The 281767-nt window shown below is 42.2% G+C and overlaps 26 protein-coding genes across 34 annotated transcripts; 11 read left to right on the plus strand and 15 right to left on the minus strand.

The window, feature by feature from the left end:
- The first annotated feature begins 1914 nt into the window (after positions 1–1914).
- On the plus strand, positions 1915–24995 carry LOC132262748 (zinc finger protein chinmo). The gene is made up of 8 exons (XM_059762153.1): positions 1915–3044; positions 16607–16733; positions 20914–21324; positions 21387–21561; positions 21618–21698; positions 22173–22320; positions 22482–22728; positions 23138–24995. The coding sequence occupies exons 2-8, from the start codon at positions 16616–16618 to the stop codon at positions 23377–23379; spliced, it is 1422 nt and encodes a 473-aa protein (XP_059618136.1). The 5' UTR covers positions 1915–3044; positions 16607–16615; the 3' UTR covers positions 23380–24995.
- A 15105-nt stretch (positions 24996–40100) lies between these two features.
- LOC132261530 (larval cuticle protein A3A-like) lies at positions 40101–43283 on the minus strand. Its single transcript, XM_059760377.1, has 4 exons — positions 43180–43283; positions 42203–42286; positions 41860–42025; positions 40101–40816 (listed from the first exon to the last, which is right to left on the minus strand). Exons 1-4 carry the CDS (start codon positions 43186–43188, stop codon positions 40488–40490), a joined length of 588 nt encoding a protein of 195 aa, XP_059616360.1. The 5' UTR covers positions 43189–43283; the 3' UTR covers positions 40101–40487.
- Positions 43284–60147: 16864 nt separating this feature from the next.
- On the plus strand, positions 60148–152307 carry LOC132261555 (dual specificity calcium/calmodulin-dependent 3',5'-cyclic nucleotide phosphodiesterase 1-like). 4 transcript variants are annotated; one of them, XM_059760413.1, is made up of 10 exons: positions 60148–60252; positions 133106–133261; positions 135543–135807; positions 136045–136158; positions 138882–139007; positions 145607–145678; positions 145742–145919; positions 146548–147138; positions 147207–147696; positions 147769–152307. In XM_059760413.1, exons 2-10 carry the CDS (start codon positions 133225–133227, stop codon positions 147843–147845), a joined length of 1950 nt encoding a protein of 649 aa, XP_059616396.1. In that variant the 5' UTR covers positions 60148–60252; positions 133106–133224; the 3' UTR covers positions 147846–152307. The 4 variants fall into 4 exon arrangements, with proteins under 4 accessions (XP_059616396.1, XP_059616392.1, XP_059616395.1 ...); XM_059760409.1 differs by lacking the exon at positions 60148–60252 and adding an exon at positions 85856–86031; XM_059760411.1 differs by lacking the exon at positions 60148–60252 and adding an exon at positions 110828–111045.
- On the minus strand, positions 114839–117102 carry LOC132262381 (maltase 2-like). The gene is made up of 2 exons (XM_059761647.1): positions 116254–117102; positions 114839–116195 (listed from the first exon to the last, which is right to left on the minus strand). The coding sequence occupies exons 1-2, from the start codon at positions 116776–116778 to the stop codon at positions 114882–114884; spliced, it is 1839 nt and encodes a 612-aa protein (XP_059617630.1). The 5' UTR covers positions 116779–117102; the 3' UTR covers positions 114839–114881.
- Positions 117164–119342, minus strand: LOC132262380 (maltase 2-like). Its single transcript, XM_059761646.1, has 4 exons — positions 118358–119342; positions 118084–118297; positions 117418–118016; positions 117164–117352 (listed from the first exon to the last, which is right to left on the minus strand). Exons 1-4 carry the CDS (start codon positions 119257–119259, stop codon positions 117223–117225), a joined length of 1845 nt encoding a protein of 614 aa, XP_059617629.1. The 5' UTR covers positions 119260–119342; the 3' UTR covers positions 117164–117222.
- LOC132262671 (alpha-glucosidase-like) lies at positions 119542–122288 on the minus strand. The gene is made up of 3 exons (XM_059762009.1): positions 122173–122288; positions 119979–121480; positions 119542–119908 (listed from the first exon to the last, which is right to left on the minus strand). Exons 1-3 carry the CDS (start codon positions 122284–122286, stop codon positions 119779–119781), a joined length of 1746 nt encoding a protein of 581 aa, XP_059617992.1. The 5' UTR covers positions 122287–122288; the 3' UTR covers positions 119542–119778.
- LOC132262670 (maltase 2-like) lies at positions 122343–125752 on the minus strand. 2 transcript variants are annotated; one of them, XM_059762008.1, is made up of 5 exons: positions 124765–125752; positions 123807–124088; positions 123124–123722; positions 122798–122985; positions 122585–122700 (listed from the first exon to the last, which is right to left on the minus strand). In XM_059762008.1, the coding sequence occupies exons 1-4, from the start codon at positions 125524–125526 to the stop codon at positions 122844–122846; spliced, it is 1785 nt and encodes a 594-aa protein (XP_059617991.1). In that variant the 5' UTR covers positions 125527–125752; the 3' UTR covers positions 122585–122700; positions 122798–122843. The 2 variants fall into 2 exon arrangements, with proteins under 2 accessions (XP_059617990.1, XP_059617991.1); XM_059762007.1 differs by lacking the exon at positions 122798–122985 and having other exon boundaries at positions 122343–122700.
- Positions 152308–152780: 473 nt separating the features above from the next.
- On the plus strand, positions 152781–163648 carry LOC132261417 (protein kinase C and casein kinase substrate in neurons protein 1). Of its 3 annotated transcripts, XM_059760222.1 has the most exons (11): positions 152781–153040; positions 153241–153373; positions 153445–153554; positions 158302–158450; positions 158523–158711; positions 159812–159823; positions 160017–160364; positions 160642–160752; positions 161531–161700; positions 161777–161940; positions 162840–163648. In XM_059760222.1, the coding sequence occupies exons 2-11, from the start codon at positions 153270–153272 to the stop codon at positions 162950–162952; spliced, it is 1470 nt and encodes a 489-aa protein (XP_059616205.1). In that variant the 5' UTR covers positions 152781–153040; positions 153241–153269; the 3' UTR covers positions 162953–163648. The 3 variants fall into 3 exon arrangements, with proteins under 3 accessions (XP_059616205.1, XP_059616208.1, XP_059616207.1); XM_059760225.1 differs by lacking the exon at positions 160642–160752; XM_059760224.1 differs by lacking the exon at positions 159812–159823.
- Positions 163649–164340: 692 nt separating this feature from the next.
- LOC132262541 (kelch-like protein 5) lies at positions 164341–167150 on the minus strand. The gene is made up of 5 exons (XM_059761820.1): positions 167047–167150; positions 166727–166981; positions 166083–166656; positions 165656–166014; positions 164341–165589 (listed from the first exon to the last, which is right to left on the minus strand). The coding sequence occupies exons 2-5, from the start codon at positions 166864–166866 to the stop codon at positions 165037–165039; spliced, it is 1626 nt and encodes a 541-aa protein (XP_059617803.1). The 5' UTR covers positions 166867–166981; positions 167047–167150; the 3' UTR covers positions 164341–165036.
- A 280-nt stretch (positions 167151–167430) lies between these two features.
- Positions 167431–170978, minus strand: LOC132261623 (transmembrane 9 superfamily member 4). The gene is made up of 4 exons (XM_059760513.1): positions 170264–170978; positions 169808–170190; positions 168917–169744; positions 167431–168183 (listed from the first exon to the last, which is right to left on the minus strand). The coding sequence occupies exons 1-4, from the start codon at positions 170273–170275 to the stop codon at positions 167532–167534; spliced, it is 1875 nt and encodes a 624-aa protein (XP_059616496.1). The 5' UTR covers positions 170276–170978; the 3' UTR covers positions 167431–167531.
- Positions 170979–171074: 96 nt separating this feature from the next.
- Positions 171075–171986, minus strand: LOC132261872 (trypsin-1-like). The gene is made up of 2 exons (XM_059760885.1): positions 171829–171986; positions 171075–171768 (listed from the first exon to the last, which is right to left on the minus strand). The coding sequence occupies exons 1-2, from the start codon at positions 171937–171939 to the stop codon at positions 171103–171105; spliced, it is 777 nt and encodes a 258-aa protein (XP_059616868.1). The 5' UTR covers positions 171940–171986; the 3' UTR covers positions 171075–171102.
- Positions 171987–193282: 21296 nt separating this feature from the next.
- On the minus strand, positions 193283–195370 carry LOC132263081 (transcription factor MafB). Its single transcript, XM_059762654.1, has one exon. The coding sequence runs from the start codon at positions 195253–195255 to the stop codon at positions 194173–194175; it is 1083 nt and encodes a 360-aa protein (XP_059618637.1). The 5' UTR covers positions 195256–195370; the 3' UTR covers positions 193283–194172.
- A 1723-nt stretch (positions 195371–197093) lies between these two features.
- Positions 197094–198537, minus strand: LOC132263078 (pyridine nucleotide-disulfide oxidoreductase domain-containing protein 1). Its single transcript, XM_059762650.1, has one exon. The coding sequence runs from the start codon at positions 198535–198537 to the stop codon at positions 197149–197151; it is 1389 nt and encodes a 462-aa protein (XP_059618633.1). The 3' UTR covers positions 197094–197148.
- An 83-nt stretch (positions 198538–198620) lies between these two features.
- LOC132263082 (small ribosomal subunit protein mS40) lies at positions 198621–199339 on the minus strand. Its single transcript, XM_059762655.1, has 2 exons — positions 198838–199339; positions 198621–198776 (listed from the first exon to the last, which is right to left on the minus strand). Exons 1-2 carry the CDS (start codon positions 199300–199302, stop codon positions 198621–198623), a joined length of 621 nt encoding a protein of 206 aa, XP_059618638.1. The 5' UTR covers positions 199303–199339.
- A 62-nt stretch (positions 199340–199401) lies between these two features.
- Positions 199402–200767, plus strand: LOC132263079 (zinc finger protein 771). Its single transcript, XM_059762651.1, has one exon. It carries the CDS (start codon positions 199444–199446, stop codon positions 200713–200715), a length of 1272 nt encoding a protein of 423 aa, XP_059618634.1. The 5' UTR covers positions 199402–199443; the 3' UTR covers positions 200716–200767.
- On the minus strand, positions 200727–201285 carry LOC132263083 (transcription initiation factor TFIID subunit 13). Its single transcript, XM_059762656.1, has 2 exons — positions 201166–201285; positions 200727–201107 (listed from the first exon to the last, which is right to left on the minus strand). The coding sequence occupies exons 1-2, from the start codon at positions 201283–201285 to the stop codon at positions 200742–200744; spliced, it is 486 nt and encodes a 161-aa protein (XP_059618639.1). The 3' UTR covers positions 200727–200741.
- Positions 201286–201319: 34 nt separating this feature from the next.
- LOC132263080 (hsc70-interacting protein 1-like) lies at positions 201320–203041 on the plus strand. The gene is made up of 3 exons (XM_059762653.1): positions 201320–201428; positions 201507–202291; positions 202354–203041. Exons 2-3 carry the CDS (start codon positions 201521–201523, stop codon positions 202765–202767), a joined length of 1185 nt encoding a protein of 394 aa, XP_059618636.1. The 5' UTR covers positions 201320–201428; positions 201507–201520; the 3' UTR covers positions 202768–203041.
- An 8-nt stretch (positions 203042–203049) lies between these two features.
- On the plus strand, positions 203050–208937 carry LOC132263076 (nuclear pore complex protein Nup214). Its single transcript, XM_059762648.1, has 6 exons — positions 203050–203291; positions 203377–203512; positions 203581–207873; positions 208445–208576; positions 208638–208770; positions 208838–208937. The coding sequence occupies exons 1-6, from the start codon at positions 203256–203258 to the stop codon at positions 208863–208865; spliced, it is 4758 nt and encodes a 1585-aa protein (XP_059618631.1). The 5' UTR covers positions 203050–203255; the 3' UTR covers positions 208866–208937.
- On the minus strand, positions 208927–210436 carry LOC132263077 (uncharacterized). The gene is made up of 2 exons (XM_059762649.1): positions 210259–210436; positions 208927–210187 (listed from the first exon to the last, which is right to left on the minus strand). Exons 1-2 carry the CDS (start codon positions 210423–210425, stop codon positions 208927–208929), a joined length of 1428 nt encoding a protein of 475 aa, XP_059618632.1. The 5' UTR covers positions 210426–210436.
- Positions 210437–210589: 153 nt separating this feature from the next.
- Positions 210590–214283, plus strand: LOC132261535 (homocysteine-responsive endoplasmic reticulum-resident ubiquitin-like domain member 2 protein). Its single transcript, XM_059760384.1, has 3 exons — positions 210590–211137; positions 211984–212204; positions 213368–214283. The coding sequence occupies exons 1-3, from the start codon at positions 211003–211005 to the stop codon at positions 214089–214091; spliced, it is 1080 nt and encodes a 359-aa protein (XP_059616367.1). The 5' UTR covers positions 210590–211002; the 3' UTR covers positions 214092–214283.
- Positions 214284–214951: 668 nt separating this feature from the next.
- On the plus strand, positions 214952–219913 carry LOC132262591 (alpha-aminoadipic semialdehyde synthase, mitochondrial). The gene is made up of 7 exons (XM_059761902.1): positions 214952–215243; positions 215311–215457; positions 216033–216209; positions 216955–217333; positions 217399–217973; positions 218208–218644; positions 218712–219913. The coding sequence occupies exons 1-7, from the start codon at positions 215181–215183 to the stop codon at positions 219724–219726; spliced, it is 2793 nt and encodes a 930-aa protein (XP_059617885.1). The 5' UTR covers positions 214952–215180; the 3' UTR covers positions 219727–219913.
- Positions 219914–220889: 976 nt separating this feature from the next.
- On the plus strand, positions 220890–225855 carry LOC132262123 (ethanolaminephosphotransferase 1). 3 transcript variants are annotated; one of them, XM_059761264.1, is made up of 6 exons: positions 220890–221349; positions 221988–222173; positions 222884–223609; positions 224132–224338; positions 224413–224454; positions 225242–225855. In XM_059761264.1, exons 1-6 carry the CDS (start codon positions 221293–221295, stop codon positions 225275–225277), a joined length of 1254 nt encoding a protein of 417 aa, XP_059617247.1. In that variant the 5' UTR covers positions 220890–221292; the 3' UTR covers positions 225278–225855. The 3 variants fall into 3 exon arrangements, with proteins under 3 accessions (XP_059617247.1, XP_059617248.1, XP_059617246.1); XM_059761265.1 differs by lacking the exon at positions 225242–225855 and having other exon boundaries at positions 222884–223210; positions 223271–223609; positions 224413–224577; XM_059761263.1 differs by lacking the exon at positions 225242–225855 and having other exon boundaries at positions 224413–224577.
- On the minus strand, positions 224658–226119 carry LOC132262125 (uncharacterized). The gene is made up of 3 exons (XM_059761268.1): positions 225847–226119; positions 225160–225386; positions 224658–225098 (listed from the first exon to the last, which is right to left on the minus strand). The coding sequence occupies exons 1-3, from the start codon at positions 226051–226053 to the stop codon at positions 224675–224677; spliced, it is 858 nt and encodes a 285-aa protein (XP_059617251.1). The 5' UTR covers positions 226054–226119; the 3' UTR covers positions 224658–224674.
- A 40-nt stretch (positions 226120–226159) lies between these two features.
- LOC132262124 (uncharacterized) lies at positions 226160–227427 on the minus strand. The gene is made up of 2 exons (XM_059761266.1): positions 226912–227427; positions 226160–226855 (listed from the first exon to the last, which is right to left on the minus strand). Exons 1-2 carry the CDS (start codon positions 227119–227121, stop codon positions 226196–226198), a joined length of 870 nt encoding a protein of 289 aa, XP_059617249.1. The 5' UTR covers positions 227122–227427; the 3' UTR covers positions 226160–226195.
- A 19144-nt stretch (positions 227428–246571) lies between these two features.
- LOC132262542 (gamma-aminobutyric acid type B receptor subunit 2) lies at positions 246572–269404 on the plus strand (the record flags this gene model as incomplete). The annotated part of the gene is made up of 12 exons (XM_059761821.1): positions 246572–246853; positions 250872–251015; positions 252013–252288; positions 255346–255411; positions 257962–258150; positions 258648–258884; positions 259828–260129; positions 260709–260847; positions 264222–264500; positions 265947–266642; positions 267616–268309; positions 269174–269404. Coding segments are annotated over 12 exons (3516 nt in total), but the record flags the coding sequence as incomplete, so codon positions are not given.
- Positions 255666–256264, plus strand: LOC132262240 (pulmonary surfactant-associated protein A-like). Its single transcript, XM_059761439.1, has 2 exons — positions 255666–255802; positions 255868–256264. Exons 1-2 carry the CDS (start codon positions 255698–255700, stop codon positions 256228–256230), a joined length of 468 nt encoding a protein of 155 aa, XP_059617422.1. The 5' UTR covers positions 255666–255697; the 3' UTR covers positions 256231–256264.
- Positions 269405–281767: the final 12363 nt, after the last annotated feature.

Below are 281767 nucleotides of genomic sequence, written 5' to 3' on the forward strand. Positions count from 1 at the left end.
TCCTGTGACAACCCCACTTGGGGGTGGCGGCGAAGGGGGTGAGTTTGAGGCAGCGCAAAAAAGCCAGTGAGCTTGTGGCATTTTTCTGCACTTTATCATCCTCTCTTCCGCCTGCAGGAGCGGCTTTTGCTCTCTCCTTCGCACGGACGTGCGCAGCAAAAGCTCCCCGAAGAGCCTTGCTTTCAAGCCTCGCACGATCACAGATATTGCATGCGAAAGAATCTAATCCCAGGCTGGTTTTCCTGTTTTTCTCTCCGATTCCGTGGCACGGAAATGCCTCATAATCCATCAATTTCGCGGCTGTGAGCTTTTGCCGCCGCACACTCACACCCTGGGAAGAGAGTCATACGCCAATGCAAAAGCTCCGAAGGTGGCTGAAGTGAGCCGATCGCAAGTGCTGGCCTTGTTGGTGAAAATGAGCAAAACTGCGCCGCACGGAGCGTCTATCTTGCTCTAACCACCATCTGTGAATGCGTATGACATCATAATTACAATAATAGCGAAGAAGCGAGAGGAAAAAAGTCAAGAGGGGCTTTCACAAAAGCATCAGCAGCAGCAAAACGCAATTCGGCGAGCCATGTTGATTTTTGGGCAGAAGCTACACTGCTAGCAACGGTGCGGCGATGCGTGAAAAGCGCACACAGTGGCGCGGTGGAAACTTGAACTTCAAGGTTTTCTCTCCTCGATAAGCTCCGATGACGCCGCGACACGTGCAACTAATGCCAATTTGAACGTCTTGGCGCACACGGCACCTCTTCGCCCCGCGAGAAGAAGAGGGGAAGACGTTGTGTGAGAAAAATGCTCTTGACAGATTATCAGGTAGGTGATAACGAAGTTACCGAAAAAAATTTCACGTTGTGCATGTGAGGCGGAATTTCCCAAAGCGACACTTGATAGTTCCTGCGAGTTGCGGCGGTTGCGAGGCGAATTTTGCAGTGTTTTATCAAAACACAAGCAAAAGAATAGAACGAAGGGGGGCCGCAGTGGGGAAAAAAAAGTGCCGAATTGAGAGTGGGCAATATTTCTAGTTGGTACAAAAGTTGCAATTGTATGCGTATGACGGGCGAAAAAAACAAGTTCTAATCAAATAAAATCTAACACAGCGACGGAGTTGGAACGATCGCGGCCGAAAATTTCGGCATTTCGGCATACACAAAACGCACACACTTGGAGATTCTATGGATTTTGTGCTCATGGACAGATGGAGAGTGAGAGAGGCGAAGAAAAAAGTGCTTGACTATGTTTTATGGTTATATGCAATTCATGCTGCTATTGCCGAAATGCCGAGCACACTCGCGCCGTCCCGCTCGGCCGTCGGCGGCGCCGCGGGCGCGACGAGGACGGCGCGATGATGCGGGAAGGAGTCCCGCGCGCTGGAAACCATGGAATTATAACCATAGTAACCCTGTGAAGCATTAGAAGCCGTGCATCCCGCTCTGCCCTGCGCCCGGGCGGCCTAGCCGCGCACTCCGTCTCCGTCTAGCAAGTGTGACACCAACACAGCGGCATGGCTGCCAAAAAGGCCCCTCACGACCACGCCGAGGCATCGAATTTCGGCAACTTGCAGCCACATCGGCTGCACACATCCACAGTCGCATCCTATCTCCCTCTTGCTCTCGCGAATTGCCGAATTCGCTGCACGCACACTCGGCCGCATTGGCGCACACACGCGCGCCGCCACGCACACCAGCGCGCCGCCAACTTCATCCAGCCCGAGATGAAAAAATCGTGTTTGGTGTGTTTTCGGCAATCGAAATTTCGGCCGTCTCATTTGTTCCCGTGGACGCATTTCGGTCCCGCACGCAATTTTCAGCAGTGCACACATCGCCATCCCGCTCTACTGTTAGCACTTTTTCGTCAATGATTAACCGGGCCACCGAAACGCAACTCTCCAAATTCATGTTTGTCTATTCGGCCCTAGCTTTTGGAGGTGCTCGGAGCGTGCACTCAAAAACAGTGCATTGCTAACTCAAAAAATTATCTCTTACCTTTTCAACACAACAATTTTTATCGGGGGAAATAATAAATACCATCTTGACGGACAAATATTATCCAAAACAATTTCGCGCACTGCAGCGGAAAAAAGAAGATTTTTTCGGCGAAAGGATTTAAAAGTAGAGAAAAAAGTGAAATGCGAGTTGAATGGCGAGAAACTTGTGCAAAAAGACAGTTCTATGAGTTGAATCTGGTGCAGTTGGCAGTTTGAAGTGTGGGGCTTAGGCGTTGCAGGATCCACCGAGGAGGCCTGACTCGCGGATAGGCTCTCGATCGCGGAAGGAAAAGTGTGCTGACCAAGTGTTTTGAGACTTGTGGGAGTTTGGAAATACCGTCTGAAGCAAAGAAAAAAATTGCGGAACACTGGATTTGTCAAAGAGAGGAGGCGAGAAGAAGTTATCAAGTCGCCAAGGCGTGAAGTTATCTCGTGAGTTGGTGACGATTTTCGCGGTGTAACACTTTGTGTGCAAGGAGAGCCAGGAAGCGAACGTAGTGCATGATCTCTGTTTGACGAGGAATTGCGCGGACCTAGGAGTGCTAGGTGGAGAGAGAGAGAGAGGGACAGGCGAACTCACGGTGGTAGTTAATGACCTCCGGAGTGGAAAAAACTGGAAAATTGATTTTCCTGTCAACTGTTTAAAGCCGGAGGTGTCCCAAGTGTTGTGCTCATGCTGAGCGTGAATCGAGGAAATTTTATCGATTCCCAAATAAAACACACCTCATCTGCACAATTACACCCATAAATAGAGAGAGAGGAGCACCCGTTGCAGTGTATGTGGCAAGAGGTAGTAGCCAGGGCAACCCCTTGACTTCCACTGAAGACAGGGATGTATTGATTCCGCTGCAATCGAGGCATTTTTTGGACGATATGGAACTTTTTGGAAGTCAAATTCTAAATCAATCGTAAAAAAAAATTCACGACGACAAATTATACACACAAAAAGAAAACATTTTGGACTTAAAAAAAGTGGAGTGAAAAAGGAAAGAAAGATCAGTGAACATTTTTCGGAAAAACGACCCATTCTTCGAGTAGTTGAAGCGGAATACAGGTAAGCCTACATCACGCTCTGATCCACTTGAGATTCCCCTGTGCAGCGCGCAATACAGAGTCGAGGGCGTGAGAGCTTTCGCGCGAAAGCTCCGATGTGTGGCCAGCTCGAGGCTCGCAATGTATCTAACGCTGTGGGATCTTCGAAAATGCGAAAGCCTCGCGCGATCTTGCGACACGTTCGCCTTTATTTTTATTAACAATTAAATTAACCAGTGGAGGAAAAATGTCGAATTTTTCACTGGTGGTCGGCGCGAGAGAGGAAATTTTGGCCCGTCGCCGCTGTGTATTCGAGTGGCCTTCCTATCATGTGACACAGACACACACACAAACGCGTATCTCGCGCGAAACTAAGCGCAAAAAGTGCCTTTTTTTCTAAAGTGTAATATTGCTTTTGGAGCGCTGACGAATAAAATTGAGCAGGCGACGTCGACCAATAGAATGTGCGAGCGAGAACGGCGTACTTTTTGGCCATAGTATTTGGAATTAGAGATGGTGTGTGAATATCATTATAGCGCTCGCTTTTTTCCGTGCTGGCATTTTTATAATAATGTGGTTCTTTCGCGGGGAGCGAAAAGCCAATTGCAGTATTGCGTATTTCGCTTCGTGGCCAAAGCGAGAGACTATTGGTACTGGTATTTATCGAACCTGAACTAATATTTTTTTCATATTTGACTCCGCCAGTCGCATTTGCTGCCTCCGCACACCTCAGCCAACTCGCGTATCTCAGCAGATACACACAGAGTGGCAGAGGAATTTTAGGGGTATTCACTGTGGAATTGCATGATTCAATTGAAATTCACGGATTTCGGATAGAAAAATCAAGATTTTAGCCCAGACACATCAGCAGAGACACAATTAAATCAAATCTTGAATGCATAATTTACTGAATATACGATGGAAATTAAGCACGTTGCCTTAGAAACCTCTTGTGTAACTAGAAAAACGAGAGCTGTGTGCGAATCCGCCCCGCCCTCCCCTATAATCATCCGACGGCTATTTTCAGGAACTCAGGAGCTCATCAACTAATCCACACAGTGAATACCCCTTAAACACTCATCGCCACTTCTGCTGTCTTGCAGCTGAATTTCAATTTGGCACTCGCGGGTTTTTTTTTGTGTGTGACGCAAAAGTCTTTTTGCAACACACTGCGCTATATTGTCGCATTGGTTGGAAATGTGTTTTTTGTCACCTTATCAAATGGCGCTCCAAATGTAATTCTCTCCCGAAAATGATAAGCGAGGGGAATTGAAAGTGTTCAGCCCAGTTGACACACATTTCCCGCCGCGGGGCGCCATAAAGGGTGGCGGCGCAGGGCTGCAGTTGACGATGGGGGCGCAAAATTTGCATATAGAGAGAGAGTGGGCTCATCGTGGCGAAAAGGGAGGGCGAGAGAGAAGCACATCGCGCGCTATCTCTGTGCAGTGGAGCAGAAGTGTGGTTGAAAGAGGAAAACAAGATTCCCAACCAACCATATGGGCTGGGGCGCTTTATCAGTGGGTTGATGACAAAATAGAAAAAAAGGGGAAGGAGTCAGAGTGCACTGCAGTACTTTGCGTAATTCATGAGGCGAGAAGGGGTGAGTCTGTGTGTGTGTTGAGACGGAGCATTAGATGATTTTGGCTGAGAAGGAATTGCGACGCATTTGAATCTCCCCTCGAATTCTTCTGTCCGAAATTCACTTTATTCTCTTCCATTGTGTTAATTTCTTTCCATTTTCTAAGCCCGTGTGCACCTCTGTTGGTGTGTTGGTTGGGCTGCTCAATAGAATGAAAAAAAAAACCACGCTGTGACTTGCCTCGAGTGCCGCTAGAAGCCTAGGCGATTGCTCTGTTCTAAGACACTGGCGTCAAATGGCCGGAATTACCTCGCAGTGCCCTTTCGATCGCCCCTAAATGCATTTTTCATGTGTCACTTCGGACAGCGCGGCTCAGAGATCGTGAGAGCAGCAATTCAAATTGAGCTTTTTCCAGGGGAAAAAGTATAATGATGATAAAACCACTCATTTCAAGGTGAATTTTTTGGGCAATTACCGCACACAGGTGTGTGTGAGTGTGTGTGGATGATTCCACGGAAAAAAGGGGGAATTTCTTATCTAGCCATATTAGTTGGCTCCATCGAAAATCACCTTCATTGCTCTATGATTCCACTTGTGAGTGCATCACGATGTGATCGCATAGAGACAAGCTGATGGTGTGTTTTTTTCTCCTCTCCAGAGGAGCTTCTCCGCCACTTTTTACGTGCACTCGCTGGGTAATTACGCAACAAAGTGTATTTTCGGGAAGTCATAACAATAATCACGTTATTAGCCACAATTACACCAGCCAAGACTGCTCGTGGAATATGATTCTCGACGTCTTAGATAGACGCAATTCTGTGGTGGAAAAGGCTTTCGTAGAGTCATGAAAAAACGCATACAGAGGGCAAATCATAAGGGTGGAAATTGGACTTCCTTCGAGAAGATTTCAGTGACTAATTCTCGTTCTGTCAATTGATTATTTGGCTACTCTGAGCTCACTTCCACTTGCTCAAGATTTGTCTCAACTGTCTTGAGTAGACATCGGGAAGTGTTTTTGATCACCCCTCAGGCCAATATATCTTAGAGGTTTATTTTCTCACTCGCAACAGCACAAAAGCCAAGATATTCACACAAACAAACTCTGTTGCAGGTGAGTGCGCATCAAAATTCGTGGATTCCACAATTTTTTCCTCCTCTCGTCAAACCACCAAGAGAATTAACCAACACTGCGAGAGAGAAAGAGCAATTTTTTCCTCCCAAAGCCATCCCAGAACTTTTCTAATGATTGCATTGAGGCGGAATTCTTCTTTTCTTTCTTCCTGCGATTCCGCGTGATTCATCCTAAAATGGCCAAATGGAATCTGTTTCACGCCAAAGTGGAGGAAAAAAGCTTCTTTTTTCACTCATTCGCAACATATTCTCAATGTCAAAGACGAAAATAATTAACACACGCGTGAAAATACAGCCATATATTCACGTTACAAGTGTGTTTGTGGTGTTTTGTGGTGGAAAAAAGTGGTTAAATAAACGATTTTTATAAATAACGCTATTCATCGCGAATTCCCATTGGCGGAAGCGCATCATAACCGATGCAAATTTTTTTCTGTTGGACTGCCAAAAAAAAGTGCCTTTCAGCTTTGTCCCGCGCGCATTGCAGAGAATCTTATGTAAATTTAGTTGTGATATCTTGTTTTTGCAATTTGGCGTGACTTCCACATCGTCAGTTATGTTTTTTTTAAGTGTGATTTTTTATTAACTCTCCGCTGAATTGCGATTCTCGAAAATTGGCAGTTCTCGTCATTGACGATTTAATTGCCGCACCCTGTAATCTCTCAAATGGCTAATTTCGTGTGTTGGAAAAGTCCATGAAAGTCTCTGTGTGTGCTTCTTTGATGCAACGCCACCAACATATATTTTCGCCTTTGATGGCAACACAGAAGGCATAAGGCTCAAGGGACACAAGAGTGGGAAGGCGCTCCTCCTTCCATTTCGGAAGATTTTCTCATTAGAATAATTGTTCTTTGGGGGGGTGAAAGCAGTGCGGCATGAAAAGAGAAAATTGCATGTTTCCCATTTTGTCGTGAGCGAGAGAAAGGAGCTTGGCGAGGAAAGTGGTTGGGAAAAGAAACTTTCCCTTTTCACGACATGGTCCTTCGACCTCATCCCTCCATCGTCTTTCGAAGCATTTTTCGTGTGCGGCATCGATCGATAAATAACATTCCACTGACTGTATTTTATGGCTTTTCTTTCTCTCAGCTCTCGCCTTCCGTCTTTGTTTCGCGGCTCCGTGTTGCTGCACTGGGTAGAGAATTTCTCAGGAAAAACACCCTCCCCCACACAGCAGAAGGTGCAATTACCGGGCGCTGTGTGTCACCCAAAGAAAAGGGAGGGTGGAACGCACAGAGCACGGTCGAAAGCTCGCGGAGCTTTCAAGCTCCACGGAAAAGTGGAGAAAAAACACTTCCGAGAACAGCCCAGGGCCAAGTAATTACTCGCCACCATCGATCTGCGTGTCCTAAAAAGGTCCCCGAGACGCGCGTTTTCGCCGCGATGTCCTCATGTTTTCAGGCAGGGGGTGGGGACGATGATTGAGGAGGAATAATGTGAAAATTGGCCGCTTCAAGGCCGATTGAGTATCGTCATCACTCACACACATCTGGCAGCGCAGAGAGACACTCGCGGAGGCACAGAAGAAAAAAAAGCGCCTCGAACACACCTCAGAGGTGCGGAAGTGTGTGAGTGCAATGAGAGAGGCTCTTATTGCTCTACGCACGCTGGCTTCTTTTATTCCCATCTCTTAATACACACAATGTGCGTTAATGACGCTGAATGGGCTGTACATCGTGAAGCATTTTACGTGATCACTATCTTAAGGTTCAGATCGGAGTTCGCTCTTCACTTGTCGAGGGGACACTCAGTGGGAAATAGAAGTGCAGAGTTTGTGTGTGGATTAGACCCAAAATCGCGTCCGGAAACAAATTTGAATAGCTTCTGAGAAGGAGAATTCAAATTGTAACGTCCACTGAGGAGTTTTGATGTTGAAGCCTGAAATTTCCCCATCAATTTTCCTGTCAATGTACATAACGTACACCACTCCTTTTCTCACCCTCCCTTGGACAAAGGCTGACAGAAGAACACACCTCTGGGTGGCAATATCCATCGAAAATAGAGCTATATTTGTGCAATATTCCATGTGGAATTCAAAAATCGTGCTATGGCCGAATAAAAACAAACAGCATATTGGACACCCTCGGGCAATAGAATGTGCCTCGTCTCCCCTTTCTCAACTCCCCCCGAATTCCTCCCGGGCGGGCCTAAGAATTTATTTTAATTTGAGACGTAAAATGGCTGGTGAGGAATCAATAAATGTACAATTTCTACGGCCATAGTTGGCGAGAAGCTCAGGAGAGGGAGAGAATTTTCTGTGTTGGAGTTGCACGAAATTTTGGGGATGGATTCGCCCCTGCCTGGCAGTGTGTTCGGAAAGTCTTCCTCTCCTGTGCAAATTCCCATTCCCTGCACCGCGTCCTCTGTCCCCTATTTTATTGAGTTTCCCACTGTGTTCGTGTGCGCCATACCTTTTCCCAAATATACTCGCCATCTCTGTCGCTCTCGGGCTGAGTGGAATTCAGTGTAAATCCGCCCGGTCACCCCTTTTGCCGTTCACCCAGCCCTCGGAGCGAGGCCTTTAGACGCACGCATCCTGGATGAGATGCTCTCCAAAAAAAGAAGAGAGAGAGTCCTTTCGCCTCTATACCCGTATCTATGTTGTATCACGAATTGTGCGTGTTTGTGCAGCACGCAAGGGAATATATTGCTTCACCATCCACATAGCCTCGGCGCTCTCCCATGCCCGGCCGCCCCATCGGGTGGGAAGTTTCCTCGGCATCGATCCTACCCTCTCTGTCGCACCGGGGCTTCCTCGCCCTGCAGAATCGCACACACAAACGCACTGCTGCTCTATAGAAAGTCGCCCAGTTTTTTTGCTGTTCCGGGATGGGCGGGGGTGGAGAGCAGCAAGGTGAGTTATTGATTAGTTTTTTCACCCAGCGCTCGCTGTGGGAGTCTCTCGGGCTGCCCAGAAGGGGTGGCGTGTGAGGTGACAAGGCTGCGGAGGGATTTTCCTTGTGCGGCCTGCAAAGTGGGCTGAAGTTGTGCATTCCCGGGAATAGAGGGGCACAGAGTCTTGGTGTTATCTGCATCGGCATAAATTGTCTCTCCAATCGATGGGCTGATAAGAGACGACTGGGTGAGATTGTCTAGCGGGGAGAGTGATGCAATTATTCATGAAAAATATGGCCTCTGGCGTCTCACCCGCGCCGTGGCCATAAAATTTTCCTCGCTGCACTTTCACTTTCACTCGGCTCGGCTCTCGCTTTCACTCGGTGGCAACATCCCCTGTGAAATGCGCTCTTGAACTCACTGGCGACGGTCGTCTCTGTCGCGCCGCTGCACGGAGTGTATGGGCGCTCACTCTGGCTGTAGCCACTATTGCGTGGAATAAATGGGTGGCTGCATTTGGCTGTAGTTGGGAGGGTGGAAAATTCACCAATACAGTGTGATGTCGTCACGAACACAGCGGAAACAGTTGGGACTTCAGGCTCCACTCATTGGTTGGAGCTTTGCCACATGGTAGGGCGCGCGAGCTTTCGCTATGCACATCTCTGTTGCTCCACCACTTGCAAATGGGTTTCTAGGTGAAGCGAGGGATTTTCAATCCATGGAAGTGATTCAGCGCAGCTGCTTGCTTCACTTCCACCAGCGCGCCATTCCACCAGCCGCAGCCCTACATAAACTCCTCCACTGTGCCTTCTCCGGTTGCACCCCAGGCCCCAGGCCTTCCGCTCTGGCGCTGCTCCAGAGCTGCCCACCTCTAGTTGCGAAGGCCATCGCAATTAATACGGTGCGGGTGTGCAGAAAGCTCTCCGGCAGCCCCACCATGGAGCAGCGCGAGATGAGGGCGCGGGGGACAGGCTAGATTTATGTACGACACCCCCATCCGCTGCGATGTGGGAGAGTACATAAGCGCAGCCGGTAAGCTTTCACTTTCCCATGTAACTCTCGCTTTCGAAAAATGGGGGCTCGAGCTCTGGTGTGAGTGTGGCGCTCTCTTTCTACCCCGTTGCGCTAGTTGATGCGGGGTGGATGAAAATTCTCCATTTTCCACGAGAGAGCGCATAAATATATGTGTTTTCTATATGCTGGAACGAGGAGTGTGGCGTACATATCTCGGCTTTGTTTTCAATGATGGCATTTTCGAAGCTCGAGGGTCTCTCCTCACCCCCCCCGCCGCACCCTGCGCGCCCGAGACTATTGTCAAGAGCGCAATTTTGCGAGCCCGGAATGCCCGAGGAGTGGGTCATCCCGTACACTCTTGCAGGATAATGATGGGTAGGCCTGCTTTTGTCACATCTTACACTGTGCGCCTGCTGGGAGGTCGTCCCGAGAGAGGAAAGTGCTGCAGTTGAATGCCATATATATTGTCCTCGTCTTGTCCTTCCTTCCGCCCCATCATGGCGAAAAATTTAATAACACATCCTTCCGAAACATCTCCTCGGCACTAACCCTGGCACTTCTTTTCGTCACCCATTCCGGGGCCGGCCGAGAGGGCCATTTGGGGGATTTTCCGGGGGGGGAAGGGTGCGTAATATGAAAACAATATGAGGCGATATATTGATATTGGTAACAAAAGAAAATGCCTCCGCATTTCCCATGCGACCGCATTATCCCTCCGCTTCAGACATCATATCGAATGACCTTTTCCGTGACCTACCATACATTATGATAATCTACGGGGTTTTGTATCGGGTGATGAAATTCATCTAAAATGTACATAATTGTCTGAAGGTGTACTTCTCACCATTCAGCCGCGGCACTTGAGCGCAAGGGGAGTGTTATTTCGTGCGTCCAGTGCGCCAATCGCCTTCACAAATCCTCCTCGCAATCATTTCTCTGGACTCTCTAATCAGCACAATCGCGATGATTTGCTTACTGTTCACGAGAGTGGCGCGGCGCAGAAGGGATTAGAGAGGCACTCTTTCACCCTCAATTTGCCTCACTGACAAACCCCTGGCGGAATCTCCAACGTCCGCGCGTGTTTTCCCATGGAAAGAACTACCCTTTCCCCCCTTGACTGGCGGCACATTTGCGTGGGGGGGGAGCCGCGATGGGGTGACGGAGGGGCCATAAAAGAGCGCACCAAAAACTAATTAAACTTCAAACTGAAAATCTGATTAATCGCGATTTCGACGCCGAGCGGAAAACGCGAATACGAAATCAAGTTCCGAAATGAAAGAGTGTGGAAAAGAGAGTCGAATGGGGCTCGCACAGTGTCCATTAATTTGGGCAATGCTCACCCCCAAGCGAGCGCCAGAGCCATTTGCATAGGGCGTTGCGGGTCTGGGGTGGCGCATTGCATGGCTGTGAATCATTCCGCGGCGTTTTTACGGCCCTCCCGAGGGTTGGGCCGCGCGCGAGGGGGCTGCGTTTTGGGGTGTCTTATATGGTTTGATGGCCAAATGGAAAAGCGAAAGTTCGGGACGGAATCCATTAGGTTTTGCGGGGCGCACAAAAAAGGCGGAATGTTTGCGATTTTCAGTGCCAAGTTGAAATGGCGGGAAGAAAGGGTCTCTCGCGCGCTTTTGTCGAGGCAGAGACACATAGTGGCAAATTTTCTGCCCTTGAAAAGAGAAGGGGTTGGAGAATATGGGCACAAAACTATCGCAGCACTGCCGCATTGCACAGACAATTCGCATTAGGCGCACATTCCCGAAAAACGAAACAGTATTTTGCGAGAAAGTTTTTCCACATGCGACAGTTGAATCCCAGAAATGCCTTTATTGGGGCGTTCCTGGAATTCCGTCTGCTAATTTCAAACTTATTCCGTGCGGGAGGTCAAATGAATTCAGTCGCGCGCTCAATTGCAGAGGCAAAGTTTCCTGGGGGCAGAAACGCTATCGCGAAAATAAATCGACAGGCAATGTCGACTTTATGAGTAGGTGGGAAAACTCTATCATGTTACTCACTGTATAGGAAAATGTTTTAATTCACTCCAAAGGGTGGAGTTGTGCTGGAAAACCGCGATTCTTTGTGTTCGGCAGAGAGAAAGAAGGCAAAAAAAAACTTTCTCTGCACTGGAAAATCGCGGATGCAACGCCGATTGACGGTGAACTTTGAGAGTCACTCAAGTATTCCTAAGCGTCATCTTCTCCAATCGTCCAGTCATTTGCGCATCCATTTGATGTTTATACGTGTCAACATCGCATTTGACCCACTCTCAAATGCGACTCTCTCCCCTCCTGAGATCCGCGGTTCCCAACTTGCAAGAAACAATGGAACAATTAGATGAACAAGTGCGCCATTTAGAAGGCCCCGGAGTGAATTGTGATGCTGATTTGCATACGAAATTCCTTATATCAACCGCCTGGGCATAATAGTTTCATTAATCTTTGGAGAGGCCTCACAAGTGCGCGACTTCGGGCGTATTTCTTCCGTCTTTCTTCTTTTCCCAAACAACACCCGAAAGGGAAACTCTCCACTTCCGACTCTCGCAACTCTCGAGCTCTTTGTTTGCCAATACGCGAGTGGTGCGGAATAACAAGAGGAAGAGGCGCTGGCGGAGGGAGAAAATCAAAGGAATCAAGGGAAATGGGAGGAATAGTCAAGTGCATTTCGGGGGGTTGGAATATCATAAAAATATTGCTGTCTGGAGTGAATTTTGAACGAGGAGCAAAAATCCGTCGAGTATTTCAATTAATTTCAATCCCATTCACTCCGGCTCTTGCCATCTGCATTGCTGCTGAGTACCTTCAGTAAATTGGGTTTGATTCGGCGTTCCATTGTGCAAGTCGCTCGTGTGCAGCAACACTGGCACAAGCCTCGGCTTTTCCCCTCTGCATTTCGCTCTGCGTCTTATCAAATTGACGCTTGCTGTACACTTTATTGATCTCTCTTGGTCGGGAAGATAGCATCGGTGGGAGTGATTAGTCTTGCCAGAGAGCGAAGAAGTGAAATTGTGCAACGTCACTGCGCAATGACGATGAATAACGAGGGCTTCACTGTATATGCAAATGAAGATAATGCGTTCTGTATGCAGAGAGTCGGAGTGCGCAAAAGGGATTGTGAGATTCCAATTGAATAATTATAATTTCTGCTGTACTGATGCGAGCCCAGCAGTTGTACAATATGCAAAGATCTGAAGGGGAGAGGAGAAGAAGAGGAATTTCGATGAATGCGTGTATGAATTTGGTAATGCCGAAATGGTGAGAAATCAATAATTCCAATCCCGCAACTCATGAATTGGGTGCAAGTAGCTGTACCGGAAATTTTCAAGGCATATTGCCTACCAAAACTCTTCTCGTCGTCGTCGTTTTTTTTTCCACCTCAGCCATCATGTATGAAATCCATTCGCTTTGGTGCGCTTCACAATTTATTGAACTCTCTCGAGAATATCTCTTTGCGTGCCCTCGACTCCGCGCGCACTTCTTGCACGCCAAATTGTTCAACTGCACAAAAGACTTCTCTTGGCGTACAAGAAAAATTTCCTATGGTCGTGGCCGTTTTTTCTACACCACGCCGAGCATTTCTATTTCTACGGCTGGCAGAGTTGTCTTTGTTTCCCGCGCGCATGTTGCGTTTTTCGTCAAATGGATGTACAACTCTTTAATCACCTTTCTCCGGTGCGTCCTCAGCATTTTGCGGCCTTTGCCAACTCCGCACACAGACAGAATCACTCACAGTGCCATGCAAAGTGTGTGCGCTTTTGACTTTTCTTGGCCATTTCTTGACGATTTTTCGGAAGGAAGGAGGAGAAAAATTGAATAAATTCAGAAATTATACTGAATTTAACGCTAATTTGCTGATTTCAAGTCTGAATTTGGACAGGAAGTTTTGAAATTAATCACTTTTCAAGTGCAACTCAAGTAACATTTGAGATTATGTTAGACTTTACCACAATTTGCATTGTTTCTTAACTTTAAGGGTCCGGAAAAATGATCTTTCTTGAATGTCAATGTCTTATTTTGTGAAATACAGCAAGAACTAATGTGCTGGAATACTAATTATCTACTAAATCTGTTTTCAATTAGTCTTGTTACCTAGAAAAACATAAGAAATTGGCAGATATTCCAAGAGAAATTCATAGAATTACATCAATTAGTTAGGCAAAAAGGGAGTTTGTGAGCCAAATATTGTCGATATTTGAATACTTTCGAACGTTTTCAATGTTTGAAAGCTTCTTAAGCTCAATTTGCATTCTGAAGATGTAATTTGCTCGCGTTGCAACACATTTGCTGGCCACTGTAACTCTGCAGCGCAGAGTCTATTGTGGCACGAACACACTCAAGTACAGCCCAGATGAGTTGAATGGCGTATATGTTATTTTCATGGTAATTCTATTTTATTTCATTATTCCTCCAAAAATTGTAATTACGCCATTATGGGCAGCAGTTGCTGCGGAGCTGAAAAAGACGCGAGAAGAAAGAGGCTCCAAAACATTAGATGTATCACGCTTGCATGCGCATTGCCGGGTCCGTTACGCGGCGGAGAATATGAATCTCGGCGGGCGCGCGGAGTGTAAGACCTGGATGTTGCAGCGCCCCTCGGGCCCCAACTCCACCCCTGGGCGAGTGCATAATTATTGGTTCATGCGCAATGCGTGGTGCGTGATTGTGAAAATAATAAAATGCGCCTCTCCAGCGCACTTCCTCTCTCTCTCTCTCGCACACACATCTCTCTGCCGAAAACCCCCGAAAGCACATTGAAATTTCCAGTCATGCACGCAGAATGGGCCTCCCACCCGCCCAAGAAGAGAAGAAAGAAAGAAAAAAAACCACTCTTTTTGATGTTTTGACATCGCGGCAAAAGCTCCAGCGAGTGGTGCAACATTTGGCACTTTGGCCGCACCAAATGAACGGCGGAGGAGCGAAAGAGATAAGAAAATGGAAGTGTTTGGCAACTTCCACACACCCGAATAGATGCATAAAATGCGATTTAGTGTCTGAAAGGCAATTAAAGTGGCCACAAATGAAATCGATCGTGTGAAGCAATGGCGCCTCGAGTGCTCGTTAAGAGATTTCGCAGGAGCGCTGAAGAAATTACCTGCAGTTCGCGAGAGAGAGAGAGAGAGCTTTTTGGGGAGCTTTCGTGCGAGATATGCAATGCATGAGAAATGGAGCAATAAATCACAGTTATGGCAGCACTCGATTGAGAAGTTTCCACTCTATTAACTCACTTTCGTGCCTTCTTCGGATGGTCTTTAAGAATTCCCCCGGATTTGCACGATCAAAGGGATGATTTCGGCGATATTGACCACAAGTGTCAAGAATTGATTAGTCGAAAACCACCTTCCGGACTTCATCACAATGCCTGTGAGTGTTTCTGTGGAACCTCAATTTCAAGTCCACACAATTCACAAAAAAAAACTCCGGCGTTTCCAAGGAATTTCACTGTTGTTCTTGCCGTGCGTCCTTGAAGATGATTTGGCCGAAACCACAAGACGCTTCAAAGTGTGTGGATTAGAAATGCATATTCAATCGGCATTTCCGTTTTAGGGGGCTCGCGAATGGAGGAACATCGCGCACAATGGAGCTGAGCTTGCGATCTTGCTTAGTCAGATAATTGTTTGTGTGGCGCGCGATTTGCATAAATTCGCACGTTTTGTCCGACGAGCAAGTCATATTGAGGGTGTCGCAATTGTGTCCATTTTGGCTGCACAAATGACCTTAATTCGGACGGTTTTTTCCTCCTCCAGTGTGTGAGTGAATGTGACTTTGCCTATCGCGAGCAGTTGATATTTAAGATAATGTGTGTAAAACTCTCGCTTTGGTGCGTTTCAATGCGCTGCGGCGCTTTAATGGGTTTTGTTTTTTCCGTCCATATAATGACCATTAAATAGTTTTGACCCACGAGACCGCATTCGGACCTACTTTTTCTGCTGAATAACAAATTTTGGGCAGCAATGGAGCGCAATGTGTGCAACTTTTCGTGTCTTTGCGTCATTTTTCGCCTATTTATCTCTCAATGACTTCTTATTCCACTGATGCGTTTCGCCAAAAAAAAGAGAAATACAACCACCAACTTCTGTGGGCCTTCTTGTGGCCCACAAGAAAGAGTGTGCAAGAGTGGATATTATGGCTCTTTGAGAGTCGTTTCAATCCAATAAATAATACCAAATAAATAAACTGTTAGTGTGCGTTCCACGATGATGGAGCTTTCGACGCTCTTCTGCCGGAGAGACACGTGTTGTGTGCAGTTGGAGTTGATTTTCAAATGATGCCACACAATCTGCACACGGTCTCTGGTGTGCGTGACGAAATCACAGAAAATTTCTCAGATTGCGCTGCCCGCGGAGATCAGCAAGACTGTGATGCTGCACACAATGAGGCGCGACAGCTGGCCAACACTTTGGCTCAGCTTTCCGCCGGAGATGCGGCGATATTTGTGTGCAGCGCCAAGTTGCGTGCCTCCGAAATATCTTGGGAAACCTCCGAGATGTGATCGATGCCCACGGAAATTCGATCAATCTCGTCATACATTGGAATCAGTGTCGACTTGTGTGGAGATTAGGCGTGTGAGAAGCGAAATTACACCGGGTGTTCATGCACAGAACGATCGGCTTTGAGGCCAAGAATCGATGAGAAATTCATCCAATTGAAGTTGCGAGAAAGAGAGGAGAGAAGCCTTGCGGTCAGAACTTTTTGGCCATCGGCAAAAAGAGTGCATTCCCAGAATGAATCGTGATGTGGTTCTCAGTATTTGATGTATTTGATTGAACTGGAAGGTGAAGAAGTCGTGCGGGTCCAGAGATCGCCAGGGCATGATTTTAGGGTTTGGGATTTGCCACGGAAATATTTCACAGAGTGAAAAGAAAGAATGAGCAAAATTTCAACAGTCAAACTGCTCGAAAAGAGTTCAAGCATGATCAAATTTGCCTTCAGCGAATTCAATCGTGCGCCCCAAAAAATTGATACACACAAAATGCACTTCAGCGGAATCGCGCGGCAACAAAAGATTTAACGTTTGTCTCTTCTTTTGTGCTCTTGCAGATCATCACCATGGATCCACATCAGCAGTTTTGTCTCAAGTGGAACAGCTACTCGTCCAATTTGGCGCTCACCTTCTCGAATTACTTCAAATCCGAGAGTTTGGCCGATGTGACGCTCTTCTGCGGAGGTGAGTTTCGGACATGGGTTTTTCGGGGGGTGGTGGCGGATAATGTCCAAACAGACCGCAAACTTTTTCACGGAAATGACATTTCCGTGATGTTTGTGTTCCCCTGGAATTGATTGTGGTCTGGAACGACGGAGGATGTTCTGAAAGGCGGATTAAGAGAAACAATCCCGCAAAAAGGGACTGCAAGTGAGGGGATTATAGACGGCGAATTGAATACCTGTCACGTGAGATGAAAATTGAATTTCCTCCGCGTGTCCCACCCATTTGAGGAGGTCCAGACTTGAGTCCAGAGGAGGCTTGAGTGCTTTTCATCCAATTGTCAACACTGATTTGGTGCTTTTGCAAATGATTCAATGAGCTTTGGCGGAAAAGAACATGAAAAACATGCTGAAAATTTGCGAAATACACAAGAAGTGATAAATTCATAGAAAATGAGTCTAATGACGAGTAAAAGAATGATAATTTGAGATTTTCTGATTGAAGGAATTGCTAAGAAATCCAATGTTTTAAGGAATTCATTAATATTTGAAGAGTCAAATGATGGAAGACTTGACGCTGAGAATCTTCTCTTCCCGTCCTTTTCGTATTGAAAAGCATTTCACACGATTTTTTCTTTGCTAAACATTAAAAGATTGAAACGATAAATATAGTTAAATAATCACATTGTCTTGTGTGACTTGGCCAAAAACCCTTTCAAGTCAATTTTACTTTCCCATCTCAATGTTTTGACGCGTCGTCTGACACAATATCGGAAGTTCCACTCACGGATTCTCGAGTCTTCCGCTGATAAAGCTCAGCCAGTCCAGTCTGGATCCGATATATTGAGTGTCTATTGACGAGGGAGGAAATGAGTCACGTGAAACTTTCCCTGGCGGAATCTTTGGCGGGGGATGTTTTTCACTGGAATCTATTTGCCTTTCGCTTAAGCATCTCCTCTTTTTTTTCTCACCGAGATCCGCCGTCAGTCAGTCGCGTATGATTTTCCCACCCATTTTCTCGCGCGACTCAAATCCACCCTCAATCATCATTCGCCTCATGGGATGTGTCTGTATATGTAGAGCACCCAGTTTTCCCTCATCATCGCATTTTTTTTCGCCGCACAGACACATGGAGTGAAAATTCTTGGGTGTCAGAGAGGAGATTTTCTCGCTTCTCGGCTGCGGCGGTGCGAGTGAGAGGAAAAAATATTATTTCTATGTATATTTCGGGCGCACGTAAAGGAGACTTTTATGTATTAAAATACTCATACAGATGGAGAGAAAGAAAAAAGGGCCGATAAGATGGGCGAGAGAGAGTGTGTGTGTGGGTGTTTTCTTGAGCCAGGTCCGGGATAATGCGGGATGCTGCGAGCGAGAGAGCTTTTTTCCTTGGTGGTTTGGGGCTTTTTATTTGACTGAATATGGTGATGCCTGTTTATTATATTTGGATGAGGAGGAGAGGAGAGATGTATAGTCTGGGGCGAGTGTAGACCAGAGAAGAAGTGCGTACGGATGATTTATGGGTGGCGGCGAGAAGACTTGTCTCTTCACTTTTAAAGCTCTCATGAGGATCGCCTTAAAGCTCCTCGGCAGTCGCCAAATTACAACCGCCCAAAAACACCAACAATCTTCATTTCCCGAGCACAACTAACGAAATATCGACTGAGAAAGCAAGAGAGGAAGAGAGAGAGATTCCATTGGGGAGATAGAGGAAAAGTGTATTGGAACACGCATTTCACCTGTTTCGCTTTCATCGAAGGGTGGATTTTCCCTTTGCCTTTTTTCCCTCTGCCGCTGATTGGATTTTCGAAGGTGGAAAAGCTCTCACCCACTTCGCCCTGCCACTGTGCAGTGAATGCGAAATTGAAAGGATTAAAGTGAGGATGACTCCGAGGTGTGTGGGAGGCTCTCTCCTCTCTTCCATCATCATCCTGACAGGATTTTCCGATGGCAGATGAGGGCGAAAAATGGGCGCGTCTCACCGTCAAAGGCTATACATTAGCCAAATGCTGGAATGCTGAAGGCGCGCGCGGGGTGGGGGTGGTTTTTTGTTTATTTTATCGCAGAGACACATTCAAAAACTCATCCGTTTGGTGGGTGTTTTTTTCCCTCCACGTGCACTGAATTTTGGGGGAGAGAGAGAGAAATAACACACAAGCAAATTGGCTGCGCTGTTGATGCTTTCAAATCGCATTTAATTCCTCGAGAACCCATTCGCAATTCATCCTTCTCCTTTCGATCTTTCATCAGACACGACGAGAGCTTTTTTTTTCTGGCCCCCTTCTGAGTCCCTTTTTTTCCCTGTGCGTTTGCTTCTCTGTATATTTTTCACAGAAGGAGAGACACACGGAAGTGAGAAAGTGGAGAGGAAATTTTGCATTTTCTGACTCATGATTTGGCGTGCAAAAATTGGGGGATTTTTCCAACACACATTTGCTGGAAATTAGTCAGACATTCAATGCATGGAATCTCTGGATTTTCGTCCAATGTCTTCTGCCACGAGTTTGAGCCAATTGCCTAATTTTTCGTGCAGCATATGCTGCTCTGCGTGTGTGAGCTTTTCCGCGACCTCCGCGAGGCCCAAATTCGCGCGGGGCAGGAATATCAGTGCACACTTGAGTAAATATCTTGTGCGACAAATTATTTATCGTGTCTATTTATTCTGTATGATATTTCTTTTTTCGTGAGAAGAACATTATTTAGATGGGGCTGTGTTGTTGCTGCTGAGATAAACCACAGTTCGCTCTTTAAGTTGTAGCCAGAGCTAAGATATTTTAATCAGAAAATAAATACCGTCTTATTTATTGTCTTATGAATTATGTTTCTCTCCTGAAGACAACTCTAATGCATTCACACAAATTTCTGCTTACATAATTAAACTATAACACACGAGATATGACTTCTTCTTGAGGGAAATATATAGCCATCATAGAGTTTCTGTGCTGGCGCGAAAGATTAAAATGCAATATATTTTTACTCGCCTTCAGGAGATTGCTTAGGCAGAAAAAATGTGCGCAATCGACGAATTATATTCTGGGAAGAGTGAGAAAGAATGTTCCAATCACGAAAATCTCCTCACGAAAGGCGAGCGCCAGAGGATAGTGAAAAATATCAGCATATCTCTTCTTGTAAAAGTGTAATGGCAAATCATTGCCATTGCGTTTTATTTTTACAGTTTCCCATTCGTCACTCTCGCATACAAGTGCAGTTTTTGGGGCCTCTAATCTCGCGCGCACTCCTCTCTGAATAATCATTTTTAATAATAGCGCGCATTTTTCCGTTGAGGCGCACCAACTCTATATCGATGTGAGTGTGACACAGTTTTTTCTACGCCGCGGAATTAGGTCACACACATGAGAAATTGCATCAAACGCGCGTCGCTTTATTTTTTTTCGCTGAGAAACACCCAAAAAAAAATCGACATGGCGCACACACGCTCGCATTTGCGCCCCCATAAGCAACTATAATAGCAATTGGAAAGAAATCTTAGAGCACACTCTCGCGTCATTCTTGCTCAAAAATTGTGCGCCTTTGCGTTTGACATTCACTGCCGCAACAGCGCGCGCGAGGAAAGAGCGCCAGAGGAGTCGCGGGCTGTGCATGAGGTCGAGAGGGGAAGGAGAGCGCCAAACAGAGACGGAGAGAAAAAACCTATCTTTGACACAGTGCTCATGAATTGTTTATCTCAATTGCATAACACTGAACACTTGGTGAGACTCGCAATTTGGGCGATAGAATTTGGCTTAGGAATGCCCAATGGTTAATGATATTCTTGCCATTTGTCAATGGGTATCGCGCTTTTCAATTTGATTACATTTCGGAAGAAGCGCGCGCGGTGGGAAAATGCAAATTAACCTTTTAGGGTTGGGCTGCGTGAATTGCGCTTATGTTTCAGTGAAAACTTTCTTGCGAATGTCGATGGAATCTGCAAAATTGCAGAATCTTTTCCCAGATCTTAAGCGGAAATTCAAGACACAAAGACAGCCAATATTGCATGAAATGCAAAACCTAAGCGAGCAGATGGTTTCTCATGGCGCTCATCTGAGGAATAAATCGCGGAATTGATGTTGCGCCCACCCGCAAAGTATCACGTTCGCGCGATTGTCCAACTGTGAATATATTGCAATACTTTCGAGTGACTCTCGTCACACAGAGATTGCCACTGTTATCACGCACTGATAATGGACTGTCTCCCGTTGCAGGCACAATTTTCAAGGCTCACAAACTGATTCTGGCGGCGTGTTCGAAGCACTTCGCCGACCTGTTCCAGACGGCGCCCATCAATGGGTCCTGCTGCGTGATCCTTGAGGCCACGTCGGCGGAGAACATGTCGGCCCTGCTGGAGTTCATGTACAAAGGCGAGGTGCACGTGTCGCAGGAGTCGCTCAACAGCTTCCTGAAGGCGGCCGAGAGTCTGCAGGTGAAGGGCCTGTCCACGGAGCACGGTCGCCTGGCGGCCGCACCCTCGGGCGGCGTGCACGACGTGCCGCTGGAGTCGCCCACGGGCAGTACTAGTCGACGACAGGGCAGGGGAAGCCTCAGCGGATCCGGGAATCTGGGACACACAGGGATTAAACAGGAATGCGACTCACTTATGCATCCCAGTAGTGCAGGTTAATACATCCCAATTGTGCCTCACATCCTGACCACACTAACTCCTCTCCTGGCTTTGCAGGCTTAGCGGGATTCCACTCCTACATCTCGCCCATGTACCGTCCTCTGCCATACGACCCACCCAGGAAGAGACCGCTGCGAAGTCCCTACATCGAGCAGGAGGCCAGAGGAAGCGTCCTGCGCGACGGCTCCAAGGGCAGCACCGGCAACGCCAGCCCCATCAGCAAGGGCTACAGGTGAGTCACGGCGCGAGAGGTTAAACGCACGCTAAATCTCCCCGTTTTCCCGGCAGACCCGGAAGCAGCGCCTCTTCATCTGCGCCCACTGAAGCTGACGCCCTGCAGACGGAAAGAACATCGCCGCAGCAATCAAGGTGGGTTCTTTTTGCCGACTCAGATTAAGATGACGTTTCTCTTCGCGAAGTCACTGAGAGGCTTTTTTTCGCACTGCTTCGAGGGGAGAAAAAAAGCAAATAAGACGCAAATTGCGGGGAATTCCAAAGTACAAATGTTGGAAATGTGCCAAGTAATGCGGTAAAGAAGTATTGATGCACTTCCGGGATTAATAGGGGGAGAACGGGGCAATTTCAGAATGCATAAGTCAAGGAGTTTAAATGCAAAAATCGAGCTTTAAGCTGAATTTTGCTCCAAAAAGTCTCCTCTGACTGTGGTTTATAGACTTCCAAAGTCGGGCACAATCGAATGCCATTCAGATTTCGGTTTATCTGGCATTCAAGAAAGCGTGCTTCGATCCGCAGCTGGGCGGGGGAAGGCATTGGGGATGAGTTATGGAAGAAAAGGGGAGAATATTAATGGTGTAAAAATGTTCACATGTGCGTGCACAGCAGATACGAGAATCACAGCCCACCAAGCACAACAGCAGGAAACGGAAACACCCCAACGGCGATTGCTGACCGAAGTGAGCGGGGTGAGCGGAATGGAGGAAATGTGACGGACCCCATCGATGATGATAAGGATGAACGAGATTCGAACGATGTGAGTTGTGAATTTTAATTTTCCACACACACACACGACGCTGTCTCCGGCTCTTCAGCCCCGGCATTTCGATGGGGGCGCGCGCTGGTGACAGTTTGAGTGGTTTGCATTGTCTGGACTGGCTCAATAATGGGTTCGGATGTGTTTTTGTTGTTGTCCAGGCCGGTGCTGAGGATTTGAGGGTAAAAAATGAAATCGACTACTCACCCCCGCCGCCGACGCTCAGCTCCAACGCCCCGCCGACGCCCACAACGCCCGTGTCCTTCGTGAGCGGAAAGGGCGCCGCCGAGCCCATCGACGGCGGCCTGCCCGGCGGACTGGCCTCGCAGATCGCCACGGCGGACATGCTCAACGTGTGGACGGCCTCGAAGCTGGCCAACAAGGGAGGAAGTGTCAATACGGCCGACGGTAAGAACCACCTTTCTCTGTCACTCAACCGCCAGACCGGATTAGGATGAGATTTTGAAATAATCGCGTCTGGATTTTACGATAAAAGGGGGGCGAAATTGCTGGGTGAACAATTCGTAAATACACCACAATTTCGCATTATTTCGAGCTTCAACCCTTGAATTGATGCTCGATGAGCGGGAAAAGGGGGAGGATTTGACGAAATTGTCAATGTTGAGCCCACAATAGAGACAGTTTGTATGTAATGTATTTGAAAATCAGGTAACTTTAGAAGATATATTTGGCTTTCTTGGACATCACGAGGTCAGTTCCTAACCATTCTATGGATTCTATGCATTTCAGGCCATCTGTTTGAGCTCAAATCATGAGCAGATTGACCAATTCTCGCTTTCATTCTCCACCTCCGCAGGCAAGAAGCTTAAGTGTCCATTCTGCGAGCGACTCTACGGCTACGAGACAAACCTGCGAGCTCACATCCGGCAGCGCCATCAGGGCATCCGCGTGCCATGTCCGTACTGCACGCGGACCTTCACGCGGAACAACACGGTGCGGCGGCACATTGCGCGAGAGCACAAGCATGAACAGTACAACATCAACAGCCTGAAGTACGAGCAGCACCAGATGAGCCAGCTGCAGAGTCACAGTCAGTAGGGCGCGGAGTGTCGCCCGTCCGCTGTGCTGCACCCTCTGACCCCAAGGAGGCTCCCTCGCGGTGAGATCGCGGCGTGTCGCGGCAGGGCTGGCAAGTGAGAGTGAAAGGGTTGTTGACCAGGCGGCCGAGCGCCGCTCCTGGTGCGTTTCTGCTGAGATTCTCGCGTGAGACGGAGTTTTCTTCCACTCATTTATTTATACACACACACACACAAACACACCCCCAACAGTACACCAAAACGCAAGTTACCCCCAGAAAAGCAAAGATCCCAAAAAGCAGAGAGTTACCCTCTCAAAGACATGATTTACACGAGATCAACTTCCGCATGATCACCGCAAGTGTCGTTAGTGATGAGACAAATTTGAATGAACAGAGAAGAGAAAATATTTTTTATTGAATCATAAACTCAATTTGTGTACATAGTGTACAATTTTATATGGATGAAAACAATATGAGATCATAGATACTGTAATTTTGCAATAATTAATTGATATATAGAGAAAACAGCGTTAATAAATTATTCTAATATTAAATTAATATATTGATATAAATGGATAGTAATATATTACTACTTATTGAACTCAGAGTACCTGCTACAAAACCATTTTTTTTTTTAATTACTTTATCTACGCCATTTTTTCAGTCTGACGACTTTCCTTTCTTATCAACATTACAAAAGTGACTTCTTTAGCCCGTTAATTGGACACTTTTCCAATGTTTCTTTACTTCAATTCTGGAGTGTTTTGAACAGAATGTTTTCTTCATTCTGCGAAGGACACACAAAAGCTATATTAAATATGATGATTTCTTTTTTTCGTAATTCCGTTAAAAGATTTCTCCGATGTGAGAAATGTGAAAAACAATTCAATGTACAAATCATAAATCAATCAAGTGCTTTTAACTGAGCCATAATTCAACTTTTTTTAACATGATATATTTTAATGCAATAGATCTTAAGGATTAAATATGAATGAGAAGCCACAAAACCGTACAGAATCAAAATACAGCTGCCCAAAAAAAAAAAAACTATACATTGACTTCCTTTTTCCCCCGAAAATGGCAAGTGAGAATTTTCCGACTGCCAATATCTCAGTGAGAAACATTTTTAAATGCAATATACGTACAGTTTTTTACATTTTTAAATTTAAAGAAAAAAAAAACAATGGATATAGAATGAAACAAACCGGTGCCTCCCAGTGAAACAATTTTTATAATTAATGAGTAAACTAACGTGAAATACAATTTACCTGAAAGTCCGAAATCTCAGCAGAACGCAACATGAGTGGTGATTACGGGTCGTCCTGATAAGGATATGCAAAAAAAAATAAGCATTTGAGATGTGAAGGATTATGAATTTTTTTGATAATGAAATTATCAATGAGAAGAGAAAATGGAGCTGTTGGGGGCGAAAATGCCCGCAAAAGTATGACTTAGTACTGTAAATGACGATGATTAAGAGGATCTGACTGTTCGCCAAGTGAAGAGAACAACAGAGATCAGATCCTCTCATGGATGATGAAGAAAGAGATGATTTTTGAGAAGAGAAAAAAATCAACCACGCAATTCTTGCTAGTAAAGAAAGTTACCGAGTTTTATATATATTTTTTTCCTTAAAGATAGAAGTGAAAGAAGCGCGCGCATTTTCTCTGGAAGATAGAAGAAAATGCTGAAGATGTGAGAGAGAGAAGAAAAGCAGAAAATATAGTGTTATATGCAAGAATGAGAAATAACAGTAATTGCAATAGTTACAAGAATTAATTAACGTAAAGAAAGAAGAAAGAAAAAAAAACATGGATACATGAACAGGGTGATAATTTATTGAAATAAAACGTGAAATAATGTTAATTTATTAAAAAAAAGAAGAAGAAGAAAGGAAGATATCTTCTACTATTAATTACTATGATTATTATTTAAAGAAAAGAAAAAAAAAGAATTATTAGCGGTGGAAAATGATGCAAACTTGAAGAATTCTTTTTATTCTCACTTCCCAAAAAAGAAATGCATAAAACACAAAACAATGATGATGAATTTTCACAGCTCCACCATTTTTTATGTATGCAAAAGAATGAAAAGGATTTGAAGTGCGATTTCGGAAGGTGGACAAGGAAATCGTTGGAGGAGGAAAAAAAAGAGAAAACACAATAAAATATCCCAGTAAATTTCTGTGATCTTAGACGCTTCCAACTAAGTGCTCAAGATGTGTAACATCTTGAGCACGGAGCGTCGATATAACTTCTATTTAATTGCTACAATTTATTTTTATTATTTTTTTGTGTCAATTAAGGAATAATTAAACATATTACTATGAAATATTTAATTGAACGACGCGTATGGATTGTCAGTGTGACTTCCTGACGCGATTCTCATGTTTTTTTTTGTCACTGTATATTTCTTTTTCTGTTTGTACCAAGTACAAGATGCGTCAGGAGAGTCACACTTTGGCAATTGATTTGTATAATTTGATAATTCTTTTTTGATAAAAAAAATCTTCAAATGCAGATACAACAAATGACTCAAATACCTCAAATATAAGACGCTGTAATGTTTAAATGGATTTTGTTCTCAAGTTTGAGGAGCATTTTATTTACCAACTACCTCATTTTTAAGACATTTTTTTTTTATTAGTTTCCTTCAACCAAAATGCAACAATTTACCTTCAAAACATATGCAATAGACTCTTAAGAATAGGAAGATGTCAACATTATATACCTTTAATTTAAACTACACACAAAACTAATGAATTTATATAGTACTGTGAGTGTATTTAGGGACAAAGTCATTTCGCTTTTAATTTAATTGGAGTTTGTTTGAACATTTGTGAATGTTTCAAAAAGGAAAAAAAAACATTTCTCGTGCAAATTTGAAAGAAAAAAAAGGGATTGCGAAGAAGAAAAATCAGTGGAAAATTTGGGATATATCAACAAGGAAAAACTCGGTAAAAGTAATCTAAAAATAAATCATTTTAAGAGAGGATTAACAAGATGGCAAAAATGAGCGGCGTAAAATTAGAAGGAAATGGTGACAAGTTAAAATTATACCACAAAAAGATGACATGAAGTGAAAGAAAAAAAATTATGGATAACAAAAAAAAATTGTAAATAGAGAGTAAAATGGTAAAAATTAATGGAAAAATTTAGGCTAAAGGATGGGCGTAGGAGAGTAATAGCTAGGAATTTGTAATAAAGAAAAAAGATGGTAAAAATCTAGCGCTATGTCCGAAGTTTGGAAGAATAAAAGAGTAAGGAAAAAAAATGTTTAGGCTAAAGAAGTTTTAGATAAAAAAGAGCATAGTTTATTCCATAGTGAGCACGGTTCTATATTTTTTGGTTTTATTATTTGTCTTTTTGGAAAGCAAAAATAATCTGGAAGAGAAATAAGCATAAATCGTTTTTTCGGAAATTGTGTCGCCATTTTGCTTTATAATTTTATTTTTTGGAAGGAGGACAGAAAAAAATGGATAAACAAGATAAGAAATTAGAATAATTGGAGGAAGAGGAATGAAAAAATGGATAAACGAAGAAATATTCCACTTAAGAATATCATAATATTAAAACGAATTTGTTTTTTGTGCTTCTAACATTATTTCCAATTAAGTTTCATAATGTTTTTTTTTTATTTCTCTAAAAATCTTCTTTTTTCCTTTTTACCCCATTTCCCCTTTTTGTCGGGCTTCTAAAAATGAGACAAAAAAAAATTGAAATGTGAATTGTTATTTTCTTGTTGCTTTGCAAAGTTTATGTTTGAATTTTTGCAATTTATCTAAATTAAGATGACATAAAAAAAGGAAAAATTCTTTTTTCGGAATTCTTTAATAAGAGTGAATGGTTGAAAAAATGAGTGTTTGGTTGCGAAGAAGCTAAAAAAAAACAAATATCTTTACTATAAATTAAGGCAAAATTCAGTAATTGGCAATTATTCTTTTCTGTGCAAGACAAGAAAGCAAAAATCCATAATATTTCAATTTATTTTTCGGTTTTGACATTTTTTTTTGACTATTTTATATTTCCTTTATAGTGAAGGCAATAAATTTTCATGCTTTCACACCCTATTTTTCTGTTGCTGCGTCACCTTTGATCCCCATTCTCAGTAATTAACATAATAATCGTATATGGATTTAGGATTTATAACTATAAACTCAACTAGTCACACGTGCAACACACTCAGGTACAATACAAAAGATAGTTCTGTTTAATTTTCTCTTAATTTAAGGATGAAAATGACGAGAAAATATGGCAAAAAAAGGATTATTTTATAGGATTTCTCAGAATTAGCCCAGACATATTTGCTAAGTTTAGGGAGTTTAGAGATGGTGGGAAAAGCATTAACCCAGTAATAAATAGAGAGCAAATACGAATAAGTTACGATAAAACATAAGGAATCTTACTAATGAAGTAACTTTTCTTCAAAGTCCTCTTTCGTTTTGTTCATACTTTTAGTTGAATTGCAATATCCGTTAATCACACACACACACACACACACACACACACACACACATATCTGTGCCAAAGCCCAGTCAATAGCAAATATATTATCCCTTCTTAGCGTACGATTAATTTCCCTGAGAAAATCCCCCAAAAGGCACTTGCAGTGGCAATAGAATCTCTTTTTTTCTACGCAAAACTAAGAGAATTCCAACAGACTTCCTGTAGAAAAAAAAACCACAACATTATAACTTCCACAATGTGAAATAGCTGGAATGAAGAATCCAAACTCATAGTTACAGTTGCTGTTATCTTTTTGATATATAGACATAGAATTATAGAATGTTGTTGATATAGTATAAATATGAATATTCTATTAATTGTTCAGCATATTTTGCAATCGTCTGTCTTTTCTTTGATTTTCCTTTTTCACATCAACCAACAAACTATTTTGATATAGTATTGAAGGAATGTTATTTTTATTGAAGAAACATTCATAATAAGGTATTGTATGTAAATATAGCTGCATACTTTCGTTCGCGTTCTGTTTTTATTTTCTGTGAATGCAAAAGCAGAAAAGCCAAATATTTCCACTGTAAGTTGCCTTCAAATCACACTGTTTTGTAACATGACCGAAACAATAGTCAAATTAGCAATAGTTCGTTGATAGATTGACGCCCAGTCGCTAAAATACACACAAGTTTATCAAATCACACATCACAACAGTCCAGTATTTATTCTGTTGCGTTTAAGGATTCCAAAGTGGAACACAATCATAGAAAAGAAAAACAGAACTAATCGATAACAATCCCAATAGTCTGTTTTACAGTGCCGGATGTCAGTTGATGTCCAAATCAAACGTAAACCTCAGAAACCTCAAGAGAGTCTAAGATCTCTTAAGAATGCAATAGGAACTGATTTCAAAACCACCCTCGCCGTTTTTGACATGTAAAGCAGAGAGTAAAATAAAAGAAGAATAATTAGATGGAAAGGGATTTAGAAGGTTTTTTCTATTAAAATATAGTGAGAAGTGAATTTTTTAAAATAACGTGAAGGAAAAAACTTATTACCATTTATACAAAGTAAAAAGTACTATTACCTACATTATATTGCATATTACCGTATACTGAATCTATACTTTTATTAACTGTAATATTGTAATCATTATGAATATTTACTCTATTTAAAAAAAAAATATGACGAAATAACAAAAAAAAAAAACAGAATAAAAATAAATTGAACATATTGTGGAAGAGAATATCGTGATGATGATGAACCATTTGAATGATGAAGAGAAAAAAAATAGCCATGTGAGAGGAAATAGATTAAAAAAAAGAGATATTTTTTACATGATATATTTTTTCAGTACCCATTTACAGTACTGTGACGGTTTTATTTGTCGTTTTTCTTTTTCCATAGTTGTTCTTCTTTTTATGATGATAAATCCCCAAAAAAAAGAAATACAATGCAGTTAAACACTCTTTTCGCGCGCGAGATTCGTTTTCAAGGACTTCGCGCGCGAGAGAAAAGATAGCAAATAGTACCCCGAAATATATATTTTATTTCACCCAAAATAGTGTTAAAATACAAGAACGTTACATCAATCAATTCTCTTTTGCAGTGTACATAGATCTGACATTTTTTCTTGCTGATAAAGTAAATGAGAGATAGTTGCAATATACATTACAATATGCCTAAATAGAATTTTGTAAAAAGAAAAAAAAATGTAAGACAAAACAAGTTTAAAGTGAATATTTCTTCCATGAAAGTGTAAAGAAAGAAAAAAAAACATGAAAAGAATGTTGCTGATATGAAATCTTGTACATTTTTCCTTGGAAATATGTGTAAAAAAAATAAACCCAGACGCAATAGGTTAATAGTACAATAGAAGATTTTTCTCTTTTTTTTATTTTAAATAAACAATCTTTGTATGATAGAGTATTTTGATGAAGAAAATGTAAACAGATGAATTCTTGAATGAGGCTTCATAGAACTGAAGCTGGAGAAAAAGTGTTGGACACTTCTAAATTGTGTTTTTGAGCCAAATTATTTGATGAAATCACATTGAAAAATGAAGATAGAAATGAGGAAAAAATTTACTTTGGTTTAAGTTTATAAAATATACTTTGTCGAAATGACACTAAAATTTATAATTTCTAAAGTAATTTGTATTTTGTAGGAATGAGGAAAAATTTGATGCGAAATTAGTGATGACTCTTTGTCATAAAAATTTAGTTTTAGCTCTTCGCTATTAAAAAAAAAAACGAATGAAAAACAACAATTAAACAAAGATTAGAATAAGAAATTTTCGAAAGAAAGAAAAAAAAAAACAACATTAATTCGTCTTGGAAACATTGGGAATTTCAGCTCAAAATAGTAGTTTTTCAGCTCAGGGATTTGTTAAGAAAAACATGCAATAGTATTATTACAATGACAGTGAAGGAATTTACTTTGACTTTTTACCATACAAACTACCTCAAGAAAACACCTCAACTTTTTTACAGCACAAACTCGGAGGAGTATAAAACTCACAAGAAAGTATACCCTTATTTTTAAAAGAATAATGAAAGAAAAAAAAACAACAATTTTACCATGAGAAAATATTTATATGAAAATGAACAGAAAGTGTAACCTATCGATAATTAATTTAGTTTTGAGATGAAGAAGATGGAGAGAAAAAAATGTGAAAATGAGTTAAGAGATATAATTATTATTATTTTTTAGTTAGTTGAAGTTGAAAGAAGTAATGTTTTAATTTTAATGCTTTTATTATTATTATATTATTTTTATGATTTATTTTATGTTGTTCTTTAGGAATTGTATCTTATTGTGAAAGCTATGTTTATAATTTTTCTCTATGAATACCTTTTAAAAATGATTAGAGAGAAAGAGAAGAAATAATAAGAAATAACAAATTCAAAATTATTCTTTTTATTTTTCGTCTTTTCGGCAAGATTTTTTCTGTTTTCCACTTTTGTTTTGCTCGTTTTTTTTTCTATTTTTCATCAATCCAGGGTAGGTATGAAAGCAAGAGGCTAAACCCAGTTTAGAAGTGTCCTAACCAAAAGCAACATCTCTAGATTTACTCTTTCCTACTAACACAAGATTCTATTCTAATATTTGTATCAATCATGTGTATTTTCTGTACAGATTGAGCGTGAATGAAGTGTGAGTGAGTTTTTCTACAACTTGTATCATAATTTTGAAGCATTTTAGTACTGAATGTCTTCAGTGAAATTGTTAACCGTCCATCCTGCATCTTATTTCATAAATCTTTCAATCTACGAATTATTCGAAATTTTCATTATCAACACGTTTTGGCAATTATTTTGTTAGGCAAATTATTTTCATCATAAATTGAGAAGAAGAAGAAGTAAAAAAAAAGGAGAAAACAATTAGATTGAAATGATACGATAGCTAATAAACATTTTAGATCTTAGATGAGAGAAGAAGAGAAAAATGAGCTGTTTAAGAAGATAAGTATAAATAAAAGAGAAAGAAAACAATTAAATAAAAAAAAATTAGATTGATTCTTACATGTAAAATTCTGCATTTACATAAACATTAATATAGCAAACAAAAAAAAGGAATGAAATTGACTTAAAGTTGATGGATTTTTTCTTTTCTAAATTTGAAATAATGAACATAGATGAATATATGGATTTACCCATGAGAAGGCAGAGCACTAAAAAAATACTAACAAATTTCATTGAATAAAGGAAAAAAAAAGTAAAAATTATATATGAGAAAGTAAAGATAAAAATTGAAGACATGAAAAACAAATTGTGAAAAAATCTAGTATACTTTAAATGTTAATGGAGATAAAAAGATAAAGAAGAAATTCAAAATATGTAATGAATATACAGAGAAAGAAAATTGTGACAATTTTGGAAAAAAAAAGTATAAAAGATATGAAAAATATGAGAATTAGAGAATTTTGATTTAAATGAAATTTAAAAAATAATAATTAGCGATCTTTTCTATTGTTTATAGTGACTTAAAGAGGTAAAAAGGAAGAAAAAACAACTGAAGAAAGTAGTCTAGAGAGAAAGATGATAGAGTTTGTGGCATGGATCATTTCAGAGGATTGAAAAGTGGGCATTTTGGTGGGCAAAAATGGTGAAAAAAATAACGTATACTGATCACGAAAATATAATAATTAAATAATATATTTATCATAAAAGTAATGGATTGTATGTATAACATTTAGATGTTTGTCATAGAAATTACACAAAATTCTCACCAAATGAGACACTCAACACAGTTCCCTTCACCACAATTCAGCAATCATCTTGATATGTAATTTATTTCTGGTGAAAACTGAAGGCAAACAATTTCCCGTGGCGTTTTCTTTAAACACACAAAGACGAAAGATTTAAGAAAAAAAAAAGTAAATCGGGATGAATTTCCCAGCAGAAGATGAGTAAACTTAAAGATATATCTAAAGAAAAAGTGAATCGAGTACAAAGAGAAAAAAAAATCTATATTTACAGTGAAAAGTGGAGAAATTGAAAGAAAATTTTTAAAGGAATAATAATAAATGAAAATAAAAGGAATAAACACATATAATCGGAAGTACAAAATTTCAGGGCTTACAAAGAATCAAATGACAAGAAAAAAAATCTCAAGATAGAACAAAGAAATTATATTAAAAACCTAAACAAGTAATGAAAAAAAAATTGAATAAGAAGTTAAGTAAAATTAATGATTAGCGTAAACAAAAAATATACGTAATTATTTGGAATTTTGCATGTTTAAGGAAGATGAAAAAAAGGGAGGAAAGGAAGAAAATTTTACACGTAAAATGAAAAAAATCATTGATGAGTGGGAGACAATTATTGAAAAAAAAGAATCATTTACAATCTCTGTGAGTAATTTCTTCAGTAGTGAAACTGTGCGTAAACATGCGTTCAGATTTTTTTGACTTGTGTTTGTGGAGGAATGAAGAAAATTTGGACGCATTGTAAGAGTCGGGAAAAGTTGAAATTCACATTCAAAGACATTTCGAAGCAACGACTTACATTTATATATGAAAAAAAGAGTAAAATCGTAGGGAAAAATACACACGAGGAAATGGAAAGGATATGAAGGGAATGTAAGGTAATTGAATGGATGTGTAATTTTTTGAATATCTAATTTCACTGTAAAAAGAATCACGTAGAAAATTCTTGTTGAAAATAAAAAAGAATAACCAATCATTATTTTTTAACTTTACTCTCATTCTTTCTCTACAACTCAGCTCTATTCTTTTTTTCTCCGTTTGTTCACCATTCAGGCTTTTTATTTGCAAAAGTCAATAGACGATGGAAACTTTCACATTGAGTAAATAATAAAAAGAAAAAAATGTAGATTCTACAATGGTCAGTGTAAGCATATTAGAATATTATGTCTGTGATTTCAATTTATTAATAATATTTAAAAAACATGTATTTATATGATGGAAGAAACGTATAGCAGAATGCTAAGGATCTTTGATTTGACAAACTATAACCACAAGACGTTATACTTTCTCCATAGCAAACTTCTCCAGAAATATCAAGATAACCGTCGTTCTGATAAAAAAAAATGGAAAAATCACATCACACTTATTAATTAATTCTGACTTTAAATGGGCATGAGAGAAATGTAAAGAAGATGTGAAAAAATAATAATATTGTGGAGTAAAGATTATACTGTGAAAGCCAGAAATTATACCAAAATTTCAATAAAAAAAAAGTAAACAACTGATAGGATAACTAGTTAAAGGAAGGAGCATAAATTATGTATAATCCGATACATTTATTTAAAGAAAGTGGAAGTAATTAAGGAAAAAAAAGAAGAATAAAACACAAGATTGATGGAATTCACAAGAGTATAAATAAAATGAATTTGTTGCTATAAATTTGTGTTTTATTTCTCCATCGCGCAGTGAACAACATTCGATGTCTTCACCCTGTACATAATGTTTTATGCTGGATTCACATGTCGGTGAGGCAGAGGCGATCCAAGTTTCAAACCATCTTAACGACATTTATCGATATAAACACAAGGTGTTCTCACTCTCTTTTCTGGCTCCTTTTCTCTGCCATATGCGAAGTCCTAAAAAATGGGCGCAACGGATGATATAAAAAGAAGGCCTAATCCTCAAATCCTGATTAATATATTGTTCGGATTAGGTTTGCCTCAAGTATATGATGTATTAAACAGCGTTTTTATGCGAATCGCGTGCGAGTGCAAATGCTGCGGTGAAGCTATTCAACTGCACTCCAGTGTCGATGGCGCGAATTAATTAAGCTCTATGTTGGTTTAATTAAAAACCATCCACCGCATTATCCATCTCGCTCTCACCCACACACTGTTAAGGGGCTTATTTAATAATAAATAACCAACTGTTTCCACTCACCTGCTGAATATTTCAGCACAGGATTCGGCATGGAGAGCATTTAACTGCCATCTGCACTGACCCAATAATTTATATAGAAAACATGTTGTGCAAATCATCACCTGACGTGAAATGTTTCAGGCCTCGTCGTGGCTTAACCCAACTTCGGCGGCTTTTTGTCTAAATTCAAAATGCACTTGAATTTGGCTCCACGAGCGATTGAGTGGCGCTCTTGACCCATTGCCGTGGCGACAGGGGCAAGGACGGGACTTGCAGTGGCAGTTTGAGGAAGCACTGCAACCCATGTCAACCCCGATAATCCACCCGGAAGCCCATTCATTCGCCATCGAGAGAGATATTATGGATTTTCTGAGTGGAGAGGCGCAACGTGAGTGGGACGCTTCCGTAGCTTCACGAGATGGGAATTTCCTTGCCGAAAGGACGCACTCACACACGCTCAAGTCTCCTTCATTGGGTTGTAAGTATATCGGGAAAAATGTTTGCGATTTCCCAGTGAGAGAGAGAGAGAGCGATGAGCGAGAGCGATAAGAGCGGAAAGTGAGAGCTCGTCTCTCAAGTGAAGTCTCGAGTAGAGTTGATATGAGATAGGATCTGGATTGTTTGCAGAGCATAAGTCTAATTGGACCCATCCGAGGCGGATATTGTTCGTTAAACAGAAGGGTATATAGGCAATTAATGGACGATGAACTTGATCGGTAGATTGAATTTTAATACTGCCGAGAAAAGCCATAAATGGCATTAGTCTGTAATTGAAGATGTCCTGCTCGCGTGGAACAGCTGACTGGCCCATAAATCCGCTCGACACTCCAAGAATGGCGAAGAATCTCGAATCTACATCGCCAGCTATTTCTGCGTACGACCCGTAGTGACTGTGGAATTCCTTCGGGGGGTGGAAGGATGCAGCACACACGCCGTGCTGTCCCCCTCACTGCGCATCCATCTTCCCAGTGCAAATTCAAAATTCTAATTCACTCCCGGCTCACGGCGTCGGCGACGGCGCCTCAGTTGAACCCGTGCCACGGCCGAGATCGGATTTCCCCGAAAGCTCTCTCCACACACCGCTGCCCAGAGCTGCGCCGCAGCAGCGCACGTGCTTGCGAAAGCTCCAAAAGTCGCGCTCCCACGGGGCTCAGGACACTAAACACCCTCTCCATTGCCTGAATTTGCGTGTGTCGAGACGGCGAAAAGAGCTGCAGTGCTTTTTTTTGCCACAAGTTCTTGTGCCAGTGACAAGTGCGGGGTTTTTGGCCAAAAGGAGAGGAGAGGAAATTGAAGTGTAGTTTGCAGTGCTTTGAAATTGGTGTCCATTTGAATCCGCCTCCGCTTATTTTGGCATCCCGCAGGACGCACCGCAATCGGGACGAGCAATTGTACCATGTCAATCATTTCCTGCGGATTTCACCCGGTTGGATGGTGAGTGAATTGCACATTTGCTGCCATTCATTCGATGTTTTCACGTGCTTCCTCGAGCAGAGAAGCCAACAGAAGGGGGAGAAAAAGTCATGTGAAAGGCTTTAATATCCCTTGGATTTATGATTTTCATGATGATGACCAATTGTATGAGCAAATTGCATTATTTGCAATTACAAAGCACAATGCAGAGATTCAATTTGCAATGAACGTCCTTTCTTCAGCAAAATAATAAACTATAAATTCTCTGCCATTCACGTCTTTATGACCCAAATATATCATTCTTTCCTTCCGTCTGAAGCTCTGTCATGACACAAGTTTACCACAATCTCCCTGATTATTGCATTATATTCAGTGAAAAATGTACACAAAAATATTACACTTGACAGAATTGCTATTTGAGTGATATTGCCAAGGGTATTATGTCGCAACCGCAATTCAGAAAATGATTCATTTCAACATTAAATTCCTCTATCGTCCACGAATCGTTTTCCAGCCAACACAAAAGGCGAGAAACATTCATGTGAGAATCCTCCGGATGGGGCGACCAAAAAGGGGGAGAAGAAGGAGTGAAATTCCACCCCATATAAAATTGTATTTTACAGAATTCCAACAAAAGCTTCTCCTGCCAATCTTCCTGCCAAAATCGTGAAAATCACACTGTCGAAGACGCGCTAATAAAATTTCAATGAAAAACGTGCCACAGGTCTACTTTCACGCGCTCGCAGGGTTGCGAAGTGGCAACAACACATTCCAGATACGACAAAAGCTGCAAATTTCATGGCTATACAGCGCGGTTTTTGCACTCAAAGCTCTCTCCCCCTGCCAATATATGTAGTTAAATTTTCCAACACCTCTCGCCAATGGACTTGCGTCACTCGTCGTCATGTGTTCACGGGCATGTGCATTTAATTGAGGATTACCGAAAGCTCAGCATGAATTTAATTAAATGACACACACACCAGAGACGGAGAGGGAGAGCCAAAGGAGAGACTTGGGGAAAATGTACTTAATTGTACAGCCCGGGAAATTTGCATTTGCGGGAAAAGTTTCGTGACTCTGATGAGATGCTTGTTCCAAGAAATTCCATCATGCCATGTGAAATGTGATTTAAATGGAGTGACAAAGGTAATATTTTCACCCCTTTTAATTGCTCCGCGTGAGTGCAATTTGTAGGGCTTTTGCATATATGAGAAAAATGTGGAATTTCCTCACAGAGGAGAAAGTCGCTGCGCTCTAATATTGCTCCAGAAAAGCCCGAGGGAATGTGTCTATGTTGTTTTCACTCCATATTCGCGGGAAATTCACAGTTATTGACTTTCAAAGTGAAAAATCCTTGTAATGTGTCCTTCGGAGAGCAAGTTTGTTGACGCTAAATTTAGTCCTTTCAATCTTTCTTCTCTAAAATCAATTAATTTGCCACGCCGTCAATGAGAAATCCGGCCAAGTTCACGTTCATTTCGGCGAGTGAAGAGACAAATTATGTTTGATAACGAACTGCGAACACGATGACATCACAAATTGATTGGCCTGTGGGCGAAGCTCTGTTCTCAACTTGGCTGATTTTCACTTTATTTTGGGCCTTTCTCCTGCCCACCCGTGGCTTAAAATCGATTAAAAGTGGTTCTCATCGCTCAATAGCGAAACTTTATCCCTGCGGATGGTTTGCCGGAAAAAGGGAACTCGCGCTGAAGCACTGAAACTCTGTATGGAATATTTAACGTCATCTGGGGAATTTTTAGCTGCCGTAGAGAGAATGAGAGTAGTTTAATTAATTAGCGCGAAAGAGTGGGGTGAAATAGTTATTTTCTCTTTTCGTGGGAGAAAATTTCGAACTCATCATGGCAAAAAAGGAAAATATTTTGAGAGCTTCTGACGAGCGCGGCTCCTGATGCTTAAGTTTACACTGCAACTTTCCGCAAAAGCCACAAATTTGGCTTTGAGCGGGTTGTCAGGAGACGAGGGCCTTTAATTGAATGCCAGACAGATGAAAACTTCCCTCTTCGCTGGCCCAGATTTCATTCCACAATGGAAATATATTTTCCGGGACAATATGGACGGAAATAAGGCGAGAGATCAAAGGACATAAAAATCAATTGATTCATATATTCAAACGGCAGAGTTGTCGAATATCTTGGGCTGAAATGCTATAGTGAATCTATAAGTGACTTCGAGGGGCAATATCAGAAAAAAAAGTAGAACGATGATTTTGGCCTCAAGTTGTTGATAGACGAAAATCCTTAGCCGCACAAATATGCGACTTCCGCTCCATGGCAAACAGTGGCTCTTTTTGCCGTGCGGCGAAACCACCTCACCGGAAGATACACAACAATACCCGGCAATTCGGGGGGGGGCGGCGGAATGGGGCTTGAGAATGGGAAACCGCACAGAGAATCGAAGTCAATTCAGAAAATCAAATTTCACTGACTGCGAGATGCTCGAGGGTGAGCCGGAGAATTCAGCAAAAATATCACAATTTCACGTTATCGCCCACTTTAGAGCTCCTCTAAATCGATCACGGAATTCAGCTAAAAGAGGCTTTTGACTCTGTTGACTCTTCTTTCTCTTTACTTAGTCCTTTTCCTCCCAATTGGGCTGAATATCGCCTAGATATTTGGCAGAACTGGCGTCATGAATCCTATTATAAGATTTGTGTGCTAGAGCTTCTGTAGTTTAATTTTATGATGAAATACTGCACATTCATGCTTGAATAGAATGATGGATTTTTCTCCCAAAAAGCTCGGGATTGTGTACATAATTTTTTTTTGTGTACGGCGAACTTAACTGATGAATATTTATTGCACATATTTAAAAACACCCTCAGTAACAACAACTCCCCCACAAAATCCGCCCGCTTATTGTGTGAGGAATCCAATCACGAGTGAAATTTTGGATTTCCCTTTCAATCTGGAATTCTGATTGCGAGAATATTGAGCTGAAAGCGCATAAAATCGATGGAATTTGAATAATAAATGGTAAGACGTTCTCAAATACCCTCATAATTCGTGATCACCAAATGATTGTGTTTTATTTTATTGACCGTTGTTTGCTTAATAGCAAAGCTTTGGACTTGCTTTGTGCCACATTTCGGGACTCTATTCAAATAAGGGTGACATTTTCTACCCTTTGACCCGTGAGGGCAGAATTTAGTTTTATTTTATTGATGAACTCCCATGATTTTGGACTTAGATACACAGAATGTCGTAAACTGAGGGAAAATGTCCCAACATTCGACTCTGTGTTTGACAGCAAATATGCAATGATTGTACAAGATTGAGTGTGTAAGAGTAAACAAATCAAACATACATGGAAATATTATAAAATTTCATGTGTTATGTATTCTTTTGTGCGCGAAACCTTCTCAAAATCATCACCTCGAGAGGCTCTAAAGTCAACACCTTATCGATTTCTACCCCAAAAATGTTGAAATTGTGGCGTCACAGAAAGTTAATGTTGAGGTTTTCGATCCACAAACATCATTTCAACTTTCTGCAGGATCAATGATATAAAAAAAAGTAATAATTGAGCTGAAGAACACGAAAAGAGCATCTTATGCTCCAGATATTTTCAGAACTTGGCTAATTGGAAGAGTCTGCAGGAATTTCAAATCAGCAAAGTAACACGTGTCATAAATCATTTGCTCACACTGAATTTTCCACAGTGAAGCTTCTCATGGGAAATTTTATTATGATCAATTTTCTGCAAATTCTGACGCCTCTTTCACCCTCTCCGTCTTGTCTCTTCCATTGATATTTGAAATTGAAAACTTGTCAGTGATTAATCGAGAATGTATTGCAAGAGTGGAGGAAGCTTTTTATGAGAAGTTTCTTCCCACCCCAGAATTGCATTTCGCGATGTGAATGCAAATGTCATGTGCATCGCCGAGAGGTTGTAATAATACAAAAATGTCTGTGAAATCTGTTGTTTTTATTGTAAGACAAGATGTTCTGAAGATATTCTCTTTCACACAACATGAGCACTTTAATGATTAACTTTAAATTGTCATTTCCTGCAAGAATATCTGAAGGAAATCTAACAAGGGATGAATTTCCAGTAGAATTATTGTCTGTACAGCTTTAATGGTTTGTCAGAAGGAATGTTGTTGTTTTATTTTATTGGGTGTAAGAAAAATCTGGGCAAATCCTCTGGGAATCCTCCAGTGACAAGGGGTTGCTAATATTAGGGATGCAGTGTTAAATTTATATATTAAATTACTGTGCACAATTTTGAAAAAGCGGAAATTGAATTTCACATCTGAAAGGCTTTAAAACACCAATTAATAAACAACTTTGCTTAAATACTTAATCTTTAATCGGATATTTAGGGTTTTACGCAAGGTTTTACGTTAAAAACGTTCATGGAACTGGAAAAACGTCCTAATTTTTGTACATAAAATCTTCTAATTTCTGTATTTAAACACAGATTTTTATTTTGTCTTGAAGTCTTAAAAAAATATTGTCCTAATGCTCTAAAATGTAATGTTCTGAACTTAAACTTCTCTCGAGGCGACAATTTGACACTTAAAATATATTTTTCTCCCTCATTTTCCGCCCTTTCTTCAAATCCTGCACTGAAATCTCAAGTCTATCATTTTGAGCATAAATCTTCAATTGAACTTGAGACGCAAAATCCCGGTGACATTCAGAATCTATATTAGCAACCTCTTGTCCAGTGAGATTTAATACGTCTTCGTCTCATGCCGTGACGTCTTGACTTCCGCCGTGGAATTGTCTGCCACTTGATTGCAATGTGGACACATTGTGAGAAGTTGAAACAATTTATTTGCAATGTATTATGTACACAAGTGCGGTTCGCACACGCCTTGCCTGTCGCCAATGGTGAGACGGAGCTTCGTGGGGTTGCGGGGCGGAGGTGGAAGGTCACGAAGGGGGGCTTAGTGGTGCAGGTAGGCGGCGGAGTAGAGGGGCGCGTGCGACAGCAGGGCGGGAGCGTGGTGGGCCACGACGGGTGCCGCCACGTGATGCGCGAAGACGCTGGGCGCGTGATGGACGACGGCCGGCGAGGAGTAGTACGCCGGGGCGGCGTGGGTCACGATGGCAGGCGCGTGATGGGCCACGGCCACGGGGGCGTGCGCCACGGCGACGGGAGCGTGGGCCACGGCGACTGGGGCGTGTGCAACCGCGACGGCGGGCGCCACGGCTTTCACGATGTGCTCTCCAGCTGTTTTGGTCACCACAGCATTGAAACCATTGATTGGGTCAGCTGCAAAGCAAGAGCGACACTGCTTATTCGCGCCTAATTATGCCAGTGCTGCATTTGGTGTATGTTATGTCAATCAAGCCCATTTCAGTGGTTTGCATTTTCCCCCGAAAATGCAGCAAATATGGCAGAAGAATTAGCAAACATTCGTGCCACACTCAGCTGAGTGAATCTCTCAACACTTGCGGCACAGAATGTCCCAAAACACAAGCACTTAATGCAATTTCCATGCCGCATTATTCAAATGCGAAGCGCAATTGAATGACTAATTAAGCAATTTGGAAGATTTAGTGAAATTTCATCGAAATTTTTTTAAAACTCATTTCCTTCCGCAACCAACGAAAGAAGGAGTCTTTTGTGTGTGGATGAAAATTTGCAAGTCACACTTGAGTGAATCTCCGGAGAATTTCGTTTTGAATGCAAATTACTCTACAGCAGAACAATATAGTTTTCCACCTCTTTGTGTCCCGGCACGAAAATTACCCTGAATTGAAGATTAGAAGACGAGAATTTATCTTTCATTCTTGCATGTTTTGAGGAAGAATTGAATTTCGTGTTACCATAACTGATTAATGAAATGCTGAGTGAACTAAAAATATATTTTATCATCGGGGGTGATAAACGGCAAATTCCATTTTTTGTGCTTGAGAGAGCTTTCACCAGGCGCCTCCACTGCGTCTTACAAATCAAATATTGGCCTTTAGTGGAAGTAATCGATGGGTTTTGCGTGTGATTAAGGTAGGTATTTTGTCAATCTCTCACCAAATAATTAATTACGTACATTAAGTGGGTATTAAAATGATAATACGCAAAGCGGAGGATAATTTGAAATGTTAATTATGCTGCCGTCAATTCCTGTAATTATTGTAATTATTGTGAGGCTATTTACCACACTATTGCATGACTGTTTTAGCTGAGCACACGTGTATGTAAATTTAATGACATTCAACTTTTTTTTTCACCTCCCATTTGCGATGGGTAAGAATTTTCATAACTGAGGGCGTTTGCCGACGCTCTTATCCATTATCACTCTCTCTCTCACTCACCCGTGTAATCCACAGTCCTGCGAGTGCCGTCTGGCTCGATAAGTGAATACTGTCCCTGGACGACGTCTCCGTCGCGTGTCTCATGTTGATTCTTGTTGTCACCCGTAATGGCATCTTTCACGTCATAGGAGAATGAGTACTGAGGGTGAGCGTCGTATTCTTCGGTCTGTGTGCAGGTGGAAAGGAAGAGATATTCTTGAGTGCTTTTGCTGCAGACTTTCGCTTCAAAACTCGCTCAAGTGACGCTCGAGAGACGAGAGCGCTAGGGAAATCGAGAGATTCCTCGAGATGCGCCATGCGAAGGAGGAAAAGGAGCAGTTTTCCATACTTCTCAGCGTCTTACCTTCAACACTGCTGCCGGAGCTGCAACTCCAATTGCTACTGCATTCACCGACACGGCAACGGCGAGCAGGACGAGACAGGAAGCCTCAAATTGTGACCACGAACGGAGGATTGGGCGGAAAATGTGGAGAAAACTTCTGTTAGTTATAAATAACCAGCAGCATGAGAAGCTGCATTTAACATTGATGATAATGGGCGGGCTTCCTTTTTGCAATTCATGGAAATTTCAACTCTCACGTCACTGCAGAGATGCCCATCCGCGTGTTTTTAGGCCACCATTCATATCATGTCAGCCCGAAAATAGAACAATTTCATACAGAAACCGTCTTTTGGCGCTCGAGATGATTTCAGAGTTGGTGATTGAAGAAAGAGCGCAAAATGGTTGGGAAATTGGTAAATGGATTACATTCTCAATTGAGGGTGTTTTTGAGCGCAAAGATGGCACGATGGCATAGTTGGGAGAACCACCGCAATTTCCACGTTGAATCTTAACTGAATTGCCAGGCGGAAAATGGTGTAAATTGGATCGTTGGAGAATTTCAATTTGTGCCAATTGTTTAGCCTCTGTTTCCCAACCAACCACAAAAACACCTCCGCACATGAGGACCATTAAAAAAGCGTTTACGCGCATTAAGTGGGATTTAATTGCATTAATGAGAGTCTATCAGATTGTTGAGGGTGCGGCGGAACATCAAATGAAGACCAATCTCGCAAACATTCATGTCAGATTCACCAGTGAGCAAATAAACAATTGCCGAGACTCATCTTCTTGCGAACAACATCGTGCGCGCGAGATGTGATTATTTTGATTTTTCCTCGGAAAATGTTTTTGGCACAATTGCGCTCCTCGCGCCAGATTTAATTTGTTACACATTTCACACGCGTTATTAATCCCTTGATCTTCAGCCTCTTCAGTGAGAGACTTTCCATGTGGCCCCAAATTTTTCTCTTTTGCTCTCTTCGATAATTGACGAATACCTTCAGCATCTTTGCACGGGTTTTCGGTGCACAGACTGTTAAAAGAGTGAGACGCAGATTCGCGGCACTGCACTGATCACGAGCTGGACTGATTTTGATGGGACTGACACAGATTGGGCCTCCTTATATAGTCAACTGCATTGGACGTCTGGGCTGCAGACGGTGACTTTGGCGACCACACCTTTTGCTCTCAGCCGCGTGTCACCTGCACCGATCGCCGGACGCATTGATCTTGCTCCGGGGGAGAAGTCCGCCGTTGCGCAACCGCTAACGATCGCCCAAGAACGGCTGGGAAATTGGGGGTGAGAAGAGCCCCAAAAATCTCACTTATTCCCCCGCAAAGTTTGCTTCTGCTCAGCAAGATGGGATAATAAGAATGGAATAAACTCTATCTAGTTTATTGAAGTTTGCACAACAAACTCGAAACTTGCTCTAAGCAATTTGAGAGCGAAATGGATATTTAATAAGTTTTCTTCTTCGAAAGAAATTCAATAAATTTACCATCACAAACACGATGCTAATTGCAATCAAATTCAGGAGTAGATTTTCTCTCTATCTATGGTAATTTTGTGCAGTGATTAAAATGCAAAAAAGTGCCGCAATATTTTGTGGCGTCAAAAAGGCAATTTTCCAGATCGGAAGGCGAGAAGTCAGTGGTTGAATTTCGAGAATTTCACTATATACTATTGCCTTCATAATCTCGCGCAATATCGAAATTGCATATTCTATGCATAAATTTTCAATAAAATGTAGATCAATGTGCGAACTCATGCAATAACGAGACTTATGACTTGTAATTGAAATGCAAGAGAGTCCGCGAGAGGGAGAGAAAAAATCACTTAATGACAGTATAATTGAGCGTCAATTTGTGATGATCTCTGGGCAAATAAAAGTGTCAGCGATTGAATTAATCTCCCTTGGCGATGGTGAAGATGGTGGAAGTGGAGGAAAGTTGCTAAATGGGAAAATTTGTCTTGCACGAGCGACGCATGAGAATCGACAAGTATGCTTACAACACTTTGCCGATGGGGAATCTCTCCTTCTCTCTCTCTTTCACTGCGTAATGAAAAGTTAGTTTGGTGTTCACGTTTTCCGTGAAAATTTTCCACCACTGGCAGAATTCAGGCAATTTCTCCCGTATACTTTTTCCGCACTCGGGAAAGCTCAGTTCACTCCTCTGGGATGTGACGCAAATGCTGGAGGAAGGAAAAGTTGCAGGGTGTATTTTTCCGAGGGTGAATTTTCCCCAGATATGTTGCTCGTCAGTTTTTCAATGTTGTTTACATTCATGCAGCGCTTTCAGACAAATCCAATTGACCGTGGTGAGAAGAAAAGGAGCATATTTTCGCCTGCCATAGTTGAAATGCAATGTGCAATTGTGGTGACGAAGAGAAGTAGAGAAAAAAAAGTGTGTGGCAAACTCAGTGGTATAAATTTATCATATTTGATGCTATGGCGACTAATTTATGGTGAGGAATTTTAATTGCAAGCTCTAACTATGGAGATTTTTCCACTTTTGGTCTGACTGTGTGTGTTTTCACTTGTATTCATTTTCCCTTGAGACAAATTATTTGTCATGCGAGGGAAGATCTCTGCAGCTGAGGCAATTGCAAATGCCAGAGCGCAGCTCGACGGGGCAAAAGAAATACGCCAAGTCGATGTACTTGACTGACTTTGAGTGTTGCGCCAGCAAAAAAAAAAGATAGAGGGACATGCATACATAACTTCCTTTGGGCAGAGAGAAAAGCTTGCATCGCGGTGGAGACATGAATGGCGCATCGCATGAAATGGACGCGAGTTGCGGAGTAAATATTTAACGCAATCGACGTAAACGTACATAAATGTATTGCTCTAATTCCATCAGCGGCAACAACATAATTTATAATTTGTCGACTTGTCTGCTCTCTTTCACTAACTCACGAGGCATACAATTGAATGCGTAGTTGAGACATGTTGCTTAGCGTTGGCAATTTATTGAGATTTATGCAAAAGTAAACATAATTTAGGAATGGAATTAGTGCCATTTTTATTGATCTGTCGCCGTTTACATAACAATATCTGTGCATATGGTGTGTGAATATTATTTAATGCTGCACCACTTTGGCATATGCAGTCACGCCGCGGAGATTAATTGCTGCAATTTCTCGCCTAATTTGCCATTAAGTTCGTGTCTTTAACAACAGACACACTTTTCCGGGCGTCAAACTGGTCTCACCACCAGCCAAATGGCATCAATTACGCGAGTCGCATCCTTAATCCACTCACCAAGATGCATTCTTGCCAATAAGTCTGCACGATGCTTCGCAACATGAGTGGACAGTGTAATCTTCACGCTTGTTTGTCGGACTCTCCCGAAGAACATTCATCACAATCATGTGCGCGGTTTTCACAGCGGGAAATTGGAGAACATGATTGAAAAGGTGTAATTCATATCCTGTGTCAATATTTCTTGCCCCGACAGTGTGTCGCATGTGAGCCAAATCAGATTGTTAGATCGGAAAAAAGAGGCAATTTGAAATTTATTAGCCTTTTTTAGGCACAGAGAAATTGTCTGATTAATTGAGACAGTCCATGATAAATTGGACGCAATGCGTGGATTTAATAGAGCGCCACAGTTTTGGCGCCAAAAAAAACAGAGAGGAGAATTCAATTTCAATCCTTTGACAATTTCGCGCAGACTAATTGCAGAAACATGTTTAGTGTGAAACAAGGGGGAGATAATATGACTGAATAATGTACACCACTTTCATATACTCTCACAGTTTCTGTGCAGCACCTTTAAAGACATTTTCCATCGCTTTTTCCGTCTCAAGAAGTTTAAGCTCCTGAAATGCTTAGATTTCAGATTGTAAGCTGTTTTCTACTACTGAAATATGACAAATCTTAAGTTTTTCGAACACAAATGCTCAACTCTGCCGAGGAAAAAAGAAAGATTCTCCGGTTAAACATAAATTTAATGATTTTGAGGGTTTTTTAATCACTAAAATCGGTTTTAATTCAATAACATAACCTAGAAAAGCAGTAAATAGATTTTTCCAAGCAAAATGCCTCAATTTGTTGAAATCGAAGCTTTTTGCAATGCAAATAATCTGAATATTTCACCACTTGCAATTCCTATTACTTCCGTATAAAGCTGTACACCGCTTCCGACCGTAATATCTGCCCCTTGGCGTCAAAAAATAAAGAAAAAATGCTCGGCGTGTGCAATTTATGTGATCACATTGGGCGGCAAATGTGAAGTATATTTGACTGCGAATGCGAGGTTGATTAATTCGCGAGGTCCTCCAGTATTGCAGTGCTAAATGATGGGATTTTCTCTGCCACTCCGACACAAGTTGCACGTTCGACTGGTGGCATCAAAAGCGATTAATACATCGCGATATTGCAACAGCGCGACAGCATAACACTTGACTTCACCTGCAAATCGACGGGATTAATAATTGAATTGCTGAGGCACTTTCGCACTGCAAGAGCGCACCATGAATGAGAAGACGTGACACATTTTACATTTGGCCCGATTGCGCGCCTCCCTCTCACTTTCCCTCCCAACTCTGGCACAAGAGTCACAAAAGATGTTTACACGATGTACTGCGAGATGCAAATATAATTGAATCCTCTCGAGATTAAAGGGCTCCTCGTTTTCCACCCCGGGAAAAGTGTGCGCGCCAGTCGGCATTCGCGTAATATATTATATGTGGATGTGCCGGCAAAACAAAATCCGGAAAATTAATGTTATCTTGCAGAAAACAGGCAAATAAGTATATGTATTTTTAGCCCACAGTGTCTTTTTTCCATCACGACCAAATTTCACAACATCGCAATTCTCGATATGATGAGGAAAAGGCAAATTCCCCAGATTCCCTCAGACTGTATCGCCAAGAGAAAAAGTGGATGGAGAAGGCATAGAATGATGGAAATGTCATTCCTAATACACTTCCGCACAGAATTCCATGTCATGTGTCTTCGTCGAATATCATTTGAATTGACCTCTGAGTGACTTTTTGTCTAAACTCATGTGAATTCTCCTAATTTGAAGATTTCTTTCCAAATGACAAATGGAATTCGCTGTACTGCAATTTCAAATGAGAGTGCCAGAAGCGCCAGTAGATAAGCTGCAGAGGAAGAAGAGATTTGTGAAGCTCAGAGAGACATCCAGAGAGAGTCTGTGGAAAAATCTCATTGTGGAACTGATGGGAAAAAGCTTTGTTGAAATAATCATTTCACATTACTTCTTCTAGTTAATAAAGTGTACAATTTAAAGTGTTTAAGTGTAATTTCTATATTTCGAAGTAGTGCGACTGCATTGAGAAATTAGAACAACTTCTTCTCTTGACTTTGCCACTTGTCTTGACTTTGTCACCTTGCTAAAAACAGATCCGGGCACTGTTCTCAATTCGCTGATACATTGTTAGTCACAATACGTCCCCTCGAGTGTTGGTCATTACATAATTAAGAGTTCTTTTTATCCACCAAGCAGATATAATAACTCATAAGAAATATATCTCGATAAACACCATTCATAATCAGCGAGATGATTAATGTGTCGATCAGGATTGTCAATAAGACTCACATAAGAGTTAGTGTGGAGAAAATGAAAAGCGACACACATTACTTGATCGCGATGAAATGCGATATGGCGAATGATGAATTGGGCGGTGCATTTCAATGCGAATTAATGGAATTCCATTGACAATTGTACAGCTTCAGATGCAGAAATGGTCCAAAGTCATGAGCTTTGCGACCCTTTTGACTCTGCACGTGGCTTAGATTCGCGCCCGCAATGCCCAATTCCCGCGACGCCAGCCTCGTCTGAACCAGTTGAAACTGCGCTCTCGTGTGTCTCTGAGGGGCTCGTGAGACTGCACTTTCGATATGTGTGATTTTGCAAGAATGCGTCAGCGCGAGACGCGCAGAAAAGTCCCAGCTATATGCAATTTGCTGGAGATTATTCGCGGCCGCGCCGATAATCCGGCTTCCGATAATTCCGGATTGTATGAAAATGCCTAATTCTGTCAATTGAACAAAAATTAATTTGCTAGATTGCGAATTATCCACAAAAACTTTCCTTGATTCGTTACATAACCTAGAAAATGATTGTTTCTACGGAAAAAGTAAAAAGAAATCCAAAGAATTGCAATAGTTTGCCAGTAACAGAGTCACTCAGAAAAGGAATATTCACACTTCCACTTCTTAAGTACTTCTTCTGGGTTTTACACCACTTCTGGCCATAATATCTCCCCCTTGTCACACATGCAAGAAGCTTTAGTTTGCCGTGTCAAGAACAACGGAATTGTTAATCCTCCAGTGCAGAGATTGAGTTGTCACACTCGTGACGTTCATGGCTCAGCAGGTGATTTGCCTTTATAGCCAGTGTTTCTCACCTTTTGCCGTGTCACTGTGCAATTACAGTAATTGTCCAGCGCTGCGATCAGTAATTTTTCGTCGATGCAGATTGATTTTGGGTGGCTCTTTCGCACGAGTTTCATATGACATGCTCTGCACGCTGAGACTGCCCTGTAATTTATCAATCTCACCTCCTTGATAACACTTATTTGTACACCATCAGCAAGTCATTGAAAACTGGAGCATTAAATTACAAGGCGACGCAGTTGTTTGATATCAACTCTTTTTCACCGTCACCACCGGGCATGTTTCTTTTCGCGCGACCTTGCCGAGTGTGAGAAAAGGGGTTAAGCTCCGTCGAAGACTATGGCGATCAAGAGAGTTGCGACGAAGAGGTACAATATTGAGATGAGATGGTGATTTATGCGCTGGAAGAAAAAACGGAGGGAATTTAATGAAAATCCTCAAGATGAACTCTCAGAATTGTTTAGATTTACACTCTCACTTTCTCGCACCTTTCGCATCCCCCATTTTCGCCCGGAATGCCGATTGGATGGGCACCGAGGATTGCCCTCATTAGTGACAATGAGCGCCGCGGAGCTTTCGCGCGAAGACCTCGAATCACTCCGCCAATGGGAGACTGAGGAAAAAATTAAAATACGGATAATTATGAGGAGGTGGAAGAAAGTCTCGCGGCTAATTAAAAACTTTCCATGTTAAGCTCCACGGGCGCCCAAAGTTGCACAAAACCCCTCAAAGGTCTCATCATCACTGGAGTTGAAGGAAAAGAGTGCAACACACGTTTCCCTTCGACAGACAATATTCCGTGTGGATCAGCTTAAAGTTCATAATCCGATGTATGTGCTTTTTAATCTTTCCCTGAACAGATGTTCCATTGCAAAAGTTTGCCATTATAAACAATGCAAGCTTCGCAGATATTTTAGCGATCTGACAACGCTCTCATCCACGCAAAGTTTACCTGCTGCACATTCCTGACGAAGCCCTTCAACTATAATGTTGAACTTACATCTACAACACAAATAGTTACACAAGGAAACACGACCTGAAATGAGGGGCTTTTTGATATGGTGGAAACTAAAGTTCCAGGGTTTGCTTTTTTTCATTCATAATGGAATTCCTGGAAGAATAGTGTTGCTTTTGTTCTATTCAATCTGTCCGAAAGCTTTTCTGGGGCTTTTCTAACAGTCCAACAAAATTAATTGGACAATAAAACATTCACCGAAAGCGCTTTTTCCCATCACAAAACTCAAAAACCAAACTGCAAAACTAACGAATTGAAAAGGCTTTTGCTGGAGAACAATGAAGAGATGATTTTAATATATCAGCGTGGGAAAAAGTCAGTTGGGCGTCCTTCTTGGAAATTCATAGGAAAATCATATTATTTTTCAATAAATCACGCGAACTGCAATTAATTATTCCCAGTGCAAGAGTGCGAAAAATGCAAAATGCGTATATTGAATAGTATTTACAGTGCAGCGAAAATAATTTATTGCTTTTGCCTTTCGGCAGAGAATTTCAAATTGAATTCTCTTTATTGACAAGGCGAAATTTGCCAATTTATGGAGACAATGGATATTATTAAAAATGAAATAATATATATTATTGTTTTTAACGTACAACAAAATCACATTAAATAAGATCAAAGTACACCGAATGACTAAATATTGTGTATGCAAATAAATATCTGTTTTTGTTGGGAAAATTCACCACTCTTTCCAGCTTTTCCCACTCACAACTTTCCCGTCATCCCTCATTCGCACTTGAAATGAGTGTTTTAGCTAGGATATTGCTTATGAAGGTTGGATGAAGATTGAATTTCTTGCGGAATATTTACTCTCGCATCACTTGAATGTGACGTTGTAATTATTCACCTCAACTTGGGAAGGAAGATCAATAAATTCCGATGTAGAAATTGCGTTAAAGTGGTCTGTTGATGGTGACAGACTTATCAAACTTGCATGACCTTTGGTGTGGTGAAATTTACATAAATTCCCCAACGGCAAAAAAAAACGGTTGACAGTGCGTAATTTTGTAACTGAACCCACGGAAGATAATTAAATATTGAAGTCTCCATTCATAAATCACATGAGCTTTTCATAGAATTAACTAAGTGAAAAGCCCTTGTGATTGATTTTAATCAATTATCGTGTCATTCGATGATTTATCCGCATGTAGATCAATATGAATGTTGGTTGGATGTGATTTAAGAGATTCATTTTAGCGATATTCAGCTGGGTGAATATTGTCAAATTTATACCACTCTTGGTGTTTTATTTATTTGATAGGCCGGAGAGACAAATTATTACAATTACATGAATTATGCAAGCAATTAGTGTGCAATTCACAAGTATAAAAGGCGCGGTAATTGGCATTAATGAACTCTCGAGTCTGTCTGTCTCGAATATACTCACCTCAGGGGCCAATCACTGACATATTGCGAGCCCACATTCGAGTGGAATCACTGGAAATTGTAGAGAAATTAATAACACAATTGTTTGTGGATGTTTTCATGCGCAGATGAGAGACATTTGTGGTGTGTTTTTATTGCTAAACCGCCAATAAATTCAGTAGAAAACCTCTCAGGAGAATTTCCATATTTTCATACAGCCCTTGAAAATTACTTATGCGTCCAAAGCGTAATGAACTTTCTTCTCACGGACACTTTTTCTTTCAGGTGTTGCCAGAATTCAAAGATGCTACGCCACAATGCGACGATGATGAATCCTGGAAATTGAAGGAAAATATAAGAAAAACAGAGTGACAAAAAATCAACCCACTTTTCGGGGGAGTTTCTTGTCGACCACCCAAAGTACTGGGGCAAAAGGTTTCTTTTTCACCTCTAGCTTTTCATATTTTCCACCCTGCGTTTCTTATGCCCTCACTTTGCTATATATTCTCGCCCAAAAATTAATAACATCCCCTCCATTTTTGTCTGGCTTTGTGCTACTTTAGTTGAGCGATTGCCTTCATTCTCAGCCACTGAATGCTTCGTGAAGGGGGAGAAGTTCCATCGCCCCGGCGAATCTCCCCATTTGAATTAACTCTTATCCATGCCTGAAGACGAGTTCGTAGTGTAATGCCTTGTTAACACCTTCTCCCAAGCTGGCTAACGAAATCCCAGGCGCCAGAGTAACATTTTAATAAGAACAAATAGCGAGCCAACAACACTCTTGCATAGTGTGATAGAAATTTAATTTTGCCTCCAAATGGGCACTGCGGTGTGCCTTCCGGCAGGACCGGATCTGACGCAGCAGTGCGAGCAATGCATGAATTGCCTGCCGAAACCCTTTGGAAAGAGAGGTAAGTGACCTTCCCGATTCGCTCTCTCCCACTGTGCTTCACATTTTGCCCATTACTTTTTATACTGTTCGCCAATAACGATAAATTAACCTCACGTTGTCATGTTAATTGAGACACACAAGAAGAGAGAGAGCATTTAATTATCCGAGTTAACATTCTGCCAGATTCTTCGCAGTTTATTTTTTAAATAATTGTATGAATTTCGTAATTTTCTTGTGCACAATTTTTCAGAGAGAGAGAAAATTCCGATTTTCCCTCCACTTTTTGCCATATTTCTTCCTCCTCATTTCGTCTCCTCATTTCCAGGTGGCAGCAAGCATCGCTTCAGGGGAGCTTTTCTCTCCACAGGAAACAGTTCCTATGTGCTTTTCTCCACAGTAAGTCACTGAAATATTTTAACCAATTGTCATAATTGTACTCAATCAACTGCAATTCGTGTCGCAAAGTCAAATTTGTAAAAAATTTTCCAATAAAACCTTCAATTCGCTTAGCATTTACTAGTCGTAAAGATAAACATGGTTAAAGCCAATTGAATTAAAAATCAATAATAGTATAAAGAATTAATTGCATTTGCTAAATTTATATTTGGAAATTGGTTCGAGAGCAAATAGAGTTTCTATTGATTTTTTTCTATAACTAAAAAGTTGGATTTGCAGCTAAATTTTTAGCTTTCAATGGTGTCTTTGCAGAAGAATAAGCTTTCCGCCCAAACTGAAGTTCACTGAGGTGGAAGTGCACGTTAATTGCACACCACATTAAAGCAGAAACTTCGAGGATATGCCAATTAATTCGGACTGTTGGTCATTTCAGGTGAAATCGTCGCCGAGCACAAGTGAGAACCATATCATTACAGTGGCAGAGTCAACGGCCCATTGTGCAGGTAAGACTGTGTTCGATTTATCGATTGGGCATTTCGCAGCCCCTCGTGCACTGGGGGATGACTGTGCCATCAATTAGCCATCCCCACGACTGACAGTGGGATGTCCACCGCCCGCTGATGAGAAATCCTCCCAGACACTGACCCGCAGGATTTATGTATTTCAGTCGCGCCGAAGGTGGTCGCTTTCGCCAAAACGCTAAGCTTTTCACTGCGTCATGAAAAGCTCGACTGCATTTTGAAAATCACATTTTGCAGAGACCAAATTTATTGACTTCAAGGGGGAGATTTTATGGTCGAGTGTACAGATTAGCATGTTTGACTATTCGGCTTTCTGGAGCTTCTTTCACAGCAAATTAACGCAAATACTTTGGGTTTTTTAAATGATTTTTCCTCGGAGAAATAATTATTAATATCTTAGAATATTTTCAACTCTTTAGCAATAGTAAAAATCATTTTACAGCCAAACATAACCTCAAAAATATATTTCCGCTTAGAAAAATGTCTCTTCACGACTATTTTCTATAAGTAATAAATGTTGGAACAGTTAAAGGAGTCTAAGAATTCATAGTGTACAAATTTAACACATCCAGATGTCAATTTCATCTGTTGATTGACACAAATCACCCTTAATTGAATTACATGTTATATGAGAATTGCGTTTTGAAAATCTCTCCAAATCCATCAAGACGTGTAATTGAAATTTTCAATCAAATGCTTACATGTGGAGAATTTATTGATATATATTAATCTGTGATGAGTGAAATTGTATGATTTGTATTTACCAACTCTAAGCATTAACTTTGGTGCTGTTGTTCCGCTTGCTGTTCAGAGTCTGATGTCAATCAAGACTTTTACGGTAATCCGCTCAGTTTTAATGGTGTCATCATAAGCTATTATTCCCCGTGAGGACGCCAGCAAGGTCGCATCTCGGCGGGGCAGAAGTTATGCAATTTTATGCATACAATTTCACGGCATTCCGCGCGAGTGTGGCCGGGATTGTCGTGTGGGAGCATCTCGAGTGGCGTGGAGTGTTCTTCGGCGACCTCCACGACACCGTGATCCACTAATGAACCTTTCCTGCTACGTGTCAAGTGACACAGATGACTGTTCCTCGAGCACGTGAGTCGACCGCAATCCCTCGCAGGAGAGACACAATAAACACTTCACGTGACACCGTCTCTGATGAGCTTTCGCCTGAGCCGTAGGAATATCAAATTAATTTATGTGATAAGCCAATGCTGAGACCACGAAACTGTGTGCAGGACAGCAATTTTCCACACTTGACTCGCACACCCTTCATTAAGCATTAATCGACGTGCGAATTGTGTGGCGAACGTCTTTTGTTGAGCAAGATGACAGGCAAAATGCCCGGCGATTGTGCAATTCCCATTGAATTCTTATTGATTGCGGTGGCATTGGAGCTTGGCTGGAACACTGAGACGATCCATATAACACTCATGCAACATCTTAAAGAGATAGATGGCCTTTCGTGGGACAATAAATTGGCCGGAGAGCAAAATTATTGTTTCACTCTGAAGCGAAAGATGACCGTTGAGAAATGGTTTGTGATATTTTATCACGCAACATGACTTTTTCAGCTCCTGAAGAGAGCGATATTGTGTGAAATTTAGTACATTCTATTGCTTTTCAATTGACAATCATTTCAGTGGAAATGCATTTGATGCTTAATACTGGGAAATTTCAATAATACATAGAATATTATATGTACTTTTGATGAATTATTTAGAAGATAATGGAGTAAATTTGAAATTATAAACTATTATTTGTCCATTAATTTTCATTATTTATCAATTTCCAATCTCCAAAATTGCATTTGAATCTCATAATTAAATCATATCCCAATTATACTGTGATATATATTGAATTTGCGGGAAAAAAAAGCTTCAAAATAACTGCATAAATTCCACTTTTATTCCACTTCCCAGAGAGCTTTTCTTATCTTGTTTCCTCCGTGATATTGTGTACTTTCAAATTGTCTCAATGAGTGTAAATCCTTCCTTGTACAAGTGCCATTTGTTAATTGCCAAAGTTGAGGCATTTGAGGAGAGCTTTCCGCTCTACTCAATGCCTCGATGGCGGTCTTTTTGGTGCAATGGGTGTGTTTTCTAACCCCTTTTCCACCCCCTCCCCAACTCCTCGCACCCTGGCATAATTGTGTGTGTACAGAGCATTTTGTGTGTGGAATTGGGGGTGGGATTTTGAACACTTTCATCGCTTTGTTGCATGTTTATTTGTCTTCTAATTAAACTCAAGTGGAAAGCCGTATAGTGAAATCGAGAAGACTTCTTAGGAAGCTCGCATGTGGAATTATTTCGAGTGTAAATAAATAAATTGTTCCCCAGTGCCTTTTGGGTAGGCGATGCTTAATTGTGTTGAGGCCTCAAGTAAACACGCATTCTATGCAGAGAAAAACATGAGGGATCTGTAGATTAAGAAAGGTTCTCCTCTTGCTGGAAGACTTGGCCACTCGTGTTTCTCTGGGTAATTTCTCTGTTTGTAATTTTATGGTTTTCCCCCTCAAGGGCACTTTTCAATAGCGTCGCTGGTCACAAGACTGTCGCGAGCGCGTTGTCTTTTTCTCTTCTCACTTCTTTTGCATAAAGCGCTCCTTCACTGCCAATCGCCAGCGGGTATGCAAGCTGAGAGCGCCATAAAAATGACAAAGTAATCAATTTTTTAACTTTTATCTCCACTGTGACTTGGCCAGACGAAATCCCCATGAAAATGTTTATGGACATAAAGTGAGACAAGCTTGAGAGATGACATCGATTTTGTCGTGTTTATTCCTCGAGTGGAGAAAAAGTGACAAACGAATTTCTCATGCGCTCCAGTAGCTTTCTCAAAGGGAATTATGCATATCTGGTTCATCCCTTCAAAATCGTAAATCCACTCTGTCGCTCTCACATACTGCTATTCATCACTTCCCAATTTATTCGCATCTCCTTCCGCGGATTTTGCATTTTATCCCCACACAAGAGTCATCGAGTGTCCCTCAGGTGAGAAGATTGACGTCGATGCAGCGCCGGAAAAGCTCTCGTCGCTCGAGCTTAAAGTTTAATGCCATATGTAATGCACTTTTCGACAGATAGCAAATCAACTTTGCACCTCAATGGCACTTATCAACCCATGTTTGGACGGCGGAATATTCATGCCTGTTTACCTGGTGATGCAACATAAAAGGGAATAAAGTACATAGAGAGCATGAAATATACATGGAATATGGAATACATCATGCACTTTGTGGCATTCAGTGGTTCATTTACTTCTGAAACAATTCTATTTGACAGCATTTTTCCCGGAAAATGCTTTTGTTGGGAGTGTTTTTTTTTTTAAAGCTCTCGCGAGCTCTCAAAATGATCTCATTATCCAGTTTTCTCTTAACATAAATGATCACACGGAATATGTTCAGTTCAGTAACATTCATCAATTGCACGTTGAGTGCATTAACTTGTGAAAATGTCCAGCTTTCAGCTTCTGCAAAAGCAATTTGTGGTTGACTTTGTTGGATTACCAATTTGCCTCCTGAAGCCTGTTCGACTCAATGAAATCAATCACTGTGTGTGGAGCGAATTAATGCGCTCCACACATTAATTCCAACTGATGCATCGAGTTGAAATTCAGTGCAATTCAATGCTGACGAATACATTCTCTTACATTAATGCGATTTTGAAGAAGAAATAGTAGTAAAAACTGTGTATTTTCGACGATGAATATCGTTTTTCTCCAACATTCTCCATGGGTTTTCCTCTCCGGCAATCTTGGGTCGGTCTTGGAGAGTCATTTTCAATTCAGACAACTTGTGTATCTCGTGAATATTTCATCGCGTTCTTAGGAAAATCTTCCCCCTGAAGCGCCGTCATCCTCGTCAAAATCACGCTGAAACAAGCTCGTGAAGTCGATGAAAAATCGTTTTAGTAAGAGAAATTGAGGGAATATCTTTGTAATAAAGTCAAATTGACTCTACAATTTGCAAAGCAAGAAGCATTTGATAAGCCCACAAGAACATGTTTGGCCATCAGCTTGTCACTGTTATGACTTTTTCACCATTCCGCATAAGCCTTTATGCTTTTCTTCGCCCCGTGTTTGTTTAATTTTTCGACTGGCTGTCCATTATTCAGATATGGTTTTGTGCCGGAGCGAATGCCGGTGTTCCAGCAGAGAAATGTACCTTATATGAGGGATTTATGTTATGTATACAAAGGGAAGTGGCACATGAGAGCTCCGGGTGGTGTTTTATTGATCGAATTCGGAACAAATTAATGACCATATTTGGAATTATAGTCATCAAAGTTGGGGGATTAATAGGCACAGTCATAGGTATTCTCTCTCTTTGGCTCTGCTTTCATGCTGATGGTGAAAAGGGATTTAACCATTTCGTTGATGAGTGAGGATTTGCCCTGGCGCAGAACAACACTCGCAAGCACATCTTAATATTATGTCCATGAGTTTTCCAACCATGGAAAAATTGTGATCCGACGTAATTCTGGGATATTTTTCTCTGGGCGCGGAAAAGAGCTCTTCTTGTGCTGGGAAAGGAATTGAGCCGCCTCTTCCGCTCCCCATGGAGACAAAATCTATGTGGTGGAATTTCCCGGGGAAAAGACTGGGAGCGCCGGATGAAAGGTGGCTACTAATGCGATGAATATGCCGAAAAGATGAATATTTGTTCATTAACTGGGGAAAGAGGAAAAATTGTACTCAAAGTTTCGTATATTCAATTTAATAACAAGACCTCATCATTAATGTGAATTTTCCTACCATGGAATCCCATCCCTTAAATGTTTGCGGAGGGTGAAAAGTGCTTCGTTTATGTTTACAGAATAAAAGGAGTGAGAAGGCAAGAGAGTTTTCAAAATCATTCTCCGGGGTTTTTTTCTGCTTGTGGATGGGAAGGAAAATCCAGAGTCATTTCTGCAAAAATGGAACGCGCAATGTTTATTAAAAGAACAAAGAAAAGTGCTTTTCGAAAACACACTGAATTATGAATTTTGCACTGAGTTATATTTTATGAAATTTCTGAATAATATTTCTTTCGACGCATTCTTCGCTATCTTTGAATTTCGCTCATCGCTGGGTTGATCAATAAATTAGAAAGTAAGAGAGCCTCTTCTAAAGCGATGAAACTCCAAAAATTATTTACTAATGGCTCTTTTATGGTCCTTTTTTGTTTACCATCAGTCAGACGAAAAAACATAAGAGATTTTCCATCATCATTCCACCATTCCAATGCAGTGCTTCGCATTTTATGAGGCTTTTATCGCCTCTGCTTTGCCAATAACTTCGCACTGTGTGAAAAACTTTGCAATATCATGGCAGTTGGTATTTAGTGCTTCTGGTTGCATTGGGAATTTCCCATTTGCCTAATGAATTTCACCGAGAATTCCTCACGAGTTCTTTCTTTTTTTATTGGTTTGGAAGTCTCTCTGTTGAATTTCGGAAGAAAATTATATCGCAGCAAAGTGTTTAGTATGTCGAAAAGGGTTCAGGAATTCCTCTAATGAATGCCATGATCGTCTCCAATGGAATTTTCCGCCCATGCGTGTGTTTGTCATACAAAAATTCCCTAATTCACCACGGCACAGCGACAAGAGAAAGCGACCGAATGGATATCCTCAAAATATTCAAATGACTCCGAAGATAAATGTCCTGCGAGGAGGGAAATTCTCCTGAATTTTTCATTCAACTTTTAATAGTCCCTCCGTGCATTGTGACTGTGATTTATTTCATAATGATTTTCATAATTTATGTATTTACCGAAAACACATCGTCGACAGGGGGTGGGGGAGGGGGAGGGAAAGTGAGGAAAGCCAGCACAAAAGCTCCCGATGAGAGTCGACACGTGTGAGTTGTTCCGGATGTATTGACGGCTTAATAGGAAAATTTGAGGCCCACAATGTTCTCTAATCAATCCGTTGTGAGGGGGTGGAAAGGGGGAGCTTCCATCGGATTTATTTGTGTTCTCTCGTCAAAAGGGTGACTCCATGGAGAACTTTTTCCTCAGGTGATATTTTCCTCAAGGATTTTTTTCGCCTCTCTCCTTTTCATGCGGGTGAAACTCCTTGACGCATGATTTTGTATTATTTTAGGATTTTTTCACGAGAAGGGATTTCTCCTGCAATCCACTTAAATCTAAAGGCACTAAAAATAAGAGGATTTTGTGATAAAAATCCTTTTTTCCTCTTTATTGATCTTATTTGCTTCGAAAAACGGAAAAACCGAGTTGAAGAAAATAAAATACTGCACAAGAGGAAGAGCTAAAAATTTCTAAAATTTATGCATTTTTATTAAATGTTTTGACATTAAAATCTTTGTATGAAAATTAATAAATTTATCGTATTTATCGCTTTATTTTGTACAAAAGTATATAGTTCAAATTTAGTTTCAAACAACTTTTCTAATTTACCCTGCAATTTACCCTTCAATTCCTGGACTACCCCGATGACTTGTCCTATTATAACTTCCACTGAAATCTAAGATTGAAATGCACGCTCGACAATGAGGCTGAGACAAATGAGTTCAGAACGAGGTGTGTTCGCGAGTTGACTCGCCCCGAAATGCTCCGCGCGCTGTTTACAATGCTGGCGGTTTAGATTGCGATTACGCGAGGGTGAGTTGTGGCGAAATACCACAAATGTCAATTTGGGACTTTGTGTCGTTGCGTCACACCTTCCACCGCCGCCCATTAATCATGGGCGCACTTTCGCCGTGCGGCGGCAGACAATCGAGCCTGGCGAATGGTCAGGGTTAATATTAGAAAGTGTGGGATTTCTTGGGTCATTTGCAGAGTCATCACTTGCGGGCGGGCGGCGGGGGGGAAGTGTCATTAGGGCTGCGGACGGTCTCATCATCATGCACAATTGGGGCTCTCGAGCAGTGTGCCATCGCGTCATCACTTGTGCGCCCCCCTCGGCGTGGAGCCGGCGCTCGGCTGACGAGCTTCGGCTCGGATTCCGTCAGTTCACCCCCAGCAGCCACCCCGACTGGTTCGCTCGTCCGCTCGCGACACTCGAGTCCTTGCAATTGGCGCCGCGTGCTCAGTGTAGGCCAGCAGATTGATGGTCCGCGGAGGGATCCGCGAAGGCTCCTCCGCATGAGGTCGCTCACTGGGCGCTGAGCAGTTGTCGCGTGGTGAGGAGTTGGCAGGCAAGTAGGCAATGTGCACACTCTCGCGCCGTGTCTTCATCCTCATCTCCCAGTGTCAACACTGTTGATGCCTCGGCACAACAAATAATTCACCCAGAATAGTTCGTGTTCCTCGTCAAAACCACCCCTAAAAATACAGCTCCGCCGCCTATTCTTGGCACACAAGGCCTCGCCATATTCCTACAGCGCGGGCGAACGACCTCAGCCAATATATTCTTTGATGTTTCTTATTGAAAAATTCTTCCTTGCAGTGTGCTATCTTGTGGTTTCTTGCCAAATATAATTTGTGTGATGTTGTGACGATCCAAATGCATTGTGTGTCGCTCAGTTGACTTCCTAACACAACACAGAGCTTCAATTCTCTGGTAAGTCGAACGCTTCGTGTCATCTTCAGATTTTTCGTGGTTGTATTTTGTCCTTGTCGATAATAGAAAACTTGTCGTCATGACTACTTTATCATCAACATAACGCAATCTGTGCGGCAAGGAAGTTGGCTCAGGAGTGAGAAAAATCCACAATGTGGCGCATTTTGAAGGAATGTCGTGGGGAAAAACATGGAAATTATGAAATATTAAGACTCCATCGAGGTGGAAATAACATTCGTTACGTTCGTTACATCTCACATTGTGTGAAATACCAGAAATTCAATATTGTTTACAAGAGTTACGACAACAAATTTTATGCTACATGAGCTCATGAATAATTTAAAGCAAATCATATCCTTTTTCATAGCAATATAGTGATGGTGTTTATGATGAGAACCTGAGAGCGCACCTGGAAAAATTTCGAAAGAAGAGTGCTGAAAAGGAGAAAATTCTCTTCGCGTTGTTCTTAATTTGATTATGAGAGAAAAGACGGTGATGAGAAAAAGCTCCGCAGACAGATATGCTTATATTTCACATAATGTACGTTTTATATAGTATGTGAAACGGTTGAAGGACTTTTTCACAATTCAACTATAAATCTTTCTTAAAGCTCCGGATATTTAAGCAATTTTGTTGATGTTTTCACAATAATCGCAAGTCCAACTAAGCTTTCCATTCTTAATTTCTCTCAGAGATTACGACTAAAGCCAAAGAGATTCTCCTTCACTGGGAATTAATGCCCAAATCTTTAAAGTTCCTCATCAGCCAATTCCGAAAGGCGTCTCGTGAAAATTGCCTCTTCGCAATTCCCTCTTCGGTCGGTGTTTGTCTTTCTCCCTCATTCTCTGTTAATTTAATATCAATGCCTCAATCATTAGAAGCTTGGAAGACCACTGCAAACGAATTTATCGCCATTCACCCTCAGACGAGTTTTCACTGGGGGCTGATGACTTGTGCCGGATAATTAGTTTAAGTAAAACGACGGGTCGTTTCTCAACTTTCATCATAATCATGGTCCCAATGGTCGCCATAAAATGGATTAGGGACCACTTAGTGAATTGATTAAGGCTGAAATCCAGCCTCTGAAGACGCGCTGTAGTGCGTTGTATTGATTGATGGGTGAAAAATGTCGCATTTCAAACTGTGAAAATGCGGGGAAATCTGATAAATTTCACAGCGAAGGGGCTTTTGAGAGGAAATTTGGCACTTCAAATTTGATATTTGTACACACACACACACAATTCTTTTCACGGCAAACTCTCCAACAATTGAATTGAAATATCAAATTATTTGTTTGCGCACTGGTTTTCCTCTTTCCCTTTTGTCCACACACACTTTTCCTCCTCGGATGTCATCATTCTTTGCAAGAGGGAAATTCAAATGACTGTTCGCAATGAGAGAAATTGGCCGAGATAGAGAATGTGAAGATCTATTTTTAGAAAATGGAAAAATTGCCTAGTAAATGGAGAAAAAAAAATCCCGCACTGTCCAGAATATTTCTCCCATGATAATCATCAATTGCTGAGAGGGGAAATTGATTTTCACACACTTTCAATTCCCAGATGATTTCAATCTTATGGACAAAAAGTGAAAATTCTACAAAATCGAAGAACTTTCTAAACGAATAATTGCAATTCTCCCTGGCAATTTGCCGCGGTGAAGAATGGATTTTCAGAAAACTGAGAGTGCAATAAAAATAATCTTTGCGAGGATGTGTTATAAATTCACTCACAATACGCTTTTTCCTCCTATCGCCCGGAATTGCTGCTCGACAGCACATTGGCGAGAGTATTTATTTACAACCTCACCACATCATTGACACGCACACACTCGTGCGATTCGGGAAGCTCCTCTCGCCCCATAAATCATCAATAATGCTAGATGCTCCGGAGCTTTTTACACTCAACTACTTCGCCCACTCTGAGACAATGCCGAGGCTTTCAGCTTTTCTCGCCGCCTTGCAATGTTTCGATGGGATTTTGAGGGCGCGGATTTTGGAGTTTTCCCGAGGCCAGGATGATAATTTTGGGGCGCTTGTTTTGGGGGTGTTTACGCCTGAAATTGACTTATGAAACTGGCTCACACTGGTCAATTATGGTAATTGGGATTAGTTAGTAAATTAAATTTGCAATTCATGCAATTATTCAATTCTATTTTAGGGGAAAAGCTCAATATTTGAGCAGCGATTTCAACTCGAACTAATATTTTAACTAAATTGCTGACCGAAAAACCCTTTTATTCCCTAAACTTCATGTATTTACTGACTCATATCCTATCCATTTTAATTAGTCCAATTAATTCTTATTCTGCGCATTTCGACATTTTATTGTGATATAATAATTTATCATACAATTTGGCGGAAAGTAAAAATCGTGATTTATCAGCGAAACAAGTTGAAAATTTGTCGAATTTATCTCAAAACACCTTCTAATCATTCATAAAAGTCCCAATATAGTTCGGAAAGAGTTATTTTGTGAATTTTTTCGTTGATTTTACTGGTATTTTTGACTGTAAAATGGAAAAATCAATGGGTAAATTGAAGATATTGCATTCCAAAGTCGATTTTTAATAATTTTCGAGTGCAATTTATACGGAAAAGTGGAGAGAATGTTCTAAAAAATCAACTTTTTCAAGCTCTTCAAAAGTATGCGAAACGAAAACTACAAAAAAGTAGCTTTTCAATATCTTTGAATTGAAAGTGTGAGCAAAAAATTTCCGTGAAACTTTCGAACTCTACCGCAAAGTGAAAAACTGTGGGCTGAGCTTTTTGGGTGGCGAAGCCGTCTGTTGTACTATCATTATCATATAAAATATATTTGCACTTTCACGCTCGTGGCTCCGGGACTCCTCAGACACCCCCGCCAATCACTTAGCCGGCAAAGTCGGGGGCGGCTCGGGGCGTTTGGCCTGTGTGAGCTTTTGGCAGACTTTTGCAAAGTTATGCGTAATTTGCTCAATTGATTCAATTTATTATTTTATTATGTGTACTGGGCGAGAGACGGGCGTGATCCCGATGGGCGGGTGTGACGTGGTGCTTGAGGCAGGGCGCAATGGGGCTGCTGGGATGGCTTCCGCCGGCTCCTTGGCCTGGAAGAGAGCGCTCATTCATGCGAGTGGCTGCAGAACCCGATAAGCCTACTCATGAAGTCGCCGAGATGGTGTGGCGGAAGGGGGCGAGAAAAATGAAGATGATATGGATGCTGGGGAAGGATCAGCCCTACGCAATATTCATTGGCTTTGCTTATTCAATGGGATCCGGTGGGAAAATGTCTGTATGGCGAGTGAAATGGGGAATTTATTCATGCGAGAATCCGAGAATGGAGTGCAATCTCACTTCCTGGGAATTGTTCGCAATGCTTCCCCTCTCATATTGGGGCGAATTTCCTCAAACTCTCCCCGTTCGGTGGACAAAACTAAAAGTGATTTCTCTTGTTAAGCGTCGCCCTTTTTTTCAAACTCTCTGTCTTTCAATTAGAGCAAAGAGGCCAAGCCTGGAAACGTGCCACGAACCATCAACCTTGGATTACTTCGCCCTCAAACGCACCATTGTCGCACGCAATTGAGGACTGCGTGGGGTAGTTGAACTGTTCAATTTGAAGAGCCACACAGAAGCAAAGAAAATGTGTAGAGTTTTGAGCCAAGTCGACGTGAAACTTCCAATTTCTTGCAGGAAATCAATTTACACTCAGTCCTTCTATCATACTTTCAGTCAACTTGCTTGGCTCTGTTCTTCTCTGGTTTTTCTCCCAGTGGTATTGATGGGAAATTGCTGAAGTGACCATCGAGTTTCAATTTGCCAGCGCTGAAAAGTCGTCTGGAGAGGCTGAACTGCAAAATATTATTATTGATGGCGGAACGTGATTGAAGATGAAATTGACTTCTCTTTCATATACCAAATCCTCCACTCTGGGCTCCTCCAACTCCCAAAGGAGTCGTTCACCACCAGCGCCACTCACCGAGCTGTCTATGTGCTCAAACACAGCACTTTTGGCGGAGGAATTCCAGCGATATTTGCACTCTGGGAAGAAAACTTTGACTCCCCATTCAAATATTAACAGTCTCGTCCTCCATTGATGACACATCGAAAGCTGAGGGGGTGACGAGAAAAGGGATTTGGAATGGAGGTTGTCGAACATTCCGGCTGTGTGTTGTTATTTGTCTCAGGCACAATTTTCCCAACGTCGACATCGTCCTTGAATGGGGCTCACGTCTTTCCCAGGTATATATACAGCGCTCTGGCTATGTACACACGCGACGCACATTCTACCCCCATAAATATTGAACAGGACCAAGGGCTATTGACAATTTGAGAACAGAACAAATACATCTTATTAGTTTCCATCCCCTTTCGCAAAGACTAAGAGAGCTCAGAGGAGCGAGAGAAATCCTTTTCCGCAGACGGAATCTCCTCAGGAAGGATCACACGCCTTCGCTCCTTGCGACACAACCTGAAGACAAAGGCAACTCGTGAGCAAAGAATCCATCCTAATTAATTTAAATCTGCCAAAGTTGACCCACTTTCTACACACACACACTTTGGGAAATATTGATACTCAAGATATTGTTGAATGGATCGTGATGAATTTTCAGATCAACTTACCAGAAGTGCTCCTGGCAATCAGCTTCCATTGATTCGATTGGGCTGCATTTCGATACTCTGTCAGTGTCTCAAGATATCTTCAGCACTGCACACGTGACTTATCTTTTGCCAATTTAACTGTAAACGCTGTAAATGCCTCCAAGATAAGATTAATTTCAGACCATCTCCAAGTCTGACCTCAATTGTGATTATTCTCAAAGTGCTACAGTTGCTGGAAAGTTCAAGTATTGAGACGATTCGGGGATTACAATTGAGATCAAATATCCTGGCAATATTGAAGTGTAATATATACTCAAGGGGCAAATAATATGGTCTAAAGTGGTGAACAGCTTCGCAAAAGTGTTAAGAATTGGACGTGGTTAAATGTAGATTTAAAACAGATTCCAGTGATTAAATAACCCTCAAAACCGCCAAATTTGTCTAAAAAACTTCAAATTAATTAAAATTCGCTAGAAGAATATCTTTTTGCTTAGTAATTTTCGCGATTTGGGCTCTAAAGTGGCAAATAAAAGCTCATTATCGTGTAGAAATCCAGGTTTTCAATGATAAAAATTAGTTCAAGATGGATTTTTTAAGTCAAATTTCTTATAATTTGATCAGAATTTTTCTAAGCATTTTCCAAAGACATAAGTACAAAAATTAAGGACAGAAATTTGTCATGAACGAATCCTGTGACATTAAGATCAGTTCATATAATTTGAAATCTAAGCATTTGAAGAGTTTAAGGTTTCCTGAGACGGAAAAATGCCTTAAAAAGCGCCTAGAAGTGTCAAAAATTCCGCGCAGAATTTGCAGAAATGTCAGGAAATGGTGTACAGATTCAAGACATATTTATAGCATTTCTATCCGCCCATCCATAAAGCATCTTTTGCCATCAGAGTGTCGAAAATGTCCTGAAATTGATGCAGCAATTTAGGTAAATTGTCTGAACATTTGTATTATGGGGCAATTTGGGAAAATTATCATGTCATATTGAATGAGAAATGAATTTGTGTGAGTTTCAACTGGACATTGACACATGATTGGCACATTTAGTGTGAAGGTTCTTAACTTATAGCCCAGATTGTCGTGGAGAAAGATGAAGCGTATCAGAAAGATCGCCCTAAGCTGAGGGGAATATCTATTTATACTTAATCGATTCCGTCAGAATCTTTCGGCTGTCATCGCAGCAATTGACACGATGGTGGATGAGCGAATTTCCGTCACAATCCCACCCATTTCGGCGCCCAACCCGTGAAATTTTACTCCTGGGGCTCATCGCTCGCCAATTTGTTGGACCAAATGGGTTGTGAACAGGGCGAGTTGTAAACTACTCAAGGTCGCCAGAGTGGGCGCTCAAGAGTCACTGGATACATATGCCGGCGGGGGAAATCAATTACTGATCAGCCCCTGGCGTCAGGGGGTGGAAGTCTTTATGTGAGGAGCTGAGAGAGAGATAGACTGGCAGTGCTTCGGCAACATCAGCAACACCATTTCGGCTCAATTTTTCTCGCATCGAACATCACATAAAACACATGTACTTAACATATTTCCCTATTTCTCGTGAGACGGATATGACAGGCGTAAGAGCAGCCTTCGCCTCTCGAGGATGGATTTCTCAATCCACCGTTCGCACGATAATATTAAATTTAGCATGAGGAAGGCGAGCAAAGGGGGAGGATTTCGATTTCGGCAGCCGAGAATGTAGGCCTGCTTCATTGGCTGTCGCCCCTCAAAGGGAATCCATATGAATTTTTCACCCCCACACAAGGAGATGCGGATAATTCAATGAAAGATGGAATTTATTCCCACTCATCTGGCCACTCTCTTGCACTATAACATGCGATGGTTCACCGCCAAACATCAGAAGCTGTGGCGGTTCTGGGGATTAAAAATTTAACCAACCCCTAATTGGAATTCAGCAAACGAAATTGTAGCCCCAAATCGCGTGTGGAAAGTAACTTTGTAATTTACCGAGAGATGACTGGGAGTGAGATTAAATTATATCGTGTTCCTTTTGCAGTTGCTCGGGAAATTTTAACAGTTGGAGTGAAAATAAGATTGCCCAGAGTTTCACATTTGCAAGCACAATTTTCACTTTTGACTCTGCCAAGGCTGGGGATATTCGTCTCACGTGTGATGCAGAAATTGAATTAAATATGCATTCTGGGGGAAGCGAAACTTAATTATGAATATCCTTCTGGGCCGATTTTAAATCCATTTATGATTTTTTCGGGCAATGAAAAATTCATGACCCGAACTGATGTTCATATAATGTTTTATGCGACATTTCCCCTATTTCTTCATTTTCTGCACTTTCGCCTTCCACCGGCATGTATGTTGGGAACCCAGAATCTCCCCAGGATTATAAAGCTTTTATATATTGCACTCCATCATCGACTTGAAAAGAGCGAGCCAAGAGGAATAGTACTAAAAAATTCACCGCACACACACAAAACTTTAGATGAAAACCATAAAGCGCCACATTTTTAGGAGGGGAGCAAAATGTTCCACATAAAATGGCATTGTAATTTTCTTTTAATTATGTCGGCAACTGGTTAATTATTCAGTGGAAAGTAATTGCTTCCTTTTACCACCTCTCTTCCTTATCTTAATATCGTGCAATAAATAGGCATTTATATAACACATTTAAATTTGTATAATTAATATTGTTTCCGCTGCTAAGAATAGAAGTTTCTCGTGAGGCGCGTAGAAAACTTTTGATTTGAATTTGTGCTGTTATATTCAACTTAAATATAATCAATCTCCTGAAACTTGTCTCTCGTCAGACAATGCGATTATGTTGGAGAATGACGCGACAGTGAATCATTTCGGGCATAGAAATTTGATCTATTTCACCGCATTTTTCCCAGATAACAAATCAAATTTCCGAGTGAACAGACACGCATTTAATTAAACCGTATTAGGCGGATCCCATGTGCCTTTTTAACGTTCAATATCCCCATGAATAAATGCCCCATTCATTGACGCCTTTGCCATTGATGGTCCAGCTGCGATACCATCAAATGGGGGTGAAGAGATTAAAAGGGTCCAGAAATATAAAATGAGGCTCACAACTTGCGAGGGCGTCAATGAGAGGGTAAATTAGGTCGGTTAATAGAGACAACACTTGTAGTCGTATAACCCCGAAATGTGCAATTCTTCGTGGGCCATTGAGCATTTTATGAAGCCTAGACCTCTGAGTGATTGGCCGGATTGCGCCTTTCTCTCCACATGTGGGAAATCCGATGCCCTGCGGATGTGTAAATTAAAAAGAGGATCAAATAACCGAGCTTGTTCGGCACAAAAAAGCTCCAATTTATTGCTAAAGTTCATTACATGAGAACATCGGAGTGATACAAAGAGTTTATGGGGTTTTGAATTTAAAGATAATTCGGTTGAGCATCAAGTGTGAATTGTTTATTCTCGATGGGACATTGTGGGGAACATTATGCTATATTGGTTTTCGGGGCAGACAAAATGGGAAATTCGACAGTAAATCCCAAAGTCAATTAACTCATCATGTTTTTCGGGTGTCTGCTGAATCAGCAACTAAGCACAATTGAGTTGACTCTCAAGCTTGTGTGTGTGTGGAGAAAGTGCCTCAAAAGTTTCACTTAAAGTTGATTCTGAGCCACCCACTCTCCGCCCTCCGCCTCATGTGCCTCCAATAGTCAGTCGTGTAGAACATATTATACAGCCTCAGTCTCCGTGTGCTGCTCAGAAGACTTCCGCTCCGAAAATATCGCCACCCACTCTGGAGGCGCCACTCAAACTTGTCGGAACTCATCCTCACGACTTCTCGACTATCCTCTCGGCAACTGGCCGCTCCTTCGCCGCATCCTTCACGTTGAGGTGAGTGCCGAGGATGGCCTGAGTTCGGTTACTGGATTTTCCGCCTGGCCGAGTCCAATTGCCTACAACGGCACAAAGCCACAGGCGATGGCTGCAGAGCCCTTTGTGCCAAACAGCAACATTATATGCTCTGCTCACGGTGTGCAAAAAATACTCCCATTTCCATCGGGCAGGGGCGGAAAAGAGTGGGAAAATGTGTGCAACAAGGGGAAGATAATATGGCTCAAATCTTGTACAAATTGGTATGAAAAATCATGGATTGTTTATAGCAAGACAACTAATGACTGAAATCAAACCGAAAACAAACTGAAATCTAACTGATAATTTTTCCTTTTATTGATTGACAAAAATTACAATTTTAAATCACTCACAAAACCAAGAAAAAATATTTTTAAATAAAGACTAGAACTTTAAACTCGATGAATTGTTTAAATTAAGAACAAAAATTTACTAAAAATGTACTGAAATCTAACCGAAATCTAACTAATAATTTTGTTACTCTGATTTGCAGACTGTCCTTAAGGAATTTTTATGCTATATTTCATGATTTTATGCTGTTTATTACATATTTCAACATTATATTCGTAATTAGAATTTTTATGGGTCAAAAATTGTTGTTGTGAAGTGAATATTTGAGGTTATATTTACTTTGATCCCTCTTAACTTTCAGAATTGAGATTTTAAATCAGTGAAGAAAAAAGACTTTAAGTCTAGGCGCCAGAATTTCTACTTTAAGATGTAATTAAAAAAAAATATGGTTAAATAAGTACTTCTTGTATCTATCTGTACACCACTTCTGGGCATATTATTTCCCCCTTGGTGTGCATTACGGAAGACCTCTCTGCCATTCAATTCCACTGTCTATTAGCACTACATCAGCGCATCATCCCCTCGTATTCGATTGCACAGAGTGACTGAAAATCGAACTGTAATTAAATTTTAATGCCAAATCCATCGACACTCTGTGGGAGTGGATTTCCATTGGGGTTGGGCGCAAGGGGCGCAAGTGTGAGAAATTGCGACGATGTAACACAATCTTGGACAATTGTTTTTTTTTTTGCAAAGCTCCATGCAAAGTCGCACGAGAGCTTTCATTTTTACGCGGATAATCTCATATTTTTGCCATTTCTCGGCAGAAAATTGAATTGTATGTCAATAGAGTCCTGTAAAAATCCTTGAGCATTTTTCTAGCTCCACTTCAATTGTGGAATATTAATATCCTTTGCTTGTCGATGGAATTTTTCCAACCCACACACTGTTTAGATTACATTAGTGATAGCTAAAAATAGAGTATAGAATTTAATAATTAATGACATTGCGTTTTCACCTCTCAAACTAAAATGCTTAAATGTTAATTTATCCATTCGGGAAAACTGTCTGATATTTTCCTCTTTCTCTCTCTCTCTCTCTTTTTCTCTGTCTCTATGCAAATGAAAAAATCGAATAGCACTTTTCCGATGGAAATATAAGTGAAGGAGGAATGATAGAGTGAAATTAAATTCAACAATGGAAGTTCTCGGTCAGGCTATTGTTAAAAGCGTTGACGGAGGGAAACGAAAAGCCACAATTCATGACTCTATTCGATATTCATAAATTTGAAATTGGAAGAAAATTGAAGGGCAGCGTCTTGACAGGGTATTTACGTCCAAAGAGAGCATCTATTCTAAGGCTTTGTTTGTCCTATTAAGTTTAGACTTGTCCTCCAGCAGTATTTATTCCAATGTTACTGACATTTCATTCTGGGCTATTGATCGTTCCAACCACCGATTTATTAGCTAAATTGTTGATCCCATCTTTCATGAATATTTCAGCAATCATTCCATGTCCAAATTGTACAGTCCTGGAGAGAAACATGCGATTCCATTTAACTATACTTCGCAGTGGCCATCCATAATGGATGAACGACCTGGCTGTCGAGGGAGATTTTTCGAGAATCTCTGTCCCATTCTGCTCAGCGTCTCGTCATTAGGAATTTCTAATTTGCCTTTGATGAAAATTGGCGGCACAGTAGGGCGAATTAATCTTGCATAATCGCAAGTTTATGTGTCTTAAGGACTCTCGCAGAAATCCTCATTAGGACGCTCTTGGCGAAATGTGGAGATAATTTCCCGGGGAATTTCTGATAAATTTAAGATACTCCGCCGGGACAGATTAATGTAAATAAAACTCAGATGCGACATACTGATGGAATTTTCGGCGTATTTAGGCCTCATTCATAAAATTATAATTTTGCTGTTGACAAGATAAATCAATAACTCAAGATGATTTAAAAGATTATTGAAGAAGTTTTTGGGTAAACAAACTTTTCGGTCTGTGTTGATGATGAGAAATTAGCAAATTTAGCAGAAAATGTACTATAAACAGTAAATGTTTTTCAATACAAAGATAAATTGATTTAAGGCGTCGTTGCAACTTTATTTTCACAGCATTTTAAATAAACTGCAAGATTACGATTCATATTATTTACTTATGTGGAGAATTCATCTTCTGTGAGCTTTGAAACGTTTCAAACATTGACGTTTGAAGCAAATTCATCTATTTCGTCGTGTGAAGACAAGGAATGCCGGAAAATTTACGAGAAAATCAAGGAATTAGACAATATTGATTTATTTGGGATTTTTCTGGCTAATTTTGCAGATTTCAATGCTTTAAATTAAGGCTTTGTGTTTGCAGATATCCTTGGAGTCTTTCCAAGGAAACTATTTTGTCAAAAATTCTGGTCAGCAGAATCCTTCAAGAATCCCATTAGAAACGCGTTCAATGCTAGAGAAGGACGCGGATAAAGATGTCTTGTCACTGGAATTCACTATTTCGTCCTGTTTAACTCATTCTTCGCCTTGGAAGTTCCTTGAAATTAGTCTGGGAGGAACGTGATGGAAAATGGCCAAAATCTGGGCGGAAATTGGAATATTCTACCCTGAAAACACCCTCAAAGTCGGAATGAAATTACTTTCTAGACACCTGAAATTCTTATTTAATAAATTCTCCACGCCTTCTCGTTTGTATTTCATACACTAATCGGTAATGTTGCAACGACCGGTTAATCTCCATATTCAATCGACTCTGCATCACTGTCGTTTTTGATTTCACATTCATTATCAGAATTGTCCACGTTACCTAAACCTCACCTTGCTTCAATTAATGTCATAAATTGCTCTGGAGGTTCGGTGACTCTTGTGTATTTTGTTGAGTGCTTCAAGTGCAAAATTGTACAAGAGTGGAAAGTACATGAATGTTTGGTGAGCTGCATCAACAACTGCAGCAATTCTCATGCTTTTTGCCCTCTTTCTCCCTCTCTCTCAGCATCGTCACGAGAGTGGATGACTTTCTGTTCCTTCCTGTAGTGCTGATGGTTGGAATTGAGGGATGTTTGAGCATGGCGAGATGATAAAAAATGGGAAATGAATGGAAAAGTCATGCTTCCTCTCATGCATTCCATTACACAATATTGCACACGCTCACACGAGAATTGCTCACTTATCGCGTGCTGGTCTGGAATTTAATACGAGAGAGTGAGAGGGAGATAAGTGTCCTGGAGGGGAGAGATCCTTCGGCATTACAGAGAACGCCCGCCGCAAAAAGGGGGTCAAATGGAATTTTGATGAAATAGAGCCTGCGAATGGTGTAATTTTTATGTAAATCCTCCCACTCAAGACTGCGTCTAATGAAAGTTTAATCGTGTGTCATAGAGAAGATGTCGTAGAGACAAATATCCTTTTATTTGTTCCACTTAATCACATGTGTGCTTTGCGCAGCGCGAAATTGTGGGCGCTGATCCTCAACTCTACGATTGACACCATGAATTTTTCATTTAATTTTGCGAAACGACCGCAAAAGCTCTCACAGAGACTTTTGCATGAAGTCGTGAAAAAATGGCTTTTATTGCGTCTACCTTTCTGCCGTGCCCTTTCAACCTGTTAAACTCCAACAAGGCAGATATGGAGCATTGCTAGCGCTTGGCGTGGGTGGAAAAATTGCGGTGAAGATGTAATATTTGGTTGGTGAAAATTTAATTTCAAGTGAATTGAGGTATTTTTCTTGATAACGCGTATCTCTGAATGTAATTTCGTCAATGTTTGACGGTGAAGGAATTTATATTAAAATTTTATTAATCACATACATATTTTTTTCTTTCATTTCTCATCTCAAATTGTAAATAAAGTCTCTCTCACGCCGTTTGATCTTTGCAACAGAGTGCAATATACTCCGTATTAATGCCATTTAGTATTTACTTTGTAAACTTATAGTTGAATAAACAGTTGAATGTAGTTAAAGTTGCGAGAGATTCCTGTGTTTTAACAGACTAACATCATTTTGACTGAAATCTCTCGCTACAGCTAACAAACTGTGGCTTCTCGTCTTAACCAAGGGAAAGATAGTGCGTCTAAAGTTTGTACGCCACATCCTGACACTTCTGGATCTTTGGCAGTGCTTAAAACATGTATTTTCATACATTTTTCCAACCGCCTAAAGCGTCAAAACCTCAAATTTAGGAGGGAAAAAAATTTCCAAGCGAATATTTTGATGTGATTAATAACAAATCATAAAAACTAACTTGAAATATCTGAAAAAAGCTGTGAAAGAAATTTATTTATGTAATAAAATATGTAAGTTAAAATTTGCTATTTTAGAGTAGAAAATCAATCAAGAAACTCTTGAAATAGACAATTTTGTATCCTGAAACAATATTTTAGAGGTTATGATCAATCTTAGTTTAACATTTGATCACAAATTCATCAAGTTTGCTCAATTATTTCAATTTAGTCACTAAATCTTGCTTCAATGTTAGTTAATCTAAACCAAGCAATTAGATTTCTATTGCGGTTATTTACTTTCAAAAGTAGCTCTTAAAGGCTTGCAAATTTTCAAGCACATCCACTTCTAAACACTTCTGCTGAACTATACACCACTTCTTGCCATAATATCTCCCTCTTTGGCCTCAACTTCTGCATACACACTCGCCGTGGAGTGGCGGAAGTGCGGTTGCAAAAAATGGAAAACTTTTCCTGTGCAGAGAGACTGAAAGTCTCTCTTGGAGTAGCTCAATTTGTGTTCTTGTGTTACTTGACCAAAAACAATCATTTGGTGTTTTTCTGGTTGGCAAAAGCCTCTTGGCGCTCTTGGCATTCTGTCCTTCTCGCTATTGGGGGTTTATTTCCTTGGCGAGGCCAGAAATGAAGGGGGAAAAGTCTCACCCTCGGCGGAATGTGTGTCGATGCTCATAAAAATTGATGAATGTACCAAAGGTAAGGCTTAATCGTTCCTTATTATGGCAACCACCCACCCATTCATTTCCATCATCAAACAGACAATATCACGTTAAAGGGATACACAAGTTCCTCGGCAAATATTCCCTCTTCACGGAGATGTGCGGTGTCGGATCTCTCGCTCTCGCCAATGGCCACACTGTGCCAAGACCACTGAGCCTGGGCTCTGAGGTCGGGCCTCTTTGTTGCCCTGCATACCGAATGCGGCGAAGTTTCCGGCAATGTAACTTCCATGTTTGGTCGACCAGAAGAATTATGTTCCGCCCCTTAACTTATGTACATCGTCCGAATGCACTATAAAATTACACCAGTTGAGGATCAATTCCACCATCGCCATTGCCCAGAAGTTATTTCTCACCACCCAACACGACTTTACTGCCCCCGGGAAAAATGCGGTGTAACGTTAGATTGCATCGACAAGACGGAGATTATTAAACTTTAATACAAGATATACAATGTTATTCACTCCTCCAGCTTCAACAGGCGTCCGTGAGAACCACCAAAGTGCTCATCCACTTTGATTATACGGACAATTTTATGAAGTGGATCTCGCTCTATTTTATTCCATCCATGTGGGAGAAGGCAAACTGACACTGAGCAGAGTTCTCGCGAGTAGTGTTGGGCGAATTTTCTACTTTTACAGCATTCTTTACGCGGAAAAATTGGAAATTTCGCCAATCCGCTTCCGCAGAAGTGAAGAATCTCGTCAAAAATTGTAGACAACAGTGAAAACTCGTGGAAATCTGTCAATTGCCATCATCAAATGAAGGAACTAAAGTTTTAAGGACATTTCTATGATAGAATATCGAGTTTTTCCCCTAATTTCACAAGCAAACATGGCCAACTGAACGTGTATTCTTGGCATTAAAGGTTCTAACAGGCTTTAAGAATGTCAGAAATCACATTCTTGAACAGATCTTAGGCAAGAGAAGAGGATTTACGTTCCGATTACTTCAGAACAAATACTTGAGAGAACATCTTCGTATCCTTGGACAATGGTAAAAGCAATAGTGAAGATCATCCAGAGTGATTACAACGCCCAAAACGAGGCGCAAAGGATGCGATTCATCCTCAAAATAAATCATGTTCTTCATTTTAAATAAACTATGGAATAGATTCACAATGGATCTTATTTTATAGTACAAAATATTTCAATCTAGGCAGAATTTTATGCCTTTTTTTCAATTCTGACAAGCTCAAATATCATAAGAGAGCAATATTTGGTGGATAATCCAGATTAGGGAAGAATTTCCGCGAGTTTTTCACGGGTAAAAATTAGTTTGAAACTGCAGAAAAGAATTTTTACACATTCTTTACGTGTAAAGAGTGAAAAAGATATTTTCTACAATGTCAACAACCAGTGTTTGCGAGGGTGAAAGTGGAAAAGTGTGGGCAAGAAACCCTCACTTTAGCATTTTGACTTGAATTTTTACGAGAGTAAATAAAATCCATGCTATATGACGTCATATCTCCGCTCTAATCATCATTTGTCACGAGAATAAGTTCACGCAGGGAAAGCTAGCGGGTGAAGAGTGCAAAATGTTATGGAATGAATTGTCTGCAATGGTTCAAAATCATGTTTGTCGTTCGCTCAATTCGCAGCGGGCGGGCGAAATGTTGCAGAATTGTGCTTGGAAAATTGATAAAAGTACGAGAGCATGGGAGTGAATTGGATACACAGCGAGGAAAGGAAGACAACACCCAGGTCTGTTGACACTTTCCATTATCCCCAGCATCATCATCCTTCGAAGAATTCCATCTCACACCCACACTCGGCGGAGCGGGGCTCAAAATTGACGCCCACCTGGCCTCAGGGCCTCTCCAGACGACTAGAATGGAAGTGATTGGGCGGAAAAATGACGTGGCGTCTTATATCTGGCAATTATTCGCCTCTTTAGCCTGACATTCACCATGGCAAGATGAATGGTTTCGCCGTGGAAGCTCTTTATCAACAATTTAGAGGTGCAATTTGGGGAAAATTATAAATTTGGACGCGAAGACGACGGAAGACACAATAAATTTCAACCCCATGCTCTGGAATTTGGTGGTCGTAAAATTTCATGAATTCCTCGCAGTTTCGCACGTTCGGGGGAAAAAAACTCCGTCACGATTGTCAAATGATGAGTAGCATCGGGAAAATTAATGAAACTCTCGAGGACACTCGTAAATTAAGTTATGCGCCAGCGGAAGATGAGAGCAGTTATCACGAAGTCTTATGGTTTAAATTCAAAATACTCTTCCCAACTTCTTTAGCAACTTCCATCATTTCCCGATTGTGGGTGAGAAGATTACACTCTCAGTCACTGATTTGGGGTTGGTTGTCAATCTATAAATCTCAATGTGAAAAACATTTCCAATATCGGGTAGTTTTCCACTCGAGAAACTCGCTCTTCTTTGCAAAACTTTCCCAACTTTGGACAACCAATTTTCAACATCATTTGGACATTGTGTTCCACTTATTTGCCGAGGAAAATAATCTTTAAGTAAAGCTATTGACGAGAACGAATATATTTCATTCAGTCGACAAACTTGGTGAAAAGTGTGAAATTTTTCCAAACCAAGAGATCGGCTTTAAAGAAAATGGGAGGAAAAGCAATTTCCTCACCTGGATGATTTCACGGGCGAATAAATTATAGGTGGTGGGAAAACTTGTGCTGAAATTTATGTGAATTGTGTTTGAGAATGCTTTAAACTTGTGTCAAACCATTGGAGCTGAAATTCTGCTCCGCATCTCTGCAAATGCTGGGGAGAAAAGGAATTGAACATTCACCAGACATCGTGACAGTGACAAGGGGATGAAGACCCACTGTCGAGGGCTGTGTAGATCTCAACAATCCGCATGGGGAAAAATTAAGATTTCTGCTCTGCCAAAGTGTGTGCGAGCTTAAGCGGCAAATTTAAATTTATTAGCCTCAGAATTCCGTGTGAAATTAAGCTCTTGTTCAAAGTTTTATGAGATATTTTGTCATCTCCCGTCAACCATTCTCGCACAATGGCAACGGTTAAATCCTTTTAATTCACTCTTCAGAGTCATTTGTACCTTTTTATAGTGGGAGGCAGAGTATAAAAGGTGCCATGTGTCCCATTTGTCTCTCTCGCCTCCTTTTATACCTTTCACGTATAGCACAAAAACACACACGAGCCTATATTCTGCCGTTGATTTCACCCTCGCCAAGGGGTTGCCAATGTTGGGGATGCAGTGTCACTTCTTTTCCGTGAATTTTCGCTTGATTTCCAGAGCATCGCGATGCATTTATTTCGTAAAATTCTCATTTGATACTTTATTCAAGATCTTTATTCGGATGTTTACGATTTTACGCAAGGTTTTACGATAAGAACGAGTGTAAAACTGGAGAAACCTCCTAATTTTTCGACAAAATAAAAAACTTTAATAATGCTAACGAAAATCTATAGTCGAGAGTAGAGAAAATCCGTAAAGAGTCCTTAAATCGTTCAATATTCTTCTTAAACTTGCCCTCAAATTCCTTTTTCTACCCACAAAATACATTTTTCACACAAAATATTCTAATTTCTGTATTTCAACACAGATTTATATTTTTATTCTTCAATCTTCTCTCTTTAGATTTTATAAATAATCTCAAAATTCGTTGAAAAAAATCTATCATCTCGCTAAAATCAATTTGATACCTAAAATAAATTTTTCTTCTTACTTTTTCCGTCTTTTTCATGTGATTTTGGGCATATTTTCTAAGATAAAATCTTGTCACAAGATGTTGAGGCATTCAAAAACCATATTAGCAACCCCTCGACCTTCGTCGAAGAGACATAAGGCGAGCTTTTGCAGCAAGGCGTCGCGAATGTACACATAAACATGTACAGGAATTTCCTGTGCAATATTTCTCACTGTTTTTTCTGTTCCGCGGATTTTGTGTCTGAAGACAAGTGGTTGTGTGAATTCGAGACAAATCTGTAATATTTCCATCATTTTTCCAACGTCACAAGCGGTGTGCATTCGATGCGCCTTGGCTGCGAGGCTGGCGATTGTCGGACAGCTTGAAGATGAGGTAAATAATTGATAAGGATATCAATCTGAACGGCACAACGTGTCGTTGGTTGCACGCACTCGACGATGCGAAAGCAAGACTTATGGTAATGAATTTTACTGCGTCCTTCATTACGGTCAGCCCATTGATGGCATTCAAGGTATACATGGAAGCCCTGTGGATACATAAAAGAAATTGATTTTTCGCCACCCTTGCCGCTGCCCTAAACGTAATTTTTATCACGGTGTCCTTCATGGGTGGTGATTTTATTTATAAGCATTCCCCATCTCATCCCTGCTCAGAGACACTGAGCTCCGGAGTGAATACAAGTGCTGGAGATTCACTCATGCTGAAAGTGGCGATAAATATTCCGAGATGATCATTTTCATGGGGAAATTGAATTGTGAAAGTTGTGTTGTTTGGCGTAAATGGAAAATTAATAATATCACTCAACCCTTTTCCCCTCTCTGTGTGTCATTTCATTTTAAAGAGAGACACTTTTGCTATCTCAAATCAATTGCACAACTGAATGGACAGAAGGTGAATTCATTTGGGTGACAGAAAGACACTGACAGAGAGCACAAAATGCATTTCAATTAATGTCCAAATTCACAAAGAGCACTCAAGTGTATTTAAATTTAAACCTGACGTTCTTTTGTAACTTCCTTGGAATGTGAATTTGAAAAGGCATTGAAAATAATCTCACGCGGGGCGAAAGCATCGCCTTAAGTTAAGCGAAATCTTAAGAAACTTTCAAAGTACAGTCAAATGAAATGCTCTCAAAGCTCCGCCAGCATTAAGTTGATAATATATGGTGTCAAAGTGAACTTGAGAGTGCATGCAAAACTTTGCCTATGACAAATGGCGGAAGAATTCATTTGGAATTGCAAGATGAGGGTTGGAATTGAATGCATGAAGTCATTATCGACAAAAGCCTCACACGAGACTTGTCTAAGTGAATTGTCCTAGTGGATAATTACGTAATCGCATTGACAGCCCTCTCGAGGGACAGCCAAGCATCCCATCGGTGATAATGTACAAACTTGGCTACAATGTGAGTGGCTTTTTCGGTGGGGAAGTTCAAATTCAATGGCAAATTACATCTTGTCGGCTCAGGCTGAACATCCAGAGTGTTGCACAGAGTTTGTGGTGTCGGAGAAAGTTTCTCAATTTCATCCACTTGCAGGCCAAGCAGTATCATTTTCTCCAGCTTCTCATCCGCAAAAGATGTCCACAAAGTGTCAACATTAACTCAAACCCATCCTAAGATACGACGTCGTGGCCTTTTTGGGCAAGACGCACACACTCTCTCAAGAATAGATAAATTTCCGAGTGATTCGAGACTCTATTCCTTGCTCTTCATCATTCTCTGTCAAGCATTTATGAATTGGAAACTCATAAATATGCATGACAGCGTGAGATTGAGCATCAGGTTGCTCCCAGTGGAGAATTATTGTAATTTATTGCGCCACACCCTCGTCTAGGAGACTTAAGAGTGTGGGGAAAAAGGTGTGCTTGAGGAAATTTGTCATATTGTCTGATTGTTTTCAAATACTTCAATGCTTCTCTTGTGATACACAAGATGATTTAGGTGTATTATTCTTTGACATGCTTGCAAATCCTTTTGCCAACATCCGCAACCACTCTTTATTCTCTCTCTCCACAGACACACCAAAAGGGGTTGCTAATATGAATTTTGAAGGGTTTTCTCAAGATTTAGAGATCTTAGACAACGGAAATGGTGCTCAAAATGAACGAATTGAGAGAAAGTGTAGAAAAAATGAAGGAAAAAAATTAAATATAAGGAATCAAGAGGAAATTACACGAAATAAATCGTTTTTTTTTCACGAAGAAGAAGTGACACTTCATCCCCAATATTAGCAACCCTTTGACACACATACACAGACAGAATGTATATAGTATTGATATCTGGCAACATCACCAGAGCTTTTTTTCCATTCTCCAGACGAAACCTCCGCCCCTGAGGAATCCCAGGAAAATTTATGGTGTGCTCCATTCACTGGTAAAAATATCCCACTTATCATTTAATTGCAGAGACTCCATGAGACATTTTACGTGTCTCAGCGGAAAAAAAGCGTCCCCGACGCCACAAAAAGCTCCCTTCCAATGCCAAGATATGGCGCGGTGAAAAATGCAGACTTCACACTGGCGAGAGTTTCGCCACAGAGCCTTTTTCCCGCAACTCCTTTCTCCGCCGCCATGACACGTCCATCAGCAGGAAAATGATTGATTTATAGTTGGCAGACGAAGTTTTCTATTGAAAATTGTCGTCTCATCACAACTCGCAATTGCTGTTAAATGGGGGAATTTGGGAATTTCATGCGGCGCTGCCGCAGAATGTGGGCCGACTGACCGAGAAAAAGGTGGAGTTAAGAGTGCAATTTGAACGGTGGAATTAGCATGGCTTGTGATGCTACTCGACGCACGGTGGCACTGATGCTGGCGAAGTGGACTGACGAGCTTCGTCAGTGGGTGGGCTTTTCGCGCCCACTCACTTCCGCAACCTTCTCGCTTTTCCCACTCGCCTCACACGACATATACAACATTATGTATTTGCATGTAGTGTGAATTATTTTGGGGCACACTTTGCGCGATTTTTTGCATCACGCCGTGGCGGATTTTGAGAATTGTTGAGCGACACATACAAAAAACGATCGCATGAAAGACAGGACAAAACATATTGTGGTGTATTTCCTGTAAATATTGCCATAATGTTCACTTTTTTTTTGGCAGAGGAGTGAATTTTCCAGCTTTTTCTGCTTCGTGGGACACGGAAAATTGTCCCTTAACATGTGCCGCGTGCGGAGGGAGGAAAAAATGTCATGCGGACTGTGAATTCCGGAAGGGGTTGAATAGAGCGATGAATTGAATAGTAGCAGAAATAAGTTGTGTGGTTTATTTTTGTGAGATGGTCGAGCAAACATGTTGTGAGAAAACACATGTGAATTTTCACTCGTTTCACCTGCGATGTTTTGCCATGCGAATGAAATTGTCAAATTGGAATTAAACATTCACATATATATGAAGGAAAATTGGGAAAGTCTGTTGGAATCTTTGAAAGGAGAGCAAATTTCTAATGTTCTTTCTCTCTATCTTTTCAGGTGAGTTAATGAACAACGAATGCAGTGGACGAAAATTAAGTCTTTGCTAATGATGCGACATTTTCGCCTCAGGTTAGTTCACAATAAGAAAGAATTCGCTGTGATTAAAATATCTCTCTGAGAGTATTTAATGAAATTTCTCTGCCCTCAGAAAAGGGAGAAAATTTAGTGAGCACAGAGATGAATTTTCATAAGAATGGCTTTTAATTAAAATACGAGCAGTGAAATTCTCACAGAAATATTTTCCGGGAAGACAAATTGTCTCAAATGAATGTTAAGTGCTATTAACTATGCATGAAACTTTAACGGAAAATATGCAGAAGCCAATCTTAAGACATTTTTTTCTGCAAATCTTTTGACGAATTTACTGTTTTCCTCTTCAAAAATTGAGCAAAAACACTTCAAGTTTCATTCAAATTACTCGTCACGTAGAGGAAAAGCTTGAGGAAAAGTATTAAAAAACACTTTTCCCCAGTCGAGTATTTTCCAATTATGCCGTCGAAGGGCAAACTTATTGCGCAAAAGTGTATTTTCACGGCAAATCTTCGCTGGATTTTGAATTTATTTCATCAATTAATTGATAAATGGCACCGATTCCATTGAACCTTGCGTTGCCGTGAATTTGGTGTTTAATTAAAGTGTGTTTGTGTTTATACGATGAGGAGGGTGTCCGAAATCCACTGAATTAATGAGATATTCACCGTGCTATTAACCATCAGGCCCATCTCAATGCCGTGGCGGAAATGGCTAAAAATAATCACGAGGAAAAATTTCCAACTCAATTGTCCGCGATGGTTTTTCTCACAGTGATGTCAAGATATTTTGAGTAGTTGCGGGAGAAACAAATAATTTAAAGGCAAAATCACAAGAATTCTTGTGAGCTTTTTAAGCGTCACTTTTGCATCATATAAATCTCGTTATGGACAAAGAGGAAATGCGCAATATCATGGCGTAAAAGGAAAGACTGGAAAATTCATAAAAACTGTCTGAAAACTTTAATTCATAATTGAATTATTAGATAAAACATGAAATTTCATACATCTCTGCGTGCCCTGTTTTATCAGACACTTAACTTTTCCACCCTTGCAGACATGAATCTCGAGAAAAGTTTGCGAATTTCTCCCTCAAATGTGTCCACATTTTGTCAATGACTGTGAAGCATTTTCGCAGCTGGTGATGGAGTTAAAAGAAAAGTGCCATTGCAAATAATTCTCCTGCAAGTTTTATCTCCTCGACCTCGTCATTCCATCAATGGGTGCAACATTCCAGTTCGTCTTGAAGACAAGTCTTGAATTGCACTCGCTTCTCAGCTTTATCTGACAACTCTCGAGCACTTTTCTGAGCAATTGTCATGAAGTCAGGCGGAGATATTGTACCGTTGATGCAATTGAGAGATATTTTATTGCATTCCACTCGCCCCAGGATTAGAAGACATCCTAAGCGTTGGGGATCAGTTGACAAGGGATGTTTTTCATGAATGTCATTTGTACCATCTGTGCTGGCAAAGTGCGCCAAATGTGTTTCCAGTCACACACACCGACTGAAATGCTTACTTTATACTCCAAAGTACATCTCTTCCATCTCTGGATTTTCCAACAAGGATGCTATTTGTTGCTGAATATTAAATGGAAAATTGAAACTTGAATGTGCAAATTTTGTGTTACAAAATGTAGGAACAAATTATCCAAGATTACTCTCGTTATTATGCTCAGTTGATCCTTCAACTTCAACACGGGATGAAATCCTTCATTATGAGTCTCTTTGGAAAGATTCCAATTATTGCTCTGTCCTGTTCAAGGGGCGGATATTAAGAAGGAATTGCAAAAACTTCGATTTCAATCAATAAAGGCATTTCCTAAATTATTTTTCTTAGAAAAATCATTTTTATTGCTTTTCTAGGTTTTGTTATTGATTTAAAACAGATTCTGGATGTTTAAATAATATTCAAAATCACCAAAATTGTGTTAAAATTGAGAATATTTATCTCTTATCGGAAAATTGAGCATTTCTGTTCAAGAAACTTTAGATTTTTATCCTCTTTGCTTAGTTACTTCTGCTGTTTGTACTTTATTATTCAATAGAATATTCCCTAAATTTACTCATATTCAGATTTGGAAGGAATAAAATCTCTTGAGACGTAAAAAACCTAGATTAGATTGTGATAAATTAGAAATGCATGTAAGAAACAGTCTAGAGAGTCTAAAAAGCGATGGAAAATGCCTCTAAAGACGTTCTAAAGTGTCAGATTCAATGCATTTTATCTTCTCCTTTAGCTTGACCCGGCGTCTCCACTGCAGCGTGGAGGCGCCTGGTGTTGCCACGTAAGTCAGCAGTAGAGATACTTGCAATTTTGACCACTCTTGGGCCCTCTGATGAGGTGTTTCAATTACAAAACACCCCCGCAGAGCTCCCAGCAGTGCGACGGCGTGAGTGATGAAGCTCTCTTTAGTCTGGAGAGCTTAAAGTCAGGCGAGAGAGAGAGTGAGAGTATGAAAATCAGCGAGAACGGGAGAGACTGGATGGGAAAACATTTTCCATCGGCACACACTTCAGTGTGATTTCGGCAGACCTGTGAGAACACATGAGCCACTCTCGGTGGAAAACGGTTCGAAGATTAGCGCCGCTCTAATGATAGTGTTTTGAGGCATTTCAAGTGTAAAATGATAGTGTGAGCCCTTCTCAAGAGCATTTCCCAAAACACCTTTCCACCATCATCACTCAACATTTTAAGTGGAGAAAAGCACACTGTCCGACAGAACACCATCAATAATTACCGCCCAAAACGTGAACAGTCGGAATTGTTACAGTGCCAAGCATGAGTAAGAGAGCTTTCGTGGTGGAGAACGGGTGGCGACAGATGCCAGGGAAATGTTCAGTGAATACAGAAGATTGTGTCACTTTGAGTCGCTCGAGCAGTTCATTAATCAAGATATTGTTGTTGTGTTTATTGAGGTAGTTGTGCCACAATGAAAATCCCTCACACAGACGTCAATTGAAGTTAATGGTTCTGCTCCATCAATACAACATAATAGCATTATGTGTTACAGCTCTTGAGACACTTCCAGTGCAATTCCTACACTTGTGGAAACAATTAGGGATTCTCCCTGAACTTTGCAATTGTAAATTGGCTGAGAAAGGTGTTTGGAATTGTATTGTCAGTCTCTCTAAGTAAATATCACGATGGAAGTCTTGAGCAAACTTTCAGTGATACTGGCAGAATTATTGTTGAATTGGCAAATAAATATTTTCAACTCTTAAGCTCTGCAGTGAAATAATTTTTTCTTTTTAATATCATACTTGCCCATTAAATCTCCAATGCTCCTAACATTTCTCTATTCACTGTAGCATTTGCGATAAGAGCGAGATTTAACGAGAATGTATTCGACATGAACTGTGAAAAATTAGATCGTGAAATTTTTATGAAAACCATTTACGCGATCTTCAGCCATAGCATAAAAACAATAAAAATAATATTTATTTTGAAGAGAAGAAGCAGGAGAAATTGCACAGACCACACACGATAGGTCTTAATGGCATTCAGGCACTAAAAAGACAAATAATTTTCCACGAAAATCCCCGCTTTTATGAGTGAAAAATGCTTCGGTGCAGCGATATGAAGACAGCAATTCGCGGGGATTGATTGCACACACATAATAAACTCGTAATTCCCTCGCGAGTTGCTTTGCGCGTGAAGGTGTGACGTCGAGGGGAGTTTCTCGAGTGAAGTTGAACTTTTATTAAATATATCCACCCAAAAGTGGGGTGAGAGGGGGTGACAGAGGGTGTTCAGCGTCAATTCTCCCAATAAAGAAGTGAAAAGATAAACTCGAAATATAATTTATTCGACCACAGAGTGGAAAAAGCTTATTAGAATTTAAAGTGGAGAAGATATAATGTTTATTATGTACATATAATCGTGGCTATGAGGGAGTAAAAATAATATTCCCAGAAACCATCTCAATGTGTCCCGGAGTCAATAAATTCTCTCCAATATCGATTTGTCTTAATATACAATTTGTGTTCTGGTGGAATTTTTTTAAGGAGATATTTTCGACTCATCGAATCTCATCCCCTCGACGCCGCACTTTCCGATTTGCCGCCCTCAACAATTGAGGGCTGCAGCGGGGCTTGGGATCTCGCGGGGGGCTCCGGGGGCGACATGGTAATTTGCGCCCACGGAGGAATTTGCTCAGGGTGGAAAACAAGTGCGTGCGAAGGTATATACAGAAGGCTGAATTTGGAAGGAAGAAAGAAAATACATAGCAGCTTTGATCTACCTTTGTGTGCCTTCTCCCTTTCTATTTCATTTGCTTCAATCCACGTTCTATTTGCCACCACTTCACTCCACCTGGCGTGCTTTTTTTCGGTAAACAGGCGCCCTTTGTTGATTTATTTGCCTGCTTGTGGTGCAAGTAAGCCGAGATGGTGGTGAAAAAAGAGCACAAAATCACGACGAATCGCACTGTGAAGGAACGAGTTCCCAAAACATATACAGGAATTTGATCACACAAAGAAAATGTGTATTTTTCACTACTTAGCACTGAAAAACTTTCCTCGCATTGACTGTGAATGTTTCTAATCAATTACAACTAATCAAATTCACTCGTGCACAACACAATAATCGCGGTGTGTGTGTGGAACAATAGCCCGAGGAAGGGATATGATGATAGCAGTCGCCACCCGATTTCACCCACTTGTGGCTAAACTCTGCGGAAGCTCATAATTCACACGCCACATAAATCACAGATTTGCACAATTGACAGCGAATAAACACAACCGCCAATCGATGGCATTCAATTTCGATGCAATACCCCAATCAAGCCGGTAAATGGATGCCAAGAAGGGCTCCGGATCGCCGGGCCCCGGCGGCTCGCAGGCTTCCGCCACGGCCAAGTTCTTCAAGAAATGCAAGAGTGCCACGTTCCAGATTGACGGCGCCACGTACACCATAGGTAAATAAGACACATAATTGCAATTTAGAGTCGCACGATAAGAGTGGGCGAGGAGAAAACCCTCTGGGCGTAATGAATTTGTGTTTGAGTGCGTTACCAACAAATTTTCATTGGGTTGCGAAAATGGAGAATTACTTTCAATTAAGGTGACTCGGCTTATGACCGTTTCTCAGGTCTTTAATGTCGAATTTCACTATCCCTCAGTCGTATTTTGCCACTTCCACAGCTGAAGCATTGGCTAAAATTTACGTGTAGAAATTCTGGGGGAAATTGCCATATTTATGGCAATTAATTTCTTCCTTACAGCCAAAGAATTTCATTGGATTGTTATTAAAGAATTTTCCTTATCAATTTAATTGACCTTTTCTTGCACATTCCATTTATCAGTGCGGGAAAATCTCCGGGAAATCCCAATCCATGCAGCGAGTAATTTAAAATCATTGCTCTCCCTTCCGCACGACTGGATCACGACTTCCCCTCGTCAGCACATCCTTGGGCGAATTTTCGTCTTTTTTGCGCTCCCTTGGCAGAAGCTGTGGTGCGACTAAATGGACCGTCTTGAGGAGTAAAACGCGGCATTATATTTCCATGCGAGATTTACCAAATGTCAGCATTGGAAGGGCAGTGAAAAATCTTCACCGACGCACTTGCGAGGGAAAATCCATAATGATCTGCTGAAGAATCTGATGGGTGGTGTTTTTTCCGACAGTGGCTCGTGATGGTCGTATTATGTTACGACAATGTTGCCAAATGTGTGTCACACAGAGTCCACAAATGGCTATTTGTGTAAATATACACTCTCTCTCTCTGGCCCCTTCTGCATCAACAGCGTGAAAACTCAAAAAAGGAAATCATCAAATTTCCCTCCATTTGGGCCCGAACCCCAGTTTCCTCTCCTCGAGCACGCGTCCGACCAAAAACAACAATCTCTTCCTCCTCTTTGCGCAATTAGATTGGAACACCATTGGATTTTCCCATAGTGCGGTACGCATTGCCCTGGATATGCTGCTGATTAGCACAGAGGGAAGCTATTTTGATGTGAAGCATTAGAAGACATAATTTAACCAGAGAATTACTTCGATTTGAGATCAAAGTAAAAATCACTTAGGTGATATTTGAGCAATTTGAGGAAATTTGAGCCCAAGAATGAAGTTCTCGCGTGATAAAAGCCCGGTTTCTTCATTTGCTGATCAAGATTGACAGGCTTGCAGAGGTTCAAAAGCCTCCAAATGATCTATTAAAGACAACAAATCCCGTAAAATGAAATTTGCAAGGCAGATAAATTTAAATATTAACAATATAATCAATATATTGGATATTTTAAAGGACAACAATGTCAGAAAAATGATAACAAGGGTAAGAAACCAACACTCTAAAGTTGTATAAGCAAAGTTGTAACTGCTGCCCTCTAATGGCAATATGTGGCGAAAATAATCAAAAAATATCATATAATAATAAGACATTTAAACATTCTATGGTATAATTTAAAAAGTAATTGAAAATTTAATAGAATAATAACATTTCAGTCTTTTCCACTCCATTCTTCACCGCGCGATCTTTGACACAGCGTGGATTTTGGGTGAAAAACAATACAGCAACGTATGCTCCACGTGTGCTTTCAAAGATAACCACAATCGCCCTTTTTCCCCTGATAAGCATCCATTGTTTCTGATTTGTCGCAATCTACAATCTCTTTTTTTCAACACTCTGACATGTGCTTTCCCGCCGAATCGAAATTACTGCAATTTCCCATGCGTCCACAATCGATTCTTTTACGAGCCAATTTCATGGTTGAAATCCAATGATAAGAGACTTTTTTTTTGTCCGTCACGGAAAAGCTCTGTTCTACGTTTCTATTTCAATTTCCACTCCAACTCTCTCGACTGTCGAGCCTTTCACCAGCAGATTGTCTATGAAAGCATGCGATTCAATTAGTTTTTAATTACGGCTATTTTAGCGAAATGCATATTTTCATTTTCTGGACAGCTTTTTTGCTAATTAAAAGCACTCAGAAAATGCACTGTGTTGTGAATCCTTGAATACGGGGAAAATCTCTTGATTCAATAATTTGTTCTTTAAACCTCAATTTAGTATTAAATCTAGTGCACAATTATACAAAGTCCGCAATAGATTTCTGTTTAATTCATTTGATAATTACGTCAATTTTAATTAAAGCAACTCTGTCAAAGTTCTCCTCTCTGTTTTTCCCTTATTCAATAAGTGCCTTTAGCGAGCTTTTCAAGCGAAAAGAGACTTTCTCATTGCGACATTTATCTATGAATGGAAAATATGATTTTCGCATAATGAATTATACAAATTTATCCTTGCTCAATTTTGCGCTCTGAGCCAACTGAAGCTAAATGTTCTTTTGCCTTTTGGAATAATTAAAACCAAACTGCACATTGTGAGTTATTGAAGTTGAAAATATTCTGCTGGAGAAATTGTGCAACTGCGAAGTGCACGTGAAAAATAAACAACTCACAATGGGAGAAAGTTTCCACTTTGGAATTCTATTTCACAAATGGACTTTTGGCATGGATTTCTTATGCAGAAACTTGTGCACTGGAGAAGTCGCACAAGATAAGGAGAGGGAACAAAGTGCAGGGTTACCTGGCAGAATGGGAAAATACGAATCTCTCATTTATCAGATGGGAAGTCACTTGAATTTGCTGCAACTTCTAACATCCACCTGCTTATCCGCAATTTATCGACATGATCCCACCGACTTTCAGCAGTGTTATTTATGCTCGGCAGTTGCTTTTGCGTCCAGATCGGAAAATGTAAATTCCTTGCAGCGAGGACTGGTCGCTCCTGCGGAATTGAGATGGTTATTTTTAGCTCAAATTTCCAACAACACCAAGTCGGCTTCTGCAGCAACTAATCGATTTCTTGGCCTGTACATAAGGCTTAATTTGCAATAACATCGCACAATTTACTCTCGTCCAGGCGTGTGTGTTGTCAGACAAGCCCGAAGGCGGCGTCCTGGCCTGTGTCCTGCATAATGTGCAGAGTGTCCTGCTCGGGATCATGTTTCCATATCATCTTTTGGCCAAACAACAACTCTATATTTCAGCTATGACGTTCACTCATGCTGTCGCCACTGACGAATTTCCACCATCACGTTCAACCTCCCTTGTCAACAGTAATATTTTCCGACACTTTCACTTTTCCTCCCCGCCCGAAAATCACACCAAAATCCCGTGACACCCACGAATTGGCGCGCGTTCACTTGAAATTCAATACAATGACTCGGAACATTTGCTCAGCATTTGCTTTTCAATGTGCGACATATTTGTGAAGGACACATTCGTCACCTTAAAGCTCCCAGCAATGTGAGGAAAAGCTTCTTTGCCTGAAGTTATTAAAGACGATTCGTCGAAATGTTTCCAGTGATTAACACTTTAATTGATCTCAATTATATCATTCCAAAGCTCATTTCGATGGCATTGTTCTGTGTCAGCAATGGACTGGAGATTTGCAAATCACTTTGAGCACAACAATTGTCAAAGTCGAGAGACTTGCGCTTGTGAATGTTCAAAAATTCATCACGCACTTTACGGGTCAATAAGATTGTCGTTGGACCTTTTGTGAAGCTCTGAAACAAGCGCCAGAGACAATTCATCTTTCACAAGTGGAGCTCTTAAGCGAGCTTCTAAAGCTTTTTGGATAACACAAGGATTATATAGCATATATATCAATCTTCGCAACACATAAAAACCACTCTGCACTACCATAAACAAGAGAATTCCAATGGAATTGTTTATTGGCGAACATCACAAAGAGTCTGCTTAAAAATGCTTATGAAATTTTCCGTCAGTGTATAAAATTCGTGGATATTTCGAGGAAAAAAATTGCAGTGAATGATGATAAATTGCGCAGATTATTTGGAAAGCTTTATCAGAATTTTGCCACATTCTCCATCATTGGCATAAAATTGGATTAACCGCAAAATTTTCCAGGACAATAAATTGCTGGCAAATTTTCCCATTCAATTCAGTAGAGAGATGAAAGAAAACCGAGACGACACTGATGTGGCGAGGAAATTGTTTCACCATCAAATGATTAGAAAACTTGTTATCGGGGAAATATCAGGGCTTTTGCCATCAGAGACCTTTAAATTAGTTTGCTTTAAGGAAATTCATTGGGTTTTATGCCTTCAGCAGAAGCCACTCATTCACGTTTTGTTTGCTATATATGTGGAGGAAAAAAATACAGTGTTTTTGTGCGAGATTTTTCCTTTTCACCGCACGAAAAATTGGATACGAAGGATAAAAGACAGATGAATTATTTACCAGAGTATCATATGGTGTGCCTTTTGCTGGCAATCATGTCAGTCAGACGAATTCTTTCTCGCAGGGGAGAAAAAAATTCCGCATATGTTGTGGAAAGGGGTTGTTTTTTTCGGCATAAAGCACTTGCATGTGAAGTGAGCGAAGAGAGCTCGTTTAATTTCTTTCATGATTTGAGGATAGATGGAGTGAGGCGGCAAAAAATTCAAAAATTCCCCGGTATTTTCGGGTGTGTTTGTGTGTGTGTTGGCGTTTTTTCGCTCTTCTCGCCTGAACCTGAAATAAAATATCTTTTTCAGCAGATGACACACATGTTTCACATCAAATTCATGATATCAATCTCGATTAAGGAACGCGCATTACCTCTGCCTTCAACCACATTCATGGGTGCCTATCGTGAAATCTGCAATAATTTACAAGGACTTTTGATGGGGAGCAATTTACATTTATTTGATCAGAATTTTCACGAAATTTACACGAGCATTATTTGAGCAATGAAAATATTTACAGCTTCAACATCTATATCTTTGGCTGTGAGCCAAATGCTTGGCGAGCTTTCGCCGCATAAGCCAAGGGGGAGATAATATGGCTAATCTGTGTACACCACTTCCTGTCACTTCCACGATTTTCATTGGAGAATCAAAGACACTTCAAGAACTGCAGCAGTGCTTAAAACATGTGTTTTCATGCATTTTTCAACAGTCTAAAGCATTATAACCTCAAAGTTAGGAGTCTTTGTCCTAAAAAGATATAATTTTTACTTGTGTGATCCTGGAAACTTACAGAAAAACAGAATTATGAAAAAATATTTGAAGTTTTCAACGGATTTTTTGACGTGATTCAGTTTTCAGTCGTTCTTTTGAATGCAATTCGGAACATAACCTAGAAATTACCTTTTAAAGAAACTTTTGAAAGACAAATGAGCTGAAATTTGATATTTTAGAGCATCAATTCAATCAAATAGCCCTTGAAATAGTCAATTTTGTATCCTGAAACAATATTTTGGAGGTTATGATCAATCTTAACCCAATTAATACTTATTAACACTGAATTCTTGTGATCGTTTTCTTGAAATTTAAAATTAAACCAGCTTAGACACAAGAATGAATTATTTTTGTGGTTGTTTAATGACAAAGTTTGTCTTAAATGATTCACATAACCTAGAAAGACATAAAGAATCATTCTTTTCCCCAATTATTGCGTTAATTTCTTTTGAAAGTAACTTTTGATCACATTATCTTGAAAATACTGAATTGTACAACACTTCTGACCATAATATCTCCCCCTTGGCATGAGCAAATCTATCCTGTGTGTTGGCAATTGCATGGCTGCCCGCATGACTGGGACAAATTGTATCATCACACCGTAATCATTTACCATCGCAGCCACTGAAATAATGCATCTGTCAAGTCATTTCTCCAGGAAAAACTACACACAATTCCTCCTTCATACATCACTCGGACCAGGATTCACATTTCCCAGGCGAATTTTACAAATATCGTGCCAATTTGTAGCAATTGGAAGAGGAGAATATCTGATTTTCATCTCATGCTGGCTCACAACCCCCCAGAGACTCCTCTGCGAGACATCTTTATCGCACAGCAAAGATTGCGGCACAGGGTGGGTTTTCGGGGTATATTTGGATATGGGCCAATTACAGATGAACCCTCTTGACAAGAAGCACATGCTCTTTTTCGCTCCCAGAGCGCAATGTTCCCCAAATGCCAAAAGATTTTGCACATTTTGCATGTTGACCGTCGCAGAGTTTGCACAATGTCTCAATAAAGTGGAGGATTTGTCGTGGATATTTTGCATTCGCGGCAGGAAGTCAAGCCCACATGATAAATAAGCGCTCCGCCAGAATAGTTGCTGTAATGAATTTTTGACGAGATGTGCTTATCGCGTCTGCAAGACGTCGCGCGACTTGCATGCGAAGCGTGGCAGCAGATTTATCATCTGCATATCCATTTGAGCCCCGCAGGAAGTCAGATACTCGTGCTTCCGGGGGGTTTTTCCGGGGGTTGGCGGGCCACTTAGCAGGAGAGGCACGTCGTTGATCTTCCCCATTGAGTGTGTGTTGAAGACACACAAGAGGAGAGCGAGAAGAGCTCATTTAGTGGCTTGTACAGCAAGGTTAGTTGAAGAAACTCATTTTGGGGTTAAATTGACGTGATTGATGTAACCACTTCTGGACTTCCTGTTGACTTGCTCAACGCAGCAAAGTCACCCTCGTCAAAGTGAGAATAACAGTGTGGGACAAGTGTGTTGACCGGTGCCAAACATGCAGGTTGTGACCTGGAAAAACTTTCCCCAAAGTGAGACCCTTGTGGGCAACTGTGGCTCCCTCAAATGTAGTTAGACCGCATTAGAACTGTCTTAATTAAATCGAACACCATGTGAAATATTCGAGGCGAAGGAGAGATTTAATGAAAATCCATGGCAAGCAATTTCAGCACAGGACGAAGTGCGTGGGTGAGAAATCAGGCAACTTCTTTTAAAGTCCTTCTCTCACCACTCCAGCCAAGAGATGTCAATTTAACTTGTGGGGAAGGCCTTGAAGGCGTCTAAGCAATAAAATACCAAGAAAAGACGCTTCTCACATAAGAAATTCTCATTTACTCCTCACTCTCTTCTCCCTTTTCTTGGCACGTAAGACAACAAAAGAGTTTGGCACACATACAATTGGCAACACAATAAATCAAAACTTAGTAAAAATGCACAATTCAAAGCTCACACCGCTGAGCTTTCAACTCGGGAATATTTAAAGGCAAACTATCGCTTTGGCAACATGTCAAATGAGTTGATTTTCTTCCACTGCATAAAATTCAATTTGGAATCTTCAGACAGAGTTTGTTTGTATTTTCCTAATGATTGCCCAGAAATTCATATTTTCCCAGCATATTCGCTGAAATTAATTGATTTAAGTCACAGCTTTTTAACGAGTATATTGCGTTTGATGAGTTTTACTTCTTTAACATTTTAATTGCATTCCATTCAACTTCTAATACAATTCTTTTTTCTCGTGCAAAAGAAACTTTTCACAACTCCTAGACATTCTTCTTCTCCTCAAACTTTCAGGGGTGGCTTTTTTCTATGTAAAATATATTGTTAGAAACTTACAAAATCTCTGGGTGTATTCGAAATACTGTCCATGAGTGAAATCGTCAAGAACATTATGCTGTGAATTGTGTGCTTAGGAAATTTGAATAAAAATAGACTTGTTTGGCCTATAAATAGCTTCTTATGGTTCATTTGAAGTCCATCTTGGGACTATTCACGAGAGAGAAGAGATTCTTTGTGTGTAAAAACTCTGCTCAAAACCATCTCAGTTTCGTGATAATTTCATTGGGCGACATTAACGTGAGGTTGAAGATTTGTACTTGGGAAGTAAATTCCCAATTTTCTTCTCGGTGAATTTTGTAATTAAATTCATTGGCTCTGCGTCGTCATGTTCCAAAACTGTGTACTTTTTCATGCTGTGTGTCAACGATAACAAATGTCCGTCGAGTGAAAGAATATGTTGACTGAAGGCGAAGGGAAAATTGGGCGAATGAGGATTACTCAATGTTGAATTTCACCATCAATTACCACTTTTAATTGTTTCAGCACAGTCAGTGTGTCTCTGGAGAGTCAAAGTCGCGTCCCATCTCACTTTCCCTCGTGTGTCCCCCAGTTTTCTGCCTGTCTGAGAGAGTGTTGTGATGGTCTCGTTATGCTCGTCACATCCTTATTCCTTGCCTGCCAACCTGAGCTATTAAACGTGGGTGACAAATTAAATTAACACATCCCACCCGACAAATGATGCCATTAGCTGTAATTCGAGTTTCCCGAAGAAACTTTCCATCGCATAGACGCCCAACTATGAAGTACAACATATTATTGCTCACAATTCTCCTCTGACATACGCTGTGTAATTGTCATTCTGCCGGGCAACATAGTGAAGGAATCACTCGCAAGGACGCAAAGGACTGTGTCATCAAGTAAAGTTATATCCCAATTTTCATCGCGTGGAAATTTCTTTACGACTCGTGGCAAAAAGTCCGCACGAACGAAGACTTTATCAATGAAAAGCTCTATGGCGCGTTGTCGAAGTTTGCCAATTTCGTACCAACTCTGTAATCATCAATTCACTCCACAAGATAATTCCATTCGTTCGCGATACGAAAAGTCACATTTCTCCCGGGGGCGAAAGTTGGCGCTGGAGTGTGTTAAATTTTTTATCTCGCCGCGAAGGCCATATTGTGATGAAAGATTATGCAAATTGGGGAGGAATTGAGAGTGAATTAGGATGTTGAGAAATGTAAGTCGTTAATTTTGAATTCCATCTCACACCCATTTGGGATTTCCCAGTGAAAACACCCTCGGAGAATTTCGCAGATATGGTGTTTCCAGTGAAAATAGCCCGCAAGGGAATGAATTATGTGGATATTCAAGATGTAAAGAGTTATGCTGGTTTCTGATAAGAGACCTGCACAGAATAGGGGTTTTGTACCTTTTTATTCTTGGCTGTAATTTAATGCGATCTTATGCATAAAGTCTATTTTTATGGCAGAAGAAAAGGCATAAATTTATTCCCCGAACGCAAAAAATCACATCAATTCACATTCTTGACAGAATGTGCGCTATAATCTTGTTGAGAAATGAATGTAAATTAACTTGCCAAATCATCCCCCATCAAAAAGATGTTTGCTTGAGCTTTTTCTTAAAGAGTGAAAAGCTCTTGCACGCGCATTGATTGTTCTTCTCTTCTTCCCAGCAATTTCTCAAAGATAAGTTTCAATATATGAAAACATTCGAACGTATACGTTTATTTTATGTCCCATCTGAGAAAACATCGTAACTTATCACAAGAGATGCTTTTGGATGTTCTGCAAAGCGTGCTGAGGAATGGAAACCCTTCAATCTCTCCTTTTTTTCCCAATTCTTTTCTTATGAATAAAAATAAAAAGAAATCATACTTGAGTGACTGTGAAAGGGTGTATTTTTCCCTCTGCAATCAATGACGACATTTGTCCCTTTTCTTCCCTCTTTTCCACCCCAAAAGGTGAATAGTGTTGAAATGTTCGCCAGAGTGGACAAAAAGCTTCGGAAGGATTGGAGGAAAAAAGTGTGCGACAATTCAATCAAGCTCTAAATACAACTTGCAAGCTTCGTGAAGAATTTTTGTATTGCAAAACATGCACGCGAGCGAAAGTGGAGCAACTTTGACCATATAAATTAGTGCACAATGCTTTTTCACGGAGAATTTATCCCAATGTTGTAAGTGTTGCTCGCAATTTACCGCGTCCTCTCCAACTTCTTGGAGATCTCTACAATATTTACCATCGGATTGTGTTGCTGTGAATGGCAAAAGGTGTCTCGGAGGTCATGAATTTTCACCGGCACGTGCAGCCGGAAAGCATTTACGTGGAATTGGAATTTTGATGTGTTTTTTATGAGCATCAGGACTCCATTCCGTCCCAAAGGACACTTCATTCAAGCATTGAATAGAAGTGCCAGGAAATTGCTGATATGATTGTGTCAAAATTTCTCTAATATCCGGCACTTCAGCATCCGGATATGAGGTGATTCTGCTGGAGAAGCGAAGGGATAAGAATATATCTCAAGGAATTCTCTGTGTGTGTGATAAATAAAACTAATGGCAAGTGGACAGAATTTTCACTGGTTTTTCTCGCATTCGCACAGAGTGGAATAAATTGTGCAGATGAAACTGAGATTAATGGAGGCTTTTCCGAGAGTGTTTCAAGTCGACTTTCTCTGAGGGCGAAAAGGAGGTTTAGATGGACACTTCCGATGGTGAATTTGACCTCCTCTGCGTTTGTGAGGATATTCAATCATTTCTGCGGCGGACAATGTGGGATGTGAAGCTTAAAAGCTTATGCTGGAGGATCATTTTGTTTGAAATTCCACATCATCCATCAACTCACGCTGAATCAAATAACCCATAGAATCATACTTCTTCAGCAAGGAGAGCAGCTCTTGTTTATCGCCACGCGGCGCATATGAGACAAAAGGATACACAGCGAGAACATTTCAATGGCCCAGAATTGTGCATATGTATAAGCTGAAGACAAACAATACACACAATTCTCATGTTGTACATCATTTACCTCTCGCGCTGAATTGATGCCTTTTTTCACACGGAGCGAAAAGTGTGCCTTTTATTCGATTTTTCTCTCCACCCCCACCCCCAAAACGTATATCCTCACTTCTTTTACATCATGCCATGAATGGGCTGAAACATCAAACAAACCATGCTCACAAAAGCTCCTCTGCTGCTGGTGCCGAATAATAAATGATATTTGTACACCCATAATGCCGAGAATAAATCCCCATTTCCACACTCAAACATTCCATCATTTGTCTCTCAGGATGTTTTCTGGCGACGAAGTATTTTCTTTCTGCCGGCCCCACATTCCGTGACGAGGAGGCGCACCAGCAAATCGTCAGATTTTCCCTTTATTCAATTAACACACCCCCGATTAGTATATTTTCATTGCCCATTTGCCTTATGATTTATGGCGCGAAAACAGACACTATAATGTTCCTGGGCGAACCATAAATTCACTGCCGACTTCTCATCCTCCCCCAAACATCCCCTCCCCGCTCCTCATGCTAATTACACCTCTGTCTCCGGGGCATGTTTAGTCATTGGCAAAAGCTGAGATAGCGAAAGTGCACTTCAATTGCTCACATGACATTTGAGTAGGAGATTAAAGACAAATATGTGATTTTAGACATCAATTACAATCTCAAATGTACCGCTTCAAATATCAAAAGCTCTATTGCCTGAGTATTGCTTTGTCATCGCAAATTTGCTCAGACAATTTGAGAGAGGCATTAATTAAGGCCAGGAATCTCATGTGATACATGTGAAGAAGCTTCGAATGCGTCTCACATTCAACCGCAAAGCAAAGCGGTTGAGTTTTTGTGCGGCAAGTGTTTGTCGATTAAAGGCGCAGTTTCCATGGAATTGTGTGTTAATTAATGGCAAGACGCGGGGTTAATTAGATTAATGGCTGCTAAATACCTTCATCCCAATTAATAATAAGGCGGGAAATGATTTATAGAACAATAATAATTCAGTCTTTATGTCTCATTGCGGAAAATCAACAGACATAAATTCATAAGTAATCTTTTCTATCCCAATTTACAGTAATTTGATTGTAAAATTCACAAATGGCTGTGAATGCGCATTATGTTCTTACTTTTGTGGTGAACAATGCGATTCATTGAATGAAAGCTGCAATATTTCAGTTATGATAAGAATCCTTTTGCAGCACAAATTAAGCTTTTAATAATTAATTCGTTTTTCATTCGATTTTCAGCAAAAATTGGGGAATTTAACAATTTAATTTTCTTCTGTTAGTTCAAACAAAACATCTGTTCTACATTGCGTCTAGACTGTATAACAGTCAGTTGAGACGCATTGTTGGACAAGTTTCATGAGATCGCATGCAACCAATTCAACTAAGCTCACTTTTCTTCTTTTCTTTCCCTCTCTTTTCAGGTAAGAATGGCTTCAGAGAGTGTGTAAATTTACATTTCAATTGAAAGTTGCCCGAATGTGAATATCACGGAGAGTCACTCTATCTCTTCACACCGGATAAATTCACATTACGCTTGTAAAATTATTCAAGCTTCAATGGCAACCTCTTAAAGTGGCAAGTATCTTGCTTTCTTTACCCCACTTTTTTTTCCCTTCTCACCCGCAGCATCCCTAAATGGAATGTAAATAGTTAGGTTTTCCCTTCGCCTCGGTCTTTGAGGTGGAAAATGGAGAGTCATTTTCCTGAAAATGTGTTCAACTTCGAGGAGATTTTGGAGCACAAAATTTAAGTGGAAAAATCTCCGCTTCAATTTCTTTCGCTCATCAGGAGTTGCAGTGAAGTCATGTGTGAATATTGGTTTGATTTAGTAGAGTTGGAGAGTCAGCGAGAGAAGTGAATGAATAGCAGACTTTCAAGAGTGCAAAATGCAGCATTTTGCACCACTTCTGCTGCTCTTGGCACTCCTGCAGAGGGACAATGTGGTTATTACTCACGATCAGACTTCACTGACTCTTCGCGGCACTCGCGGAGCGATGAAATTATGCAAAGTGACGCCGGATGTAGCATATGCTGCGGAGGAAAAGCTCAAGTGGAGGGAAGAACAATAGATGGAGGCGCCCAGTGATTCTTGTGAGACATTCAATTCAAATTCTGACCCACTATTTCTCCCACATTTTTCACGCGAAATGCGCCCCAGAGCAATTAAGCCGAGGTGTGACTGCATAAATGCGAGCGATTTCAATCACATCTCATGTGAGCATATAATTTAGGCGAGAGAGATAACATCATATGTGTTGTTACTTGCCGTGATACATGGATTAATTTATACATCGGCATTAGTGTGTGCTTAAATTCCTCCTCGGCTCTGTCTCACCTCTTCCGCTGGGGAACTTTTCAATGAAGCAATCTGTGCGCACTTGCTCCATGTCTCATCCATTTAACATGCTTTAGAACTAAACAAGTGTCAGGCGCTTTATCCACTGAGCTGCGAATGAGAGGCGCACAAAATAGAGAGAAGGTGGACTTCGCTGTATGTTTTATTTAGTGGAAAATTAAATTGCCATATAGGAATTGTAGAAGTTCGCGTATGGGAGAGAATAGATAGATAAATTCCGCAAGGCGCATTGCGCACATATAAATAAATATTGGAAGGCAAAAGGAGGAGGATGGAAGACGGCGCGCGTATTTGGAGCAGAAGAGCGCGATGGAACATGGTATAAATCATGAGGGAACAAGTCATTGCGGGATCATTGAGAATCGCGAACAACCTGCGAGTTTCGCAGAAGAGAGTTTCCTCTCTCGCGCGGGATGCCAACAGGTTTTTGCCATTCGAATGCATTTTTGTGCACTGGGCGAAAGAAGAAGAGAGCAAAAAAACGAGAGGTAACTTATGAATCAGGTACCGCTTTGGCTCACATGTGAGAGAGAGAGAGATAATTTATTGTGAGACTGAGGCGCAAAAAAGTCCCGCGATAAATGCACTGAGAAATTTCTTATACTTTCGACATTGCCCATTTTCACAATATTCACAGCAATCGCGCACAGCCTTCGCAGTGGCACATATATACATACATAATTCCCCTGCCTTTGATTGACAAGCTCCACTCGCTGCGGCAATTTATTCACGGACAGTGGCAAAAAGTGCAGGAATGCTTGAAATCTTCGCTGGGTAATTTTGAAGCGCAACAAGTCAAGACTTTGGCGTCTCTCTGCGGTTGAAAAAGCGAAACCACTCTCGAGGCTCTAATTGAAAAATATTATAACAATTTAAATTGAGTCCGGGTTTCTTAATTGAAATGATATTAAAATAATATTTATGTTTAATACCTGGCGCTGCAAGGCGGTTTTTCTCAAACACTCCGCAACTCCATGTAACTCCTCGAGCTTTTTGTCGCTCTCTATCTCTGCCAGACCACATTATACCTTTTTTTCCCGTGCCTCCAAATGCCCACTTCTCTTCCTCTTTCTCACGATAGCGACACGCATTGCCATAGATTCACAAGAAATGCGTATGCGTTGCAATCGCCCGAGCTGAGCGCGCGCTGAATTGAAGATGAAATCGAGAGATTGTATGTTAAAGCTCTGCAATCTAGACGCTCTGCAGCTCTCTCGAGAAAGACTTTGGACAGACATCGCAGTTCGGGAGAGTCTTCAATCAAAGCCAGTGACTTTGACACCTCACCGTCGCGGTCCTCGACGCTTCGTGTGGTCATTTTGGGCATTCAGCAATTGCATCACGATCCGGTGACACCGCATTCCATGTCGCCAATTAGCTCTGGGGCCACATGCAAGCCAGCGTGAGGCAGTCTGGTCTCCCGCATTTCTCCCATGGCACTCACCTCCCCGCCTCCAGGGCCGCACTCGCGGATCCGGGAGGCGCCCAGTGCGCAGAAACGCGCACAGGGTGGCCGAAAATCTCGCTCGAGCGCTCGCAAATTGGCCCCAACAGTGGCCAGTGAGTGTCGGCAGTCACGGGTGCGCCCTGTGCTGAGCTTTGGCGTCGTCTCGAGCCGACGCCACTGGTCGGAGACGCTCACAATCTCTGCCGTGCTCACGGCTCGAGATCGAGGAGAGACACCGGCTGGCAGTTGGCGGATGCCACTGAGCGCTTTCACATTCAGTACATTCAGAGAGGGCGTTCGGTTCGCGCGTTTCCTCTCGAGCGCGCGCCTTTTCGTGTCTCACTTGGACATCCCGCGGGAAGTTGTGCGCCTAGCTTCTCACCCAACGCGACCAGACAGTGAATCACAACTGCAGTGCAAACATATGGACCGGTGGGGACAATTGTGTCGCGACGAGATCCCAAAATACACCTCCCTTTGCCCAATTCCTTACCATGAAGAGATGTGTGAATGATGTGAAGGTGCCTGGGCCAAGAGTGCGCTCGTGATCGCGATGAATGCTAGCAATTTGTCACGACGTCGCGCCGTGCGACGCTGAATATTTGTGAATGATTGTTTGGTGTTTGAGGCGTGCGAGTGCTCTTGTCTGGGCGGAAAAAAGCACGCACAGTGCGCTGGAATCATTATACTGACCTGAATTTCCCACTGTGACATCATGATGGTGCCATGGAAATCGAAGCCGGGTGCCATTCTGAGCGCGCACAAAATTAATCACATAATGGTGGTCAATTTGTTTAGTGTTATTTGTGTCCTTTGTCCTCACCTTATATGCACAATCTTTCTACGCACCAGCAATCGTCATCGGCTGGCGATGTGGAACACGGGGAGGGTGAGAGAGAGGGAGAGACCCTTAAGACAAACACAGTGCGCGCGGACTTTAAAGAAAAGCCAAGAAGAAAGCACTCTCCATCCACCCAAAGCGCTAATTAATGCTCCACACCCTTATTGAAGGTGGTTTTCCTTCATACTTCTCCCAGCGGGCAAATCGCTTTTCCTCTTGACGCGCTATTTTCCTCATCTCTCTCTTCGGCCACCCACTTCTTTTTGCAATATATATCCTCTCCGGGGCAACATATCGAAGAGGAATTGGTTTTCCTCCTTCGATATTGTTGCGTGTGCAAATACTTTTGCAGCCATAAATATGCCCTCCACAGGGCGGATATTATTTTCTACGTTCAACTAATTGCCACTCGGCCGGCATCCCACCCTCGGCGAGGCGAAAGCCTCTACTATAAACTATAACCACTTGTGGATTCACTCTTTGGATTTCGACAGGAGATATTTGTGATGTGCTTCGACGGCACAATTGCCTTTTTTCTCTCTCTCCGGCTCTCGCTCAATTCCGTCTCCGTTCTCCGGCTCAAGGGTTGGCGCACAAGGGAGTCCATTTGGGGGCACTGAGGAAGTGGACTGACCGAACCGCTCTTGCTGCCAAGAGTGCTTGCACTTGATCTAAATACTTCACTACATTAAAATACTCTCCAGCGCAGTAATTAAACAGTGGAATTTGAGAGATTCCATGGAAAATATGTCCAATTATCATAATTACTGGATATAATTTGAATGGCATTTGTCCCATTTGTAATTCCAGCTTTTCAATTATTAATATTTTAGCCAATTTTCCGTGAAACAATGTCAAAAGTTGTCAAAAGCTTTACGGCGCTAATCGAGTTTATTTTGCGCTCTTTAGCAAAACTCTTTGTCAGAATGTTACCTGGCAAATTTTATTTCACTTCTCTTCGCATTTGCTCCACATTTGGCAAAACCATTGAACTCGGCGTTCAATACAATGCTTCCCAATAATTCACGCCCCAGAATAGCGTCAAATTGGCGTTTGTCATTCGTGCAATTCCAACATTTCGCGCAATAAAAGCATGACGGAAGAGATGAGAATTTTAAGCAGAAGAATTTAAATTAAACAGTCGATAAAGAGTCCGAACGTGATCTCCTCAAAAGCCACCCTCTCCGGTCACTCCAGGGGAATAAACATGAGGAGACGACGGGCTTTTTATCAAGCGTCATTCAACGATGACGCGCCCCAGTTGAGGCAACAAAAAGCTCTGGTGCCTTTTGATATCTTATCGGGAAATAAACAGCGCTGTGTTGTTGGAACACGAGGGAGAGAGAGGGTGAGAAAATGAAGTCGTCACGCGAAGTGTGCTGTTCCACCCCTCAGTGATTTTATGTTGGTCCACATGCGGAGATCAGGAAAAAGCTCCGAAAGCTCAAATCCACTCACATTTCACTCAATAAAACCTACCCTTCTTTTTATGTCTCAATACCACAAACCCTCTAGTCATCCGCCAAAGTGATGTCTTTCCACCGAGTGGCGAAATGGGGGCGATATTGAAGCTCTCAGACATGCCTTCGGATCGATTCTGCAATCAAATGCACCTTTTCGTCAATTTCTCGCTCGTGAATTCGCGTTCTTCAGGAGCGGAATTGTTGTGACATGTCAATAGTTTATATCCACACATTTGAAAGGTGTTCCAAACACACTCCGTCTCAAGAAGTCTCAAGAAATTTATGGAATAATCCCAGTGAAGAGAGTGTTAAATATTTTCGCATGCACATCAGTCACTTTGACAGCGGAATTTCTTGCGCAATCTGACAAAATTTTAAAGTACAATATTTCCAAAATTTCCACCGCATTGGAAAACAGACAAATCACTCCTAAATCGCTTATTCTTTCTCCTCATTTCTGACCCACTCCAAACCAACACTGAGAACCTCTCTCTCTCTCTCTCTCTTGTGTTTGAGCTGAGCATTTGCTGAAAGCTCATGAATTTATAATTTATACCTCCTCGACTAAGTATTTTCCAATGTGTGTGCTGAGCATATCTGGAGAGCATAATTTATAGAGAGTCACTCGAGAAGTACTCCATATTTTACATATATCTCGCAGTGCTCGGCAATTTCTCTCTCCCCAGCAAATTGAGGGATGAAGAAAAAAAAGGCATTGAGTGAAAATTCACTATGTGTAGAAGTGAATTATGTCAGACTGTTGAAAAGTTCAGAGATGAAATTTTTTTATAGTGTGTATATTTGTAGCTTACTTTCCCATGGATGATTTTCAATTACACACGATATTTGCATTGCAGTGATTTGGAGGGAGGATTCAGGAGGAAATTGTGCTCCTGAATATTCTCTATCAAATTCAAATCCTTCCTGAAGTCTGACAAGCGCTGAAAATGTTGTGCAAAAGCGCAATATTGGATGTATTTTGGGGGAAACCTTGTATTTTTAGTCGAAAGACTATCAAAATCAACACTTCTACGCATTTGTAAAATTTCCCAGCCAAGAGTCTACAAAGTAATTGATCTAAATGATGCGATTTCACCTCATTTGCATTCTAAAGTATCGCATCTCTGTGCGAGAAGTCAACGATGAAATTGCATTGTGACCCTCTGGCAGTCTTGCAATACAGAATAATATTTTGCCAGTGAGAAGCTGAGGCAGAGAGGAGAATTGCTCTGCAGTTCTCCTCAAATATATATACAATAGATAGAATTCACGTGCCAATGCACAGACTTACATCATCGAGTGCCAGAAGTTCCTCTGACGGGGTGGCAAAAGGCGCGAAAAGCTCGACGAGCACATCAGCAGAAAGGGTTTGCAATTGAGGTGAAAATGTGGCAACTTGTGAGAAAATTCATGACTAGGACATGCGATTTATGAGCATCCTCTTGATGAGAGTATGGAAATAAACCACTTTTCCCACCCAGCTGAATGCTCATTTAATCTCATTACATCTTGCCTAATTAAATGTGCAACATGTTTTGGCTCCGCGTCACTCGTGTGTCATTCAATCTGTCTTGGCAAATTCCAAGCTGCTCCACTCTTGTGCGCCATTTAGAAAAGTGACTCCTTCCTGCACGTGAGCCCACAAACTCCTCCGTACGTGCTCTATTGACCTTTTGATTTTCATTGTGCGAGCAGCACAAGGAATAAATTTCAATCAATTTCTATTTTGGTGCCCAACCACCAAACCATCGTGACACCAACAATAAATCGTCGCTGCTTCCCTGTGGACATTGCAGCTCTGCGTAGAATGCTTTTGACGCTCACCACACTCTATCAAGCCAACCAAGGGGGATATAGTATGCCTTGAATCTGTACACCACTTCCTGTACGGAATCTCTAACACTTCAGACACTTCTGGGCGCTCTTAAAGACATTTTTCATCTGTTTCTCACCCTCATTTCCAACTTATCACAATTTTATCCAGGTTTTACCATCTAAAGAAGTTTAAGCTTTTTAAATCCCTAGATTTCAGGTTGTTTGAATTAATTTTAATACTCCTAGATTTGTTCATGACCAATTTCGGTCGTCATTATCCAGTTTAGTCATCGGAAAAATTCTAATCAAATTATGAGGTTATGAATATGGCCTAAAAAATTCATCTTGGACTAATTTTAATCCTTTGAAACCTTGAAATGAGTAAATATAGCAGATATTACAATGTTTCTACGAGATAAAGAGCCCTAATTTGTCACTTTAAAGCACAAACTGCGGAAATAATGAAAGAAAAAAATATTCTTCTGTATTAAAATTACATTTTTGAGGTTATGATTTACTTTTTAGCTGTTTTTGAACCACTTTGAAGTTTTTTTGCACACACATGCTCAATTATACCAACCTTAACCAAGACTTAAACATAAACTCTGCAATTTTTAGGCTTATTTAACCGCTAGACTTGGTTTGAAATCAATCACATAACCTAGAAAAGCGATAAAATTGATTTTTCGAAGCACAAATACGTTAGAAAATGCCTCAATTTGTAGAAATCGGAGCTTTTGAAATGCAGATATTCTGCATATTTTAACACTTCCACAAAAGCTGTACACCATTTCCGACCATAATATCTGCCCCTTGAAGCCAACAATAACAAACTATGCATAAGTAGATGAAAGAGCGGCGAAGAAGTGAAGAATGAAAACGCCATTTGTCAACTTTTCATTATGCAATTTTACAGAGCATTTCAAATTCCGTGCAAGTTTAGATGCTCATTTCATTGATAGTCCACAAAAATATCGAGCAAAAATTTATTTCGTGTGCCTTGAAAATTCGACTTGATTGAGAAAATTTCATTCATTCATGTCACTAAATCGCCCGAAGCTCGAAAGTCAATTTCGGTGTATTACAACACTGAAAGTGGATCTCCGCCTTCTGTTGTCGCTGCTTTTCTCTCATGTTTCCAACATAAATTAATTGTCGAACGTCAATTCATGCGATGACAAAAGTGCGCTCTTCCAACGCGTTCAGTATTCAAATTTCATCAGTTCGTCGTCAACATGGAATCTTTGTGTGCTTTCGCACGACAAAAGCTCCACGTGAGCATCATTCTACAATACTTCGTTAATATTGCACTACTCCAGAGCCATTTACACGTATCACGATCGCTCCTAATTGCATATTATTATCCTTTTTTGTGAATTGATGGGTGTTGATGTCATTAGTGCAGCGACTCACTAATTTTTTCCTAGTGCAAAAGACATCAATTTAGAGCAACAAAAATTGCATGGAAAAGCTAAAGTATCGCATATCACGCAGATATGAAGGAAGGGAGGAAAAAGTCTCGCGTTGTGTTTGGACAATGTGAGCGCATTGCAGTTGTACAACATTATTTTCATGCTGCAGTCCCATTACATGTTTGCCCAGTACATAAGAACATGCTGGGAATGATATAGAACTGATAATATAGCAGAAATTCAATACACTGAATTATTCTGTGGCTGCACTTCAATTGCGCTGATGCAGGCACAAAGAGGAGGAAAAAAAAGCCGACAAATTAAATTGCAAACACAATTTCAGATGCATTTTCTCTGGAGCTTTTGGGCAAATAGTTGAAATCAGAGAGAAAATTGATTTGCAGAAATTGTTGAAAAGCCGAGAATTTTTATTTATTTATTTTGCATTTTATTGCGACATTTTGCAATAAAATATATATATTTTTAATTAAACGTCCAATGAACATTGAACACTTGTTGTGTGCTTTTTTCACCATCAAACAGGGAAAAAATGTGTCACTGTCAATTTTACCAATTCCCACCTCAGCTCATTTCGCTCTAATCTGCGAATATGAATTAATCGCGATTTCTATCTCAATTCCGAGCCACTTTTGAGTTGGATTGCGACTTGTCAAAGACAGACTTGCGTTGCTACTTGTTCTCTCTCCTCCACATATCAAAAAGTCGGGTCTCAATTGTGTGTGCGAACGCGGGATTAGCATTATTTCGTGTGTGTTCGCCACGGAGGTATTCATTAAATTGACCATAAATTTTCTGTCTTGTGCAGATCAACGAGGAGGTGAAGGCGATAAAGTAGCGGCCTTTATGCCGGCGATAATAAAACCAGAAACTTCATTAGGCACAGTTTGTAATTGGCAAAAATTGCACTAAATTGCCACAGAGATTGGGCAAGAGTATTTCTCACTGTCTTCGCGCGCTAATCCCTCAACTGTTTTGAATGCGACACGGAATTATTGCAATTAATAACACTTCCCGCCTCAGCACATTCCGCGCTCCAGAGAAATATGACATGTTGCGAGTCAAAATCGCAGACAATTTTCTTGGCCGTGTTGGGGTCAATGGATTGGATGCACGTGATGAAAGTTTCCGCGGGCAATTTTCCGGTGCGCGATGAAAACTGTGAACTGTTCATTAGAATGTATAATAGGGAAGTTACACGAGCGGGCTTTTTTCTCCTTCTTCCAGACAGAGAGAGAGAGAGCTTTTTGCACCCTCCTTCGGCCAGGTGGTGGCTTTCAGTAATGCGAAAATGCGGATAGTTTATTTGACTTATACACGAAAGCCGCAATTTGACTTTTCCATGTGGGTCAAACCACATTTCGCGGTGCCGAGCCTCATCTCTCACGTCACATTTCCCCCGAGGCTCACTAATCACTCCGCTTGCGAGACACCGAGACCTCCTTAGAGCAATTAAATTGCTAACGAACTTCTTGCCAATGAGTCAAACTTGGAAGAACGCTTATCGCGTTGCGTAGAGCAAATCGCGAGGCAAAGTCGCGAGGCAAAGTCGCGAAACAGAAAATTAGACTGTCATGAGAATCAAGGGGGAGATAATACAGTCAGAAGTGCTGTGCAGTTCAGCAGAAGTACTTAAGAAGTGGAAGTATTCTGAAGCTTACAATATACCTTTCCTAAGTGCTTCTTTACCTGACAAAATTATCACAATTCTTCGGCTTTCTTTTGATTTTTACGTAGAAACAATCGTAAAAATGCTTTTCTAGGTTATGTAATGAAATTGTTTGCATTTTAGTGCATCAATTTTCATTTTGAAGTCCGAAAGATCGCTAGTTATTGACAAAATTTGGCGTTAGCTTGCGATAAACCTTGATATTCTAAACCTTCAATGCTAAGAAACCCTGCAAATTGTGCTAAGATCGAATATAACCTCAAAAAGAATGTTTATTTAATAAACTTTCTGGACAATTTTGACATAACCAGATGATTTTGTGACCTAGAAAGCTTCTAAACCAAGTGTTTGAAGATCTTTTAGTTATATTTTTAGGTTATGGTCAGAAAAGATGTTCAAAAAGAAACGTTTTCATATGAATTCTTCAAGTGTCAGGCAAATTTAGAAGCGTTAAGGCTTATTATCTCCCCCTTGGTGAGAACTTAGAATGGATTTTTACATGTTTCTGCTTTAAAAGTGCTTAAGAATTTGCCTGAAAGCGTGGTGAAATTGCTGAAATTCCCGCACCGCAAAATGCAGCAAAACCGCGCATTTGTGTGTGTGAAAAATGCAGCTGAACCGCGGGAGATATTTTATGATATTCCCATGATTAATGACTGCCGGGTCGCATTACGTCACATCCCGCCGCTAAAGCATCCAGTAAACTCGCGTAAAATTTTTATTGTACGACAATTACAGTTTATGATTGAGATTGATTGGTGTACCAGGCGCCTCCACTGAACCTCCTTCCGCGCGCGCGAAGGAAGAGTTTTTGGCAAGAATATGTATTGATCTCCTTTCGAGGGTGTTGTATTAACTTCTGTTTTTGCTCTCGGGCTGAAGTTCAAGGATGGAGGCTGAGCGCATATTGAATTTATGCCTGGACTTTGGGACAATCGACAGCGCAGATCCCACAAATTAATTTATTCCAACTCTCGCATATTTGTTATTTCACCAAAGTCAATCTTGACCGAGGGAGGAAATTTCGGGCGGCCCTTAGCATGTCAAACTTGCTGACCTAAATAAATATATATGGGGGCAAAATGTATGCACAGGCTCGGGGAAAAGTTTGACCTGTGTGAAGTTCGGGGAAAAAACGGAATTTTCATGAACACAAGAGAAGCACTTGATAGTGTCAAGACTCAGTGACAAAATCGCAGTGCATCTGACTTCATAAGACCTCCTGAAGTGAGGCTCAGCTGCTTGAGTCACTCTTGAGGAAACTCTCTAAGTATTTCACGTGGTTTTTCGCAAGAATTACTTTCACGCTTTGTCACAATTAAGTGTGTCTCTGAATTGAGAAACTTTTCCAGTTTACTTCTTGGGTGACCTTTTCACGCGACAGCGAAATACTGCCAGATAAATGATTTTATAATGAAGTGGAACTGTAGTTTCCATTCTTGTGCTCCATTGTAATTTGTGACGCAGATGAGAATAATTGTTTCTGTGCACAAAACTTTCGCCAGTCGCGCAGAAGTGAGAGAGCTTTTTCCAGCACTCAACATGTCGAACTGTGATGCATTCGTCGCTTAAATATTCCATCATGATTAATCATGCAAGAAATTCACGAGCAAGTCTGGCGCACACTTTTCAATTAGGCATCCTCTTCAAGTGGCACAAGTTGATCAAGATTTATCATTATTAAAACACTCTGTAATCTGCATATTTCTACGCAATGGCAATTTGTCGAAAAACCTGCAAGTCAATGTGATTAAGAGTGCGGTTGAAGCTCTCCGTGTTATCAGCATATTCAAATTCATCCACCGTCGCAAATCCTGGAGCTTTTTTTTTTAATGTACGCCCAGCTTTAAAGCGTACTAAAGAATTCATAAATCGTCAGAGCGACCAAAAAGCCACTCTGGATGGCTTTCTGTGCACCCACATTGGACTTAATGGTCATCTGTGTGGCGCAATTCTAATTTTTCAATTCTGCTCAGCGTATAATTTATTTGGGATTTTTCCACACAAAGTGTGGAGTTATAAAACTTATCGCTCTTTTGCATATTTCAAGCATTTATGCACAATGTCGTTCATTTTCATTTTAATGGAAAATATGGGAGCTTTCGAGCTGTGCTTTTCTGCATTGTCTTGTGGATGTGTTTCAATCTCTGAGGGGCTTTAGTGAGTCTCTGTGAGTTTTTGCAATCACAGAAATATCCTCCCAGTGAAGTCCTTTGAATGACTATTTGGCAAAAAAAAGCGCGAGAGCGAATTGATAAAATGTGCGTTTAATCCAAAATGAATGGTGTGAAGGTGAATTGAGTGGATGCTTGAATCTCACCGGTCAGCATGACGGTCATTCTAAACATAATCTCATCCTCTTCAGTTTATGTAGTGCATATTATCCCTACTTTGCTCCCCTGACACGAGTTGATGTGTCCAGTATCAAAGTGTGTTTCATGCAGTTGAATAAATGCAACATTGTGCCGAACATATGGTGAAGTGTGGAGTTTCGACGGCGTGATAGAGTGGCCAGGCATGTCAACGCGACGCAAATAGCATTCTCACGGAAATGGCGAACGGAAGTTTGTCCAGTGTTTGGGACATATAGAACTGACGGCGTGATTTGCAATTCAAATAAACCCACCGCGTTCTGTCACTCTCCTCGCGTGCGAAGGCTAAAGTGGGCAAAGAATGTGTCTCGCGATAAGGCCTATCAGTTGCGCACCCTTATCAGGAGCCGCCCCTGTCGGCCATCCTTATGCGATAAGGTGGAATTGATGGTAAATGATGTGAGAATCGGTCCATCTGGACGAAATTGAGTGAATTGATTTGACTTTCTCGAGTGTGTGCGGGGAAACCAATCGCAAAATGCTTTCGCGCTGTATCGATTCGCGAAGTCTCCGCATCTCGCATGTAATTAATTGAATCAAATGAGACCCCATTGTGTGTCAATCACACGTGATTTCTCCGCAATTGGACCACACAGAGAGACAATAGTCCTTATGGAGTGACGCGCGCGCGTGAGAGAGAGACTTTTGAAATCACTCCAAAAGCTGACACATATTCGAGTCATGAAATGAGATGTCTGTGACATAACATAGATCACACTCAGCCACCGGCGATGTCAGATACCGTCTCGCGGACGGGCAGAATTCGCTGATCAAAGGGGGAAAATCACAGCGGTCGCCATGGCGCTGTGGATTACACGTGCATGAAGACTTTCATGTGGAAACATTAGCGCGGATTAGACTTCTGCAATATCAATCGGAGAAGTGATTTGGGCACATGGGAAAATGCGCCAAATCCCGAGTGACACGCGTAATTGGACGGGAAAGCCCGTGACTGTGCATATCAGTGGATTTTCCCGCGCTGCTCCGTAACTCGTGGGCGGATCCGAAATGTGCGATCCCGAGAGTGCCAATGACAGTGTGGAGGAAAGTGCGGCCGGTGAGGACGATCAGCAGGCGCGCACGAGCAAGGATCTCGTGCACAAGTGCAACTCCGATCCCGGCGAGCGCCACGGCTCGAGCATGCCGCTAATCGGCAGCGCCCTGAGTCGCTCCTTGAGACATCACACGGGCGGCGTGACGAGAAAGTGCGTCCTCACGTTGGACGGTTACTCATATGTGATAGGTGAGGCGACTTTTCCCACCCCCACTTTCCCCCCAATTGCCAGACGCTTGGCAGAGCGAAACTTGTGCATTGGCGAATGATGAATATTCATAAGCGAGGGTGAAATTTGGGATGATTAATGGATTAGCCTGTTGCTTCTCCAAAGCAAATTGAATTTATGGACAGAAAAGAGCTCGAGAAAGAGCTCAACAAACAAATTATCCAAGAGGAATATATTATAGAGTGAATTAAAAAATATATATCTTTGAAATATTTTCACAAACACTCCAAGTCGAACTTGAAATGAATGTCAAGAGGTTGGTAGAAATTCTATTTGCGCCTCTGCAAATCCTCTCACGCCCTTTTTCCCAGTGACACGTGAGTGATGTCACATGGAGAATCCTTTCAATACTCCACATTGCTCAGGATTCTTCACACCATCGGGTATCCACGCGCGATTTTATTGCCTTTGAGAGGGGAATTGCGAAAAAATGCGATATTTGGGCTGAATTCACTCCGCAAACATTCAATTTCCACTTTGGGCGACTCGTGAATATTTCAATGGCACCAAATTATGAATTTTCCCGGCGCTAAAAATACATTTTCTAACACAGTTTACTAAAAAATGATTCAATTTTCACACCATGTCTCTCATTTCCTCGTCAAAATTAGACACAAATTTGTTTGGCGCGTGACTTTTGGCACAATTAAATTAAATATTAAAGTTCTTTCATATATTTTTTTTTGTCAATAAATTGACACGCGACTCGTGATATTTTTGGGATTTATGACTAGAGAAAAAATGCGCTCAATATTCTGGAATTTTATTTTCGCCCATAAAAGTCAGGATCAATTTTAGGACTATTTAATATACTCGCATGGAAAGCTTCAAATGCAATTTCATGAGCTTTCAATTAAATTGTATCAAACTTCCATCAAAATTTTTATGGATTCACGTATTTTGTATATGAATTTCATGTGCGGAAATTGAGTCATTTGTTCAGCGTGTAATGAATTTCCCGAAATACGCAACTATCATAGCTTTGCAGAAACCTCACTGAGAAATTGTGTGCAATTATTAAAGTTTAGCAATTAGTGTACTTCCGCAGGAACTGAAAGCCGAGCTGATGGCTTATATGTTACTGCAAAAGCTGCAACATGTGGGATTAAATGTAATGGAAAAGTTCGGCACATTTGGAATTTCGCAGTAAAATTCACGCCTTTTTGCATAAAAACAAATAAACAAATGATAAAAAATAAAATACGTGGAAAATATAATTACAATGAGAGATTTTACCTCTGAAAAACAAATGAAAGAGCTTCCTAGAAAATCTGCGCTCTCAATTTCCATTGGAGCTTAATAATTTGAGGGTGATGTATGAAAGCCACTATAAATAGCCGGAGCTTTTTCACCGAAATCCTCAATGCTTTTAGTTGGTAAACAAAATATTCCTTTTCAAGCATCGGTTTGGGTGGGGAGGAAAAAAATCGGGGTTTTTGGAATGGAAAAGTTGCAATTACGTGTGTTTACAGAGCAAATCATCCGCAACAGATATTGCGGCGCTCAGTGGCCAAGAGTCCTGTGAGATATTTTCCAGCATAGCTCCTGCGAATCAATTAATTTCAATTGTATATAATCCCTGTTTTCTGATACAATCTTAATTCCTTTGTTATTCACCCACGGCAATCAAAAGGTCAAAGCAATTAAATTGTGTATACTCTCTCTGGGCTCGACAAGGAAAAATCACTTATTTACCGAGAATAGATCCCTCATGAGCCCACCCACTGATTCGGGAAATCCCAGAAAATCTGCAGAATTTGTACTCTTAGCAGTTTTCCACCATCCGCACGCCTGTGTCCATAAGTCTCTCTATCTTATCTCAAATGGCTCTATAGACATTGGATGGTGAGTCAATGAACTGGAAAACTTTCAATATATAGAAGTGAGCCAAGTCAACTGAAATACGTCAATTAAATGTTGCGAAAAAAAGAGCCTTTTAAACAGCGCCCGTCGTGATGAAATAATAATATTTATGAAAATAAGACAGACGGCGAACGAGTGGGGCGAGAAATAGTTGGCAATAAAATGCTAATGCTATGGTAATTTTCTGCAGAATCACGTGGTGATAGTTGAGTGTTATTTGATGCTAATTGAGAAATTCAGAAGTTGTACAATTCAATTTGCCAGCGAATTAATTAGTCCCATATTCGCGAACTATTTCAATAAATCCCCATCGTTTTCCCAGAATGGAATGAGGATCAATTCTCTCTCCTTCTTCCATTGTGAACATATATATGGGGGTGTTGAAATTCAAAGGCACATCTTTGTGGGCTCAATTTCCCTTTGTGAATTCCATGCTTGGGGATTTCCAATTACTCTTTGTTCAAATTTAATCAGACTCTCTCTCTCTCTCTACAATATCATTTTGTTTTATTAAACCGAACAGCAAATCTTTAGGGGAGAATTTTATTTTTAATTTTAGTCTCGTTGAAAATACTCCCGGGACTAGAGATTAAGCATCACGTGGAATTTTCCTTGCTGGAAGAGAAGAGAAGAAGAAAAAAGAATGTTATTGTCTTGTTCTTCTCTCCATTCGAGTGCGTTGTAAACTCTTTTTCAAATTCATTACTAAACTCATCACTCTCAATTTACATAATAAGCATGTTTCTCTGCAAATATCACTGAACCGGAGGGTGCTTTTTTGTCCTTTCCTCCTTCCTTTTCCTTCCTGCGAGTTCCTGTGAGGTATATTATTCCGTTGGCAGACAGAGAGTGTATTTGCAATAGGAAGACGCAAAGGCGAACGCCACCCCAATAAAATTACCCCAAGACGAGATTTCCAGCAAGAGATCTGACGAAGACGGTATTGTCATAAAAAAATCTTCGTCAAAATGAAACCTCGTGTGCGCTCGATATCGAAGAGAAGAGAAGTCTATAAATGTATGTCATGTACGAAATGTGATTTTTTCCTCTCCAAATGTATTACTTGTGTGGAAAAAAGTCTGCCGACATTGAAAATGATACTCGCGCGATGGGAGGGAAAATTCACTTCCTGAACAACACCAAGAATGGGATGGAAAAGCACTTGACATAAATTTAATCATTAAAATTTTCCACCATTCGCACTTCTTGCACGTGATTTCGATTGTCGAAAATTTAATTGGTATGCGCGTCTCGCACGAAATTATCTCCACAATTTAATTAAGTATTTAATCCTCGGGCCACAATTGCTGATCTACTGCAGCAATCGTGGGCGAAACATAATGAATTCAGAGGTGAAATTATGCTACAACAGTGATGGATGAAGGCAGTAATGTGAAATTGTGGCTCATCAAAAATGTAATAGGGAAATGAAAAGTGATTAATTACTTTTTACTTAATCCAAACATCACACACAAACACTTGATGTATAGTTACTGGCTGTTTGCTCGCGAGAATGAGGAAAATATCAATTGTCAAGAGATTGAGCAAATATTCCAGAAGCTCAGCGAAGAGTCAATATGAAATTATACATCTCACACAGTTTGATAAGCACACCAAAAATACATATAGCAGGAAATTCAGCCAAGTGTGGAGGAATCGATACACAATCATGAGGGGATTCGATATATCCTTGGCGTAAGAATCTTTTGGGTGACGCGATAAGCTTAATTGAGTTGGAAGGAATAATCACACAGTTGAAACAGGGGGAAATTCATCTGGCACTTTCATCCCATCGAGCAAACATCAATGAAGACATACAAATACAATTCACTCTCTTATCGCCTTCGAAAATGCCCATTCAATTATTTATACGCCACACACTCTGCGGGGTCTATAAATTAGACATGTATACTTCATAAATCAACTGGGCTATTTATTGAAGAAATAGAAATCTTGCGACGACAGCGAAGATTAAAGTGAGAGACATAATCAACTTTGCGCCGCTTGAACCGAGAACGAGTGCATCGTAAGGTCCAACGACGAGAGCTGCAGGATCTATTTTGGTTCCTTGTTCGTACGACGAACCCGAAGACGCGTAATCAACATAGATGTTGTGTTGAGCTAAGAAGTCGAAGCTCTGAGTCATGTCCAGCGTGTGTTCGCTGCCCGAGAAGTTAATGACGAAGACATAGCCAGATGTCTCACCGTTGAATTCACTTGTTCGACGATACGCAAAAATGCTGTCATCCGCCAAGACTTTCGACTCGTAATCGCCGTAGATTATGTCATACACTTGCCGGAATGCAACTAAATCCTTGTAGAAGTGGTAGACGCTGCGATCTTGCCCCGATTGTCTCGCCAAATTGAGCGTCCCGTAGTTGGAGTTGACTGGCAGCCAAGGCGTGACACTTGAGAATCCCGCATATGCAGAATTGTCCCACTGCATTGGTGTTCTCGCGGGATCACGCGACAATTCCTGATACCGACTGGGATCCTGAGGATTGCACGCTTGCGGATCCTGCGTCTCTTCCCACGTGATTGCCTTGTTGTCCAGCATTCCAATCTCCTCACCATAATACGTCACGGCAACTCCAGGCAAACCCATTTCCAGAGCCAGCATGCCTTCGACCATTTGCGCACCATATCGCGTGCCCACGCGATTCTTGTCGTGATTCCCCAGGACCCAATTAGCAAACTTGCCATCGGGAATAATGCGGAGTCTCTCGTCGATGACTCTCTTGAAGTCCGACGGTTTGGAGTGCTCATTGAGTTGCGTGATGAGCACAAAGTTGAACGGCATGTGCGATCCTTCGCGTCCTGACGCGCCGTAGTATCGCGTGAAGAGTTCATCATCCACCCAGGCTTCTGTCATCATGATCCTCGTGTCGCCGCCGTGCTGCTTTTGCCAATCGTCCAGCAATTCGCGCCATTGGTAGATCATGTCGTAGGTTTCGTCGAGATCCTTGGTGTAAATGTGATCCAGGAAGCCATAATCATTGGGATCCGTGACGCCCCACCAATTCTCGGGTTCATCCTGGAGAGGCTCCTTCTCAAACAAGTGATTGATGGCATCCACGCGGAATCCATCGGCGCCCATTTCCAGCCAATATCGCATCACGTCCTTCATGGCCTCCACAACGACTGGATTGCGGAAGTTGAGATCGGGTTGCTGATAGTCGAACTGATGGAGGTAGAATTGCTGTCTCTTCTCACTCCAAGTCCACGCAGGCCCATAGAAGACACTCACCTGTGCAAATCACAGAGTTAAGCGCAAGTTCATAAGCTCAAGTAATCGCCAAACTCACCCAATTAGTCGGAGGAACAGGAACTCCATCGACGATCTCTTTAGCGTCCACCCAAACGTACCAATCATCGTAGCCATTCTCTCTGTTCTCCGACCACTCGAACCACTTGCACAGATTGCTGCTGTGGTTTGGCACAAAGTCCAAGATGATCTTAATGCCCATGGATTTGGCTGTGGCAAAGAGCTCCTTGAGATCGTCCAGCGTTCCGAAAATCTCGTCAACTTCGGTGAAGTTCGCAATATCGTAGCCAAAGTCCTTCATGGGAGACGTGAAGATTGGACTCAGCCAAGTTCCAGTCACTCCCAAATCCTTCAAATGCCCTAATTTGCTCGTGATGCCTTTGATGTCGCCAACACCATTGCCGTCGCTGTCCATGAAGGAGCGCGGATAGATTTGATAGAAGACCGCATGCTCGTACCAATCCTGAGTGTCTTCCGTCTGTTTATTGGCCGATTTCACCTCTCTGGCAGACGACAAAGTCAACGCCAGGCACAGAATGCCCACTAATTGAATTAATCCACCCATTGATGTTCACACACTGAAGATTCCCCGCTGCGATGCGTCTTTATATAGATCGCACAGAGTTATATCGTATCTAATTTAATCGCCACAGATAATTCTCGATGAGTGCTCGAGGCGCGAATCCACGTCTCGCGTACATGATCAATCGGTGATCTCTTCAGCTGACGCGAACTAGTCCTCCACTCTCGCCAACTCAATCCATATCTCGGCAATTGTGTATTATTTCCTCTACACCGCGTCTAATCTCAGCTGCGGTCGTCGCAATTCCTGGAAACTTTCCAAAAAATTGATAGTACAATTATCTGTACAGCCAAATTGAATGAGAGGAACTTGAGAGACGCACGTGATGTTGTAAAAACTCGATGGCCTCCAGATTGAGAATCATATATTTGTCACTCGATGAGTTACTTTTATTTTCTAGATTACACCTTTGCGCATTCTCTTTAATTAAAACAAAACTAAGAACGAAACTAACAGGGAAAGGGCAGAAATGACGATTTTCGTCGCCGATGAGGGAACTCTCAAGATAATTCCATCGTAAGCTGGCAAAGGAAAGCTGTCCAGTGGAACAACATCACTGCAATGAAGGGGAAAAAGCAATGTTAATGTGAAATTCAAGGGTGGATATAATAAGATACTCACTCTCGTTTGTAAATTGATTTGGTGACGGAAACATCAACAGTTCCTTCGGCGTAAGATGATTCTAATAGAATGGGTGACAAGTCAACTGTTGCATCTGTGCTGCCCAGATTCAGAGCAATCACAAGACTCTCATGGTCTTCCACATGTCTTCTGTAGGCGAAGACATTGCCCAGCGCAACAGATTCAAAGTCACCGTACTCGAGAGCGTGATCCACTCTCAGTCTCACCAGTTCCTGATACAGCTTGAAGGTGCTGCGCTCCTGCTCCTTCTGCTGTGCCAGATTGTTCTGCGGATAGTTGGGATGAAGAGGCAGCCAAGGATTGGCGGATGTGGAGAAGCCAGCGTTTTCTGAATCGTCCCACTGCATTGGCGTTCGCACTGGATCTCGCGTGTACTGCTGATAGACTGTCTCGTTGGAGCCACAAGCTTGAGGATCCTTTGTGTCCTCCCACGAAATGCCCCTGAAGTCCTCCATTCCGATCTCCTCGCCGTAGTACGTCACAGCGACGCCGGGCAGAGTCTGCACCAGAATGTTCATGTTGTCCACCAAATCCACGCCAAAGCGTGAAGCGACTCGCGGCCGATCGTGGTTTCCTAGCTGGAAAGACGGACATAATCAAGTGATAAATTCAATTAGTTTGTGTGCTTTTTGCTGGTAATCTTACCACCCAATTGGGCGTCAATCCCTCAGGCAAGTGATCAAACCACTCGTCAATTGTCGCCTTAACGTCCGCTGCTGTGAGTTGTTCTGGCAGCGCTTTGAGGCCCATGATGAGTTGGAAGTTGAAGGAGAAGTGGGCGCCCTTCTGCGTGCCATCCTCTGAGATGTACCACTTCATGGTGTTGGTGAGATCCGTGTAGGCTTCAGTCAGCAAGATCCTGCGGAAAAAGAGGAATTCAATTATCGACAGATCACCTTTGAGATTGGGCGTCACTCACTTGGTATCACTGCCCTGCTCCTCAGCATACTCGTCCATATATCTGCGCCAGTCATACACTTGCTGATACGACTTGGGCAGATCTTTGCTGTAAATTGTGTCGAAGTGATTGTAGTCCATCGGGTCGTAAACGTCGCGATTGGGTGGATTATCGGCAAAACTTGGGTCCTCGAACAAATGATTGATTGCATCCACACGGAATCCATCCACACCGATATCCAGCCAGAATTTGAGGACGTCAGTCATCTCTTCCACCACTCTTGGGTTCTCGAAGTTCAGATCTGGCTGCTCCTTCGCGAACTGGTGCAGGTAATACTGCTGTCGCTTCTCACTCCAAGTCCACGCGGGCCCGTGAAAGACCGAGAGCCAATTGTTGGGCGGTTCTCTGTTGCCATCGACAATCTTAGCGTCACGCCAGACGTAGTAATCCCTGTATTCAGGATCATTGTCCTCAGACTTGACGAACCACTCGTGCAGATCACTCGTGTGATTGGGCACAAAGTCCAGAATTAGGCGGATGTTTAAGCGACGAGCTTCGTGCAGGAGTTGCAGGAAGTCTTCCATGGTTCCATACTCGGGATTGATGCTCTTGAAATCTGAGATATCATAGCCGAAATCCTTCATCGGAGAGCTGAAGATTGGACTCAACCAGCAGGCGAAGACGCCAGCCTCCTGCAGGTGAGCCAATCTCGAGGATATTCCATTCAAGTCGCCAATTCCATCGCCATCACTGTCCATGAAGGACCTGGGATAGATCTGGTACAGCACTGTCGATTGCCACCAATCGAGGTGCGGATGATCGTGCCTCGGATCGGCTTTGACTGTTCTTTTATCGCCCAGCAAGTGACTCTCGGCCGTGAGAGCGATGGCCAGCGTGGCCAGCAGATATCCGAGGAGTTTCATAATAATTCCTACTGAATCAAGCACAGTTCGACTCAACTTCCAACACTCCACTGATTAACTGCGGACGCGGTGCGCAGCCATTTATAATTTTGCCTATGCTCAGAGCGATGCTAATCTCCTGCCAATTGCCTGCTGACTAAGCTGTGATAAGACCATCACTAGCGACACATAAGTATGTGTTCGATTGGCAATAAAAGCCCTGATTACTCGATATTGATGAGGAGTTCCATTTGAAATCCCAAAATCGACCGTTTAGTGTGCTGAATAATCGCTAATTGTGAAATATCTTCTAAACAAAATACTCCTGTGAGTCACTCACCTTTGCACATTACAAGTTTATCACCTTATTTCATGGGGGTATCAATCAATGCGATTATAAAGCCAACACTCAATTGTTCCTCAAGTGTTGTGTCATCGCATTGCGCGACGATTAAAGAGTTCATTCTGGAAATGTTGGATAGTACAACTTGATTATTTTATTACCAATGGTGCTCGAGCACTCTCCACAGCTATATATCGTCAAATCAATAATTTCCCTAGTACGAGCACGAACAGACTTATCGCCGGCGATAGAAGATTACCTCCAGATGCTTTTAGTACCAGTGCGTCATAGGGTCCCAGCTGGAGATTGTCAATGCCAACGATATCTCTGCGAGAGAAGAGTGAAGAGGCTCCAAAATATACTGCTTATCACCGCACTGAAGCTCATTCAAACTTACCCAGGCTTGTAGCTGGACTCAATAGGGCAGCTGACGACGCTCAGAGAGTCAGACACGGACGCAAAGACAGACAAATCAACGTGCTCCTCCTGGTTGTGGAAGTTGAAGACCATCAGATACGTTGGATTGTTCGGCAGGACTCTGATGTAGCCAAAGACTCTCTCGCCGAGGAGTTTGAACAGAAAATCCCCGTAAGCGAAGGTGTCCAGCTTCCGCAATGCCGTCAATTGCTTGTAATGCTGAAGATGACTGCGCTCCTGGCTGCTCTGCAGCTCCACGTTCCTCGTCGCGTAGCCAGGATGAACGGGAAGCCAGGTGCTGCTTCCACTCGTGAATCCCGCGAATGCCGAGTCATCCCACTGCATTGGTGTCCTGTTTGGATCGCGGCTGTCCCAGAAGTCGAAATCGCGGAAGTCCAGCATCCCTATCTCCTCGCCGTAGTAAGTGATGCTGGTGCCGGGCAAGGTCAGGACCAGGGTGTTCATGAGACCAATTCTCTCGACGCCCAAGCGACTGCCGACGCGCGAATGATCATGGCTTCCGGCCACCCAGTTCGGCGTGTGTCCTGGCGGCATATTGTCCAGCCACTCGTCGATCTTCTCCTTAATCCGCCGCACAGAAGTGTCCCAATGCACGTCATTGATCAGGCCAAAGTTGAAGGGCATGTGAGCGCGCGGAACGCCCTGGTCTGACTGGTAGAACATCATGGTGAATGTGAGGTTTGCGTAAGCCTCAGTCATGAGGATCTTCGCCTCTGTCTGATGCTCTTCAGCGTAATTGTCCACAACTTGCCTAAACTGCTCGACAACATCGTAAGTTTCCAGCAAATCTTTGGTGTGAACATGCTCAAGGTAGTCATAAGTGCCAGGCTCTCCCCAACCCGACAGTGGTTCATCCTCGAATCCCGGACTCTCGAACATGTGATTGATGGCATCGAGACGAAAGCCAGCTGCTCCACGCTCCATCCAGAAAATCAGCACCTCCTTCATCTCCTCCAACACCCGCGGATTTCTGTAGTTCAAGTCGGGCTGCTGCGGATAGAACTGGTGGAGATAGAACTGCCCGCGCTCCGCCACCCACGTCCACGCCGGCCCGCCGAACACCGACACCCAATTATTGGGCGGAACAGGATTCCCACCCTCGTCGCGCCGCCCGTCGTGCCACACGTAGAAGTCCGTGTACGGAGCCTCTCGCCTTATTGACCTTTCGAACCACTCGTGCTTGTCACTCGAGTGATTCGGCACAAAGTCCAGCATGATTTTGATGCCCAACTCATTTGCCACACTTATCATCTGCTCGTAATCAGCCATTGTGCCGAACTCATCGTGGATCGCCTTAAAGTCCGACACGTCGTAGCCATTGTCCACCATGGGCGACTGGAAGCACGGACTCAGCCAAATGGCATTGATGCCGATGCTCTGGAGGTACTCCAATTTGGACGTAATCCCCGGCAAGTCGCCCACGCCATCGCCATTGTTGTCTTTGAACGATCTGGGGTAAACCTGTGGGGACAAATGGCTCTGAGAAGGGGTTGCAATTGAACCAAAGGGGAGATATTATGTACAGATTTGACTTCTATTATCACCGCCCTGATGAATTGAGTCAATGACATTCGGGGAGTTTTTCCAATTGGACACTTTGGCGGGGATTTTTCTTCTTTTCTTTTGTGAACAATTGTTTGGTGATTAATTGCATGCGACTTGTGAAGCTTTCTCATAATTCACGAACACGAGGTAAGTGACACGCGATTGCAACATTACATTATTGATGTCCCTCCGTCTGCAGACGCTTCCCAATCCAAAAATGGGTCAATGGATTATAAGTAAAAAGTGTAATCAATTAATTGAAAAACCCCCGCAATTGACATAATTCTTTCCTGGTCGTCGATTGAGCCAGTGCAATTTTATGTCAGAAAGACGATGCAATTATAAAAATATTGATATTACAGAGACGTTTTATGTCCATCTGTCCGATATGATCAGCACGAGTGCTCAAGTAAATATTTCCCTTGATAATAATGTTCTTTCCATTGAGACGAAAATGAGGTGTTCGATAAGATCTCGGCGGTGTTATTGCACAATTGTTGGGGAAGAGAGAGAGAGAGGAAAGCAACAATGGGAGGAATAAATCACATGTTGGGCACTATTGAACTGCCACTAGCACTTCCAATGACCACATCAGATTGATTGCTTACCTGATAAAAAGTCGCGTGCTCATACCACTGCTTGTCGTACGTCCGACGCACCTCAACAGCGGCGGAAGCACAAAAGGTGGCCGAGATGAATAGGATGACAATGAACTTCCACATCTTACAGAATTCACACACTGTTCGCGTTGCCGCCAAATTGCCAAATGATCTCCGGAGTGAGAAGAGGCTTCAATAGTCCTCTTATCATTGTGATTGGGATTGTATTTTGGGAACGGCAGTAAATTACAAGTGTCCATAGAGAGGCCAATCAATGGCATTTTATCTTGTCTAGCAAATGTTGGAATGCCTTACATAACAGATGATGATGAGTCAAAGGCTCACTTTGGCGAGTAGTGCGAATTCAGATGGCGATTGAACACGGCGATTACCATCAACACCACAACCACTTGGAGAGTCTCCTTGAGCCAGTGCGCGATGCCAACAGCTCCTTGAGCGTCGCTCCTTGTCTCCATTGGCGCTGCAACGAAGCTGTCCGAGGGTCGAAGATTTGCATAATGCGATGAAAAAATGTCACTGAATGTTGACACCGAGAAGATGGAAGAGAAAAAACAGAGAGAGAGAGAGATGAGAAATTGCAATTAAAATTCATAATTTTAATCCAGTTACTAACACAAACACCACTTGAAGCGTCTTTCAGCGTCGCATTCCTCCAAAGTTTAATTGAATTGAAAGTTGAGAAGCAGGAGAATGGACAGAATACAGAGGATGGATGAGGCCCGGATGGAATATTCATTGGATGTTGCCACAAGTGCGTCATATTTGGACAGTGTTAAATTATTCACACGCAAAAGTTGGTCACTGCGTAAGAGAATATGAATTTGTAGTGGATGAAAAAAGGGGGTTAAAAGCCATGCTGACATGCATTCAAATTCACGTCCTTCAGCCCTTTCTCTCCCTCCCTCTCTCACCCCTGGAAGTGCATATAATTCCACTCACCCGGATCGATAGTGGGAGTGCGAGGCGGCCACAACAATGCGCAATTTCTCAGGCAGCCGCTGGAAAATGCTCGCAAGATTTACCGTCTCTTCCTGATCCGATAAATTTATGGCGACAACAAATAACTGATGGTCATTTAGCGCTCGCGTGTACACCAGGACATTGTCGTTCACTGCCACCGGAGTGAAGTCACCGTAAATCATCGCGGGGTGGCGTCGCAAATCCGTGAGAGCCCTGAAGACAGCGTAGTGACTTCTCTCGCTCCGTCGCTGGCGCTCCAAATTCACCGTGGGATAGTTGAGGTGGACGGGCAGCCACGTGCTGGCGCTGGAGGAGAAGCCACCACTCTGCGCGTCGCTCCACTGGAAGGGCGTCCTCTCGGGGTCACGTGTGAACGCCATGTAGAGCGAAGAGTTGACGTTGCAAGCAGCTGGATCTCGAGAGTCCTCCCAGGAAATCCCCCTGTGGTCCTCCATGCCAATCTCCTCGCCATTGTACGTCACACTGACGCCCGGGAGGGTGAGCAGCAAGGTGTTCATGGCATCCACACGCTCCCGCCCAAATCTACTGGCGACTCTCGGCTGATCGTGATTCCCCAGCTTCGGTTCGCGTGGGAGGAAAAATCCAGGATGATTGGCTGTGCGGAAAAGTGTCAGGTGTCTTCAATAAAAGTGTCAACTTACCACCCAATTGGGCGTCGCACCGAGAGGCTTGTAAATCATCCACTTGGATATGGCGTAGACGAAATCTCTGGCCGTCGAGTTGCCGTTCAGATCGGTTATTAGGAGGAAGTTGAATGGAATGTGCGCTCCACGCTGTCTCCCATCGCTCGATCCGTACCACTTCATTGTGAATGATATATTGGCATAAGCCTCGGTCAGTATGAGTCTGTCATCGCCGCCATTCTTCACTTTGAAGTCATCCAGCAGCTCACGCCAGTGATAAATGAGCTCATAGCTCTCGGGCTTGAACGCGATTAGGATAAATTAAAAGCATCCATAAACTACACTGGCTTCAGTTCACAATTGACTCACTGAGAAAAATGAGATTGCTTTAATCGAATTGAGACGTTAAATCAAGTAATTGGTCTAATCTCAGAGAATTTACAAGGCATTTTATCAATTTTCTGCTTATAAATTCTACAAGCTAATAATAAATGAGTAAATAACTGCGTGACGATCACGATTCACTTGAGTGTTGATTTTTCATCAATATTCCATCAGTTTTAACTCTGTGAATTCTAACTCTTAGCTCATTAGGAATTGTGCTTTCTGTGCTGAAGGAAATTGCTATGGAAAAGGAGAGCAATTCAAAGGGTTTTCTGTATGATTAAATTGAAATTAATGGAATGTTTGAGTATTAAATTGAGAATTTAATGAGTTTATAATAAACTCAAATTAATTTTTACTGCTTGAAAGCTATTTTAATGGGATTTTAGCAATGATTTTCAGTATAAAAAGCCATTCACTGAGTCAAAATTTGAAGAAATCTGGATGTTTTTGTTCAGGTAATTATTCTCATTTTAATTCGTGTCGATCGCGGATGAAATTAGCCAATTTACCACTCAAGATTCACTGTGAAAGACACTTACTTCTTGGCTAATGAGGCGCTTAAAAGCCCCTTCGGCTACACAATGTTTACCAAGTCTTTTGTGTGGTGGTGATGAGTGAATGCGTATGATTTGGAATCGGACTCCACACCAGTGGGTGGCTCGTCTCTGAAGTCCTCCACTTCAAAGAGGTGGTTGACGGCGTCAATGCGGAAACCATCGACGCCCTTTTGCAGCCAGAACTCCAGAATGCGGTCCATCTCGGCCACAACTTGTGGATTGCGGAAATTCAAGTCGGGCTGCTCTCGCGTGAACTGATGCAGATAGAACTGACGTCGGAACTCATTCCACGTCCACGCCGAGCCATAGAACACAGAAACCCAATTATTTGGCGGCTGCGGCTCACCATCGCCATCCACAATTCCATCGTGCCACACATAGTAATCCTCAAAGCCCACAACGCGGTTCACGGAATTTATAAACCACTCGTGATTGTCACTGGTGTGATTTGGCACAAAGTCCAGCAGGACTTTGATGCCGAGGCTCTTGGCCTCGCGCAACAGCTCCTCGAAGTCCTCCATGGTGCCGTACTCGGGCTGAATGGCCATGAAGTCGGAGATGTCATAGCCGAAGTCCACCATGGGCGACTGGAAGATGGGACTGAGCCAGGTGGCGTTGATGCCAGTGTCGCGGAGATACGATAATTTGCTCGTGATTCCTCTCAAGTCGCCAACACCGTCGCCGTCGCTGTCCATGAAGGAGCGCGGATAGATTTGGTACAGCGTCCAACCATTGAGATCAGCGGCACAAGTCAGCGCCACACAGCAGAGCATCAGCACTAAACTCCGTCCCATCTTGACACACGCTCAGTCACAGAATCACTGTGTCGAAGTTTGCCTTTTATTCCAGCCACGGCGGCAGATAAATGATTAATTCAATTAACTCGATGGTAAATAATTAATTTTGAACTTCTCGAGTGACACGACAATGCTAATTACACTTTAATCACTCTGCCTTTCGTGAAGCCACCGCGAGATGTGCTCGAGATTACACCATCACATCTTCACGACTGCACGGCACTTCGTCTGGGCTATTTCTGTTTGTGGTCGGCGTTGGCAATTTGTTTACGCCGCACAGCTTCGCGTTATTTACTGGCTGAGATAAGAGAATTACACTCATTTATAAATAAGCTATTGGAAAGAACCGGAACTTTTTCACCAACAAATCTGGGTGGAAGATTTATAATTATTAGCGCGAGAGTATTTTGTAATTTTCACATATCACATAAACATATCAATAACAAACAATTTAAGCAAATATATACAGAAAAGCTAGAAGACAATTTCTATTTTGCAAGCAACGAGAAAACAAAGCAGTAACAATGTTTATTTACATGTGATTTCACATGATCTGAATTCAACCTACACACACGTATGAAAACAGGTATTATTAGGTACTCTTTCACCTTTATTATGTACCTTTTTAACTTGTGAAATATTATATCCACAATGCTTATCATTTATCCAAAAATTGGCTCAACGTGAAGTGAATTCCAACTACATTATGATTGTAAAATTCCCAAAACTCAGATACAAACCGCCCCCAAATATTCTTCACACCTTCGTGGACATTTGGGGATTCGCAGAGCCCTCAATGGCTGATAGATAGAGTGCCGGGTCAGGGGAGAATGTGGGTTTTTATGCGAGGTTTCTCTATGAAGAGATATTTTGTTGCCACCGGAAACCCGCCTCGTATTTGGAATTATGTATGCGTATAGAGAGAAATATTCGCTTTCTGGGAATAAAGGATTCGCATGTTCATAGGAGCGAAAGTGGGTGGGGGTGAAAAAAAAGCCCTAAAAGTCCCTTGATCCCCAAGGTAGATTTCCATGGAGTTGCCTTTCCGAGGGCTTCGACGGGATCTTGTGCGCTTGAAGAAATTCGCAAAATTAAATATTTTCCACCGATAGAATATTTAACTCCACGGGAAAGGGAGAAAAGGAAAGGTGAACATGACGGAAGAGCAACTCTCACCATCGATACTTCCTTCGCGATGGCGCGCACAACGGTGGGAAATTTAATAAAATGCCAAAGGCGGAGGATGACGACAAAACACAAAGAATTTCCCAAGTACTTAAAATTTAATCACCAACCATGTCATGCAGGGCTCCCGGGATGGGATTCACGGCATGTCATGCTCGAGTTCTGCTGGCATTTTAATATTTCAATATTCACCAAATGATTTTTCAATTTCGCCCAGGTAAAATGGCTAATGGGAGGACCGACATTGTCTCCCAATATACCCTCGCCACTGACATATAAATTGAGTGTCCTGGGAATTCCTCCACGCCTTGCGTCACTCGAACTTTCGCCGATTTCCTCTGTCCTCTTGCGCCTCGCGGGACAAATGCGATACGCGCTAGAAACAGTAGCGAAAATTAGCTTAGGACACCTAAGAAGTTTTGAGTCAATTTTCAGTATTTCTTTCAATTTTCGAGGCATTTACGCTAAGACAAAAAATTATCAGAATTTCATGGTCTTTCAAATGGTGGTGAAATCATGACGATATCTCAATTTGAATTTATTTATAAACATAATTTTGACTGGGATAACCACAATTAAATCATGAGTTTGTCTAGGAGACATTTTCATTCTTCAGTGTCTTGATTTCGACTTGTTAACTTGTTAAATTGACTTTTAGTCAATCTCTTATTTAAATATCCAGAAAATCAGTAATTTATTATCAATGCATGGCAGAAAAATGTTTATTTAAGCACCAAGAGGAAAATTGACTCAAGATTTCTTAGGTGTCCTAAACTAATTTTCGCTACTGTGCATTCTGGGAGGTGAATTTGACTATATATTGACAATGGAAAAATGGATGGCGGATGAAGTGTGAAAGAGTGCGAGTCCGTGCAATTGAATTATTCAAATAGTGCTTCACTCTCAATAATTCACTCTCAGAAGAGCTCGCAAGACGGCAAAATATGCGACAGTCAATCTGCTCAGCGGAAAGTTCACGAGAAATCTTGTGATGGGCGTGCAAATAGAGCTTTCGTCGTGCACAGCAAACATATAAATATTATGCATTGTAAGCATGAAAGAGCTCTACACTTCCTCCATTGAGAATTTAGATTGACATGTTGAGGCAGCGAAGAATCTCCACCGAGCAATTTTATTATCAAATTACTTTCATTTTTTGTCGCTACTCTTTCACCTTATTGTGAATTTTCCTGTGCCATCTAAAGGCGTCCTCTGCACAGCATTATATTTTTCCCAGTCGCTGCGGGGGTGGAAAGGAGGAGAGGGTGAAAAATGAAAAATGGAAAGATATTCTGGGGAGCAAAATTGATGTTTCCATTTTCCAATCTCACACCACAACGCGTCTCGGCGACCGCAGAGTGGAGTCAAGCTGTGAATCAATTGCCGTGGATGATTATGTTGCTGAATAAATTCACTGTGCGCGATTTAAGGGAGGATGAAGAAGAAAAAAATCCCCATTTGATGCGTTGACGCTTAAATTCCCCAGTGAGAGTGCAAATGATCGGGGATTGTTGGCGAATTGGCTGGAAGTGAGCCAATTTATCGTCATCGTGTCACCGTCAAATTGCGATTATTGCTGGAAGGCGTGCGCGCGTGGACAATGCAGAAGAGATGGGAAAACGTGAACAGGATAATTATTATATCTTTAGCCGGAGACAGGATTTCATCAATCTCCTCCTCTCCAACACTTCCTTCCGCCTTCATAAAATTTTCAACAAACTGTCAGCTCAACTTATACTTCTTGAGACTGCGGGTAATGTTGTTCTTCTATTAGGAGTTTTCATATTTTCCGGATGAAGGAGAGAGATTAGCCAAGGGTGACTGACGTCACATGTCTCAACCTTCCTTTAGGGTTTTTTTTTGTAAATATGTAATAATTTCTTCGCGCGCGAGCATCTCGTCTCAGCCACGCTCTGCTCGTGAGAAAAATTCTGAGAATTATTCAAAGCGTCTCATGAGATAAATCTCCTCTAGCCGCTTCACCTGGAAGCACATCAATCATGATTTGGTGAAATCTCTCACATGGTGAGGAGAGAGCGAATTGTTGGGAATGTTTCCAAATGAATTACCCTCTTCACTAGACTGTGTTGTAGGTTTTTTCTCTCTCTCTTTCTGTTCACCTAGGAAATCCCCTTAATTTTGTCGCACATTCGAGCTTATTGTGAGCAAGTCTCAGGTACGTGTTTAGAATATATTTTTATCGTCACGATAACAGAATAAAAGTCTACCTTTTCGGCATAAACATCGTCTGCCATATTGATGCCATATTTTTCTTCATGTGCCATTTTAAGTGAAATTGATTTGACTCCAAACTCTCGCCACGTGCTTCGCACCAAAATATTATTTATTTCGCCACCCATCTTCCAGGCGCCAACACTATGCAAAGTGCCTTAGTGCCTAAGACAAAAGCTCGGTGGAATGGTGGAGCTTCAGAATTCCAACTACAGCACTAGGGATGGTGGGTGAGCTTTCTGGTTTGTTGCACAAGGACGAACGTGTTTGGAATTCCTCACGCAGGTTGAGGAGTATTTCATTATGTAAATTCATCGTTTCTCGCTGGATGGATGTCATCATTTGGGGAAATACACCATTTCATCGCTCATTTCAAACCACCATCAGCAGATGGATGAGGAAAAACTTTATGGCAAAATCAAACTTTTGGTTTCTTGAAAGAATAGCCTTGAAAAACTGACTAACGAAAGTTTATCTTCTGTCAAGTTTGATTCTCAATGCATTATAATGTAGAGAATTGAGAATTTCTTGGCAGAATATCGTGAGAAACTAGTCCAAAACAGGGTATTGTTGAAGTTTTTTTTCTCTCTCTCTCTCTCTCCCTTCGTGAAAACTTATTGAGAAAGCTCCGAGTGATAAGAAAATATGTGTCTCTCTCCCCTTCTAACAAATTGCACCATTTTTCTCAATGAAAAGGAAAGGCACGAGATTGTGTGCTGGTTTTTCTCGAGAAACTGGGCACCATTCAATGTAATATTTCCTGTGTACACAAAAAACAGTATTGCAAAATGAATTATGAAAAATTTTCCCTGATTGTGCCTGATGAAATTTTCAGGGCAATTGTCCAACATTGTTCTTTTTCTCCATATTTTTCACGTGCTTTGGCAGTGTAAAAAGCTGGGGTTTTATACTCCCCCAGTTTTATACGCTCCTCCAGTGACTTCATGTGAGGGAAACAAAGAAAATTGCACACTTCACTCCGTGGACTTTGGCTTGAAAAGGAGGAGCTTTTTGCTATGTGTAATATTGAGTGCTCGAGCGAAGGGGATTTTATGAAGCCATTGCAGGGACGTGAATGTGGAAATTATAATGAAACTTTTTGGCAGTTTGCAGACCAAATAAATCTCAGGATTGAGGACACAGAGGACACAGAATTGTTTGCTGTACTAGAGCATAAAAAGGATCAACTCCTTGTAGAGTCTCTCTTTGCGCGAGAGAAAAATGTCACTCACTTTCTCACCATCGAAACGATGTAGTAAAATTCTCAATTCGATGAGTCGATGGGATGAAATTTTGACAAAATATCCGACTGGCAGCATAAAAACGCCAAATGGACGTGTGTTGCAGCATACTTGAGTATTTAATAATGTGCTGAGGAGAGGCACAAAAAAATGTTGATGTGAAATAAAAAAGCTTTTAGCTATGAGACGAGATAGGCCGTGTTAATAATAATTTTCTCATTTTCGCATAACCAAAAGATGGGGCACGCTTCATATATGCGGGAGGAAATATGTTGTCTCTGTGCGTCCGCATGGACTCTTTTTCTCATCGCCAAATCCCTCTTGTCTTCCCATCTTCAGGGTGTATCATTTGATGATCCATAAAATGATTTCAAGGGCTTCATCCCTCCACTTTGGCGATTATCTGGCAAACCGGAGAGAAATTGTGTGTATCTCACTTGTTCCTTCGGCGGCATTACATTTAACCCCTGTTGTCCCATTATACATAAAACCCCCTCACCCCCACGCTCTTGCTCTCACCGAGACTATGCAAGAGTGGAGAGAAAGACGGAAAAATTGTGTACTGAATAGATGAAGTGGGTTAAAAGTTCACTGATATGCCAAGGAAGGAATTGTACAACCACGAGTGCTTCATATATTTCATCTCTCAACTGAATGTCTGACTAAATTTATACACACACTTTGCATCTCGTACATCAAACGAGCACCCATTGCGGAGCATCTACACTGAAAAATGGACGATATGTTGTTGAGAATTTCCCTCAAGCGGAGAAATTATTCATGGAAAAGAAGTGCTGCATAAACAGTAAATCTCGTCAATGCCATAAAATGGAGACCATCATCAGCAAGGGGAAGATAATGTGCCTTAAATGTGTTAAAATCTGCGTTTTTGAATATCTTTTCCGACCATAACCTCAAAATACCACCAAGAGATCTTCAAAGATTCCGTTTGAAAGCATTCTTAATCACAAAATCATCTTTTATCACTTTAAAATGTACTCAAGATAACTGATTCAGCGCTTAGAAAAGAATATTGTAAGTTTCTGAGCATCTCCAATGAACTTTACACCACTTCTGACCATATTATCTCCCCCTTGATCATCAACGAGCGACTTAATCACAATCAGAATTGTCTGAGGAGGAATAATAGCGAGAACCAAGTGATTCTACAGCATTTAATCTCTTGATTATACAATAAATTAGCTAGACGAAAACTAGCAGTGTTTCTTCGCAACATCGCCCGAAGCTTTATACTTCATATTGGCCTCATTTCGTGGAATAGAGCTGCTTCTCCGTAGTAAAATACCCGTCGAAAAGGACTCCCAACAACTGCTCATCTGTGATTGAGGATTCCATGCCCAGTGGGAGTTCTTGTATCAGCACAAAAGAGGATTTGACGCTTTGAATCTCGCCAGAAGCTTTCTCTTCTATGTATATTTGCCCGAATACAGCGAGAAGAAATGTATAGGGAGAAAAAATCAGTGACGGATTTCTTTTTCAATACACCAAATGTTATGTAAGCGCCTCAGGTCACATAAATTACGAGATGAGAGATAAAGAAGACGAGAAGTAATTTGTCTTGATTTTGTAAACAAGCTTTGGGGAGTTGGGCTTAAAGGTGATCTTATTGAATTAACATCTTATTGGATTAAACACTATGATCTGTGGAAAGACTTTAAGTATTTTCACGCCTCACCGAGTAAATACTCTCTCTCTCTCAAGCCATCTTATGGTGAATATACTACGCAAAATTTGAATAAACAGAGATTAATGAGACAATTTGCAGAATAGTGTCTGCGACGATGACTCTATGATGTGGACTTAATTTATAGTGGTTCCCATGGAAAAGTCACAAGACGAGACAAGTTTAATTAAACTAAATGAATGCAGGAGCAATATAGAGAGCGATGAAATTTACATACAACGTTCATTCATTTGCAAATGTCTAGCATATGGCAAATTACTGAGGATTTTGGCAAATATATTTCACCAAATTTAACACGCACCTCATCCTCGTGGTAATTCCCAGTGAACACCCATTGTTCGAAATGTTTTGTCTTCATTACACTATCCACTGTATGCCAAATTGCAATCGGGCGAAATCTTGCACTGCGCCATTGTCATGCTGCAGATTTTATGCTCGCTGGTCTCGTGCCTGCAATCACTTAATCCCATGCTGAGAACCGCCACAAATCTGGGCAGACAATCTCTCTGAGAGCGCGGTTTCACAGAGCCGCAGAAAATCTGCAATATCTCATGTTCCGAGGGGGTGGAAGCCAGGCAAAAAAAGCACATTGTAGTAAAACCTACATAGCCTCATGAGGTTCATTATGCCGCCGTGCTCGACACTGCATATAACGGCAGATGGTAGTAAAATCTCTTAACATTGAGAATAAAGCACAAAGTTGCATGTCTTTATGACCATAAATGAGGCAATAACGATTCACCGACATTAACAAGAGCCAAACCAACTTTTGATGAGCAAATAAATGTATAGCGCTTAAGGGCTGCTCTCTTCCTGGGTTGAACACTTTCTCAAGAGATTTTTCCCGTCATTATTCTTTTTGCCTTTTCCACATCCTTTTCTCAGTTTCTCACTTTCTCAAAATTGCACTCGAGGCTTCACTAAATGCACAAAGTGAATTCAACTCCAGCAATATTTGCTGAAGTTTTACTCTCACAGTGCTTCTATTAACAACAAACTGAGGGGTGGTAAATGAGAGTGAAGATGTGGTTTGGTCAGCAGAGTAATTGCTTCTGCAAACAGGTGCACTTGGGGACTTTGTGTCTCAAAGACGATTGGGAGAAGCTACTAGGAAGGAGCTTTTAGCTCTGGCGGCACTATAAATTCAATAAAGTCTACCCAATTATGCTGCTGAATGAGTGCTAATTTATCACTTCTCCACTGTCTATTCCAGTTGCCAGTTCACCAGAGGGACGAGCAGCGTGCAAAGACGATTCGGTAGTTAGGGAAAAGTCATCCGGTTTTAGCGAGACGCGGGCTTCCGCCCAAGCTGGGGTGACAGGAGTGACTCATATGCAAAGCACAAGTCCGGAGAATGGACAATTAGCGAGTAAGTGAATTCTGTGATTATTTTCACCACACTGAGATGCTGAGGCCTCCACTTCCTTATCATCTCTGACACGTTGATCCGCCCCGGCAGGGCAATATTTCGGCCGTTACGTGCTTGATTAGGGCTTAATTAAGTTCCTCTGTGGGCTAAATATGGAAAATTTAATTAATTAATTATCCATGGCTTAAGTTCCACAACATAATTCATGCCGCACGACGTATAGATTTCCTTCATTCTCATGAGTGACAGAGGGTGGTTCGCCATAGATGATAAATTCTGCATGATATTGATTTATAAAATTCGGAGGATTTTCCGGCGCGTGTGTGTGTGTATTTTTGATAACCCAGCGAGGAATTTCCCAGGAAAATTGACATTGTTGGGGTGCTTGGGAAAATTGGAAAATTGTGGTTTCGAAATTCAAACTCGTTGAATACCCCAATGCTTCTCCTTAAAGCATTTGATTATCTCTCAAATCATTGAACCCTGGAGGAGCTATGCTACCCAAATTCTCAGGATATTGTCTTGAAGTTTGAGGAGGTGGAGGTGAAGAGAGTATTATGTTGCTTTGTGGGCGAAACTCCGCCTGGAAAAAAGAGAGGCAAATCAATATAGATTATCTCACAAATCTATATACTCCGTGGTTGAACAGGTCTCGAGGATTTGCAGATTTTGAGAGCGACATGGAACAAATGGAGCATTATGGCTCGAAGCAGTATAAACATATCGATTAAGACACATCTCTGACATCACAAGGCTACACATAAAATTTAACGATAATTGTACTTAAACGGCAGATTTCAAAAACGGTTTCACACTGCGAGGTTTTGAGTAGGTTAACTGCAGTTAACACAGGAAGACGTCTGCCTTTCTCCTAATTTATTCACAGAATTGCCTCCGCTTTTATCACACAATCGCACCGTATTCGTTGTGCAGGTTAGTCGGCTCGAAACTGTTGTGGAAATTGTGAGAAAAAGTGTCACAATGTTGGCAATTTAAAATGGGACGAAGCGTCGTGGAAAGAATCCCTCAGTTATTCGAAAATGCCGAGAGGAGGGTATTTTCCTCCAGCCATGGAAATTGAAATGAAAAGTTAAGCACACATAAGAGGGACACGATAAGGCATAATGTACCCTTTGTATGTCACACACATTCGTAGCGTCAACCTCATCCCTTGTCGGCAATTTGGAATATTAAAAATTCATAAAATAAATAGCATAAACAGCCCCGGATTAATTTTACCTCTCACGGCAACCCTTTAACCAGACACACAATGCCCAGGGAACAAGCATCTGGCACAGAGAATCTCAGTTGATTAGCACAATACCAATTTACCTTTATCCTGGGCATCAAAAGGAACTTTACCCGTATTGCAAGGGAATTGTGTGGAGGTTCTCAGAATTTCCACTTACTTGTAATTCTCTTGTTCCTCCCGATAACGCCTCCGAGACACAAAGTGTATAGGTAGCAATCCTCGCAGCTCCACAAGTTTCTGGGATTTCCAACTGCAAAGACCGTCCTCGAGAAAGTCCTCAAGCTCACAATGCTGGCGACGGAAGCATTTGATCCGCTAAGAAGGTCGCTTGAGTGTCTAAACTCTCTAAATAAATGTGTATTTAAAGCAGCCGGAGATGTCTTAAATTAGCAACATCAAAGTTATTCGCTCCTGTGTAGACTATTTCGCTCCAATGCCGCCGGAAACTTCCAATCGTCTTCACATGAGTATTGGCTGATTGTGGCCTGCAGAAATTAGCAAAGTTAGTCGATTGAAGGGTTCGTTTAAAGTTTGTAGTGGAGACTTTAAGATTCCTCTTCACTTTCTCCGAGAAATTCACTCGTCTTACCTTTGGAGCTCCTTTGAATGGCAAGCTTTGCTGAAGTATGGTGTAAAATATAGACAACAGGCGGATTTATTCTTGTCGGGTTGATACTATTTTAGAAGATTAAAGACATTGTTGGCCCAATTAAGGGATATTAGAAGCAACAATGCGTGTTACAAATGAGTAAGTTTCTCATAAGATTCCATCAATTTGTCTAATTCAATTGATCCAATCAGTTGAACATTCTCGAGATTTACCACTTCATGCTGTAAATCTTGTAATATATGGCGACGGGCACTTTAATTAAATCGCACAAAACCCAAATGCACTCCATGTAACATGCTTTGAGAGCATCTCATGCGAAATAGCCGTGATTGCCATTCAGTTTCGCCACCACGAGAGCGTGGCGAAGAAATGGCAATTGGCAAGGCGCAATTTAACTGAAATGGCGCTGTATTTTCCAGAAGATGCTGCCCTGACGATTGTCCGACGATCGAGCAGCAAGAGCAAAAGCGGTGGCAATCAGACGATAAATCTGCGCGAGAATCCCCAAGACAGTTTGGAGTGCAGTGAAGTGGGTGACGATATTACCAACGAGTGCGACGTCGTGGAGAGAATGCAATCGGTAACGTTGACATCATCCGGCGACGAATTGGACAATGTTGACCTGGCCACAGACAATCTACCCGCCGTCGATACTCCGGATGCATGCGACAAGGCTGCCATGAGGTGAGATCGCAGCTCCAATTTGCACTCTTATCGCGCTCAATTTATCTGCAATTCACTTGTGATTGGCACTGGATGTGTCAGTGGGATGAGAAATCGATTATGTAATTAATTCACCAGACTTTACACTCATCGTTGCGCTGCAAGAAGTCACAGATATTGAGAGCTTTGCAATCTCTTTTTCGCCCCAAATACTAACGTTGAGCCCAATCTTAACACGCACTTTTCCCTTTCTCACAGATTGCGATCTCTCTTGAGGCAGCTGCAACGAGGTGAAATATCTGCAGAGATTTTGCAGAAAAATCTTCATTATGCTGCACGAGTTCTTGAGGCTGTTTTCATCGATGAAACCAAGTAAGTGTCACTCCAATTACTCCATCGTCTGTTTCTCTTTTTTTTCCTACATAGCAACATGGCGCAACAACAGAGATAATCTTATATATTTTTTCCAATTTAAATTAACAAGACCAACACTTGCTCGTGAGCATTTCACGTCGATGATCATTTGTTGAGTGTCACATTGGAAGTGTGAGAAGAATAATCATATGGCTATATATTGAGGAATGTTCATTTATATATGTTCCCCGAAGGAAGCTCAAATGGCGGCAATACTTTCAATTCTTGGTGATTTTGTGTAATTAAAATTTTTTTGTCAACTTTTCTGTCTTATCTGCTGCCCGAGGGAGTTGTTTTTATCACAAAAGATGCGGCACTGGCGGACTATAATGGGCTAAATATGGGGTTATTGTGTGACAAACTCTCGCTGTGATCAGCATCATTTCACAAGGAGTGCGAAGGATATTCGCTCCCTTTTTTTCTCCTCCTCTGCTATCGCCGAGCACTCTTTCCAAGACTCTTTCTCGAGAAGAGTTGGGCTTGAAAGAGATGAAGCGATACGATAAATTCCGCCGCATATGTTTTCTGTCATCATCAGAAAATAATCAAAAATTGTGCGGGAACGTTCAAACGACGCGTGGTGTGGGTTTCGCACAATACAAAATTGTGTTTTTCTATCTCACAAAATCACATCGCAAGTGGAAAAAGTCGAGAAAGATCCCAAGGGGTGGAGAACTGGGCGAAATGTTGTTCGCATTATGTAACAACAACTCATATAAGATAGTTCATTAACAAAGAAAACAGAGTTTTGTAACAGCCCAGAGAGATGAAGAAATGGGAAAAGACGACAGAACAGATTGAATATAATTATATGTTGAATCAATTTATTTGTCACACATTTTTTCTAACATGCATTGTATATTATGTAATATATTTCTGTATATTGATGGATTATTAAGTCGAAAGTATAAGGTTTGTTGGTCATATTTTCATGAACATTTTATGCAAAATATTCATAGTATATTTCACGATTTCAATCTTGAGTTATCCTCCCCTCGGGAGAGCTGAAAATGGAGAAGATTGTGCCTTGTTTGCACCGCTTCTGCTCCTTGGCAATCTTCGAATGGGATTGAGCCGTTTTGGCACCCACCAAAATCATCATTTCCGGCCATTTAACATGAGAAACATGCCATCGTGACCACATTACAGAAATAAAGTAACATGTATTTTTTGTCATGTGACACATATCCTCGTAAAAACTCATATCCAGTGCCTTTCTTGTGCATTAGGGGTGCTTTTTCTGCGGGACAGATTGCGAGGGTGGGTCGTCGAGTAGGTGACAATTTTCTCACTAAATCGCATGGAAGAATGCTCTCTCTCTGTCTCTGGGCACAATTGATTTTCCTCGAATCCGAAGAGCCGTGAAAATGATGTCTGAGACTTTTGCCAAAGAGGATCTCCGGCCACTTTTTTTCAAGAGAGCAAAAGCACTGGAAGAAAATATTTTATTTATTTGATATCCTGTCGATGTGAATTATCTCTGAGTTGGGTTGCGTTTCCATTGACTGAACACGATGGCGTGTGTGGAATTCACTGGTGGAAATTCAACCCAAACCCCATCAATTGTGCGTGACAATAAAAACAAATTGGGAGAAATATTCTTTTTTAAATAAATCCTGTCGTAGAGAGAAAAAAAAGGAAAACATCGCCGCGGAGAAGAATTCCACCCACACGACCATCTTGGGGCACTTTTCCCCATTTTCTTCTCCATCATTTATTTTTCTCGCCCATAAGAATGTGCCACACCAGAGAGAGAGAGTGTTCTCGCGATAATGCGGTGTCCGATATTCTCTGCACAAGAAGGCACTAAATGGGTCGAGTATCGATTTGAAATTCGCTCCTTTTTCTCACCCATCGTCCAATAACACAAAACTGCGCGTCTTTCTTCGGTGATCCAATGCCAAATTTGCAGCCTCTGGGCTCCATAAATTCACGACGTAGTAGAAGAATTCAATAAAAAAAAGTATCTTTCAACCATAAATTGGTTTCTTTTGACACTCTTCGCCTGCGTCCTCCATAATTCCGATGACACGTCAACGTTGCGAGCAAATGCCTCCAAAATGCCGCTTTTCCACCCTGACATGGGCGAAAATAATCTAATTTCTCCATCCACGCCGCATTTCGCTTCATCATCACACAGCGGAACATCAGAAAGCGCCTTCCAGCACGCCGGAAGTCAATTATAGACTTTATTATCCGATTTCACAGCTCTCTGGAGCCACTTCTATCCTCTTCATATCCTTCGGCAAACACTTTAGACGCCGATTGACACTGCAATTGCCCCTAACAAGGTGTGCACTGTGGCCATTGTGCGCAGAATGGACAACAGAAGCCACAGAGTGTGTTTCTCATTTAATGAGGAGTGACTTTTCAGCGAGAATTTCAATTGAAAATTGCACAATATTTAGGAAATCTTCAATCATTCTCCATCTTATCGATTCCGTGTGGGGTTGTTAGCTCGGGAAAAGGATTGTGTTTACCGGAACTTTGCAAAAGTTTGTTTTGCAATGGAAGTTTACAAATTGAATTGATAAGATTGCGCCAGGTTTAACGTGGGTTTTGGATGGGTGGATGTGTCGAAAAGTTGCTATTCCAGACAGACGAAATGGAATTAACATAAATTTAAGCCTAGTCAAGGAATCCCTGCAAATGTGTATCTAATTGAAATTCGTCATTATCAGTATTGACCGAAGTCGAGAGAGGAATGAGCCAGGAGCACCCAGAGATGGTGCGAAAACCGCGCCACAATTGCATGGGCGCGGGACAACGGTCCAACGACGTCGCCTTCGTACTCCAGTCTGGGCCAGGTCTCTGTCAAAAAACCAATCACAAACTGATAATAATGTGTCTGAGATTGTCTGTTTTTTACAATAGAATATCTAATTTTGTTCCGTTTTTTTTTTACCTCTATTTTTAATTATCTTTCATTCCTTTCAACCCCCCTCTTCTCATTTTCTTAACACTTCACCCGTGAGCTTTTTTGTTTATTAACAAGTATATAATAATATCCTTTCAACAATCTATAATTATCTGTGTCTCTCTCTCTCTCTCTCTCTCTTGTTCCATCTTAGACCCTTAAAAAGCCTTCAACCCTGTGTAGAGCTTTCTGTGATACTTGTCAACAACTTTTGGCCATGAAAGTCGCTTTAGAATCCCATCCCAAAAGAGAGAACAGACGCTAAAAAAAACACGTAGCTAAAAAAGCTTTAATCATCTCTCAATAAATCATAAAAGTTCATTTCAATACTACACTCGAGGCGAAAAATCAAAACTTTTCACTCCATCGCCACCCTTTCATCTACCTTTAAGCACACACAACACTGAAAAACACTTGATTTCGGGGATGAAATTCTTTGGAAATCTGTCTCGCGAACCCTTTTTGTTAGTCCTGTTTTTTTCCTTGCCAAATCAACAGCTCAAACAGAAGTATAAATACAAAATTGGCTTCTTTTCCTGCCAGCGTATTCTCGATGTTTGTTGATTTTTCAAAAATGTAAATATTTGCCAATGTGTTTTTGTTTAAATTCCTCTCCCTCTGTGTCCATTGGACTAAATGCAAATACTGCATTTACATATTTTTTGTTTGTTTCTTCTGTGTGTACCAAAAAAAAGTGTTCTATTAACACCCAATAATTCCGCATTAAGTTAGGTGTGCGCGTGAGTTTTGGAGCCGTCAGTGTTGCTAAATTACATACATATGTTTGTACATTGATTACGCTTTGAATGAACGTTGAAATTTGACGCGTTAATGGCATATATCTAATTGTCGACGACGTATTAAATATGCCAACACCTCATCCATAAACACTTCTTAAAAAAACCCCGCCATAATAATTTAATAACACTGACTCTGAGTGATTGTTTGTAAATATTGTATTACGCCGCGCTGCTGATGATGATCTACAATGTAAACACTTGAGGCAACGACTCGAAAATGTGTGTTTGTTAATTAATTTTGTCCCTGCATCCAATACAGTTTATCTCACCCGAAAATTTGTTGACCCTTTTCTACCCTTGAAAATTGATAATTTTGCATGCTTGAATTACACCACGGACTCTTGAATTTTACGTAAATTTCTCCACCATTTGCAAGCACACGAGGCACTCATTGCGGACAGATTAATTAGTGCATTCGATCCAGCAACGAGTGCAAAATGTGCCATGATAGTTTATTAATTTTGTCAACTTCACGCATTCAGTCTCATCACAGCCAAAAACACACACGATATGCATCAAAAATTCAATATTGAGTTATAACCGCCGAAATGCAATGATTTATTCATGAAAAGGAAAATAGCCTGCATATATGGAATCGTGTGGAAGTCGCTGAACACGGTTTTTCAATCATGAATCCATTATTTAAATTGGCCATAACATGAATTAAAATTGCGTTTAGGTCTGTAGATGGAGATGTAGATTGAACATTGATTTAGACACGGACACACTTTATTACAAGGAAAAGTGTTTCTTTTCTTTTTTGTGAAATGTAAAGTTATACTTTGATGTCGTTTTGGTAAGATGTGAATGTTTTTCCTTCACTGAAATATTTTCTGTTTTACTTCTTAGCATTGACCATAATTCTAGGAAATCTAAAGCTTTCGACAAACTTTGCAATTTCTTCAAAGCCATAACCGGGTAAGCACATTGTCTTTGGGCAAAATCACCACAAAAACTCATGCTGGAAAACCTCTTTGCAAGCTGTGTATTTGTGACAATGTCTTTATGGATAATATGTGAGAGTCTTATGGCACACTATCGTGATGGCAGATCGCAGTGTCTTTGAGCTTTTATGACAATGTCTTGAGCAATTGATTAATGTCAATCATCAGTGATTCACCAAGAGAAAAATGATTCCGCGAATCCGCAAAAGCGAAAGGCAAAGCAAGACATCAATCTTACCGAGACGACACAGTAGATATCGTATCATTTGCAATGTTGACAAACAAGACAAGCAGATGGTAATGCGTGATAGAGGAAGATAAGTTGCAATTTGTCGTACAATTCACTTGTTGATAGTCTGGATTCGTCCGTTGAGGCAGAATTCCGTATATATACTGTAAAAACATCTCTATTAGGAACGCACGCAGATGCAATTGAGTGTGATACTAATGTGGAATTGACAATGTGTTCTAATGATCTTTTGCCTTAAACCCCTCTCTTATAGATTGTTACAACGAAACCGACGCTCTGTGACGACATTAGGTCTAGACACTAGGTGTGTGCCATATTCCTGATTGCTGTTTTCATTTCACACTCTGGTTTACATGCGCCAATATATATATTTTTCTTAGCAAATTTTATGTTGTGATGGTTACAAAGCCCGGCTAATTCACATTCTGTGTTCTTCGTAGTGCGCGAGCTTCACGTTACATATATATTTCGAAAGCTCCAGCAGTAAAAGTAGTTTTAGGATTCGCTGTGGTATTTTTACACGTCCAGTGTTGAGGCTTATAGTGTATGGTTTGTGAGCTTTCCTTTCTGGCGAGGTGCCAATGTTTGAATTTCAGGTGAAAATTAAACAAGTAGGAGGCAGACTTGAGCACACAGAAAGATAATTGTGTGGCAACGACATGAAAATTCAATTTTTCCTCCAAAATATCGCGAGCGCGCACAAAGATAGATTATTTGTTTAGCGACTTCGTCAATTTTTACCCAATTTGCTGCCATAAAGCTCAAAGTCGGTGATGGGAAAAGTTTTTGGCTCTAAAGCGGAGTTCCCCAGTGTCAATACGCTGTGACATATATGAGGAGATGGATGGTGGATTCCACTTTCCACTCGCCGAGATGGCTTTTCTTCCGCGCTGAAAGCGCAAATGATGTCTTTGCGTACAACAAACACGTCTACCGGAGTGTTTGCTTTAGATTAAAACATTACTATCACTCAAAATTTCTCTCTCTCTCTCTCTCTCTTTCCCAATATGAAGAGATTTGTGAGATAAAGTTATGTAATTTTCCCAGTGGTATATTTTGGCGTATTGCAGCCGCCATTCCATCCCTCAAAAGCTCCACTGTCTCTTAAGTGGCTACAAAGGCAGACTCACTGTCAAAGGCAAACTCAATGGAGAGCTATTGATTCTTCATACTTCCACCTCGAGGACATTGTATGAACACGATTACTGTGTCACACATTCACTATCCGCCACAATGTATTGTATCCTGTCTATATGTACACTTTCGCACGAGCAGGCAGAGAAGCGATTACAGAGCATACAAGGGAATAGTATCGATATTCTATTATTGGATATCTCAAGATGAATCCTTAATGTTTAAATGTGTGCTTCGATGTGGGAAATTGTGATGGGGGGAAAACTTTTCATTTCCTCCAGGGCTCGAGAACCTCCAATCGTAGAATGATGCCTGAAGATGCGCTGATCGGAAGCCATCACAGTAACTAGTTTATAACTCAATGACGAAGTTCCATGTTATCATGGATAATTGTGTTCCGGAAAAACCTCAGAATCCTTTGTAACAACAGGAGAAAGATGACTTATTAGCCTTTAGGCGTTTATTTAGTTTGTAAATGATAGATTTGGAGCCAAATTGAGGTCATAATAGTTTGCCTTCTTCCTTATTGCGTCTCATGACAACCGAAATAACGTGACCGAAAGTCTTCAGACTCATTTATTTCTTTGTTAAGAGAAATCACGAAGACCACACAGATCTAGATAAAGCACAGAACTTTCAATAGGACACAAACATATCAGGCGGAATTCCAGCTCAATTGACTTATAAACGCGAAGGTGTGAGAACCATTGTTCTGGAAGGGTTAAAAGAAGTTATCGGTCGAAACACGTGCGGAATCAAAGGCTGAAAATATCTCTCCTCAATTGACGCGCGATATCTTTAGATGCGCCCACTGAAGAGCGCATGAAAAGTATTTACATTAGTGTAAATAATTGAATAAATAATTATATAATTGACAGCCAGGGTTGGATTACATCCTTCAGACTTTCCTCCGCAGCACCTTCGCCGTGATATTTACCTTTAATTTCTCACCACTGAAAGTCTGTCTTATTCCCAGCGCATCGCGTGAACTCGTGCCGGGTTATTCAATGAAATTAAAAATACATTACATCATCATCGGGTCGGGTGGGGTTGTTCGTGATGGGGTTGAAGAAAAAGGAATACCTCAACGGAATATCAGTTTCATTCCAACGCGAGTGCTTCAACAATTCAACACGGAGAGAGAGAGAGAGTGAAGACTGAAAGGATACGTTATCGTTTTGGTGTTGAAGACAAGTTCTTCGGGGAAAATTCCTCCATTTGAGCATATAAAAAAAACAGTGTAATTGCAAAACTTTTAGGTGGAATTTTCCAGGAAAAAAGTGCCATGAAATTGAGGCACGGCATGAGACATTTAGAGCGATCTGTTCGTCAAGAAATTGCCCTGGAATTGGTCTTCTTCCTCATAAGGTACATCCAACATATTATGTGGCACAGAGGTCACTTGCAAAGAGTACGAAAAAAGTGATTGTGTCGGGCGCAAAAGGAGAATTTACTTCGCAACCTCTCGTCTGAGTTATGATGAAATACAATATCATGAAATTATTATTTTCCTCTAATCATCCTCTTCATTCGTTAAGTTCACATTTCATCACAATTACTGCGATGTTTCCTAATGATATGAAAGCGTGGTGATACAAAATCCAATTTGCCAGACACATTAATACCGTCTTGGGGAAAATCTGTCAGCCAAGGGAGAAAGAAAAAATCATCAGGGAGCGAGAGAGACAGCGGTGGAAAAACGACACAGAAGACACACAAATATATAGCCATGAGAGAGATTATTACGAATGTCACTCAAAGCTCCGATGATGCAATTCACTTTACTCACTTTTTTCCCATCTCGCGCGATACCCCACAATTTCCTGCGTCCTTCAATTCGGTGGAAATCACCTTCCACACGCAATTGACACGAGCATTACGACCCACAGTACTATCAATATCTTAAGTACGTCATTTATTGTCATTAGCCTAATGGAGGTGGAGAAAAAACAATAATTTTTCAGTACCGTCAGATAAAGAAAGAACATCTATTTCATTGGGATAATCATGTGAATATTTTTCCCCCCTTTTTTGTGGCATGAAAAACACCCACTTTTGCTTTAATTAAAAGTAAAATGTTGCCTCAACACACAATACTCGTAAGCTGTATTCTCCAGTGAGCCATTTCAATAAAAGCTCCAAACGACGCTTGAGGACGAACTTTAATGTCCTCTGCTTAGTTGCGCTCATTGGAGATTTCACTGATTCTCCTCCTGCATAGTTTACACTGTGGAAAAGTGGGAGCAGTTGAAGCTTTAACTATATACTTTCATGCCCAAAAACAATTCCTATACAGAATTTTCTAGCTAATTGAATTACCCAAATTAACGACTGAATTACATACGAAATTGCACACAATATTTGCACCTCTTGCTCTGTTCACAAATAGAATTTGCGCTGCGCATTTTCCCAAGTGTAGCAATTTCCAATGTATAGAAGCTGTCGCCATAATTTAAGGCACACTCTGAAAAGCTCACGAGAATTGTCTGTAGAGACGACAAAATTAAATGTGCTACTTAGGAGAAAGTCATATAGCATGCTGTGTGCTTTCAATTTACTGCTCTTGTGCTTGCTAGGCTAAAGCGCTGAAAGATTGTCTGCAGAAGAAGCACAATTTTGTGTGACATCTTTTCAATATTATACGGCCTCATCACCTTAATTCACGAAACACGAAAATTTTTCACACCCACACACTTTCGCCAATGAGAGAAGCCGATGAATTTCTAGAACAGCTAATGAGCCCAATTAAAAATGTTGAACCTGACTAGCACCCAAATAGACAAAGTGAGAAATTGCTTTCCTGTTGCTTCAATTTTGACGAGAGAAGAAATAGAGCCCAAAAGTCGAGGAGGTGGCTTTTATTCGCAAAATTGTATGCTAGAGTAAATAATTAGATGAGAGAAAAGATCAAAGAAATACCACGTGATATATAAATGATGGTAATCAGGGTGAGTATTGACTATAGTGAAAGCAAAATAAGACGCGGAACAGCGAACTGGAAGGAGAAAAAGGCATTTATATAGGTGCATGTTTATCAGCGAAGTTATGTTTTGCCTCCTTCCCAACATGAATTTTTCTGTTCACTTTTATTCACTCTCATTTTAATATTTATCTCGCAGTATGAAAAATTAATCAAATGCCAATAAATTATTGTATTTTATTCTCTTTTTGTTTCTTTCCCATAATTTATCCCTCTTTTGCTCCCGTTTTATTTAATTAATGACTTTGTCCACAAGTTTTCTTTAGCCTTCTTCTTTGGTTTTGAATTTCTAATTTTTTTGTTGCTCAACATTTATACCTTTTTGTACAGAAAATTAACATGTTTCTCTTCATCTCGTCTTCTCTCTCCCACCGAATTCAGGCGCTTGGCGGACGAGGATGACGAATTGTCTGAAGTGCAACCAGATGCTGTGCCTCAAGAAGTTCGAGCTTGGTAAGCTTTCACTCTCCACTGACGACTTGTCACGCACAAATCCTAATCTCTGCTCTCCCGCAGGCTTCAGAGTACATTTACTCGACAATTGGCAACGACTCGCCGGAAGGCGGACGAGAAGCCAAAATTTCGTTCTGTCGCCCATGCAATTCGTGCCGGCATTTTCGTGGACAGAATCTACCGGCGCGTCTCGAATTCGGCTCTCATGCAATTTCCACCAGAAGTTGTTAAGGTGCTCAAGGTAATGAGAAGCCAAAGAGAGTATCAATTTCATTATGAACATCATGAAAAATTCATCACATTCCCCGACATTCTTCACGTGCACTCACGAAAGTGAGCAAAAGTAGTGGAAAACTTTAAACTTCGTACTCAAGATACGCTTTTCACAACTTGTCATTGCTTTGAGGAATAAACAAACTTAAGGAGAAAAGAACAAGGAACTGTGTGAAGAGAGAAAATTCTGTATTTTATCAGTGGAAACATTCCTCAGGAGAAAATAGTTTGAACTGAGGAATTTTTCTGTACAAAAATCACTAGAAATGCCTTTGAAATTTTCACAAACATGCCTTCAAACATCCAATAAAATGCAAAGCCAATAAATGATTATTGAATTTACCTATTTTGGGCAAACATTCATCATAATTGCAGGAGATAAATATGCACTGAAGTTCAATAAATGCGCAATGAACTAAATATTAATATTGCAAAATGATCTGCATGGCAAAATACACTTCGGGGCTGTAATTAATTGATTTCAAATATGAGTTATTGTCAATATTGATTTATGTGTATTTATTAGCACAGCATTTTTCATTGCAATTACATATTTTTTGCCCAAATCACTTGTTGACGCCTGTAAATCCGTGCAGACTCTCGATGATTGGTCGTTCGACGTGTTCGCCCTGGCGGAGGCGGGCAACTCGCAGCCGGTGAAGTACCTGGGCTACGACCTGCTGAATCGCTACGGGATGATTCACAAGTTCAAGGTGCCGCCGGCGCTGCTCGAGGTCTTCCTGAATCGCATTGAGGAGGGCTACTGCCGCTTCCGCAATCCCTACCACAACAATCTGCACGCGGCGGACGTGGCGCAGACTGTCCACCACGTGCTGTGCCAGACGGGTCTCATGCATTGGCTCACGGACCTGGAGATCTTCGCCACGCTGCTCGCCGCGCTCATCCACGACTACGAGCACACGGGCACCACCAACAACTTCCACGTGAAGTCTGGCTCCGACACGGCGATGCTGTACAATGACAGGGCCGTGCTGGAGAACCACCATCTCAGCGCTGCCTTTCGCGTCCTCAAGGAGGACGAGTGCAATGTCCTGCAGAATCTCACGCGCGATGAGTTCCGGGAGCTGCGCTCCCTCATCATCGACATGGTGCTAGCGACGGACATGTCCTTCCACTTCCAGCAGATCAAGAACATGCGCAACCTGCTCACGCTCGGCGATCCTCAGGTGAGTGTGTCTCTGGCAGTGTTTCACGTTGGGCGGATGATAATGGGTGAAAATTCGCCGATCCGCAGGTGGACAAGTCGAAAGCACTGTCTCTGGTGCTGCACTGTTGTGATATCTCCCATCCGGCAAAGAAGTGGAACATCCACCATCGCTGGACGATGCTCCTGCTCGAGGAGTTCTTCCGCCAGGGTGACCTGGAGCGCGAGCTGGGCCTGGACTTCAGCCCGCTGTGCGACCGCAAGACCACGCTGGTCGCCGAGTCGCAGATCGGCTTCATCGAGTTCATCGTGGAGCCCAGCATGGCGGTGTGCGCGGACATGCTGGAGATCGTGCTGGCGCCCATCGCGCCGCCGCTGCAGTGCAAGAACACGGCGTCCGCCGGCGGCCAGGACGAGGCCGCTGAGTCGGGCAGGAGCATGTCCGTGACGGAGCCCACGATCCACGAGGAGGAGCCGCCCAAGGGCTACGACGACAAGCGGTCGCGCTTCATCATCAAGAAGCCGTGGATCACGTGCCTGGCGGAGAACAAGAAGATCTGGAAGGAGCAGGCAATAAGAGGTGAGTTTTCTCCTTTTTCGCTTTCATTCCTGCGGAATTAACTCATGAATTCTTGATGGCGGGCGCAAAAAGACGCCGAAGCCAGGGCGGCCGCCGCGGAGGCAGAGGGCGAGGATGCGGAGAATCCTGCAGCCGCAGCCAAGGATTAATAATGAAGGGACTCTCACCAAAAGTCTAATGACACTGCAATACAGCACATCAAGGATAACAACAAATTTTTAGACATGTATTTTTTAGCGCATTAAATTATATACTGTTTTAGGAGAGCACCGTAAAATTCCTATTAACATTGTAAATTATTGATATAGTGAAAGAAAAATATTGTAGGTAGAGAAAAGGAAATACAAGGCACACAATTTCACTCTGGCAGTGATTTTTCATCTCTCATGTTCTCTCTTTTTTGCATAATAATAAACACATGACGTGACAGAAACTGATGAAAAAATAATATGATATGCATTAATATGAAGTAATATTTAGAGAGAGAAACCGTGTATAAAGACAGTAAATATTTAATTTAATGGAGGAAAAAGTGAATAATGGGGATAAACGTGTAGATTAAATAACGATAAACATAAATGAATTTACATAGTTGGTACATAGAGAAGTTTTAAATATCAAAATATTGCAGGTTTTGCAGAGGATGTCCTGAATATTTCTTGCCATGACAGACAAATGCACACAAAACTTTAGCACAACAGTGAAAAACTCCCCCCGGAAAAGTACATTCTGTGTCAATCCAGTTGTTTCAGAACACAATTATGCAAACTGAAAGATATAACTATATATAAATACATATTTTCCATCATTGGCGATTGATTCACGGCTTCATAGTGGTGCAGAAGGAAAATTTGTGGAAAGTCTTTTGCACTTTTTAACAACATTACAGACAGACACACAAGACAGGCGCAAAGTTGAGGGTACAAAAGCACGCAAATTCAACTCATAGCTGAGGAATTTCGCGATGGAATTAGGCACGAGAGTAATTTTATTGACACATAAAGAGCAAACATCTTCAGCATTTCCATGCAAATAGCCTGGGAGAAGTGAGCCTAGAAGGATAATTAGTGGAAAGGGAAAAGTCTTAATGAAATTCACCTTAAAATTAATAAAATAATCTGTTGCTGAAGCCCATCACAAGCACTCGTCCGAATTTGTAAATTGTAATGAAAAATCTTCGTCGGAAGGATAAATATTGTGAAAGTGTAGAGAAAAATATTTTTAAGCAAGATAAATTGAGGAATATCAAGTCTTATAGCACAGTAGGGATTGAAAAAAGTGTACATAGGAATTTTCAGGATAATACATATAGTTCTACATACATAAATACATGGCAAGATGTGAAGTTGAAGGGATTGACGACACACACACAAATCGTGAAAGAATATCTTATTAGCAAAAAGGCTACAGTTGAACCTATAATGCTGAAAGTGTATAAAAAGAAGGACACAATTCTCCTTTTAATGCGTGTTGATAGTGAAGTTTTGTGGCATCGGAATTTATTTAGACACCATTTTGAGAATACATTACATCTGAATCCGCCCTGTTGTATAAATTAGAGACATCTCATTTCCCTGTACATATATGACATGACTTAAATCAACCGTTTCTGTATTAAGCGAGAAGGAGAAACTTTTAACGAGAATTTATCTTCAAAAGGAAAACTTATATCTGTATTTATATATTGTCGTCCTGTATCCATTATGAATTTACCATATTGTTGACTCTCCCTTCATACATTATATTTTCACATGAAAGAAGTTACAATGTACATAAATTTAATAACAACCCTGCTATATGCCATAAAGACAGCATCACTTATGATTTTCTCATGATCTCGAGGCTTTAGCTTTTTCCCCATAATACGATTCATTGATTTCACCTCCCGAAGAAGTACACTTTTGTACGGCTTTGTGAATTTCCGCTCCTTAATCTCAATTCTGCATTTTTTATCAACCTTCCACGATTATTTCTCTGACCTTTCACCTTCACAATTGTACCCATTTTGACCGGTGAGTTTGCTTGCAAAAATTCTTCAAGCGAAATCAAACAACAATTAAAACTCATTTCATCAACTTCACTCACTTAATTAACAGCTTCCGTGAGTTAATAAATCACGCCAAATATGACTTGATGCATATTCCAGCTCATGATTAAATTCCGCCGCTTAATTTTTGGGAAATGCAATTAAATTTTCATTTGCCAAATAATGCCGTCGAGGACACACACTTCATATCTGTAACTGTCAGCGGCATGTGCAGGTGAATGTGGACTTTTGGGTTGACCAGAGATTTCAACAGAAGCCCTGGGCAAGAGACAAACAAGGGGTGAATGTTTCCATGACAAATATCGCGAATAATTGTGGGATGAAGTGAAGATTTCTCCAGTTGTACGTCATTGTGCTAGCTTCTGAAGCTCCGCCCATTCGAATGCCACGCCCATTTGTCACGCCAGTTTCACGTTTTCGATTTACAATTGATTGGATCAATGAAAAATACTCCAAAAGAATTAATTTTTTACAACATAAATGCATTACACAAAGAAAAAAGCGCCTTTTTCGCCCCTTGGCTCTGAGGTAAATCAATAAACTGTTGCCTAATGAAAATCCCTTTGTCAAATGCCCAATATTGCAACTGATCCCACTTGATGGGCGACGCTCATGCAAAATGTAGCACAGAAATTGCCAATCTGAATTGAATGTGGGCAACTTTTTCCCACTCCAATTCCTGCCCACATTCGTCCGAGAGAATTAGATAAATACTTTCGTAAGAAGTTTTGCCACTGTGACATGTGACTTGTCTCTTTTTGAGGGGCCAGAAGACACGTTGAGGCTTTCCGTGGAGTGGAAAGTTTACTTCTCAGGGCAAACTAATGCAGAGGAGCACAATAAGGCTTTTTGAGAGCTTTCCTCTCTCTCTCTCTCTCTCAACAATTACTCGTTTATTTCCTTGCCTTGGAGCTTAAAAGCTGAACCATTGTTTCGCACAAACTTTTCACTCACTTATTGTTCCAATTATGCCACGGAGCTTTTTCAAATATTAACTCCCAAATTCATCCTCACGTTGCCTTGCTTTGTCGGGCGGTGGCAAAAATGAGCTCACGAAAACTGGATTACAGCAAACAAAGTGAAGTTTATACTTGAACAGGCTTCAAATACACACACATAATATCTCTGGTCAACTTTTGAGCTTTTCCATATAGTGTGAATGTGAAAAATAGAGGGTTTATTGTTGATCATAAGCTTAAGGGGCGAATCAGTGAGGGAACTTGAGCACTTGCGCAAGTTCTTCTGCCACAATTTGTCCGCCTGTTATCACATGAAAACCACGCAATTGGGAACAAAAAGCACTTGTAGAGAAGAATTGAATCTTTGACTGCTGGAAAGTACATGAAAATCCCTTTTCCCATAAGTCAGAAGCGCATATTTAATCATTGGGAGGAGAAGAATTTTGTGAACATTTAAAAAATATCGTACTCTAGTGGATAATATTGTAATAAAATGTATTTTAAAATGATGATATATATATATATAAAATATTCATGTGAAGAGACTTCTAAAAAAAAACATTTTTCTTTCATATTTAACAAAAAGTGAGAAAATATTTGCATATTGCATAATTGTTATACAAAAAGGAAAACATAAACATCTAAAACATGTTGAAATCTTCATTTTCTTTTAAATGTCTGATTGAGGGACCAGTCGTTTAAGTTTCTCCATTGCTCGCCTCTTCTTGCGACGCGGCAGAAGGCGTTGGGGGGCGATTCAAGAAGGGGTGGCAGTGAAGATGGCATGTCTTTTGAGGTTTTTCAGCACGAGACACTCGAGCAATGGAGACGTAGCTTATCAGTAAGGTACCATTATCAGCTGAAATTGGGATCATAGCTTTATTAAGGTAGAGAAAATATTACAAGAGAATCTATTTAAAGATTATTATATAGAGAGACGAGAGAGGATCATGGAAAGAAATGTCTTATAAATAAAAGTATAAATTGTATCACATGCAAAGCACACAGTTAGTACAGATTTGACAAGAGATAAGAAGGAGAACCTAATAGCCAAGATGACAAGGAATATAATAAGATGAACTTTGTGAGAATATTCGTGAAATGGTTACAAGATTATGACAAGAAATCGCCTTCCTGTTCTTGCTATATTTATGCAGAAGTCCAGAAATTGTATAGGAAAAAGACAGTGGAATTCTTATAATATTTATAGTCACACTCCTCCTTGTAAACATTGAAAGATAAAACCAGAAGCTCTAGGATTATCGCATTACCAATAGAATTACACTCAAATCAATTGTAAAATGAATGAAATATTGAAGAAACTACATAGTTGTTTCCATCATACCTCCTCTAATCACATTATAATGTGAACAACTTTCAAGAGCAAAGGTATTTTGCAGAGCGAAAAACTTGCTGAAACATTTTTTCGAGAGCGAGAGAGAGAGAGAGCATATCTATGATAAAAGAAGTTATGAAAGTACTTTTTAAACCTCTGTATATATAGATATTACAATATACATTTTTCTCTAGGTAAATACATATTTAAAGATGAGGAAACTTCATGAGCATAAGTAAATAAAGTATTAGAAATTTGTGTACAAATTATTTAAATTCCTTTTTCTATTCACAATCCCACCGCGGAGACTCTTCGCCTGGGAATTCGCGCTCTTTCCACTTCATGAACTTTGCATTCTACTTTTCCACTTTGTGGGCGAGGAATGAAAATTTGAATTTCTTCTGTGGTAAGTATAGGGTGAAATTTAAGGGGCTTTTTTGTCATTGTTAAAGAGAGAAAAGAGAAAAACTTTTGATATTCTGAGCTTTACACTGAATTTTCGCCTGATTAAATTAATTTTATAGAGAAAATTAAGTAATTTTTTCATAATTGCCTAATCAGAATTTTTTATGGCCGTAATTCCAATGGTAATCATTGTAGAAGAGCTCGAAAAACATTAATTTTTCAGTTCGCGCTGAAATGTTCGTTAAGTTTCTGCGTCTTCGCTTTCGAGCGCTCGAACGTTCCCCCGCTGAGTGGCGCTGTTCGCGCGCATCGCGTTCGCAGCCAACTTCACACCGCGTTGGATGTCACAGATGACGTGCCTGAAAGTCGCAAATGCAAGAAGAGCAACTCTTCCTTCCCTGAAGTGACTCTTCTGGTGTCCCTGAGTGTCGGAAAAGCGGTGTTTGCGTGCGGAAAATCGCCCGGAGAGTGCCAAGCGCGCGGTGCAGGGGTGCTGCTGAGCAGGGTGTCCTCGCGAGTGCTCATCTAATCGAATTAGCGATAAGTGCGTATCTGGCGAGTGCTGTGCCGAGGCAGTGCGGAAAGGCGGTGAATTGTGTGAGTAGAGGCGCCCTGGGGGCCCCTCTGCGTGTGCCAGTGGGGCTCAGCGGGCCGCCGCGGTGGCCAGAGTGCGTGGGCGAGCGCGAGAGCGGCGGCCCGAAAAGTGGGAAAAACGCCATTGTGGCACAATCAATAATTTTCCAGGCCACTGCGAGGAAGCGAGAGCTCATTGTTGTCTTTCTCCCTCGGTTTCGCAGAAGAGACTAATTGGGCAGCGGTGGCGACCATGTCACACCACAGCGACGAGCAGCTCCTCCAGGCCGGGAGCGACTCCTTCTGGGAGCCCGGGAACTACAAGAGGACGACCAAGAGGATAGAGGATGGCTACAAGTGAGTGTGCCCGGAAGGTCACGGCCTGGAAGTGCGCGCTTTCATTCCCTCCCCCTTCTCTGCCTTTGCAGGCTCTGCACAGACCTCCAGACGCTGATCCAGGATCGCGCGGAGATGGAGAAGGCGTACGCCAAGAGCCTCCGGACGTGGTCGAAGAAGTGGGGCGATCTCATTGAGAAAGGTAAATAGTGATGATTAGGTAACAGCACTCCAGAGACTGGCGCGAGTGGGATCAGAGATGCGCGGCCAGACGGTAGAAAATACCCTGCATAGACGACGTGTCAGGAAAAGGCGGGGCTTTGGCGGGGGCGGAGCTTAGATATTGGATGAAAATTCACTCAATTTCCTGCCATTCTCGCGAGAAATTTGTGCCAAGAACACTTGAGCAAAGTGACAGTGACCTGAGATAGAGATATGATGATAAGGAAGGGCGATAAAGAGCGTCAATTCAAATTTTGACATGGAATTTCTCACACGAAATTGCCCGATTGGCAGCCGAAGCTCGGAATTTTCTGTTCCTCATGCACAACACTTTTCTCTCGCTCGCTCAAAGCTTATTGAATAGAGCAGAAATAATATTGAGGAGTGTGTGATTCAATACTTCTCACGATAGTAATTAAAAGACTGTGTGTGTTTGCATTAAATCATTGCTCACTTTTGTGATTAGATTAGGAGCGCGAGGTGTAGAAGTGGGAATGGAGGGAATTTTTAGGTGATTGCGTCAGTGTATTGGAAGACACTGAAGATTTACAATCTTTTTATTCATTCCTCCACCTCATTAACATAATAATTTCTACCACTGGCGATGGCAACAACGCTGGCTCTCTCGCGCGGACTACCGATCAGAGGAGAAGTTCCAATGCGCTGATGTTGTTCTCTCTCTCTGTGTGTCTATTTGGCCAAAGAAACACCCACGTTTCGTGGACTCGCGCGCGCTTTCAATTGCGGCCAATCAATCGCGCGTTGTTGCGCTGGAAGTGCGAAGGTGAGAGAATAGATAAGAGGCGCGCAGACCATCTCGACGCCTGTATGCAAAAATCAACGGCAAGGTCATTGCTGTTTTCGCGACGATGAGCGCAATTTAGCGGCATGTAATGAGGCCAAGTGGCGCGCGCACTTCTTCTTCTTCTCCTTCTCCGCACATCGGAATTCATTCTGGGCCAGCATCAGAGAGGCTGCGCTGGATTCTCGCGAAGGGGCTGACAAATTGGTGCTCTTTCACTGCCACGGCCAGCGTGTGTGACATATTTCAATTGAGTCAGAGAGTGACGATAAATGGGATTTTTATTGCACTCCTCCAATCAGAGGAAAAACCCACGCACACTCTGAAAATGCATTTGCGCTTCTTTCGTGCCATGCAAAGCGTGGACAGTTGATGAATATTGACTTTCAACAGTGCTCGATCGTCCGTTAGGAAAGCCTAAACAGTTTGCCAGAAAAAAAATAATGATGAAGTTTTGTCCACTCAGGAAGTTCTTTTGCTGTCTCATTTCATTGCCAAAGCATTCGAAGAACTTCAAGTGTTCTGGATAACATTCTTGGCATTCCTTCGGAACAAGCTATGCAGATTGTTTAATTAATTGGATATCACTTGATTGGGAATAGCAAAGATTCCGTAAATTGTTGAGCTTTCTTCTGAAGCATTCGCGCCTTATCTGTAAGTGTTGAGATAAACTTTTGTGTACACACATCTCAATTGCCTCTGCCAAACAGTAAATTCCAGCAAGTTTTACAAGATCTGCTGCTCGAGTTGTTGTGGTGGAAAATTGTCTCTTTGAACTTCGCAAAGCTCAATGGTCAGTTTTATTGACAGCTTCACATCTGGTGTAATTCAATTTTGGTCAATTGAGGAATAGAGCGAGAGATACAGCGCGAGTCTCTTCATGGCGGCGTAATAAGCGCCATTATTGAGTCATAAATAATAATCAGAAATTGTAAATTGTAAAGTGTGACCTTAAAATGATTGAAATTGGATCAAAACATGAGTTCGGCGGGTCGAAAAAGTGTGATTCAATTGGGTAGAGAATGATGATGAATTATATTCAGGAGGGAATTTTTTTCAGATTTATCACCAAGAGTGGCTGAAGTGAAACTAGCGAGTGATAAAGGGCAATCAGACAGGCAAGGAAATGAGCTTGATTGGGAGATATGAAATGGTTAATTGCTTGTGTCGGCCAAAGAGGTGTTGTTGGGATGTTTCACTGTCAAACTGGTTGATTTGTGGGGGAAAAATCGACGGAATTATGAATAGAATCATTCAAGGAGAAGATCCACCTTAAAATACGTTCGCTTTTGAAGCAAATCTTATTTAACCCTTTGACACATTTCACTGATCTCCAATTGGTTTCCTGTTCGCTTACCTGGATTCCAATTGGAAGGAAACAAATCAAGGAGTTTCTTCATGTTTCTCTAAGAAATATTATCCCGAAATATTTATGAATTCTTCCTGTAAAAATAAAGAGCTTTTTTAGCTATTAAAGTGTGGCAAAAAGAATTCGAAAATGGTAGAAAATCGACGCACATTTTGCTCCGAATCGATTTTAGACACTGAAAATTGCGATGATTTGCACAAAATATTCATTTGCTTAACGATAAAATAATAATAACACGTTGTGTAATCTAGTTAAATGACACAATAATTAAAATATTTTACTGAATAACTAATTGTCTCATCAAAATTAGAGTAATGTTTTAATTATATCCAAAATTATTGATGCTTTTATTGGGAAAATGAGGAATTTTGACTGAATTTCCAATAAAATCAACTGAAAATCATATCAAATAATGAAAATAGATGAATGTCAATCACTTTAATGTGTTATTGGAGACAGTTTAAGATGAATTTGGCATATTTTGAACCGATATTGAGGGTAAATTCTCAATTTTCATGTTTTGACACAGAAAGGGTTAAAATCAATCAATTATTGAAGCAAATTCTTGCCCAAACAATTCACTTGTGTCGCTACCACTCCCGCTTGTGAGTGTTTGTCTTTTTTCTTCACTCTGTTTGAGCTTTTTCCATTGAGCTCTCAATGCGCGACCGCAAACGATCAGACTGAAATTGACAGGCGATCCCACTTATAGTGAACGATGAAAGTGTGAACATAAAAGAGTTCCTCTGGCTCTGATCATCACAATCCCGACAAGCGCATATTAGGAAAGAACAAATGGCTCAAAAGGCGTCCAATTAAGATGATCTCTAGGCGAGGGAGTGAATCTCTCTCACTCTGTTGATGATGTGAGAGAAGTTGTGGCTTTGCATGATCTCATGTGTGGCATTTTTGCTGCTGTTTTGTGTTGTGTTTTTTATTAAATATTCCGGCATCACGATTTTGCGAGCGCAATATTTTGTGATGTGTTGCTAAATATAGGCGCATAGACATTGACATTGTTGGATAAAAACAGCGCGACGCGCGCGGACACCAATTCTGAATATATTCTCTCTGTCTTCTATGATGATTTGTGTGAAGAAGCATAGAGTTTGTGGATTGTGTGGAGAAAAGGAGCGCGCGTATAGAACGTGTTTGCAACTTAATTATGCAGATCTTGCCTCGATCAATGCTTGAAGATGGCAAAATGCGCGGATTTGTTGCTTATCTTCAATTCTTGGGGTCTTCAACATGTGTGTGCATATAATTTCAATGCGATGCAAATTTCACACACTCTCTATTCTGTTCTTTTGCCTGTCTTTTCAACTGTCGCAGGAAATTCTCACTCATGAGCTTCTCTTTTTGTCCTCCGCACCATTTGTCCACTTCTAGCAAATGTGGAATTTATCTCTCTTTCTGTGTTTGTGTGACATTCAGAAGAGGAGATGAGGAAAAAGAAATTGAAATTTTACACACGCAAAAATGTGCACAGTTGTTGTGTTGTGATTAAGGGGAAATGCAACAAGTTGTGGCGAATTGACTGTATATTTCAGCTGATTTTTATTGAATGTAATGAGTGACTTTTGTTGCATCTCTTTGCACTGTTTTTGGAGATTCTGTTAGAGAGAGAGAGTTCTTTCACATCATCTCCGAATGTTTGTGTCGCTTTTTCTTGTGCTCTCGCGCGCGGACTAATTGAAATTGACCGTTGAACGGGTGTGTTGAGGATCAAGTGTAGAATCTGGATTTGTGTCCAGTTTGTCTCGTGTTTGGACTCCAACTTGCTTAGGTTGTGCGTTGATTTTTCGTGAGACATTCCACGGGAGAAATGAAACCGGTTCCGCAAGAGCATGCGAAGATGAGAGAGAGATTCTCTCTGTGGAGGATTGCCCTCCAAATGTATCAATTAATGTGTGGTTTCTGTGTGTGAAGATGGAAAAAAAACGGTGAAATTTGTCGCATGACTCCTCCATTGATGCCTTCCTGATGGTGACAATTTGGTGCAATTGGCCAAAAGAGTACACTTTGCCTCATGATTTGGCGAATGAAAGCCTTCAAGTCTTCTTCCTCGGTCAATTTTCCCGATTCTCTGATTGATCTGAAAGAAAACATGGTAAAACTCGCGTTTGTGGTTCATAAAAAACCACACAAGATGTTCAAAAGCTCACTCACATGATAAATACACTCTTTATCCCTTTCAAGAGGACAAGAAAAGTGTCTTTTCTGAATGCTTTTGGGCCATGAATAGAAATAGTTCACATTCCTTGCTTTAAGTGAAGTCCTTCAACGTTTTCCAAGAGTAATCAAAGCCTAAAGTAGTGAAAATTGTGTGTTGGAATATTGAATAAAACTACGATAAATTTGCGTGCAAGCTTTTTTATCTCTGCTTTTTTGTCGTTTGAGTGATTTTTATGAAATTCCAGAGAAAACATGGAATCAAATGAGTATTTTTCCTTGAAAATATATTAGTTAAAAGCAAATATTTGCGTTATTATTATAAATTAGCTCATCGCCAAATGCAAAATAACTTATGTTTCGGTCTTATTTCTCTCGCGGCAGGACCTGAATATGGCACCATTGAGGCTGCATGGAAGGGAATACTCACTGAGGCTGATCGCCTGTCGGAAGTGCATCTGAAGATCAAGGAGAATTTGATGGGTGACGTGAGCAATCAGATAAAAACATGGCAGAAGGACAATTATCACAAAGTGAGTCAGTGAAGTGCACACTTTGCGCTGTAATAAATCACTGAGAGATGATGTGTTATTTCTCTCGCGCAGACTATGATTCAGATCAAGGAGAGGAAGGAGATGGAGGAGATGTTCAAGAAGGCGCAGAAGCCGTGGGCAAAGCATCTGGCCAAGGTGGAGAAGGCCAAGTCAGACTATCATTCGGCGTGCAAGACGGAGAAGACGGCAACAAATCAAGAGCGGAATGCCGGCGCCGATAGCTCACTATCTCCTGATCAGGTGAGAGAGATTGATGCACACAAACACAGACACACAGAATTTCCCCGGCGAATCCTCAATTGAATTCATGCATAAATTTTGAATTGAACTCTCGCCGCGAGCGCTTGAATTTAATGTTACAATCAGAAAGAGAAATATTTACTTACTGATAAGATCACAGCACAAAACTTTCTTGATATAATTTTTCCCCTCCAAAACACAAGATAGATTTCTTGCGTGCAATCAAATATTGATAAGCAACTCAGAAATTCAATATATAATTGTTATAAATGTCGAGCGAAAGAGGCTCAAGTATAAAATATGGATGATTCAGTAATTTTTTTTTATGTGTGTTTATATTGAATGTGTTCTGGAAAGTTTTGTGTAAAAAAGAGTGTCGTTGATATGAAAAATGAGGTATTATTTTGCTCACATTCGTGGCATTTTTGTGTCACTGCGCGACAATCAATATATTTTCACTATAATTGTTGAGAGAGTGAAATCGATGGATTTTCTAACGTCACAATAAGTGAGAGAAGAGAAAGAGAGAATCTCTGATGGTTAGAATAAATCGAGATGTTAATTTAGAAGAGCCAAAGAATTTTTTAATGTTGCCTCAGGTGAATTAACATTCTGTTCTGTGTGTTCATCGAAAAACACCTTGAAGAATTCAATAGATTCACACCAGAATTTGTGTCTTTACAACACATTAAGATTTACAAAATTTATGCAAATTTTCTCTGGGATTTTTTTTTGGCATTGATTGCAATATTTTAAGCAAAAATTATTTAAGTCTCAGCAGAAAAACTTCTTGCGCAAGAGTTATTAATGAAAGACAATTTGTTAACACCTTTCTACGGAAATTCGTTGGAAACTTTTGCAGATTCCTTCATTTATTCACGTAATTTAACACATAAACTCACACACAACACACACATTATTGTAGAATGCTTTCTGATGAAATCAGTATGAAGAGAGAGAAAATAGTTTGGTGCGCATTGTGTTGTTGTTTTGGGGAGGGCAAATTTTTGGGTGAAATTAAAAATCACTTTATGTGTAATTTTGTATTAAAACATCGTGGTAAATAATCCCACCAATTAATTCGTGTCTCTCTTTTACAGTCTGACCCTAACGTGAGTATTTGAATGAGATTTCACTTATCGCTCTTCCCTATTATTGTCCTCGAAGCCTTCTTTTTGAGAATATCATTAACCGCATTAATCGCATTGAAGAATCATTGAATAATTGTGCAATTGAATGTTGTTTTTTCGTGCTTTCTTCACTTGCAATGACTTGATTGCGTGTGTGTTTTTTCTGTCTCATCAGGTGAAGAAGCTGCAGGATCGTGTGCAGCGCACGAAGGACGAGGTGCAGAAGTGTCGGGAGAAGTACGAGCAGTCACTCAGTGAGATTAACAAATACAATCCGATCTACATTGAGGACATGACGTCGGTGTTTGAGAAGTGCCAACAGATGGAGGAGACGCGCCTGCGATTCTTCAAGCAGGTGCTCTTTGCCATTCACAAGTCCCTCAACATCTCGCAGGAGTCGAGCTTGCCGCAGATCTACGAGGAGTTCTACCACACCATCAACAATGCCGACCATCAGAAGGACCTCAAGTGGTGGTCCAACAATCACGGTGTCAACATGGCGATGAACTGGCCAGCATTTATCGTGAGTATTTCGCAAACAGACGCGAAAATATTCTATTCAAAATTGGCCATCGATGTGCGCGCGCGATGCTTTGGAAAATTGTTATTTCAATTTTCTTTTATCCATGTTTATATTTATTTATTTTTGGACGTTTTATGCTGAGTTGTGCACTCAAATTTTGTGCTCGGGGAGAAGAAGAAGAAAAGAAAGAAAGAAGAATTTTCAGCGCTTTCTTTTGCCTTTATTGATTTTGTGTGTTTTTTTGGTTCGTTCTTTTCTCTTTCATTTCGTTGTGCAGGAGTACACTGAGGAATTCCGTGACATTGCCAAAGGGAACAAGTCCAAGGAAGCACTTCCGGCCGCACCAATAACACTGATCCATCAGCGGCCCGTCGGCGATGATTTGCATGTACGCATGGTGGATTTTTATTTAGAAGGAGTGAATAAGTGTGTCGATTTGTCGAGTTTTCCGCCCCAATCGACGATGATTTCGCAGTGAAAATAGCGACAAAAGTCTTATTATTCCTTTAACTGTGCTAAATTTAGATGCTTTCGCTTAATTCGCTTAATTCTGCATTCAAATTTTATTGAAGAATTGTTTTTTCACTGTAATTTTGATAGTTTTTAAGTTGAAAAACTCGTCGTGATGATTAAATTTGCGCTATTTAATAATAATTCAGATCAAATCGTCTCTTAATTGACTTTAGAATGTTATTCATTGAGTCAAATTTGGGGAAAATTAAGGTTTTGTTCGACTTAATTATCTCATTTTGGATCCATTTTTTATCTTATTGAAATTGTTGATCAAAATTTGCCAATTTTCCACTCACGATTCACTGTGAAAAACACTTATTTGCTCCTTGTTTATTTATTATTTATTTCGTTCTCGCCTTTTATGTTATTTTAAAATGCATTGAATTTATATGATGAATTTTATTTTAATTGTGACTGTTTGCACTGTTCATTGAGCATTTCTTTGCAAAGAAGGCAGACGGAGGAAATATTTAAAGAAGAAGAAAAAATATGAACGCGTGTGAAGGAAAAAGTGAGAAATTGTTTGGCAGCACAGTAAATATATATATATAGAGAAAGTGCTCTTTTCTCTCACTTCTTCCTTCCTCGTGTTTTGTGTTTCACAAATCATTGACACACGATTGATAATGTGTGTTGCTTTTGCGTGTGCACAGGATTATCCACCGCCGCCGAGTAGCAAAGGGAGTGTCAATCGTACTTCGGTGAATTTGAGCGTGAAGAATTCCACAACATCCCGAAATTCCTCCAGCATGGATTCGCCCAAGTCGGAGAGCAATGCGAAGAGCGAAGTGTCGCCGAGTCGTCAATCAGCCACGATTACAACGTGAGTTTCAGAATGCAAAATATTGTGCAGGAAAATGTCTAGAATGACTCTCTCTCAATGGCATCGATATTTGCAGCAATGGAAATGGAAAAGCGGAGCAGAATCCGTTCGACGAGGAGGAGTGGGACGAAGGCGATGCCGCTGACAATGTGCTCGTGGACAATGGCGAGCCTGGCGTTCCGGTGAAGGCGTTGTATGACTATGAGAGTGCAGAGAGTGATGAGCTGACCTTCAAGCAAGGTAATTGCATGGATTTTGACGGGAAATTTTGTTGGAATTCTCGAAAATTTATGTTCACCATCAATCGTGCGTGGAGAATTTCCGCTCGTGGACGTTTTGGAAGCGATACGCGCATGTTTCACTTACTCAATTGCACACACAGAGAGTTTGCCGCCGATGGGGGGAGTGTGTGGGGGAAAGAAGCGCACTCGACAAGAGTGTTAAAATGTATCACAATTACTTACAATGCGTAGCGAAATAGAGGTGTAAATGGATTAGTGTTTAGCGCTGTATTACAATGATTACGATGATTACAATATTGCAGACAGCATTTAAAAACAGACACTTATCAACAGCACAAAAGTGCAATTAAATTAATCTCTTCGTTGAATGCTGAGAAGATAAAGTTATGTGAAAATGATAATATTCTTACAGAATCAGGAAAGTTTTATCCTTGTTTTTTTGGCCTATTTTAAGTGACTTTTGGATTTATAGAACCATAAAAGAGAGATTATGAAGTCAAAATTGCACCGAAATCACAAATGCAGATTCATGTCATTTTCTCCACTCAAATTAACGAGAAATATTTTGTAGAAACCTTAATTAGTTTCACATGAATTACTTTGTGATTTATTGAAATGCTTTTCCTCAATACACAAACGCTGTTCTTCTTTTTTCCACACCACAAAATGATAGTGTTTTGAGTCTCAAAACATGCACTTTTCATACAAAATCTCTTTCCAATTGCTTTATTCTTATTGACTTTTTAAAATTAGATGAAATCTTGACACATCATCAGATAAAAAGTGAAAGAAATAAGAAATAAATCGAAAGATTTAAGATGCCATTCGAATATTCATATAAAAATGAAGTGAAATTCTTGTCTGTCATCATTTTAACACGTTCTGCTCCACTTCCAGGCGACGTCTTCGAGAAGCTGGAGGACGAGGACGAGCAGGGATGGTGCAAAGGGAGGAAAAATGGCAAAGTGGGTCTCTATCCGGCCAACTATGTCGAAGTGGTGGAAGGATAAATTGCGCGCAGATCACTAAAAAAAAAAAAATAAATAAACCTCCTAGGAAAAAAAGAAAGAGAGAGAAAGGACGAGAGGAAGTGGAATATGATTACTTGTTAATTATATTAAGAAGAGATACATAATCTATTGCTAGACATTTATTTAACAAGAAGGAAAAGAGAGATGAAATGTGGTGAAATGCGTGGTTTTTGAAGGATAAATTCTCAATGTATTTTATTATTTCTCCCTTTTTGTCTCTATTTTTATTTGCATCGCGCACTATGTTTTCTGTTCCGCAGGAGAGTCTGTATAAAAAGGATGTTAGAATTTAATGTTTCTTCGATTGGTTATTTGGAGATTTTTATGAGAATTGAGTGTGTGAAGATAAGAGAATTCGTTGAGTCTTTTTTGTGGCGAAACACACTGAATATATGTATTCTTTTCCTTAAAACATTAAAAAAAAAAAATATCAACACAATTATAATCTTTACACGTATATTATGTTCTCTGTAGTATTATAATTTATATATTGATGTTTAAATGGGAGAGAAAAAAGGCGAGGAGAAATGTTTAAATTTGTATTACTTTGAAATACCACACGTTTTAATCTTAACATGATTTAATTATTAAATTAATTGCGAGAGGTTGACGATGGAATGTGAGAGTAAAACTTATTCAAAAGCAACTATCGAAATAGCAACTAAAAAAAAACAAGAGAGTTTAAAAGAAATAAGAAGTAGAAGTCACATCGATTCTGAGCTCTTAAACTGATTAAATGGAGAATTCATGTAAAACGTAAAGAGAGAGAGAGAGAAAAAAATCTTCCAGTAATTTTTAGTAATGTTAAATAGTGTAATGGATGTGTAATGGCAAAGAAAAACAGCAACAACAACAACAACAACACTCAAGCAATTTATTGTGCGGAGAAAAAGAGAATTTTAGAGACACAAAGACCATAATGTGGAAAATTGAGGAGGGAAAAATCGCTCATCTGAAATCTGTTTGCTTTAAGAAAACGCGCCCATTTTTCTTCTTCTTCTTCTTCTCTTGAGAAATCACAAATGGAAAAAAAGAAAATGTTTGATGGGGAATTTTTCTTGGCAGAGAAAAAAGAACAACCAATTTTTGAACACACTTTTTGATGACTGTAAAAACATCTTAAGAAAAAAAAACAATGGTCTTTTGGAGAACTATACTAATTAGGGGCAGAAGATGTAGGAATTTAGAAGTGAGCATTTGAGGATCATGTTACAAACAAAAAAAAAAATCTTAAATTAAATGAAAATGAAAGATATTAAGAGATCATGTTTCTCGTGTCTACAATGTTGGTTTCATTCGTGTTTCAGGGAAACATGTTTCTGACTTTCGGACAATCTCGACGAATTTTATGTCTTTTGGCGCATTTCTCAAGGTGGACAAGTAACATAATAAACTATTCATTCATTCATTCAAGGTGGACAAAAGGATGATCTTTCCGTACTTCGAAAACTCAAGGACCAAAAACGCACATTTTTCCCTCCAGATTATGAGATTTTTTTTTTGCTAAAATTTCTGCAGATTAATAACTTTCGAGAATCTTCAATGGCAATTTTTGAATTATTTTTCCACATAGGAAAATTCTTATGGAAAATCTGGTGGAAGTTTTCGACGAAACGAGAATTGTTTGTGTTAAATAAGTTTAGATGTTTTTTTTCCTGTTTTGTTTTTAACGCTTCTTCGCAACATTTTTATTTCTCTTTCAACAGAATTCCAATTTTAATTTCACTCCAAATTTCAAGGAATATTTGCAGTTATTTTGCAAGATTATCTTTAAACTTTCACCTTCCGCAGCTTCTTGTGTTTTCTATCGAATATTTAGGAAATGAGTGGAAAATTCAGTGGAAATCTAGGATTTTCACGTGATGCCAAATCACCATTCTAGATATCTTTGAGAGGTTCGAGGGAATATTGTGCTTGTTGAGCGCATCAGTTGTCAGTGTTGTAAAAAAGATTTTCCAAATAATGGACTGATGGAAAATCCAATTGCGCAAATTCAGTCGAAGTGTTGTTTTCCGGATCGAATTGCACAACTTTCTATAAAACGAATAAAAAAAAACAAATTATTACAAGTTAAAACTTTCTAAAGTTGCAATTCTAATTACCCTTGAACGCATTGAAGCACATAGAATTTTCTCTCCCACAAGAACAGATCTAATCCGACCAGAAATATTGAGCGTCGCCACGATAGTCCACAAATTTGCCCTGGGATCGTATCTCTCCACGCATGATAACTCTCTATTCTCGTGGTCTTTCCCGCCGAAAGCATAGATGTAGTCTCTGGTTGCTGTCACTCCAGGATGATATCGTCGTTTCACCATGGGAGCCATCAAGCTCCACCTCTTCGTTTGCGGATCGTAACGCTCAACAGAATTAAGACATTGATTCTTCTCATTGAATCCGCCGATCACGAACAATCGTCCTTCGAAGGCTGCGGCTCCAGCGTCGTATCGCTTAGTCTGCATCGGAGTTTCCATGTTCCAGATTCCGTTGCTCAGATCCAATCGCTCCACTGTGTTCAGGAAACTGTTTTTACTATCTTCGCCACCAAACACATAGAGAAATCCATCCAGAACTGCAGCACAGCAGAAACGGCGTTTGTAATTCATCGGTGAGAGGCTGCAAGAGAAGATATTTATGTGGATAAAAGATATTAAATTTGCGCTTCCTTTTAGAAACACTCACGATTTTACTGTCTTGGTTTTGATATCAAAACTGTCCACTTTCTTTGAAACTCCTCCTTCATACCCTTCAATGAAAATTATATTGTTGTTCGCAAGAACTGTTATACAATCATACCGACCGATCACAAATTCCGTCTCAATTGTCCACTGCTTGGTTTCAGGACAATACAATCTGAGGACATAAGGATTCCTGAAACTATCCGTAGTCACAGCCAACAACTTTTCTTTTCCTGATCGACGAGACTTCTGGTTGGGCATCAGATCACGGCGTTCCGGAATGAGTTTCCACTCAAAAGCTTTCATCGCCAAATCCAGGCAATTCGTGCTCTCGCACAGCGGCTTCACCTGATCGACGATAAACTGCCAAAGGAAGAAAAGAAAGAATTATTGAAGAGTTGAGAAACAAGAACTGAATCATCAAATTTAACCTCGGGAGAAAGATGGTGAAGTCGAATGAGCACCAAAAGATCGGGAATGTAATTCTTCCGCTCCTCAGAAGCGCGCTGAAACCACGCCAGCAACGCACGGAAAACGTCTTCCTCAGATGGCACGTTGAGATCATCGCTGGCCAGCAATTTGCCCAGTTGTTTGGCGGAGATCTGAAGGAACTCCGGCTCCTTGCACACTTCGAGAAAATGCTGGTTTGCGTACTTCCTTGCCGCTTCAAGAAGAGCGTCATAACTGTGCTGATCAGCAAACTCAGCGATTCCCAGCCAGTTTGAGGGACTGAGATGACGTTCCAGGAAAGCACCGCAAGCTTTTACCACGCTTTTCAATTGAAGGAGATTTGCCGAGCTCATGAGCGTCTTCACGGATTCCACAGAACTTTCCTCGCTCAGTTCTAATTCTCCTGTGTAGCAGAACTTCACCAGACGCCGAAGATCGTCTCCCGGAATCTCGTCCAGAGTCACTTCTTCTTCCCGAGACTCCCGGAAGTCTCCCGTGAACATTGCTTCGAAGTAATCAGAAGCCACTGACAGGACATTACGATGGGCGGAGATTCTGTGAAGGAGTGGCCAGGATGAGATTCTCAAGAAGCCAAGACAGTGGAAAACTGCGAACTCACCTCTGCTTATCTTCTCCAGCGATCAGAATCACGTCGCAAAGCGTTTCATTCTCCCGATATAACCACATTTTCTTGCGCGCGCACACAAAGTGATCCTGGGAAGATTCCTGATGTTTTCTCTTGTCTCTCGAACTCGAGCCTTCCATTCCGCAGCTTTTCCTCTTCAAATGATATCTGTATTGGCACAATTCAGCTTCTAATTTCACAATTCCCGACACTTTCTTTGCTCAGACACGCTTTGTGATGACGCCCAAAAATCTCCTGCGATCACAATAACAAAGCTGAAGTCAGCAGTATTGCGGTGAATCCCCGAAATCCCGCATAACCTAGAAATAACGGCCAAGTTGGCTGTTATTTCATTAGATATTTCTTTGTATTCCTTGTTCTTTGAAGGCTTCTTCCAGGACATTACTTTCCTCTCTTAACAGTTGGGTAAATGTTTCACACTGAGCATTTCTTCCTGGCTGAGATTTGTTATTTTGTGCGCAGCATTTGAAATCCTGTACTTTTTCGATATATCGGTCGATATATCGCTGGCTTCTGCCCTTCTCCCGCTCGTTTTCATTCCAGCCTGTGAAAGATTCTTGGAAACGCATCGCTGAGTGACGAATGAAAACGCGTGGTTTTTACAATAAATTTACTTCGATTCTGTCTTTGTTACACTCTGCATTAGAGGTTGTTAAACACTTCGCATTATATTAAATGTAATTTCATCAATTAAATTAAATACAAAAAAAGAAAACAGGGACAAGTCTTGGGTCGACGGGAGACGCGCGCGACTGGATGCGAGTGCGAGGAGCTGAGCGCGGCTCTAGTCGATCTTCACGGCGCCGTAGATCTTGCGGATGAAGCTGTAGGCGGCGAAGAAGCCGATGGTGCCGGTGAGCAGCCAGAAGGTCATCACCATCAGTCCAGTGTAGCCGAGATAGAGCAGCGTGGGAATGAACTCCGTGATCTCCAGCTTCGTGAAGAAGTAGAAGATGCTGTAGAAGAAGATGTACGCCGCCGAGCCGCCGGACACGATGAACGTCCGCCACCACCAGCGATAGTCCTCGCCGCACAGCTGGAAGTACGTCATGACGATGGAGATCTGGCCGCAGCTCACCACCAGGATGCAGAACACGAGGAAGAGGAAGCCGAACAGGTAGTAGAACTGGTTCTGCCAGATGGCCGAGAACACGAAGAACAGCTCGATGAACACGGCGCCGAACGGCAGGATGCCCGCCATCAGCGTGCACAGCGCCACATTCATGTACCACTGCTGCGCTGGCACCTGGCGCGGGATCATGTTGGTGCGCACCGGGTGCTGGTACGCCTGCTTGCGGTAGCCGAAGTAGTAGCCCAGGTACACCAGCGGCACGGAGATGCCGAACCACAGGCACAGCAGCGACAGCATCGTGCTGAACGGCACGGCGCCGCTCGAGTGGATGTCCCAGATGAAGAAGTTGAGGAAGAAGCCCGTCCTGAAGCGATCAAACAGACACACTCTCACCTCTGGATTGGGCACAAAAACTCTATGTTTTTGGGAGCATTGAACAGCGCAGTTTTGCTCATCGGGAGCTGAGATTTCAATGGACAAAAAACACTCCAAATGCAACAGACGCGATTTGAAGCCGAACTCAAGTGCCAGAAGAAGATCAAATACAGCCAAAGGCTTGCCTTAAAGCCCTTCTGATGGTTTTTAAACCCATTCCTAGCTGATCTTGATGTCTTCCTATCCGTGAGAAATCAGTATTTTGACCATTCTGACTGTCAAAATTGGTCAAATACCAAAAATTGATGCTCACTTCACGTTTAAACGTAGTCCAAAATGAAATAACATATCGAATTAACTGAAAAAACAATTAGTAATTCTTCGGAAAAGCATCAAAATCGATTCAGTACTTTAAAATTTGAATTTTGGCCTTCAAACTTTAAATCCAAAGGCACTTGAAGAGCCTAAAATGTGGATTAAACATAAGTTTGATCCTGAGAAATTGATGAATTTCTGTACTTTTTCGCTCTTTCATTGTCACAATTAACTGTCCTCCCCGCTTAACCTCTCGATTCTGCGCCGTTCATTGCTCCGATCGATCGCAAAGACTGTCTGCGATGCAAAATCCCGCTCCCAGTTTATCTCTCCAGAGAGTATTGATTGAAGCGATTGAAGCGACTCGGAGTCATCGGGGTCAGAAGCGCCTGAGAGCAATTACTCACCCAAACACAATGCCCGGATACAGCGTGGCGGTGAGGAAGGCGGCGCGCTTCCACTCCCTGCCCTTCATGGTCTTGTAGAGGCGCGCGGAGAAGTAGCCGGCGATCAGGCCCATGAAGACGTACAGGAAGATGCCGGACGTCATGAGGGCGCCGCGCGACGCCGGCGACAGCATGCCGAGCATGGCGAAGAAGATGGTGATGAGCGCCATGAAGAAGATCTGGATGCCGCTGCCGATCACGGCGGCGAACAGGCGCGGATGGCGCGGCGGCCGGAACACGTCGCCGTGCACGAGCTTCCAGCCCGTCTCCTCCAGCGCATCCTCGAAGCTGTCGTCGGTGTTGTAGCGCGCGATGTCGCGCCGCAGCGTCCGCACCATGATCATGGTGAGGATGCCGGAGAGGAAGAACACCACGACCAGCGAGTTGATGATGCTGAACCAGTGGATCTGCACGTCGTTCATGCCCAGGTAGATGTCCCAGCGCGACGCCCAGCTCACGGCGCTCTCCTTCCACTCCACGGAGTACGTGAAGTACAGCTGCGTGTTGCTGGACAGGCTGACCTCCTGCGGCTTCGGGTTGTCCGGCAGCGCGCACGCGCCGCCGTCGAATTTGAGATCTTTGGCGTTCACAGACAGCGTCTCCACCTCGAAGCCCACCACGCGGAACTTGTCCTTGGTGTGCATGTGGTAGGACAGGATGAGCTTCAGGTGGTTGTTGATGAAGGCGTGATCCGCCTCCATCTGGCCCAGCCGGTAGCCGTGCTCGAACTGCACCTCCATGGAGTCCGGGTTGATGATCCTCGTGGCCACGGGCAGGTTGTCCACGAGCCTGCAAGGCGGAGAGAGCCCCATTAGTGCGCCCCCAGCGGGTGGGAAGCCCGGAAGTACTCACAGATGCACGAAGTACTCGTGCCTGATGCGCTCCGCCACCTTGACGGACTGCTGCCGGTCCCAGTTCAGCGGCCGGTCCCTGTCATTGCACAGCAGCCTGCACGGCACGTTCTCGGCCATCCGCACCTCGTACGGCGTGTTGACGATGCGATCGCCGCGCAGCACCTCGCCCAGATTCTCCGTCTTGTACTCGAGCGTGCCGTTCTTGGGCAGGCAGAACTGCAGCGAGTAGTACTCGTAGGGCAGCTGCGTGTGCGTGCTGGTCATCTTCACCGCCTTCACGTCGATCCGCTGGCCGCGCACGAACTCCACCGGAGCCACTCCCGGCACGTAGAACGCGTGCACGCACGCCAACAGACGGAGGAGCAGCGACACCAGCAGCACCTGCGGAAGAGCGCCCCGAGAGGACTGGTCAGAGGAATCAGAGGTCAGGGGAATGGCCACGCGCACTCCCTACCTTCCACTCCATCGCTTCGCATTCACAATTGTGGTCCTGATGCACGGCAAAGAGGCTTTTTCTCACATCAAAATATCACCCACTCAAAGCGCCATTCATCGTCCAGCTGTCACTACGTCTGCACGTTGCGAGGCTTCAAACTTTCGCGAAATCTTGCCTTTCGACGAGAAATCTTCGGGAAACTTTGCACACTGCGCAACTGTCGACGAAACTTTGCAGCCGAACACTGATAAGAATCCAGGGAAAAACTCCCATTTTTATCATTTTATTCTTTTTTTCTTATTTTTTTTAGACAATTGTAGGCAATCTATTAAGCTTTCCAAAACACTGTTTACTGTTGAAAATCCGACAAGAAAAGCACTTTTACGAGTGTTTTTTTGTGCAAAATGGATAAGAAAACGTTCCCCAAACTTCATAGATTTCTGCTAAAACATCATTAAAACATGTGAAGACGTGGTTTAACACAAATTATGTGTTCTAGAAAATTGTAGGTTGTAAAGTCAGTTTTCCGAAATGCCAAGAATCTTGGAAATCCGCCTCAAAATGGCGCCGCTGTGATTATTTTTAGTGTAAAATGAACAAGAAGACATGATTGCGGAAAAAGATCATTTACACCATCTGGCGTTCATTTATCCACTTTCACATGTTCTAGAGAATTGTAGGTGATTAAGTAAGTTATCCAAATCTGTAATACTTTCGACAATCATGCAAGAACTTTGGGAGATATGGAAATATAGAAACATTATTAAAATTTTGATTCTAATTTAAGAATAATTAATTAAATATTTAAATTTTATTGAAAAATCAGGCTTTCACAATCAGTCTCTTAATGAAATGTTTTATTGACTTCTCATCCCTTGGAAAATCCACTGCAAGAAGTGCGTTACGTTGACGAAAACGCCGGTTTTTCCCGCCGTTCCGCACGGCAGAAAAGTCCAGCTCGCGACTCCGTACAGCACAATTTCCCCATCGGCGTTCTTCTGCACAAGAGGACCACCAGAATCTCCGCTGCAGATCGCCCTGGAGCCATCTTCTTCCCCAGCGCAGATGTTGCTCTCGTGAATCGGCCGCTCCGGATAGCGCGTGAAGCACTTCCCGGACTCCATGATCGTCAGATTGGCCTTCATGAGTTTGTCGGGGAAGTTGTAGTTCATGCTCTTGGCCACTGATCCCCAGCCGCAGAACGTGGCCTGGCCAGTGGGATAGTGAGGCTCGACCAGGGTCAGATTGAGGCTTGACACTTGCTGGTTGAACTCAAAGGGCTCCGAAATCTTGATCAGCGCAATGTCATGAGGATTAACGCCGCCCAAGTAATCCTCATGCGCGATCGTCCTTGAATGCTTCCTTCTCTGCTCGAATTCGTCAGGCTGACTGAGACTGTGCGCGCCGGCGACAATCTCTGTGTCCTCGTTGAAATTCACCAAACAGTGAGCAGCAGTTAAAACCCATTCTTCGCTGAGAATGCTTCCGCCGCAGAAGTGTCTGCCGTTCTGTTGCAAGGATATCTGCAGAAGTTTTGTCTCTTAGCTTCATCCTTTCAGTGTTTGGCACCTTATCATACTTACCATGTATGGAAACTCGTGAGGAATTGCTTCTTCTCCGCCCACAATTCTGGGTTTTGCCGAAGCAAAAGCAGCGAATCCAATGATCAAAGCTGTGCAAATTGCGATCTTCATTTTCCAGCAAGAGTTACTCAAACTACAATGAAGTTCTCAAGACTTGGCGTTCGTTTATATACAATTGAGCCTCTGATAAACACGAGGAATCTCGAGATTACTCACGCGAGCACTTGAAAATTGACGTAATTCATGAAATCGTGACATCAAAGTGCGATTTTGAACTAGTTTCGAGAGGTTTAATTGATATCAGAAGAGCGGCTGAGGAAGTTCCACGCGTAAATACTTAATTATCCATCAAAATATCTTGTCAAATCTTCGATATAGTCATATGCGGAAGCGCCCAGAACCGCACAGAGAGAATATTGAAGAGGTTCTGCTCTTATTTTAATGAAAATTATGTGTTAATCCATCTTTTTCTGTCTCTAATAGGGCTTTGAGTCTCCTAAAGAAGTCCTCAAGAGCGTTAAAATGGAAATACGAACGAAAATAATTGAATTAATTCCTTTTTTCTATGTTTTGTTTCGCTAATAGAAGCTCCGCCTCCTTATATGCTCCGCCCTTATTTAGGAAAATATCAATGATCTCTGAAGAAAGATGTGCATTTCTGTTATTTTCATCTTGAAACTGTCTTTTGACTCTGTTTCATAGTTTATATTTCATTATGCGGTGAAATTCAAGACTTTCTCCTGCAATTATCGATAATGAATAAATAGTTTTGTATCAATTCACCAAAAGATTCCACAAAATTCTGTCTTTCATTCCAAAAAAACACCTCAATTTGAACTTTCTCTGGACGCCCGTAATTGCTTGCAAAGCTCACAAAACATCTCGAAGTTGGTCTATTTAATTAAGATTTCGCACCATTATTGACGAAATGATGGCCTCTTTTGCCCCTTCTGGTGCTGAGCAGATAAAAGAATAACGCCAAAAGACCCCGTTTTGGATTCTCACGTAGGGAAAAAAGGATCTCCACGGCGAAATAATCGTAAATCAGAATTAGTTATGCGATTGTTGAAATTAAAATTCAAAGTTGACATCCTTTTTAAGTGCGCCTGAAGAGGAGAGACACTTAAATCTCCATGTCTCGCGCTTTTTTCGCGCGCCCGCGAGGGAAGGAGGAAAATTCCTTGTGGGAGAAATTCATGAATAATTTTGCCCAATTTGACGATATCTCTCTTTCTTGATCTGTGAAAATTCCCTTCGCGCGCGCCTCCCACCCCCGGAAAAGTGTTTGGGGGTGTGAGAAGAGACAATTTCTCTGTGTGTGACTTCTTTTTTTTAAGGGTCGGAGAGAATAAGAGCAAAACAATGCGTTATGCGGAAGAGAATCGACGAATTTCCATGCACAGTTTCGATATTATATCCATCTGGGGGGTGAAAGAGGAGAAAACTCTCATAAAATTCAGCTCGGCTTAGTCAAATATTTAATATGTTCGTGAGATTTTCAACCCACTCTTTTCCCATCAGCCACAAAAACTGCCCCCGACTTGTTTGAGATGCAAATGAGTCGCAGCAGAAGTCATGTTGACTCTCTGCGGGTTGAAATGAACCACGAGAGAGCAATTATAAATGTGAAATGCAGGGACATTGCTTGAGTTGTTTGACTACAAAAGGGATGATAAAAAGGACGATATTGGAAAGTCAAAAGGTTTTTCCAATAAGACAGTAAAATTATGTTCTCTTCTTCTCTCTGTGAGAGAAAAAATCTCTTCTAATTGTCCTGCAACTCGGGACTAAACTGTGCCGGTGCTTAAGAGAATATCTAGAGAGCTGAGCAAAGACTGGATTTTTTCCTCAAATGTCACACACATATATATGTTCTGCAGTAGTGTGGAAAATTCACTGGAAAAAGAGTGTGTATGAAATAGAAAATAGAGCACGATTTTTAGTCATGGCATCACTGATTTTTCACCATTTTCACCCAAACTAAGCCAATTGTCGACACTTTTCCGCATTTTCCCTGTTCCTTATCGCATCACCACCCGCAAGAATGCACCTTTCCCCCCATCCAGTCTCTTTTTTTCCTCCCATTTCCCTCTGGAGTGAAAATAAAGTGGATGAAAATCTCCCGCGAGAAAATCATCTCGCGATAATTGATAATTGAGCCGTTTTTCCTTGAGACACTTTTCTCTCCCAGTGAAATTCACACTTGCTCTTTTCTTACCGCCAAATAATCCTCTTAAATTGTGGTTAATTTAATTCACAAGGCAAAAAGAAGGGGGAGAAAGAGAGCGGAAATTGCGTGGCGAGAGAGATCACAAATGAAGAGGGTGAATTTTCCGACCCTCCACCAGAGACTCCTTTTCACTAAATCATCGTCAATCACTGAATAATGGGGTGATTTTTGAATTCCTTTTAAATTTCACCCACATCGTCGGCATTTCCGCCACGATTCTCTCACACCACCCCCTGGCAAATCACACTTTTGGCCCAAGGGGGCGGGGAGATTTGCAGATTTACAGCACGCATTGTGTCACACACACATTTTCCCCGCGTGAAAATGTGCCTCGGAGGAGCGCTTTATTGGTCAATTAAAAGTCAATTTGCCCGAAATTGAGGGGTGCAAATTTGCAACATATCCAAATAATGTACCTTTTAATTATGCCACATTCAACTTTGACCCTTTCACTTCCGACCAACTCAAGTGCTGGCATCTGAAGAAGTTTCTCGATCTTGGCTTTCATGTCACGTGAATCAGTTATTGAGGTGAACAGAAAAATATGGGCTATTTTAAGCCATACTTTTTCTGCAAAAATAGTCAAGGGTGCGCGCAGCTTATGCTCTGCAGCATGAGAATGTGAAACTTATCAAGAGAAAACTCTGTTTTTCAGGCAGATAGAGAAGAAAAAACCCCTTTGGCATATATGGGGGAAATGTAGCCCCAAAAGGGCTCTATATATAGGAAAAATAATAAGATATAAAAGTTTTTCCGTCTCGAATATATTTAAAATAATGTGGCGAAAAAACCAATGAATTTTGGTCGAATGGCGCAGATAACATAGTTTTTGACCAACAAGGAGTATTCTAAAATCTCCATAATGTTCTACAAAATAGTAGATAATTTCAATATCTATCATTTGAGCCCAATTTGGGGAGAATCCGTGGATAATTGGGTGAGATATGAGCACATATGTGTGGCAAAGTGGGGGGGAAAATCTGAGGGACTCTTCTATCATTCTGTGGGATCATGAGGAAAAGATCATAAATTGTCTTCTGTTGTCAATATTACAATTCTTCCTTCCTCCACTTATTGACTGCACCAGCATCTTCTGCAACATTGAAACAATCAATCCTTCACTCTTCCTATTTGTGGTGCCCGTGGCTTATCGCTCACAATGCAAGCAATCAGCGAGTGCGGCAGTGACGAGACACTGCTTTTCTCCTCTCGGGCCTCGCTTTTCGTCCCCCTTTTGCCCCCGCCGAAAGGGCGCAGGAAGTGTTTAAAGGTGGTGTTGCGAGACGAAATAAATAAATAAAGGTACACGCCTTTGTGTGATTCCCGCACACCCGCCAGCGAGGATTCCCCGGCTGGATGAGGGTGGCTCCTGTTCGGCCGTAAAGCAGCTCAGCCCATATCACTGCCTCCATCGCTGTATCTCATGGCAATCAAGCAATTCACCCGCTCTCCACTTCCCCGCCTGCAAATTGATCGTCGCCAATATTTGCGGGGTGAGAGAGAGAGTGAGAGACTGAGCGACGAGGGTGGTTTTTGGGGACGCTGGCGAGTCATCTTGCGGCTTGTTTTAGGACAATCGCACACACATAAAAATATTTGCCATTTCCCTCCCATCGATTTATTGATTTATGGAATTAGTATTAAAGTTATTCGAATAAGATAGAAATCACTGTAGCGAAAACGTGCGGTCGAACAAACAACAAGTCCTGTAACTTGTCTTTTATCCGCTTCCCGCAAACTTCCACCCCATCTTCTTCACATTGTGTGAGGGTCGCACGTTGAGATATTGCATGTGACTTTTTCCACCCACAATTATCACCCTTCCACTGGGTTTGGCATTCACCTTAACACGTTCGTGATCAACATTTTCTACGTGTGAGGAATAATGAGATTTTTATTAAGGCACTTCTATTCCAGGACATCTTCGGACCCTCGGCTGGGATTTCCAGGACAATTTTCGCATTAGCACTGCGGTGAAAATTAGAGGGTATCGTTTCACTTGAAGGGCAAATTACAAGCCTGAGAAAATGCCAAATTGTAGCCAATTTCTAGACCCCAAATTGAAACTATGCTCAAGAATTTATGTGCATGAATTTTATTCTGTGCTTTTGTGTGTATTGAAGAATAGCTGAGATAAAAGTTTATTGCCTGCCGTATTAAATTTCATACTATCCATGATGACCACAATTGAATATTCCAAGGGGCAGATATTGTGGTCGGAAGTGGTGTACAGCTTTAAAGGAAGTGTTTGAAACTGAAAGTGGTAAAATATGTAGAATATTTGCATTGCAAAAGCTTCTCTTTCAACAAATTGAGGCATTTCTCAATAAATTTTACTTCAAAAAATGAATTTTATTGCATTTTTAGGTTATGTGATTGATTTAAAACAGTTTCTGGTAATTAAATAACCTTAAAAATCATGAAATTTGTGCTTAAGCTGAACACAAAACTTCAGAAAAACGTCCGAAAAGCGATGTAAAATGCCTTTAAAGGCTGTTCAGAAGTGTCTGAAGTGTTGAAGATTCCGCGGAGGAATTGTGAAAGAGTCAGAAAGTGGTGTACAGATTTGCGGCCAATTATCTCTTCTTGGAATATTCAATATGCTAAACAAGGGAGAGATATTCATAAGGCAAGTGGAGCAATTGTTGATGAGAAAGGTTTATTTTCAGTTTACTTTATTGCATGATCTTTTATATACACAATCAGTGTAGAAGCAAAATAATTTGCCACTATCAAGGCCAGAGATAAGATGGATAAATATCCGAAGAGTGCGCAGAATTTCTCAAAACGATATTTGTGTTTGATACAACAAAAGTGTGACTATATTGATAATCACTTCCTGTCCTCAAAAGAGCACTTTTTATTTGCTTCTGCACGATGCCGCCTTGGCTTCTGGTATCGAACTTGCTATTGCTTTTCTCGGAAAATAATCACTTTGCGAGATGAACTGGGCGATTATGAGGCTGAATTTCATCATAGTGTTTATTTACCCGCAAGATTTCCAGTCTTGTGGCCGCGCTGCTGACTTGTTAAGTGAATTGCCTTTTTGGCCGACGAAATATAATCAAACTTCTCCACTCTTTGGCGTGATGGCCAGGCGAGGAAACAAATAAATAAATCTTTTATTGATAACAAATGCAAGTAGCTCGATTTATCTTGTGATTTATTTAATTCAATTCATCGACTATGAAATACATATACATCAGCATGTATATTTCATAAACTATATTAACTGGGATTATTTGCTTTATCATATTATAAATATTAAAATTTCCCTCCTTCTCTTGCGGGCACGCAGTTTTCTTGGAAATGGACTGTTGACTCTCCTTATCTCTTCTGTACCCATTTTATTCCTCCTTTGCGATTGTATCATAATTAATTCTATCGCATAGTCGAGCTTTTGCGCTCCACCAACAAAGAGACAATATCATTAGAGGCGCTTGAGATTTCACTCATAAATTACTATTAACTTAAGTAAATTTGTCATCTCGCTGGGAATCAAACAATTAATATACAATGTGTGGACGTATATTTCCTGACACAATAAATAATTGTCTATGATCCCTTCTTCCGGACGGGGGCGGGTCGGTTTACCCTCTTCGCTGGGTGCTTAAAGGAGTGAATAAGACATTATACAAATTCCAACTTGAGGGGACAATTTTCTGTTTCGCAGGTATACAAAATAGCATTCAAACCACCTTTTTGGCACTTTAAGCAATGCACAACTCCACTGAAATCTCGTTAAAGCTCTCCCAGGATCCCGAAACGAGTCCTTTTTGGGTAGGAGAAATCGTGGGAAGAATCAAGGCGAGAGGGGGAGTGAACAAATTGCCCTGCGAGAAGAAAAGAAAAGCAGAAGGTGAGTGATGAAAGTTGAGGTGAAAGATTACACATATGTTGCAACCACTGTGATGAATGTCGAGGGTGTGGAGAAGTCCTTTTTGCCATCATCATCATCCGGAAGAATGCAGAGTCATTGACACCCCCAAAAGAAGTGGGGTGAGAAAATTGTCAACTTGTATTTAATTCACTCTCTTTGCGATAATCTCTCGACAAAGTTTTGGAAATTGATATTTCAAAAGGAAAGAGGAGAGGAAAATATGCATAAAGACAAGTGGCGCAACTTTGATAAATTGTAGAAGAGAAAGAGGACACTCATCCTTGGTTGAATATAAGGAGGAGATAAGGAGGGAAAATTGACAGTCTTTGGACTCATTGAATTTCTACCAAATTGAGTATGTGTGCGAAGGATTTTCTTGGCAAATTCCATCGAAAGAAACTCTCTCTCTCTCTCTTCGCCCACACTCAATTTCGATTATCTCCGGAGGAAATCTCCAAAGAAAATCGACATCGCAGCGCGCGCCCAACTCCAATCTGTAATAAATCATATTTTCAATAAGACGAAATAAGGACCCAGTAAATCATTTAAGACTTGACTCACCGAGTTTTATTATCATGTGGAAGATTGAAAAACAGTTTAAAGTTCCTTTCATCCTTTTTTTTCCTCCCTCCCTCTCTTGCCGGGAACTTTTACAGGGGGGGATTTTTCCCTGCTCCTTACCGGGAGGGATAATAAATAAATATGAATTTGATGGATTCTGAAAAGGGTTTTAGAGTGTGTTACATGGATCTTTAGCGAGGCGCGACATATTTCAAGGGTTTCCGCATTCAATGGAGAGAAAATCATCGCTTGGAAAATTGTGAAGGGTTCAATTTCACAGAACTTCAATAGAGGGTTTATCACAACTTTGAGAAAATATGCTTCACATTTTCAAGAATTCCACCATTGAAATTAGGAAGCCTTTTCATCCCTGTCGAGGACATTTTGAGGGATTTCACCATACAAAAGCTTAAGGAGAGGATTTGAAGCATTTAATGAGAAAATTGAGTGCTTCAGAAAGAGCAGCAATTTTCAGTAATAAAAAAAATAACAATTTATATAAATTGCGTATCATTTCCGTTTCTGAGGAAAATCTCTCGCTTCACGCAAGGAAATTAAATAAGTGCGTTTCACACAGAAGGCTTCGAGTGGGTGTGGAAAAGCATCTTCGTGACAATGATTGCGAACAGGAGTTCGGCAGGTTGAACGTGATTCTCTCGATTGAGTCAATTTGTCGTGAGGAGAGATTTTGTATTTGTCATTCAGGCAACGACAAATGGGGGGGAGAGAGAAAGAGGGTGAGTCTGAAGCCCGGAGAATATTGGATTATAGAAGGGGTGTGAAAATTCCTCCCCATGGAAATATCACAATCAGAAATGCAAGAGAATGAACTCACAAGAAGCACTATCATTTACTCCATCAACCCATTTTTTTCTTCTTCTTCTTCTCCAGCCCCTGTGCCAAAAAGGGGTTGCTGGAGAGGAAAAAAAGACGGGGTGAAGAGAAGAGTGGAAAAAGTCGCCCCCAAACTATGGGTTGCGAGAGTGATTCCAATAAAATATCTCTTTAGCCCGTTTAGCCTTCTAAATTTATATCTCTCCGTGTATCATGTAATAAAATAAGAGACACCCACACAAATCCACTGTGTGTCGCTGTCCACCCCATAAAATATCAGGAGTGAATAAATCAAATCTGTTTTCCACCCCCGCTCCCGTGCACTCGAACCGGAACTAAACTTTTACGCCACCAGTCTGAACATCACCCTCTCTCATTTTCCACCCTCGCCGGGCCTCCGGCGGCCGAGGGTGAGTCTCTGGGAATTCGGGGGTTGAGAGAGAGTGAAAGATATTTAACCTTCATGCCACGCTGGTTTCACTCGGCTAAGTTGCAATGGATGGGGATTTATTAATTACAATTATTGTGGCCTCTCGTGTAGCAATTCCTCACACACAAATTACCATATAAATAACTATGGCGAATGCACGCAGGATGAGTCAATTAAATTAAAATCAGACACGCGGGAAAAGTGGATGCAAATTGCTATTATAGAGAATGTACAACAGAGAGATTGATTTGAACATTGCGCCTCCCAATAACCAAACAACGTGTTTATTTTTCCGCTCACTGAATGCAATTGATTTCGGTGTTTCAAATCTACCCCGTTCGCTAGATAGGAAAAGAAGAAGATGTTATGTGTTAGATGTTGGTGAATTGTATGAAATGTATCGTTATTTTATTTCTTTGAATCCGCGAGACTTTTGGGTTGTTGCAACTTTACTTTAATAACATTTCAAATAAGTTGTCAAAGATATGAATTCGTAAAACTGGCGTTGCGAGATTGTAATTCTTAATTCTTATGAAAGGGAGGAATTTATTTTCAAGAAAACCGGAAAATTTACATGAAAACCAAGGAAATAGACAAAAATTGTAATCTTCAGGTTTATCAGCACAGACTGATTGGATTTATTTGGCGGTTTCTACACATTTCAGTGCATCAGATTGAGGTTATGTCTTCTGATCCTTTCCAAGGAAACTTATTGGTTTCCCAAAACATTTGCAAGTACATCAAAAGCTATGTTTTACTTCTATTTACTGCTCACATGTAAATGTCATCTCAAATGCATTTACCCAAACGAATCGCGACTTAAAGACATCCAATATCAGGGACACTTTTTTTGACAGCTGAAATTCGTATTAAATAAACTCTCAACTTTGCCTTGCATCGCCTTATTCTTCGTATTTCATTTGTACTTTACATTAGCGCCAAAAGAAAGCGTAAAGTTGCAACCGAAATTCATATTTTTTAAGATTTTGAAATAGAAAATCTATAAAGTAGCAACGAGCGGTTTGTTTCATAAATTTCAGCTTGAAAATAGACAAAAATTCATGCTGAAATTATTCAACAATGTTTTTCAATATATTTCAGCCTTGATTTCAAGTCATCACAGTGCATCAACTTTATGCTAATTTGCTTGAAACACGGTTCAATATAGATTTTTCATTAACCGAATTGTTCATTAGTATTCAAAAAATGACTTGATGAAATTCCACTCTCAGCCAGCAATCTCTCTCAATTAAGCCCGTAAAATCTCACTGAACATTTGCGCCACACGAAGCGTGAGCATTGTGGGAAATAAATTCATTGACAACATAATTATTATTATCCATTGGGGATCACAGGACGCAGGCCAGTCATTATTGTATTGTATTGTGGAAACTAATGGTGTGATAATATCCACAAATGTGATGTCATCAATTAAAGCCCGGCTGGGGCGCCGGAATCAGGAGCACTCGTTCTGTGTTACGAGCATTTGAATGCGCCCCTGGGTTGGGGGGTGGTGGATTATCAGCTGGCCTTCCGCAGAGCAAATAGACGCGTTCAGCTGCACACCCCAAAAGCCGCTTACAACTGTTGTCCACCAGGCCGCAAATGAATGGGTCCAATGGGAAATCGTATTTCGCCGATTAAATGACTCAATCCCAAATGCGATGGAAATGTGATTTGGCCTCATGCCTCACTGCACGCCGCTCCCATTCGCATCACCCCGTGGCTGAGAGGGATGAATTTCTGCGTCCGGCAATTGCACATGATCGATCTGGGGGGGTTTGGGACTTTTATGGAGACTAGACGTTGGTGTCCTCCTTAATTGAAAATATCGAGAGGAGAAGAAGGACATGTCCAGCATAACAACGCGGCCACGAGCGCCTGATGAGCCACCCTGGGTTCCGTCTTCAGATGACGACAGATAATAAAGTGAAGGCCATCACGAGAGGTAATGGACAACTCAATATACCTACGGGCTATGGATTGGCGATGACAAGTTGCTCCTCGAGAGTTGGGGAGTAGAAATTACCGTCTTCCGGTACATTGGCAAGACTATTCTCTTCTCCAGATGCTCCTCACCCCTCACTTTCGTCCCCATTCACTGTGACAAGGGTGGAAAATTCGACAGTGAGGTGTGAACTGTGCTTCCTTCTAAAGCTCATTTTATTTTATCAGCAGGAAATCTATGATATCCTCTTGAGTGATAAGACAAGAAGACACTGAAAAGTTTATTTTTCAAAATTTACGTCTTTGAGAAGATCTATTGTTATACTTTGCGACATAAACTGTGCAAAAGTTGACGGTTAATCTTTTACGCCGTACATTTTCTCTAAGAAAATTGTCTGAAAATTCATTTATTCGCATAAATTGATCTCTTTGACAAACATATTGAAGTTCCGACGCCTCTACCGTCAAATAATGCTAACAGCGAGAATCTCGTGAGAAGGAGAAGGCCGTCATGACAGTGACATTCCCGCCACAACTTCCCCGGGGATACAAATTGGTCAGGGTAAGTGTTCTGCCGGTTGGAATAGGGAATTCGGCTTACAATATAAAATTCTAGATTTTCCTAAAATGCTTTTAGACCTTAAATTAATTGTTTCACTGGAATACTTTGAAAAAAAAGTCCTTGTAAAATACGAAAAGGTGATTCTAAGTCACTTTGAAAAACAAAAATTAACAGTTTTTCAAAAAATTTCAATAAATACCAATCAGATTGATTGTTTTGTGGTAAATTTGACCAGTTTCAAAGAAATATTAATGCGAAATTTTCAATTTGCTTTCCTGAAAAAGGATGATTGAATTGATGATTGGCTGATCATTGCGGTACACCACCAGAATGTCCTTCTCTGGCCTTGTCTCTTGTTCAACATTCCAAAAATATGTGAGTGTTTTTTGCGCGCGAAAGCCCAATGTTCTGTCTATTGGACGCCTCGGAGAAATGACCAATGGAACAAATTGACCCGAAAGTCCCCCGGGAGGACGGCTGAGGGCGGCGGGGTGGGACAACAATAAAATCCTCCGAGGGGTGGTGAATGAGGAAGCGACATCATTTGAAGTGGAGCGACATTGGGCAGGACTTCATTCTCCGGGTGTCATTTAAGTAAAGTAATTTACACGGAGGAACATTTGCCCTCAAGGTGGCTGTGGTGCATCGATTCTCGGGGGCCGAGGGGTGGGGAGAAAGGGCCGGAGATAAGGCATTTATGTCCACCCTCTTGGCATTCACCGCAATTCCTCCTGATCACCAGCGAGAGAGAGAGAAATGTCCCAAATGATGTCAATGACCAACGAGGGAATGAGGGTGCAATCGAATTTGTTGATATCCATTTAAATAATTTATCGGAATTATAGACTGGCGGCGATTCACTTTTCCAACAAAGTTTCCATTGAGGAGATTTTGAGGCCAGAAATGCGTGGCGAGGGAGTGAGATTGTATATTGTATTTGGTTTTATTGAGAGAAAAAGTGATGCGACTCGATGGTGAGGAAATGAAAGGAAGCTGTTCCGCAACATATTGCACACAAGAAGTTCGATTTATTGACCGGATATCTTCTCTGATTTGTCCCTTTTTATGTCCTTTCTCCCGCTCTCTCTCTCGCCCAAGAGTCCCCATCATAAATAAACGCAATATCGCATATTATCCTTCCTTTTGCCATATCCTGGGTCAATTGAAGGCGATTCTGAGCGTCGAGAGAAAAAAAATGGGGTTAAGAAATTATTCCATGCTGCCCATTAAATTATTAGGGATGGAATTTATGTGTTGGGAAAACATTCATCTTCCAGCCAGCTCATCCCCCTCACCGGACGCACAAATAAATTCTTCCGCCCAGTGCAAAAATTTGTCTTCTTGTCCGCCTTTTTTGCCCCTTGCAAAATAAACTTTAATTGCATGTTGTGTCCTTTCTTCGCGCAGGAACACATAAAATTGGACTTTCGCCATCCATTTCGATAATTCAAATGATGTCCGCTTTTCCACAACATTCCTCCACCCTCCAGTGTTCTGTTTTTCCCCATTCAAACTGCCGGGGATGGTGGACAAAGGGGTGGCAGGGAGGAAAAACGGCCCGAGAAATGGTGAGTGCAGAAGAAAAAAACACCCAGAGACGCCAAGAGATACAGAAAAGGATATACTTTTCATCATAATGTCCACTTTTTCCAGGCCACCGGGAAAGCCCTCCTTGGGCGAGATGGAAAATCTGGGATGTACACATCATTGACTTGCAACAAATAACGGTCAGGCGGCGATTTGGGATATTTAGATCCCGTGGCAGAGATTGCAAGTCGCCCGAATAAATCTCCCGACTTTTCCACACTGCCTGCCCTCAGCCATTTTCCACTCCCCCTCAACGGCTCGTGGAAATTTTCGCAAATTGTATTCCCTCCAACCCTCCTGCCCCAGATGAACAATGTGACGCAATGAATAACCTTTTAGTCACAATCTCTGTCCATTCTGTCGCTTTGGGGAGTGTTTTGTTGCATTCCTTCGCACGCAGAACACAGTCAAATATAATCCCATCAATGCAGCTTCAATTATAAGGAGTCGTTGCAACTTAACAGGTTTTGTATTTCATTTCGTAAAAGTTATGAATTTGAGTTGTAGCTTTACGTCATTTCTTTGTCGCTGGTTGTGTTTTCTATGACAGTCTCGAAGAATTCTATTGACCAGGTGTTCTCATGAAAGATCTTCTCCTGAATACATGTGATCAGATGATTCAGTCAGGAGAAGCTATGAGAGTGAAATATACCTCAAATGTGGTTTTTCGCCCCTTCTTGTTCTTCGGAATCAAGCTTAGAATAAAAGAAACATAGTTTTCTGGACTTTTCAGACTTCACTTTTTACGTGATTTTCGAAATACAAGATATTGACTCAAATCATTTCATGTTTCGCATAAGAAAGTAATTTCCCCATTTTCGTATATGTTGTGAAGTGCAATCTTGCAACGCATGTTTTACAAACTCCATAATATTATCTTATATTTAAAATGTGATGAAATTAAAGTTGCAACGACCCGTAAATTTGCACATCATGAGAAAGAGTACAGTGAGAAGAGAGCCTTTCGATCATTGGCAATCAGGCGCGATTTATTGGAGTGTAATCAGTTGGAGATTCATCTAAGTCTCTTATTCAATTACAGCATCACATTTTGGAAGTGTGTGTTTATTGGGCGAAAATCACCAAAGTTGCTCCATTGAGTTGAGAATGTAAACAAGATAATGCATCAAGCAGAACTTTAATGAGAGTTTGTGCAAGAAGTTTTCACACACACTTTTCCCAATCACCGCCATTGATTATTTCTCACACACTTTCATCCCCTCGCGTGCGCGGGGATGCAATGAAGGGGGAGGGAAATAGATGAAAAGTTGTCTCGTGCGCGCAATAATACGGGGAAAATTCAATGCGGCTCACACTTGCTTCGGGATGTGGGTGAATCGCACACGGAAGAGTCTGCAGAACGTGACAAATCTCGTTTTAAGTATCTATGCTGTAAAATTTTCGTATAATAATTAATAACAATATTACGAAACATTACTCCAGCCGCAGAGCCACTTGTGCATGATCGTGCCGCACCAAGAGTGGGTAAGAAAGGGCGAATGAGAGAGCGAGGAAGAGATGTTTTCAACACATTGCTGGTCAAGATACACTCGCTGGACCGCAGCCATTAAAGCCCACCCACACCCTGAGTCATGTAAATTAACTCTCCACTGTTGACACTATTAAATTCCCTCCTCGGACTTTGTGGACGGACACACAAAAAGGGCTGTTTATATTTTATCACACGTACTAATTTTTGCTGGAAGCCACCCACTCTCGGCCCTGTTTGCACGAGACCACCCAGAAATTATTGCCCAAACACTTATCTTGCGGCACGGATTCTGTTTGCGCCCCGACCGGAGATTGAGGGCGGCAATATTGAGATTTACACGGTCACTTTCTCACAAGGGATAATGAAGATTTTCTCCACTGCTAAATAAACTTCTGTGCAGTAGTTTATCTAGGTCGACTTTCCCTCTATTTTCCATCCATTGACTAGTGATAAGATAATTCGCATTCCGCCAGTCGACGTTGAGGGATAATTGTGCGATACAGAAAGGGTTGTCAATCAACGGAGAGATTCTCCACACAATAAATATTCCACTTCAGTCGCTCGACCAGTGAAAAATTCCCGCCCACACACATTTCTGAGACGATGTTGCAAATTTACTATTCCGATGATGTATTTTATGGTGTTTTATTAGAGGAGCGACATTGATATGGAATTTTTACAAAATATATTCCCATCACGTGAATCTCCTCGCAGCACATAAAATCCTTCTCCTGGGCAATATAACCCGAAATGCTTTCTCCCCTCTCGATTTTTTATATCCTTTGACTTTTCACAAAACTGACCAGAGGATAAATTGGCGAAAGCCATTCTTTCAACTCTCTCTTTCTCTGGCGCTATGTTGTCGCAATAGTTCCTTGACTCTTCGCGAAGGAAAACCATCAAATTATGCGCGTGTTGGGAAAATTAGCACATTTTTTCCATCGGCATGTCACATGAAGGCAAAAGTGCCAACGTTTCTCCCGGTGTCGGGTGATTTTCGATGAGCACAGCAAGTTGAGCCACACTTGTTTCTCTGGCGACAGAAATTAAAAAGAAAGTCCGTGTAAATGAGATTCCCGCAGTTTATTCCCCTGGTGGTTTGTTGCCTCTCATTTTATTGTATATCGGTAACCAAAAAACTGAATGAGCACCACCTAATATGGCACAACACACCCCCGAAAGCTGGGCGTAAAGAGCGAAGGGAGTCCAGAGAATGCAATACCACCCCAAATTCCCCGTTGAAACGAGATAAAAACAGCTTGTTGGGATCCTAAACATGGAGGAGAATCGAAAAAATAAAGCAAATAACAATAAAAATAAAAAGGAGGATATTCCAGATTATTCGATTGTCTATTTTTATAGACACCAATGAGACTGAGAGACATGAAGATGCTCAAGTTTCCTCCCTTATTCAGTTCATTCCGTTTAGTGAGTCCAATTTTCGATCATCGTTTCGATGCCAATGTGGAAAAGAGGGAAAACTGTGTGGAGTGAGATTTTTGCTCTTTTCTCTTTCTCTGCATCACAACCCAACTTTCCCTCCTCACGACATTGCCCCATGAATCTCCGTGGAAAATTGCATCCAGACCACCAAAGTGCATAGTAAAAAATGGAAATTGCACAAATATTTTCTGTACACGAAACATTACAGATTGTTGGGAATGCCATGAGTTTTTGGGGTTGCACAGAAAACTCACCCTGCAAGTGAACGTGAATGTCAAAGGTGAATCGAAAGGTGATTTGAAAAAGACTGCAAATGATATTAAAAAAGCGATGGAATTAAAAATAAATTCAATGAAAATTCTATGCATAAATTACTGATTTTCTTGACACTATAATAAGAAAGTGACTAAAAATCACACTTGCTAAAGAGAAAAATGCTATAATTTTCACAACTCCATATTTTTTCTTGAGCGATCAACTTGAAATTTTATTCTAAATTTCATTAAAAAATCCTGCGAACATGATTTGGGCCAATATTGTGTGGAAGAAATGGTGGAAAAGCGTTAAACTATAGCTAAAAACATACAAAAAGCAAGTTGATAATTCCAAATCAAGACGCTGAAGGATGTAAATGTCTACTAGATATTGTAAAATCATGATTTAATGTCATTATCTCAGTCAGTATAATGATTATAGCATGAATTACGCGGTCCTTTTACGCACATCTTCTAGCATTTGGCAATATCTCAGCCATAAATGGAGATATCGCTATGATTTCAATGCCATTTGAAAGATCATAAGATTTAAACCATTTTTTGTCTTAAGGTAAATGTCTCGAAAATTGAGAGAAATACCGAATTTTCAGCACCAAGTGGAAAATTGGAATTTCATCACTTATTGTTCACCCATTCTTGTTCACCTTTAGAAGCACAAAAGCAATAAGTTAGGACAATTTTCTGTCTTCTCTATCGTCTTCCCGGAACGTATGTAAAATTTCCAGGGTGGAATAATGCATGAAACCTGTGAACTTTCACTATTAACATAAAATAGAATGTATTGGGAAGATTTTCTCGGATATTCTTTGCACTTTTTTCATACATAATTTTAATTCAATAACATACAGCACGAAGGGAAGGAAAGCCACTAAAATATCTTCTTCCACCCCCGACCCGCTGAAAGAAAAGGGGGTGAAGTGAAAGTTTAGCATCTGAGGAGAAGATAAGTCGCAGAGGCAACAAAAAAGACAAGAAAGCGTCTTCACGACTGTTGCGTAATATTCCATCGGGGAAATGGTGGAGAAATTGTCTGATGGCAAATGTGCTGGGACTCTCGGAGGTGGCTTATGGATACAAATGTGTTTTATGGTCTGACCTCTATCGCCCTGTCCCACCGCACAAGCGTCCGGGCGACCGCAGGACGAGATGTCCACCAGTTGATAAAGGAAATATTGAAAGTGTGGCTCGAGGGGGAGGTTGAAAAAAAAGGGAGCATTCTGTGGTCAATTCATTTGATTTAGTGAGTGTGGGTATGGCACATGGCGATTCCACCCTCCGCCACCCCCTCGCCGGGGAAGAATTCAATCTTTATGGTTTCGATGACAAAAATAACGAGTCACACGCATATCATTTGCCAAGGGATGCTCCGGAATATCGCCCAATTTTATATGTTTGATTTCCTCTGTTGTCTGCATATTATAATCGTAAAAAGAATATGGTGCACGAGGGGTGGGAGGGGGATTACCTACGCCATAATCTGACCATTCCGGTGGACCCGAGATGGTCGCACAATGTGCGCCATGCGGGGGACAATTTCCAATAACAAATGCCAAGTGTGGCCGTGGCACCTTCATGGCAGATAAAACAGCATAAAATTCCAGCCACACTGGACTGTATATATGCAAAGGCGCTGTTTGCCACAGATTGTCTCTCTTCCTGGGATTTATTTCCCTTTCAGACTCTCCAATTTTTTTGGTATCAAATGACTTCAGAAGCTGGAGGATTTTTCCCGGACGTGACTTCATTAGATGAATTCCACGCGCGAATCCAGAGAGAGAGAGCAATTCGACAGAACAGTGATTGTAAGGCCAGAGTTTGCATTTTGTGCACTTGATCTCAATTCCTCTCCTCAATTGTTGACTCAACGCGCGCCATTCATTACATTTTAAGGCAGCGCGAAGAGACACTCCGGCACAAAGTCTTAGTCAGCTAAAGTGATAGCCACTGGAAGATCTCTCCAGTCTTCAAGTATTCATGCAATTCTCATCCTAGTGCCAAGGTCAGAAATTCTACACTTCTGAGATTCTTTTCCCCACAAAACGTCTCGCAAATGTCTCACACTCTCGCACAAGCCATCGCGAGCAATTGGAGAGGAAATCTCCGCACAATTTAATTTCCAAATGTTCACATTTCATTTGTCATCCGTCGACGAAGAAACGTGAACGGCTGAAGACAGGCCCAATTATCTCTTTAAAATATCCATGATTTGATCATTTTTTTCACGTGCAACTTTGCTCTCTAAAATTTGACACTTTGTGCAAAAGTTAGAAATTCATCTCCAATTTGTGCACATCCTGAAGGGGAGGAAGGCGGAAAGAGAGCTGTCTGTGTGACACTAAACGACCATCCCTGGACTGAAAAGGGGTGACCTCAATTCGAGGGAACGGCGGAAAAATTGCTGGGATTTTTCCGGGTGTAGATTTCAACAAAGGGGAGATAATTTGGCCAGAATCCATGCACATTAGTTAGTTTTAAAACTTAAGAATTCTTTCAACATTTTTCAGAGCTTCTTTAGAATTTTTCTTGCAAATTTTACTTCTTTAAATTTTACAGAAACATGATTTACAACAAATTTAACAATTCCACAACTTTGGTAGTGCTTAAAATATGCTTTTTCTCTATTTTCCTCTCCTTTTTCTGAATTTTATACATTTTACCAACCGCCTGAAGCATCATAACCTCAAATTTAGGAGTCTTTGATCTGAAAATACGTCGTTCTAACTTACTTTAAAACATAACCTAAAAAATTGCCTTGAGATATCGACAAGAATTGTTGAAAGAAACTTATTCATTTATTTTTAAGCTAAAATTTGCTATTTTGGAATAGAAAATTCAATCAAAGAGCTATTAAAACAGCAAATTTTGTATTCTGAAGCAATATTTTAGAGGTTATGATCAATCTCAGCTTAATTAACATAAGTTTTACATTGAATGCTTGTAATTTTCAACAGATTTTATTGTTATCATGTCCGTAAATACAAATTCTACCAGTTTAGGCGCAAGAATTAATGATTTTGGAGGTTATTTAGTGACAAAGATTGTTTTAAATTCATAACATAACCTAGAAAGATGGAGAAAATAAATCTTTTTCTCCAATTTTCGCTCAATTTGACCAAAAATTAGAAATGTTTCCAGATTTGGAGTCACATAAATAACCTAGAAATTGTGTTAAATGATTGTGTTATACGAATTACAAAGATCAATATTCCAACACTGATCTTCCCCTTGGATTTCAAAGGAGTCTCTTTGGCGTGGCGTTAAGAATCAAATGGATGTTAGTGGGTTTCCTGTCTCGTATCAATTGCCAATCGATGACCTTTCCTTTCTTGTCCATTGAAGGCATATAATTAGGCTAACATGTCGTCAAGTGAAGTGGATTAATTGGCGATAGAGAGGAAATTTCACCCAATCTCTTGATATTACAACTTTTTGCAGTGAATGTTTGTCAATAACTCACACAAATATTCCATGCTATCACTTTCCATTAAGTGTTGGAATGAAAATATTGGCTTCGCGAGATAAGAAATGTGATGGAAAACACACAAAAGTTCCTTTATTGATTGAAGGGAAAGTCCTTTGCAACATTTCATTGACAATTTATATATTTTATATGTTCTCTAGATATCAATCTCTCGGATCTTGTCGCCTCGCCACGGGGAACTTCTGAGGGAATAACGAGATTTGAGGATATTTTCCAGAGATTAGAAGTGATTTTTGGCTGTGCAGAAAATCCAATTGCACAAATTATTATTTTCCAGCTTGTAAGTTTGCAATTGAACAAAGGAACTTGTTCGTTATTTTCTTCCATCATTTTCACCCGCTTAATTGTCTCTGGTGATGGTTTTTTTTCCCTTCTCTCGCCAAGGCTTTTGATCTCTCATCTGCCTGTAAAATCCGTTTCAGGAGACAATCAATCCCCAATGATTTCCTCATGATTCCCAGTGCATTCGCCCAGCTTGTCCTCCTTTCGATGGACGCCCCGACGGAGCGCCAAGGCGCAGACGCCCGACGCGATGCTCCCCAAAGAAGAGGAGCAACAATAACAACAAGCGCCGAAGGCCCTTCGGCACGCAGATATTGTATTTCCACTGGAAAATGTTGTGCTGGATGGCCTCAAAAATTTCATTGGTGCACTTGTACCTGCCTGAGCAAGAGCGTGGCCCCGCCTCTTCGTGGGAGCACTTTTCACCCCCCAAAAACACAGCGCGGCACTTCGCGCGCGGGGAAATTCTCTCTTCTGTCCTCCCAAACAGTTGGACAGAGCGCGGATTTTTTTTCTTCTTCTCTATTCCCTTCCTCAGCACTTTCCTCGGGCCAAACACCAGTTCATCATAAGTGTGTCTTGTGTGGATTGCAATTCAATTAAAAATCGATAATGCACCCCAGATTTTCCCATCGCAATTTCTCGCGCAAACACACCAACTTGTAATGCGATCCGCCCTGGTGGGATTTTGCTAGAAGGAATTTTCCATACTGTCCCTCGCGTGTTACCAAATTTCCGTTCATTGACACCCATTGACGACTTTGCCACGGTTGTTTTGCAATTTATTCCATCGACACAGTCCCCAGAGGAGGGGAAAAAAAAGAGTGTTATATTTTCCCAAATGCAATCATTTTGCCAAGTCATCAGAAAAGTGCATTAATTACTCGTCGCTTGACTCACTCTCAATTCAAACATGATGAACTGAGAGACTGACGGGGAGAAAATGATTTCACATGAAAACAAGCGTGGAGCATTTTTTCTCCATCGGCACAAAGCATCAACTGATAAGGAACACTATATCATCGCGCGGTGCAGCTGATAAGTCAATGATCTGCCCAAGAAGATTATTTTCCATGATATTCCAGCCCCAGACAAATTGCAGGGAATTTCAGCACATCTCCCAAGAGGGTAGCAAATGAAGTGTGAAACGAATTTTTTTTGATTTCAACTCCTTCTTTTCCACGCATTTTCCCTTCACTTTTTTCCCTGCCTTTCCTTGCTTTGCATTCACGTCTCAAACGACGCCAGGAGAAAATGCACGCAGAATTTGGCGCTTAAATCATGCATAAAGGATTCGATTGACAAAATCACAGAGAGAATTGATCGATTTGCTCAATAGAATGCGGTTTTTCTGTGCTTTAAGCTGCAAGGATTAAAGATTCCAAGTCACTGATCAAAGAGAATTGACAAGTCGTTGCAACTTTATTTTCATGATATTTTAGAAAAAAAAAATAGACACGAAATGTTTCAAATGTTGATGTCTGAAGTCAATTCATATATTCACAGTCGGAAAAATTACGTGGAAATCAAGAAAATAGACAGAATGGGCGGAAATTAGAATATTCTGCTCTAAAAAATGGTTAAAATTGCTCTTTTGATAGCTGAAATTCGTATTAAATAAATCTCGTTCATATTTATCGGCCGTCAATACAAACTAAGAAACAGCGTAAAGTTGCAACTGAAAATCTTAGCTTTTATGAATTAAAATATGAAATCTGTAAAGTTGCAACGCAAAATCTTTTTTTTATGAAATAAAATATGAAAATCTGTAAAGTTGTAACAATAAATTATTGAAACATTCAAAATTCATCCAAAATCTGCAGTAAATTCGAAAGGAAAAGTCGAGAAATGGTCAAAATGTGGAACAATTCACACAGTCTTTCGTATTAAATTCACAATCTCTAGGTCTATGACCTGATTTTGATGTAATCGATGGTCGTCACAAAAAATTCTAATGAATCGGCAAATTCGGGAGACAAGTAGAGTGAGAGAAAAAAAGTGCTCCAACAGCAAATTGACGAGGAGAAATTCCTCTTCCTCAGAGGAAAAAGGCAAATAAAATCATGTGAGATTTCCCTTTGACACCTTCGATTGCTCACTTTTCTCTGGCCCATCACAGGGGAAAACCAGAGGAAAAAAAGGAGGAAGTTGTCTGCATTCTCACTCTATTGCTCTGCTTGTGTGTTATAAGAGATAATCAAGTGCAACACTTGCGTAAGACTTGCCAAAAAGAACAGAAAAAAGTGTTTTTGCTGGTGGGAAAGAAAAAATACACAAACCTCTTCTTGTATTTCTTCTTCTTGTTTGTGTCCATCTGCAAACAAAAAACACGGAAATTATGAACACTTTTCCACTCTTTCACAAAACTCACGCCATTTTCTCCAGGTGGATTTCTTCAGTCCGCGAACAAGGATGTGAAAATAGAGAGAGAGAGAGAAAAGATGGCAAACTTTCTTCAATATACTTTTATTTTATACGAACAAGTAGATTAACCCTAATTTGTTCTTATTTACAAATATAATTAATCTTAATTATTTATAGAATTTATCATATATATGTATTTTAAAAGGGGGAGAATTTTTTATCTTTTATACAGTTTACAATTTTTCAAATTGCATGTCATTTGCTCTCACTATAATTTCCTTTACTTCCTAGAGAAAATAAAACACAAGAATCTGATATTTTCATCCTCTTTCCACTCTCGCAATCCTCAGCATAAACACCTAAATATTGTGCAATATGGAGTCAATTTTATAAAAAATAATAATACATGTAGAAAAGAATCTTCAACAACAGTAAAAAAAATAAGTTCTCAACTCAATTGGAAATTGGAGTGAATTATAAATAAACAGAAAAGAATCTTGTGAGAGAAACTCAGTTCAAGAAGTTCCATCTCCAATCAAAACAATCACACAACCATCATTTTGTTTAGTACCTTCGAGTAGTTTATCTTCCTTTTTCTCCTTTAATTATTAATTAGTATGTCTTTTGCTGCTCTCATTCATCATCTGCACTAAATACTGCTAAAGATTTGTCTTTTCTCACTGTTTTTTTCCTTTTACTTTTACCTTTCAATCGGGGGAACATGAGAAATGATAAACGCAAAGTGTTTTTGTCTCAATGAATTCATTCAGTGGACAAATTCAGAGGTCAAGATTGATTAGATCCAGAGACTGATAACTGATTGCAAAGTAGCTCATCTTCTTACCCTCCCAATCGCTTCTCGATCCCCCCCAAGAAGCCACGAGTCCTGGTAATCGTGACGCAAAGGGATTGAATGTGGGATTACAATTCGTCACCTTCAGTATCGTGCTGGCCAATTGTGGGCGCTGGCTTGCCGTCATAGCAGGAACTCCGTGGCCGGCGAGCCCGTGTCCGCGCTGTGGAAGGCGCCATTCTGGGGCGCCGCGCCGCCGGACTGGCCGTGCGTCATCACCATCTGCCTGAGCTGGTCGCGCTCCTGCGTGATCCTCTCCAGGTCCATCTTCATGCGGTTGAGGTGCGACTGCAGCGTGCGATTGGTGAGCTCGAGGTCCTGGCGCTGCTGCAGCCGCTTGGAGCGGCAATTCTGCGCGTAGCCGCGGTTCTTCAGCGTCCGCCGCTTCTGCTTGTACTTCACCACTGTCTCGCGCGAGAAGCCGTGCAGGCGCTTGTTCAGCTCACGCACGCTCAGCGACATGAGCAGGTCGTCGTCCAGCTCCTCGTCGTCCTTGCTGCCCACGCTGCTGCTGCTGTGCTGGCCGGCGGACTGGCGCGGCGACACCACGATGGTGCCCGTGCTGCCGCTGCTCAGCGGCCTGGCCATGTGGCCGTGATACGAGCCCGCGTGCAGCGGCCCCATGTGCTCCAGGTGTGTGAGATGGTGGTGCTGGATGAACGGCGGCCCAGACACGCCGCCGCCGCCGTCGTTGGGCTGCAAGTACCGCGGGCGCTCCCACTCCGCCTCGTCGCAGTGCAGGTGGCGCAGATCGAGCGGCTGCTCCAGGCGCATGGTGTCCGGCAGGAACATCATGTCCTCCATCAGCCCGTTGCTCTGCCTCTGCATGCCGTAGTGTCCTGTGTATCCCTGGGCGCACGGCGGCTGCGGCGAGCCCGTCGGCGGCGTCTCCGGCGGCGTCGTGGGCACGCCCGCCACGGCGCTGTTCACCAGCACGGGCTGCCCGGCCATGGGGCCCGTGTACATCTCCGGCGGCGGCGACAGCGGATGCATGCGCTTCTTGTCGTGGTAGGGAATGTAGTTGTGCTGCTGCAGCGAGCGCAGCTTCATGTGGATGGGCGCCGCCTCCTCCTCCTCCACCACCGTTGTGGTCCAGGAGATCTTGCTGCTGGGCGGACTGGGGTCCTCGCGCTTCACGGCCGTGTCCTCCAGGTGATCAAGCACGAAGTCCTGCACGTACTCGTCCGCCAAGTGGGGATCCTCCATGTTCTGCCAACCTTCTCAGCGCGCCAAATCTTCCTCGATGCACACTTAACTGATAATTTCCTTGGTATCCAGCTTTCACTCTGCACTCAACACTCCGTGTCCACACTGTCCAATCACACTCGCACTGTGGCCAAGAACTCAACGCAGATCTCTCTCTGTCTCTCTGGGGAAGCACGAGCGGCTCCGAGCGCGTCTGACTGCTGAATGAGCGCAGGATGGAGAGCCGTGGCTGGAAGGCAGCGACGACGAGCTGACTCCGCCTCTTCCCGTGGGACAAGCACAATTTTTTGGGGGCATGATATTGGATCCGGCAGTTGCGCACTCGCGCGCCCTTCGCCATCAGCCTCTCTCTCTCTCTCGCTCCCTCGCGCTCGCCACCCCAAATCCAGGGGCGCGCCGCGCCACTCTCAAACAGTGTATAATTAAATAATCTCCTATTTATTTCCACAAATTGTCTAAAATTTCTCCGCAATTTCTCTCCCGCTATTTATATTTAATTAGGCACAAAAATTACAATGAACGTGTTTGCCCTCACGCTCGAGAGGGAATCGCGCGAAAGGGTTGCACAGGCACACCATCGACGGCAAAAGGTCACAGACAGAGAGAGATGATCCCGAGAATGGGTGATTTTTCACCTGCGATGCTCCAGTTTTTTTTGCGCTTAACTCTGACGCAATTCCCAATAATAAGTCTTATTTTCTTATGCATACTGAAAAAGGAATGTCTTAGATGATTTCGAGGAATGGTAATGATCTCAATCAAATATTTAATTATTGATTGCAACTTTGCATGGATAAAAAAAATCAAATATTGAAAATTTGAATGGAAATAATCGAAAAAATATTAATTTTTAGACGTTAAATTGCAAAATAACCAAAAATATTAAATATCAAATTATTTTCTCCACATATCACCGCCAGAGAGCAGCAAAGTTGGCGTGGGGGACGCGAAAGATATCGCAAATTTTTGCTTAATGTCTTCCTGGTCAGGAGAGAAGGAAATAAAGCCTTTCGCGTTGAAAAAGCCCATTTTCATCATCGGCTATTCAGCTGATGAAGTTTGAAAGGCATGTAGAATATCCGATTGTTTTTCCCAAAGGCGAAATTTTGGGGCTTTATCTTTAATTTTATTTTGAAATAAAAATTTGTAAGATTGTTAAACTTTAGCGAAGTCTCCGATTAATCCTGAATCATCAAAATCCTCAAAATCAGACAATTAAAGTACAGTTTTATGAACATTTTTCAAGTTATGGATTGAACTTAAGTGTTTAGAAACCGGAAAGCACTTAAATACTAAAAAAAAAGAGATTAATTTTCTTAATTAAATATCTTGGAAGTTTTTGGATCTTAAAAAATTATTTTTGCAGCATTTAAAATGATAATTCGCGTTTGCATGACCAGAAATATATCTTTTTTCCATTATTTCTTCAATTAACTGGTTTTTTTTTGTTAACTCTGAACTGATTCTTATTTTCCCAATATCCATATAATCGAAATACTCACCAGAGTTTTCCTTCACTTCTGCACTTTCTCGGCCAATTCGTGTGCCTTTGCGAGAGTTCATTAAACAAACCGAAGCGGGGATGATTTGCGTGCGCGGCGGAAAGGCCTGAATCAGGGAAAAAGAAGCTCATTTCTCCACTCAAATTTCCCTGCGAAGGAGAAACACGTGGCCTGAGTGGCTCAGACGACAGTGTCTTGGCCAAAAAAACGCCCGCCGTCGTCGAAATCCACTCGGCGGGGGGCGATCTGTGCGCCATCAGCTGTTGCCGCCCTCTGACCCCACTTCCCACATGCCCGCAATCCGTGGTCAGGGTCGCGATTGGAGTCTTATCAGCCTTATCATCTGCATCGCCATGTATTCAAGTGATTCAAGTGATCTTACAGGGTGTCTCTAGTCGAAGTAGTCCTCAATGTCGATGTTGGGATCCAGCAGATCGGCGCCGAAGGGCGTGAGATCGAGTTGGTTCAGCAGGAGGTTCTCGAAAGTCTCTTCCAGGCCCGTCTCGCCGATCAGGATGGCGCCCTGCAGCCTTCCGCCGACCAGTACGAGTTTGATGTACTCCTGATTGGGTGTCACGCGCACCAGGGCTTCGTAGCCGGTGCCCAAGCCCTGGCCATTGTATCTGCCCAGCAGCACAACCTGCAGCCCGAAGAGTTTCGTCACATGGCCGAAGAACTCAAAGCAGAAGTCCTGCACAATCTGCTCCTGCTGCCCCAGCGCGGTCATCGCCATCGCCTTGCCGGCCATCATGCCCATCTGTCTGGCCTGCGTCCACAGGCGCATCTGGAACCAGTTGTCGGGCAGCGTCCACGACGCCGTGCAGCAATCGCCCGCCGCGAAAATGTCCGCCACGGAGGTTCGCATGAGTTCATTGACTGAAATCCCACCGTCTGTGGCACGCTCCAGAGGCGAATCCACAGTGTAATCAATTCTGGGATCGACACCAGTCGCTGAGACGACAAAGTCGCACTCAATCGCCCGGCCGTTTGTCAAGTCAACACTTAATTTCCTCCCGTTGGCACTTTTGCGCACATTCCTCACTTCGCAGCCGCTGTGAATGCTGACAGAGTCCGGCAAATCCCGCGCATTTCCGCAAACATCCAGCATCCGATGCCAATCCGGCCCCAGAGCGGCTCCACTGCTGCCCTGTGTCTCGCCATAGCGCATCCTCTTCACCGTCGCACCGCCGGCGCTCGAATTGTGCTGCTTCTCCTGCAGACGCTGCCTGAAGAACTCTGCCGCTCCCGGATCCAGGAACGTGGAGGACATGTGATTGTCCTTGATCACCCAGTCAATCGCCACGCCTTTGACTTCGAACGCAATCTCACTGGCAATTCCACCATTTCCCACCAACACAATCCTCTCGCTATCCTTAATCCTCCGCTGAAACTCCTCCACAGACTCCGTGTCGCGAATCCCAATCACATTCGGACTCTCCTCGATCACCTTCGGACGAGCGCCAGTGCAGAGACAAAGATATTTGTATGAAATCTCGTGTCCTTTCTCAGTAATGATGATCTTCTCTCGCGTCCTAACGCTGGACAACTTGTCTGTGACCACCTGGACACACTTCCCGATCGTCTCGGCACTTCTCTCCACCACCTCGAAGCGCGTCAGGGCTTTTCCCAGCGACACCAGCTGCGTGACAGCCTTTATAAGGGAGGATTCTGTCAGCAGAACGATCTTCTCCTCAGGACAATAGAACGCAATGGTTTCTGCACATGACACGCCGGCTATTCCTCCGCCAACAATCACAAAAGTCCCCTGATACTTCCCCATCCTCAATTCCTCCCTCCCAGATGAGTCTCTGGCCAGCAATGCAGATGATCTCTATGGACTTGACTATTCTACTAACTCTGCTTTTATGACGACTTCTCCGGATTGTAGTACTCAGAGTAGTCGTAGTGTCTGAAGGGCACGTCGTAGGTCAGATATCCTCTGTCTCTGGCCCTCTCGACCACCACCAGCAGCTCGTTGTGCCTCTTCTGGCACAATCCTGTCTTGTTGTAGCTCAGAACCTTTGCAGAAAGAGAGCCAATTAGTCCCTGAAACACCCCCAAATACCGCCTAATTACTCACCTCTCCGGTGAATGGCGAGATGAACTGCTTCAGCAGCTCCAAGTTGTTGTGATCCAGCACCAGATACTCGTCCCGACAGATCGGACAGGGATTGCCGGTGGACAGAAATCCGCCTCTAATGCAAGTCTTGCGGGTTTTGCGCGGTGGAATTGAACCTTTGTGATTCCTTCGATACTGCACCCACACGGGCTGCTCTCCGTACGTCTCCTTGTACGCCGCACTCCTCAGATACCTGATGCTCGTGTCCACGGGAATCACTTTTGTCCTGTCAACAGTTCCCCTTACTTTCTGCACTGCCGGCGCTTCCGATACGCTTCCCGGCGCACTCTCCTGGCTCTCTTCGCACAATCTCACGCGGGATGTGGAGAAGGCTCTTCCTGGGTGTGGTGACTGATGCAAAACACCCACTCTGGCTGTGAGAAATCCGCGATTTATTGCGTACAATTGTGAAATTAACCTCGACATTTTTCTCGCGTGTTCGCGCTTTTCTTCCGAAACCCGCGGCGAACTCTCGGAATACATGTGATTTTGACAGTTTGACTTTCCGAAATCGCATGTTTACGTGAGAGTGAAAAAAGGTAAACAACAACAACAGAGAAGGTGAAAATGCCTGAAAATCGCGTTTCCTCACTGCTGAATAAGCAGAGAAAGTCCGGCAGATATTGCGATGTAATCGTGAAGTTGAACTCTGAGTTCCAGCTGTGCGCCCACTTTTGCGTCCTCGCGGATCAGAGCAACTTCGTGGGGAACAAATATTTCACGGAAGAGGCGCAGTTTTCCACCAAGAATCCCCTGACCATTGAGATTATGAACTTCTCCTGCCAGGACTGCCTCTGTGACATGCTAGACTACCTCTATGCCAATGATATTGTCGTGTCGGCGGAGCACAGAACGCATTTGAAGGGACTGTCGAAGATCCTGCAAGTGCAGGAGTTGTACAATCTCCTGTGCGAGGATGACTGTGAGGAACCAGAGCAGCTGATCAAGGAGGATCTGGATCCGACAGAGACCAAGACAGCGCCTCAGGTGCAGCAAGATGTGCAGGAGGGCGGGAACAGGTCGCGAGGAGCACAATCCAGGATGCATTCGTGCAACGGATGCAAGTTCAAGTGCTACAAAGCCCAGGACATGGTGGCTCATCTGCACGTGTGTGAGTCTGCAGCGACCAGGTGCAGTCTCTGCGACGCTGAGTGCAGCTCCCTGACGGATCTGCGGACGCAGCATCTGCCCAGACACGACGACGTGAAGCCGTTCTTCTGCACCGAATGCCCTTCGCGGTTCTCCACGCGCACCGGACTAGCTTATCACAGGCCGAAGCACTCCTCGGCGACGCCCTTCATCTGTGACCTCTGCGGCAAGGGCTTCAAGTGGAAACAGGGACTCACGAGTCACTTCCTGGTGCACACAAAGGAGAAGAAGCTACTCTGCGACGTCTGTGGCTTCAGCACGGGTCGCCTGAAGACGCTCAAGGTGCACAAGAGCAGCCACACGGAAGTGCTGTGGCGCTGCTCAGTGGCCGGCTGCACACACTCCTCGCGCAGCAAGGACAACCTTCGCCTCCATCTCACCACGCACAGCAACGAGAAGCCGTTCGTGTGCGAAGTGTGCGGCTTCCGCTTCCGGCACAACAAGAACCTCAAGCGACACGCCTTCCTGCACCTGCCCAAGAAGCTCTATCAGTGTCCTCACTGCTGCTTCAGCAGCCACCGCAAGGACAACCTCTGCGATCACGTCAACCGGCTGCACACGGAGAAGCCGGTGCAGCTGGAGCTGCCCGAGGAGCCCGTGGAGGGCCCGAAGAGCAAGAAGAAGCCACAGAGGCCAGCCAAGTGCCCTCAGACAGCCGGATTCATTCCAATAAAGCCAAAGCCGAGTTAGAAAAACATAACCTAGCAAAATTTATTCTACTTCGGCTTTCCCTCCGTTCCCACGTACTTGATCTCATCGAAGGCCTTCCGCGCGCGCTTCAGCTCCTCATTCATGGTCAGGAGGTCCTTCACGCGGGCATACTTCCGCGGATCCTTGCGCACCAGGAACACAATGTCCTCCACCTGAACGCGTCCCGTTCGTCCAATTTCCATCGCTCTGTGCGTGGTTTCCGTGATGAACTCAATCACGAGGTCCTCCAGCATGTCCACACTCTCCGTGTAGGGATTCTGGTCGTCTCCGAAGCCGTACATCATGCACCGCAGCTCCTTGCTGAAGAGGCGCTTTCGTCCCGTTTGAGCGCTCTCCGTCTGCACATCGCCCAGGAACTCATCCTCGTCGAACTGCAAGACATTTTGGGTCAATTTCTCACTTGTGATTGTGTACTGGAAGTAATCTCACTTCTGTCTGGTCAAGATTCTCCTCCGCAGGTGCCGCAGCCATCGGAGTTTCCCAAGAATTTCCACCGCAAAACACACTTTCCGGAACTTCGCCGCCAACTGTCACACGTAAACAAAACATTCAAGGTGGTGCCGACATCTTAGAAACTTCTCGACTCCGTCGCCGGGACGTGGGAATTTCCTCAAGTTTACCGCTGAAAAATCACTTTCACGCATCCAAACAGTGCATCAGCGCCTTCACAAGACTCCAAGGAAGGAAATCAGGTAGTTATCCACACGCAATCTGGCCTATTTCCGTCCAGAATCACAGCGAAATGTGCTGCTGTTTTTGACACTTTGCAGGCAGTCCAGGAATCATGGCGTGCCCCATCGGTCCGGAGGAGATCAAGAAGCTGAAGATGTTTGTGGGCTTCTGCTCGCAGAATCCCGCCATCCTCAATATCCCCCAGCTCAGCTTCTTCAAGGAGTTCATCGTGAAGATGGGCGGCAGCGTGCCCGAAGCGGCGCCCAGCTTTGAGCAGCCGCAAGCGAGCAAGCCAGCCGCCGCCGCTCCGCCGGAGAACCCACCGCCGGAGGAGGAAGAGGCAGCGGCGACGGCGCAGCAGGAGGAGAGCGAGCCAGAGTCCGATGTGGAGCTGGACCGCGAGGGCTGCGTGGATCCGGACACGGACGATCCGCAGGAGATGGGCGACGCCGGCAAGGAGCCCACAGATGATGACATGGACAGGGCGAGCGACTGCCGGGCGCAGGCCGCGGCGGCGTATTCCGAGCAGAAGTACGACGAGGCGATCGATCTGTACACGCAGGCCATCCTCCTGAATCCCGGCAATGCGCTGTTCTACGCCAAGCGCGGCCAGGCCTTCCTGAAGCTCGTCAAGCCCAATGCATGCATCCGCGACTGCGACAGGGCGCTGCAGCTGAACTGCGACTCCGCCGCGGCGTACAAATTCCGCGGCAGGGCCAACAGATTGCTGGGCAACTGGGAGGAGGCGGCCAGAGATCTGCGGCAGGCGTGCAAGATTGACTACGACGAGGAGGCGGACGAGTGGCTGCGCGAAGTGACGCCCAATGCGAAGAAGCTGGAGCAGCATCGCGTGAAGCAGCAGCGCAAGAAGGCGGAGAAGGAGGTGAATTGACGCCGCGTGAGTTTCTGGGAGTTTTCTCATCTCTTTTCTCCCTCTCTCTGCAGCTGAAGGCGCGCCAGGAGCGCGTCCGCAAGGCGCAGGAGGCCAACAGACGCGCGGCGGAGGAGAACAAGGGCAAGAATGACGATGGAGATGGTTATCCGGGTGGTGGAGGCTTCAATTTCGCCGATAACGACCTGTTCTCGGCATTCAAGGACCCCGAAGTGGCGGCTGCGCTGCAGGACATCATGACCAATCCGGCGAACATCATCAAGTATCAAAACAACCCGAAGATCGTGCAGCTGCTGGAGAAGCTGGGCGCCGCCGGCGGCGGAATGCCGGGCTTCATGGGCGGCATGGGGGGCATGGGAGGAGGTGGCTTCCCGGGTGGATTCCCCGGCGCTGGGGGCGCTCCGCCGAGTGGCGAAGCGCCGAAACCGCCGCCCAAGACAGACCTCAACGATGATGGATTGGATTAAGAGTTGCGCCGCAGGGAGAGATCTTTTGTAGCTTTGTTCCAAGTCAAGAAGTTTTTTACACTCACATCTCCCCAAAATATTGTAAATTAGACTGTAAGGAGGGTTCTATATGTTGATAATTCACAGGATAATGTATAGCCAAAGCATTGATAAGGGATGCTTTTATCGATTTTCTCGTGCTACATTTGTCACTGTATGGAATAACATTGAATTAAACTTCTCCGACGCCCCATCTCGCCGCGATGCCTCGCGAGGGGGGCGCATTGAAATCAAATTCCCCTGTTTTTCATGAGAAAAATCCCTCGAAATTTTTCATTTTGCTTACGAAAATTCGTAACTGTTCCCAAAGTGACATTCAGCGCCAGTGGCGAATTGCGGAGTTACTCGGCGTCAAGTTCCGCAAGGAGAATTTTCGTAAAACTGTTATTATTGGCTCTTATGTGAATTTTACGGTGAAAATCCCATCTTTATAGTGATAAATTGTGAAAATGGTTGAAAAGGCACCCGATTTCATTGATGTGACTGTGAGTATATCGCCAAATGCCCGGAAAACGCTGTGGCGAATGTTATTGAGGTTATGTCGATGTGGGATTTTCCTCCTTTTCGCAGGAAGTACAGTTTAAATTGCAGAGCAAAGTGAAAATCTTTGGGGCAGATGCCACTGTGAAGCCCCACTGTCAGCTGGTCGCCACGGCGAGTGCTTTTGGGCTGGTTTTCGTGGCGTCTCCACTTCCGGAGCTCAAGGGTGAGAAGATGCCTTCTTTTCTGTCCTTTTGTGTCGCTATTCTGAGGCTTTTCTTGGGTTCTCCGCAGTTGTTCAGCTGTCAGCACTCACGGGAGGGAAGGTGGTGGATGAAAATGCACCCGTTCGGACGATTCCACTGCCCAGCGAGGCCACGCAAATCGCCGTGAATTGCGACAACACGATCTTGGCTGTGGATGTGGTCGTGAATGGCATCACGATGATCCTCTTGTACGTCGTGCAGACGTTCCTCTCGCAGAACGTGCGCACGCTGCAGAGCATCCGCCTGTCGCCGGACACTGGCGTGCGATCAAAGCAACTCGCGTGGAATCCCGCCATCTCGAACGTCCTGGCCGTTTGCCTGGAGAACGGCGCGCTGTCGATGTTCGTGCTGAAGGAGCAGGGCTTCGAGTTCCACACGGTGGACAAGGCCCAGACCATCTCCAGTGTCTGTTGGAGTCCCAAGGGGAAGCAAATCGTGGCGGGATGTCCGAATGGGAAGTTGATTCAGTACAAACCCGATCTCAAGCCCATCCGGGTGATTGATTGTCCGCTGGACACTCAAGCTGGGCCACTGCTGGCCATCTCCATTCAGTGGCTGTCGACTTATCAGTTCGCTGTGGCCTTTGCGGCGCTGAACGAACCCGCGCCGCCGGTTCTCTACGTCGTCAATGCGCCGAAGAGTGGCCAGATCTCGTGCATCAACTACGAAGACATCTGCTACAGCGGCTCCGGGCCGCGCCAGACGCAGGTGTACCTCATCCACATCCTGCCCTGGAACACGCTGCTCATGGCGTCGGCCAACAGCATGGAAGTGGGCGTCCTGGCCACGAATGAGGCCGGAGATGCGCCCGTGTGGCGACAGTGGTGCATGCTGGATGAGGCGCGCGCGGAATTGCCGCTGACGGCGAAGAAGCAGGAGAGCTATCCGCTGGGCTTCTGCCTGGAGACGGGATGCACGCATCAGGTGGTTGTTGGTGAGCAGGAGATGCCAGTGATGCCGATGATTCACTTGCTCTCGACGGATGGCGTTCTGGTGTCCTTCAACATCCTCAACACCATTCAGAATGTGCCCGGAATATGTTCTCCACCTCGACCGCTTGCGGACACTTCGGGATTGGGGGAGTTTGTCTCTGTGACGCCTCAGAAGCAGCCTCCTGTTCAGACTCCGTCTCCCATCGCTGCCAGCGTTCCGGCGGCTGTGGCGAAGGAGCCGGAGACTCCGTTCGCAATCCCTCCCGCCGCCACATCAACGCCAATGGTGGCGCAGAAGGCGAAAGGACTCTTCGGCACTACTGAAGCCTTCAAGGCGCCGAGCATCTTTGGGAATGTCGCTCAGCAGCCGGTCGTGAGCAAGCCAGTGGCGTCTTTTGGGCTCAGTGAGAATGTGCCGAAGGCAGGAACGCCCTTTGTCAAGCCCAGCGCGGCGCCTCCTACTGTGACTGCCCCAAAAGCTGTTGCTCCGTCTGCTGACCAGAACAAGCCACTCATCACCGTGCCGCCCAGCTATTCTGCCGCCCAGGCGGAGAAGAAGAGCGTGGCGAAGGCGTCGAATGTCATTCCGCTGGACGATGAGAATAATGCTGTGATTCAGAAGATGATCATGGAAGAGATGCAGGCCTTTGAGAAGGATCTCAGTGATCCCATGAAGCGCTCGCAGAACATTGACACGCAGATTGGGAGTCAGGAGACGCTGAGCAACATGTCGAAGCAGTTGCGAGAGTTGACGGAATTGACGGTGGAAGGCATGGAGAGCATCGAATCGCTGAGTGCTGACGTGAGGATTCTCACGATGACACTCAATGAGGCGTTCATGATGACGGAAGAGGCGAAGAGCAAGTGGGAAGTTGTGACCAAGCCGACGTACACGAATGTGAATCTGCACAGTGGCGCCAATTTGACCAACAGGAGGCAGTTGAATAAGCTGCAGGGCATGCTGACCAGCAACAGGATTCACCTGGAGGAGATCAAGAAGCAGATTGACAGTGTTTGGGTGCTGCACGAGGAGGAGAGGAAGCAGCAGAGCAAGGATCGCATGCGTGTGCCGCGAATGGAGGTGATTTATCAGACCATCAACATTGAGCGGGAGATTCTGATGGGTCAGCGGAAGAGGCTGAATGAGATCAGGAAGAAGATGAACGTCAAGGTGAATCAGAAGGCGAGTGTTGAGGATTTTGATTCACTCTCGGATTCTGTTGTCTCGCTGGCGCTGGTGGAGGAAGTTCAGGCGGACACGAGGAAACTCTGTGCGTCGAAGATGAAGAGACTCTCGGCGGTGCTCAAGGATCGTGAGATCAGGACAATTCATCCGCAACGACCGGAGCGAAAGGGTGTGAATTCGGTGATTGTGCAGGAGCGTCGAGAGGCTGCGGCGAAGGCAAAGACTCTCCAGACAGCGACTCAGCAACAGCAACAGCAACAGCAGCAGAGTTTCCCGCAGTTCGTGAAGGTTGTTGTGGATCCCAAGCAGGTTCCGCCCACGCGTCCTGTGGCGAAGGCCACGCCAAAGGCATCGAAGCCCGTGGTGGAGCCACCAAAACCCGCTCCGGTGGCGACTAAACCATCTCTTGGGGGTGGTTTTGAGGTGGGAAAACCCTTCGCGGCCACTGTGCCGTCGATTTTCCCGCCCAAGAGTGACGGAAAGAGTTTCATCTTCACCTCAACGAGGACGGAGAGTGAGGAGAACAAGCCTCCTCCTCCGCAGCAGCAGCAGGAAATTGTCTTTGCACCGAAACCAACAGCGGCAATTGCTGCAAAACCTTCTGTTGCCAGTCCAACAGTGGCTGCTCTGCTGACCAGCAAGACGACGACGGGATTGAGTGAGAATGCGCAGCAGAGTCAGCAAAGTGGTGATTTGAACAAGACGCCACCGTTTGCCTTCAACATCCAGAAATCGCCACTCGGTGTGTTCAATCAGGGGAACAAGGCAGCTTTCGCGGCTCCTGCGATCGCATCCTCCAGTCCAGCAACCAGTGGCGGAATCTTCAGTCAAATTGCAGCTTCCACAGCTTCATCCACAGCATCGATCTTCGGCGGTTTGTCGTCTTTCGGATCACTGACGGCGGATGGTGTGAAAAGTGAGAAGCCGGCGGCGAGTGCGACGCCGGCGCAAGTGCTCAATTTGTCCTTCGGCGGAGGATCAGCGGGAATATCGACGCCAATGGCGGCTCTTGAGGCGTCAGTCTTGAGCACAGTCAGCTCGGCAGCGACTTCAACTGTTGTGCCAACAACAGTGGTGAAGAAGGAGATTGTTGAGGTGCCGAAGAAGGTGGATTCGGGATTCAAATTCGTCCTTCCGGGTGTTAAAGACACAATTGTCACGACAACAATTGTGCCAACAATAATTTCCTCTGCAGCAGCAACAGTTGCAACGACAATTGCCAAGACAACAGCCAGTGTGACCACTTCTTCGACGGCTTTCGATGCGGACAACTTGTTGAAGAATCTCAGCTTCTGTCAGCCAACAACTGTAGCGGAAAAGCCGGCAGATGCCAAGCCATTCTCGGTGTTCTCAATTGGAGGCTTTGGCAGTGCCGCAACAGCAACAACAACAGCAGCGTCAATCTTTGGCGGCAGTTCAGCCACAACTGTTGCTGCTGCAACAACCGCCGCCGAGCCTTTTAAACTGCAATTTGGCACTGCAACAGCCGCCGCAACGACAACGACCAGCACTTCGCCGCCTTCTGGACTCTTCAGCAGTGTCGTGAAGACTGAAGTGCAGCCGTTTGGCGCTGTCTCAGCGACAACAACCGTCGCCAGTCCATTTGCCAGTGTCACAACGACTTCCGCAACTCCGTTCAGTTTCACTCCCGCCAGCACAGCTGCTGCAACTGTCGCTGCGACGCCTTTTGGCGCGAGTGGAGGATCGATTTTTGGCTCTACCGGCTTCCAAGCGCAGCCCAGCGAGAGCTCGTCAGTCTTTGGCGCCGCCAATGCCAACACAACGAGCATCTTTGGCGGCGGCGGCGGCGGTGTTTTTGGCCAGACAACCGCTCCAGCTTCGACTGGGAATGTCTTTGGCACACCGGCGAGTCCCAATTCGAATTCTGGAAGCATCTTTGGCGGATCGACACCCACGAAATCCACATCTTCAGTCTTTGGAGGATCTTCTGTTTTTGGCGCCACGCCGGCAACGCCACAGGCGCAAACGTCGATCTTCGGTGGTGACAATGCGGCTGCCGCGGCATCGCCAGGCTTTGGCTTCGGTCAGCAACAGCCGCAGCAGCAGCCGAGCTCAGTCTTTGGCTCGCCTTCGGCCTTTGGGAGGCCTTTTGGATCGCCTTCTGGCGGCGCTTTCGCCCAAGGAGGACCTTCAGTGGCGCAAACGGGATTCGGATCGCCGACTGCCTTCGCAAAGCCTCAGTGTAAGTCAGATTTAATCTATTCAAACTCACCGTTCGTTGCAACTTTACGATCGTTTCGATCCTTTTCCCAGGAAACCAATTGCGTTTAGAAAGCATTTAAAAGTACTTTTGGTTTCTGTTTGTTCTTTCTGAGCACGAAAACGCGATTATGTTAGAATGTCACAACAAAACATTTTCCCTGACAATCTGGCTAGCGAAATCCTTCAAGAATCTCATCGGAAACACGTCCAATGTCAGGGACAGTTGCGGATGAAGATGTCTTGTCACTGGAATTCACTAATTGGCCCTGTTGAATTCATTTTTCGCGTTTAATAGCTGAAACTCGTATTAAATAAACTCCCAACTTTGCCTTACAACGCCTTCTCGTTCATCTTACATTCTTACTTTACACTAGCGCCGCCGGGCGGCCACCAATATAAGCTGTAAAAAGCGCTAAAGTGGCAACAGCAAATTGGTAGCTTTTACGAAGTGAAATACGATTTCTGTAATGTTGCAACGAGTGGTCAATTTACTTAACATATTTACGCATCATTTATTCAATTTTAAATTGAATTGCAATTTACAATTTCAGCTGCTTTTGGCTCTTCACCGACTTTTGGTGGTCCCGCGACGTTTGGATCATCGCCAACGTTTGGTGGCGCGGCGACTTTTGGTTCATCACTGAAGCCCTCGGGATTTGGATCATTTGCCAATACAGGAAGTTGTAAGTATTAATCAACGATAAGAAGATAAGAAGATTGTTGATCTTTGGTTGTTGCGCACAGCTTTTGCCAATGCGTCGTCGAATCAGCAGCAGAGCAATTTGTTCGCCACGCTCGGATCTTCAGATACTGGAATGACTTTTGGGAATTTGGCGCAGAACAACAATGCGAATCAGGCGAAGATGCAGTTTGGAGGGTGAGAAGTTGATGAATGACTTCTGCTTCTTTCTCATTGACGTTGATGATGATGATTTCTCTTGCAGTTCCGCCTTCTCCACGTGGCGTCAGTGAATGTGAAGAAGGAATTGATGATGATGTGAAGATCCCTGTGCTCTTGAAATACATTAAACTTTCACTCGAGAAGCTGATGGAGTTTGTTGATGAACACCAGATCGAGGTTGTTGTTGCGAATGAAGTCGTGAATGTCGCCACAGTCGTCCGGACAGTGAACATTGAGGCACTGCAGCGTGTCGTGACGCTGAATGAGCGCCTCGAGGCCCGTGCGACTGAAGCGATAGCACGAGGAGATCGTGATCTCCTGGATGGCGTGGAATGTGAAGTGTTTCAGCAGGAAGTCATCGACGAAGGTGATCTTGTCGCACACGCGATGCGTCACCGTGAGACTCCGGAGGCAGTGCTGGGCGTTCTGCAGGCAGAAGAGCATCACGAAGGGGAAGTTGATGCAACTCCAGCCGATCTCGAAGATCTCCAGGTGGCTGAATTGGCCAAAGTTGGGCGGTGCGCACATTTGCGGCTGATTGTCGCTGTAGTTGCAGATGGTGAAGTGTCGCAGGCGCGGACAGAGGCGTCCGATGACCAGCAATTCGGCGAATCGCAGCGGTTCGTGGTGTTCAGCGATGTGCAATTCCTGCAGCGCGGCGCCGACGGACGTGAAGAGGTTGCGTGTGTAGCGATGGCAGTTGAAGTTGATGACCTGGAGACTCCGCAGGCGCGGCTGGAAGTGGAAGATTTGCTGCAGAACATCCTCGTGCGGTGTGTTGTTGAAGAAGGTGAGATAGAGACTCTCGAGACGCTGACAGAGACGCAGAATTTCCGCCATTGTGTCGCCGGTGGCGTTGAAGTGGCGCACAATGCGCAGATTAAGGCTGTCCACGTTCTCCATGCCCTTCCCAATCACACTCCCCAGATCCGAGTACGTGATGCTCTCCAGCGTCTGCACGTTCCGCAGCAGCTTCCGCAGACCGTTGTACGTGATGCTGGTCTGGATGCCGCGCGATTGACTCCTGGGCTCATTCACCACCAGGATGCGCAGCTTCTGGCACTCGCACAGGTGATCCAGGCCGGCGTCTGTCACGGACAGCGAGAAGGCGGCGGCATTCAGGCCAATTCGCATTCTCTCGTAGCGACAAGTGGCGTTCAGCACCTCGAGATTTGGACAGTAGCGCGGCACAAATTGCAGGATGTAATCTGTGCAGGAGAGGGACAGATTCAGCACCACAATGTTGCGGAAGTGCGTGGAGAAGATCGATTCCCAGGAAGAGTAGGGAAGCATGATGTTTCTGGCTGTGAACTTCCTGCAATCCGGACGCAGCAGGAACATGAAGTACATGTGAGATGTGCCATCCTGACGCTCCATCAGCTCCTCAAGCAGGCTGCAAAGGGGCAGAAGGTGAGTGAGATTACAGGAGATGGAGACTTCCAGTCCATCCAGCGGATGACTTACTTGGCGGAGAGATTGTCAGTGATGTAAGAATTGACTTGCGCGACGAGGAAGGAGCGATTCAGCCCCGTATTTTCGCGGTCCAGGGCATCAGCACACTTCCACAGGACACTTTGGAGGGTGTTGAAGGACTTATCGTACAGACTTGTGACGATTTTACACCGTGGCATGGTCGAATTACATGTGAAAATACGAGAAAAATTGATCACAATTGGTTGTGAAAAAAACCAAAATATTTTGATGTTCCGAAAAACAGCTGATTTGAGTGTGACTCGAGAAATGTCGGGAATTCCCGGATGAGTCGTGCTTTTTCCGGAAAACAGCTGCACACCGCAGCGCCACGCGCGCCAACACGCGCAACTAGCGATCGCTGGCCAATGAGAATCGTCCAAATAGCTGTGAGTGAATCGTGAAAAAGTTAATTGTTCATTTATTTATATAGAAAAAGTGCCCGAGAGACGCAATTGAGTGCAGAAATTATCAGTCAAGCAGGAGCACAAGATCACCGTGTGTCGCGATTGTGTGGAAATTGCATCATTTGCCAGCAGCAAGTGTGATTTTTTCGCTGGAGGAAAATCAACAGAGAATCTCCGCAAGTGTCAACTTTGTCGCCTGACTTCCATCTCTGGATTTTCGTGTATTTCATCATCGCGCAGCCACTTCCGGCCAACGGGCGGCGCCGGATCAGGGAGTGTGTTCCCGGTGGGCAGAGGCGAGTGCGACGTGGGGGCGTTTTGGGGCGCCACAATGGACACAATTCCCGTGACTTTGATTGTCAAGGCGCCCAATCAGCAGTTCGAGGATCAGACCATCAAGTGCGAACTCTCCTGGACCATCAAGAGGCTCAAGGGATATCTCTCGGAAGTCTATCCGTGCAAACCTGTGAGTACCAGCGGCCACTTCCGCATATTTTGCCCGCTAAGCAAGACGTCTTTGGGTGACAAAACCTCCAGTTCAATGGCACACTGCAAAAAACGGGCTGAAATTGTTGTTGTTTACTCGTCAAAGGCGAAAATGTTTACGATTTTGGCTCGTCAGCTTGAATAACTCGCGCTTGAAGCTCTTCTGGTGGGTTTTTTGGCTGTTGTTGGTCACTTTTGAGCCGAATTCAGCGCTAATTGAATCAATTTCATTAATTAATGCGCTAAAAGAAATACAGTAAAGTTCTCGACAGACTTATGGCTTTAATCGAGAAGCAATTAAGCAATGTTTTACATGTTTTCATGTTGAAATACCCATAAAGATATTATTCTCTCTATTTTATGAACGATAAACTTCAAATTGTAGTCAAATATTTAATGAAATACGTTAAAAATTAAGTAAACTTACTGTTTATTTAATTTTTTAATGGTTTCAGGACAATTTTGTTCAAACAAATTCAATGTCAATGTGAATAATCAAGCCAAGAATATTTTATTAAAAAGTCTTTTAGATAGACTCAATAACAACCTGTATAAATACAATAATTTGCGTTGAAAAGGTGCAAAAATTGGGGTAAATTCGGTAAATTAGTCGTCGAGACAGTTTCACGCCCGGAAAGGCGGGGAAATTTGCTAGATCGACACGGTGCTCGAGACGTGAATCGTGCGAGGATGTGATAATGCTCTTATCAAATCACACTCACACAATTGGGCGCGAGTATTTCTCCACTCGTTGGCAAGTTGATAAGGAGGAATTTGGTGTGCAATCAGTGGGAAATTGAGAAGAGTGTTTTGCTGACCATTTCAGAGCACGGAGGAGCAGAAGTTGATCTATTCAGGGCAGCTGTTGAACGACACAGTCGTGCTGAAGGATGTCCTGAGGCAGTATGAGGGCCAGGAGACTCACACAGTTCATCTCGTGTTCACGCCCAAGATGAATCCGCACGGCAGCGACGCGGGAAGTGGCGAAGGCGCCAAGAAAGGCGCGCAGGACAACAGCAGAACGACGCTGGAGAGCGAAGGATTGAGGTGAGAATTGTGTCACGATCACGAGTGTTTGTAGCAGTGAAAAGTGGTTGATTTTCATGGAAAAATCAACGCTTGCGTGCGTGTTATCGACATGCGATGTCTTGGAAAGTTTCGCAGACTTTTGTCCCAATTCTTCTTTTGAATATTGTGGTGTTATCAAAAGTAGAAACATTGAGTAATGCAATGAGAATAATAATAATAATGTATTTGGGCTTTTGAAGTGATATCAGAACAGCTAAAAAAGAACCTCCTTTGCTAGTTTTTGTTTATCTCTCGTGTACGAGATTTATTTATGTCTAATCGACACTCGTGAAATCGAAATTCCATGGAGAAAAGGCATATTTAGAGAGAGAGAGAGAGAAAGAGTCGCAGCGACGTGTACCAATGAAAAAAATGTTTAATTGCCATCATTGCATCATCGCACAGCTTGTCTCGCACTTTCTTGAAAAAGCTTGTCTTTGTTGGGGAAAACCAAGGCAATGCTAAATGCTACTTTACGATTGTATTTTTCTCTCTCGCTCTCTGATAATAATTTTGCGTGATTAGAGAGATTGTGGGTAACATGTGGAAAATCTTGCCAAATCATAAGATTGATCAGCTGCTAAATTGTTTGTTTGTGTGTGTTTTTTTGAGGGGCGGAAAATTGATAAAATCTCTCAATCTTCCAATTCTGTGGCAATTGTTGGTTTTTCAATCAAATTTATTGATTTAATTCCATCAAAGGATTCCATAAAGACGCTTTCAATCGAAAGAATTTGCATTTTAATTGATTTTATAACAACTTAAAAAAAATATTGAGTCGTTGTAACTTTCGTATTTCAATTCGTAAAAGCTATGAATTTGGGTTGTAATTTAACGTTTTTTTTTTTAACGAGTTTATTAATTACGAATTTCAGCTGTTAAAACCCATTTATTTCCTCACTTTTATAAATGTTATGAATCGCAATCTTACAACGCATTTTTACGAATTCATAACTATAACAACGTATTTTATAAGTTATGAAAGTAAACTTGCATCAAATCCTAAGTTTCTTCATAGTATTCTAGCATTTCTATAAGATTAAAGCACTATTTTTATCATGATTTCCTTAAGATTTTGCAGTATTTAACTTTATTACAAAGAATAAAAGCTTCCTGTCGATAAAATGCACCAATTCTTGCAGGCAAAGGCGCGCTCTGGGCGGCGATCAAGTGCCGATGGCGGAAGCCAGTGCGATGCCGGGAGTGAATGCGGCGGCGCAGGACGCGCATGTGGGCCAATTCGGCGGGATGCCGCAGCCAGGCAATTTCCTGGTGGCGCAGCAGCTGGCCTACCAACAGTGGCTGCAGCAGGCGTACGTGGACTACATGAATCAGTACGTGAGTCTCATGTCGCGCCCCGGCGCACAGGCGGCCTACCAGCCGCCTGCCTTCGTTCCTCCTGCGGCCGATCAGGCGCCAGCCGCCGAGGCGGCGCCAGAGCCTGTGGCGGAGGCGCCACAGCCGCGCTTCCCCAATCTGGTGCGCGACGAGGGGCCGGAGCAGCGCGATTGGCTGGACATCTTCTACGCCTTCAGCCGCCTGATGGTCCTCATCACCCTCGTGTACTTCTACTCATCACCAACGCGGTGCCTAATTGTCGTGGCGATAGGGATTCTCATCTACTGCTATCACACGGGCGTGTTTCGCCACATGGGTGGCGGCGCGGAGGCGAACAACAACAGGGCGCCGCTGGAGCCGCGGCCGCCGGTGATCAATAACAACAATAACAACAACACTGACGCCGAGGACGAGGCGTCCGACGCGGTTGTCCGCGATGAGACGAACAGAACTCCTGTGATTGCCTTTCTGCGCACTTTCGTGCTCTCGTTCTTCGCGTCGCTGATCCCAGAGGCGGCGGCGCTGTAAGTGTCACGCACGCACGCGTGCCAGGAGAATGATTACCCAGTGGATTATCAGGTGGAATAATCGCGCTTAGCAAGTAATATTTCCGTTTGTAATTTGGAGAGTCACACAAAAACACACTATAAATAATTCGCATTGATTCCAATATTGGAGTGTGCAAAACTGTACAAAATATATATTATTATTATTATTATTGTTTTCCCATAAAAACATCCTTTCATGCGAATTGATGGTGAATTTCTGATCAATCCTTCCCCGCTTTAGCGCGGCTTGAGGGCACAAAGGGTGGGAAAAATACGTGCAAAAAGGAAAAATTATTGAGTTTGGCTTTATAGAAATAATTTATTAACTTATGAAAATAAGAAAAAAACCCACATTTTCCGTTGTTGTCTCTTAAACCAAAATTTCGAGGTGTAGTTTAGGCTGAAAGATCCTAAATGACGATGTTTTATAATGACTTTTTTGAGTATTGCGAAGGAAAATAAAATATATAATATTGTCCTGAAACATGATTTATGAAACATGAAACATGTTTGCAACATTTCTCTCTCAGTTTTCCAATTGCGAGAAAGAGAGAGAGAAAAGAAAAGCCTCTGAACACTGCTTTGTGCCACTCAAATCCACACCAAGAGTCACAATGATAGGTGGTAATTTAAGTATACAGATGATATATTTGGAAAGAAAAGAAGAGTGGAGAAAGAAAATATATTGAGAAAAATAATGGAAAATGTTGATGTTTCACTTGTGTTTTGCCTGCTTCGCGGCTGTTTCGGCACACCTTCAAATCCACTTAACGGTTTTCCTGTTGAATCTTCCAGTGAATTTGCCGATTATCTCTCAATTGTCCAATAATATCTCTGGGGGCATTTGTGCGAGAGTGTGATACGACGTGAAATTTGCAGTAGGATCGCCAAGCGAAGGCCTGAGTCAATGCCGAATTGCGAGTGAATAGCAACAAACTTGTCTTATCATTATCAATGTTTCTCGCCACGTCCAGCGCTGGCTCATCGTCCGGACGGGTGATCAGTTGTGTGTGAGCAGCCAGAGAGGATAGAAGAACAAGTGTGAGAGAGAAAGTGATCTGTGGTGAAGATGTATCTGCACTTGAGGAGCCTCAATCCATTCGCTATGAGCATCTCGTGTCGCTTCAAGCATGTGAGGAGGAGGAAAAAACTAAGCCCTATCGCTGGGAATATTCCATGTGGTGTTTTTCCACTTGCAGACGGGCAAAGTCCTGGCCATCCGGCGCGAGGATCAGTCTGTGTGGGAGCGTCGGGCGCCCTTCAATCCCAGCCACGTGAAGCGCCTGACCAAGAAGGGCGTGAAAGTCATCGTGCAGCCGTCCAATCGACGCGCCTATCCGATGCAGGTAACATTTAAGAGCGCCGAGTGATCCTATGGGCCTCAGAAGTGGCCCTGTTATCAGCCTCTTATCGGGGGAGTGTGCGAATATTGTCACTCGGAGATACGCAGTGGCTCTCGGGAATGTCATGGGCTTCATCAACTGTTCCTTCCCGCCCAGAGATATGGGGCAATTTATGGCCTGTTCCGCTGAGAGTGGGTGGTAAATTCCACGAGAAATCTCGTGCAAGAGGATTTTCTCAAGTACCACGAGAAGTTCCCGCAATCATTTGTGCGTCGTTTCCATCATTTTTTCGCCTTGTTTTCCACGATGATTTGTAACAATAACAACTAACTTATGCCTTATCTCTCAGTGGCAAGGCTGGACTTCCAGGTGTTTTCCACGCGTGAATCTTGTGCGAATTGAAGCATCAATTGGCCAATATGGCCACGCACATGAAATCATTGTCAATTGGTGCTGAAAAGAGGCCCCAACATTGATTAGATTACCCACTCTCTTGGGGTTATCGTCACAATGAGCGCTGCTCATTCTGACCTGCAGAAAGACGTAGCAAAAAAAAACTCCCTCCTTTTCTCTTGCAGTCGTACTTGAATGCCGGCGCTGTGGTGCAGGAGGACATCAGTGAGGCGTCCGTGATTTTTGGCGTGAAGCAAGTGCCCGCCGACCAACTAATCCCATCCAAGACGTACTGCATCTTCTCGCATACAATTAAGGCACAGGAGACGAACATGCCGCTGCTCGACGCCATCCTGGAGAAGGTGAATAAGCTTAAAGTCAGGAAGGAAATAAATTTTGTGAATGTCGAGCAAATCAAACACATCGCGCGTAAACAACTCGTGAGAGCGGCGGAATGAGCTTATCAAGCCCTCTGTGAGATAAGAATCTTGAGAATTTTTCTTACAACTTAAGGCCATATCAGCTCTCGGATTCACGCGCTTCCGAGCATTCGCTTTGAGCGCTTTGAGCCTGTCGCGAAAGCTCTATTTATAGCCCTCAATGGGATTTGAATGGGGCGCGATTATGACACTGATGCGATGCTTCTTTGTCGCGAAATTCCGCCTCTTGAGCAACCTTATTGCACTCGAAAAGAAAGGTTGAAATTGAATTTAATTGAAAAATCTTTAACGCTTTACTTCAACGGCATTTTTTCTGATCAATTCTCGATAAATTGTGAAGTTATGAACCAAAAATGATGGTAGAAAAACGAGTTTGACGCTAAAAAGCAGTGTTTTTATGTGAATTTTTTTAGTTATTTTTTATCTAAATATCTTAGAAATGAACTTAACAGCTTTATCAACAACCTTTAAAGCCTATAAGCTAGGAAATTACCAAGGAAATTACAAGGATATCTTAGGACAATTGAAACAAATACGCAAATTTATTCATATTTCTGCTAATTTATACACTTTTTCACACCTCAATATCTCCCCCTTGACTTAAAGCTCGCAGAGCTTTTAATTGCTAATTTGAAAGGAGATTGATCGTTGACTTCTCGTTCTCTAGAACATCCGCTTGCTGGACTACGAGAAGATCATGGACGCGAATGGGCAGAGACTCGTCGCTTTCGGCAAGTACGCCGGCGTGGCCGGAATGGTGAACATCCTGCACGGCCTGGGGCTGCGTCTGCTGGCGCTGGGCCACCACACGCCCTTCATGCACGTGGGTCCGGCGCACAACTACCGCAATTCCTCCATGGCGCGCCAGGCGATCCGCGACTGCGGCTACGAGATCTCGCTGGGCATGATGCCCAACTCCATCGGGCCGCTGACGTTCGTCTTCTCCGGATCGGGCAACGTGTCGCAGGGCGCACAGGAAGTGTTCGCCGAGCTGCCCATCGAGTACGTGCCGCCGGAGATGCTGCAGAAAGTGTCTGAGCACGGAAGTGAGTGAGAGTGAGAGAGTGACGTCATTGTGTGGCTCAGCATCTAATGGCATTGCCTTCTGCAGATCAGAACAAGTTGTACGGCTGCGAGGTGAGTCGGTCGGATCATCTGGAGCGACGCGAGGGTGGCGGATTCGATCCGCAAGAGTACGATCAGTATCCAGAGCGATACATCTCGACGTTCAGCCAGAAGATCGCGCCGTTCGCCTCGGTGATCGTCAATGGGATCTACTGGGCTGTCGGCAGTCCGAAATTGCTCACCATTCCGGACGCGAAGAATCTCCTGCGGCCCGCCAACACGCCCTGGCTGCCCACGAGCCGCGGCGCGCCGGCGCTGCCGCACAGGATGCTGGCCATCTGCGACATCTCGGCGGATCCGGGCGGCTCCATTGAGTTCATGAACGAGTGCACGACCATCGACACGCCCTTCTGCCTGTACGACGCGGACAGGAACAAGGACACGAAGAGCTTCAAGGGTCCCGGAGTGCTGGTGTGCTCCATCGACAACATGCCCACGCAGCTGCCTAGGGAGTCCACGGACTTCTTCGGCGATCTACTCTATCCCTTCGCCATGGACATCCTGCAGAGTGACGCCACGAAGCCGCTGGAGGCGCACAGCTTCTCAGGGCCAGTGTATGGCGTAAGTAATCAATCTCGAGGGATCTGTGGAAATTTTATTTGATGAGAACTCTGGCGATATGCTCTGTTATCGCACATCGCGTGAGAGCACTTTATTGGGCTTATCGTGTGTGTTTCAAAAAATTTCCCCAAGCATCGCTTCTATTATCTAATCAACACAATTCCACGTAATACAGTTCGACTCTGACTGTCCGAGGGATTAGTTTGATAAGTCTCTTTGCTCGCACTTCCACAGGCTCTGATCACCAGCAATGGGAAATTGACGCCCGACTATGAGTACATCAGCGAGCTGAGGGAGAGCAGCCGATCGCGCCACAAGAGCGAATGCTCGATGGAGGGCAAGAAGAGCGTCGTTGTTCTGGGCGCCGGCTTCGTCTCGGCGCCTCTGGTTGAGTATCTCCATCGCGATGACAAGATCAACATCAAGGTCTGCTCGCATCTGAAGGAGGAGAGCGATCGCCTGGCTGATCGCTATCCCGGCGTGGACAGCGTGTATCTGGACGTGCACGAGAACAAGGATCACCTGGCGGAACTCTGCGCGGAGAGCGATCTCGTGGTCTCCCTGCTGCCCTACTCTCTGCACGGCCTCGTGGCCAAGCACTGCGTGCACGGGAACACGCATCTCGTCACGGCGAGTTACGTGAACGACGAAGTCCTGGCACTCAATGATGAGTAAGTGATCAGCTTTCTATTGCAGATGCACGAGCAGATAAGAAGAATAGAACCTCTCTGATTGCAGGGCGAAAGCCGCTGGAGTGACGCTGATGAACGAAGTCGGATTGGATCCGGGCATCGATCACTTCCTCGCGCTGGATTGCTTCCACAATGTCCAGCAACAGGGCGGCACCATTGAGTCATTCGTCAGCTACTGTGGTGGTCTTCCGGCTCCTGAGAACTCCGACAATCCGCTGCGCTACAAGTTCTCCTGGTCGCCCAGAGGAGCGCTCCTGAACACGCTCTCGGCCGCGAAGTACCTCAGCAAGGGACAAGTGGTGGAGATCTCTGGAGGTGGAGATCTCATGTCCACACCGCGTGATCTGACCTTCCTGCCGGGCTTCGCCCTCGAGGGCTTCCCCAACAGGGACTCCACGAAGTACTCCCATCTGTATGGCCTAGGCAATCAGGTGCACACGTGCCTGCGCGGCACAATTCGCTACAAGGGCTTTTCGGAGTGCATCAAGGAGATGCAACTGCTGGGACTCATCGACACCGAACCGCACGCGATGCTGCATCCCAACGGGCCGGAGATCACGTGGAGAGAGCTGATTGTGAATCTGCTGGGACTGGCGGACACGAGCATCTTCTACGAGAACCTGAAGCAGAAGTTGGCCGAGAGGATCGGCAACAGCGCTGGAATCGAGCAACTCGGGCTGCTGGAGGATATTCCGGTGAGGAAAATGGTCACACCGCTGGACACTCTCAGTCACTACCTGTCGCACAAGCTGGCGTTCAGTGAGCACGAGCGGGATCTCGTGATTCTGCGTCACGAAGTCGGGATTCGCTGGAGTGACGGCAGACGCGAAGAGCGCGGCATCAACTTCGTGGTTTATGGCCAGCCGGCGGTCAGCGGCGGTCACTCTGCCATGGCTCTGACCGTCGGCTTCCCGGCCGCCATCGCCGCCAAGATGATCCTGGACGGAGAGATCCAGCACAGAGGCGTCGTGCTGCCCTTCACGCCAGACATCTACCGCACCATCCTCACCAGGCTGGAGGCTGAGGGTCTCTCGGCCCAGGAGACCAGCACGTTCCTCTGATTCTCCAGTATGTCTGCCAACGAATACCTGTCGATGGAATCTAATTACCTGACTAAAAGTAATGTAGATAAGAGTCCGAGTGAATTCCACGCTCTACTTAAGATAATTGCGCGATATTACAAGAGATTTTGTAATGAACAAGGGGGAGATAGTGCAGCTAAAATAAATATTAAATAATTTCTGTAAATTTATACACTCATTCATCCTGAAATATTCCTCAGTTATTAAATCTTGGTTTATTAATCGACTGATTAAAATGATCCAAAGACATGCAATAAATGCACTCATTTGTGAATAGAATTATTAATTACTTGCGCTGAGCTGTACAGCATTTCCTATCATTGATATCCGCTCTTTGGTATTGAATAAAATGTGTAAAATTATAGTGAAATAAAGTGAAAATCTTCGTGTCTGCAAGACTGTAATGCTCTGACTGTGTACTGTTGAATGTTTGAGGATCGCTCTGGCAGCCTAACAATTGCTAATAAGTGAATGTCGCGGCTCAATTGCCATCGTGTTGATATTTGGCTGTTTATCACTGTTGAACGCGCGCAAAAAAAAACTGTTTGTTGCTTCCTCTGAATGGGAATTCCTTCAAGACCATTGACGGTTGTACTCACGCGTGACGGCAAGCAAACGTCCAGAATGTGTGCGTGTGTTTGTACTCAGTCAATAGCCACCGAAATAGATGCACACATTGGCCTCCTCTTGGCGATGGCATGCCGCGAGCAAGTGCGGTGCTGATATGGAAATGCTGCGTGACCTTTGACCGCGACAATTCCGCCTGGAAATTGAGAGAGCGAGATTGATTCGTTTGAATCGTTCGATCTGCTTTGGGCGGTTTTTCGATAACGACATTCGCAAATGATTAATTGGCCCGAGGCAATTTTTTAGCACATTTCCCACAACTCATTAGCGCTTTTCAACGTAATGCTTTAACACTGCTTTGCTATGTTTCCGTCTTATCGCGGGCATTCGCTCTCTCTCTCTCTCTGACTGGAATTGAACATAGAGGGAGAATCCCACACACATAGAGAAGAAGAGTGTTTGTACAATGGGAACAATATAATAATTTTGTGTAATTCACAAATAAGAGACTTGAGGAGCGACTTTTTTCCGCGCCACAGAGACTTTAGCTGCCCGACTGCCAGTCATTCAGTTGATCAGTGACCGGCAAGCTGAGCACACTCGGGAAATACATATACTCAACTCTTCACACCGCCCAGCGAGTGTGATTATCTCCCCCTTTCCGCCTCTCTCTCTGTCTCTGTCTCTCTCTCTCTCTTCTCCAACGCACATTTCTCAATCTTGAGAAAAAAAAAGCGCTCCTCCTCATCTCCGCACTGTCCTCAAATCCTCCGCCAACAGATTCTAAATAAGCGAGTTAAAGTGCCAGACCGGAAATGTGCTTTTGCGAGTGAATTGAGGTCCAGAGAGAGTGTCTCGAGGAAGTTTCAACGATTTGTGGTCTCTGCAATCATCCAGTGCTAAATCATCTCATGACACTTTTGTGATAACTTCTGCACACCGCATCTTTCACCTGTCGATCTTGAGTGATTGTCGAAAATGTTCCACTACAAGTATCTCAGTGATGAGCATCTCAAAGGCTTCGAGAGATACAAGGTAAACATTTTGCGTGCCGAATAATTGCCCCGTGTGAGCTTTTTGCGCACTTTCCGCATGCTTTTGCGCTGTTGTTTTGCCAATCAAATTAGAATGAAAATGAATGTTGTATTATGGAGAATGAGAAGATTGCCAAAGCAGAGCTTATTTGGTAATTCAGAGAATACAAGTGAATTGTGATAAGAAATGAGGACTGGGCAAAACCCTTTCGAACCCTGTCGAAAGACTTGCTCAACACTGTGCTTTTTGTTATGACAAAATATTGTATTTCCTTGCAACATTCCTCGATAAACGAAGATATTCTCTGGAATGGTGTAAAATGCCCTTTTTTCTTCTTCTAATTTTCCCCACATATTTTCACTGGGGAGAAGTCAATGGCGTCTTTCACCTTTGGCCTTCCATCAGTTCCACTCTCCACAACTTTATCGCGCCCATGTGGCATTATCGCCGAGTGGGGTGATGATGCTTTCGCGGAAAAAATAACAACAACACTACAAAACATTGAGACGAGGAGAGATTGTGGAGAATCTTCCCGCTTTCCTTCGAAAGTGTCGCGATAGCGCGCGATTGCCATTGAGGAAGTAAACACAAACAAGGAGTTGTTGACATGCATTTCTCTCTTGGTTTAATTCTTCCAGTACAACAGCGTGGACACGAGTCTGCTGTCCGTGCACGTAATGCATCCCTTCTGGAATTGGTGCGTGAAGTACTTTCCGCGCTGGTTGGCGCCCAACTTGATCACATTCACCGGATTCCTCCTTACTGTGGCCACATTCTTCCTCATAGGAAATTACGATTACGGCTTTACGGCTGCAGATCAGGAGGTAAAATGATTCCTAAAATTCTCTGCCAAGGGGGAGATATTATGGTGAGAAGGGGTGTACAACTCAGTTGAAGTATTTGAAAGCGTAAGTGCTTGAATATCTTCAATATAGTGCATTCAAATATTCAATACTTGGAGGGAAAAATGGTTCTTTCCATCTTTATTGGTTATGTTAAGAATTTAAGACAATCTTTGTCCCTACATAACCTCCAAAATCATTCATTCTTGCGCCTAACCTGGTAGAATTTGTATTTAGTGACACAATTATAATGATATCTGATGAAAATTACAAGTTTTTAATGTTAAACTGATGTTAATTGTGCTAAGATTGATCATAACCTCTAAAACATTGTTTCAGGATACAAAATTCTCTATTTCAAGATCTGTGTGAATTGAAAAATATGAAAAATACCCAATTTAACCTTGAAAAGATTCCGAATAAGTTTCTTTAAGGGATTCTTTTCAATATTTCAAGGTTTTTTTTAGGTTATGTTCCAAAGTGCATACAAAAGAGTGATTAAAAATTGAATCACATCAAAATATTCGCTAGAGACTTCAAATATTTCTAAAATACTGTTTCTCTGTATGCGTGTTTTAAGCACTGCCAAAGACCTGGAAGTATTTCACAGAAATTGTTTAGCCATATTATTTTCCCTTGGTCTCTGCATCCTCCCTGAAATCCATGTGATGCTCAATGCCTTCCTTTTGCAGGAGAATCCCATCCCTCGATGGGTTTGGTTGGCGGCCGCTTTTGGTATCTTCCTGGCCTACAACCTGGACGGAATCGATGGGAAGCAGGCCAGGAGGACAGGCACAAGCGGACCACTCGGAGAACTCTTCGATCACGGCCTGGACTCCTACTCAGCCGCCCTCATTCCCATCTACATGTTCACTCTGTTCGGAGTGACGGACCTTCCACCGATCAGGATGTTCTACGTGATCTCCTACGTGATCTTCCTCAACTTCTACCTCACGCACTTCGAGAAGTACAACACAGGCGTGATGTTCCTGCCGTGGGGCTACGATTTCACTATGTGGGTAAGACCTGCAATTGCCCAAGTCTCTCTGACAATTTACTCAGTGTCTTCTTCTTCTCAGGGCGTCACGATAGTTCTCAGCGTGACTTTCTGCGTTGGTCCTTGGCTGTGGCGAGCGCCGACTTTCTTCGGTTTAACGCCAGCAGACTCATTCCTCGTGCTGCTCGTGCTCTCCGCCGTCCTGAGCAGTCATCCGGTGATCCTGTGGAACATCTACAAGTCATACAGGGATCGAACGGGCAAGATGCGCCCCTTCCTCGAGGCCATTCGTCCCCTAATGCCACTGGTCGGATTGTACGCCGTGTCGCACTACTGGATGGTCTTGTCCATCAATGATGTGGTCACTCTGGATCCTCGGATGCTATTTGTGTGCTTTGGGACAATCTTCTCCAACATCTGCGTAAGACATTTATCGCAAAAAATCATATCATTTTTCCACCAATTGTGTTCAAAATCAACAGATCACATTTACAAATTGCCAATTTGTATTTCACAAATTGGTGATTTAATTGAAAGCTTCGCAATTTGCCAAATTCAATTTCATCCCGTGCATCATGATAACATGCAATTTTAATTAACAACTGCATCTCGGTGCGACTCAAGGGGGAGATATTATGATGAGAAGTATTCACATACAATATTACGTCCTTTAATGCTTCTTTCTCCAACATTTTACCATGATTCTTGGGAGAATTTGGGTGGAATTTGATGAGAAAATAGGATTCAGGCACATAAATTCTAATGCTTAAGTCAAAATAATGCCTTAAAGAGCAGTTTCAGGCGGATTCTTGCAGGAATATCAATTGCAGACAATTCATTGTTAGCTAAGAGCTGAAAGTGTGTGGAGTTTTGCCATACTATCTCCCCCTTGGAGCTGAACTCTTGTCGCGCACTTCAATATTGACCGATTGAATCTCTGCAGTGTCGGCTGATTGTTGCCCAAATGTCCGACACGCGGACGGACTGCTGGAATGGGCTGCTGTGGGTGCTCCTTGTGGCCACTGGAGTGTCAACGTTTCCCTTCTACGACAGCCTGGGTGTGCACTTCAGTGTCGGCATGGAACTGGCCGTGGTGTACACAATCACGGGAATATCAACAGCCGCCCACATTCACTATGGCACGTGTGTGGTAAGAGAATTCCCATTGACATGCACAGCTCGCAGCGCCGGCTGATTGATTCCATTTGTCTCGCCTCTTTGCAGGTGCGAGAAATGTGCCATCACTTCAATATCAAATGCTTCCAAGTAAGAGAAATCAATAGGAATACAGTGAAATTGAAATGAATCCAAACATTCTGATGGTTGACATAGAATTGGGATTAAAGCGAATGTTGCCGAAGAAGAAAATTTTGATGACTAATTCCTCATTTACTTCCAAATCCATATCATTGGAATGTTTTTTTTTCCATTGCGATCTGCATCCAATAAACGTCGTGTCATTTGCCATAAGTACCATAACATTCTTCTAATCCGACCATGGAGGAATTGAAGGATCTGTGGGAAGGGTTCTGAGCCAGTAGATGAAATCTGTCCGCTCAAAGTCGAGCCTCTCGAACATCCTCTTCGACGCCGTGTTGTCCACATTGACGAATGCAAAAGTCTCAATTCCCTGATCACACAGCTTCCTAATCATGGCTCTGGCCACCAGGCTTCCCAAGCCTCGTCGCTGATATCCCTCATCGACCTGCAAGGCTCCCAATGCACCGGCTTGAAGGAGAAAACACCACGCCACGAGCTTTCCATCCCGCGTGTAGGCGCCAACATTTGGATTCCACGCGATGAGGCGCTGGAGGAAAAAGAGCGATCCAACGTGACGATTTGGCCACACGCGATCGGCAACGATTGCGTCCTCCTCACGCATGGGATGCAATTCGATGTCATCTGGACAGCTAGAAAAAAGTGGCGCGAGTTAGAATATTCCTGGCCACAAATCAAAAAGCTAAAACTAACTCGACTAATACGGCTTGAGCCAAATGACGTGGAAGATGGTAGAGGATTGTCTCACTGTCGTATTCCTTCTCTAATCTTCTAGATTCCACCAAGTGAAGCACCGCTGGCCGATGCTTAGACACGAAGGAGCTGATCTTGAAGCCAGCGCGCCAGTCCAGCAGCTCGAGGGCTCTCTTCAGCTGTGCATTTGACTCATCAAGACTGCAGACGAATAACTGATACCGATCCTGGATACAGGGGAAGAGCGAAGAGATTGAAGAGCAAAAGAGATTAATCAAGAGATCCTCTGAGTGGCATTCTTGAGGAAATGATCTGCAGTTTAGAGATCGCAAGAATACTCAAAGAAAAAAAAGCATTTAATCTAGAGACTTTTAAGCAAGATTGTGGGAATAATAGGCAAGAGAATAAGTCATTCATAAAGTAGTTTGTTTGCTTTTTGGGTTCATGAAAGCTACCAAATCACTGCCAAGGAGAATTTTCATATAGTTTAACGCCCATTAGATTAAGCTTTCTCAGCATTTTTAAATGCACTTGTCTATGCTTGACTTTTGCACTTGATTGATAACAACTGCAGATCACTTCGAATGCCCACACAGAGTGACTGAACAAATCAACGCAAATACTCAATATAGATTTACTATAAGTGTTGTAAAAGTCTGCATGTATGCGAAAGAAAAGACACTTTACCACAATAAGCACCGTTGCATCTCGTCTCCACTCGCCATTGAGGCTGTAGAAGTGCAGATGATCTATCTTGTTTGACTTTTCACGCCAGCTGATGTAAGTGTTGATAGTGTAGTAATTCACAATGTTTCGAGGCCAATCAGTGCTGAACTTATCACGCAATTCTATCCAATTCTCACTGGGAATCTCAACAAGATGATCTTGATGCATTATTTGGGTAAAGACAGCGCGATACTTTCACAGCAGAGGTTGAGAAAAGACTGCGGCTCATTGAGCCGATCTCTCATGGCGAATTATGTCAGAAATGAGTTGCGAATTAGTCCCACTTATTCAATTTTATTATTTTTATCTCTCACGCACACAACTTTGCACCATTCTCGCTGAATGGTTTGGTTTGAATCCAATAGCCGAGTTCGGTGTTTTCCACAAAGCCGAGCTTCTTGAAGAGATTAATCGATGGATAGTTATTCGTCACGATGAACGTGTGAGGATCAATATTGAGAGTGCCGGAAAGATAGTGACACATCTTCACGACCAGAGCTTGAGCAATTTTCCTGCCGCGAAACTCATCAACGACGTGAAGTGTGCCAATGCCCAGAGAAGAGTCCACAAACACCCAGCCAACGAGTTGTCCTGTCGAGGAATACGCACTGAAGGCAACATTGTACTTTGCCATTCGCTCAAGGAACACGAGAGATCCATCCTTCTTGTATGGCCACAAATCATTGGCCACTGAAGCGTCTTCAACAGCGAGTCTCTTGATTGTGATGTTCTCTGGCAGATTCACCTCCTGCAGATCCATCGCTTTCTCCTTGGCCAGTATGAAGAACTTGTAGGAACAGTCATAGGCAACAGGAACTCTGCACTTCTCAATGGCTCTGAGAGGCGCCGGTCGCATGTATTCCAAGAAGGAGCACACGAGGATGCCTGGACTCCAATCGAGGAGACACAGAGCTCGGAAGAGACTCTCGTGAGTCTCATCCAAAGTGGCAATGTGAATGTCACGGTGACTCTGCAAGAAGCTTTATCAACTCTTGGAATATCCCCAGATATCTGCTCAACACTCACCTTGATGATCACAGTTCCATTTTGTCGCCAAGAGCCGTTGAGACTCCATACGAAGAGATCCTCAATCGACGAGTTCTTCTGCAGCCACAGAAAGAAGTGATAGATCGTTTGGTAGCTAAGCAAATGCCGTGGCCAATTGACTTTGTACATGTCCAGGAGTGTGAGGAGATCCTCAGGTGGAATCGACACCAAACGATCTGTGTTCGACATCGTCAGAGACCAATAACTATCTCAAAGGCCGAAAACGCACTGAGCCGTGATAAGGAAGTTAGTGGTGCTCGTTCTCAAGTTCATATCAGCGAACAGCTGATTATGGGACTTAACAGACGTGTCATAAATTACGGATGTGACAAATATTGCTTGTTCAGATAAGGAAGACCGAGAAATCCAATGTTGTTTGGTGTTTATATGGAAAACTAGAACTTTTTTGTCCCTCCCAAGGGGAAAATAATAGCTCAAATCTCTGACTTTCAACACTTCCAATGGGTTTTGAAATGAACAAGGGGCAGATATTATGGTCGGAAGTGGTGTACAGTATTAGGGAAGTGCAAATATTTATAATATTTGCATTGCAAATTCATTGCAATGGAAGGAGTTCAAAAAGCGATGGAAAATGCCTTTTGAGGCGTTAAGAAGTGTGTGAATTGTTGTCCGCTGAGCTTTACTCCACTTCTGATCATAATATTTCAGCCTTGATCCATTCTTATCAATACTAATTAAGCTAATTTGTTATTACTCAATATCTTTGGCATGAAAAACATCTCGCCTTATTATGTGAAATCTGTCAAAAGCGCTATTGAATAAGTTTAAGACATTTTCTGCATGTTCCTCTCAATTTCAATCCATTAACTTCATCTTGTGAGCACTTTTCATGATAGAAAGAGTTTGTCTAGCAGTTCAATCTGGGCGAACAATGAGCTTGCTCTTGCACTTCACCAGATGAACTTTCCCCTGCACAAAAGGTCATAGGACAGTAATTTGTCACCATTGCAAATTGTATCACTCTGTTTTGGGTCAACCCACACTGTCCGGACATTTGCGATGCGGTTGGCATGGAATTTCCATTTTGGCCGAAATTGTTGCTAAATTAATTATATAAATTTCCCCAATGGGAACTTCCGGCAATCGATTCAAATGCTGGACTGAAAACACCCAACTTACAATCCCGGGCAAACCACGAATAACACTCGGTGACGATGTGGCAGGTCAAGTGTGAGATTCCAAGTTGAGCTTCTGGTTGCATACAATTGGATTAGCACGAGTTCCTCCTTCACAGCTCGTGTCATCGTGAAACTTTCGAGGATGCGAAGAAGGCAAGAAGCAAACTCCAGTTTCTCCCTAGTTCAATTTCTCTAACACAGAGTCAAAAGCAACTTTAATACTTTTCCCCACACAGGAGAGAAAGAAAAGCAGAAGAAGAGTGACAGGAAAACATTAAATTGATCTACTGAAAATGTTGTTAACAAATTTCTTGGGCGCTCTTTTCTCCAAAATGTCGCACAACTGACGGAGACCGCCAGAAAATCGCTTCAATTTAATTTCAATTTCATTTTCATCACAGAAATTTTTCCTCTCATTCATCCACAAAAGCTCGAATGGATAAGAATAAAGCCACCGTGGATTCAATGAATTATGCATAAACTAAATGATATGCGCCACTCGTTGTGGCGAATGGAAAATTTCTTCAATTTTCCCTGTTTAGAGAACATCTTACATAATTTTGTAATTTTTTCTTCGTCTCTGAACATCTTCGCAATTTACAGGCGCGCCCCCAAAAACGTATATCGACCAAAGAGCGTTTGGGGAAGAAGACATAAAAAGAAATCCAGCGACTTCCAGAATAGTACGGAATTCTTTTTTTTTTACACCTTCAGCAGGATTTCCTTGTGTTGTTACCTTTGTCTTCGCCACTCGACAATTCTCCTCGGCACTGCAGAATGAAAATGACTCGCTAACGAAGTTCCTTTTTGTGTGTGTCGGCAGAAGGACTCCTTCCGCCTGAGCCTTCGCGTCTGGCGTGGAAAATGATACAGAATAGAAGGGAAAACCACAAATGAATGCGAATGACTGTGAGAGAGATGAAACAGGGGAGATGCTAAAAATGAAAATACACACAGAAAATACTCCTCGCGAGGTCGCGTGAGATTCTTATCATTGGAAGAAAATGCGAACGCAATTCTCACACTGCGGCGATGTTTCTTTTTTCTCCGCTTCCGCCGAAGGTAATTTCCTAGATTTTCTCGTGAGGCTCCTTTGAAGAAAATATAAATTGCAAATTCGCTGTAAAACGCCAAAAGAGAAACTTCTCAGAGAAATCATATCAATATTTCATCAATAGCAAAAGCCATTGCATATGAAATATATTCAGGGGGATTTTATTCTCAAAATATATATTTGTGCATTTTCAAATCATGCACTTTGGAAAACTACGTTTTAGAATAAATTGCGCCACCCTCGAGGCGAACCATCCACAAGTAATTCCACCAATCGTGACGTGAAGATGGAAGATTTTTCGCGGCAAAACTTTCCGCAACTTTCAAGTGAGAAAAATCACCGGCAATGGAGAAAATGCAAATGCTCTGCTGTGTGTTTGTGTGGGTTTGGGCAAATGTGTGGCAAGTTGTAGTGGAAAATTACATTGTCTGTCGAGATACAGAGCATTTACTTTGTTTTGCCAGCAACATTGGGGACAATCGTATCATGAATTCACAATTGTCATAAATCTTAAATTAACTTGGCTGATGCATCTTGTTCAATTCTCTACATTCTGTCGCTCTTCATTTTGCTCAAGAGCAACTTTATGTTGCAAGTCTAGCGAAAAATCTCATGTCCTTCCGTCTGTGGGGTTAATTGCAACACTGAGCTTCCTTTCAAATACTCTCTGGGAGCTTTCAAAGCTCCAGGTTCAATGTCTCAAAAATCCAGAGAGAACCATTGAGGGAATCTGGCAAAGAGCTCTGAGCTTCTTAATCCATTTGCTGCAAATCTCTTTAGAGAGTGAATCGCTGAAGCGAAAATTCGCCGAATGAAATCATTAGCATAATTGAAAAATTGTCGATTTTCTGACATTCAGATGAAGTTTTCAAGAAAATGAGGAAATTCTCCATTAATTGCTGACTTCTCCATTAATTTGCAGTCAAAATACATATAAATTTAGCAATGGAAAAAGGGTCTAACCTTTTGAGAAGGTATTCATCAATGAATTACCGTTCGGGAAAATCCTCAGGTGTATTATTGATCACGTGGCGCTCATTTGGGGGGTGGAGAAAGGGCCCCAGAAGAGCGTGAAATGAATTGCAAATCATCGAGGACACGCAATTTCCTCCACATCTCCCCAAGACAAACCGTCAACATCCGACATCAGCGGATGGCATTGAATGATCTCGCCTCTTCACCTTGTCTCCTCATGCAATTTCATCATTATCATTGGAATGCAATTCTTCATCTGACTCGTGCTTTTGCACCGGAGACAGGTTGAGAAATGGAATTTTGATTAATTGCTCCAATTCTGCTCGTGAATCTGGAATTGTCTGAAAGTGTTCTTCAGTGCGCTTCGGGCATTGTTTTGCGAATACTGGCAAATTCAATCAGCCACAATTTCCACCAATTGATAGACGGTTTTGCTGTGGAATATTGAAGGCTTTCGCACACCGTGAAAATGGCTGACTAAATTGAATTGCATAATGCGGTTCAGTGACTAAAAGTTCCTAATGCAGCCCAGAGTAATTGGATGAAAAAGTCTACTGTGGATGAGAAATGCAAATGAGTTGGTTTTCCAGCATATATTATGGACGAATGTAATTAATTGAATTGAATTTTAGTCTGAAAATCTAATTATTGCTCAATCGATCAGCATTAAACAATGTGTCACAATTTTGGGGTTGAATTATTTACCGTGTGTGTGTGCAATGATATATTAATTGAGAATCTCATTGTTAAAAGAGCGCTCTCTGGCAAAGAGAGACACAGCAAGGGAATTAAGCGAGTGAGTTAATTAGACTCAATGAGTGTAATACTCTTACGAGAACTGGAGTATTTTCACTCTAAAGCATGGAAATGAACTTGTGATGCACAAAACTCATTTCCGACTTCATCCACTCTCGCAAGGGCTACGAAATCCTGTCGCACGCGAGAAAAGGGAAATTGAGGGCGCCTCTGAGACAAGACCGCGACTTCATTTCACGCGTTCACAGCATTCAATTAATAATTTACACGATTTAATTGAATTTCAAACTTTCCCTCCCATGAGAATGTGTGTCATTAATTCTTGAGACTCCATATGCTTCTCGACACTCTTCAATCACATGCGGAAAACCCCTTTGACGCCAACGCGCGCGTGTGGAGATTTTCCGAGAGGCAAAAACCCATAATTTTCCCCACACGAGACAGCGTGAGTGATTTAATATTGAAACAGGGGTCTAAATGAGACATATTTTGGCGGGAAAGTCTTCAGCCTTTTTCACTGTGGCAATTGTGCAATTTTCTCCTAATCTGCGTTGTGGGAAAAGCCACTTGAGCTATATACACAAACACCCTTCTATTACACCCTAATAGACAATCTGCTAATGGCGGAATTTCATGGAGTCACTTTAATTAAACACCACATTTGGAAAATAGCTCTCCAGCATTCTTCTGCACTTTTCCACATTCTTTCCCTGCCATTGTCGCACAGATCTGAGTTGTGACATTAGTTTCCCTTCCTGGGAAATTCTCACCCAACAAACAGCCCCACCAGAAAAAAGACGTGGGCGGAGAAGTCCATCAGAGCCAAAGGGGGAATTTTAATGAATAGAGGAAGGCAAAAGTGTGAAAATCACAGCAGCTGTAACACACCTAAAATGTGAAAAATATTAATTAGAATTTATCCCTCATTAAAATTAAAAGTTTATATGTAGTTCCTAAGCGAATCCTTGACAAGCAAATTGCTTCTCCCAGAGCCCCGAAAACATATTCATTTAGGGCGAAAGTTCCCTAAATGAATTACCTCTTGTGCTTCGAAAAATCAAATGCAAAAGATACTTAAGACAATTTTCGAGGTAATTTCAGGAGGGGAAAACTTACAAAATGAGTTTTCACTTCCACATTGACACAAATTCGCATCATCGCCGGCACCTTGGCAGAAAAGCTGCGAAAGCTAATTTGCAAAGTCACTAAAATCCTGCCAAGAGCATCCTTTTGGAGTTCCCTATTCAGGACAGCATTAAAGTGAGAGCATTTGACGATAAAATTCATGCTGAAGTATTGCAATTAATATGCTCTGGACTTTGCGCACAGCACGAGTGCATTTGAGTCCTTTGTGCTGTGGCATGGCAGTCATATTGAGGATAGAAATCCTATTTCACCCTTGATAAATTCACCCGTTTCACACGCATTTGCATGGCATTAAAATTGGTTGGCAAATTTCACTACTATTCAATGGCAAAAGTGGAGTTTCGGAAGAGTTCTGGAATGGCGTGTAGTGACTCTAAAGAGGGATTCAACAGGGGAGTGATTTGCTATCATGAGCACAAAGTACGGCGATGACATAAACACACACGCGAAAGCTCGTCCGTTTTTGGGGCGATGGAGGATTCTGTGAAAATGGATTTCGCTGGCACAACTCAACATACATCAACTTGTACCGGTTGGAAAACATACGATATGTCTGAGTGTTGTAACAATATGTTGAGAGGCGCATTTGCATATTCATGTCAATTTTCTCCCAGAGCAAAACGAGTGCCAGCTGGAGAGTTGTGTGCTTAAACATATCAATTGTCGAGACATTCCCGACGAAGATGTGCCGTAGCATTTTGCCACAAACAGCATGTTACAGCACTGATGCCCCTCATCTCCCTCTCTGGCTGTCTCTCCAGCACTCAAGTATGCATTTTAGCAGATAATACACAGCATTTTTCCCCCATGCGCTCAACTCCCAAATGTCACACAGAGAGTCAACTCAATCCCGCAACCCTGCTTAGCCCTTCGACTGACACGGAAAGCTCCTTGGCACAGAGCTTGGGCGGAAAGTTCTGCATTTGTGAATTATTAGTCAGTCTGGAGACTACATATTCTTGATTTACAGTGACAAGTAGATAAAGGTGGAATGGAAGGTGCAGTTTATCAGGGTCTATGAGCGCACATTCACGCCAAAGACTGAAGCCAAGGGGGAGATAATATAGTCACAAGTGGTGTGCAGCACAGCAAAAGTAACTTAAGAAACAGAAGTGTGCAAAAATCTACAATATTTCATTCCCGAGTGCTTCTTTTACTACCAAATTATCCTGATTCTTTGGATTTCTTTCGATTTTAGGTAGAAATAATCATTAATTCTTTTCTAGGTTATGTAACGAATCACGAACAGATTTAGTGAAAAATTCACATTCTGCACATTAATTCTTATGCTCAAATTGGAGAGAATTAAGTATTTAATTATAAAAAACACTTTGAATCGTATTGAGGTTGAACATAACCTCAAAAATAGTCACTTCAAAGTGAAAAATGATTATTTATAAATCTTTCTGGACAATTTTGACTCTGAATCAACAGTTTTGAGTGCATTGGATAATAAAAAAAAGACGATTTTGTGATCTAGAAAGCTTTCAAAGGGAATCTTTGATGTTCTTTCAGTGATATTTTTGAGGTTATGGTCAGAAAAGATGTCCAAACGAGCGGTTTCCAGTCAATTCTTGTTGAAAGATTGAATTGAAACTTAAGATACTCATTATAATTTGGGAAGCAATGAGTTCGAAAGTGGTGTACAGATTTAAGGCATATTATCTCCCCCATAAAGGTAGCATTTGTAGTGTGAGAAGGTGTCGAAAATAAAGCGATAAGCTGAAGTTGTAGTCAAACTACAATCTCCATAATTCATACGCTTATCAAGGAGTGAAAACAAAGCTCTCAAGTTCACAAAGTAAGGAATATTAGCATAAACAGTTTCTTCATACTGGCAGAAATGACTTTGTAACCTGACCAGAAATCTAATTTCTGCCCTCATTTGCCCAAAGATCCCCGGCAAATTTACTTTTTCCCGACATCAACACCTAATATTCGGCTAATGTGCGAAAATACGCATTGGCGAAGGGTACAAAATGGACTTTAATGTGTGGCCTCCGCCGTGCCATAAATCTTCGTGCAAGACAGCCACCAAAGCACTCAATTCCGCAACGGTCCAAAGCACTGGGCAAGAAAAGGATAAGGGTGGAATTTTTATTGGTGCTTTTAGTGGCAATAGTGATACAAAGTGATGCCCTTCATCATCCTCCAAACTGACACTGTTTTATTGGTGGCGGGAATTTGCAATTGTAGTCACTGGCAATATCCCCATAAGAATAAGGATTCAGTCGTGATTTTTATGACGAATCCTGTCTCAAATGGCGACAATGAGGAAGACTTTGAGACAAATTTTACGATTGAAATGATTCAATTGAACTTTTCACGTCTTCCGTCACTGTGACATTAATTTATTTCTCATTCTTTATGGCATGAATTTCTTTCTCTTCCTTTGTGGCAATGAAGATTAAAGTGAGCGAAATGCTCTTCCACTGAAGCAGTTATTCAATGTGGAGTGAATGGAATCAATTTCCTGGAAGATTTTTCACGAAGACGGATGAAAAGAGTTCTTCAGCGAAGCTCTGAAGTTTAATCTTAATATATAAGATAAAATTATTTTCTATTATGTACGTTTTTAATACATATTAAGTGTAATAGTCACTATTTTCTATCAATGAAAAGCAAAAGAATCATTTCAGTGCTAAATTCTAGAGCCAGAAGGCATTTCGAATAGCGATTTGACGGAAAATACTCCATACAAAGTATTTTATGCAATGTTATGAAGTAAGATTTTGTGATAGATTTTACGTATTATTTATTTCACATCGATTTCCATACAGAAAATACTCTGTTTCGCATAAAATCCAGTGCATTTTGATGACTCTCTTTGATTGATATTTTACCACCGCAACAGATGAAGAGATTGTCGGAATGGGAAACGTTTGGACTCTTTTACTGCCGATCTGATATTACATATGCAACTGAAATACAACGATTTATTCCAGGCATTCCAGGATCAGGTGAGTTTCAATCATGCTGAAAGAGAATTTTTGGGACAAACTACACAAATTGCTCTGGAATGCGCAACATGAATCTCAAAATACATTCGTCCTCTTGCTGAGGATATTTTTGGACACATATTGATCTATCCAGGCACTCAGAGAAGAAGTAATTTCATTGGTAAGACTGTGCATCAGGAGCCATTAAGGATGAATGGCTATTGAGTGGACAAACTTGGAATTTCCTCTTAGCTATATATGGAAAGAATGAGAAATCTGTCGGAAATGGCATGTCGACTGAGGAAGTTTTCGTCAATGAATGTCTTTGAGTAATCAGAACATTGTTTGGCAAATCAAAGAAGCTTTCCTTCACGTGCAGACGCAATTTCACATAAAACTCTCCTTTCACAATCTTTTCACTCGTGTGCTCAGGATGAAGGCGATGCTGTAAAATTGCAGAAGGATAATAGAGGAGTCTGCCAGTGTGACTCAGGGAGATTCGTATCCCATTCGGTAAGCAGCAACCCGCAATTGTGGGATTTGCTGGGCGAGGAACCACAATCGATCCACATGTCAGTGACATTCGGGTTCTGATGTGAAATGTCGAGATTCCCCCAATCAACCATTGTCACTGCTTAGCTGAACTTCAACGTGGTCACGGGGTTAAATGGCAGCATTCTGTGGCTCTTAGCATCTGGCTGTACAATCCACTATCGGGCGATGGGCGATAGAAGTCATCGGAAATCCCTCTTTGGCATTGTCCAAATGCACTTGGTCGAATGGAAAACCCATTGAGCTGTTGGACAGCCCGATAAGTTCATTGTGTTTGAGTGTTGCGGATGCATTTGACGTGAAGAGAGAGCTTTTGAAGTTGTGGCCAGGAAAAATTGCATATTAAATTAATTTCCCACGAAGTGACCTAGTGAATAAATCCGTCGCGATGCTGTCGCGCCTCCCCCTGAATAACAATGTGTCTCTGGGCGACATTCGGCACAGCTTCAGCGTGCTCCTCGTGTCACCACGTACAAGAGGCTGCCTGAGTGGGTGTGTGGTGAGAATTCCGAGGAGTCACATGGATTTCCCGTGGGTGAGTTTGCGCCAGAAATCCACCCCCTACAGCACACTCACCACCCGGAGTCTTGATGGACCAAATCACCATCTGTGTTACATTGTTGCCGCTCAGTCGCTGATCGAGGCTCCAGCCGTGCGGTCGTGCTTTCCCAGGAAAAGCAGCCCCACTCGAGAGACAAACTCCCCCAGCGCAATTGGCCAGTGTTGAGGGAGGCAAAGTGGATGTGATTTCGCGATCATAGGAGTGTGTCTGTGTTCCATGATTAATGTATTCGCCGGGCGTGAAAATGGGAAAAATGATGTGCAATGTGATTGGCATTTTTTGAATGTCGGTGTGCTTTTTTCAACTCTCCATTTATCACTCAACAGCCGTGCTCCCGGTGAGGAGGAAGAGAGAAATAAAGGAGGAAGCCAAAGAGGATTGCACGGTGATTTGAATCACTTTAAACGGCCTCTAAATCAACCCACCAGAGAGGGACGTTCTTCGTGGGAGACGCTGTGAAACCACTCGAGACTCTCCTTTGTCTTCTTGGAAGCACTTAAGCAGAGAATTTCAACAAATATGATTTCCCCAAAGTATGTCTTATTACTTAAGCTTCTCCTCGACTGCAAGAGACATTTCGCCAACTCGAGCTTTACGAGGGGCTTCTAAAGTGGTCCGTCCGAGAGTGAAAGGCAAGATTGAGACGCCAGGTGGTCCGACAAGCCTTTCTTTTTGCCCATATGTATGCAAATTCTCACATCTTTTCACCTTCTGCCCCGAAATTGTATCGCGTATTTGATTTTCAACAGCCGGAAGTGTGTCGCAACACTTCTGCTGAAGAAATTCAGAACAAGTTACAAATTGAATTTCCCCAGCCGGAGTTTTTAACAGAGTTAACTTATATAAATTTATTCTGTGTTTGAAAGTGTCGCAAATGTCCTTCAAGAACTATTTAACAAGTTATTTCTTTCTATTTGAAAAACTACGAGAACTTGTGAAAAACTCTTTGCCATGTGTAAAATCTCAGTTGGATGTAAACTTAATAACTTAATTTTCAGAATAGTTCAGTCATCTCTAAAGTATTTGTGTTTGTTCAAACATTAAAACTCGCTTCGAATCTTCCGAAGCTCTGTGTACTTTTCAAATTTTCTCCTCCATTGGAATCACATTCTGACATTGGAACATCATGTTGAGGGATAAAAAAACCCCAGAGAGGAATTCATGCCTAAATGCCGAAATAATCGCTTTAACCGAAGGGTAAAAATGTTTACGTTGATCGAGAATGCCTAAAAAGCCCAGAAGAAAAGTGCTTCGAGTGACTACCTCAACTGCTGAGCAATTTGTCATGAACTCAGCGGCTTCATCTCCATCAAAATCAATCCAATCTTCAGCTGAAATAAATCGATCAATCATCAAAGTGTGTTACATTCGCTAAAGTCTTTCCCCTTCATTGTTCTCCCGAGACACACACACACACACTCCTCGTCGTCATTTTTGCCCACTCCCCTAATTGATATTAATTTTCATCCTCGGCATACATACAGATTTAATAGAATTTCAGAGCTAATTGAATGAAAAAGTTGTCATCGCATAGACAGAGGTGGAGTGGCGAAATTTAATTACGCCAGCGAGGCGAAAGTTTCCCAAGACTTTACTTTAGTTGACTCCTTTTTTCCCGATATTGCATTAATGAGGACATGATAGGGAAGTTCACTAAATCATCATCTTCTCTCTGGATGTGTGGAAAAGCCACAATAAAGTTTCATAGCGAATGGGAAATTGCACATAAATTGACTTGAAGATTCATGACATATTCCAAGGGGGAGAAATTCAGTCAGAAGTGGTGTACAGCTAAGCAGGAGTACTTAAGAAGTGGATGTGGTCAAAAATCTACAATAATTCTTTCTTGAGTGTTTTTTTCTACTGAAAAATTATCTTGATTTTTTGGTTGTCGTTTGATTTTCACTCATAATCAATCATACAAATCTTTTTCTAGGTTATGTAATGAATTACGGACAGATTTAGTGAATAATTCGCATTCTGGCACATTAATTCTTATGCTCAATTTAGAGAGATTGCTAATCATTGGCATTATTAAGTATTTTCAAGCATTTGATGCCAAGAAACACTGCAAATTGTATTGAACACAAACATAACCTCAAAAAATAGTCAATTGGGCTTGTTAAATTTTCATTTAGAAATTTTTTGGCACTTTTAAGTTAATTTACATTTTATAACAGTTGATTTTTTTATCTGGAAATTTTTGATCCTGTGTTTTTTAAAAACTCTTGGTTATATTTTGAGGTTATGATCGAAAAACATGACGAAAAGCATTTCAAATTACTTCTTGCAGAAATATCGAATGGAAACTTAAGATTTTAAATTTTAATTAATTTTAGTAATGTATAGTATTGTCAGAAAGAGTGTGAAAATCTTTTTGTTAAAGCACAAATTTGCCCACTAATTAGACTCACAATCTCTTACATCAATTGCACTCTTTTTTTTGTAAGTTTATTGCATGCAAAAACATGAGAGAATTTAATGAGATTTTTTGCTATGCAAATTCCCCTTTTTCACATGTATATAACTTGAACTTTGGCATCATTGGAAGGGCAAATAGAATCTGAAGCGCGGCGAAAAGGTCACAGAGAGAGAGAGAGAGTAAAGGAGAGTCTATAAAAGTCATAATCTGATATATCGCGCGCATTTGAGGTGAGAAGAAAATTTCTGCCTGTCTTGTGTGCTTAATCGGCAAAATATTAAATTTGAATTTCACTTTCATTCGCTTCAACATGAAAGATTTTCTCGGAGGTTTCTTGGGCGCGGGGATTTTGTGACTATGAGAGCTTTGATTTCTTGATTTTGCGGTTTGAACTCAAAGGTGAATTTCGCATGAAAGGCGCTCCACTTTTGACGTCAAGCCATGAATGAAGAGCACCACGTGAATGGGAAGCTTTGGCGAAGCTCTCATTTTCTCACATATTTTAGGCTCTGTGCACAGGTTGAAGGGAGATTTTGCCGGGGTTTCGCTCACCTCCACTTGTCTGCTTCCCGATGGAAAGTCATTAATCCGTTTTGTCATATTTATCCACCCCTTGTTTGGCAGTCGAGAGCCAGGCGAACTTCCCTGACGAGACGCTCCTGTGGTCGATGAGATCCCACCGACACTTGGCTGTGATTCCTCACCCTGTGTCCAACTGGCCCCGAGATGATGGATTGAACTTGTGACATTTTATCAACTGGCAGCCCAAGTACACAATTTGCCACCACATTCGTCGTGCTGCTCGAGGGCCCCCTTGTGAGCACGTCCGACAAATTGGAAGAACTTTCCCCCACACTTTCCCTCACCGCCGACACTTCTCGCCTTGCGTGCACAGGATGCCGATGCTCCTCGGCCAGAAGGATTCGCATGATGGACACTTCTCTTCACATCAATTAACGCCAGTTCTGCAAGATGTTAATGCGAATTAATTCCGGGGCGTCTTGAGAATGCCAAACGATCACGTCGAAGCTGTTTATTTTGACGATTTTTGCTATTCTTTTCACTGTGGCCGCTTTTTTCCGCACCCATTCAGATTTAACGACCCTCAAAATAAATTTCCACATCCAAGTCATTAAAAGTCCTGGGCAAGACGAAGCCCAGGAGTTGTGATCAAATTAAATTAATTTATGTTCGTGTTGCATCAATTCTCATTTTGACCGTCAGACGCTTTACGTTGGCGAAATGGAAAAAGTTTATTTTTGAGCCTCGCTCGTCCTGGAATTAGGCGAGAAAGAGAGAGGGCGCGAGAGAGAGGGAGAGAGAGAGGTGTGAGTGTCCGAGGAAAATTGCGGAAGAGGACAGAGAGGCCATCAAAAATGCATAAATTAAAATTATGCTGGAAAGTGGATGAAAAGAGGTAAATCCCTCTTTTTCTCAACGCGCCGGAAACACAAAAGGTCCGACGGAGAGATTTATATATATTCCTTAAAGATCAACTAAATTGTTAGCTTCTCACCATGAAATTTTACACTTTATGGCAAAAGGTTTAATGCTTTTCCAGAGTCTTTTATGAACTCTTTTTTCCCCCCGACAGTTCCTCCAGACAAGCGAATTATTTTCCGTGGAAGTTCATGAATATCAGGTTTTATTGCTCCTGCGAATGGAGAATTAATCCTTGAATTCAATTTTGGCATTCTGACAGTGGAAGAATAGGAAAGAATCGTCATTTTGCTTCCAGGATTTCGAACACATGAACATGAACTTCTTTTCCCTGTCTCTAAAGGTCATGGAAAATGAAATTCTCCACATCATCTATATATGGTAAATGGGCCAGAAAAGAAAATGAATATAACTGACGTGAAACAAGCGGAGTTTTTCACTTTCACTTTAATTTTCTGGCTGAAAAAACTTGCCGTTCGCCTTTTTGGCCTGGGAAAGTCAGAATAATAATGAGTTATTCCTCAATTGAGATTTACGTGCCCTCAGGAATTGGGAAATTTTCCTCGCGGGACGTTTTTCTGCCGGAGTCATTTTGTTCGCGAGGAAGGGATTTTCTCTCCCGAACATGGCAAAAAAGGACGCTTGAGAATATACTTTTCGTTTAATATAATTTACAATTTTCCACCCGTTTTCGCGTGAATTTTCATTTTAAATTTGATCCTCCACCAATTCGATTATATTTCACTCGCTGAGAAAATTCACCGACGTCCATTCAAAGTTTTTTACTTGGTTTTTTTTTACTTCTCTACTCTTTTAGGCTTTTTGGTGGAGATTTTTGCGAGAAATTTCCCGTCAACCATTCACGCCATTTCACCCTTGAAGGAAATTGTCTGACTCTGTGCAATTTCCACCATGAAAAATTCATTGAGTTTCAAAAAAGTTTTGCCACCAAAAGAAATTAGGCGGAGGGAAAAATTGAAATTCCCCCCGCCGAAGAGGTGAATTTTCACCTCGGTAAAATTTTGTAATTAGCGGGTTTTGTAATTTGCAACAATTCTTCGCAATATAGAGAGACCTTCGAATCGCCCCAGGACATGTCATTACTGGAGCTATATAGGACGAGGCCTTTTGCCACACAAAACGTCGTCACGAAGGGAGGAAGAAGACCACATTCTCTCTCAGCCTAATGATGCTAATGACAATGTCACAATTCTTGACTCTTTCAAATGCCATCGACAGAGAAATTCTCAGGACAGTTGAATCCAGAAACATTCCTCGGCAAATATTTTAGTTGCGAAATTACAGATTTCGCAATAACAAACACAATGGCATGTTTGGCTGATATATAATTACAAAATTTCATAATTAATCTTGGGGAATGCTTCTGACGGAGATCAAAAGTATTCTCTGCCAATGAGAGCAAGTCTCTTCCTCCATTGCAATTATTAATTTGTGTATAATCGCAATTTGTCTCCGAATGTGTAATACAAATTCTCAAGATTACATTTGATGTTACGTTCCTGGGAAGTTTTTCATTTGAACATCGTGAACTTAAGACTTTTTCACGCTCTTCCTTCACAATCTTCTCTCGCTCGAACATCTTTCTGCCGATGTTCTTCGTGTTCAGCTTTACCTCTAAATAAAGTCACAACCCAATCCACTCCCCTGACATCGTGTCTTCCAGAGTACATCAATTTTGCAGCAGACGAGTGGGTCGAATCCATCACGGGAATCATGAGTGGGTGGAGGTCATCTCCCAGAGAAAACGCCAAACATTGGTTTCTGGCGAATTTCACTTCATTGATTCGCTTATCCTCATTTCAATTTTCCGTACAATTGACGTCACGCCGTCGTGGCGCAATCAGAGGAGCGCCTTTTTATCGTCTCCACACCTGGAATTAGATTCACTTGCGCGCCCCTTGCACGGAAGGGATGAAAAGATTGGGTCGCGCGTGGAGGAAGGAAAATTTGGAGAGCAAATAGAATCTCCAACCCTTCCACTTCGCGATGGGTTAAACGCTTTGCCGCATGGGCAGGTGAAATTTTTTTCTCTTTATCACTATTAATAATTCCCGCCACTCTTTGTCTCCCGTCGCAATTCTCTCGTGAGATTATAATTATTTCCGGCACGGGATTTCAGTCTTGCGGATGATTCTCCGTGTGTTTTCCTTTCGTCTCGCACAGGTTGTTTGTTCATGTTTAAGGAGAGAGGGAGGGAGAGAAAAAATATACATTTTGCCAGGGAGTGTGTCATTAGCATAAAATATGTATTTCTTTCACTTCCTCCCAGACGGAACGGAAGGAAATCCATGAGCGGAAGGAGCTTAATCTTATCTTGTGGTGAGGAATCGCGTGATAAACATTTAAATTACTGCATGGAGGAGACAATTTTCCTCCCTGCACAACTCAATGGGGGACACTTTGAATTTCCTCACGTGTCGGGAAAATCATGAAAATTCCCACCCCATCCGCACGTCGCCCACATAAAATACCGGTGAAGTGCCGAAGGCGGGCGCGCACAATTGCTCGCGGCGGATGGATTCTGCATCCGAAAGCTCCGCACAAGACACTCCACATGTTACAAGCGCTTTTATGATGTATAGACGAATGTGATAAGCGACCTTTTAGCCCCTCTCTTATCAAATATGCAACCCCTCAGAATGTGTTCAATGAAAATAATCCCGCTGAGAATATGGCGAGAATATACCTTAGAGAGGATCCAATTTTTACGAGTGCGACTTAAGCGGCGGGAAGCTTTCGCGAAATGCTCAAAGTGCAATAAAATTCTCCGCATCTTGTATAAATTTTCATGCCGCCCAGCGTGGCTTTTATACACCCCCAAAAATTGCCCCCTCTCTCCCTCTAAATATTCTATATTTGTGCCCTTTTCTCCTGAAATATCTCCGCCCGGATGCAAACAGTCGGAACATTGTGTAAAGAATTGATTTTTATTTGCCTGCAAATGATTTATCTCGACCATTTTTTCCACAACATTTCTGATTTATTGCATTTATGTTTTATTTACAATACACAGTGTGGTTCAAGCACTGTGCAAAGCGTACAAAGCTCTCAAGAAGATTGCTCGTGTTTTTCACTCACAACAGTTCAATTGTCTAATCCTATTTGGTAAGTAATATATACATTTGTTGGTGAATTTTTGTAGAACAACACATATTTTGGAAACCAACCGCCGTCGAGCAAATAAATACGCTATTATATGTTTGTGTTTCTTCTCTGCTTAATAAAACATTATGGCGAATAAAGATCTCTCCTTTTGAAGCTCCTTTTCACTGGCTGCAATTTCCCTCATCTTTTTCCGCTGCTTTTCCTCCCACAAGCAATTCAATATTGCGGCGTGAAGAGAAGAAAAAAAAATACTCAATGAGAAAACTTAATGAACTCTCCATTTTCACTGCTTGAAATCTTCGCTCCCAAACCGTTTTTTTTTTCTTTGAGATATCGATTGCCACAGCGAAATGTCTCATTAAAATCGCCCTTGGCATTCACAGAAAGTCCCACAATTCTTCTATTGTGACACATTGTGGTCAAAAGCGTCATTTTCTATAGAACTCCTCATTTTTCTCTTTCTCACATTGTGATATTACACTTTCTCCCATCAGTTCTGAGTAGCAATTTAAATGTTTTACAGAAAAATCACACTAAACTTTGCCCAATAACTTTTATTCGTGTGATGTTATGGAATGAACACAGCATTAATTTATAATTCTTCCAATAGATTGAACAGAAGAGATCTGGAACATGGCAGAATTGATGATTGAAGGAGTCCAATAAAACGATTATAATTTCATGAATTGGGTGGAAAATTTCAGTGGGACGGCACATAAATCAATTCATGATGACCCAAACTTCTTTAATAGCCATGACTTATTGTATTTTCCCCCTTTTATCAAATTAACCATCTTTCCGATTGAATGAGTTTGATCGGTCCGAATTAATTTATGGAGGCTTGTAAGCCATGCTGAAGTTGTCTTTTCCGACAACCTCACCTTCTTCTTCATCTTCTCCTTTGGCTTTTCTGCCACAAAAGCATCCCGACATATTTCCTTATTCAGGGGGTTTTTTGGGGGGGCGACAGAGTATCACTCTTCATTCGTCTTTATGACGGAGAAAAGTCTCATACATAATTGATGCTGGACTTCTTTTTCCCGCAAAGGAGCACAGAAAAAATCCAGCATCAATGCAAAATTGAAAACAAGGCGAATGATTCCATTTTGATTGTAATTGACCATGAAATGAATCCCTCGCAGGTTGTTATTTGCCAGCAGAAATCCGAGTAATTAACTCATATCCCTTCTCACCATCCCTTTCACGTCGCTGGCGCATAGACAACAGCACAACGCGATGCTGCGGAGCTTTTTGCATGTAACTGAGCATTTTCCACGCCACGCATTTCCATGCTATTGTTTTCACCTGCACAGCAGGGAAAAAGTGCCGCGGAAGAGGTGTAATTTGACTCGCAAAGCCCGAAAAACGCAAATGTGAAATTGTTGTGCTCATCAAAATGTTGTGTGTGAGAGTAATAATTTTGAACGAATTTTTAACATCAAATTAACAGTAGAGAAAAAAATGTAGAATATGAAAAACTGGAAATTTCGCCAATCCGCTTCGTGGAAATCTGTTAACTGTATGCATAATTGAGCCAGGTAAGTCATCATAAAATGCAAGAACTAAAGAACCAAACTGTCTAATTTAACGTGTATTCTTTGTATTTTCAGTGCTTCTCGAGGTCCTTCTGCTGCCGATTGACCGTCGAGGAATTACAGCAAGGAAGCAAAATGCCCATCCAAGAGCGGACTGGCTTCAAAAACGTCGTGAAGCATTTTTAAACTACATTATTGAGCATATTTTGAGCCAGAGAAGGTGATTTTCGTATCATTTCGTGGCTTCTGTGACCTCTGGTCAATGAGACTGGCCAGCAATGAAGTCCGTCAGAGAGGTCACGATACCCAAAACGGGACGCAAAGGATGCAACTCATCCTGAAAATATATTTTATATATCATATTCTTGATTTTAAATAAACTGTAAAAGGATTTACAAAGGATCTAAGATGGTTTCATTTGGAATAATGTTCCAAGACTTATTTTACAGCACAGAATAATTTATTCTAGGCAGAATTTTCAGCCTCTTTCCCATTTTGACAAGCTCAAATATCATAAGAGAGCAATATTTGTCGCATAATCCAGAGCAGTGAAAAATTTTCGCGAGATTTTCACGAGTTTTAACCATTTTTTGTTACATTTTTACACATTCTTTACGTGTAAAATGTAAAAAATAGTATTTTTTACCACGTAAAGATGCAACACTGTGATAATCATAATCACTCGGCTCTGTGTGAGAGTATATTATGCAAATACTCAAATTTACAATTTCCACAACACAAAACTGTAATCAGACCACATTAATGAACATCGATGATCTGATAAACTATCCTGAATAAGAGCGGAATGCGCTAAAAAATGTCCTTGGCCTCAATCTCATTAGTTTGCGTTTGTTGTCCACAAAAACACAACATTTCCTGGGGAACAATGGATTTGACTTGGGATTTGATTAAGAACCATGACAAAGGGGCGACACGGACCACTTTGAGCCCACTGTAAACCTTCCCTCTTTATATTGCGAATCGAGATAGAGACATTAGGCGGATCTTGATATTTTCATCTTCTCCCACAGAAGCGGCGCCGATGGTGGAAAATGGCGTGGGTGGACGTAGCTGATGGGCAGATGTGTGCGAATGTGGAGTGGAAAGTGTGCAAGAAAATAATCAAAACGAGCATCAGGAGGAAAAAGCGGCGAAAGTGGAAAAAGCACGGTTCAGGAAGAGCTCGTGTGATTCTTATGTGCATCTCCTCGGACTTGTGGTGAAAGCTCAATATAGAGAGAGGAAAGTAAGGAGCATCAAGTGGGGAGGGGAGAAGAAGAAAAAACACTATCGAATCTCGGAGAGTGGCAAGTTCAATTTGTGCGGTTGATATTTGCGAGAGAAAATCGCTGGATATTATATTGTTTCTCATATCGCAAAATATGCTGTGTGCTTTTTGTTCTTGCTCACCACCTCAATTTCTCCGACTGTCCGTGAGTGTGGGCGAAAGTTAATAACATAGGAAGCAATCAAGGTCTGCAAGAAGTGGGATAATATCGGTGTGTGTGGACAAAAAACGCGTGAGGAAATTGCCGAATCGTGGGAAATTATGGGGTGGTGCGATTGTGGACGAGGCAATCCCACTGCTGACACCATTGTCATCCTCGTGATGCTCGTGCAGCCAATCGTGTCGGCGGCAGTCACTCAATTGGGGGTCAATTGGACGGGAAGGACGGAGGTCATCTCCGCCGCTCAGATGCCACAGGAAGTGACTGTCAGTGGACCAATTGCTCGCCAGGCAATTAGTGGCGAGCGTTACGAAATTGTTAGAGAATTCGGTGCTAATCCAGTGCAATTCGACACAACCGCCGACCACATTTGCAAACTCCGTCTCAGCGGTCGAGTCATCCTGTTCAGTCGCTCCTGCCTCCGTCGAGCGGAGCTCTGCGATCCCTTCACGGTGACAGACTGGATTTTCCTGCCCGTGACGAAGTACATCATCTGCCACAGCGAGGATCTCGTGCGGAAGAGCGACGTCCACAAGAGAGGCTCTCTGGCCTTCGGCGGCGCGCCGCCGAACTCAACGGCGATCTCTTCGCGGCGCCACGTGAACAGTGTGTTCGAGGAGGCGCGCACTGGCAGGATAAGGAACCCGCAGATAGTGAATGACAGAGGCAAAGTGTCCCTGCTGGGACTCTTCGAGCTCAGCACGCGCACGGGAGAGCGTCCCGAGGGACACAGTGAGTTGGCGGCCGCCCAAATGGCCATCAGGCACATCAACAAGCGAGGACTCCTCCCAGGATACCAGCTGGAGTTGCTGGCTAATGACACAAAGGTGAGTTGAGCTTTCGCAATCTCATGTCATGCTCAAGGCAAAAGCTTAAGGAGATCTCAAAATTGACTGGAATTGCGATTTCACTGACGTTGCAGAAGAATTCATTATTCTCCGACAAATACACGAAGAACATCTTATTTGTCCGTCCATAATGTAGCATTTTATCACATAAACTGGCAGTTTCTATTGCATTATTCCATTGTATACACTTCCGTCAAGACATGCACCTGCAACACGCTTCTCTATCAATTATGAATGTCATCGTTAAATACTTAAGTTCCCTTCTTGGGAACAGAGACTTGAGTTTCCAGAAGCAAAAGTATAGATTAGGGAAAGAACTTTGCAAATATTGTTGCAGAGACTTTCTCTTTACTCACGCGCCAGAGATTTATTGAAAATATACCATAGATAAATGGAGTACCTAATGTGTGCGGAGGAAACTTTCACTCTATCGAGAGGGAGATAAAATCACACAAGTTCATAAATAAGGAAGATGTCTCTTAATGGTGTGGAAAGTGTTTGCCAAAGACACGTTAGCATGCATCTTACCGTAAAACTTTATCCTGTTCAATCTTCGTCACGTGCATTTGTGATACTGATTTTCGATGTGAATATTTTATCTTCCGCACCTTTTCATCCACACTTATGAATTTTACTACGTGATGCAATCAAGACTAAAGTGTAAATTCAAATTGAATAAAGATGCAGATTTTCCGAGCTCTCACTCACTCACAAGTTCCATTTATTTAATCAAACAGTGAATCACAATTGAAATACCTTGTCAAACACTTGCCAAAGCGCGACGTGAAAAATTGCTGGGAAAAAGAGTTTTTTCCCACGCAAATGAGGAACATTGTCCACGCCTGCAAGCTGAATGCTGGAGGATTTTCTAATGAACTTTCATGATGATTTTTAACGTGATTATGTAGCTGAAGGGGAGGAGAAAAAAACAGTTTTGCAAACTGCTTGGCGTGTAATTTACAAGGGGAGGGAAATAGGTTAAAAATGGAGTGGAAGAGAATGGCAAATAAGGGCGGAAGCTGCGACTGAAACTAAATGTTTACTTCATTTAGTTGGGAAAACAAGTTAAAATGCTGAATAAATTCTGCGACTGAAAGTGAGGAGGGCGGAAAACTCCGTCTCTCCGGCCGTGAATTGATGCTGAGGGGATGAAGAAAAAAAAAGGGTTGGAAGTATATTATGGAATATTCCAAGCCAAGAGACTTCGTATTGATTCACCGTATAAACAGAGACACACGCAGCAATAAGTTGCGAGAAATGGTTCATTCACGCTGAAAATTGTGTTTAATTATAAATGAATTAGATAAGATCGAATTCCTTACGTAAAACCCTTTCGAAGAGCGGCGGAAAGCTCGCTTGTATCAACAGCGAGGCGCGCACACATAATTTTCCAGTAGAACAAGAACAGGAATTTTGTCGTGGCAAAAAAGCAAAGTCTGGGGAGAAAATGGCAAGGGGGAGATAATATGCCTCAAATCTGTACACCATTTCCTGACACTACCACAATTTTTCTGCAGAATCTTCAACACTTCAGACACTTCTGAACGCAGTGCAAATTTTTAAGATATATTACTATTTCCATTTCCAAACAGTTCCGTAAAAGCTTTACACCACTTCCGACCACAATATCTGCTCCTTGGCAGATTGCCGCGTGCCACATGGTAAATAATATATTTTGAGAGTTGGAGAGAGTCACATGGATTCGGAGGATGTTTGGCGCACAGGATGAGGGAAAAGTATTTATCTTGTCTGTATGAGAGTGACGTCAGTGTATAATTGAGAAGGAATAGAAATTCGTTAGGCAATGAATAAGTTGAGATTTCATTTAATGGGCGGTTTGTGTGCTTTGGAAAGCTTTGCGAATGAGGTAAAAAACTTTGACTCAGCCTCAGGCTGAAAAGCCATTCATTCAACTTTCAAGGGGGAGATGAGAAAACGTGAATCAGTCCAAGGAGCTGTGAGCGGATTCGGCGACAGACGCCGCGAGGAAGGGACAAATGAGGATAAATTATATTTTTTAAATTGTACATTTTCCGTGAGCGCGAAACATTTAATGTATAATTTAATTTTTGTTAAATACAGATGCGAAAGAAAATCATGAATTGCCAGACAAATTGGCTTTCTCCTCTGCAATCGCGCCTCACTGAAGTCGCTGAATGAAAACACCTTCTCGCTTCGAGTTTCCAATTAGATTAAATGATAATACAATTAAATATGAGAAAACTCCGGGATGTGGAATATTAGCTACATCAGCCTTGAGTGTAATATCTGACGCTGTAGAATTTGCTTTATTGCATTTACCATGAGTTTTATCGCTTAAATTGTCACAACCAGAACTTTTTCCAAGAGAAAACCGTCACGGAACTCTTCCGCCTCGCATTCAGCCACTCATTCTGTGCCATTTTCCAATTTTCTCAATTTCTCACCGCCGACAGAGCGACATAGTTTGGCCAAATTGTTTCACGGGCGCGCAGCGAAAGGGTCACTTGTGGTTCACCCCATCAGAATTGCTCCATGGTTGAATTTTTAATTTGACTTTCAACCCCATTTTCCACATATCCGCCGCAAAAAGGGGCGCGAGCGCGCGGCGGGCGGGAAAAACAGTCTACAATTCTCTTTCGGCACACATATTTATTTGTTGCTATTGTGATAAAATGAAATTAATGCATGGAATAATGTTGCCGGTATGATAATAAAATGTAACATATTTTTATTCATGGCATCGGGAGCATCTGCAAATGCGGAGGGTGGGGGTGAGTGGGAAAAGAGTCCGAGTTAGGGGTTTTTTTTCGCTATAAATGTTACCCATTAATTCGGGTCACAAATGTCGAGCATTTATCAAATCAAATGCGACAGGACGTGCCGTCAATTTTAAAACTTTTCGCATACATATTTTCTCCTCCTTTCGGGGAAAAATATGCTTTTGGGATATATGTATTTTTGGAAAATGGAAACACACGGATAGATTTCTCAAATGTTCGCGCGCGCGAGCTTCGAAAGCTCATTTGAAATTGAGTCGCAATGAAACAGTTTTGTATTTTCATGTATTTACAATTCATATTTCCCTCATGGATTAAATTGAATTGTTTGTATTATTTGGCGAAGGTTTTGACAAGGGGTAAATATTTCGTTCCTGAGTTTTTCTTTTACTGATATATTGTCTATTCTTTCGATTTCTTTTGGTTTTGACATAGAAACATTCGTTATGTAACGAATCAAGGATGAATTTAATCAACAATTGCTATCCGAGTTTTTGATGCCAAAAAACACTGTAAAGTGAGTTAAGGTGCAACATAACCTCAAATATAGTCATTTGGAATTGGAAAATGGTTATTTTGAACACTTCCTTGACAATTTCGTCACGGAATCAGCAATTTTTAGTTCATTGACAAATTAAAAGAGACGATTTTGTAATCTAGAAAACTTCCAAACGTAATCTTTCAATATCTCTTATTGATATTTTGAGATTATGGTCGGAAAAGACACCCAAAAAGAGCGGATTTAAGTGGTTTCTTGCAGAAATATCGGATGGAAACTTGAGAGATTCACTACAATTTGGAAATAGTGTTTTTTAGAAAAGCTGTACAGATTTTAAGCATATTATCTCTTCCTTGGATTTTGAAGCTTGTGCAAATGTAAGAGATGTCGAGCTCTGAAATGTCATACTTTTTTGCCAAGCAAAACAAAATATCGAGTGATTTCTTTGAAGTGAGCAAAATACACAATGCGCCCAAAGAATTGTGTCAATTTGATATATTCTTCGTTATTTACTCATGTGAATATATCGATAAAGTGTCACTGAGAGTAGAGAATGAGCATGTAAAATCGCATTTATTCCATAAAGCCTTGCTTTGGGAGATAATTTCTAAACTTTTGTGACTCCAAAGCCGAAAAATGTCGGTGTGTCAAATAGGCAAATTCGCCTATTTATCATAACTCTAAGCAGCAAGAATGTCTGACAAAGCATCTGGTGAACTATTTCAACTATTCCTTACAGTGTGATCCGGGAGTGGGCGTTGACCGCTTCTTCCATGCTCTGTACACCCAACACTCCACCAGGATGGTGATGCTTCTGGGCTCGGCATGCTCTGAGGTGACCGAGAGTCTGGCCAAGGTGGTGCCTTATTGGAACATCGTCCAGGTATGATGAGAAGTAAATTATGCGGGCACAGCATAGTTGTAATCACTTAATCCCATCCACTCACACACAAAATGCCATTTCACCTGGAAAGATGCGAAATTCAATTACATCCAAAGTCAGAAGTTGTCACCAGGAAATTTCCATCTGAGGGGCGACCAAAATCTCCCCACACCGCTAAGCGAAATTTGAAATGGGATACAAGAGAGTGGATTTCATGGAGCCAGAGATTTATCTGTTGTGTGCTGTTGACATTCCAACTACAACACGATTAATTAGTGTATCTGTTTAGTTTTCCGGGGGGAGTGAGAGGAGATTGAATACATTCCTCATCAGCTGGCGGAAATTGCGATGCTCAAGATGCGCCCTGGGGGTTCTTTAAGATTGCTCAAAATCACCCAGCAAAATTGAGGGAATTATTCATTGTGTGGCGTCTTATTAAGTGGTTAGAGAGCATTCTTCCTGAGCTCCTCTCCGTGTTGATGCACTCCTCCGCAGACCACTCATCAGTTTGAGTGAAGTGATTAGGGTGGCGGGGGTGAAATTAATTGGGAATAAATTGGATTCCCTCTGCATATCCATGGCGTGTTGCTTAATGAATTTTCCATGCAATACCCGAGATTTCAACACTGCAGCACTTCATCCATGTGTTGGGAAAATGCCGCAGAAATGTTAGGAATGAACACAGCGTCGAGCGCTGTTTAATCATGGATGGGTCAAATTGAGGACTATTGCTGAGTTCTCACGTACAGTCATCAGGCTGCGAGTGTGTGCCTTGAAATTCAAGTGCAATTCGTCGCACAAGAGTAATTCTTTCAATCATCAATTTACCCCGAATGGTTATCGCTTCAGTTGAGCGGAATTAAGTCTACTATTTTCCACCAATCGACAGCTTTCTGTCTCTCTTCTTTATCTCCCAATTTCCTCCCATCATGCGAGTAGCGTGATTGAGAGAAAGGTGATCGATTTGAGGGAATTACTCCATTATTGCTCCTCACAGGTCTCCTTCGGATCCACCTCACCCGCCCTCAGCGATCGAAGGGAGTTTCCGCTGTTCTACAGAACCGTGGCGCCAGACTCGTCGCACAATCCCGCCCGCATTGCCTTCATCAGGCGCTTTGGCTGGGACACGGTGACCACGTTTTCGCAGAACGAGGAGATTCACTCCTTGGCAGTGAATGATCTCGTCACGGAGCTGGAGACGGCCAATATTTCCTGTGCAGCGACAATCACATTTGCCGAAACTGACTTCAAGGATCAACTCCGGATGCTGCGAGTGAGTAAAACATTTCCATTACCGCTGACTTATTCCCATGATTTTCTCCTCGAGAGAACACTGAATTGGATCTGAGTTGAGAACGCACAGAACAGTGTTGGCCGGATTGCTGAAGAAGTGAAATCTGTGTCAAATTCTATCTGGAAAAGTGTCCAGTTTAGAGCACTTTACACAGAGATACCGAATGGACATCTTCAGAGCGCAATAAATCCCAATCTTTGAACTATACAGAGTCATCTCTGCTCAGCGTAAGCCTCCAAAAGTTGTGATGGGGTTTTCTTGTTGCCTTTGCGCCCTTATGTGGGGTTTGTTGGAGGTGTGTAAAGACGAGAAAATGTGTGAGTTAATGCAAAAAAAGTGGGAGAAGTGTGGAAAGCAAAATATAAATAATAATTGGATTGAATGGAAAACCGAAAAGACAAACAAAAACCATTAGACTTTTTTCCTGGCAGCTTTTTTGGCGAAGGCGATTTCACGAAAAGTTCTCACACCGCCGAGAAAGTACAATAAGAAGTGCCGTCGCGGGGAAAAGACAAAGTTTTATTTGCCGAGAGGGTGACAAGATAATGTTAGGTGCCTTTTTCACACGAGATGACGGAAAGTGGGTGAGACAGAGAGTCAATGATGAGGATTGAATCAGACAATTTGGCCAAAGCTTCTTTTTCAATTGACACCATCACTTTTCTATAATGCCTCACACCCTTCTAATTATGAATATCGCCCCCTTCTACTCTGATGCCGTCAAATGGAGCTATTTTCCCAGTTACACATAATGAATTAAGAGGATTTCCCTTTGAGACAGCAAAAGAATGAGACAATATATTCGCTGTGTGGCGGCGCTTTTTTCCAGCCAATTTTCCTTCGTCACTTCTTCAGCACGTTCAGCTCTTATTTCAAGAGGAAGGAATTTTTTGGAAATTGAAAGTGTGTGAAGAGTGGAAAATTTACAGCTTCGCATCTTCGTCTTCAATGAGGACTTTCTCTTCATGAAAGGCAATACGAAGATATGGGGGAAATAAAGGGTGAAGCGGAGGGATGGAAAGTGTACGGGAAAATATTTGAGTTTGAAGGGATGATGGCGAAAGGGCGACAAAAATGTGACAATGTAATCGGAAAAATTCATCCTTTCTAATATATTTTAATATAATATAGCAGTTGAGGGTGAAATTTCTGGCCTAAAGAGGAGAGTTTGGCGAAAGTGGGTGGCAAGAATCAACATTTCGGGAGGTGTTTTTTCTTACTTCTCTCGGGGAAAATATGAAAATGAGAGGTATATTCTCGTTCCAATGGCTGCACTTGCCATTCTGGACAATTGGATCCAATTCTCCAGTCATGTCCTGACAATTCACATCACATGGTGACGCTTCACACCACTTTCCACGGATGGAATATGGTGAAATCTCGCAGCCGTATTTCTCCACTTTTTACGCCCTCGGGCAGCGAAGTCCCCGGAAGAAGATGCTCCATAAAGTGTTGGCACACAGAATATTGTGACATGAAGCAGGAAAGCCACGTCGCAGATGGTAAAAATCGTGTTTAGCATTTGACATTGCCTTAGTGTGGCAGAGAGAACAATTTGCCTCAAGATGGGTTTTCAGTTTAAATTCCCATTGAAGATGATGCCATTTCTCACTCCTCTAAAGCATTAGAAAGGGTTGCAATAAGAATATTTGTTCAATTTGGTCCAATCGAATCTGAAAATGAAAATTCTCTGTATTTATTTATCAACCATAGAAACTCAAACAAACATCTTCGCATTCAGAGACAAAATCTCTTAAGCGTATTATGAACAGATCTATGAATAAGTTTCGCCGGAGGTGAACTTGATGGTTTTGAGCTAAGAATGATTACCTTAATTGTCTCTCAGGCACAGTGAATATTCCCTTTGTCTAATGCGAAACTCCTTCCGAGTCACAAAGCTTCATTACAGATTCAGAGTGTGTGATTGACGCCGAAACTGAGGAATGCCTTTCGGTGTTTGTTGATTTAGCAACCACTAAATCTCCATGTCTATGGCACACGAAACCCTCTGTCATTTCCGCAAGTGCTCTGCAAAAGCCTCGAGTGATGCATCTTGTTGTGTGCGGCAAAAGTGGCGGAAAGCAGCAGTAAATCTGTCACATGAGGCGCTATACTGTCCAATATCCATGCAATTAAAATCACTTTATTAATAGGGGATGTTTCTCTCGGGTTACATTTTATATTTCACCTGCGCCACAATGTCAGGTGTCAGAAATGGATGCCCGTGAGGGCGGAAATTGCGGTCGAAGGAGTTTCCTGTGAGAGCTTGCAGCATTAGACATCCTCCGACAGGTGCATAGTTGAGATGCTAATTAGAAAATTGCTAGGATTATGCGAAACTCCGCAATATCCGCTGCTCTTCAGCGTGAAAAATCCATTAGAGAAAGACTGGGGAAGTTGGGTGTGTTTTGAGAGAAAGACGCCTGAGAAACCACTCTAAATAATTCACCGTCGCTTCTTCTCACACCCATAGAGAAATTTATTAATCAGAGAAAATTGTGGAGGAACTGTTGAAATGCCGCGCGAGTGGTAAAAACCACCGAAACCATCGTCATATTGATTGTGCGAATTGGCGTCTCCGCAGTTTACGCCGTGAATTCTGCGGCAAGTGAACGGAAATCAAAACATCTCAGCATTTCAATGGAATGCCTATATATGTACAGAATGTCTGTGTCGACAATTATATTTCTCCCAAATGGAATTCCCAAGAGTGAAATTGAAGCCACACAACAAAGAGGGTGGCAAAAATTCCGCACACCGCGAGATTAAGTGAGAGTCGGCTAAAGAAGTTGCTCCAAGTGGAGCTCAAGGTATTTTACACCTAATGAGATTTACCGGAAGTCACTTCTCAAGTGGAACAAATATTTACTGGAGGTGAATTAATCTTCAACTTCCCCAGTAGACAGCGACTAAGTGAACAATTGTACAGCAATAATTTGCATTGTAAATTGAAATTAATCTCACCCATAATCCAATGATAATCCCCTTTTCTTCCTCCTCCACTTTGCTCAATTGCCTTTGTTGTGTACTTTGCAGGATTTGGACACCAGAATCATCATTGGGAGCTTCTCCAATGAATTGGCGCCAAAGATATTCTGCGAGGTGAGTCGCTCTTTAACTCTTTCACCATGAAAGATGTCGGCGAAAATGCGCGATTTTTTAATTGTCATGCCATGAGTTCTGCAGCATTTTGTATTGTCATTTTGATGAATTGTTCTTCTCATATAATGATTCGCAGTGGAATTAATGAGTATCATTAAACCTTTTCCAATGGGAGGAGCTTTTTGTCACGCGATTATTTCAACAGTGCGTCTTGTGAAGGTTTCTCAAAGACGGCATTTGATGTAAAGCTGGTCAGTTGTTTAGTCTTCTCCGCGCTTTTGTAGAGATGAAGTTGATTTTGGTGCTTCTTCTGCTCATCAAAGAGTATTCAGCTGAGGATTTCAATACTATCTCGCTGCAGGGCAAAATAATCCATATCAGCACTGAAATGGTGAGAAGATGAGATGGAAAAAACTTTAAAAGCCTCAGTGCTAAAGCTTCTCTTTCGCTTGTCAGGTCGATTGGTATGGTGCAACTGATAAATGCGGGGAAAATCAGTGGGAGATGCTGACCATTAAATCACCTGAAGAAAACACAGCTGTTCATCAGATTATCAAGGATTTTCCGTCAGACGTTTTAATTGGCGGCTACAGATTTGATGGGGAGAAAACTTGGCACTGGGCGAACGATCGAAGAGCAGCAGTGAATTATTCTAATTGGCAGCAAGGTGAACCGAAATTGGACACCAGTGAGGAGCCTAGAATTTACTGCATTTACATGCAACCCAGTGATGGACAGTGGAAATCTCAATGGTGCGCTGAAGAGGCTCCGTTCATTTGTCAAGACACTCAATATATTGATGAAATAGACGATAATTGAGCACAAAAGTCAACGGAGAGAAGTCTTGATGTGTTTAATGTAAAAGCGAGTACAGACTTGCGGGTGATCCACGAGAGGATAAGCGAGTGTCTACGGCTGACAGCTTGTTGAGCTATAAAACGCGCCATATTCCGAAGACAAAATCGCGGATCTGTTGCGAATGATTTCATTGGGCTCTTAAAATCGTTCAATTCCTCCGCGAATCTTCCATTTTCGCAAGTTTATCGTAAAATTGACAGCTGAGAGCGGAACACGAAGCAAAATTGTCGCTAGTGTCGACAAAGAAGAATAGTATCTGAGTGTGTTTAGCGCCAGTTAGTCCACGAATTATAACTGATCTGAACTTTACACACTTAAAGCTCATCCACGGAAGATTGATCCCAGTGTTCGTCGATTCAACACTAACCCACAAGTCTGTAATTGCTTTAAGCGCGCAAAAGCTTGCTACAGAACTCATGGCACGCTTGGGCGGAAGATAAATCTTCTGCTACGCGAAATGGTATATCATCCGTAAAATAATTACAAAATCTCAGTACTTTGAAACTTTACTCACACAAAGTTCCACACTCTCTCATTCCCATTTCCGTGACTTGATGGGAAAATTTCGAGGGAAAGAAAATTCATTTCAGAAAACTGTTAAACAATTTTTCGTCCCATCTTCTCTCGCGCGCACACATTTTGTCAGACACATCTTTGGAGGATCTTTGAATAAAGAAAAAGTGCATGAGTTCGTGTCTCCAGAGATTGTATCTCTCCACCCTCTCTCTGCCAAGACACATCATATTTAGGAGAGAATGGAGAAAACATCGCGGAAATGGGAAGTTGAGTGTCTCTAAATTCTCTCTCTCTCTCTTCCGTCTCATGGCGCTTTGTCGGCAATAAAACAAATACAGAGATTTTCAGTGTGGGTGGAATGGAATCCTGAGCGGATAAAGTATTCGATTACGGGGCACGTTAACTACGGAACACCTCCCTGAGGACTTCTCGTTTCGCATGAGGATCTTAAGAGGAAATAACCTATTTTTTGTCTCTCGCAAGACACACACACACGAAGCATTATTAAATATTCAATTCCATTAACTCCCAGCGTTGCTGTTCTTTGTCATTTGCAGTACAAAATTTGAGCAAAAAGGCATAAACATTGAATCAAGACACTTCTCCGAATGCCCCAAAACATCAAGTTGAAGTTTGTGTGTTTGAGGAGTAATATTTCAAAGCTGATGACTTTGAGCGTTCCAATATCTTTAATGCGATTACGGGCTTTGCAGCAGAAATGTGTGAGTAAAGTTGCATTCAGAGTCAATACAGTGAAAGCTCGTAGAGAGAAGCTGAATTGATCAGATGGCAATAAAAGTTGTCCCGCATATATAGTTTGATCGTAAAATCCACAATGAACAGGACAATTTTTTCCCCACACACACAATCCTCATATTAAACTCATGACCAAATCTCGAGAGTGTGTCAAATTTATTCATCTTCTCGGGGAGCTTTTCCACTTCTGTACTTTTGCACATTTCTCCCAAGATTTCGCCCCCAAACGCACGCCAATGCGAGGCGGCACAGTTGGGAATTGATGGGAAAATTGTGTGAGTGAATAAATAAAAATCTCGTTGAATTACGAGGACGTGAAGGAGTCCATGAGGAATTCCTTCGCCATCGTGTCGTGTTGTAAGACATTTGAAGAAGTTTGTCGATGCTGAATGAGAATGTATGTATCTCTGCGTCCCTCAGGCATACCGTCTGGGAATGTATGGAGCGGATTATGCATGGATTCTCCACGAGACGCTGGGCCCTCCCTGGTGGCTCCAGTCGCCGACGGCGGAGTGCCAGCAGAAGCACCTGGAGGCCGCCGTGGAGAGTCTTATCATCGTGTCCAGTCACAATAGCATAGTGGGAAATTCCGTCAGCTTCAGTGGATTGGTGAGTTGGGGATTTGAAGGGAAATTGGAAAGTTTTGCCATTTTATTCCGTGAGATTGGAAAGCTCTTTGTGTGCATGTATAAATATTTATGCACTTCATATCAACAAGGCAAACTTGTATATTAAAATCTCCGCATGACTTTTACACACAAGAAATACACAAACTGCTGAAGAAGCTCATTTCCGCTCTATTTCACTGCCAATCAAGGGGAAGATAATTTGGCTTAAATCTGTACACTTCCATAATACCAGTTTAGATGCAAGAATGAATGGTTTTAAAGGTAATTTAGTGGAAAAGCTTGTCCTAACTGTATAACATAACCTAAAAAACGTAAAAAACAATTTGTTTTCTCCAAAAATTGTGTAAATTCCTTTTGAAAGTGACTTTTGAACGCACCACATTGAAAATATTGAAGCACTTCCACTTAAAAATATTCTTCAACTGAATTGTACACCAGTTCTGACCATAATATCTCCCCCTTGCTGCCAATCAACAGACCAACAGGATGTTCTCGGAGGAGCTCCAGGCCCTCAAGGTGCCCCAGCCGACGTCTCGCTACGCTCCACAGACGTACGACGCCGTTTGGGCGATCGCCTTGGCGCTCCGCGGAGCCGAGCAGCGCTGGCGGAATGAATCTGTCCAGTCAAAGCTCGACGGCTTCGACTACACGAGATACGACATGGCCACGGAGTTCCTCAACCAATTCAGTCGCCTGCAATTCCTCGGAGTCTCCGTGAGTGTGAAATTCCCAATTTACAATATCGCATTGCGGGATTAATATTGAGGGCTATAAAACGAACGTCTTTGCATAACAAGATGTTTTCTGAGCTCCCCTCCAATCTAGAACTCATTATATTTGCAAGGTGAATCGTGAAATTGAATTTCTTCTCTAAATTTCTCCTTCAATTATGTCACGATTTATTTGTCAATAATGCCTTTTTGCCGGCGCGCGGCATTCAATTTCATGTGATAAATTGTATAATAAAAAGTTTCCAAATTACTGTCACAACGGCAAATTGATATTTAGGTATATTAGGCACTCTTTATTAACTCCCCGCTGATTCTGCTGCTCGCTGGGGAGTTTTGTAGATTTTTATTACTGAAGGAACTTCATTAAAAACTTTCTGTGCTACTTTCAATTTGCCCAATGTTGTGGGTGTGATTCAAAAGTTTGAAAACATCGATTGTGGCCAATGATAAAACTTTATAGAGAGAAATCTTCGATAATATTTTGATTACATGTTTTATCGATGAGTGTATTTTCTGGATTGTGTCCAAGAAAAGAAACACCGTAAACGTGCATGTTATGATGATAATATTCTTGCTCAAACACTCCTTGGTACAATCTTTTACGACACATTCAAATGACGCAATAAAAAGTCTGGTCATCCGAAGATGCCCAGAATTCTATCGACACACTTGACAAATTTGGCCAATTCAGCGGAAAAAAGACAAATCCCGCCTTTGTAATCGGAGTAAATCTTCCCTTTTTGCCATTAGAAGGCGATGAAAATCGATTGCACAGTGTTCGGTTTCAAAGAAAGTCACAATTTCACCTCCACGGCTGAAGCTGAAGGCTGAAGTCTTGGCTGAAACGGAGCCGAAGGAGAGAGAGAGTCGGCGGATGGATTGTGTTTATTGAATTTTTCCACCCCCTCAACCCCGTTGCCTTGCAGGGTCCGGTGTCGTTCAGCGGGGCGGACAGGGTGGGCACGTCCGCCTTCTACCAGATCCAGCGCGGGCAGCTCAATGCGGTGGCCCTGTACTATCCCGGCAAGCAGCACCTGGACTTCCAATGCCCCGAGTGTGTGGCCGTGCAGTGGCAGAGCGGCCAAGTGCCAATTGCCAAGCGGGTCTTTAAGCTGCGAATTGCAACAATTGCTCCCGTGGCGTTCTACACCATGACCTCGCTGGCGTCCGTTGGCGTAACACTGGCACTGGCTTTTCTCGCCTTCAACCTCCACTTCCGCAAGCTCAAGTGAGTTCCATTGTTTGCCACATTGCACAGCGTGATGCAGACGGAGAAATTTTGCACTTATACCTCCCCAATTACGGAGTCATTCAGAAGTTAAGAACACTCTAAGAAATGTGATTCGCAAAGGAATTTTCTCCTATTTGCCGCAGAGTATAAAGGAAAAATTCAGATCGATTCCCATTAAAACTGAGGAATGCTAAACTTTAATATTCCTTATGAATAAGTAAAACCAGTTCTAGCTTTTCTCACTAAAACAGTGATGTAAGAAAGTTTAAAGTGACTTAAGGTGAGAAACTTCTGTGTTTGACTGGGAATCGCTCCAAAATTACTAATCCGAAATTATATATAAAGAAGTCATGACATTACAATTCATTCTTTAGGTCCATAATCTTGGGGTGGATATTTAAAAAATCCAACTCCATTCTCGGGCCGTCTTTTTGAATTGTCTTTTAAACTCTGCGCATAAATTTTTCTAGAGTGCTTTGAAAAAAAAAACCCACCATATGAAAGTATTAAAAAGTCATGAATCCACTCTACTAAAGCACACTTTTCCCTCCCACTCTTGCCGCCCTTTTTTCGCAGAGCAATAAAACTGTCGAGTCCCAAATTGAGCAACATAACAGCTGTGGGTTGTATTCTGGTCTACATGGCAGTGATTCTCCTTGGGCTCGACTACTCAACACTTCCGGCCACGGAAGTGGCTTTTTCCACTGTTTGCACTGTAAGTATCTCTTTTCTCTCTTGCGAAGCCCATCAAATTGGCCCATCTTCTCCACATTTGCTTTCCCTCTTCTCCAATTCACCCCCAGCGCAGAGGAAATATATATAGGCAACAGTGATAAATTATATTGTCTCGTTAGCTTCTTCATATTTAATGGTACTTGTCGAAGAGTGAAATTACATAATGTGATTTTAAGTTTTCTCTCCTCCAGACACACACTTTCTCACTCTGGCTGCTCTTTCTGAAGTGTGCTTTCAGTTCATTAGAGCCAAAACATTACGAATTAATGAAACTCCTTGAATCACCTTCAATTGGAAGAGCAAACTAAACAACAGCTCAAGATTCATTTGCATAAATGTTGCAGCACTTCTGGGAACTTTTAATTGCATTCTCTTATAGAGTAAAGTCAGTGTTTTTTCAGAGCTTTCCCATGAATACAATTAATTCTCACTAATTCACCCCCTTTTTCTCTGCTCTTTAATCTGCGATTTCAACTGTTGAGCATTATTATTATGCTGGAAGCTAATGGAATGAAAATGAATTGACTGAATCGTTTCAAAAGTGCCTTTTTGATATCATAAATTCACTTGTTAATTTTCCCTTTTCACTAACATTTCATCCCTTCCAAGTCTTCACAACTCTATTTCACTCATTCACCACACAATTCTTTTAGCTATCCTTTATAGAAGCCTGTCTAATGGAATTTCCAAGCATTTCAACAGGCAAAAAAAAAGAATAATTTATAATTCAAATTTTCCCCTACATTCCAAAGAAAGAGAGGAAATAATAAAACAAGATTTAATTTGCGTTGCACTTTGAGTTGAAGAGAAAATTTAATTTTTCCATTAACGTAATTCTGCGTCTATAAAACTTTCTGCAAAGCGCACATATTCTTAAACAAGAGAAATTCTTGGAGAAATCTCTCGATTTCTTGAAGAGTGTTTTGCAAGATGCAAAGTTTTATTCCATCTACTCTAAATGGCATTTTATTGGCTAGTTTGTTGGCAATCAAACGTCACTTAATGGCCAATTTTCACTCACTTGTTGCGATGAATAGGAGCTCTTTTATTGCCATTCAACAGTTAGTTTTCCAATGAATTTTCCCGATAAACACACCATGCGATAGAGTAATTTGGCAGGTGCAGAAATTTAGTCATAACTTATCGCGTGATTGTCCTGCAAAGGATGTGTGAATTCAGAAAGTAATTTAGCTGCAGTAAATTATTTATTGAGCTCCTCGCGTCGCCCATAAATTCCCCAGGTGATTCATCTCTGTCTCCAAAGTCGTGCGGAATGGCCAGGACGCATTGACACGCAGGAGCTTCTGTTGCCACATCAAAAGCACCCATAAAAGCACCACATAAATGTTGATTAGAGGATCTTCCCACGCTCATTCACACTATACTTTCCCGTGTCGTGTGGCGGCTCGATGTGTCCCCCCAAATTCACACGTTCCGACTGTTGCTGTGCAGAGGAGGGGATGAAGAAAGGGGCGGCAGACGATGCTCCCCGGCCAGAGAACGCATGTGGGGAATTTAGTGTAGGCCAGGTTGGGCATAAATGTCGTAATCTGGCACCTGTTTGTGGTCATAAATCTAATGAAAAGCCCCAAGCTCTGCCAAATAATGAAATCATCTCCTGACAAATTTACACCCAAACACTTTGGCTCACTTTCTCCACCCCCTTCGGCAACCCCTCGGTCGTGTCGTGCGTGACATTTGCTCATAAACATTTGATGAATTTATCAATGGTCGATGTTACAAAATTAATTGGATTTCTTTCCGAAAAACTTGCCGAAAAAAAACTTCATCAATCTCACTGAAATGTGTCACAGCAATTCTTTTCTCCCTTTAGTGCCAAATGCTAAAAATCACTTATTACCAAGGGGGAGATAATATGGACTTAATTTGTATACAACTTTCAAACACTTCCAGATCTTGAAAAGTCCCAAATTGTAATGAATCACTTAAGATTCTATCAGATATTTCTGTTAGAATAAATTTAAAACGGCTATTTGGTCATCTTTTTTTTAACCTTAACCTCAAAATATTACTAAAAAGATCTTCAAAAGCTCCGTTTCGAAGCTTTCTCATTTACAAAATGATCTGGTTAAGTTCATAAAGTCAAAATTGTCCAAAAACTTTTCTAAATGTGAATTATTCACTAAATCTGTCCATGATTCTTTACATAACCTAAAAAAAAGATTTTTGTGATTGATTATGCGTGAAAATCGAAGGAAATTCGAGAAATCGGAATAATTTGTCAGTAGAAGAAGAACTCATTAAAAGAATAATGCAATTTTTTAAACATTTCCACTTCCCAAGACTTCTGCTGAGTTGTACACCACTTCTGACTGTATTGTCTTCCCCTTGATTAATACTGGAAAATGATGAGGCGTGTGCTTTGCAGAGATTGTCAGGGAAATTGATGGACAAAATCTCAGCGTGAGTCAGGATTATCACGAGCTCCAGTTTCGATTTCACATTGGAGAGGCTTTGAATGACGGGTCCAGATGGACTGACGGACAGAAAAATTACTTTCCTTTTGACTTGGGTTGTGGAAGTTTCAAATTTCTCCCCCGGGGGATGAAAGCACCATCAGAATTAAATGAGGACTTCCATAAGCGCAGGAGCGGTCAAGCTTCCTACACAAATAACACCACTGGGAATGCCGGAGTGTTCGAAGAAAGTTGCGAAAACAACAATCGCCCGTGTTTGTGTTTCACTTTAAACAGTACCTCAGTATCCAATTATGTGTATGAATTCATCTCTGGACCATTTGATTCATTCTCGTCCACTATTTGTTCAGCATTGTTTTCCCTCACATTAATTTCGGGCCCAGTCAATGGCACACGATGATGGAGCTTAAGGTGGAATTGCACAAAACTATCCGAAGGCTTGAGCAAATTTACTGGGCTTGCGAAGAGCTCTGGAACTTCATCAAGCGCGCGATGACTTTGTATGAATAAGTAATAAATGCGGAATTCTGGTTGGATTTACATATCACTGGGGAGAATTTCCATTAAATGCCCTTGCGAGTGTGTGTGCTTTAGCATTACTCTGAAATGGGTGTGAAATTGCGTCTCACCCAAGCCAGGGAAATTGATTTTGGCGACGACAGACGCGCGCGTTTCTCCTCATTATGTCGCTTTTTGTCACTCCATGGGCTTTTGATTAAGCATCCCTCCGCAATGGACTTTTTTCTCTCCCATCCACTCGGCGACACAACATTGCACTTAAAGCCACCCCCATTTCAGCCCTCGCAGCCACAATCGCCCTCTCGCCCGGGGGCATCAGAAGATGCGTCAGTTTTGGCAAATTGGAGAATAAAGGACTTAAGGCGATCCAGCATGAAGCCATGCTATTTATTTTCAGGCACGCGTTTATCTGCTATCTGCAGGATTCTCCTTGGCTTTTGGCTCCATGTTCGCCAAAACGTACAGAGTTCATCGCATCTTCACGCGCAGCGGCGGCAGTGTCTGCAAGGACAAAATGCTTCAGGACACTCAGCTAATCTCCCTGGTCTGCGCCCTCCTCCTGCTAGACGGACTCGTGGTGACGCTGTGGATCGTGACGGATCCCATGGAGAGGCACTTGAACAATCTCAGTCTCGAGATAAGCTCAATTGACCGGAGCGTGGTGTACCAGCCACAGGTGAGGCGCATCCGCATGCGACAATTCACTTTTCATCTCTTCCTCCATGTCTTAAAGCGCCCTCGAAGCGCACGCCAAGGTGGAGATAATGCGGACGAAATCTGTACACCACTGAAAATAAGAGAGAGTAAAATCAGCACAGTCGTTGCAACTTTATGTTCACAACATTCTAAATAAGCTGTCAAAAATATGAATTACGATTCCTAACATTTATGAAAGTCGGGAATTTATTCTCTAGCATAAGAAGACAAGAAAAGCCGGTAAATTCATGTGAAAATCAAAGAAATTGACAATCATGACATTTTGAGGTCCGGGAAAACATCTTTCCGGACATCTCGATCAGCAAAATCCTTCAAGAAACCCACTTTAAATGCACCCAATATCAGGGAAAGTTTCACAATTTCGCCCTGTCGAATTGATTCTTCGCGTTTGACAGCTGAAATTTATATTAAATAAATTCCCAACATCGCCTTTCAACCCTTTCAATGCTTAATCGTTACTAGCGCCGCCGGCGGCCTCTAATATAAGCTGTGAAAAGCGTAAAGTTGCAACCCAAATTCATAACTTTTACGAACTGATACACAAGCGAGAAAAGCATTGTCAAAACGCATTCTTGGCTGCAAAAACTCAACCACTTTCACTTCGCAACACTTCTGCTGGCGCTGAACACCACTTCTGTCCATAATATCTCCACTTTGGCTCACACCAGCGCTCCCGCAGATAAATTGCGCTATTCAGTTCCATTTATTCTCTCACACCCTCCTATCAACTCTCCCCAAGACCGTCTGCCCTCCAGACAAACACTCACTCTCCAGCGCCGGAGATAAATAGGAGAAAGATGTTGAAGAGGATGATTATGGCTTTTTCAGAATAGGATAATGGTGGGGTTTAGAAACTGCGCGGAGCTTTCATGTGTGCGATAAAAATGTTATCAATTGCCTTCTCTTTGCCTTTCAAAAGGCACCCCCGACAAAGGCAGGCGCACATTCTTTAGAGAGCCAAACCTGTCCAATTTCAACCCCCTTTTTGCTCCATTCAATATTTAAGTCCCGCGTGTTCCAATTTACGCTTAGAAAATTGAACAGAATAGAGAAGGAGATGAGTGAAATGTGCAATTAATTTGGGATTAATTAATTACAAAGCCACGAGTGAGTTTTTTCTCTCTGATGCTCTCCACCCGCCCGTGACGCTTAAGTGACCACACTCTGGTGTGTCTTTCGTTTGAATATTTAATGAGGGTAAATTAACTTTTTCCGCGGTCAGCGAGAAACTCCCTCGAAGCCGAGATTGCTCCGCCTCGCTGTTTACCTTTGCCTTCCCCAATTTGCATCGTGGCGTAAATTTTCCAGCAAACAATCGCATGATTTATGTAGTCTGTCGGGGGCGGTTGGCAGGCGGGTGGATTTGGGGTACATTACCACCTTCAAAAGCTCTCAATCTCACCAGGTGGAAGTGTGCCGGTCGCAGCACAGCAGCAGCTGGCTGGGCGCTCTGTACGCCTACAAGGGTCTTCTGTTGGTTGTGGGTGTTTACATGGCCTGGGAGACGCGCCACGTTAAGATTCCCGCACTCAATGACTCCCAGTACATCGGCGTGTCTGTGTATTCGGTGGTTATCACGAGCGCCATTGTGGTTGTCCTGGCAAATCTCATCTCAGAACGCGTCACGCTGGCCTTCATCACAATCGCCGCGCTGATTCTCACCTCCACCACGGCCACGCTGTGTCTCCTCTTCCTGCCCAAGCTGTACGACATCTGGACGCACGGCGAGGACGCGGCGGATCCCATCGGGCGCAGCATGGGCCTGAAGATGGAGTTCAACACGCGGCGCTTCGTGATGGACGACCGGCGCGAGCTGCAGTACCGCGTGGAGGTGCAGAATCGCGTGTATCGCAAGGAGGTGGCGGCTCTGGATGCGGAGATCCTGAAGCTGGAGAAGCTCCTGGAGTCCGCGTCCTCCACCACGTCTTCCAACATGTCCCTGGGTCGCCATATGAAGACCGAGCTCACTGTCGTCAACGAGGGCGTCACGCCGCCGAAGCCCAGGACGCCCAGCATCGGCGGAGGACTTCCGCTGCTGCTCCTGTCAGTCCTGCCGCCCGTCATTCCCAGGGCCAGCTGGCCATCGGCAGATCACATGCAAGTGAGTAATTGACACGCAACTAATGATCAGGCTTTGCAGAGATTTTAATGAAAGGCATTATTGGCAATCGCATTTGGTTGTAGTCATAATTGATATGCGGCTAAAACTTGGACAACTAATTATTCCGCTTCAGACAAATGAGGCAAAACGAGAGTTATACATATAGAAAATATAATCACATCGCACAGCAAATACATTGGATCAAGAAGAGATAAAATAGTTATAGTTGTGCCAATGAATAAATGAATTAACCTGTTATGCAATTTCCACTGTTTTGTATTTTATTTAAAGCGAATGCACTCAACATGAAAATTGCATTTTTATGACTATTTAACATCCGGTGAATAATAAATATTGCGAAATAATTAACTTATATTTTCGACATGGAATTAAAAACCATTTTTATAAATTTAAATATATATTGTTGTGGTGAACTTTATTTTGTTGTGATATAAAATCCTCCTTTCACTGTTGCGGTTTGAATAATATTATGTTCGCGCTCTTTGTGATAAATTTAATGTAAAATAAATCAGGCAAAATGAAAATACTATGTTCGCTTCATTCAGAATCATTTGATACAAAAAAATAATCCCTCAAATTAGCAATATGCTTGAAAAGCATGAGAAACTCATTGGCAATTTGGTGCTTACAATTAATACATTAATTTGCACTGTGCATGGCAAATGGCTAAGCCATTTCATATCATTTTGCAATAATAATGAGCCAGTGATTTGTAGGCTGAGGCACGCTAATAATTCACCGTGCGAGAGCTTTTCACGGCAAAAGGTTCCACCAATTTGTGTCAACGCGGACACAATTGGTCAGTGCAGATGATTATATTTTGTGCTGTTGCATGTAATTTTGAGGCAGAGTTGGTGGCTTTAATATCACAGTGAAATTGAGTTGCCAGGAAATTGCCAACGCTTTCCGATGCACGCAAAATGAAACCAAAGCGGGATTTTGCATTTAACAGGCTCCAATGCGGCGCTCGGTCACCTTCAGCTCCCAACCGCAACTGGACGAGCCCTGTGGCAGCACAACCATCCGCCTGCCCGCCATTGACCTCCTCAATCTGCGGCTCACGCATCAACAGGCCACGGCGGAGCGCTCGGGGCTGTTGAACAGGATCCGAGGACTCTTCCTCAGCTCTCGCCCGCCCAGCAGGAAAACCTCCACCATCTCAATCGGCGGACAGGCGGGCGGAAGTGGAACTGGGGGCGGAATTGCCGCTGCCCTGAAGGCGCACATGGGTCTGCTGAGCGGACTTGTGCCGTCGGGCGGAGGCACTTCCTCCTGCCAGGCGCTGAACACCGCCGGAAGCGGTTTCAGGGCGATGCGGAGGACTTCCTTGGCGCGCAGCGGTGGCTCACTGCACACTTCGCATGCCGACGAGGCGCCCTACATGCGGCCGAGACACAGAAAGTTCACGCCGCCGGCATTCATCATTAGCGGCTCAGTGCCGCTGGACAATCACACGCCACCACCAGAGCTAGAGGAGATCAATGGCTCGGAGCCCAGGGTGAACTTCCAGCTGCCCGGCGGCCGGAGGCCCTCCATCGTGCACCAGACGTCGCAGCCCACGCTGAGGGAGAGAGTGAAGGGTTCGCCGCGCTTCCCGCACAGGATCATCCCCACCGCCAGCCTGAGTGCTCTGCAGGAGTCAAACGGTGAGCCTCAAAACGCCCAACCGCATTTTCTCCCCTTCTTCTCTGAGTGTGCAAAGAACGCTTGTGAATCTCATAAGAAGTGGAGGAAAGTGTGATGTCGATGTATGCATTAATTTCCTGAATAACCCGTGAATGCAATTTACAGCTCGGGAATTTCACAAAGTGCACTTCGAAGGCGTGCGTTTTAAATTCAGTTTGCATAGCATTTCGCTGGCACATGTAAAATCTCTTTATGGTCTCCTTAGCGATGTGCTTTCTTGCACTTTTTGCCCTCTTCTTTGCCCCTCTTCACCCAGCTAATTTCGTCGCACGAACATGAATAATTTAAAGTTTTAGTATACTACATCTTCCCCCATTGAGCCTTGGAGGGAATCTCCTTTGCCCGCGCAAGAACAAGAAGCTTCAATTTTAATTTCACCAACTGCGGAAAACTTCCCTCTCGTCTTTAGAACTCCGCCGGGGATTAGGAAAATGATTGCTGAGAAATCTGCCTGAGTATATTTTAGTTGCAATTTGCAGGAAATGCACTCAGGAGTTGGGATAAGTTATTTTTCTTCCTCGGTTCGAGAGATGTGTTTTCATTGAATGGGTGGGAAAACACGATTTAGCCATGAATCGAGAGAATCTCTGGTAATTGAGTGGAGAACAAACATAATTCTGACCCAAATTGAAGGGCAGCGCCACTCAATGGGAATGGATTTCCTCCCATGAGAGACGACGCTCCAAATGAGGAGATTCCGTGCCATTCCTCTTCGCCTGTCCGCTTGTGACAATGAAGAGGGCCAAAAGGGGCGCGCGATAGTTCATCTCCTGAGAGTTCTGAGTCGGGAAGTCGGTGGTAAAGGCAAAAATATTCTGTTGCAGGTGGAAACTTGGCTGATTCGACACATCATCAGGCTAAGTGGAAATCGATGGAGGAGTCAACATTCAATTACAGCTCCAGCAATCACGCCACTCGTCCTCTCACCTTCCTCACGTCCTGCCAAGGCGCTTCCGGTGCGGCCGAAGACGCCACCAGTCAGGATAATTGCCCCCAGCGCGACGCCGTGGAGGAGGAGGAAGTGGCTGCAATCTAATCGTGTGCCATCATTTCCCTGGCAATTGAGCGCACATGGATGGCAAATTGGAAAAGGTGGTGACACTCTCAATTAGCTGTAAGTGTGTTCAAAATTTACAATACAATTAAACGTTGCGAACGGGGCGAATGCAGTGCAAAGACTCTCGTGAGCACTGTCATTAGATTTAATTAATAATTGTGATCTTCTCACCCTCAATGGCACACACACACACTCTTTTAATACCCCCGCAATTGTGAGAAATAATATTAACTTAGTGATTAAGTGTGATGAATGTCTACTTGTGTGTTTCTCACCTCAATCCATTTAACGAAGGAATATTAACTAAAATTACTCATCTTCACTCCCACTTTCACTGATGTTCTTCCGCTCCTTTGGACAGACGTTTGCATTGAAAATTATGCCAGGTTCAAACAGATTATGTACTTGGATTTATATAGTAGCGAAAATGAGGTTAGAACAGCTATGAAATATAGGTCAAATTTCCTTTTGGTGCTAAAAATTCAATATTTCTTTCAATTTTTGAGACATTTACCTTAAGACAAAAAATAATAAAAATTGAATGATTTTTCAAATGACGTTGAAATCATGGCGATATATCAATTTGGGGCTGAGATATTGCAAATTGCAGAGAGATGTGCGCAAAAAGACAGCGTAATTTATGTTATAACCATAATACTTACTGGGTTAACTACATAAAATCATGATTTTGGAATGTTTAAAAGACATTTACATCCTTCAGCGCCTTGATATGGACTTGTCAACTTGCTTTTTGTATGTTTTTCTAGTGTTTTGTCCTAATTTTCGCTAATAAAGCTCACAATCACTAGATTAGATTACACCAGAAGCTGGAGTTAAACTGATTTATAATTCATGAATAAAAAAGCTCCAAAAACTCTCTCTGAGTTTCTTTCACAAGCGTCGAACAACTGACACAAATTGTGAATTATTTATTCATACGAATATATTCTATGCAAATTTCAAATATCAAAGACTCTATTTAGACAGAGAATAATAGAATATTGCTTGAAAATATTGCATTTATGCCGCTCGATTAAGTAAAGTCAACAGAAAGGAAATTTTTCACAAATATTCTCAAATGCATCTCTGTTCATTTTTCATTTAAAGAATAAAGTCCATCACTTTCCCACATAATAAATTGATGAAATTCATTTTTAATCCGCACATGCATTGCGAGAGTCACAATATAACTTCAATGCAATATTTCATAACATGGATATTTGTACATTATAAATGAATATTTTTCCCAGCCACACACTCCACATCATCCGCCCTCGTGTGTGTATCTCGAACTTCCCACCGAAACACACGTTCATGCACTAGAAATATATTAAATCACCCCCCAAAACACCCAACAATATTTGTCCACGAGGGCGGAAAGTGTGGCGAAGGCGGAGCGAAAAGCTCACAAAACTTAATTTTCATTGCAAATAAATTGTCCCAGGAGTTTCACCTGGCTTCAAATAATTACATCTGCGCCCCTAACGCAGAGGGTGAGACGAGAGGGTGGAAGACAATGGAATAGAGCGAATCGTGAATAGGCAGAATGTACGCCGACGAGGCCCTTTTCCAGCGCGGGGAGATTGAAGGAAAAATGACAAATTACCAATTATCCCAAACAATGAGGCGACCGAGCTGAAAGCGCGTGAAAAGTTGCCGTGCAATTAATATGTCTTTTTTTCTGGGACCCTAATGACTCACACAGGATATTATTAATATTAATTAACAAGGCGATACTGGGTAATCAAATGCTATCATTTATCTCCTTTGTGGTAGAGAGAGAGAAAAACTTGTAATTGTAACAATTAAATCTTATGACAATGTAGAAAATTTCTATGATGTGAATTTGAGGTCCCTTTTTTCTGTTCTGTGTAAAAAAAAAAAGAGGAGACAATTTGGAGGTGTTTCTTGCAATATCCTTACTAATAAAAAAAAATCCTATAATCAATCTCATTCAGAGAGAAATAAAGAGAAATCAACCGGCAGTTAACGTCTTGTAGATATATGTATTTGAGACATTTCACGAGGATAAGTGGAGGATCTCTCCTGGACCAGAGTATCGATGGTGACTAATCAAACATGATGTCAGTGTTAACTTTCGGAGAGATGAAGCAATATTTTTGAAAATGTGAATAAATTGTACCTTATCATTTGACACTTTTCCCCTGGCATTGTTTCCATTGTATAAAATATATATTTAAAATTTACGTGATTTTTAACCATAAGCTCACCCGATGTATGTGTAATCAAGTGGATAACAAAAAAAAACATGAGAAAAAAAATACAATATTCTGTGAAATATACTGAAGATAAAAATAAAGTGGTGAATAAAGTTCAGTCTGTGTCCGAATTCATTTCATTTCATTGTTACTCCAGCTAAACAAGGCGCTTCCAAGTTCAGGCATTTTTGTGTGCACATCATTCAATCACTCCATTCATGCATTGTGCGTTTTCTCTCTGCGTTATAAACCTTGATGAAAAGAGCGAAAATGGCAAAAACAGTATCAATATACAGCTTCACCAGGCGCCTCCACTGCCAAATTACATTCGCCAAATGCAAACAAAAAGCTATGCGATACAATCGACTAAAGTCAAGGGGGAGATTATGTGCTTTGAATCTGTACAGCACTTCCTGACACTTCCACAAACACTTCTCACCGATTTTAATCACAATATATTTTAGATTTTTCTGTCTCAAGATGTTTAAGCTCTGCAAATGCTTAGATTTCAGATTGTTTTTGGAAAATTCTTTATGAATTGGACCTAAAAAATCCATCTTAAACTAATTTTAAACCTTTCAAACTTCGAAATGAGAAAATATAGCAAATTTTGCAATGTTTTAACACAATTTAAAGTCCAAACTGTGGGAATTATTAAGCAAAAACACATTTTTCTAGACTGAAATGATATTTATAGGTTTATTGTTGCTTCTTTAATAAATTTTTACGCCTCAAGTTTAACAAATTTGAAGTTTTTTTTACGTAAATGTTCAGCTTTAAGACAAATTTGACGATTTTGAGGGTATATTAATCGTTAAAATCCTAGTAAAAGCAATAAATTGATTTTTCTAAGCGAAATAATTTTCAAAAATAAGTAAATTTGTCGAAAAAGAAGCTTTTGACCATAATATCTGCCCCTTGACTAAAGTTTACAATAGAGACTGAGCTTTCGGGGAGCCAAATAACACACTGAAAATAGCGAAAGAGGGTTGAACTATCGCCTCTGCCACACACAAGACATCATCGCATATTTCTGGGATGATATGAAATTTTCATGAAGACACGACACAATTTTCTCGCTGGGCGTTCGCCGTTGACACTTGTTATGATGCGAATTTAAAGCAGTTCAAAGTTAGTTTTATGGTGGAAATTACATTTTAATCGCCGTAATCTGCTTTTGATTACGCCCCGAACGACCCTTCGCCAGCTTCACGTGAAATCATCCCCTCGGAGTTTGCACTTATAGTTTGTGTGCCACACTCAGCACGCCGGCGTGCATTGGATGCAACATTGAGCGGAGTGTTGGGTGGTGAGAAGAAATTAAATTTTATTAAATATGCTCGAGTTGTGATGGAATTTGACAATAGGAAACGCCACAGCATGAATATGCGGTCCAAAGAGTCGAGTTGAAGTGGAAAAACATGAAGATTCTTCGAGTCGAGTCAAAGGGAAAAGTTTATCATGAAGTTTGCTGATTTATCCACTCGAGTGACTGTTCAATCTCAATTGTTCATCTCTCGAAGGCGCCATCGATTGATCCCTCATCTCTCAACTGGGCGCTGAGCCACTCTGTGCGGAGTTGCAGCTGGATGAGATTTCATCTGGCAGCGAACAAGGCGATGGGGGTAGTTTTAGTTGAGCGGGGAGGATTATGATAAAATGCCAGGGCAAATTTAAGCATCTCTCCAACTTGGGATTTCTAATTGACAGAGAGAAAGCCATAGAGAATGTCTGGATGGTGTTCTTTCAGCGAAAACCCCCCTTTACAATTGGAGGATTTCCTCCTTCATCTCTCGTCACATCTGTCAAGCAAACTCTCCTTGTGATGTTTCGTCTCTTTTGGGGGTGGTGAAAGGGACGCAATGCGCCCCACTTATTGACCTAGACACTGACGCGCGACTTCAAAGGAACACAGCACAATTTCAATATCAAAGTTAACAGCTCTCGCCCGAGCTTAATGCCAAATGATGAAGCCACTCACGCTGGGGGAGCTTAAAACACCGCCCCAAATCGAATTTATGTGCCAGAACACACACACAGAGGCAATTTAGCAATGGAACTCCAAATAAACCAGTTGCATTCCACACATATACACACACGAGTGGAGAAATTAATTCAATCAGTTTTATATAACTCTGGCATTTGTGGAAATTATAGCCAAGCAGATGATGTGCTCTGGAGACCAAATTGCAATTTGTTGCATGAATGGCAGATGAGTATTTTATTGGCAAAGCTCTGGATTCTCAGTTTAACTCGCAACTCGAAGGATTAATTGAATGCAGTGCATTGATCAGTTCTCGGCATATTCGAAATTCAATTTCTTGCATATTTTCCTGTCAATCATTGAACACATTTTGTAGCTTGTTTGGTATAGTTAATTTCAATATTTTCCAGTGATATAAGCTTCTTTTCTCATCATCTCTTCCTCCACAGGATGAATGAATAAGGAAGCCTTTCATTTATTTCTTATTGACAATTCTGGCAGTGCAAAAGGAAAATTAATTTTCCATTTCTTCTATTTCATCATTATTATTCTGCTGTCTTTTTCATGTTTCTCCTCATCTTCAATTGAAATACTCTCCATTTAATTCACTTTGTAAATATGTAATTTCTCTTCCAGTCCCAAAATGCCAAATGATATTTCAAATTAGAAAACAAAGGGTGGAAAATATAGTCAGAAGTGGTGTACAGCTCAGTGAAAGTGTTCAAAAACTTACATTATTCCTTTCCTGAGTGCTTCATTTACTCACAAATCATCCCGATTCTTTGGAGTTCTTTTGATTTTGACGTAGAAAAAATTATAAAAATCATTTTTATAGGTTATGTATGAAATCAAGGATAGATTAAGTGAATAATTCGCATTCTAGCATATCAATTTTTGTGCTCAGGTTCAAAAGATCGCCAGTAATTGACAGAATTTTGCATTTTCATGAAATAAACCTTCCTATTCTCCATCGTTGATGCCAAAAAACACTACAAATTGTACTGAAATTAAACATAACCTCAAAAATAATCATTTTCAGGTGGAAAATGGTTATATAGACAACTTTCTACACGGTTTTGACTCTGAATCAGCAATTTTGAGTCCATTGACACATCATAAGAGATGATTTTGTAATTTGGAAAACTTTTAAAAGGAGTCTTTAAAGATCTTTCAGTAAAATTTTTAGGTTATGGTCGGAAAAGATTATCAAAAGAGCGTTTCTTATGAAAATATCGGTTGGAAACTTAAGAGATTTATTACAATTTGGGAATAAATGTGAAAACAGACTGCAAATTTCAAGATCTGGAATTGTCGAGAAGTAGTGTACAGATTTGAAGCATATTATCTCCGCCTTGTTGAAAAACAGTAAATCCACTCGCTAAAGTTTCTGTGCAATGTGAAACTCATGTGGAAATCCTTTGACATACATATGCAAAAGCTTCAAAAAGCTCACACACCTCAAGTTCTCTCGAGGAAATCCCACTCTTTATCCCGGTGATAATGGAAAATCTGCTGCAAACTGTCACGAAAGAGTTCATCAAGGGTTAGGAGGGGAAGAAAAAAAAGGGTCGAAACGCATTGCAAATGAAGTATTGTGGGTGCTTTCAGGGCATCGCCAAACTCCGCATTCACTGATGCACAGCGTCAAAGGGAAAATTCTCAATGAGGCATTTTTCCATCACTCTGAATTCCAAGCTCTACGAATTATGCACTCATTCGTCCTTTTTTTGCTGCCCTCTTTTCGCTCTATGCGAAGAGCTCGAAATTCACTTTTGCCTTGCGAAAAAGGGAATTTCGCAGCGTGTTGAGTGTATTTTTATTGGAATTTCCTGGCCCTTTGAGCACTCAATATGTCATATGCAAAAGCGTCCAGAAGCTCTCCTGGAAAGGAAGTGCACAAGGAGGAAAATTAAATTCGCACTTTCAGCATTTTTAATTATAGCCAACATCACAGAGCGAATCTTGTGTGTGTGTGTGTGTGTGTGGGTGGGAAAGTAACACTTAGAAAGAGTCTAGAGTTGAGACTTTGACAGATTGAAGGTAATAATATGGTGTGGTTTCCATATTATCTACCAGAGTATACCAGAGCTTCCAATCCAATTCCGTGTGTCATCCGAGCTGATGATGGGGAAAAGGGATGGGAAAGGACGAGGAAAAAAAAATCGTAAAGTGGGCTGAATCGCTGACGTGTCTTCGCGCAATAACTTTCACATGCGAGAACAGGAGAAATTGATCAGGAGAGACAATGTGCACTTCCGTCAAGAGACTGTTGAGTAACGTGACGCTTAAAAAGGCTTCTCTGTACAATATTCCATTGCTCTGCATATCGATCATCTCTAATTTCCCACACGCTGTGTTTTCACACAAAGGCAATTTCCCGGAATCACGTTTTGTGGAGGAGGAGAGAATTTTTGTCTTAATAGATGTGAGCTTTTTGTTGCTCTTTTCACGGATTTTCCACATAAATTCACCGTGGAAAATTGCCATGAATGAATGATAAAGTAATTCGTTAAATTCATTCTCCCTTTTTGCCTTTTTTTTCTTGGTTATCTCACAAGTTAAAAGAAGAGTTTTGCCTCCTGTTTTTTTTTCCTCCTCATTCAAATTTCACATGTTAAATGAAAATTATGGGCTTGACAAGAGATAATCTTGAAGAGACGCAATGAAGTTTATTGACACACATAAAGTTCCATTGGAAACTCTTACAAATCCCCCGCAAACTTATGAGGCAACCTAATATTTTCTCGGTCCAGTGGGAAGCATATATTTTGAGGTTTGTTTGTGTGGAAGAAGATGGTCTCACCTTCCCCAGGGATAATAATCTGACGGGTAAAAATAGTTGTTATATCTTAGAGATGAGATGGTTTGTAAAAAAAGGTACACAATGCATTGCAATCCTCTCATCTTTCGCACTGTGAGAGATTTATCGTGGAAAAGAATGCGAGGTTTTTTTTCCTCCTCCGCAGTCAGAAACATATCGAAAACACTCCTCTAAAACCACATCTGCTCAGCTCAAAAATCCACCACGTCCATCAGAGTTATTTACACTCATGCACCACAAATCCCATTTGGAATTGCAATAAGCTCTTCACTTTTTTCCAATTTAAATTGAAATAAACGAGGGTGGAAAAATTCGCGCTTCACTTCTTTCGATGTGGAGAAATCCTTTTGTCTCGCGCTCCTTGAGAGAAAAGTGACGCCGCACCTGATTGGAATTCCTTCTGCTCTCTCTCTGACCTCCGCCAGAGCTTTCAGCGCTGTGAAAGCTCTGTGGAGTGTCTCTGGTCAAAACAGGCCAGAAATGGCAGAAGATTCTGTCCTTCAACGAGAGACACAAACAATGCGGAGGAAAAGTTTGCGTCAAAGTTGCTCAATTTTCCATCCTCTTTCGACGTGACGTGCAGAATTGACACGGAGTGCAAGGAAATGAACAGAAAAGAGAGCTTTCGTCAAAGTTTTCAGCAGGAAATTTTCACACTGCCGCGGGCTGAACAGAGTTTTATCCAAATATACAGATTGTTCTGTAAATTTTACCTCAACAGCTCGACAAAATGCACATAAGAAGGCAAGTTTTCTACTAATTGAGATTTTATGCACGAATAGAGTTGCCAAAATCATAGAAAAGTAACCTCTTTGTCAAAAATTCATCATGTTTCAACATAGAGGAATTCAATTTGCACGACAAAGTTCAAAGATTAATCCATCATCTTTCGCGTTAGTTATCAAAAACCACTGCGAACGCTTGTCTCGCTTGTTTGTTGCCCTGCACTTTGCATCAAAATTAATCTGTCGAGTGTTACGAGCTCAATTTCATTCTCTCTCTCTCACAGGAAAAGCTGGAAAGACGCTACGAAACTTCCCGTTGAATTTGCCAAACTTCTTGTTTACTTCCGAGACAATTATCCGCTCTTCGCGGATCTCCGGAGGACTTGCAAGCGATCCCGCAGCATTTCCCTCACAATCATGCATAATTTCGTGTGCAGTTCTTTGTGGTGGCAAAAGTGGGCTGACATGAGGATCATAATTTTGCACGACACTTAACCTGATTCTCGTCACGAGCACGAAGTGCAGGAGAATTCTGCGGTTTTCACCGCGCTTCTGCATCATTTAAGACGTCACTCTCTTCACAATTGCGCTTCCTAGCAAAAGTTCCCGCCACGCGGCGGGAATTTTCATCGCTCGCTCCAATTTGATCAGTATTTTATTCCATTTGCCTACTGGAATTACAAGAAAAAGTGAAAAAAAAATTCATGTTTCACTAGAAATTAATAAGCAATTAATTTTCAATTCACATTTAACGAAATTCCTTGAAAAAAAAACCTTATTTCCTCATAAATTAATTATAAAAGGTGTGTTTAATATATTTATTCTTTAGCGAAAACACAACAAATCGTGAGAGAGCGAAAGGTTTTTCCCATTTTCATTCATCACCAAAGCTGGAACGAGATGTAAAAGTGATTTAAACAGACATTGAAGTTATATTTTGTAATTTGTACTTAAGCTTCGCATTTGTACTTGAAGGATTTCCTTTGAAATGCACTCAAAGGGCAACTAATTGCAAAAATACACGAGATGGATTGAAAATACCAAGAGAAAACCTTGGAGAAAACAAAGCAATAGGGTTGAGAGTTCGTGGAATTTCGGGATTTACATGTTCTCTCTAGAGAAAACCTGCCAGGGAAAAAAAAGCCACAGAAGTGAAAATGAAATTGACGGTAAGTTTTCCAGGATAATAATGCGATGACACAGTTTGAAGCTCGGGCAGAATCCTCCGTGGAGATTAAGGGCAATAATTCAAAATCATCCCCCAGTAATGACACAGTTGAGTCAGTCTTGGGGATGGAAATTAATTGAGTCGTGTGCACAGGGAAAATCCCACGTCGAATGGGAAACATTTCTCTGTCAAGTAAAACATTTCGCTGTGGAGCATTTTCCCACTGCGAAATTGCTCTCATGGGAGAAAACTTCATTTTTGATGTATTAAAGCGCTTCAGACGCAGCGTAACGAACAGTAATTGCGAAGAGTTTAAACAAGAAGCAAATGCAATGCCAGAGAATGATTATTTAGATTTAATGTGAAGTCTGAGATCTTTAATATGAACTTGGCGCTCAAAGAACAATTCAAGGGGCAGATATTATGGGCGGAAATGGTGTACAACTTCACGGAAGTATTAGGAATTGGATGTGGTAAAATATTTTGAATATTTACACCACAAATTGAGGCAAAATCAGGAAATCAAGACAGAAATTGTTCAAAAATAAATCATGAGATATTAAGATCATTTCATACAATCTTAAATCGAAGAATATTAAGTGCTTAAACTTCTTGAGACAGAAAAACTCGGATTAGATTGTGATAAGTTATAAATGCATGTAAGAAAACAGTTGAAAGGATCTATAAAGCGATGGAAAATGCCTTTAAAGATGTTCAGAAGTATCTGAAGAGAGCTGAAATTTTAAGAACAGTATTCAATAGAGTGCATAATTTGTCTGAAGTTCATTAAAAAGGTCATAATAAAATCGTTCAAACTAATTAATGGTGTTTTCGAGGCAAATCTGAATTTGCTTCAGTTGATTTTAGCTGCAAATTCAGTTCCGGGAATCTCAATTTCTCTATCTCAGTGACCTTTATTTGCCAAGTAAATCCATCAACTTCTTTTAGTTTTACACTGTGTTTACAGTTCGAGATCCGAAGAGCAATAAAACTCAAGATTGTTTGATAATCCTCTTCTGTTCGACCTTTTATTCGGTGGTGGAAAAGGCAACAACAAGTCACTGGGGAATGTGAATAAAAATCGATAGATATACCTTCTTCAATGCATCCAATTTCCTTATCAGCAAACAAGGACTTTGTGTTTGCTCACAGCGGAAATAAATACTCAATTCCGTTCTTCTCTGCTGCTGCTGCAGAAGTTCTTGCCTTGCGAAGCACCTCTGTTTAATTTCCCCATCAAATACAAGTCTGGGCTTAAATGCATTTCGCTGTCGTGATTGCAGTGAATTTTCTCACTGCACTCACTTCCTGCTTAAACTCCGTCCTTCCTTCATTTTCCTTGCCAGGAGACGAAGAAGAAGAAGCGAGAGAGGCGCTTTGAGAGCTGAGCGTCTTCCTGAATTGCGGGGCGCCTTTTGTCGCACTCAAAGGCGCTCGTTTGCTGCTCAGCAATCCAGTGAATGCTGAAGAATTTCCTCCGAATGGCATTTCTTAACGTGTGTCACCCTTTTTTTCCTCCTTCTCCTCCAGGACGCACAAATCCGCGCGGAATTTCGTAAGGATGGCTTTCTCACCGGGCAAATTTGTCTCTCTACACTTTCCATTGAGATACTCAGCATCGTCCGGAAATGGTTGGTGGCGAACAAAGAGGCCATTGAGTGGCTGAAGAATTTGTGAATCAATAGGAAAGGAATTCGCGCGCGCGTCCAACAAAGAAAAAAAAATGCCACGGAGATGAGATTGTGAGATGCGATTTCTCGAGTCGTGTCAATCTCACACTTTTTCTCTTCCACCCTCAACTCCTCCACTTTCCCACGGGGTGTAATTTCTGTGCGGAGGGAAAATGATGCGAGATTGTAACGTATCGCTCTCGCCATTTCCCGCCTTTTTGCGTGGAGTGTGAAAAAAGCACATCATGCGCTCCGCTGAAGCCCAGAGGCTGAGAGCGATAGAATCTCCAGCCGCAGACGCTGCCCAAGGGGGAAATAATAAGGCCAGAAGTGGTGTACAAACCAGGAGAAGCTTTAGGAAGTGGAACTGTTCCAGTTTATGCAATATTTTAATTTTCTGTTGATTATTTTACTCTCAGAAATTAATTTTAAGCCCAGATCGCATTTTGTTATATTTTTCTAGGTTATGTGACTGATTTAAGACTAAATAAGATCTTAAAGTAGAATTTCTTGCATCTAAATTGAAAGTATTTTCGCTTTTTTAATAGAATTGTGTATTTTTACTCAAACAAAATCGAGATTTTAGAAAATTATGCTAAAGTTGAGCGAAAGTGCAATTTTAGTGGAAAAAAAATCATAAAATATGTATGAAAATGTGAATTTTAATCTTGTCAGTCAAATTTCAGTTAGTTTTTGGTATGATTTTAGTCTTGTTACAAACAATCCATGAATTGTGAAATCCTAGGAAAGTGTTAAGGATTTTTCATACAATTTGTAAAAATGTTGTACAGATTAAAGCCACAATATCTTCCCCTTGGCGCCGCCTTTCCACCTCGTGTGAGTTTGCCAGCTGGAAAAGAGCGGCAGGAAATATTGTAAGCATAAAATTCAGAGGGAGGGAAAAACTGCCAGTGATTTCTTTCAAACGAAAACCGTCACTTAGCCGAGACACACTCTCTCTTAAGAGATTTTCTGCTAAATTAAAAGACTGCGGGGGAAATATTTTTGAATATATTTATATATTTTATGCAAGACAATCGTATAATTCAAAAATCCATTTACCTATCACATATGTAATGTATTTTATATGTAATTCCTTTTCTTCAATTGTGTTTATTTTGCAATTAAATTATAAAAATCTTACAATAATTTCAACTGTTCACGTATTTCAAAAAATGTTCTCATTTATATCCTACAATATGCAGATTTATCCTTCATAGCGAATAAAAAGGACACAATAGAAACTGTGTTTTATTAGTTATTGCAGAAACTACAATTATAGCGAAGTTTTTTTTGCGTGACAATCTTTTTCGTATAGCTTTTTTCCATTCATATCATCCATCAAATTGTGCCATTTTCAATGCGAAAAAAAGGAAAAGAAATTTGATGGAAAAAAAAACATAAGAATTGAACAACAGAAATTATGGAATAAAGTAAGAGTAAAGTGAACGAAAAAAAAGGACATTGTCACGTTATTTTCTATGATATTTCGTAATATATTTATTTTTTTTAATACAGTACGCGCTATTCTAATTCAATTAATCTTCTTCTTCCCTCTTTCGTCTCTCAAAATGTGATGGCTCATGTTAATTTGATTATTTTTGATTACTCTTCTAATACATTGTTTCCTTTTCTCTTATCTTCTGCATCCACACTAGTGCTTTCCTCCTCTCTCTCTCTCTCTCTCTCGTCCTTGTAATATTTTCAATATATAGTCAAGAAATATCTAAATTACACGAAGAATTACAGCTACGCAAGTTTTGAAAATCAAGAT

The sequence above is a fragment of the Phlebotomus argentipes genome, unplaced genomic scaffold (assembly GCF_947086385.1).
Source record: "Phlebotomus argentipes unplaced genomic scaffold, Phlebotomus argentipes genome assembly contig_15, whole genome shotgun sequence".
NCBI classification, from domain to species: domain Eukaryota; kingdom Metazoa; phylum Arthropoda; class Insecta; order Diptera; family Psychodidae; genus Phlebotomus; species Phlebotomus argentipes.

What these genes read in the sequence shown, in the direction of transcription:
- LOC132263079 (XM_059762651.1), top strand. Translation starts at nt 199,444, where the DNA reads ATGCCTGAAAATCGCGTTTCCTCACTGCTGAATAAGCAGAGAAAGTCC.
- LOC132263083 (XM_059762656.1), bottom strand. Translation starts at nt 201,285, where the DNA reads ATGTTTTGTTTACGTGTGACAGTTGGCGGCGAAGTTCCGGAAAGTGTG. An exon ending in AGAATCTTGACCAGACAGAA is followed by an intron (nt 201,108 to 201,165) that starts GTGAGATTACTT and finishes AATGTCTTGCAG; the next exon opens with TTCGACGAGGATGAGTTCCT.
- LOC132261555 (XM_059760409.1), top strand. Translation starts at nt 85,908, where the DNA reads ATGGATGCCAAGAAGGGCTCCGGATCGCCGGGCCCCGGCGGCTCGCAG. An exon ending in CGGCGCCACGTACACCATAG is followed by an intron (nt 86,032 to 133,105) that starts GTAAATAAGACA and finishes TGTCTATTCCAG; the next exon opens with TTGCCAGTTCACCAGAGGGA. An exon ending in GTTTTCATCGATGAAACCAA is followed by an intron (nt 136,159 to 138,881) that starts GTAAGTGTCACT and finishes CGTCATTATCAG; the next exon opens with TATTGACCGAAGTCGAGAGA.
- LOC132262670 (XM_059762007.1), bottom strand. Translation starts at nt 125,526, where the DNA reads ATGGGACGGAGTTTAGTGCTGATGCTCTGCTGTGTGGCGCTGACTTGT. An exon ending in GTGCGACGCCCAATTGGGTG is followed by an intron (nt 123,723 to 123,806) that starts GTAAGTTGACAC and finishes CGCGAACCGAAG; the next exon opens with CTGGGGAATCACGATCAGCC. An exon ending in CACTCCCACTATCGATCCGG is followed by an intron (nt 122,701 to 123,123) that starts GTGAGTGGAATT and finishes GTCAACATTCAG; the next exon opens with TGACATTTTTTCATCGCATT.
- LOC132261530 (XM_059760377.1), bottom strand. An exon ending in CTCCGGCAGCAGTGTTGAAG is followed by an intron (nt 42,026 to 42,202) that starts GTAAGACGCTGA and finishes ACCTGCACACAG; the next exon opens with ACCGAAGAATACGACGCTCA. An exon ending in CAGGACTGTGGATTACACGG is followed by an intron (nt 40,817 to 41,859) that starts GTGAGTGAGAGA and finishes CTTGCTTTGCAG; the next exon opens with CTGACCCAATCAATGGTTTC.
- LOC132262381 (XM_059761647.1), bottom strand. Translation starts at nt 116,778, where the DNA reads ATGGGTGGATTAATTCAATTAGTGGGCATTCTGTGCCTGGCGTTGACT. An exon ending in CTGTTCCTCCGACTAATTGG is followed by an intron (nt 116,196 to 116,253) that starts GTGAGTTTGGCG and finishes TGATTTGCACAG; the next exon opens with GTGAGTGTCTTCTATGGGCC.
- LOC132263080 (XM_059762653.1), top strand. Translation starts at nt 201,521, where the DNA reads ATGGCGTGCCCCATCGGTCCGGAGGAGATCAAGAAGCTGAAGATGTTT. An exon ending in GCAAGAAGGCGGAGAAGGAG is followed by an intron (nt 202,292 to 202,353) that starts GTGAATTGACGC and finishes CTCTCTCTGCAG; the next exon opens with CTGAAGGCGCGCCAGGAGCG.
- LOC132262591 (XM_059761902.1), top strand. Translation starts at nt 215,181, where the DNA reads ATGTATCTGCACTTGAGGAGCCTCAATCCATTCGCTATGAGCATCTCG. An exon ending in GAAAGTGTCTGAGCACGGAA is followed by an intron (nt 217,334 to 217,398) that starts GTGAGTGAGAGT and finishes TGCCTTCTGCAG; the next exon opens with ATCAGAACAAGTTGTACGGC. An exon ending in TCTCAGGGCCAGTGTATGGC is followed by an intron (nt 217,974 to 218,207) that starts GTAAGTAATCAA and finishes GCACTTCCACAG; the next exon opens with GCTCTGATCACCAGCAATGG.
- LOC132261872 (XM_059760885.1), bottom strand. Translation starts at nt 171,939, where the DNA reads ATGAAGATCGCAATTTGCACAGCTTTGATCATTGGATTCGCTGCTTTT. An exon ending in CTCACGAGTTTCCATACATG is followed by an intron (nt 171,769 to 171,828) that starts GTAAGTATGATA and finishes AAACTTCTGCAG; the next exon opens with ATATCCTTGCAACAGAACGG.
- LOC132262671 (XM_059762009.1), bottom strand. Translation starts at nt 122,286, where the DNA reads ATGTGGAAGTTCATTGTCATCCTATTCATCTCGGCCACCTTTTGTGCT. An exon ending in AGCACGCGACTTTTTATCAG is followed by an intron (nt 121,481 to 122,172) that starts GTAAGCAATCAA and finishes TTGTCCCCACAG; the next exon opens with GTTTACCCCAGATCGTTCAA. An exon ending in GAGTCCAGCTACAAGCCTGG is followed by an intron (nt 119,909 to 119,978) that starts GTAAGTTTGAAT and finishes CTTCTCTCGCAG; the next exon opens with AGATATCGTTGGCATTGACA.
- LOC132263081 (XM_059762654.1), bottom strand. Translation starts at nt 195,255, where the DNA reads ATGGAGGATCCCCACTTGGCGGACGAGTACGTGCAGGACTTCGTGCTT.
- LOC132261623 (XM_059760513.1), bottom strand. An exon ending in CACGAGTACTTCGTGCATCT is followed by an intron (nt 169,745 to 169,807) that starts GTGAGTACTTCC and finishes TCCGCCTTGCAG; the next exon opens with GCTCGTGGACAACCTGCCCG. An exon ending in TATCCGGGCATTGTGTTTGG is followed by an intron (nt 168,184 to 168,916) that starts GTGAGTAATTGC and finishes TGATCGCTTCAG; the next exon opens with GACGGGCTTCTTCCTCAACT.
- LOC132262123 (XM_059761263.1), top strand. Translation starts at nt 221,293, where the DNA reads ATGTTCCACTACAAGTATCTCAGTGATGAGCATCTCAAAGGCTTCGAG. An exon ending in AAGGCTTCGAGAGATACAAG is followed by an intron (nt 221,350 to 221,987) that starts GTAAACATTTTG and finishes TAATTCTTCCAG; the next exon opens with TACAACAGCGTGGACACGAG. An exon ending in TTCACTATGGCACGTGTGTG is followed by an intron (nt 224,339 to 224,412) that starts GTAAGAGAATTC and finishes GCCTCTTTGCAG; the next exon opens with GTGCGAGAAATGTGCCATCA.
- LOC132261417 (XM_059760222.1), top strand. Translation starts at nt 153,270, where the DNA reads ATGTCACACCACAGCGACGAGCAGCTCCTCCAGGCCGGGAGCGACTCC. An exon ending in AGAAGGACAATTATCACAAA is followed by an intron (nt 158,451 to 158,522) that starts GTGAGTCAGTGA and finishes TCTCTCGCGCAG; the next exon opens with ACTATGATTCAGATCAAGGA. An exon ending in CCGTCGGCGATGATTTGCAT is followed by an intron (nt 160,753 to 161,530) that starts GTACGCATGGTG and finishes GCGTGTGCACAG; the next exon opens with GATTATCCACCGCCGCCGAG.
- LOC132262240 (XM_059761439.1), top strand. Translation starts at nt 255,698, where the DNA reads ATGAAGTTGATTTTGGTGCTTCTTCTGCTCATCAAAGAGTATTCAGCT. An exon ending in TCCATATCAGCACTGAAATG is followed by an intron (nt 255,803 to 255,867) that starts GTGAGAAGATGA and finishes TTCGCTTGTCAG; the next exon opens with GTCGATTGGTATGGTGCAAC.
- LOC132263076 (XM_059762648.1), top strand. Translation starts at nt 203,256, where the DNA reads ATGGTTGAAAAGGCACCCGATTTCATTGATGTGACT. An exon ending in TCCACTTCCGGAGCTCAAGG is followed by an intron (nt 203,513 to 203,580) that starts GTGAGAAGATGC and finishes GGTTCTCCGCAG; the next exon opens with TTGTTCAGCTGTCAGCACTC. An exon ending in GCGAAGATGCAGTTTGGAGG is followed by an intron (nt 208,771 to 208,837) that starts GTGAGAAGTTGA and finishes TTTCTCTTGCAG; the next exon opens with TTCCGCCTTCTCCACGTGGC.
- LOC132262124 (XM_059761266.1), bottom strand. Translation starts at nt 227,121, where the DNA reads ATGTCGAACACAGATCGTTTGGTGTCGATTCCACCTGAGGATCTCCTC. An exon ending in ATGGAACTGTGATCATCAAG is followed by an intron (nt 226,856 to 226,911) that starts GTGAGTGTTGAG and finishes AGCTTCTTGCAG; the next exon opens with AGTCACCGTGACATTCACAT.
- LOC132262125 (XM_059761268.1), bottom strand. Translation starts at nt 226,053, where the DNA reads ATGCATCAAGATCATCTTGTTGAGATTCCCAGTGAGAATTGGATAGAA. An exon ending in ATGCAACGGTGCTTATTGTG is followed by an intron (nt 225,387 to 225,846) that starts GTAAAGTGTCTT and finishes CCCTGTATCCAG; the next exon opens with GATCGGTATCAGTTATTCGT. An exon ending in GCTCAAGCCGTATTAGTCGA is followed by an intron (nt 225,099 to 225,159) that starts GTTAGTTTTAGC and finishes ACTTTTTTCTAG; the next exon opens with CTGTCCAGATGACATCGAAT.
- LOC132262541 (XM_059761820.1), bottom strand. Translation starts at nt 166,866, where the DNA reads ATGGAAGGCTCGAGTTCGAGAGACAAGAGAAAACATCAGGAATCTTCC. An exon ending in CTGATCGCTGGAGAAGATAA is followed by an intron (nt 166,657 to 166,726) that starts GCAGAGGTGAGT and finishes ACTCCTTCACAG; the next exon opens with AATCTCCGCCCATCGTAATG. An exon ending in AAAACCAAGACAGTAAAATC is followed by an intron (nt 165,590 to 165,655) that starts GTGAGTGTTTCT and finishes CTTCTCTTGCAG; the next exon opens with CCTCTCACCGATGAATTACA.
- LOC132262380 (XM_059761646.1), bottom strand. Translation starts at nt 119,259, where the DNA reads ATGAAACTCCTCGGATATCTGCTGGCCACGCTGGCCATCGCTCTCACG. An exon ending in GAGCAGGGCAGTGATACCAA is followed by an intron (nt 118,298 to 118,357) that starts GTGAGTGACGCC and finishes CTTTTTCCGCAG; the next exon opens with GATCTTGCTGACTGAAGCCT. An exon ending in AAATCAATTTACAAACGAGA is followed by an intron (nt 117,353 to 117,417) that starts GTGAGTATCTTA and finishes CCTTCATTGCAG; the next exon opens with TGATGTTGTTCCACTGGACA.
- LOC132262748 (XM_059762153.1), top strand. Translation starts at nt 16,616, where the DNA reads ATGGATCCACATCAGCAGTTTTGTCTCAAGTGGAACAGCTACTCGTCC. An exon ending in CCCATCAGCAAGGGCTACAG is followed by an intron (nt 21,562 to 21,617) that starts GTGAGTCACGGC and finishes TTTTCCCGGCAG; the next exon opens with ACCCGGAAGCAGCGCCTCTT. An exon ending in ATGAACGAGATTCGAACGAT is followed by an intron (nt 22,321 to 22,481) that starts GTGAGTTGTGAA and finishes GTTGTTGTCCAG; the next exon opens with GCCGGTGCTGAGGATTTGAG.
- LOC132263082 (XM_059762655.1), bottom strand. Translation starts at nt 199,302, where the DNA reads ATGTCGAGGTTAATTTCACAATTGTACGCAATAAATCGCGGATTTCTC. An exon ending in TCTCGCCATTCACCGGAGAG is followed by an intron (nt 198,777 to 198,837) that starts GTGAGTAATTAG and finishes CTTTCTGCAAAG; the next exon opens with GTTCTGAGCTACAACAAGAC.
- LOC132263078 (XM_059762650.1), bottom strand. Translation starts at nt 198,537, where the DNA reads ATGGGGAAGTATCAGGGGACTTTTGTGATTGTTGGCGGAGGAATAGCC.
- LOC132263077 (XM_059762649.1), bottom strand. Translation starts at nt 210,425, where the DNA reads ATGCCACGGTGTAAAATCGTCACAAGTCTGTACGATAAGTCCTTCAAC. An exon ending in ACTGACAATCTCTCCGCCAA is followed by an intron (nt 210,188 to 210,258) that starts GTAAGTCATCCG and finishes GCCCCTTTGCAG; the next exon opens with CCTGCTTGAGGAGCTGATGG.
- LOC132261535 (XM_059760384.1), top strand. Translation starts at nt 211,003, where the DNA reads ATGGACACAATTCCCGTGACTTTGATTGTCAAGGCGCCCAATCAGCAG. An exon ending in AAGTCTATCCGTGCAAACCT is followed by an intron (nt 211,138 to 211,983) that starts GTGAGTACCAGC and finishes TGACCATTTCAG; the next exon opens with AGCACGGAGGAGCAGAAGTT. An exon ending in CTGGAGAGCGAAGGATTGAG is followed by an intron (nt 212,205 to 213,367) that starts GTGAGAATTGTG and finishes CAATTCTTGCAG; the next exon opens with GCAAAGGCGCGCTCTGGGCG.